The sequence below is a fragment of the Podarcis muralis genome, chromosome 6 (assembly GCF_964188315.1).
Source record: "Podarcis muralis chromosome 6, rPodMur119.hap1.1, whole genome shotgun sequence".
Taxonomy (NCBI): domain Eukaryota; kingdom Metazoa; phylum Chordata; class Lepidosauria; order Squamata; family Lacertidae; genus Podarcis; species Podarcis muralis.
This window is the reverse complement of record NC_135660.1, coordinates 85,879,291-86,155,923: the sequence shown is the minus strand read 5'-3', so window position 1 is coordinate 86,155,923 and position 276,633 is coordinate 85,879,291. Positions and strand designations below refer to the sequence as shown.

The following is a 276,633-nucleotide window of genomic DNA, read 5'->3' as shown; positions in this document are numbered from 1 at the left end:
TATAACCCACCTGCTCTCAGCAGTCAAGAACATCAACACTGGAGGGAGCTGTTAGGAGTGAACGTGGAGCACTGGTACCAAACTGTATGGGAAACAGCCTTACTAGAAAAGCTAACCAACAAACCAAAACTAGCACAGGGACAAATAAACAAGGATGCCTTCACCCCAGTGTGGTTCCCCTTTACACACACAGCCCAACAAGAACCCAGCGACAGGATGCGAATCGACATGGCTAACTTGACCCAACAACCCTTCATACACAAACAAAACTTACTGTAGCAACTTACTGTAGCCCCCCTGAACACGAATGAATGAATAGAAAGGGAACCTAAGCATGTGACTCTGACACAAAAACCTTGCACATACACTGTAAAAATGCAAGTTTACTACGCCCCACCTCTCTTCCACAACCTTATACTGTATACAACATCAACGTCTAACATCGAATAGAACTGATCTGTTGAAAGGACTGTATGATGCAAAAACAGAGATGTATGTACTTTTGTAACCCAAGAAAATCTTTAATAAAAACAATTTAAAACAACTAAGAGCTGAAACCTGCAGCTCTTTGCACTGCAACACATTGTTGCAGTCTCATTTAGAAACCTGAAGTGCATAAGCCAGGGCTTTATCCTTCACCCTTCCAGTTTTCAAAGTATGCAAATACTAGCTACTGATAAAATGGAACAGCAATCAATTAAAAGGATTATGATTTAACTAGATCTTCAGCCACTGTATGAAGTGACCAAAACCCTGTTCATATGGTAGTAGTGTTACTCAAGAACCATTTCTCCAGAGTCTGATCCCATATTGCTACTGTGTGTTTGAGTGAGGCATCTAACTGGGCTGTCAAAGTCCCTGTTACTTGCTAGTCATAGAAACATTTTCACTATTCAAGCACAGTGGTGCCAGCAGGACAGACTTTGGGAGTCCTCTTGGTTATTCTGCCCCAAAGCAGAAAAACTCTAGTTTAGCACATATTGAAGTGAAGTAATATATACCACCACTATCTACAGAGGAAGATCCCTGTATGCCCAAATTTAGGAATTTTATTACAAAACTTTTGACCTCTCCAGCACTCAGGTTTACGCATCCTGATTATATGAGGAAAGTTCAGTGACATGAGATATTTCATTTCATTTCACTGTTCATTTGTATACTGCCTCTCTATATTACTATACACAAGGAGGCTTGCAAGCTGAAGAAACAACAAAACAGTGAAGATCACACATGTACTAACAATGTGATTAAATACAAAAAAGACCTGTATAATATGTAGTAAGCGTTTCCTAATCTGAGCTGAAACAGACACTAGTGATTTTGTCTGGCAGACTGATGACATCTCAGGGTTGAAGCCTCAACCTACCTTCCAATTCCTATTCTCATACATTTTAAAGCTGTACTACTAGCGTACCCCTGTAACGTGAACAGACAAATCTGGGACTTGGATCTAACATTCTGCCTCTGACAGCCATGCAGCTCAAAGGAAGTTGAAACTAATCACAAAGCTGGGTCATTTCCCAGGATTTTGTAGCTTGTGTGAACATGTAAAGCCCTTGACACAATGTATTAATGAGCAGTGAATTAACAAACACCTATTCAACTAACACACAGTGCTAATGACAGCTTTAAAAGTTGAACATTTAGACTATCCAACAACTGTTACATTCTTCCAGTATATCTAGGACTCAGTCCAGTTATGGCAGTGAGGAACCTGAGCACAGACTCTCATATTACTTTTAACAGTAGAACTTTATAACCCAAAACTAAACCAGTTGTCTTTGCTGAGAGAGGACCTCAGTGAAGGAGATGCTTGTGGAGCAGCAGCCCAGGCCATGTTGACCCAGTGTTCTTCACAGTTAAGAGGCTAGTAATATTTAACTCCATGTACGTTTGAACGAGATGAAAAAAGCAAGACAACAGTAAGCAGACAGAAATAGTTGCATTAGCAGGGGCAGAGAGTAAGGAAGTCAAAACTTTGCCTGCTTCAAGTTTAATAATATGTGAGGTTTTAAGAGTAGGCTTGGTTCCACACTTTGCTCCTGCCGTTGGGAACTACCCAGAACACAATGTAGTACAGTGGTGGCATTTGCCAGTTTCCCCTTCCCCTGCAGCCTCCAAAAATCTACTCTGAAAGACGGAGACACCTTCTGGATTAGTGTGTGAAGGCTGCAGAGGGAACTGGAAACAGGCAAGTCACCTCCCTTCTACCAGTGAGATCCCTCTGCTATATCAAAAGCTTCACGGACAGGAGCCCTTCCATGTCGGGAGGGTGAAATCTGGACAGATCCATCAGGCTTATACCACTAATAGTACTTCCCAGCAGTTGGAATGAGTTCTAAATTGAGAAGATGCTTAACAAGCATTTGGAAATAATTATGTCTGTGTTCAGGGCTGTAGAAGGACGTGAAGATGCTAAAAGAATGTGGCAGGGCTGCCCCTTGTTAGTTTATATTGCTCTGGCATCCTCAAGACACCAGGACACAAACATTAAAAGGAACCAGTATTTTACGCCAAGAAAACAAAACTGCACTGTGTGCAGTTTTTTATCTTACTTCTGGGACAGCTGCTGTGCCTCAAGTAATGCACGTAAATAAGTCATTTGATGGACATCTCAAGGTATAAAATTAATATGGAATAAGTCTGTGGCCAAGTCACTCAGCCAATTCACAACAAATGCAACTGAGTGGAACTGCATTTTCTTGCAGTTAAACATTTCAGATATTTAACCATTTAATCTCTCCAACCACCCACCTCACAAGTTAAGAGACATTGCTGTTTCTCACCTCTTTAGTGAATGGCATAGCAGATTGGGACAGGTGGAAGCTTCAGATAAACCTGTGGGAAAAGGGGGGGGGGAGTCAGTATTGTCCCACATTATGTACATGCATTCCGAGGACTCACCCACTTCACCCTTCCCCCACCCTTTATTGTGGAGCAGCATTGGTGTTAAATAGCATATACTTGTTGCACGTTCTAATTGATGTAGGAGGCGATGACAAACCCCCCCCCCCAATATACAGTGGAACCTCGGTTTTTGAGTGCATCAGAAGCTGAATGGCTTCTGGGGCACATTTCTCGGTTTTCTCAATGGGATTGAGCCTCGGTTGTCGAACATTTCGGAAGTCGAACGGTCTTCCAGAACGGATTACATTTGGCAACAGAGGTTCCACTGTATTTCATACACATTTATAATTGTATACATGAGACACTGGAAAGTGGACGTTCTTTGCGGCTTTTGTATTGTACCTGCGGGCTTACCTTTCTCTTTCTTTCTTTCTTTCTTTCTTTCTTTCTTTCTTTCTTTCATTTATATTCCACTTTTCCACTAAGGTCCTCACGGTGGCATACATGGTTCTCTCTCTCCCCATTTAACCTCACAACCACCTTGTGACATAGGTCATGGGAGGTCACCTGTGATAGGGATGGAGGAGGCTGGGAACGCTGGGCACAAATATGGCTGTTACTTTTCAATATTTTTTTTTAAAAAAATCAATAAAAATAAACAACACCCCACCCCAAATTACACACATCATTAATAAAGAGCTGCTAACTCTACGTTGCCCATACATGCAAAACCATCACTGACTTTCAAATGAAATGTTCCTTTGCCATTTTAGTTAGCTGTGCTTGAGATCTAATCACCCACCATATAATAGTCTCATTAAATACAGCACTGCTCTATATCCAAGTAACTATATGAGGAAGGATTATAGGAATGAGCACACCAGCTCTGCCCCTGTCACCTTCCTCAAGTTGGAGCAAACTTCTGACATAGGGAGGCTTCCTTAACTCGGGGACTTCAAAGATTCTAAAATGTGCTGGGAACCTCCCCATTCCAGATATTTGCCCCCAGGAGGTCAACTAAAATGGTTGATTGTGTTGTGTTCCTCATTACGCAAACAAAAACAGAAGCAAACCAATCCGAGCTGAGGCCCATGCACAAACTTTATTGTGCGCTTCTTATTATAAAATACTTGAATGGTTTAAAACATGCATCAAATAGCCAACTTAGGGCCACACACAAGTTCCACTTTGTGGCAAATACACTGCAGGTGAAATCCATTGCCGTAAGATTCCAACAGCTTCCCACAGAATAAGAAAGGTAGGTAACAAAATGTTGGGAGAATTTAACTACAGTTCATCATTCGTTAGATCAACACATGGTTTGGTTTTATTTTAACCAAACAGTCCAGCTATCAAAAACATAACATGCATCTTGATTTTATATCTTCACTAACACCATAATGTCCAGAGTAATTATGCATTGTATGGCCAAAAGTTCAAAACAAAAACAACCAAACAGAATTAAAAGAACACACTTGCAGCCACTCAGCCCAACAATTATTAACTATTTAAGCAACTTTAATACAATAAACTAAAAATACCCATAACAGCTGTGCTGCATAACCTATAGGATGTTTTCTCCTGTACACCCTAGGTCTATATATTAAATATCTGCAAAATTAAAACATGCATACAGAAAATACAAAGCCAAGTTTTACAGATCTGATATGAATCAAATTTACTTGAAACGTAATGTACAAAGTACCTTAATTTTAAACTTCTTTTTTTATACTGTTAATAGTTCTTTTAACATTCAAGTGTGGGGAAAGTCTCAAAAAGTTGGGCAAAACAGTTTCTAAATTAAAATATTTTTCAAAAGCTATGGTTCAAGTAATAAACATTTTTATATAGAAATCTTCTGATAAGTTTTAACTAAAAATAATATGTTGAACATTATACAGAATTAGCAACAGGAGTATACCCAAGACCAGAAATTTACATAATTACTAAGATTTTTGGCATTTCTTCCTCACTTATTTAAAACACAGACATGTCTGCAGCCTCAGATTTATATTTTAAGACCACTGTAAAACTATCATTTAAAGACAGTTCATAAGACCATTAAATAAATACGGATGCATTAGAACGTCCGATTTAAAAACAAAAGAAAACCACCTCACAAACCCACCACCTAGCTCTACAATCCCATTCTGTAAACATAAAAAGTGTTGACAATGATAAAAAAGTAACATGCTAAGTCTATAGTGATAACAGCAGAAGCTTGTCCCTGGATCTCTCTCCACAAGTGAGTTCCAAATATGCACTGTTAATATTCATGTTGTCACTTTTAGAAGAGTGGCTGTAATTTCCAAAGCATCATGGCTTCTCTTCTGTAAGATCAAGTTGTGATTTCGCTCCGGGTAAAGCGTGGGGACTGCATCTCCCTGGGATGTTTTGGCTACTGTCTTTTCAAGAAGCAGTCCTCAACCAATTATTACGTAAGTAAGCAGATGCGATGGTCACTGTGCATTGTTGTTGCCAGCGCCATTGTTTCCGTTGGCATTTGTTGCATTCACAGAATTAATGCCACCCTGAAGAAGAGCATCTTTCCTTGGCGGCATTCGCTCATTGATCCTATCCAGTCCTTTTGCCTCTTCAAAACTGCAGATTTTATGTTGTGGAGAGAATCCTCGTATTGCTTAACAAAATGCAAATTAGACATGTCAGTAATGGGAAAAAGCTCTGCGTATTCTTAGTAACTTCTAAGAAATAATATCAAAATGTAAAAAAAAGGGGGGAGACACCCACAAAAGCAGTAAGTTAGATTAAATATGATTTTATGTATTTACACTTCTCTTGTAAAAAGTGAGCAGAGTTGTACAGCCTCTCTGACTTTTCTTCACTAAGGTAAAGGTACCCCTGCCCGTACGGGCCAGTCTTGACAGACTCTAGGGTTGTGCGCCCATCTCACTTAAGAGGCCGGGGGCCAGCGCTGTCCGGAGACACTTCCAGGTCACGTGGCCAGCGTGACAAGCTGCATCTGGCGAGCCAGCGCAGCACACGGAAACGCCGTTTACCTTCCCGCCAGTAAGCGGTCCCTATTTATCTACTTGCACCCGGGGGTGCTTTCGAACTGCTAGGTTGGCAGGCGCTGGGACCGAGCAACGGGAGCGCACCCCGCCGCGGGGATTCGAACCGCTGACCTTTCGATCAGCAAGCCCTAGGCGCTGAGGCTTTTACCCACAGCGCCACCCGCGTCCCCTTCTTCACTATAGCATACCAATTTTTGCTTAAGGCCGCTAGTCATTCCAAACATCACTTATGAGAACACAAAAACTAAAGTTGGCAGCAACGCAAGATATGACTGTGAATACCTAGGCTAAACATGTGAGAATAACCACAACAGCCTTGGAAGCCACCTTAAAACAAGGACAATACCTAGACTTCAACAGATCACCTTACACATCAGGCAGGAGCCCATTTTATTTTGAACACTGATAATAAGACCATTTTTCAGTTTTGAAGTATAGTCCAAGTCTTCAGACTTGGCACACATTTAAAAAGCACCAGCCTTACAGATTAGTCTACAAACGTGATTAGACCACAGATTTGCTTGGTACTGGTAGCTCATTTGTGCACATATACATACTTTGTGGCTTATAGGAAAGCAATGGCCTGACAAAGACGGGATATAAAAGTCATCATGGAGATAGTGGCTATTAAGGCTAGGACCCAAAAAAGACTTCAGGAAACTTTATCCACACCACCCAAGCAACTGAACCCCGTTGCCAAAGCAGTGACATGGCATGAAAGGTTGCTGTTCCAAAATAAGATGCTTCTCTGGAAATAAGGCAAGCCCTTGGCCATGTCTAAATTATTATTCGGCACTCATCCAAAGTTAACATTTTATACTTTGCCAGCTTCCTGGCACTCAGTGTTCACAAATGAATACTACACATTATAAAAACACCTTTATAAAACTAAATCTTGCACTACCAGATGGGTTATGAGAAAGAAACGAAAAGACACAGACTTCAATCCAGAAAACCATATGGGAAGCTATCTGCGCACAGTGGAAGAGAGGAGGGCTGCATTATTGTATGGCACCAGAAACTACTTTTGAAACTCATGGCTATGATGTATTGTTGAGAAGTCACATTCAAAATATTGGGTGCAGGGGTGGGGGAGCTAGCAAATATGAAAAGCTCAATTTGAGTGTTCAAGCCATGCATATACTTAAAAGTGGCCTGCTGGATTGGAGACATTTAAAATCCATTATCACCAGAGGAAGTATGTCAACTAAAAGAAGGGACATAAACATAGCATGCTATTATGCTAACGAAAGAAAACACATCCCTATTCCACAGTCAGAAAAAGCAAATCACCCCAAAAGCGAAAGGCAAGTCAATCATGAAGACAAGACAAGACAAAATGCTACAAATAACAGCAGATGAATCAGTGTATTGATTCATCTCTGGTTGTGCAAGTTGAAAGAGCAGAACAGACTTTTAAATCCCTCCCAGACCCCAATCCCTGCCAGTAGCAAAGACACTGAGACCATACCTTTTTCAGCCTCAATTGCCTCTACTGTGGCTGTACAGAAGTGAGTAGATGCATGCAAAATGAATGAGAAAGATGAAGAGTGTAATATCACATAGCAGAAAAAAATATGATTATTATTATACTAGCTGAAGGTTGATTTAAGAAGTCCTTTTTGAAAATAAAAAATTCCTTGCTTTTTTGGCTTTGATACTACCATTTATTTATTTATTTTTAAAGAAACCACAGGTTAATAGGAGTTCCCAACAACATGGAAAGGGCTGAAAGGGACAGTTTGTAATGTTTCGGGAGGACTTTCTTCATTAGTCCACAATACCAACATGCAATAAAATATCAAGTATTTTATTCCTGAGCCAAACACAAGAATTTAAGAAAGGAACGTTTCTTATCATCATCATCATGAGTAACTGCTGCTTTACATACAATGATGATGATATTTTTTTTAAATGTAACCAGTTGCCATGCAAACTAAGAAGACGAAAGTCTGCATGTTTGTAGGTGAGCTGCAGTTAATAACGGGAACCCCCAGATTTTAAAAATGGATGTGACCCCCCCTACTGTTTAAAGTAGCTATGAAAAAAATAAAACTTTGGATATTCTTCTGCACATTTTCTAATATGCTTATGAACAGACTAACACTATTTCACATGAGAAGGAATGTAAAGACCCTTCACTGATAGCCAAGGTAAAACAAACTGATGATCACATCATCATGAATGAACTGTTTTACTTTGTAATTTCCTTTGGAGAGATGAAATATTCAAACATCTCTGTGTACCCACCATGACAACTGAAAAAGCAGTGACCCATGCCATTAGCTCAGTAAGATCTTAGAGGGCAAATACCTGTTCTATAAAGCAATGATCTCTTATTACCATCAAAAAAGTTCCTCTTCTGCGTTTACCATCAGTAGGATAGGATTAAGAAATAGGTGGGAACAAAATTTACAAATGAATATAGAGGAGTGAAAACTGGAGGAGTTATGGACAACAAGGTCTTTCAGATCAATATTGTGTTTACAGAATTACCTACAAACTCACCCACAATGAAACCATTGATATAGACGATGAAGCCAACCTATAATTCTCAAGTTTTAGATCGTCAGTTTGTCATTTAAGTGCAGAACTGTATTCTTTGAAATACGATGAAACATTTGTTTTGGCATATATTGTTAGAAGTTACAGTGATAAAGCTTTGCTTCAAAATGCGTTTTATGTGCACTAAAAAAAAACCCCAAACACTGTTGTATTTTTTAATCAGGGTTTTTTTTTTGGGGGGGGGGGGTAAGAAATCTCCCAAGATACCGCAGGAACAGATGTGGACTAATAAAAAACATTGTAGAAACTAATTTCACCTCTTTCAGGAATAACCAAACTGAAGTCCCAAGTGATTCTAATAAAACTCTCCTTTAACACAAAAGCCCACTTCAAATTTCTTAAGAAACCCGCTTGAGTTTCAAAAGCAGCTTGCCATGCTCCTGGATCTGGAAATGGGACTGAAAAAGCCCTACTGAGTTTGGATGCAACAATAGACTACAGTTTATTATTGTAGGAATAAACCTAGGCAGGCAGTGGGCTTCTTTGTTCCTCTCTTCTGCTATAGACATCAGAAGCTTCTGCTTCTGTTTTTGACTAGCTCCAGTTTCATGTTACATTTGAAACTGGATAAACTGCAGTTGGTGTTAACTGTGGTTTACTGAAACAAGCCAATTTCAAACTGTGGTTTATGAACAGTTCAGGTGAAATGTTACCCCTAAACTGTGGTTAATTGACAACTGAAGCTGAAGATTCCAATCTCCTCCTTGTGGCTGTTGTAAACGTGGCAGAGAAGAGCACAAGGTTGACTAGGCTCCTTCTTGTAATGGTAAAACAGTTTATTGTTCTGTGTGAACATAGCGAGAGGGCCCACAGCGTTAGTTTGTAGGCAAAGCCTGGATTGTTCTTACTGGGCACCATTCAAACCTAAGAGACAATATCATATATTTTTTCTGAATCCCATTGCACCACAACCCAGGCCACTGAAAACCAGTGACATAAAGGTTGCTGTCTTTTAAAAATAATTCAGTCTAGTCAAGGAAGACAGGGAAACATTTGCCTTTTTCTTCATGTAATTTTTCCTTCTATGACAAGCCATACAGCAGCAGCAACAGTGCACTTATCAGGGTGCTGGTTTGGAAATGCAGTTACTACCTCACAGAGTTCACCTTCAACCATCTTACTACTTACTACGAGACCAGTCCATCTACAAGTGTGTAAGATGGTTAAATCCTAGACTACAACAACAGTGCAAAGGGGGGTGATTGTGGGATGCAAGAACACACACATACCAGCACAATCAGAGATACCGTTTTAAGCATGTAATTCCAACCAAACATGATGAAATTACTTAACTTGCATCAGGTCTGGCACAAACTACCGGTAAATTAGTGAGCTGAATTAGCTTCTCTGAAATGCTAATCCCATTTCTGGGAGGGTTTTTTCCCCCTCTAGCAAAAGAGATACCAAAATTCAAATATCTCAATGTAGTATTTCATTTGTACCTCATAGTTCTGAAAGATTACCTGAATTAAAGAATGGAAATGTCAGGCTATTAAGGGCTGGATGCCCACTCCCAACAGCTTCACCCATAAGATGCAGCTGCTTTTACAAAAAAATAAAATAAAATATAGGATAAAAGCAATGGTGCTCAATCAAATCTTTCATCACAAGAAGCCATTTGATTTATATTGCTACTACATTAATTTTAATGTAGACAACACTATGGCATTACTCCTTTGGAAAACAAAATGACTCCTGAATGCCAGTTTTCTATTTGTCCAATTTACTGTAACATTTCATTGTTGTAAGTGATGAAAGATTTGTGTTACAACTTTCCATTAAACATTAGAAACGTCTAATTTGCAACAGGAATCATCTGGTTTACCCTATCAACAACAGTAGAAATTGTGTGAGCACCTTAAAAATCTACTGTATTCACAACATTTCTGTTAAACTGTTGCCATTTGAGGCTCCTAAAGGAGTAAAGTTAGCTAAAATTCTAAGTTGGGGTCATGCTGAAATTAAATTTTTTGATTGATGTTATATGTCAGGTCCACTTGTCTTGTTTTATAACAAACATGAGACAACATTATCAAGTCCGATCAAATGCACATGTTCCAATTCTCTACAGCTTACATAGTGCTGAGAAAACTACAATATGCAAGCTGGGTAGTGAATATACACACTGAAAGTAACATTTAGAGGGGGAAATCTGATGATACAAGGAACATACACACCATTTCCTATTACAGACATTCACAGATCACATACATACATATATAAGGACTTATGAAAAGTCAACTTGGAGACATTATATGCTCCAAGAGGATAATAATAGTAAATAAAACAGTTTAAATAATATTAAAAGGTGTTAACTCAAACAAAAATTATTTTAGACTGACACAGTACCAGAAAAGTTTCACAAATTTACATTAAAATGTTGAATTTTGATTACATTAGGCGGCAAAAAAAATTTTTTTGACAGACAAGAAAAAACATGTGCTGTAAAATTGAACTCAGAAATTACAGAAATATCGACACAGAAAACTAAAATGTTTTCTGTTAATAAAGCTCAGGAATGTTATGACGCCCACTTTCTTTCTTGACATCCATTAAAAAAAATGAACTATATAGTCAGAAGAAATTAAAAAAGAAAAAAAAGAATCTCACAATATTCTTCTGGCAACAACTAATCCATCAACTTTTATAAAGTATTCAATGAGCCAGATTACAGGTGTATTTTCTTTTTATTTTCATGCAAAAAATATAAGCACACTTAAACACCCTTTGAGTCTGACTTATTTACAAGGTTTTCATTTAGCCCCTTTATTCTCAATTGGATTTTATAACAGCTATTGGTTATTTTTCAGTTACATTAGCCATCAGAATGAACCGGGTGCAGCGTCAAATGCAGCCAACCTCAAAAATAAGGTGCTACGAAGTTGCTTGTACATCAAGAGACAGACAAGTGTCTGAGATAGTGATTTAATTTTTTTTTACACACTTATACAGACATACAGCGATACCTAGAGAAAGACAAGACAGATCTAAAAAAAGCAGCTACATCTGCAGAGGAAGGAAATAGCAACTTACAAGGACAATTCAGGGAAGTCAAGTAGTATTACACAGAACATTTGACAAACAACATGAAGGAACAAACTTTGGCATCAATCACCAGGGTACGAAACAAAGCACATTTTCCATCCGTGGAATGCAAAATTGAGCTTGGAAACTTGGTAGCTATTGATACTAAAAGGCAACTGGCATTTACTAAACAGATTAACGTCTGTAATAAAACTGTAGGAATAAAGAATAAGGCCATATGTGATATCTGATGAAATAACGGTGTCTCTTTAATTTTCTGACCTACCCTGCCAATCTTTTCCCGGTTCATAAATAATCTTGCTATCTGAAATGCTCTAACAAGGAAAGCTCAAAGACAGACAAAGATTAGCACAGCGTGACTAATACTGTTTGCTTTTTGTTTAATACCCTGGTTAAATACTGATTTTACATTGCCTGATTAATACATAAAGTTATGCTTTATCATCAGCCGCTAAGACAAGAACTGAAAAGCATAAGGAATTCCCTGCATGCACTGTGTGTGGTGTTAGCGAAAGAGTGAGATGTGCCCCATTCCATCTGAGGCACAGCAAGTTGCATAACATCATTACCACTTTGCAAGGTCTGGCGTCCTCCAGCCAATACTCCACTAGGTAACATTCCAGTGGGAGTCAAACCCTTGAGTGTCAGTACACTTTCACTCTCTTCCCTGAATTTAGGAGACAAAAAGGGGGAGGGGGAAAACTGTTTTACCCAAAGAGGTCTTCATACCCAATATGCTTCAGACTTGCATGCAGGTCCTTGCCTGAGCTCTTCTTATCCCCCAAATCCACCGTCTCCTATCTAACACTGAAGAACCGGGAAATGTAATACTGCAAGTGAAAATAGCAGGGAGGGTGTGATTTAGAATAGTGAGAGGAAGGTGAAGTCTGGGGAACACAATCTCAGGAGAGGTCTGCCAGCCCTGCTCCCTGGTGTTTAGGAAGGAAAGAAAGGCATTTCCTCCTCCCATTATACGTACAGTCGTACCTTGGATCCTGAACACCTTGGTACTTGGACGTTTTGGCTCCTGAACGCTGCAAACCCGGAAGTGAATGTTCTGGTTTGCAAACGTTCACTGGAACCCAAATGTCTGACGGGGCTTCCGTGGCTTCCAATTGGCTGCAGCACCTTCCTGCAGCCAATCAGAAACCGCGCTTTGGTTTCCAAACATTTTGGAAGTCGAACGGACTTCCAGAATGGATTCCATTCAACTTCCAAGGTACGACTGTACATCTTTGGCATCTTCTTGCCTTTCAAAAATATTATATGTCAGGAGCTACTCTGAGCTTGGATGTGGCAGGATTATTATATTTAAGCGAAACCAAATACCAGACCCCTTTGTTCTTGTCTCTTACTCCTGCTGCCTTTAAATTCTGCTTCTTGTGTTGTCCATTCACTGCGCCCATGACATCATTTCCCTTCCCTCCTTTGCACCTGTCTTTCAGAGCCCATTTCTTTGGCACAGCTTTTCTTGCCATTATTTTTTACTCTTTGATTCTGCCATCACCTTTGCTCTGCTCTCATTATTCAGCTACATGAGAAAGGGTTAGGATAGCTCCACATTCTGAAAAACAACCATTGGTGCTAAATAAATGTTTAGCAGAAGTACAGTATTAGCAATAGATAACTCATCTATTAAAAAAGTTACAGCTGCACTTAATTGTAAGAGCAGTTAGGGAACTGCTAACATGTAGTCTTTCCATATAAACAGATCAGACAAGTTGAGAATAGTAATTACCTGAGAACAGAGAAGACTCTTGCCATCTTGCCAATTGCACGGATTTTGTTTCTGATTATTTCTTTTCGTGCTGCAGCTGTACCTACTTCCAATGGAAGAAGAAAGTCTCAAGCTAATGGAGCACACAACAAAAATTGCATACAATGTGACCAGCAATAAAACTGTGATAACATATGGTTCTCCTTCAGCCTGGAACTTAAGGTGATTGAATAATGATGCCTCATCACAGACAAATCTCTTCAGTCCACAGATCACCAAACATCCTGAAAAGATTAAACAGTTCTAAACACTAAGTGACAAATATCAAGAGTATTAATTGCTGCCAATTGTTTACTGATGGCATTTCATTCTTAGGCTTTTGACTGCTGATCTCTTAAACAGTTATGAACCTGACTGAGCACAAATAGAAAATTCAAGGAATAAATGGGACTTATACCATAGCTGGCATTCAAATTACTAACTGGCAACCTAAATGTGCTCCAAATAGACAGTGTTCTAGAACACTGAACAGCATGTCTATTCATCCATCTCCATCTCTCCCTCTATCTCCCACAATCACTATATTTTATTCATGTAAATCAGTTCAGGACTTTCTGTTGTGGGAAGTGATTCATGAATTCAATTAGCTAGCTAACATTCCCTCTCCTAGCATGTATACTTCATTCCAACCTAAGTGCTGTTTCACTTGTAAGTTTCTTCCAGGCAGATACCATATTTTCCCGTGTATTGAACACCCCAATGTATAGGACAACCCCTATTTTTGGGGACTCCAAATTTAGAAAGTGAGGGGAGATCGCCCTGACTTGTAGAGCTTTTTTTTAGGGAAAATAGTTGACAAACACTGACAGCCGCACGCATCCAACAAGCTTTCTTTGGGGGGCGGGCAGAGTTGTTGAGCTGCTCTGCTTTGCTGGAGGCTAGGGAACAGGCAGGACACGATCGCGCGGAGCCAGGCAACAAGCCTTGCGAGGAGGAGGCCACCTCTGCCATCGCTCCTCGCTACACATGCAGTAAACGGACCACCTACTCCTTTCAGGAAGCTGATAGCTGATAGCAGAAACCACCTATCAGCTTCCCGATCGCCACCAGCGGCCGCCAATCATGCTCCTGCTTGCTGCAACAAAGGCAGCTGCCTATTGGCTGCTGCAGCGGCGATCAGGAGGGCTAATGGTGGTGATTGGGCAGCTGCGACGCGAGCGGTTGTGTGCTGCGTTCCGGCGGTCAATGCTGAAAATCGCTCACCTGCTGGAACGAAGCGTGAGCCCAAGATTGTAAGCGGCAATTGACCGCTTGATTGTGTGTGGGGAGGGGAATGTTGAAAATTGCTCACCCACCGGAAAGAAATGTGAGCCTGATTTTGTAAGCGCCGATTGTAAGCGACACAAGCAGTTGTGTGCTGCGTTCTGGCGGGTGAGCAATTTTCAGCATCCCCCCCCCCAATCAAGCGGCCAATCACCACTTACAATCTCAGGCTCGTGCGAAAAAACCATTCGCCCAACCTCCCTCAGCACTACCCGTGTATAATATGATCCTAAATTTTGAACCTCATTTTTGGGTCAAAAAAGCTCCTCTTATACACGGAAAAACACGGTATCTCTTCTTTGTTTGAAAAATTAGATTAGACTCCCATACACACACATGAACATGGTTTTCCTTCAGGGATGTGGTCTAGAAAGATTGTAGGACAGGGGTGCGGGACCTTTCAGCTCAAGGGCCACATTCCCTTCTGGGCAGCCTGCCAGGGGTGGGCAGCGTCAGAGGCAAAGAGCATGTATGCTTTACCTTTGTACTGCAGGCTACCTGCTTTAACTACATATGAAACTCAGTTGCATGATTCCCTCTTAAAAAAAATAAATACTAAGCTCTAGGCATGGATAGGAACAAAAATCCCACCAACAACACAAGAAAGCAGGAAGGTGGGGGGATGGAGACTAGAATGGAAGTTGTCTCCTCAACCAAAGAACTGTAAGACTGTACTTAATACAGTGTGCAACTGGGAGACATATAAGGAACAAAAGGCAGTTTCCAATATAGCTTTCAGAAAGACTAGAGAATTACGGGGACATTTCTTCTTTATTTAGAATGCACACTTAGTAGGCAATCTAACATGCCATTACCAGCATACTGGTTGCATAATTTACATTCTTATCATAATTGTGTTTAATATCTGTCCCCAAAGCCTGGTCAATAAAGGTTATATTTGGTCCACCCAAGGATTTGGGCAAGCCCCATGGAATGTTTAATTTTTACTTTTAAACAATAGAACCACCCCCACTATGTGACATCACAGCTTTAAAAAGCCTCCCCCCCCCCCCAAAAAAAAATGGTTTTGGGAGGCTGGGAGAGGGCCATTAAAGAAACACAAGTCAAAAGCTCCCCCACGTGTGTAGAGCAAGTTGCACAGTTCTTTGGATCTGTGGCAATAGCACTGCAGCAATATTTAGTAACAGGTTATTTCAAAGCTATTAAAATATACTTCTGCTCATTATGAAAGTTCTGGGAGGAATTCCACATAGCGCCAAGCAGATTGCTCTACCAATGCAAACACTTATGCTTATGCTGATGGAGCAATCTCTGCTCACCTTCCTCCCATGTGCCTTTCTGGGAGTTCTCCTAACCTTCTCCATGCAAATGGGAAGGGGTAAAAACAGGGGGCTTGTGGGGAGAGGACGGTGCAGGGAAAGCCCTGTTGTGCTAGCGAAAGTCTTTGTGCGAACTTCTGCTTGCAGGCCTGGTTAGTTCTTCCCTTTGTGGAAGAAGCTACCCTAGCAATATAAATTATTCTAACTTATCATTATACACATCAACTTGAAACTATAGTTTACATAGTGATGTAAAGCTTTCTCATACAAATATTAGCTGGAAGAGAACAAAATTACTGCACAAACAGCAACTGAAACATTACAGAGATCACATTTCATGCACCATTTGTAATGTAGAATGCTTACACTAAAATCATAAACAAGGCAGACAACTGAAAACTTTCCTACACATGCAGGATCAGAAAAAGAGATATTAAAAGTAGGGAAAATATGAAAGCTACTACAAAAGGGGAATGGAAAAGAGGAGAAACCCTTCATGCACAGAAAGACTGGCAATAAAACAAATACTACACATTTATATAAGGAAAATATATAAATGTGTTCTCTACTTTGATAACTTTGATAAGTCATATTTCAAAACAATACTACTCCGTCTTTTCTGTACCTTTTTTATTGCCATATATGATTCGTTCTTCAGATGGAGAGTCCAGAAAAAAAGAAAGTGAACGATGGAGAAAAAGGTGAGTGAGGAAAACTAAAAGGAAGAGCTTTTACATTGGCAGTGATAATAAAGAATGGAAGTTGAAAAGAAAAATGAGGAGGAAAAATGGAAAACTGCTACTCTCATAGAACACTGCATACTGCTGAGTGCATTTTTAAAATATATTGGTAGCATTTGTAATGTCTGTTCAGTATTCAGTGAGTTTGTTGACAGGATGATATAAAGTGTAGGAAGGACATAAATTTCAAGTAACACAAATATACAAACAAACACTGTTAAATATATAGTATAAAAAGCACCCCAAAGTCAAAATAAGTAAAAGTTGTAGCTACTGAACCGTAGATCGACCAAATTCACTTATAGTTCTATAAACAAAAAAGACTTCATAGGTTTCCTTGCAATGAGTAACAATAAATTATATGTATCAGGAAGCAGAAATGTGAAATGTGGGCTAAATATTTGATAATCTACAGCCCTATTCAGTCATTCCCCCCTTTGGACAAACTTTCCTCGCTACCAATTCCATCTTTCTCCCCAGTGTTTGGGGCTGAACTTGTGCAGCAAGGATTATTTTCTACTTGCACAGGCTCCACTTATGATTTAGCCCCTAAGTCAGGGTTCTAGACTGCACCGGGGAGCCTAGTCAAGTTCCCTACTGAAGAGGTTTAGTCCTCAATATATTGGGGATGTGTAGGAAGTGTTGGGGACAAATAGTTCATCTCTGCTCTGCCCCTTGCATGATGGCAATCGTGTGTGTGTGTGTGTGTGTGTGTGTGTGTGTGTGTGTGTTGCAGGGGGCAGGGGAAGAAAATGAAGAAGCAGGTCTTGTGTCTTTTTATTCTATGCAATGGAATAAATATTTTACAATAGGAATTTTAATACAGAAAATATAAGCACACCAAATTTTCAATTCTTAATATACCAGAATCATTTGAAGACTCTCTTTTAAAAATCTAATAGCATTCCTCAAAAGTGAAACCCTTAAAAGTTCACAAATTATGCACAGAATAAAATCTTTCAGGAATTCACAGTACAGACCCATAAGTCATAAAAGTAGCCTTACCGTCAAATTGATCTTCACCCTCAGTCATCAGTTCATCATCAGAACAAATACTCAGAACGTTCACCAGCATTTCTGTCACTAAATTAAAAAACAACAACAATCCAACACATCATAATACTTATTATAAGCTGAATAGTTTAAAAAGCTACAATACTATTAAAATGCAAAATACATTGGAGGGAGACAGAACAAAATTATATGAAAAGCTAAATAGGTCAACTTCCAGTCCTTCACTGTAAGTCATTTAATAAAAGAACAGCATTGCTGGATCAGAAATTAAGTTAGAACAATCGGTGCCATTAGAGAGCTCACATACAGGGCATGAAGGCATCAGTCCTTGCTCCCAGCAGGGGTTGCGTTCCAGGTGATTGTGTGAAATCACATGCAATTTAAACAGCCTGCAAGCACCCCGTTCTGCCTCATTCCACCCTACTCCACCCCACCCTGCCCTTCTAATGACACTTTTAATGACATTTCCGAGTTACTTCTGGGTTCGGTGCTATGCGTGATTGCATGCATATCAGTTGCGCCTAAAACGGGGAGTGCTTGTACAGTATATTGATGGCTGCTGACTCTTAAGAGAAATGTCTGTTTTACATACATAAATAAAAATCTGCAGCCCAACAATGTAAAGCACAGCTATAGTACTGTGTGTAACGTACCATGCTGAACCCACCGAACAGTCAAACATGGCAACTCAGCGGGGCTCAAGCATCACATTTAGCTACCTGCCTGGAACAACAAGCATTGTAATTTAGCTACCTGCCTGAAACAAAAACAAAAAACAAACCAACCCCAAAGTGAATGTCAAACAATGGGACAAAAATACAGTTTGTAGGCGGTGTCTGAATTGGTGGGCTACAGGCAGGTTTTATCTGGCCACACAGATACACACAAGCTATCAACTGAAAACATGCATTTAAATCTACTTGAATAAATGTAACACTAGATAAGCGGCAAATGTTTGAGTGACAACCTGTTTTATGCCTTGTTTCATGATATGACGTACCTTTTTCTCCAACAAATGGCAAAGACCATGTGAAGACATCCATAAAATTTGGCAACCAATAAGGATGCGGTGAACAGTTGAACTGCCGGATATTCATAACATTATTTTCATATTTCAATACAGCAGCTGTAAAAAAGTTTTAGTGATTAGCTGAAATTATGTATCAAGCAATCAATAACTGCAAACCTTTCAGCTAGCACATTCATTCCAACACCTGAGGGTTGTTTGACATTTTTTAAACAGCCAACAGTTGTGTGAATCGTAGATTCTATTGGGCTATTCATATGCAGGCACAAGCCCCTTAGTTTGTGAGCCTGGCTAGCAAGCAAACACAAACCATGAATTGGTTTGTTTGAACAAAATAATAAACAAATGTCACAAACAAGGACTAGGAGTTATTAATTTCAGAGCACAAGAGGAGAGAAACACCAAGCCCATGCCTTTCCTATTCTTGTAACACTATACAGTTAGCATTTGGCATTATGCTTAAACAGCCCCTGTAACTATTCAACCACAACCATAGTAGGCACACAGTGGAACTTGCAGGATGTAATCCAATATGGCCTCTAACAAGCAGCAGCAACACAGAATATCAAGCTAGTGTCATCTTGGACATAGCAGGAATTTCCAAAGATAGATGAGTGCTCTCCCTGAAAGTTGCAGGTGCTGGAAGGAAAGCCAGTTAAAGCTTTAGATGAGTCAAAATTCTCATTCTGCACAAGATGATCAGACTTGAGGTTTTACCACCACTGTATCAGGGTATACTGAGAGACCTTTGTGCTTCTTTCTCATCCGGAACAACTGTGGCCTTGCCAACTGGTTTTAGCTAACGTGAAGGTGGGAAAGATAAGGAAACTGAGTGATGGCATCAGATTCACTAACATAGATGTCTCTTCCTGAGTAATGAAACACTCCTTCTGCCCTGAAGAGGTAGGTACGTTGGAATGACTAGCTGCAGTTGTCCTTTAGGACTCTCACAAAATAGTGCCGTTGCCGCTGCTACTACATCGTGTCTACGTGACACGTGTCTATATATCTGACTCAAATATAATTCAGGAATGCAAATTGCACTATCTTGGTCACATTCCGATGAGAGTAATGAAATGCACCCTATGGGACACAGTCTCTTAAATGTGTTTGGAGACTTTAGGTGGTGCAAAATATGGTGGCTTTTCAGAGCATATTCATTCTGATACAGTCATATCTCGGGTTGAAGTAGCTTCCGGTTGAGCGTTTTCGGGTTGCGCTCTGTGCATGCGCTCAAAATGACGTCACGTGCATGCGCAGAAGCGGCGAATCGTGACCCGCTCACACGCGGCTTGCGTTCACTTTAGGATGCGAACGGGGCTCCGGAACAGATCCCGTTCACATCCAGAGGTACCACTGTACTGTTAATTTTGTTCCGGCTGAAAGAATTCAAGTGCTTATTATTACGTATAACATTTTGGGAACAAGCTATTAGAAGGATCGCCTTCTTCCACATAAGCCTGTCTACCCACTGTGATTCTCATTTGAGGACTCGCCCTGCATCTCTTTATCATCAGCGGTTTCTGTTTCAGCACCAAGGCTGTGGGAATTGTTACTTTGGGAGGCCAATCTCAAAACACTTTCCAACATTCTGTAGATATATCTTGTTTTGCTGAGGCTTTGACTCCCCCCTTCCCCTCCTGCTGCACATATATTTTAGTAGTAAGCTCGGTCTTTTATTATTATTTAAGAAATTTACATACTGCCCTATACCCACAGGTCTCAGGGCGGTTCACAGGATAAAATCATGATATAAAAACACAGAATAGATAATCAAAATATAAACAAGAACAAGTCTTCTAGCTCTGTTTTCCCTTTGTGGTTTATACTGTATTTTGCTTTAATCTGAGACTGAACTAACTTGGGGCTGAAAGGCAAGACAGAAATATTTTAATAAACAAAATTAACTTTTATCCCGAGAGCAGCCATGTGCAATGCTCCAAAGCTCAGTAGAAAGTGGTCATCTGCCCTAGATGTGTGGAGATTTATACCAGAGAAAGAGCACTTTAAGGCTACCCTACTTTGCTTCCCACTCCTACCAAGATCACCCTTAGTTACTCAAGGAATTAGTGTGCTGAAGAGCATAAAAACCAAGCCACCTCCCTAGAGGAAGAGTATAAATGCAGAAGTCTGAAGTGATGGCAAGCAGGAGGGAACATTCCCCTCCATCCAACAGGGAAGGGATCACACCACTAGTGAACAGATGTATAAGCAGATGCTCCCCTTAGAAAGACAGAAAATAGAAAGTTCTTGTTCCCCACTCCCAGTATATAACCTGGTTGTCTTGGGTGCTAGTAGATGTGGGGATGTCTCTCCTGTAAACTCCTGACACTGCCTGGAAAGTGTTTCCCAGACAGCCACACACATACATGATGCTGTGTGACATTTACTCAAAGAAGAATTAAACCTGCTGCCTTTTCTCTCTCTCAACACTGAGGCTCCATCCTTGTTATTTCCATTGTCACAGCAAAACTCTCACGTGAGCATTCTCTAAAGCCAGGCCCTATTATTGTTTCTTCAGTGCCCCAGACACTTGCTCTCCATTTCCATCTATATGAAATACAGCATCTCCATCAGTTTTGAGTCCTTTTGAGAATTATTTCAAAAATATACAGCACTGTTTTCATATTAGCTATTTCCTTGCTTTTGAAACCCTCATATTATTCCTATTTCTTCCCACTAATGTTTCTTTGGATCCATTCTGGGGGAACCTTCTTTTCGCCCCATCTATTTTTTTTTGGGGGGGGGTTATTTATTTCCTTAGTTTCCCTTTCCTCCTTTTAAAAAATGTTTCTCACATCTCACCATCACCTCAGGAATGCACAGGGTCAATGCTGGGCCACAACTGAGCTCCACTCATAGAGGCACTGGCTCACACAATTGCTGCCTCCAGTGCAAGCTTGATCTCACTTCAGACAGTGTTAGTCCCACTTTCCGAAGGCAATAGAGTGTGAATACAGAGTTGCTTACCTGTAACCTGTTCTTATAAGTCAGTTTGCTGTGAAGTCACACATATACAGTAGTGACCATTTAGAAAGGTGTAGAAGATTAGGAACTGGCCCCTCATCCCACATATTATAGAATTCTATGCATTGGGTGAGGTTGGTGAAGCCGGTTGTTTCCAGAGGGCTAGTCACACTCTGCTTTCCTATTCGGGATCTCTATTCTACATTGTAGGATGGGGTAAAAGCAAGTGTCTGCATGTAAGTGAAGCACAATGAGTCTACTTTTAACTGAGGGCTGGCTTCCAGTGCGCTGCTGGTGGTGCAAAGGAGATGGTTAGAGATTTACCTGAGGTATTTTTTGTAGGAGTTATTTCTTCCTGTGCTGTCTTGTTTTCAATGTGGATGCGCTTCGGGTGATTTAGACTTGAAATGCATATCCTGTGTAACTACCTGCATCTTGATAACACATGTACACTCTGTAGTACTGCAATGGGGGCTTGTATCTGTGATACACAATTTCCATTAAAGAGACTTGTTGTAAGCTACTATTAAGCAGCTTGCACCCTCATCTGAAATCTGGAGAACACAACACAATTTGTGGTAACCCCCACCATAACCTGCAATATAGGGACAATAGTGAATTACATTACAAGTTATTGTCAACCCGCTGCCCTCCATCACTCTGTCTGTCTGTCTCTGTGTGTCCTACGCTGTGACAGAAGGAAACAACTCTGGCTTTGTCCAACCTGCAATGTGAGCATAATGTCCTCATTCTCCCCACTCGTTCTCATCTGTTGGAACTGAGTTGGAGAGTGTAGGTATCAGATCTGTGCCACACTCATTATCAGTTACATGAGGGCTATGAGTTTGATTGCCACCCCCTGAGTCCTGACTAGAAGGTAGAACTAACCTTAATAACCACTGAAGGATTAAATATTGCAATCAATTTTGAAATGCTCAGGAGCTGAGGATTTATAATTTTGTTAATTTATTTATTGAATTTATATACTGCCCTATAACTGGAGGTCTCAGGGTGGTTCACAGCACAAAATCAGAATATAAAACCACAAAATATATAATCAAAATCAAAACAACAACCCAATAACCCCCCACTTCAGAATCTAAACGCTGAAGACAATGCATTGGTAGTTCAATATCCAAAGTTATAATTCTTAGGTGAAGATTTGGAACCAGAAGGCTTTACTGGCATTAAGGGTTGCTTTCCCTGGGGCACTCTGGATCAGCAGGTGACAAGGAGCCAGATATAGGTGACTCAGGTCAGATATTGAAGAAACAGCAGGAAAGGGGCCAGAACATAATGAAGTGTGGGAGGCAGAAGCCTACAGAGAAGTTCCACCTAGGAATACAGGAGAACTGGTATGATGAAGTATGTCTTGAAGGGCTTCTTTCACACAGTGACTTGGGAGGTACTGAGCCTTTAATTTGCAAATTCTTTCACTGGGTTTCTGAAAGTACTTGCAGATTTCCATGACCAGGCTCTCACTCAACCATGTAAGGCAGGAGCCATGAATGCCTGATTTTGGAATGTAGACGCTGCACTTATGGCATTTAAAAAATAAAGCTCTCTCTCTCCATGGTGCAAAATTTCGATTAAAGAGAAACAACTGAATATTGGAGAGATATTGAACAAACTTATGGCAAACGTTTAAGCAGCTCTATAAAGAGAGGACCGTTTCTGCTGTGACCATGTGTGTGAGAGAAATTACCCTGAGTGGAAATGTAATGAAATGTAACTGTATCTGCACTTCAGTTCTTCTAATCTTCCAGAGGTTTCCAGATGGTTCTGCATATGGGAATGTGCCTCTGCAGACCGTGTGGGGCACTGCATAGAACAGTCATAGGCAAACTCGGCCCTCCAGATGTTTTGGGACTACAGCTCCCATCATCTCTGGTCCTTTTAGCTAGGGATGATGGGAGTTCTAGTCCCAAAACGTCTGGAGGGCCAAGTTTGCCTATGCCTAGGCATAGAATCTATAAAGCAGAACCAGAGCATAGCATTTTAAAGAACTTCCTGGATTCTTTTATACAAGTTACTGTGAACGTTTGTGTTCAATTGCATACATTTTGTACAATTCATTCATCCCTTCAACTACTCAAACATTCTACTCGTGAAACCATAACCAGCATAATATCATAGGGGGATGAGTGGACATGGACGTTTTCTGCTGTTGCCCCCCTTTTTTGTGGAATACCCTTCACTCTGCTATAGACGAAGCAGCAACCACCAGTTGCTTCAGATGTTTTGTAAGGACATCTTTTTGCCTAGGCTTTCCTGACCTGTAAGACTGGACCATGATTAATGTGCATGAATCCCCTGAATTTCTGTATCACTTGCTTTTATGTTTTTATATTGTTTACAGTGGTACCTTCATTTACTAACTTAATCTGTTACGGAAGTCTGTTCTTAAACCAAAGCACTCTTAAACCAAGGCGTGCTTTCCCATAGCAGTGGGGGGCTCAATTTACAAATGGAACACACTCGACAGGAAGCAAAACATGCTCTTATTCCAAGGCAAAGTTTACAAACCAAAGCACTTTCTTCCGGGTTTGCAGCATTCTTAATCCAAGCTGTTCATAAACTAAGCTGTTCTTAAAACCAAGCTACCACTGTATTTCTTTTATCTTGTATTTGTTTTACTGTCTAATCTTTTTTGTAAATAGCATACACCATGAGAGATTTAAAAAAAAAATTAAGCAGTTTAGAAATGTTTTTAAACAAAGACAGATTATGTTTCATACATATTTACCTTTCTTAGCAATATGCTCTTACCTTTATTATTGTAGACATCCAAGTAATTAGGTGCAGAAAAAATTGTTATTAATGATGGGAACCCTGTCGTTTGACTTTTCCTGTACATTCTATAACTGTAAAATAAGAACAGTTGACTTTGTGTCACAAAGGAAGTGGTGAAGCTGAATATTTGAGTACTGAATATTTGTATCATGGGAGGGCAAGATACTTACCCTGCATCTTGTGCTTCATGAGCTCTGATAATAGACAACAAATTATTACTCTGCAAAAATTCGCAAACTGCAGGATAGCTGTGAAATGAAACAACTATGAGTATAAAGTAATGCTTTCATGCAATCATTTATCAACTTGATCAGTTTTATTTTTTACCTATAAAAATAGGAACATCCTCTGACTGTATTGTGACTGAAATGCTCCTGTGATTTTTCATTTCCAAAGTCTTCAGAGGGATCTGACCACAACAAGTCGCACATTGGTCCAAATGCTGGGGGCTCTTTGAATCTATCTAGCTGTTTCAATGAAAAATACCACAGTGATCTTCATTTTCAGTATGTCCATTTTCTTTTATTATTCTCACTCTTCTTGTTAAGCTATATAGATCACAAACATCTAATCATACCAAAGAAATAAAAGGATATTCATTACTTTATGTTTTTTTCATCTATCACTTACCTTCTCAGACTGAAAAACTCCATAAATCAGAGAATTAGGCTGCAATCCTATACACACTTACCAGGAACTAAGTCACAGTGGGGACTAAGCCTCAATGCGGCTTATTTCTTAGCAGGCACGTATAGGGTTGCAGTTAATTTTCATTTGATGTCTAACAAAGGACAAGAAAAGAATTAGCTTAACATTTAAGAGTGGCACGTCAAGACCATTACAAAAGACCCCAATATCCCCATGCCTTTAGCACAGTAACACTCACCCTCCTAATGTCATCTATTGTATTTATTTCTGGAGAGAGTCCACCATGGACACAAAGAAACTGCTGGTTTAGAAGTGCAGCAAGAGGAAGGCAATCAAAAGCTTCCATACAAGCATCATAGACTCTTTCAGAATATTTTATTTTACCTATAAAGATGGGGGTGGGGAGAGAGAGACATAGTCTATGACATACATTTGTTTATGATGGCAGGCTTACATCTTAGGAGCATTTAAAAATAAGTTATCAAGATTGTTCCTTGAAAAATTGATGAATGGGTATCATAATTTAAACAAAAAATAAAATAAAAGGGAGACCTCTCTGGCAAAGCACATTTAACTAGATGAATATAAGCTGCCATGTGTTTTAACAATATGATATACTAGAAGGGGAAAGAAGAATACTGCTCATGTAATAGCAGCTTTTCAAATAAGTACATTAAAATCACCTTTCCATTAAAAATAATTAGTAGCCTGGTTGTCCATACAAAATTCCAATCTGCCTGTCATCTTAAATTCCAATGATGGAATACTCTGATCATGGTCAGGTGCATCCTTCAAGAACTGCAGGCAGGAAGTTGTCCTGGCTCAGTTAAAAAGTGGATATATGGTCCACACGTACCTGATCTGCTGGAAGCCCCAATCTGTATGTAGGCTCTGCAACCTTCCTCTTATAGTAAATGCAACTTTTCTATAAAGTTAGCTAACTGACCTGTGATATATGGATCTAGCTTCATTTCTTGGTAAATGTATTTACATGTTGTCTTCATTTTTTAAAATTGATTGGCTGGTTGTTATCTTAAGCTCAAAGGGTTTGTTGCTGTTTGGCACAGTGGTAAGAGCTGTAGGATAGCCATCAATTTCAATTTGTAGATAGGGGTAAGTCACTTAATGAAATCCATGTGAGTCTAATAGCAAGGTAGGCTGCCATACTATCCTGGCAGCCACTTGGGCCGAAAGGACAAAGATTTATTAGAGAAATAACCATACTGATATGTCCTATTCTAACATTTTCATGGGAAAGTGCACAAAAGAAACACATACACAGTACTGTTATAAATATCTCAAGACTACAATGTTGCAGCAGATCCCGGAAAACGCTCAAATACATATGAAGCAAGACAAAAATGTGTAAAAAAAAGGGGGGGGGACTGATAACTAAGTAATCAGGAAGCCAACAATTACCACTGTTATTAATACTTACATTCCTGCTTAAAAGTAAAATATTCTGTGAGGTGCCTGCATTCATGGTTGCCTCTCAAAAGAAATAATGTGCTTGGATACAGAATCTTCAGAACCCACAAATATAGCACACACTGTTGAAAAACAAGAGTACTAGTCATATGTGATAGCCCCATTTCAAGTATTACAGCACAATATCCAGCTGACATATAGAATAATGCTCACTTAAACTTCATTTATCACATTTGTATACCACCCTTCCTTCAGGGAACTCAGAACAGTGTATTAGAAAATTACCATGGCAATTTGGAAAGGAATGACACAGAATAAGACAGAATTCCCAACTTGCATTCTGTTACTGCTGAGAGGCAAGGGAACTGGAAGGCGATAATTGGCAGGTGGGAATAGCATACTGAGCCCATCTTTCCCCTGATACCCCTTTACCTCCTCCCCATCTAGAAACATTCCTACTGGGGAAGTGATGAGATGAGAATTGACAAGCAGAGGGGTAAACATACTGCCCAATGGATCCTTCCATCCACACTTGTATGTAATTCTACTCTGTGGCTGAAGCTGAGTTCAAACATGGTAGTAACCTAAAATCCATTACTACTTGGCAATAACTGCCTGACACTTCAGAGGCATTCTAATGAATATTTCCTGTTGGTGCAAGAACATAGTATCAAATTCTGTGCAAAATGCCCGGTGTACAGCAGCACAGTGGAATGTCCTTGCATTAGTATTATAAAACCAGCCACATCAGTTTTGAAAGGCCCAGTGTTTCCAAAAAATGCATCCAAATGTCTTAAGATGCCCTTGCACACACAGTTGTCAACCTAGACGGCTCTGCTCCACTAGAGCACACTATTCTGTATGGTATGGCATATTAAGCACACAGAAAAGAAAGTTCCTTTAAAAAAAAAAGATTAAAAGCTGTTCACAATTAATCTAGTGAATCTTTGAATCTAGTTTCACAGAACTCTAGAATGCTTGCTTCCTATAAGTCAGTTTCCTAATTGTTTACTGATGTAATGTAGGAGCAGGCAACGTACAGCTAAGAGGGGTACAACTTATTTTTCAGGCCTATCAGGTGGCAAGGGTGGTCATTCTAAAAGGAAATCTGAGCAAATTTTTATCACAGTTAATAAAATTAATAAAAAGTGGATTGAAATAAACATGTTTTAACATTTCTCTTAAAAACTGACAGTGATGTGTGCCACAATTATTTCTTGGGTGGGGATAGGAAATTCCAGAGGGACAGTGCCACTCCCAGAAAGTCCCTGTACTAGGGACCCATCAACCCAACATCTCTTATTGACAAGTCAGAGAACAGGCTGCTGTACATAAACGTTCTGAGGCTATTATAGGTTTCAAATCAAATCTGGAACCTAGCGGCTTCAAATTTAAGTTGGGCCATGAAACCAACAGGCAACCACTGGTACAGAATTGGTGCAATGTGTTCCAGATGCTTGGGCCCATATAAGCATTCTTGCTGCTGCATTCTGCACCAGCTATGGTTTCCAAACCATCTTTAACGGTAGCCTCACATAGAACACATCAGTAATCCAGCCTGGACATAAGCAGTGCACATGCCACGAAGGCAAGCTACTTTCTCCAGATAGGGTGATAGCTGGAAAATTAGCCAATGCTGATGAAAAGCAGTTCTGGCCACTAGTGCCTTCATCAAGAGTGCCAAGCCCAGAAGCAAACCCAGAGTGCCTACCTCATTTGCCAGGGGGAGTGCAATCCTCTCTAAAACAGACTGCATACATCCATCCAGATCAGCAGTTTCCCAACCTGCCAAATTTCCATCTTGTCAGGATTAAGCTTAATCTGGTTTGCCCTCATCCATCCCAGAACTGCCTCTAGACACCTGTTCAGAATTTCCACCTCCTCCTTGAGATTAGATTACAGAACAAGAAGAGCTGTGTCTCATCTGCATACTGATGACACTGCGGCCCAAATCTCTGCACTAGTTCTCCCAACAATTCCATGTAGATGATGAACAGCATGGGAGCAAAACAGAGCCCTGCGGAACTCCAAAGGTCAGTGGTCAAGAGGAGGAACAGAAGTCCTTTAGCACATGGAAACCTCTAGCGGACCGAAACACTGCCTAGGGTGTAGTAATATGTGAAAGATTGTGATTGTGGAAAAAATTACAAACCAAGTAAGGCTAATAAAGGGTGTAGGCACATAATATAATGTGGCCATGGAAGCTGCCATGAGGCCCAGAAGAACCAGTGGGGTCATATTTTCAATGTTCTCAGGATAAGTCACCCACCGGGGCAAACAAGGCAGTTTCCATCCTGAATCCAGGCAAAGGAAAAAGGAAAAAAAATTGGAGCAGTTCTAAATAACTAGTATCCTCCAAACTGCCTGATGCTGGCAAGACTTCACTCACTCTAGGACCTTGCTGAGCAACAGTAAGCCTGAAATGGGACAGTAATTTTCCAAAGCTGAGGAATCTAGACTCAGCTTCTTTAATAGCAGTTTTATCATCACCTCCTTCAGAGAGAATAAACATACATCTTACCATGGTGAAACAGTTACTATAGCAAATAAATGGGAAAACCATTGTTGATATTAACATCAGGACACACACATTCAATTACCTCTATGCTAAAATATCCTCTGTCTACATAGTCACCAAGGAACAGGTATCTTGTGTTAGCAGGTGATCCTCCCACTTCAAATAGCTTCATTAGGTCAAAGAATTGGCCATGAATGTCACCACACACTGCAATAAAAATGCTGCTGATTAAAAAACCATGATGAAGTTCTACTGGTGGGAAAACCACCCAAACTAGATTCAATCAGAATTTCAGGTCAAGAATCTAGTCATTGCATCTTAATTTTAAGTAGCAATTAGAATTAATTTTAAGTAGCAATGACTTCCCACCCCAGCACCAATCTTGCACCATCTGTTTTTCAGCTATTGTTCACACTCAGATTAATAGGACTGGAAAAAAAATATTTGCAGTGTCAGGTGCCACCAAGAATGTTCAAGTGTTAGGAACATATAAACTGTTCAGGGCTATTCAGTAGGTTGTATGCATACCCTAGGAGATATCAAACATTTTTATTGCCAACTTCCCTAAAGGAAGACTAAAGTTATTTGAACTTTCTCAAATCTAGATTATGGCAGAACTAGAATCTTAAATTGTATTCAAGCAAACTTGTCCTCTTTTTCCTCATTAATTTATCACTTGCTATTGATCCATTCATTTTTTACCATAACTTATGCTCCAATCTCTTCCTCTTGTTGACCTTTCTTCTTTTTCCTAATTTTCCTTTCAGTCTTTGTCCTTACATCCCCTCTTCTTCCTGTTAACTATTCCTGCATGTAATTTCCACCTCTCCCATGACCACGTAGTACTGGGTGGAAGTGTTCACACACCAATGGCATATAGTCCTGGAGGCAACCAACTCTGGCACATGACATTTCATGCATTTACTCTGTTGAACAAGGTAGCGTGAAATAGAGTTTCCCATACGGACTTGTTTTCTGAGTGACCACAGAATTCATCCCATTCCACAACCAAGTCTGACTTAATGTTCCCTGTGGTGTTCACTATGCAGCTCCACCATCAATGGTAGTAGATAGGAAAACATACTTGACTTAATAGAAAGCATTGTGTATTTGGCTCCCAGTTTTTTCCTAATGCTGCTGCGGAGTTCTCTGGGGCTACGATCCCATATAGATAGATACTTTTTTGGGGGACGAGGAGAGAAACACATACACACAAATGGAGGCAGACACACTATATATGGAAACCAGTCAAAAGTATGATATTCCAGCTGCAACGCATTCAGAAAGCGGATTCTCTTTAACTGAAAAGGTCCCAGCCTGAAAGTAAAAAGAGCACAATCTCCTGAGGGATAGGGAATTTTTTTCATAAAGATAAAGGGACAGAAAAACTTAAAAGTAAAAACTGATTTAAAACCGCTCTTAAAAAGTCTAGCATCTGTGTAGCAAGCAAAGAACCATCCGCTTTATCAAAGAAAGGAACTCTTAATATCTGTCTGGGAAGTTGAACATTAGGCTGCTAACTGAGGAAAGACCTACCTGCTGTCAACTGAGTAGCACATGCATCAGGGGGCAAAGTTAATTTCCAAGAAATGAATCATGAATAAGGTCAGTCAGAACATCAGTTAAGCCGATAGTATTTAACTTGAATTGAACAGTAATAAATATATAATACAATATTTTAAAAATGCAGAAGAGAACTGCGGAAGAAATTAACCTTCACACTTTTGATGTCATACTATTCAAATATCCATGTCTACAACTTTAAAGTAATTCTTAAATTAAAAATAAAGCACAATAACCTATCTCATTTCAGAACCAAAATTTCTTATGCAAGATTTTCCAGTGTTTTGTCCAGTTCTAAAATATTAAAAGGTAGCCTTTATTTCCTGCTAAGCATTAATCATATCAACTTTCTGTAGTCATTTGACATGATTTATTTTACTCACCAATTACACCTGCCAATTCTTCAATTTAAATTTTTATTATTATCATCATCTTGCAGTAATCAGTAGATTACTAATACCTACCAGTTCTAGGTGTTCAAGAATAAAGCTATATTCTGAAATATACAAACATAGTCTTAATTTAAAAGGAAATAAACACTGTCAAATTTGCTAATGAACTCTATTATTTAGGATTCAACCTCCACTGTCTATGTATCTACCAGCTTTCCTAATTAATCTACCATCTAATTAATTAATTAAACTCTGGTCTATGAAAAATCATGCCCATTGAATCTTCAAGATGCTAGGAGCACTTGCAACAGTGAGCAGCATCCCAGCCTGAATGCTTGTGTGCACAGCCGTGTTCACAGCCTGCTAAAAGCGCAATCTGTCCTTGCTTTGAGTCAGTGAGCACCAGCAAGTGTTCCCCCTTTCCTTGCCCCAAAGACCAGTAACTAATCTTGGGGGGAAGGATTGGGGGGTGGTGATGAAAGTCCTAGTAGAGTAGCTTTTCCTGGCACAAACTCTTAACTATCAGTTCCAAAATCCCCATAAGGAAAGTGATGCTATACACATCATTTCTGCCTGGGAGAAGGTTTGCTGCATGCAGGGTGCATGATCACATTTATCCTGCGAGTACCGTCTCCCCTTCCCTGCCCCAAGATCTCTCTGTTCTGTCCAGAACCCAAATTAAGGTTGGAGAGGTGGTAGGCAGTGTCCATGTCCCAGCAGTGTCCGAGGGCCTTCTTCCCAGGCAGAAATGATGCACATCCATCAGTTTCCCACTAGTAATCTCAATCCTCATCATGAAAAGTCATTTCTCTGGGGCTAGGGGAGTACAAGGCATGCAGGTGGCGTTGTGGGTTAAACCACAGAGCCTAGGACTTGCCAATCAGAAGGTTGGTGGTTCGAATCCCCACAACGGGGTGAGCTCCCATTGCTCGGTCCCTGCTCCTGCCAACCTAGCAGTTCGAAAGCACATCAAAGTGCTAGTAGATAAATAGGTACCGCTCCACCAGGAAGGTAAATGGCATTTCCGTGCGCTGCTCTGATTCGCCAGAAGCGGCTTAGTCATGCTGGCCATATGACCCGGAAGCTGTACACAGTCTCCCTCGGCCAATAAAGTGAGATGAGCGCTGCAAGCCCGTAGTCGGCCACAACTGGACCTAATGGTCAGGGGTCCCTTTACCTTTTCCTTTACCTTAGGGGATTACAAGACATCTCTGCCACTTTTCCCCGTCCTGCTCCAAGGTAAGTTACTGAACCTTAGAGCAGAAATGGGAAAGACAGCAGCAGAGGATGCTTTGTAGTCACTCACTAATGAAACACTAAACAAAAATTCAAGACTTAGTGAACATTCACAAAGGAAGGGAAGCATTCATTTGGAAGGTTCACAAAGGCTTGGTCTCTTTTAGATAAGAAGCAGCAATACTTGTGCATTCCTAGTCACAAGGCACCATCATCTTTGCACATAAAGTGATGGGTATTTTATGTGTAGCAAAAGCAAATGATGCAGAAGTCTAAAAGCATGACAATATAAGGGTGAATAAATATGTTATTTATTCTATGAAGTCCAATGTGTTTTAGGAAATACTAAAACTCTAAAATTAGGAAATACAACCTTTATGTCATAATTTAAAGTATTTAATCCTGCCTCCCCAAAAATATAAGCTATAAAAAGCAAAACTTGACACATAGCCAAACTTATAAACAACCAAATCAAGCCTTAGATAAAATTTAAATGTATTCAATTGCAGAAGTGTAAATTATATCACTACTAAAATTATTAAGCAAATACAAAATTTCAGAAAGACTTGTTCTAGTTTCCACTGGACCATTAAATTGTATTTTTTTTAGCAAGCTGAAAAGCAAAGCTTCATCCAAGGTACAGTGAGCTGATTCAAACATCACAATAAATCATGATTTGTATAATGACAAGAATGATATGAGACAAGTCTGAGACTTGCACACTCACCCTCTGCTCTCTCCTTTGGCACACCAAGCAAGGAGATTAGATACAATGCCATTTTAACTGCAGCTTTTCATTGCATCTGAACCCAACAAACTGTGGTTAATATTAACTATGATTTGTTTGAAACAAGTCAACTTCCAACCAGAGATTATGAATATTCCCCCCACCTGGACACAAATCATAGCTAGTACTAGATGGTTTATGTTCTGATGTAATGTTAAACTGTAGTCAACTGAAAGCAAAAAATCACCTCCTTGCAATTGTACCACGTGAGGAAGAAAAAGTGGGAGGACAGGTGCTCAAGGCTTATCAGTGACATCACTACCCCAGTATATTTCAATGCTCATATAATCCCTTTCTTTTCTTTACCATTCATGCAAAAATTCTACACCTTCTATCTTTCTACCTAAATTATTTTACTTCCAAAGGTACTGAAACCTCATTCCATGCATTTATGACATTAAAAGTGGCAACAGTTAGCCAGAGCTTGCACCTGTAATAGGAGCTTCAACTTCTATCATGGTTTTCTCTCTTCTTAAAATTGCAGCACCATCATTGATTATTCTTAGTGCAATTTCTTCATCTACCCGACCTTCTTTTATTAGGTGGTTTTTCAAAATATCAACCCGAGGTTTTCCAGCTGCATCAAACACTTCTTCTGATGTTAATCGGTGTGTTGGCGGAAAAGGGACAGCTGAAAATGAAATACCGCAAATATTACTTACAATCAATGACTTGAGAAAGCTCTGAGCACCATTTTGATCTAAGATAGACCAAAAAGTGACTTTTTTAAAAAGGAAGGAAGAAACACAGTTGGCTTGGTTATTTATGTATGTATACTAGGAAAATGAGAGGGCTGAATGTGTGAGGATGGAATACATTATAGGGTGTGCACAAAGCACACAAAAATATAGTTTCCTTGGCAGTGAGGGCAAGGCCATTCAGTTTCAGAAATGCATGCGCATTGATTTAGTATTCCACACAGGAAAAGTGGCAGGCACTATTATTAGAGAAATAAAAGGGTGTACTTTAGGATACCATTGAGGTTTGAAATAAACATATTCCCTACATCTTGTGACGTAGAAAACCAAGCTTGGGCCTATTTGTACATTCCTTTTCCAGTTCCCTTTTTGGTCTAGAGCACAAGAGTATGGTTCAGTTCAGACATAATGCCAAACTAAAGTTCATTAAGCAGTTTGAGGAGCTGTCTGAAACAACAAACCATAGTTTGTGCTAAATGTGAACTGGTGTGATGTCTGAATTCAGTTAAACAAAGCCATAATTATAATCTAACTCCACAGGCTGATTCACCAAAAGGACTGGAGTAAACAAAAAAATCTGACAATGAAACTGGAAACAGAAAAGCAATTATAAACCAGCTACTTTGGGAAGCTCAGGACACTGTTTGAGTTCTAAGCTGTGGTTAGAGCAAGCTATGGTTTGGTGTAGAAAGTCACAAACTGTTTTTTTCCCTGTGTTTGTGCTGGACAGTGCGGAGGAAAGGGGCAGGGGACGCATATTATCATCAGCTCTCCTCAACTCCTAAAAGTCCTCATCCATCTGCGAAGCTCCATGGTTATGGCAGTACCAAATGGAGATATGACGGTAAAAATTAACTCTGGCATAATTTCCTGCCCATAGGGCTTAAAAGCAATGTGACAGGCCAGTGCCAGTGGGCTAATTCCAAAGGGATGACACCAAAGGAGAATGCCACAAGGGCAGCCACCCCCTTTTGGACTTGTTTTGTTCCTTAAAGGAGATTGTTTTAACTTATATTTGTCCAACTGACTGGGATAGTCCCTGTCAAGTGGTAAATGGCAGGTGTGCTGGCTGCCGCACTCAACACTAAGTGAGGAAGGGCTTAATCTCCCTAGGTGAAAAGGGAAGACATGGGGTGGGAATTAATGCCAGTGGTGCTGGTAGCAACTTTTCCCCATTTGGGTATTTGCTCTTTGTTGGTAGATCCAAGCAGGGCTCAGCAGAGGGACACCAAACCCCATCCAGTAAAGCAGACTGAAGGCTCCGATTGCCCTGTTACCGGGAATTTATTCAGTCCCCTTTGTTCCCAATTAAATCCTGCTGGGTGTTATGGAAAAAGAATCAATGCCAATATCTATCCAACTTTATAATTCTATGATTCTGTGTAGGCTTTAAAGCAGAGGGTGGATGGCTATCTGTAATGTATTATCTAGCTGAGATTCCTTCATTACAGGGGGCTTGAACCCAAATTTAATTATTTTATTTTAAAAATGGTATCTGGTTCAAAATATTGACTCAGCTTACAGAAGACCACACAGATTTTATTCAATGATAATTTATACATTATATGATTCATTATCTGTTATTTCCAGAGGTATATCTATGCTAGGTTTTTGCAGCACAACAAAGTCTTGTGGCATCTTAAAGACATAACCTTTTGTGAACTACACTTTACTTCATCAAATGCAAATACCAATATAATAGAAAAGAAGCTCCCACTCAATCAAGTTTAGCTTTACTGTAACAAAGCAATAATGAATTTGTTTGCATTTACAAGGATTAGTTTATAATAGGTTTAGATGCTGTGAGGGGTCATTTTTATTTTATGTTTTGCTTTATTATATACCTCCTATGACACTGGAAGATGCACCACTGAACATACCAAGACTTTTGAATACAAATTTGTAGGATGGCACTGTTAACATAAAAATAAATAAAAGTTGGGAATGGGTTCAGTAAAGGCAGAAAGTTGCTGCAAGCAGCCAAGAAAAGTAGCCCATCAGTAGCAGCTGCCTGGACCACTTTGTCTAATGAAAAGCATGTGTCCTGCCCTGACCCAGCTTGAAGCTCAGGCGAAGCATACGGCTGCAGAGGCACTTACCAGTTAGTCTGAGTCACAGCAGGCAAAGCAAGGCTGGGTCACAACAGGTAAGGTAGGGGCTATCAGGACCTTGGACAGCACACTCCTGAAGGTGGTGGCTAGAGAATCCTTCCACAAGGAGAGCTGTTGCCTCAGCAATGTGAACAAGCCGTACAAAGGTCTGGTCCTGCTGCCCTGCCCACGTCTGAGAGGCTGTCTGAGGGGGCAGGTTTCTGGCACACAAGAGGGATCAGTGTGCCAACAGAGTTATTTGGGCCCAGTACACTATATATGTATTGCCCCTCCCAAAAGAGGATACAAATTTGCATATACTAATTTGGAGGTAAATTAGCTCTCCCCATAGTGGGGAAGATGGTAACCAGGTTAGGAGACTAATCCATGTCTGGGTCTTTTTGCTATAAGTATAAGGCATAGGTGGGAAATCTTTGATTTTTTTTTTAAGGGCCACTGACTCACAGAAAAAAACAAATAAGAGATTACACATAAAATGTCTGTCAGATTGTTAGATTTCCACCTGCTAAACAGCCATTCAAGGCAAAGAGCTCTGCTCTCTCCCAGAGCTACTCCTAAACCATTCAAAGAACTCATGTTTCAGGAATGGTAAACAAATTACGTTATGCTAGATTTCTCATCAATTGATTTTAGGATGACAAAACTACATTTAGAGCAAGATCAGACATAGTATTTCTGATTTCAATATGATGATGTTGAAATAGATCTAAGATTTACAACAATCAAGGCTGAATACTATACACTTTCTTGGAAGGAGTGAGTGCATAGCTTGGGGGTACTTCTGGATCCATTATGTTGCATGAGCCTTCAATTGGTGGCCCAGCTGCAGCCGTATCTGGGCAGGGGCAGCCTGACTTCTGTTGCCTGTGAACTGGTAGCCCTAGTTTGGACTACTGTAGTGCATTGGCTGCCTTTAAAGGCAGTTCAGAATATGCAGCTCATGCAAAATTTGGCGGCCAGGTTGTTGATGGGAGCTGATGGTATGAAAGGAGCAAGCCTGCAAAGCCAATTTTAAGCCACAGATAGATTCATAGGCATAAAGGCAATACATAAAAGTTTAAAAACATCAGAACAGGAAACTGGATCTGGAAGCACAGTGTCAACCAGTCCACTTGCTGCAGAATGAATGTAATGTGTCTTGACTCTCTACCACCAAAAAACACCCAATTTTCGGCTGGTGAACCCTTTCCTGAACAGAGACAGTTTAGATACCGTAGCCTCCAGATTGAATTATTTATTTTATTTTATTATTTACCGTACTTCTGCTATTTTTATATTGCTGAATCACCAAGCTGCATTATATGTAGGGCTGACCTTACAGTTTATTCAGAATCTGCAGCTAGTGCAAAACACAGTGGTTAGGATGCTCAGTGGTACATTCTACTGTGCACATAACACACATGTACTCAACTGAACTACCAAGCCAAGTTTAACGGGTTGTTGCTGATTTATATGGCAATGAATACTAAATGTCTCCTTCTACATAATCCAACTCATTCATTTGGTGACCTTACGGCATTTAATGAAAGGACTGGTGCTGCACTGTTTTTATTGTAATTATCAGTATGTTTTTAATTCGTTCCGCGAGTTTTGTCGTCTTGCGATTTTTTTCGTCTTGCGAAGCACGGTGTCGGAAAAGTTTCGGAAAACCTTCAAAAATCACCAGTCTTCAAAAACCTCAAAAAAGGCTACCACACCGCGTGCTATGTGTTGCTCCTCGAAGTCAAGTCGCAACTGTATTAACGGTGTTAAGAAAAAGGAAACAAACTTGCAAGACGTTTCCGTCTTGCGAAGCAAGCCCATAGGGAAAATTGTCTTGCGAAGCAGCTCAAAAAACCCTTTCGTCTTGCGGGTTTTTTGTCTTGCGAGGCATTCGTCTTGCGAGGTACCACTGTAACTGTATGTTAATTATTTTTTTCCTACACTACCATCTCTCCCCATATGAACCAACCTGGACCCTGTGATCAGCACCTGAACTCCTTCTTCGTGTGCCCCCTTCCATGAGAGGTTGGGAGGGTGACAACAAAAGAAATGGTCTTTTCTGTAGTGGCCCCTGTGGGAGGCAAAAAATGATCTCCTCCCAGGCCTTTGGCTAATTAAAAAGTCTGGGAGGGAACAGTGTTATTGTTTTTTGTTTGTTACCATGTTATGTATTTTTTGTTTGTTTTTATATTGTAAATCACTCTGTATGATGATGATGATGTTTTTAGCAGTTTGTGTTTTTATCTGTAAGCTACCATGAGTCCCAATCAGGGGGAGAGGTGGCGTATAAACATACAATATTTCATTTTACTATACTGCCCTTAACAAAGAAAACCTTTTCAATAATAATATTAATCATGTTCCAAGCAGTTCTTTTTATCTGCAAGCTGCCTTGAGTGCTCATCAGGTGGAAAAGACAGGGTTTAAATAAAATACATAATGATGATAATATATTTTACATACATTGCCCTCGACAGAGAACAGCTGTGCTATACCAGCTGGAACCCTCAATGTATTTCCCTCCCATCTCATCCCTTTTTGTTTCCCTGCATGGGGGGGGGGACGGGACAAACCCGAAAACCCAGGATTCAAATAAGCAATCCCCTCCGAAATTTCAGGTGGGGGGAGGCAACCCCACAAACTCTCTCAGCCCAACTCCAGAGGGTTGTTCGAAGGGCTATCAAACAAAACCCAGCCCGCACCTTCGCTGCATAAAGGAAACAACTACAACACCACAGAAAAATCCCCCCCCCCCGCCCCGGCATCCCGATGGACATCCACCACACAACCACGCTCGCAGGCAGGCGCCATACAAACAAGCAGCCAATGCGCTCTTCCCTCCCTCGGGTGAGGAAGCGGGCACGAAGAGGACGCGAGCGGCGCCTGCAACCGCCTCTCAGGCCCGCACCCGCAGCACGTATGAACTCCCCACATACACACGCGGAGCGAGGGGAACTGATGGGCGAGGCGCGGGATCGCCCAGCCCAGCCCCAGGAGGCGGGCCTAGCGAGGCGGCCGGGCCTGGCCGGGCCTGTCACTCACCCTTGACGGCCCGCTCACAGGTACCGTGAGGCGTCGCCAGCGCAACCCGAGTCCCCTCCTTGCCGGACATGGCGCGGGCGGCGAGAGCAGCAGCAACGGCGGCGGCTCCCTCAGCGTCTCTACCCGCCCCGGCCGCCCCCCCCGCCCCGGCTGCGGTTCTCTTTATCCGCCTCCCGCCGGGGCCCGGCCAGCGCGAGGGCGAGGGGCGGGCGGCGAGAGACTAGGGGCGGGCGGGAGCTGCCAGGGCCCAAAGCAACATGGCGGCGGACTAGCCGCTGAGGGAAAAAGAGCGCGCGAGCGCGAGTGACGAGGCGGCGGGTGCAGCCCGCCTCGGGACCGGCATGCACCGCGCCCGCAATTCCCCCCCCCCCGCCGCCCCCGCCACGAGGAGGCTTAAGGGAGCGCCTCAGAAGTGCTCGGCTGAGGCGCCATAATTAAAGGCTCCTCATGCAAATAAATGAGGGTGCTTCCGAAATGCTTTTCTTCCCCCCCCCTTTTTTAAAGCGTCTATTCCTCTCAGTAGGAATATTAGTTTGTGGCATATTAACTCCCCCCCCCCCCCAGCGGTATTGATATTGGACGGTTGCAAGGCGGCTCACAAAAGTGTTAAAAAAAAAAAAAAAAAAAGCGTGAAGCGTGTCGAAACTCCCCCAAGCAATAAAACAAGGGCGAGAGCCACAGTCCCAAGGGCCCTCCCATATCTCTTATTTTCCACACAGACACAATTGCTTTTTAAATGGGGTTTGCACCCTCTCGGCTCAGTACCCTGTGGAGGGGAACTACTGAGGCTTCCCTAAATCCAGCGCTGGACGGCCAGCAATAATAATAAAAGAAAATAAAGAAAAAGTGAACGAAACTGAAATTACAACTTTATTTTTTTGCACAGGCAGAAGCTATAATAAAGTTCCCTTTAAAAGCCTTCAAGTGGTCCGAAACATTTAGGAAGCTCACTTCCCCAGTGTCATCATGCTGCATAAATTATTTCATGTGACAATTCGTGGATTGTCCAAAGAAAAGGCTATTTGGTAGCTTCATATTAAATCACCATTAATATTAAATTACTCTGCCTAGAGGCTTTTATGATGGACTTATAACTGGCAAACCCAGGCTTTTATAAAAACTAGAAGGTGGTCCTGGTTCAGACTATGGGATACAGGATGCTTATCCGAGAGGGCCTCCTCTGTCTACAGAGAGGTTATTAAACTGGACAATAAACTGGTGGGCACCTTGGACTAGATCAAGACCATCCATATTAAGAAAATATTATTCTGCATCAGTTTCTACATCTAGGGGAATATATTCACCTTGTATATCTTTATGTGAACTCAGGATCGTAACAATGAGATTTTTATGAAACAACACTGATCTCTTTTTAGCTTGCTTAGACTTCCATGCTACACATATTTCTCCTTCCTAGCTTTTATTTGCTATTGACAAATAATTTTTAAGCAGCAGGTGTGACCCTTGAGGGAATGTTTTACCTGTGTAGTGTTATAAGTCGAAGCTCCTGGACCAGTTTGCTAGAGAGAACATAGGGTTGCCATATTTCAAAATGTGAAAATCCAGGCAAAAAAGCTTTTAGCCCACCACAAGCCACAAAGCTGAAAACAATCTGCATGGCTGAGCTTCATAGTTCAGACATCATCTGAAGCATGTCTAATTGAATTGTCATTTTAAGTCTACCTGAACAAAGCTACTGTATCTGTTATTCTGCAACAGAAACTGAGTAAAGGTTATTTTTACCTTTTACAATGTTGCTTGTGTGATTATTCTTTTAAGGGGCAGGAAGGGGGGGATATCAGGAGAATCCAGTCTGCCTTAAAGCATCCTGCATTACTTAAACTGAAAGGCTAAAACTAGCCTATCTAAGCTTCTTTATAAGCTGCAAAAGGATGCACTCTGCCGAACTCACAAATGTGAGGAAGCAGAACATCTAATAAATATATAGTCTCCTAACATCTATACACATTGCTACACCCGACACAGAACATGCTGAATCCTTAACCCAAGCCACATTTTCAAACACTCCTTAACTCACCTTTCTCTTCACACACATACTTCTCTCTCCACTCCCATTTATTTAAAATTATAGCTCACCTATATTAATAGTGCCTGTAGCAACATCCCTGACCACAGGCCAAGCTGATTGCAACAAAATACTCACAATATGTAGGCATTCAAACGTGATCAATTTTGCATTTATTTTCCAGCTAACCCTTGCCCCCCCCCCTCACTAGCACCTTCTTCATTAGCCTGGGTTCCAGCCAAGCGATAAGGGCATATAGATCACCACCTTGTAACCTAATTTGTGTCTTGTCTTTTGTTACCTTATTCTACCACCTTAAAAGTATTAAAATGTAAGAAAACCAGGGTCTTCACAAATCCTCATCTACAAAGCAAAAAAATCAAATCAAAAGTGAAATAGCAGCCTGTGTTTCACCTTATACTCAATGTACTTACTTTTCACCAGAATCGAGGCAGCATCCGAAGTCAGTGTTCACAATGATGCTCGCACATCTGATACGAGCCTTTGGCCTTGATTTGCAGCCCAGTAAGACTGTTTCTGGCACAGCTGTGCTCTATTCAGCTTTGTAACAAGGCAATTCACTCCAGCTGATCGCTCCTGCATCACCACTAGCAGGTGACATGAGAGCTTTTAAAAGGTTGCTCTGAGCTTGGTTGTTACTAGAGACATCATATGACAGTGCTACAGAGGAATACTGAAAATTGAATGGGCAACTATATCACATTTAGGTCAGGAGTAAAAATATTATCTGCAGCTCAGTGCTCAGACTGCATACAACCCCCCCCCCCCCAAACCACAGCATCATGTTAAATGAGCTGTACATTTAGTAAGTTGCACTGGGGGGAAAAAGTATAATTGTCAAGCAGGATGATAATTTGGCATATGTATTTAGAAGGAACACTAGGCAGCAGTCTAGGTTTTATATGGAGGTCAAGAACTTAACAATCCACTTTTCAGTCTAATAGTTTCTGTGTGGGAGCAAACAATGGTGTTCACTGTAACACTGGCAAGTCTTTGACAATATTCCCTAAAAGGATAATGTAACAATGTGCCATGCTCTTGCAGGACTAAAGCAATGAGACAAAGAAGAACAATTCACAAAGCTCAGATTTTTCACACACCAACACTCCTGGTAGAGCTAGCTCCTAAGTTCAAAATATCTAATTTTTAAAAAGCAATTAATTACTCATTCAACACACCTACCTCTTAGCAGGAGCTACAGGCAATGTAAAAAAATCCCAAAAGGAACGGAGATCATATGGAAGTCAGTAGCCAGCCCAGCCCCTTTAACAGGCAGAGAGCAGTTTTTCTTCAAATAAATTCTCAGACTAACTCTGACAGGCAGCAGATGGTATGTAGATTCCTTACCTGTTAACAAATTGTTTTATCTTTTAATTTTTATCTTTAATTACTTCCCCCCTTTCCGCCAAAGAGCTCAGGTCAGCATACATGTGCCTTACCTTTCAATTTAATATTCACAACGACCCTATGAGGTAGGGTAGACTGAGACTGATTGACCAAAAGTTGCCTGGCAAGCTTGATGACTGAGCTGGGATTTGAACTTGGGGTCTTCTTGGCCTTCATCCAACCACACTGGTGAACTTCTACATATGTTTATAGAATAAACACACTAGTATAGGGTGTTAGGGGAGAGGTAGTATTCTCTGTTGGGAGACATATTGTGCTGCTGCTGGGGTAATTTGTCCACCTTTGGTCCATACCCTGCACTCAGCTTTCACCTGTGGCTACTAGAAGCTGCCAGCATGTGACAGCAGCCACACCCTAGAAATGGCTTTGACTGGCTGGCTAAACCAGGTGAGGGTAGCCGATGGGTCTCAAATCCTTGGTGAGTTTGGGACATCTTCGGAAGAAAAGGCTAAGCAGTAAATCCTACATAAATCTGGAGAGTCCCTAAGGTGGCTGGATGGTGCCTTGGTACACCCCCTTCTAGGAACGCCTGCAGCCAAGCTGGTGTCAAACATATAGCTCTGCTTCTCTTTGGACGACATCAGTGAGGATGAGAGGGGAGGGGGAGTCCTGTCATCTGGGCAGTCCAAAACCTCCAGACACACTGCCCAGGCTTGTGCCCTGAGGTCACTTCGGTGCTGCTAATGCAGCCGTTTGTCTTCACCCCTGGAGGCACACTCCCTTGTCTCTCCAGACAGACGGATGCCAACAACATAGCAGCACGGTACTCTTACACCTCTGCCTATAGAGTGGGAAGTCCTACCTGTTTCCAGAGGTTTGCTCCAAATACAGGATCATGAGTGAACCTGTATCAGATGCCATATTTCCATAATATGCAGCTCATGTGCAAAGCAAAAGTAAGAGCTAATGAATGTGCAAGAACTGTAGAATACCAGTTTGTTAGGTTTTTTAAATCGCCTGGTTGAAAGACAAAAAGAGCAATTCATACACCACCCAATAAATATAACTATTTCATAAATTTATTTGAAAAATACTTACAAAGGCAAGTATGTTTGACCCTAAAATAGTTAAAGTGATTCTGTGTTTACAATGTTATAATTAAGTGTGCAGCCTTAACAGTCTTTGCTTTCTGAAGCACTGTTAGTCTGCTTTGAGGAAGTGGGAGAAGGCCTGATTTACACATGAGCTATGCCTTCTTTCCAGCTCCGCGCTAGCACCTACGGCAGTCATCTGTGCCTAACATCTCAACACAAAGAAGGATACATTTGCCTCATTAACCCATAAGCACTGCCAAATCTCTAACTTCAGAGAACATGGGAAGTTTATCAGGCCCCACCTAACGGAGAAGAAGAACTCAAAACTGAATAATGGGTTGGCATATGGGATTAGTAGCGATGCTTTTCATGACTTAAGTCCTTTTAAACACAGCCTGTTGTCAACAACCGATTCCATTTGCAGCTCTTGCTCTTCTTCCAATTGCTAGTGGGCCTGAAACCATTTTCTGCGGAGAGAGGCTGAGAATGGAGTCTCCAAATAGTTCCCCATGGACAGCGGTTCGGCAGTACAGAAACACAGTGCAATTAGCTACTTTTAAAGACAAGACTGGCACAGACACGGACTGAAAAAAAATCTTGCCGTCTTATCAACTATAGCTCGGACAACCTGTTTCATAAGGGGGCAATCCCTTCTGAAGTTAAAGAGACCTCACCAGTTGCTGTTGTGCATGGAAGCGGCAGCTGCACGGGCCAGCATCCTACGGTGAGCTTCAGAAGCAGATGAATAAGTTCCATCTATCATGTGCACTGGCAACACTCTCCTTGCTCCAGGCTGAGAGGTATAGCTATTCTGCCGCCAGTCTTCATCTGGGGGCATATCTACCCTTCTGGGACCTGGAGCCTTGGCCTGTGTGGGTGGCACTGGACAACCTTGAAAGCCACCTGTGTCTCTTGAAGCCCGCTGAGGTATGCTTAAGGTACTGTAACTCGTGCCAAGCGGCGACCTACAGTCAGCGGCACAAGCATCCCATTTTCCTTGCTGCAGTGGCTGCTGGAGTAAATGTTTTTGTGATCCCTTGCTTGTTGGAACAGCGTATCCCCAGTGTACTGTTTGTCTATCTGGCAGTGTTGCTGTTTGTCTGGCAGTGTGACTCATCTGCAGCCAGTGGCCAGCGGGGCCAGATGCTTCTTTGCTTCCTAAATGTTGATGAAGAAGAGGTCTCTGCCCAAGTTGAGAAGGCAGGCCCTGCTGTTTGTACGTGAGGCTCCCATAGTTCAGTGCCACAGCTGGGTTGTCTTCACCTTGGAAAGTTTCACCCCTGTCAGGCACAACCAAAATTTTTTGGATGTTCTTCTGATTTCCTGAGAAAAGGAAAAATGTAAAATTATTTGCCCCGAGCAGATGTTTTTTGTTTGTTTTTTAAGTAATGATATATCAACAATGTACCTCGAAAGCTAACAAAGGAGTTTGAGTGCTTTAAAACAAAACACTAGTAAAATTCATAAATAGCTGCTATTCATTCCTTGGGGACAATACTGAACTATAGGCAAAACCTGACTACGGCCCCCTCACACAGGGTCAACTAGGGTGATTACGACAGATATGAAATAACATACATCCTCCTTCTCCTAAAGGTGACTCCAGGGTTAGAAGGAAGAGGCAATAGGTTCCGGTTTGGGGAAAGAAAGAAAGCAACAACACAGTACTGCCCCTCGCTTTCCAAGAGTAACGGCTTCAATGGTCGGTAGGATGGTAGGGTGTTGAAAGATTGAGGGAAATGACTGGTATTCTTCATCCCATACCTCCACCAAACGTGATAAGCCTATAACTAGCATGTAAAAACAACAACGCAAACAAACAATGCCAACTCTTCTCACACCCTTTTCTTTGTGGGGGGATAGAGTCATACGACAGATATACCGCCATGACAGGATGAAGAAATACTGCTACTTAACATAGGCTAAAGATGAACCGTTTATTTTAGATGCCCACTCGCTACAGTATGGATTGAGCAGTGCGGTGTGTTAAGACAACGTACTGTGGAAAGGTCATGCATCATTCCAGGCAGCTGGAGGGATCAAAAGCATCACTATTGCAGAAGAGCCCAGCCCAGAGCCTTGTGCTACAGCTGAAGAGCGGCGTACTTACTCTCCCACGACACAGGAGGAGGAGGAGGAAGAGCCCAGTGATTACCTGATGGCCTATGTGTCTTGCCCACCATGCTAGGCACTGGTGCATCATGGGAGAGGTGCTGCAGTTGGGTTGAATAGTGCTGGGGATCAAAGGGTAACACAGGAGGAGAATCGTGAGGGAAAGTGAGGGAAGTGGTGCTGGAGGAACGGTGTCTGGCTTCCACTGGCATTTTCCTCTCATTGGACACTTCCTTTTGACAAAAGGGAAAAAGGGAAATAGAATTGAAAATAATGATTAAACACAGAACTGGGGAAAAACCAGGCAAGTAAAGAACTGGGATAACAGGTGGGGAGAGTGCAGGGACAACCGAGTGATATGGTCACTCCAAAAAGGGCGTGCAACTGCTTGTGAAGAGAAGTAGAGATGTTGTAGGTGTGCCAATCACAGTTCTCAGAACTTGTAAAAGAATTGCCAAGGTTTATTTATTAAAAAACTTGTTTATTGTACAGTTATTTTATTATTATTACTATTGCAAAATCTAGTGCAACGTAATTTGAAGACACAGACATGAACAGAATGACTAAGATCAACTGTTAAAATAAATAAAGAACCACGGTCTTCATCAAAAACAACACGTCAACATTGTAAATTAAGTGGATTAGAGACAGAGCATAAATAAAGATGCCCATGGTCAAGGATGGAAGCTATGCTCCAGCAACATCTAAAGGGCACAATACTGGCTGTCCTTGGATTTCTTTCTTAACATCCCCAGCATGTTAAGTATGTGGACAGCACAAACTATCCTCAAAGTAAGCTGAGGGTGGGGATAAGATGAAGCATTAACAGGGACATTCAGGTTTTTTCCAGGTTGCGATGCATCAAGATCTCTGGCATATGCAAGGCATAGATACCAGGTAAGCAAGGCCAGGTTTAGTTCTATTCATAATCTGAATTTGGTGGGTCTGCTTTTCAGCAATCCCACACTGTGCAAAACCATTGAAGAGCAGCGAGAGGATGGAAGGAATTCTGCATTGTAATCAACTCTCATTTTGAAGCCAGCAGTCAGTAAGAAAAAAAGGGCAGGTCGTGACTTGGAGATCTCACGCCCCACTTTTTAAATATCCAACCCCCATTTTTAAACGTTGGGGGGGGGAAGTATTCAAATGAATACATATTATCTTTAAAATGACCAATGATACACCAAGATTAGAATCATAAGATTTCAGACATAAAATAGTTCTCATTTGCTAACCCGTACATGCTAATTTTACCATATCCCCTACAACGTTTTCCCCCCTAATATCGCAGACCTGTGAAGCAGTCAAATGAAACAGTTAAACTGCAAGGAGACATGTCCATTTACACAAATCCAAGCAATTTCACAAAGTCAGGAAAATCATAATGAAGTTGGGCAAGATAAATCCCAGCTCATGTGTCTAATAATAGTAGCAAATTACAGGAATGGCTTTTATCAATGAAAACTGATCACCTGGCTTGACAATGTAGCTCTGTTCACAATCACCCAAGCTCTGGTTACCTTTCTATTTGCTGCTGTAAAGCACTCTACATGAAGCTGCCCTTGAAGATAGTCTGTAAATTTCTGCTAGTGAAGAGCTATGCTGCTCAGTTCTTAAACAGAAATTTTGTAAGCAGTTCTCAGTTGAGGTACCCTCATGACCACTGAAGTTTCCCTTCCAACTCACAACCTATCTGTAACCTGCCTTCATCCCAATCTCAGGTGCAACAAACATCTGAGTGTTAACATATGTTGGAGGATAGATAGCAGCTATCAGATTGAGGTTGAATCCTGACAAGACAGAAGTACTGTTCTTGGGGGACAGGGGTCGGGTGGGTGTGGAGGACTCCCTGGTCCTGAATGGGGCAACTGTGCCCCTGAAGGACTAGGTCCACAGCCTGGGAGTCATTCTGGACTCACAGCTGTCCATGGAGGCACAGGTCAATTCTACAAAGCAGCAGTGGCAGATCCAACTTTTAAAAGAAATGGGAGCAGCCTTTTCTCTCCCTTTTCTCTGTTTTACCCCCCACATTCTACTGCTTTAAGCCTGGTATTGCAACTGGGCTGGGGAGCAGAGGCGAAAGTCTTAAAGCATCAAAACACAGGGACACAAGATGTCCCACTCCTTTTAATACTAAAAGGTAACCCACCACAAGCAGTTTATTGCCAAACTAGTGGGCAGTTGTTAATAAATAGACATGTGCCTGGTTTGTCTCCCAAAGCAAGGAGTTGTGGCAATCTGGACAGGAGCAAAGACTGGAGATATTAAACCAAATGGGTGTGTGGGTGGGTGTTCAGCACTGCTAGAGAAGTTTAGCCTGGGTCTCTGTTCTCTTCCTTTTTGCTATCAGTCTTTATAAGCCCCTCCCTTCTCAGGTGGCAAGCAACAGCAACAAAACAATTTCATATTCAAGAAGAGTAAAAGAATTGACAATAAAAGTATAATACAGCATAAAACCAAATATACCTTAAAGCTAAAATAGATTAAAAGGATCTGGGGAAATAAAAAGGATCAATGAAAATGTCAGGTGTGTGTGTGTGTAAAAATAAAATATTGGGAAGGCATTGCACAGCTAAGGTGCCACCGCACAAAAAATCCTGTCTCTCGTAGCTGCCTGCCATACCTCATTTGGCAACAGCAGCACCCTGAGAATGGCCTCCGAAGATGTCCCTGTGTGGGCAGGTACAGGTAGGAGGAGGGAGTCCATTAGGAACCCTGGTCCCAAGCCATGGTGAAGGACCTTAAAAGATCAAAAACCCTCACTCCGAATTCAGCTCAGAAACAAAACTGAGAGCCAGTGAATATGTTGAAGCCTATGTGCTCATTTCACCCAGGCCCACTTAATACACTCATGGCCTTATTCTGAACTAAGTGAAGTTTGTAGACTGTCTTCAGAGGCAGCCCCAGGCGCAGAGCATTGCAGTAATCCAAATGGGAAGTCACCAGCACATGAATACTGAAGCAGGATTATTCCTGTCCAGGAAGGGCTGCAACTGGTGCTGGAAGTTGGTGAACGGCACTGCTTCTTCTTCCTTCCTTCCCCTTTCCCATAGGATCTCCTGGTGGAAAAGGGTCAGGAGCAGCTTTCTTTTCTCCCCGCTTGTTTAGAACCTGAGGTCAGTGCCAATGTGGAAAAGTTGCTATGGCACTGGGATCAGCCGAAAGCATGGGGTGGGGGAGAGCAGGTTTGTGATGAGGGAGAAGGTGGAGCCTGAGGCATCCAAAGCTGAAAGGGTGTGCTCCCACAGAATGGCATCGAAAGGAAAAAATACATTGCGGCATGCTTGTTTCAGCCTGTTTTTGACTGCTAGCTAGTGCCATCATGTGGACTGCACTGAGGCAGAACAGTCACATCTGAGGGGTTCAGGGGTTTGCCACGATCCTTCCAACACTTACTTAAAGAAGGTCATTGCACCCAAAGCACATGATTGTTGGGGAAAGTACACTGAGGGAGGGAGAACAAAAAGGCAAAATGAGAATGAGGAAGACTAAAAAAGATGGCTAAAGGAAGAAAAGGTATAGCGGGCTCACTGTGGAAGAAAGCCACAGAGAAAACTATTGGTGTTGATGCTGTCAAGAGAATGGAGCAGGAGGGCTCTTGCTCCACCTATTTGGGCATGTAGCTTCCTCTTGGGGGAAGTGGACTCCACGCTTAAAAGCAAAAAGGGGTTGAATTTAGCTTTAGAAAATTCAAGACATCATGCTGCATAAATGCATGATTTCTTTGTCCCTGAACAGGGAACACAAAGAATAAATGCCTTACACCAGTCTTCCCATTGCATGTGGTCTGAAAATCAAGATCTTCTCTGCCCTTCCCAGATATCCTGATCTTTCTATCAGTCTGTATGTTCATGTCTCCAGTTCCAATTCTTCCATCTTCCCTGCAGATTCCTCAGACACAAACTCAGATTTATCCTTCCAAAACATATTCACCATCTCCAGTGATTCTAAAACTCAAGGTGGGAGCTGAATACCATATGCCCTCTGAAGAAAGATTTGAGGCATTCCTGCCCCAAAGGAACACTCCTATAAGGGTCTCTTATAGGGTCTCTATAAGTGTATCTCATTTCCAAGGACTTGTATTCTGTTTTGGAGATGATGAGGAAGGGAAGCACTATTGGGTGGATTGCTTAAGCAGGCAGGTTGTACCTGCGAATAAGTCCCACTGATCACCATGGAATTCACTTCTGAATACAGGATTGCACTCTGAAGCACTTTATGACTAGTAGAAATGAGTGTATGTTGCACCAAACACAGCCCTAGAATCTTTGAAATTTGGCCATAGCACCCTATTGACTGCATGACTGTTCACAATCTTTTAACGCAAAGGATTTGGATGTGGGGTTCTGAGGGAAAGTGTTGAAAAAGCAGTTGAAAGGTTTTAGATACAGAGTAGGATGCCCCCAAGAAGGCTTGGACTATAACACTCTCCACCAGCTCCAGCCAGCATGGCCACTAGTCCTGGATGGTAGGGGTTGTATTCCAAAACATCTGCAAGGTACCAGACTGGCTACTCTTGGTTTAGAATGTATTGGTACTAAAAACAGCAAAACAACCTAAAAGAGAGGTGAAACTAAACTGACCCATGTTCCAATGGCATAAGCAGGAAGGCAATTTTTGTTAAATGAGAAGAGATGTAAGAACGGCTCATAGAACAAGCTTATTAAAATGTCCCCCCTGTTTAGAACTTGGCAATAAAGCTAAAGAAATTATTTGGGGCGGGGTGTGTGTGACTCAATCACACTCATGTTTGAATCTTGTACTTACAAAACTGTGGGAAGAAACAAGTGTCTCCTCCTTGTTTGCGAGGACGGTCCCACTGAGACTACGTGCAATGCGACGGAAGTTCTCTGCACTGTACATTTCCTCTTCTGGCTCTCTGCTGTGGTTTCTTGGGTATGGTACCTGAAGAGATGTTGCCATTGAAAATGGGCATTCAACACTATTAGCTAAAGGAGACCACAGCAATATGACACTCTGTTTCAGAAATGGACACTGAAATCACATCGATCATTAACATTTCCATTTCAGAAATGGCAAAAAAATAAGGAAGCAAAGGGGGGTATTCTACTAATGGATTTCCACTTGTGCCCCAGGACTTCTCCCCCTACACATGCTCCATGCCATCCCCAAACCCCTAGCACAGCGGGAGGAGAGAGGGAGAATATTTCAATGCACAAGCAGAAAACTTGCATTGATGGAACTACTGTCTTAGCAGTATGTTAGGTTCCACCCAAGGCTGAAAAGCAATAGAAATCACTTTGCATCAGATTTAGAAAACAATGGTATTATGCTGGATGTGGAGAAGCCATCTTAAAATGCAGCAACTATGTTCAGCATCAGGTTAGCCCAGCACAAGAACTGTTCCAGCAGAACGTGGAAATTCAAGAGTTTGCTCTGTATTGATTTAAGTCCACTGGGAAAGGACTGGCATATGTGTGCTTGGGTTTAGAACATTACAGTGGTACCTCAGGTTAAGTACTTAATTTGTTCCGGAGGTCTGTACTTAACCTGAAACTGTTCTTAACCTGAAGCACCATTTTAGCTAATGGGGACTCCTGCTGTGGCCACGCCACCGGAGCATGATTTCTGTTCTCATCCTGAAGCAAAGTTCTTAACCTGAAGCACTATTTCTGGGTTAGCGGAGTCTGTAACCTGAAGCGTATGTAACCTGAAGCGTATGTAACCCGAGGTACCACTGTATTTCTTTCATCTTATGGTTCAGTAAACCATACTAAAAAATTATTAGGCTCATGACCACGTAAACTTATTTAGCTGCCCCTACTTCTAATGCTGGATATGATGCAATGTTTAACCTAAAACAAGTATTTATAACTGCCCGGCTTCTACCTCTTCCTCACATCTTTTTAGCATTCCTTTATTTAACACAACCCTCTTTTCAGCACACATGTATAATGTGTTGCTACCTTGGAGACTGGAGATGCGATGCTTCCATAGAGGTTACGTTCAATCTCTGCTGTTGGTGTTTTTGAAAGACCCGTGCAAGCTACACCGCGCATCTTTCTGGTAGGTAAGTTTGCAGGTGCTGTGGGGGAAGGGGAGGGAAAAAAGTAGTGGTAAGCTGAACTTTTAAGTATACATCTGTACAGTGGCGTAGCGTGGGGGGTGCAGGGGGGGCCGGCCGCACCGGGCGCAACATCTGGGGTTAGGGCAAATCCACAGGTTAGGGGGCGCAAATCCACGGGTTAGGGGGCGCAAATTACTTGCCTTGCCCCGGATGCTGACAACCCACGCTACGCCACTGCATCTGTAAAACATCCAGGTTTCTCCTGCCAACCATCAGTGACCAGTACAGTAGTCTAAACTACGAGAGCTGGCGAAAAGAACAGAGATCTTTATAATCTATCCCATAAACTATTATTTTACAGGACACCGCATTTAAGGTCCAGAAACAATTGTCACAATTAAAAATTATACAGTTCCATTTCATTTTTATTACACAGATTATCAGTAGTAAAAAAATTAGCTAAATTACTCATAACTTAGTTTCATATTCCTATACTTCTCACAGCTATTACCTTAGTTTTCTTCATATTAACCAAGGTGAAAAACTATATGTGTGTTTGGCAGAGGAGCCATTTTTCACTAAGCTGCACAACTGAACTTTGCTTGGAGCACTCAAAGGCCACTGATGGCAGAACACAGGAAGAATGGTAGGGCATGGCCATTCAACACATGGAATTAAACTTACTCATCCTGTTGCCTCCCAGTTACAACCCATGCTGGCCTAGGAGCATTGCAAGCTCAGCATATACAGGGAGCAAAACCAGGAAAAGTGGAAAGATTGAAAGAAGGATATGGGAGGGGAGGGGAAGACTAGAACCTTAAGACTACGAGGGCCTTACCTAACTAAGCCCCTTCTATTCTACCAGTCCAATTTTGGCTACTACCATCAATTTAGGGAAAAGGCAGGCATGATCTGCTGAGTAAAAGACTCAGCCTACAATGTCAGAATATTGCATAACCGTGGCTTCTTCCTCATGAAATCATTGCACATTTCTATTTTTTAAACCTAGGGAAAGCCACAGCTTGGTAAAAGTTTGTAAAAATTGCAGTTCCAGATGCCAAGCTAAGAGAGTTGACTGAAGATAGGTCATGATTAATGAGAATTGCTGCAAAACTGTTTATTATCGTGTTCATAAAAACTGAATTCTTCAGAGGAATAATAACCCATCAAATTTGAGGCTCTGGCATAGAAGAAAAATAGGTATGACTTGTAGGAAATAGTACAAGAGCACTCCAGTTAACGGCAGAGGTTTGAGCTTTTGCATGGAGCTTGACAGTCGTGCGCACCAAGGGAAACCTTTACAAGGAATGTGCACAGATCGAATGAAGAAAGTAACTGAACATCAAAGCATATCAGCGCAGAGGAAAACGTTGGCAGCATTTTCCTGGTGATATAGATTTCTATGCAAAACTTGTGTTTATTTCAATGACATGTACGTTTTACACATTTGTTTCCAAAAATTTCATACTGTGCCTTTTTGAGCAACAGAAATTATACTGCAAACTCCCAATGTTACCAACTGGTGCAATACATGTCAAAAAATGAAATGCCACTGGCCTTTAATTTAAATTGAAATGCCTTTTATACACTCCAAGGCACTGAGTACTTGCAATATTTTGCCAGTCTAGGCCCCCATATATATATATATATATATGGCAATTCATAGCATTTAAGTTACCTGTCTTGCCCAATGGATGCCAGGGATTGTCCAGCCTTCCTGATACAGACTGGCTTGTCTGAGATGCCTGTAAGCTAGCCTGATACAGTGACTCCAGCTCAGAAATCTCCTGTTCTGTGTCTTCATTCCACTGTGGGTGCTTCTGTATTGGGTCCTCCCCAAAGGCTACTTGATGAGACACAGGCGACTTGTTCCTAGGCACCGGAAGACAGGTAGCACTCTTGCAATCCAGCTGAGAACTGTAATACCTTTTAACATTGTCTACCCAACAGTCCACAGGCATAGATGTAACCAAGCCAGCAAGATTGCCGTCATTCATCTCTCTCACTTCTCCCTCGTGGTTGAACTTCCCTGGGGATAAGTCAGGATCTACGGAACATTGTTCCCCTTTGTTACACAGTTCTTCATTGTGTGACCCAGAACTCTCGGACGTTTTACTGTGAGCACTAAAATAATTTCCGGAACTGAACTTGTCTCTAGAACTTAGGCACGAGTTCAACTTTTCAGCAAGCCATATTCCATTCTCTTGCCTTCCAACTACTGGCTGCCTATGCCCTAGGAATTGAGGGTTGCTGAAGGGCTCCTGTTGTAACATTGGAGCATACTGATCATGACAGACAGACCCTTCCCTTTCTTTCTCATGAGTGCCCTCCTTCTGGGGGACACCCTGCAGCCGCTGAAATTGCTCTGCAAGGGAGCGAACATGCCCCTTAGCACTGATCATCTCAGGTTTCAGAGAACCCCCACTGACAAATTCTTCCTGTGAGTGATGTAAACTCTCATGGCTGTTTGCTCTTGGGTACCTATTTGCAGTCTGCAATGGATCTGGAGGACAGTGGGGCAAAGGGGAAAGAGAAGTCAGGGTTATGACGTGATTGGCCCACTGCTGCTCAACAAGAGGCCTCTCTGGAAAACTTGATGGTTTGAAGCATGGATTATGAATGCTGTTTTTATCAGATGGTGCTTGCGCTGGATGTGAAGAGGGGAAGAGCGTAGGCAAAGATCCAGAGTTTACCATGTTACTTTTCAATTTGCAATATGGTGTGAGAGAAGCCACTATGTTATGCACTTCTTCGAGCTTACTGCTACTGCTGCAATCCTTATTGTCTTTTAGACTAGCGGGAGAGACTCCCTCTAGCACTGGATCATGGCAGACTTCATTCTCCGTTCCAGTGGATCTGTCACCCACCCCATGTCTACTTGGAAAAGAGGGAGCTCGATCACTGAAACCAGCAGAAGCAGTTTGAAAGTTCAGAGAAGGCTTGCAAGAGGGGTTGCTTTCAGGAGGAGGTGGGAGAAAGGACGTGGGATAGGATGACTGCATTTCATGATGGGAAGCAGGTGGATGGAAGTAAGAACTGGACCCAAGTTCTGCTTCTCTGCTGGGTTCCAGTACAATCTTCTGGCTCAGCAGTACTTGGAGCGGGCCAGTCTGTTCACTGAAACACACATAAAATCACAGTCAGTTTTTAGTGCTTCTTAACTGGAAAACAAATCTTAGGATGAATTTGAAACCCCTTGTGCTCCACCAATGCCCACTCTAATTCACCTTCAAGGCACCAAGGCACATTGTTAATTCTTCTAGCATTTAAAAATAATAATAAATTGGTGGGGTGGGAGAAGAAAGGCTACTGATTTCAGGATAACATTTAGTCTTCTTACAGGCATGAGTCCCATTGGTACTTATCATCATCATTAACAAAGCAGTATCCATAACAAAGAGCTTTGGTGTGCATTCTGTCAATATACTCCTAGTTAAAGTGCATGTGAAATGCAGTTGCAGCTTGGAAGACATCTAGAGGGAAACCCAAACATGGAGTATGTTTTTTTAATCTGAGTAGGGCGGAGGAGATCCTCATAAAACCAAGAAGATGCAATTCCTGGCTTATGTGCATCATCTACTGTGTTATGGTAGAACTCTTCTTATAACTTATTTTCTCCACTTTTTTTTTTAAGTTGAAGTTTTCCAAAAGCAAGTGTAAAAGGAAGTTTGAAGCTATCATGCAGAAGATTCAACCAGTAAGCACTTTAGATGGAGTTGACTCTTCACCCTGAGAACCAGGGACTATAATAGTGTTACAAGTTGATTTACTCTCCATATTAAAAATTATCTTTGAAGTAATGTTGTTTTAACATGAGTATTTCTGTAACAGATACATATCTACAAAATATAATACAGTGGTACCTCGGGTTAAGTACTTAATTCGTTCCGGAGGTCCGTTCTGAACCTGAAACTGTTCTTAACCTGAAGACCACTTTAGCTAATGGGGCCTCCTGCTGCTGCCGCACCGCCGGAGCATGATTTCTGTTCTCATCCTGAAGCAAAGTTCTTAACCCGAGGTACTATTTCTGGGTTAGCGAAGTCTGTAACCTGAAGCGTATGTAACCTGAAGCGTATGTAACCTGAGGTACCACTGTACGTAAAATAATACTTTTTGTGAATATGGTGATGTCAAATTTTAAAACTGTGATAGAACTTTATTTTCCAGAGATCTTATTTTCACTCATGTCTGTATAATACACGCCATAGGGATCTAAATTAGCGTACAGTACACCACAGCACACTGTAATGGAGGAAATAACCAGAACTCTAGGCTAATAACATGGTGAAGATATCACCTTTTGATGTCTTCTAAGTTTTTCTCCACAAGAGATTGTCACAAGCACAACAGTGGATGAGAGGAATGAGAGGAAATGGGGCAATATGGTCCGTTTTCAATGTAACGTCTCTCCAACGACCACCATAAGGTGGGTAAATTGAGAACTATTAAATCTGAAGCAAAACTAGTATGGATTTTGGAAGAAATACCTAAGGACGGAGTCTCTTTTCTCCAGCCCTTTCTGCCTGCCCCCAACCCAAAGTATTTTGGCTTTCACGCCAGATTCCAGCTAAATTTCAAAAGGACTAGGAGAAAGCTGTAACAAGCAAGACAGCATAAATCTGCATTATGTTATTTGTGCTTTTTAAAAAGCATACTCAGACTGGCTGCTTTTATTCTGAAGAAAAAGCAGCTGTGGGTCCCAAGTCTGAAATGTGTTCTTGGTTTGGATTTGCGGATCATACCAACTTCCTGCCCGCCACTCGCTCTCTTCACACCCACCTCAACTGCTCTTTGTCCTTTACCTATAAAGCAATTTGGCCATATGATACAGCTATTGTTGAAGCTGAGGAAAATTTGAACATGTGTCTCTTTTCAGATGCATCTCTGAAGTACTAGAGTAGGGAGGTTCTCATCCCCCTTGATACTAAGAGAGTTTTCCTGCTTCCAAGTCCCCAAATTTCAGAACACAGGAAGCAACCCTCCAATGCATGGAAAAGAAACGGCATGTTCCAGAACTGAGCAGAAGTCAGGATACTTCCAAAGACTGACTGACTATCTATCTACTAAGGACTTCACTGAATACTAGTTTGGAAAAAGGCATGCTTCCACATTTTATTTGCTAGTTTGTGTGCATTTTGGGACATTAGATACAATTTTAAAAATCAGCTTGCTACCACATAAGTATCGATCCTGGTTCAGTACCTGTAACTTGGCGTTGACAATTTGACTGGTACTGAAGAACATGCTCAAACACTTTGTGCCACATTCTAAAACTACTTTGCAAACTAGGAAGCCTCCATACACACAAACTTGGTTAAAAAAAAAAGAATTCAGGATTTGCAGAAATCAGACAGTAACTGATTGTATGGCAGTCAGTGTTGGGTTGCTGGGGTGCACACACCCTGCGGACAGCTATTGCAGGGTCATCACTGTGATTTCCAAAAATGTCCCATCAAAACTCATCAATAGAAGGGCTTTCTTTCATCTACATGGCATATTCAACTTTGGTATTGTAAAGCATTTCTTCTTCTTTTTTACTCTCACTCATTCACATCTTCTCATTTTTGCCTTCACACGGCTCCTTTTTTAAATGGTACTGTCATCTATCTATTATTTTTTTCTTTGTGGTGAAGAAAACCTGCCTGGGTTAGCAAACTACTATCAATTTCTTTAAATACCTTACTAGACAATTGTTTTATTGTACAATTAATGCAAAGTTGTTGCACTTGGCTGTTGCAGTGGATCTCTCTCTCTCTCTTTTTCTTCTTATAAGTGATTCTGTTTTGTTTTCACAGCATCTAAACTGCCATTTTGTTGTTGTGATTCCCCCTTAGCTAGGCACATGCAGTAAAATTCCTTGTGTGCCCCTGCTTGTTGGCCAACATCCACAGTATCACTAGTGATAAGGAACATTCACTGTGCTCCTATGCCCACACCATTCTCAGCCTTTAAAAAAGGAGAGGTACTATTATTTCCTGTTGGAAGAATGGAAGAAGAGTGGCCTTTAGAAATGAGCACAGCAAACCCCCCAAAACCAGCAAGCTTACTGCCTTATGAGCAGCATTCCTCAACCACTGTGCATACTTTGCAGACTTTTAAAAAATGAGATGTATACTTCCATCTTCAGCACTAGAATGCATATTCCACCCCCTACCCCTGCCAAACTGAACATTTCCATTAAAACAAGACACCTTTCCCACATCTGTTACAGAGGCATTAACCTTTTAATGGATTGTGCTCCTAGTTCCGGATCAGGGTTTTGCACTGTTCAACACCAAAAAAGCAAAATCCAATTATTCTCACCACCTGGAGAGGTCCACGATATTCTAAGTTCCTTGGGGGCATGAGTTAAAGAAGGGGTTTCACACAAACCGGGGAACATATAAGCTCACTTCTTCTTTCCAGATCAGGCCCAATTCAGATCTGGAGTACTGCAATATTCTTAGTCTACCTTGAAGATTGGGTCATGTTGCCCCCCAGTGGCGGGTGGCGGGTGGGCGGCGGCTGTGCTGGCTGCTGTTGCTGCATGCGATCCTGGAGGCTCCGTGCTTTTCGGATACAGATTTGCAGCTTCTTATCGACTAGAGCTCTGCTGTGAGTGCTAGAGCTGGCATCATGCATGGCAAGTCTTAGTTTAGCTAAAAAGCAAAAGAAAACATAGCAGAAACAAAAACAAAACTGGGGGGGAGGGAGAGAAAAAACAAAAGATGCAACAAAAACATAAAAAAGAAACATGCAAATACTGCCACAGAAGAGTCCACAAGGATGCATCCGTTCCCATTAATGCACATTCAGGTTAGCTATGTGTCCAAACAGGTTAATCAAAACTGAAAAGATACGAAGCTGAGCAAAATTGTTTTGTTATTTTTCTTTTTTTAGGAAACCCCCTCTTCTCTGTGACATGGGTCACTCCCTGATGCATTGATGCAACTAATTGTTTCATTTCAAATGGCCGTGTTTAGCTCCAAATACTGTAATAATACTCTATATACAAATGAATCTGGTCAGGATATGAAATCCAAGATATAGCCAGTTGGGACACTTGCTACCAGAGCCTTTACGAAGTCTGTATTTTGCCTACTTGTTTCCTTTAATCCATGAGAACAGACTTCCAAAAAGAAATACTTTCAACCTTCCAAAGCCATGACATTAGAAATCAGTTTGTCTGCAACCTTGCTAACCAGCAAGAAGGGAATGGAGGGTGGGGAAAGAGTCAGCCAATCAAAAATATAACGTATCAAAATAAATAAATGCAGCAGCACATGTCTTAAACTTATTGAAACACTGATGCCTCCTCTTCCATCACCAAATTTCAATTGGTACAGCATACACACTCTCCTTTCTGGGGGGATCAGGCAACTATATGCTGTCCTTTGGGAATTTAAACTTTTTGAGAAACCAGTCTCTGAACTGGGGGGGAAATGTATGCCGTGGGGGAGACGGGCAGCTGGAAAGCAGGAGGTAGAATAATACAGCAGTCAGAACTGTTGGCATCAAGTGGAACATTTTTGTTCCTCTTTCTATTGCCTTAGTTCAAAAGGAGCCCCAGTAGGACAAGGGGATGGGGAAACGTTAGGACTGAATTCCAGGGATGATGGTGCTCACAAAGAAGATGCTTCCATACACTTTTAAGACACACACAAGCTTTTTCCAACTGTGAGTTTGCATTGACTTGTCCAGTTTTACTTTCCTAAGTGGTGATATTAGATATTAGTAAACTGCAAAAAGCGGGGTAAGCTGAAGCAATTAAGAATTACTTACATATAGCTTCATTACAGAGAGCCAAAGCTGCAGCACAGTCTCCCTTCTGCTCTTGATGCAGTGACTCTTCAAAGACTGAATCTGCCTCCTGCACAGACCTCTCAAAGCCATCAGTCCTCCCTGCAAGGGGGCAGCACTCTTCATTTTCATTGACATTCTTTTCAAGTTCCCTTTCCCCGCTTCACCTCAGCAAAAGACAACATCCCCTCCCCAACGCAGAGCAACCTTAGCTCTGCAACATTTTGAATAGCAGACCCTTCTCAGAATCACAAGCACAGCAGAGAGAAAGAGGGGAAAAACTGTGGGTCAATTGCAGCCAAGCTATCCAGGGACTAAGAAGCAAGTATCATTAGTATGTTGATGATATCCAGTTTTATCCTTCATTTTCCTCTAATACAGGGAGGAGGTGGGTGGGCTAAATATGGAACCCAGGAGCAGTAATGAACTGGATAAGGGCTAATAAACTGAAGCTCAGTCCAGAAAAGATAGAATATTTGTTCAGCCTGCTCTGGAGGGTTTCTTCTTCCCCTTAAGGGTCGGATTCACAGTTTGAAACTGCTGTTAATTTCAGCACCAACTTCAGATGACCCTTTCATTATCTAAAGCTAGAGCACCAGCTGAGACTCTTCCCGGACTGAGATGGCTTAACCACCTGTCATCTATGCCCAGGCAACGTTCAAATTAACTACTGCAACATATTATATGTTGGACTCCCTTTGAAGACTATTCAGAAATGACAGCCTGTGTACAATGCAGTGAAAAAGCTACTAACCAGAACTGATTGTTTGGAACATACCTTGCGGTTTTAAAAACAGCTTCCCCTAGCTCTCTGTTCATTTTCAAGCTCAGTTCAAACTACTGCTTAGAGTGGTTGGTTTGTTAACTCCATTTCTGTAAACTACTCTGAGGAACTTTGTTTAAAAGTGGATATAACATAGACAGGGGGAAAAACAACTTCAGAATAAGAGGTATCACAAAACATATTATCTCTAGTGGAAATTTGTGTATTTGTTTTTCATATTGCCCAGATATAGCTTAAATTCTTGGGCGTTTTATAGCTTCTGGGTGTAATTCATCTAGTTCACTCTTGACAGCAGCCCCAATGTAAAAAAATATTTCACTTATTTTAATGTCAGTTGCCTTTAGAGCCCTTTGGGATCCAGTGATAGGACAGAAAGGAAAGGAAATCAATAAAGCTAAGAACCTCCTTTTTCTACTGAAACACATCTAACAAACTCTGCAAGTATGTATGAAACTGCTACAGAAGTTACACTGCAACCCCCAAAGGGTGTGAAATGATCTTTGTAGTAAACCATTCTCTCCCCATTTATCATCCTAGGCACAGATCAGCCAACCCCAATCCTACCGCTTCTGTGCAAGATGGATAGCCTGCCCATACATGTTACCCTGGTTTTGCAGTTCATCCAGGTCCATGAACCTGCTTGGGCGGGGATTAAAGCCCATTGCAGCCTCCAGTTCCTTTTCCCGCTTCCTTCGAAGTTCCTGCTCCTGAGCCCTCCTTGCCACCTCTTCCTGTAATTCATCCAGTTCACTCTTAGAAGAGACAAGCACCTCCCCGCCTTGAGAAGGAAAAAAACAGCAAGAACACCACATTTTGTTAATAAACATGCCGTTTTCTTTCCAGGATTCCACTCCCCCCCCCAAAAAAATAAAATTGGTCAGTTTTCTTAAATCTACTATAGCTCATACAAAGTTTGTACCAAGCAATTACTTCCAATATGAAACTTACCAAGGAGGTGAAAGACTGCTATTTCTGCCCACACCAATACCTCTCTACTTGCTGGGCATGCAATTTTAGCATCATCTCCTATACCTTCTATTCTTTCACCACAAAACCCAAACCGCTGTACAATTTCTTGTTCCCCAAATTAGTCTGGAAAAGATAGGCTCAGCCTTGGGCTTCTCATCCACCCCATTTCCTTTTGCTAATTCAGATCAATCTATGTTAAAACTCCCCCCTCCCTCCCCCCCTCTCTCTAGCTCTCTCAGAATTCAGACATCATAATAAACCACAACCAATAAAGCTTAACTATGTTTAGTGCAGGGCTTGGGAACCTATGGACTCTGTGGTTGTGGGACTCCAACTCTCACAACTCCCATGGAGTCTGGCCGATGGTAAGGAATGATGGGGGTTGCAGTCCTACAACCTCCGGGTGGTTCCTGCAATGAAGGGACCAACCATACCTTGTAATCAGCCAATAAACCCAAATCAGAAACCAGTTTGAAGCGGGTTTGCAAACAATGTTTTGTGCTATTGTTTAGTATGCTTTTACAAACCATGGTTAAGACCACTGCTCCACCATTGAAGGCTCTTGCACCTAGATGTAGCAGTGTGGAATAGACTGAAAATGAAAGCAGGCATCTAAACAGTGATTTACCTGGTAAATATATTTGTGTGTGTGTGTGTGTGTGTGTGTGTGTGTGTGTGTGTGTGTGTGTGTACAGACAGACACCCACCCATGCCAGCAATTTAGGATAACGCTTCATACATCTGATGGTATGGACTGCAGTTCACAAAAGCTTATGCCATAACAAACGTTAGTCTCTAAGGTACCACAAGGCACTTTGTTGTTTACAAAAAAACCGTGTATTTTTCTGGATGACAACAGTCTACTTCTAATTGTGGTTGCTTTTCATTTTCTCCACTGCCACAGCACCAAGCAAAAATAATACAACTGAAAACGTGTCAAGTGGCATTTCTATGAAATGGAACTGAAAGTATAAGAGAAAAGATTCATTCCTTTCTCAATATGCCTGATTATTCAGCGAATTGTGTATGTAGTGTGTTCTGTTTGCACTGCAGGTGCTCTGAGCCCTCACAGCCTATCCCAGTCACTTGAGCTGCCACCTTGTTGCTTTCACCAGCCTTTCTTTTGGTGTTGAGGGCCAATGATACTCTGCCGCCAATACTAAGAGCTTGTGCTAGCGTGACACAGTGAGGAATACCCACAGCTCTGATGCCTTCTACTTGTGTGAGATCAGGGAAAAAAAACCAGCAGGCGGAGGCAGTAATAGAAATAACACGCTCCAAGGACTGCAAGTACTTTAGGAGGGAAAATAAATCCTTACCATTACCGATGGCGTGCTTGTTCTTTGACCAGCTACTAGCAGTTGGTGCAGATTCCACCTCCAAGATACTGCTGCTATGTGATTTGGGAATGTTACGCCAGGCAGGAACAAAAGCTCCAGGTCGCTTCATATGAGAATCTCTTTAACCCAAAGAAAAGCAAGGTTATTCTATTATGAACTACTAGGGTCTGCTGTCCTTGCTTGTCTAACACACCAACCCTGCCTACTCACAAAGGCCTTTGCCACCCACTTTCCACACCTGACCAAACCCTTTCCACCTCACCCCTCCCCATTTTGTTCCTCCCCTGCCCTCCCAGTGTTTTTTTACACTTTAGATGCAGTATTATTGTATGGCCTTTGCCCTAGAAGCCATGGATTTAGACCTGCCAGATCTTCAAAAGGTGATTTCCATACCTTCCTCAACACTAGTTAACATTTTTACCTTTTCAGTAAGAAGTATACAGATCCTCAAAGTAGAGGCTAGGGACCTAGCCTGTATTTCACATATGGCATTCTGGCTCCTTAGAACCCCAAAATGCACTCCCATAGAATGGTCTAAAGTTAAGAACAAGGGGCTGAAATCTCTGGTGTTTTGTTTACTTCCAACACTGCGGTGAATTTATATTTTATCTCAAACTCCAAGATCCTAGGCTTAGTTTATACATTAACCTCTTAACAGGTACAGAAGCTTCTTTATCTGGCCACTGTGGGCAATTCTGTCCCCCAGCAACACTGTTTTCCTGCACAGAGAAACAAGGAAATCACTCTACAGCAATTATCATTCCTTGTTATCTCTAATATTAGCTGCTCGGCTCCTCTTGCCTGCAGTTTAGAACAGAACATAAAGAGTGGGTGGGAATAACGAAAGTCAAATAGAACAAGAAAGTAAACAGTTTGGGACTTCCTTGTTCCTCTTTGCAAGAGATAGTGGGGCACTGTTGGCAAATGTTGGCTGCCCTGCCCACTTGGGGAATGGGACAAAGTGAGAGATGAAAAGCATCCCTTCAACACATGCACCTGTAGCCAGTGTGGTGTAGTGGTTAAGAGCGGTGGACTCATAATCTGCTGAACCAGGTTCGATTCCCCGCTCCTCCACATGCAGCTGCTGGGTAACTGTGGGCTAGTCACACTTCTCTGAAGTCTCTTAGCCTCACTCACCTCACAGAGTGTTTGTTGTGGGGGAGGAAGGAAAAGGAGATTGTTAGCCGCTTTAAGACTCCTAAGGGTAGTGATAAAGCGGGATATCAAATCCAAACTCTTCTTCTACTCTTCTTCAGTTGTCAATTTAGCAGCCATGAAAGCCCTTGGGAGGCCTGTGCAGATTTTTAATTTATTCTAATTTACAGACCATCTCTTCATGTAAGCTCCCAATGTGGTTAACAGAGAAATCTTGCGACGATTTATTACGAGGGTAATGTGTGAACTGAGCTTTAGAGCACTGGAATTGGAACCATGTTATATTTTTATGAAACTTACCTGGAGGTGCTAGAGCTCTCTGATAAAGGCATGTCCAGGCTGACTGGGCTGTTGCTGTTGCGTTCGCTGCTTTCATAGCCAGATTCCATCCTTTGGATCAGACGAGGTTGTTGATCCATCATATAGTGCGCACCCCGACCTAGAGTCCATTGCTTATACTTGTTGGGTTGGTTTGATCTTGTTTGGGAGATTGGCTCCTTTGGCTCCTCTTCCATAAATTCTTTAGCTGATAAGATACAAAGAACATGAGTGAAGAATCAAATTTTATTCTGTCACACTCTCTATACAATTCAGCATCCTAGAAAGATTGCTTATCTGTAATTGATGTTCTTTCGGTTCTTATCAGTGCACTCAACACTGCTGGGACCAGTGCCTTCTAGAACCTTCACCAGAAAACCAACAACTACCCTTCCCTCCCAGAAATACAAGGAACCTTTGGTTAAAGAGGTGAGCCAAGGACTTTTCCATTCAGTTCTAACTGGCAGCAGATTTTTTTTTTTGGGGGGGGAGCACCAACAGGGCTGTGTGACTGCACAGATGACTACTTGAAGAACATCAACTGCAGGTAAGCAACCAGTCTTTCTTCTTTGTGGCTTTCCAGATGTGATTGTCCCAGATAACTGACCAGAGTGACTGGGGCTAATGGGAATCCAACAATGTCTGCAGGACCACAGGCTCCTCTTCCCAACTCTATAGGGGTCCCCTAAGACATAACTATGATGATAGATAAAAGACGATTTTTTGGAAATCAGATTTAAGTTGGGGTTTTTAATAAGTTATATTGAAAGTATATTTTTAAAAAATGGTTTAAATGAAATCTGGCTTTAATACAAATCAACATGATAAATAAGCTTGCCCTTAACAGATTGTCAGTTGCTATAGAGACTGGAAATAACCCTAAGCAAACAGAATGAAGCAAGCAAGTAAACAAAAACCCACTGGGTATGCTCAGTTGTGAATGAGCTCTCATCAATTAGCAAAGCAGTATTTTCAAGCCACAAAACCTCCTGCATTGCTTTGCAAAGAACTTGTTAATTGTGCTCTGCTTATTATCTTTTTTGTGCAGATCAATACCTAGTAAATTAAGATTATGAGTTAGCAGACTGTGCGCTCCAAGTGTGGCCACTATGTTTGAAAGTAGCTCTTGATGTACAATAAACACAACCATAAACAATGATGAAAAGCTGCTTGCTTAGGCAAAGGAAGTCCTGTGAGGAAAATCATCACAATCTGTCATCCTATACCTAGATTATGGCTTGAAATTGGGGCCAGGTCAGGTCAGAATTGTTATTCCACTGATTTATCTGAGTGACCTTTTTGCACCTATTTTATGCTTTGCAACTACCTGATCCCTGCAATTGGTTTATTATCTAAAAATAAGCAGTGCACTGTATAACGTTTTATTAAAGTTAAATATTTCAGAATCTTGGAGGGTGGACCTGAGTTTGCATAAAGGTTATATTCATGTTAAAGAAGCATCTAAATAAATTAGTTTTAATTAAAACAAATGCTTTAAATGAGTTGTTTCTACTTGGTGATAGAAATTGGTTATGTAAATCAATCCTTCCTGTCTTGATTTATTTAATTCACCTAGAAAGATGCCTGTCTTCCTATTTCTATTGAATTCTCAGCAATTTCCAATTCTTATAGAGCGTATCAATAGTTTCCACTACCTCCTTCCCATCCAATTGCTACACCATTAAACAGCCTCAATTTTTTTCATCCTAAATCCAAGCAACCCTAATTCTGAAACCTCTGAAGTGGAGACCACTTCAAAATGTCTTCACCATTCCTTGTGCAGGTTTCTTGCTTAAAAAAAAAAAAGTTTGCATCCCTAACCATTATGGATAAGCAGGAGCAGGATTAGCGAGTACGCCCATCTTCCATTTTCACACGGAGAATATAGTTTCTGATGTTTCCTTACTGAAGACTGGGTTTTGGTTTGACAATTAAAGGGCTTTTCTATTCGAGGCAAACCAGGGTTAGGCACTCGCTGATTCTGTATCAGTCAATTTCACTGTCAGAGAGATTCAACAGAAACAGTAGTGAGTAGCTGTCCTCAATTGCTTTTCTAATCTAGCGTCCTAAATTACTGTACAGCAGGAAAAAGCAAAATATGACTGCTGTGTGTTGCATAGACAAGTGAAAGGGAAAGACGTAAGGACCTCTCACAATGAAAATATAGACCTTTGAGTGTGTTTGAAATATTTCAGCAAACACGTTGTTCACAGGGTCAAAATGGCACAAAGGATAATTCAGGCTTCCCTCACAGATTCATCTGATACAGTGTAAGAAAATGTACTGGCTATGCATACTAGTTAAGAATGTTATCAGTTGTTTCTACATAGTGACTAATAAAAAAAATGAATGCATTTTTCATACTCTCGCAACCCACACCTCTCCCAAATTCTTACCTGAATCCTCAGAGAAGGGGCTGAGTTGTGTGTAACCACATTGTCTCCTCTTTTCTTTATTGAAGATGCTGTCTATGTTCAGTGACTCCCTTTTGGGTCTCCAAGTTGGACGGTACTTGCTAGAAGAACTTGATTTGGATTCGCTGCTTGTGCTCTCCATTTCCCAGTCTCGAGACAGAGCAGGCAGAGCTCTGGGCAGTGACTGTATCTCAGCCTGATCCTTCCCTGTTCGTGGAGAGCCCTGGCTTGTCTGTGATGGTCTGTTGTGGATCATGTTGCTGACAGTCTCTTTAAATTCCCTTAGCCTGCTGGTACTGCTGGATGTCTTAGGGGCAGTTCTGGGGGCTTGTTTCTCCTTCAATGTTTCCCCTGCAGCTCAAGAATAGAAGCAGAAGACAGTATGAGCTACATAACCTTCTTTTAAATTAACCGTACTTTTATCATCTTTCTAAACTGGCAGAGGCAAAAGAAGAGATTCAATCTATGCTGGACAGACACACAGAAGAATTAAACCATTCTTCTTGCCTTCACTGTGATATCCTGACGGCTGTGATTCATCTCCCTTTTTCCGAGACCTGCTGGAACTCCTCTTGCGGTCTGTCAGCGAGCCCTTTTTGGAAATATGCCTCTGATTACATTCACTGTCAGTCAGGTGTCCTGAAAGAAAAGAATATACTTCAGATGGAAAGAGCATTCCAATTGGCTGTGTTGCATTCTAAGAATAGCAGATCTTTTTCACTCCCCACAAACTGCCGGTTAATGCTAGAGCTGAGTAAAATGAATAGCTTTCAGTAAGTGTATCTGGAAGTGAAGAGTTACAGAATTATTAAAGGCAACTATCCATCTAGATGTGGTAAGTTAAATAGCTAATACAGAGGGACGGGAGGCAATGCATTGAGCTTTGGCTCAAAAACCTCCAGGGCCACTAGCACCTTTCAGTACTATCATACTAACAGACAGAATTCATGCATCTCTCCAAGCAAATGTGAATACCTATGTTTCACTCTTCCTCCTGCTGAACTTGTGGTCTTTTCTTGGTATCATACCACAGCTATCAGCCCAGTTGAGAACAGGGGTGGAGAACCTGTGGTTGGTCCAGATGTTGCTAGACTACAACTGCCATCTTTCCTGACTACTAGAGCTGATGGAAACTAGAGTCCAGCTACATCTAGGAAAGTCAGACGTTGGCCACCTCAGTTCAGAAATTCAGCATATTGTGTAAGATAATAATGGGGGGGGGGGAATCAAGTCTGAAAAGGTTGAAAATAAATTTAATAATGTATGTAACAAGAAGGGGAAGGGATCATTTTCTAGTTTTGTTTCCTTGCAGTTCTGCCTTACAGCTCAGAAGAACTTCCTCTCATCTTCTCAAATACATATATATTCCCTTTCCATACCTGAGCTCTTCTATAACAACATGGTATGCAAAGAATGTAGGAAGAGCCTTGTTGGATGAGACCAAAAGCCTATATAGTCCACCATCCTGTTTCTCTCTGTGGTCAGTCAGCTGCCTATGGGAAGCCCAAAAGCAGAGGCTGAACACAACAGTCCTCTGCCACAGTTGTTCTCCAACATCTCCTATTCAGAGGCATGGTACAGATGTCATGATTGGGAGACGTGGCTAGCCTTATCCTCAATCAATTTGTTCAATGACCTTTTAAAGCTGTCTAAATTAGTGGCCATCAAAATGGTAATATTTTATGAAGGGAATTCTGAAGTATAACTGTGTGTTTTGTGAAGTACTTCCTTTTGCCTCCCACCATCCATCTTCTCCAGATGACCCTGGAGATAACCCCCAAGGGGTTTCTATCTACTTTCTCCATACCATGCATAATTTCATACAGCTCCCATCATCTGTCCCTTACTTACCCCCCACCCAACAATGGTTTAGTTTGCATGTGACGCTAAGTCATGCTTTGGTTAACAAACTATGGTTAAACTTCCAGTCGTACCACAGATGATCAAGCTTGTTACATTATAGCTTGGTTTCTCTCCTGACTACCTTCTTCGCATCCCCAACCTAATATCCCAAATGTCTCTGCTGTGCCCTAGTACTGGCATTGACTCACTGTGTCATCAGCCAGCTGTACAAACTGATCAGGAAAACCTCCTTGGAGCATTTCTGCTCTCGGCAATGGCTGCGCCATTCCAGATTCCCTCCCTTCCCCAATTAAAAGAAGATCAGTGGGCTCACTGGAACTCTTAACAAAAATCTAAAAAGTTAGTGAGAAAAAAAATGTCTTACAAAAATCATATTGATCCTTCTTCAGCAAGATTTGTCCACCACTCTATTCCATATGCTTGATAAATTTATCTTTAGCAATCTGTGTTTCAACAATTTACCTAGAATAGATGTTAAGCTAACTGGCTTGCAATTTTCTGCATTCCTTGGCGCCGCCACCCACCCCATTACTTTAAAAAAAGAAAGAGCACTGCAATGGCCATTTTCTAGTCCATTGTTATGAAGACCAATCTTAGGGGAAAGTTAAATGTTTTTGTCAGATCAACAACTTCCTCTCTGAGCTATTTAAGTCCTCTCTGAGAGTAGATGTCATCTGGATGCAGTGATTTGTTTTATTCTGCTGTTTTATTTGATGTTTTAAGGTGTTGTAAACCGCCTTTATATTTGTTTCTATAAAAGTGGCATTGAAACAACAACAACGATGATGTTACTTTTTAAATTGCCCATAAGGTCTGGAACATATCTTTGCATCACTATCTGCCTACAAGTCTCTTTCTAATGGAGCCCCAGCAACTAGACTTTGCCCATAGCCAATAGGAGATAACTGCCCCTCCCAGTACTTCAGGGGAAAGTAATAAGTGAACCTGAAATTTAGAGATGAAACAATACAAAATTTTGACAAGGGCAAGCTTTGAGAAAGTCCTTAAATATTAATATTTTGAAAGAAAAAGATTTCATGTTTGCTGTTCACCAGCCTGTATGGTTCCCATGGCAACTGAAAGAACTTATAGATACAAAGATTACATATACTGGACCCAGCATGAACTCTTCTGATCACCATGGGAACTACACAGGGCACCAGGTAACTCAGCAGGTAAGGATGCACAGGGTGAATTAGTTAATTGCAACTAATTACATGTTTACAGTAGAAGCTGTCCCAGAAACTCCAGCAGGTACAGAATGCTGCAGCGAGGCTCCTCACGGGGTCTTTGCCATGGGAGCATATTCACCCAGTGCTTTTCAAGCTGCACTGGCTCCCGGTGGAGTACAGGGTCAGATTTAAGGTGCTGCTTTTGACCTTTAAAGCCCTTCACGTACCTACGGGACCGCCTCTCCCGGTATGCCCCACGGAGAGCCTCAAGGTCCATAAATAGCAACACCCTAGTGGTCCCAGGCCCTAAGGAAGTTAGATTGGCTTCAACCAGAGCCAGGGCCTTTTCAACTCTGGCTCCGGCCTGGTGGAGCGCTCTGCCTCATGAGACCAGGGCCCTGCAGGATCTGATTTCTTTCCGCAGGGCCTGTAAGACAGAGTTGTTCCGCCTGGCCTTTGGCTTGGAGCCAATTTGATTCCCTCCCTCCCTCTCTTTCTTTTTTCTTTTCCTTCTCCTCCTGCAATGAGGCTACATTTTAATGTTCCATTATTTTAATGTTGTATTTTATTTTTGTTTTTAAGTTGTAATCATTCTTCTTGTTTTTATTATTGCTTGTAAGCCGCTCTGAGCCCGGCCTTGGCTGGGGAGAGCGGGGTATAAATAAAAAATTATTATTATTATTATTATTATTATTATTATTATTATTATTATTATTACTACATAGCAGTGATACCTGCTTCAACCCCCTTTCCTGGCTCACCTTCCTCTCTTATTAGGGCTGGGAGCCTATTACTGTAGCATATTTCAAACTTTAAACATTTGCAAACCATGAAAACAGAACCAATGGAAATAAAGCCTGGTGTGGGGGAAACAACACATTGTTTTGAATATATTTTGTGTAATGCTGTGTTGCTGGTGTTTTAATTATTCAGCAACTCCCTCTTGTGGGTGTGGGAGCAGACTGGGCCACATCCAAAAAGAGCTCCTTATTCATTTCACACCAGCATATTCATGTGTTGCAATTATATTTTACATTTCTTCAACAAAGATCAAGGTAGCAGTTGTCTCCTCCATGCTGTATCCTCACAACATTCTTGTGAATTAGATTGGGCTGAGAAAGGGGGAGTGGCCCAAGGTCATAGAATCATAGAATAGAATAGAATAGAATAGAATCATAGAGTTGGAATAGACCACAAGGGCCATCGAGTCCAACCCCCTGCCAAGCAGGAAACACCATCAGAGCACTCCTGACATATGGTTGTCAAGCCTCTGCTTAAAGACCTCCAAAGAAGGAGACTCCAAGCGCTTCATGTCTGAGTGGGAATTTGAACCTGGGTTTTCATGTTCAGATCCACTAGCCACACTGCACTATTTTGGCTCTGAACAGTTTATTTTCACAACATCCATATCCAATGCTTGGCGGGTTGCAAAACTTTGACCATAATCCAAAGCATGGGAATGCACATCAGAATGACAAAACAGGTAGCAAAAGGCAAGCAGCAGCAAGTGGATCAAAGAATCACAGAGAGAAGAAAGGAAAGTAAATTGTTTCTTGTCTTTAACTATTCCCATTGCTTTTGGCCCATTGCTTAATGTTCACCTGCTCCCCCTCAGCTCACCTACCTTCTACCATTCATTTTCCTTCCTTAATTGAGCTAGATTGGGTGATAGTAAATGCCCACCCATTGACAGATACTGCTGATTTTTCCTACAGCTGCAGAAAACCCAGCTCATATCTTTCAATGGCTTTGTTTTCATAGACCCAACCCAAGAAATAAGGAGAGGGAAGCACAGCTCTAAGGATCTGACAGGCAGGCTGGCAGCCCAGCAGACCTTTGAAAAATCCCTACTCTGATAAGACACTTGATCGCCTGAACTTGGGTGGGTGACCCTGCAGGAGGCATATGGGAGCTCAGTCAGCACAAACTGAGCTGATGTATTACGGTATTTTAATATTTTGTTGGAAGCTGCCCAGAGTGGCTGGGGAAGCCCAGCCAGATGGGCAGGGTATTATTATTATTATTATTATTATTATTATTATTATTATTATTATGATGATGATGATTATTAACACCCCCACCCCCACCCCGGATCTGCTGCCTTAAGCCATGTGGCTCAGTGTAGCTCATAACAGGGCCAACTTTGTGTTTGCCTTAAATGAAGAAAATGATTACCTGTGTCCCTGCTGCTTTGTGAAGCTACATCGTTTTCCATGTTGTAAATGACAGTTCCCTGAGAATCAGAAGAGAAGTGACTGACTACAGATTCGTGGTGGGAATGTTTATAGGGATAGCTGTCTGTAGAAGAGTCTGTCCTAGTGTCACTTGCGATAGAAGGCTCACGCCCTGATAAAAAGAAATTATAGGAGAATTAGAAAGGGCAAATCTGAAAAGGGCTAAGATGGAAAACAGTAACTGAGAAGTGTTATACAATGGTGTACAACAACCACTGTGCATAATAACATATCTCAGTGCGGCCAAGAACAACCTTTTTTATTTTTATTTTTTTGCAATTGATAAATTTCCTCAAAAGCACAGGAAATGTTTTAATTACCTTACAAAAAAACTCTTATTATTCAAAATATTTTTTAAAAACCCACTCATCTAAAATATTAAGGTGGTGTACAGCAAAATATGCAAGTATAATACAACATAAAATAGCATAAACCAATACAAAATAAGCATCTCATCTTGCAAAAGTTTAAACTACTGAATAGCCTGTTGGCCTTAAAAGGTCTTCAAGAGATGTCCGAATCTCTGCTGGAAGACTATTCCACAGCATGGGTCTGGCAACACTAACTGCTGGACTGCTAGTTGAAGCCAGTCGGCTCCTGAAACACGGGGATAAATAACAGCAGTACTCTGGATGAACTGAGTGATCAAACTAGGATATAAGGACTCAGGTGGCACTTAAAGTATCCTGCACACAAGTTGTTCAAGATGGGGTATTGGTGACTGGACAGTACTTATTACACACCATTGGGTTGGAGGGGACACCACCACCTCCTTAAGGTCTGCAGGCAGCACCCCATCACACAATGATGTGTTCACAACACCCTTGGTCTACCTGATCATCCTCCTCCAACTAGCTTCAACCAGTCAGGAAGGGAAGGGGACGAGAGGGCACATGGCTGGATGCATTACTGCAAGTAAGTCAAAATCAACTGAAAATGATTCTATAGCACTGGGACAGATGTAGCATTTTAACTTAGCTCCCTGCCACACCAAACAGTTCATTAAATGGAAAGCTCTTACGGTGCTTCTGAAAGATGCTCTAGCGGTGGTAAGTATTCAAGAGAACAATGAATATATCTCCCTGGGCCTTTGCTACCTCACATGATACATGGAAAGCATTTGGGGGGGGGGAATGAATTTTTAGTTCATACATTCCTCTTCTCAAAGATGAAATGCAGGAATTAATTGCTGCTGAGTTATGCCCTCCAGTCTTCAAGGCAGGAGGAAGAGCTAGTCGTGATTTGCCCTTCCTTGTGGAGCTGTTGTTGTTCAGAATGATGAGCCAAACCCATAAAAATGATGAGTCAAACCCATAAAAACAAGTGTGAAAATAGTCCCTCCTTTGTTCCTCAAGAACAGGAATTTAGGGGAAGATTTCCTGCTTCCAAATCAGGAATTCAGTAGACTTCAAGATGTAGCTCAGCAGCAAAATGACAAAAGGGCGAGGACACAAGTAGGTTGCAAAAGCTTCACCAAGGGAGAATCTCCTATCAAATGCAGCATCGGCAAAAGCAAAAACATCAAACCTACAGTGATTGGCAACTGTGTGAACTGACGCTGCTGCAAGACAGGAACTGGGCTCAGGTGAAATGTCATCTAAACCCAATCTAACCCTGTGCAATGGTCAATTCCTTGTGGGGGAAAAGAACAGGTAAAGGTAAAGGTAAAGGTAAAGGTACCCCTGCCCGTACGGGCCAGTCTTGACAGACTCTGGGGTTGTGCGCCCATCTCACTCAAGAGGCCGGGGGCCAGCGCTGTCCGGAGACACTTCTGGGTCACGTGGCCAGCGTGACAAGCTGCATCTGGCGAGCCAGCGCAGCACACGGAAACGCCGTTTACCTTCCCGCTAGTATGCGGTCCCTATTTATCTACTTGCACCCGGGGGTGCTTTCGAACTGCTAGGTTGGCAGACGCTGGGACCGAGCAACGGGAGCGCACCCCGCCGCGGGGATTCGAACCGCCGACCATTCGATCGGCAAGCCCTAGGCGCTGAGGCTTTTACCCACAGCGCCACCCGCGTAGGCAGAAGAATTTAGAGAATCACTTGCCCCTGACTTCTGCCTTGCTCCTCTGCAAGTCCTTGTCAGTTCCCTCTTGTGTTTTTCAGTATGAAATCTAAGCACCTGAGGATTCACCAGAAGGCCACAACCTGCACTGCGGCAGCCTAACAGTAACAAATGATTCCAAGTCTGGTATCTGGTATTTTATTTGCATACTGAGTTTTGGAGAACACTTTGACACCATCTCTTATCCAGCAGGATTTCTTTGCCACTCCTCTGCTTTCTGTTATTTCACCAGGCAAACACACCACAAATCTTGGTGACTGGCAAAAATACACACAAAACTCTGAAACTAGAGTGCTCAAAGATTACCTGAGTCTTCACTATCATAGTAGGTCCTGCTATACTGTTGTAGGTCCACCTGTGTGGGAAGGTCCTGCATCGACACTGGAGTTCCTCTTGGGTCTGCATATAGTAGTAGCAAGGGCTGATAATGACCCTTAATGCACTTGGTCACAACATCTTTCCATTTCGGACCTATCTGAAATTTTTGGAAAAGTTCAAAACATATCTTAGTAGAGGTTACCTGCATTTAGTTGGAATTATGATAAAATCTAACACATCAGTAGTCAAAGGAGATTCACACTGAACTTAGGTTACACTAAAAATAATTCTCTTTTATTTCTTCTGAATGAGTGTTAATGCTTACAGTTGGAGAAAGTCATGAAATCTTATCCCCCCTCCCCAGCATGCTCTATGAGCAAATGTAGTACTCACTGGAGAGGGGTTTGGTTTTTTTGGACTATGTGATTTAAAGATTTTAGTGATAATTTGTATTCTCATGAGCAGATTTCTTCACGCAGACAAAAAGCTGGTAGTTGAGGACAAGGACAGCATGCAGTAGCCTTTTCACCAGCAGTAGCCAGTGGGAAATTCTGAAATGGACCATTTCAGGGGAGGGGGTAGCTTTTTATATGATGGATTCAAAGCTACATGGATCTGCTTAAAGGCCCAGTCCTCCAGTTTCACCAGCTTACCCTCCATGTGGCTGGCATGAGCCAATAGGATTTTGGATGTGATTGTGCACCTACTACTCTAAATCTCCTGGTCCCTTGCCAGAATTGCTCAGCCTCCCTCCTTTGCCACCATAATATGAAAAAGACATTGGTCTTGGCAGAGAGGCAGGCAGGAATCAAACGTTGATTGACCATTATGAACTTACATACAAAAGATTTAATGTAGCAATGGAGTAACGTTCTGAGATATAAAATGAGTTGAAAAGCCTTAAAAATGAAAATGATATGCCAATGGAGTATTTACTGTTGACAAAACCTCTTAATTATTTAAATCTGAGTTGCACATACTTTCAAGATCAAAGGGTTGATGTCCATCAGAATGAATATACAGAAAAGGATTTGTACAGCATGTAAAATACAAGTAGCATTCTGAGTGTTCCAATAACCACTCTGTTTCGTACAGGTGGTGACCATTACGCACATGTCCAATTGATCTGCAGGTCCTTTTGGACCCAGAAGAGAGCAGAATGGGTGGCAGAACAGGGTGGGGCAGGCTTATGTACACTCCGCTAATGCACATGGGGGCCAAGAACGGAACCCCCATGCAAAATGGTCACCACCTGTACTTCACAGACATGCACTGAAGCAAGCACCTTAAAATGCATTTTATCCTTACACAGGGATGTTTTTTAAATACAGGTATTTTACGGCAGAGAAAGACAACCAAAAATAAATTAGAGAGGTAAAGTTCCTCTTTTAGGGGTTGTGAATATTCACATTGCAATAGGCTAGTTCCTTTTGTTACTTTTTGGCTTTTGACAAGTAGGAACAGAAGATGAGAACCACAGAGAATATCAAAGTGAACTGTATGCTCAAAATGATAGATTTCACGGCAAGTACTTCATCCAGAGCAGCAAGAGAGAAGAACTTCTAATTAGGAAACAGCATGCTTAAATGATGGCATGTTTGCACTAGCCAACATCTGCTACAGTCTGTTGTATTTCATTATGCAGAAAGAACAAGAATGGGGAACCAGCTGGGACAGGCCACTGATGGGGGAACTACATAAGCTATTTATGATTCATTCAGCTACAAGCTTTGCAAAAGCCAGCTGTACAGAAACACCTGAGAAGAAGGGAATAAGACATAAAGCTTATAAATGGAAGGGTTCCAACCTGATGCAGGAAGGCAAACAAATGACCCAAACGTTGCACTCTGAGCAATGCACCAAGTGCCATGATATCAGGCATTGGTGGCTGTGCTGTATACAAGTCCACAGGTATTTGAAATGTAGACACAAGCAGCACTGCCAGCCAGGAACAATTTCAGCAATGGACAATGCAAACGTAGAAAGAAATACCACTCATATATCACACAACCAAATATTACACATGCTGCGGGGGGAACATATATCAGAAAGGGCATCCACCATGTATAGTCAAAAGGAAGGTGTGGTTAAGTAAGCCGCCTATTTTTTCTGCTCTCCTCCATGTTTCTCTGATACCCTCCCCTCACACTCATCATTCTTTTTCCTTTTTAAGTGATCACTTTTCTATAAGAACCTGCCTTTGCCCTGCACAGCTCTCTAGATATATGGACCAGAACACATATTGCTATAGGGAGGTAGCCCATTTCTGTTTTATTCAAATGATATGCAGTTGTCCCTAGAATAATAATCTGTAACCATTCTCTACATGGGGAGCCACTGCACGAAGTGATTTAAAATGCCCTCCATATAGCAGCCGCTACATGAACACCAGCCTCTGCTCTCAAAAATAAAGTGCCTTCCTAGTGAGTGACACTTCTAGAAGCAATGAGCACAGCTTACCGTGTTTTTTTGCTCTATAAGACTCAATTTTTCCCTCCTAAAAAGTAAGGGGAAATGTGTGTGCGTCTTATGGAGCGAATGCAGGCTGCACAGCTATCCCAGAAGCCAGAATAGCAAGAGGGATTGCTGCTTTCACTGCACAGCGATCCCTCTTGCTGTTCTGGCTTCTGAGATTCAGAATATTTCCCCCCCCCCCTTGTTTTCCTCCTCCAAAAACTAGGTGCGTCTTGTGGTCTGGTGCGTCTTATAGAGCGAAAAATACGGTGCTTTGCACGTTTCCAGCACAAGATCCCTGGAAATAAATGAAAGCTGTGCAAGAACAAGTTGCATGAGGTGAAGCAAGTATGAGCTGAAACGTGAAAACCCATCCTAAAATGATCTAAAAATCTTTAGGAAACACAAAATAGACCCACATTCTCACAAACACCCAAACGTCTTTACTGAACTTTCAAATAAACAAATCTAATTTTCTTACCTCTTTGACATGAGCATCATCAAAGTACATCCACTTGCGGATCTTTGTTTGGAAGAAGAAGGTAGAGTAATGTTTTCCATAGTAACAGATCATTCCAACCAAATACAGTTCACATTGTTTTGCTCTGTCATCAGTTACTCTGAAGAAAAGCTTTTAAAAAAGGAGAGGAAAAAGCAAAAAATGTATTGTCTTTTGTATGGAAATTACATCTAAAAACTACTGAAAGGTCATTATTATTTTTTCTTTTAAAAAGAAAAGAAAGGAAGTTAACTATTTAGCTCAACCTTAAATCTAGCCCATGCAGTCCATTTGATAGTAAAAAGGAACAAAAATTTAACAGCAGTGGCATAAACAAAAACAAAAAACAAAGAAAGGAGAAGAGACATATTGCTATAGAATTGCTATAGAATGTACTTACATCTCCCAGTTTAAGACAGGTGCCGAGGCTGTGAATTACATCCTCAGCCAGATCAGAGTGATCAGAGTCCCACACCAGCCCAATAGTGATGATCTGGGGAGAGTTCATCAGTACACGACGAATGCGAATCTTTTCCCCACAGTTGCTCTGAAAAAAAGAGTAACAAATAAAGTCCCAGGTTAACTAAAACTGGAATTAATGCGGCTTCCTGTTGTTTAATATCCTCTCAAATCCTGACCTCTTTCCACCCTAATATATTGCTCTAAGACAGAAAGGGCTTGAAATGTAACTGATTCACAAAGTAAATACGAGTGCAGGTGGTGCAGGTTTCTTTGTCTGGAAGCACCCACAGTGAGTTTAAGTAAACTGACAAAATGAAACAAGGAGGGAGTCAGAAAACCTCACCCAGTTAGAACATTGACAATATTGACAATTGACAGTCATACACAAACTTGTACAATTTCCATTATGAAACCAGCAATATTTTCTACTATTTCTAGTATGCTGATGAATTAAGACATGGCGGATTCTACAATTAGATACAGGTAGACACAGATTTCAGTAGATGCCATTCAGTCTACTGCTTCTATTAAAGGAAAACAGCATATACACACCGGACAGTTTCTCAAGTCCCCCATGGTGCTGGCATTTTGTAGCAGCTCTCCAAACATATCTGGAGTGGGTTTCTCCCGTCTTTCCAGCATGCAAATTGCCTGATTGCTTTAAGTTGAGGGGGAAAATGTATAGAGCAAGAATTAAAAACATTAGACTTTGGTCTGTGATCAATACTTTAATAAAGCGTATTTATCCTAAGATCTGGTGTAGAAGTACAGAGTCTCAGCTTAAAAATCAAACTCACAAGCTGAACAGAAACATGTGCATGGGCAACATATGATTCAGAATCTAATGTGCATCTGAGCGATACTTTTAGCAATGAAGGATTTAACGGCCGGCTCACTGCCCTGTATTGGATACACTATCTTGCTCCTCCACATCCTACAAATGTTGAAAACTAATTGAAATATCTTAAGATTTTACACCCAACTTTTTGTGTGCATTTCTTGCAATATAATATTTGGATAAAAGCTTCAGAATACACACAGCAACTTAAGCAAGGAGGACAGATCCTTTCCTCCAAAGAGCTTACATTTAATGTCGATTGGGAGGAAGACTACAGTAACAGAGAAAGGGAAGAGATTAGTTACTAATTTGATCAGAAAGGAACTTATTAGTCATGTAAACATATAGTAACAAGTTCCTCAAGGGTGAATACACATTGTTTTAATCATTTTCTTTCCTACATTATGCTGCCTTTTCTATAATACTCAAAGCCACATTTGTGCCAATTAAAATGCAAAAAAGATCCGATTCTCTATTGCAGCCCCTCAGCTATGGAACTCCCTCCCAAGAGACAAGTCTCCTCAATAATGATTTTTAGGCAGGTGATTAGTCTTCTTAATTTGCCATGCCTTTGATTTATTTTAATTCCTACCTGCTTGCAGCTTTGTTTTGTTAGCTTGATTTAATGCTCTCTGTTTGTTATATTTTATTTATCATTTTACTGTTACAAAATTGCACACACATAAATCATAAAACATGAGACGACTGACAAAAAAATAGGGGCCACGGGGATGTGTGTGTGTAAAATACTAAACATATTATTTTACGGAACATAATAATGAAGTGATTACAGAAAACCAGTTCAATGAATTGTTCAACGAATCAACTTGGAAAACACAGAATAATAGCAGTGAGCTAATGAGCAGTGCCCGCTAGTCTACACCATACTGCAATATAAGTTGTAGGTATTTCTTGTCCACATGTTGTTTAATTTGTATATTTAATCAAATCACATCATGCAGTGTAAAAATGATCTCATTTTAACTCTGGTTTTCATATTTTAAAAATTTAACTCTAATTGTCTAAAGCACTTCTTCACGCAATGCACAGTTAAACTATGGAACTCCCACAGGAGGCAGTGATGACCACCAACTGAGATGGCTTTTAAAAAGGATTCGACAAATTCCTGGGAGGAGAGAGCCATCTATGGCTATTAGCCATGATGGCTATTGCTCTGCCTCCACAGTTTGAGGCAGCAATGCTTCTGAATACCAGTTGCTGGAAACCACAAGAGGGGAGAGTGCTTAAATCCTGCTTGCAAGTTTCCTTGCAAGTCAGTCACTGTGAGAACAGGATGCTGGACGAGATGGGCCGGATACAGCAAGCGCCTCTTATAATTTTAGTGCTGTAAAACACAGGGAGGGCCGTCCGAGCCAAAAGGAGGTACAGTGGTACCTCTGGATACGAACGGGATCCGTTCCGGAGCCCCGTTCGCATCCTGAAGTAAACGTAACACGCAAATATGCGTCTGCGCATGTGCGGGTCGCGTTTCGCTGCTTCCATGCATGTGCGTGACGTCATTTTGAGCGTCTGCGCACGCACGAGCAGCGCAACCTGGAAGTAACGCACTCCGTTACTTCTGGGTTGCCGCGGAGCGCAACCCGAAAATATTCATCCCGAAGCTACTTCAAACCGAGGTATGACTGTATACAAATGCTAATATAATAATATAATATAATATAATATAATATAATATAATATAATATAATATAATATAATATAATATAATATAATATAATATAATATAATATAATATAATATAATATAATATAATATAATATAATATAATATAATATAAATAAAAATATCTGAAAAGTATTATTATATCATGAACTGGGGGCCAATTATCAATAATATACATAACATATATGGTATGTTAGGTAGATAAGAGTCCTGACACAAAGGGATTTTTTTTCCTTTTCTTTTCCATTGCAAAGAACTGAGACTCACCAGAGTGAAGTGGTCGAGATATAATGTACCATCTGGATAAAGGGCAATGGATCAGAGGTGGCACCACAACTGGTACAAACACACTAAATCAAAGAAATAAAAACCGTCAGTAGTCAAAACTGAAAACAGTTTCTCATGCACATTTCCACATTTCTGTATCACAGGACTGAATTGGTTTGGGATGGTTATGTTGTACCATACCTGCTCAAATAGGGTCATTGCAAACTTTTGATGTGAAATGCAGTGTGGGGCAGTACAGATGTCTTCTTTAGACTCATCTGCAATGTGAAAGTGAATCCGCATTAAGAGGTTTTCCTGCAGCCAGGGAGAGAGGAAATGAAAATAAGAATTATTAAACAATTTCAGAAAGACAAATAATGAAAGGTGACATTTTAGGGTCAAGGTGGGATGTACCTTCTAAGTATTCTAAATTTATTTAAGAATTTAGGAGCTTGACAGCTAATGTCAAGAATGAACAAAAAAAATTCCTTCCAGTAGCACCTTAAAGACCAACTAAGTTAGTTCTTGGTATGAGCTTTCGTGTGCATGCACACTTCTTCAGAGAATGTCAAGAATGAGTTAATGTAACTCAGAAAGCTATCCTGTATTCCATCCATATTGGATGTTACACCAAATCTTCAGGTTATGCCATTATTAATTTTGACAACTATTCAAATGTCAGTGGTTTGGCTGAAGTACAAAGCAGCATCTAAATAGTGGGCTGACAAAGGCTGACAGGCAGAGCCTAGCTATCTGCTTACTGACCTGGTATAACGTTATTATCTTTTGTCCAGTGATTTCTCAAGTACATATAATATTGGCTTAAGTAGTATTGACATACCTTTTCAGGAAAGAAAGTGAAGTAATGAAGTTGTTCTAAGGTTTAAGTGGGAACCTATTTGCATTCTCCATCCACAACCTTTATGCCAGCCTACCAGCTTGCAATGCTAGCAAATATCACATTTTGTGATGACACAAACTGTATACTGTATTGGTTAGCATCTATAAGCTGGCTTGGCAAGTCTTGAGTTCCTATCCTTTTCCAGTTTTAGCTACAAAACATTACAAGTGGGTTTTATATAACCGGTTATGACATATCCTTTTACTATTGTGAGTATGGGTACGCAATATGGAAGTGACTGCCAATTAATATTACTTCCCCCTTTTCACCAGCAGATATAGAAAGGCAGCTTCACAAACCTAGCCAAAATCACAGGGAAACAGGAGACATATCAACTAAGATTTCCCAGTTCAATTAAGTCTGAACACTATGCACCAAAAGCCAGAGGAAACACGGATACACAAAACAGTGGCATTCCAAACAGAATAAATACTGCACCTCAAAACCTTAACTAGTTATAGTTTTTTTTTATAAGAAAAGGGTAAATATATGGCAGGTGTTAGTGGCAAGAATCATCTAAAATAACAAAATCAGGGAGCAGATGCAACCCACTAGGCACCAAGCAGAGACATTAGATTATGACAGATATAACATTTTCTCTTCCTGGTAAAATTAGCACAATGACTTGGCCAGTACTGTCACAACAGTGTCTCTGAATTCAAGAAAGATCACTCTCTTAACAGCTGACATGATTGTTTCTAGAACAATGGACGTTTGAAGGATTTATGTAAGAGATTCTTCAAAGATCTGAAATTTTAAAATTATGCTTCTACTTAAGCAGCGAGAGAGCAAGAGAGTGAAGGCTAAACTATATTCTTAGTAGAATTTAATGCTATCGTTATTTAAGCCCCAAACTGTGGCTTTTCTCATAGTCTTATTCACAAACACGCCACTGTTTAAATGGGTTAAAATAGTTGTTAAATTCGCCTGCTTTTGCAACAGTATTATATTCACTATTACACTGTATAGCCTACCTAAGTGTCTCACTAGAAGCAGCTCAGTGTTCCTCACTACTACCTCTGCTGTAAAATACAGTGGTACCTCACAAGACGAATGCCTCGCAAGATGGAAAACTCGCAAGACGAAAGGGTTTTTTGTTTTTTGAGCTGCTTCGCAAGACGATTTTCCCTATGGGCTTGTTTCGCAAGATGGAAACGTCTTGCAAGTTTGTTTCCTTTTTCTTAACACCGTTAATACAGTTGCGACTTGACTTCGAGGAGCAACTCATAGCACGCGTGTGGTAGCCTTTTTTGAGGTTTTTGAAGACTTGGGTGATTTTTGAAGCTTTCCCAAAACTTTCCCGACACCATGCTTCGCAAGACGAAAAAAATCGCAAGACGACAAAACTCGCGGAACGAATTAATTTCATCTTGCGAGGCACGACTGTACTTATTATTAATATGAAAAAACCACTTCCCATTTTGAGAATATAGGGATTTTATCTGCTAGTTTGTGCTTAGCAAGGCAAGGCATTCTTTCCTGCAAGAATTTTCAGCTATTCCACAGAAGTCATACTCACAAAGCATTCGGCAGCATCATCCATGATGCCCAATTGGAAACGCTGTTCATCTTGAAAAGTCTTTGCAAGAGCACTACGAAGTGCATCAGATGGCAACACTTTCTCACTGCTGCACTGAAACTGGTTAAAGATACCCTAGGATAGGAGGAAAGTTAAAGGTCAACTTTTACATGAACTCACGTGTCTTAAGTGAGTGTACATTTACACAAAGTGAATCCAGTTACCAGTATCTGTCATGTTATCATGTCATATATGAAAACCTTGATACTAATTGCAGACTCACACTTTCACTCTTTTCCTGCTTTTGGCATCTTAGCTACATGTATTGCTTTTATCCTATTTTTGGTTCACATGCTCGTGCTAAATTAGTGTTTACTAGACTGCACCAGCATACCATCCCCACATCCATACACCAGAGATTACTGCCAGGGATGTTACTGCATTTTGCATGTATTTTTATTAACAACCCTATAAACAACCAGGCTTCAATGAGAGAGCCAGTGTGGTGTAGTGGTTAAGAGCGGTAGTCTCGTAATCTGAGGAACCGGGTTCGAGTCTCCGCTCCTCCACATGCAGCTGCTGGGTGACCTTGGGCCAGTCACACTTCTTTGAAGTCTCTCAGCCTCACTCACCTCACAGAGTGTTTGTTGTGGGGGAGGAAGGGAAAGGAGGATGTTAGCCGCTTTGAGACTCCTTAAAGGGAGTGAAAAGCGGGATATCAAATCCAAATCCAAACTCTTAAGATATGGCAAACAGGTTTATAGGTTCCTGACTTGCCTGTAATAGTTAGGCATCTGAATGGCATAACAAAAGACATCAGCATCTGAAACACATATAGACTCCATTCTGCTGCAAAGGGTTCCAACGACAGGAGAAAATTTTCAGCCGTGCAAGGGGATGCAACAGGAAAGGCACTTAAAAAGCCCCAATGTCATAATGCAAATTGCCATTCTTAGTTAGTACCCAACAGCAACTATTCTAAACATTCATATTATCAATGAATTGTCATGGGGAAAACATCTGCAACTACAGCTTTAGAAAATTGGACTTAAGAATAAATACATACAAAATATTTGATGCATCCATTTTTGGTACTATCCATTTTTATTCTAAAAACAATCCTGTGAGGTAAGTTAGGCTGAGAGATTGTGTCTAGTTGAACAAGCTTCATGGTGGAGTGATTTGAGACTGAGCTTCTCCAATCCTAGTTTGGCACTTTAACTACTACACCCCAGTCATGTATGACTTACAGTCTTAGACCCACTTGTTTGCTGATTGCTGGTACTTTGATACGTTTTTTTGTCTCAAATGGTTTAAATTATTCTATCCATTTTAACCCTGGTATATTCCTTTAAAAAATGTTTTACTACTAAAAGCAACCTCATTTGCTTTCATCTATGGCTAGAAATATTCCAATCCACTTTCCATTACAACTAACTCAAAGCTTCTTAGTGTTAGTGACCTTAGGGACACTGTCTTCTTCCAGTCTGTAATAATTTCTACCTTTCTAAATGAGCAATTAACTTCCTATGATGCTAACGGGCTTCTAACTGTAACGCTAATGAAATCTTGTGGAGGACTGTCTCCTAAGCATCACAAAATCTTCCTAGCTGGCAAAAATCAGTTTCAACGTTTTGTTTACCTATTCCAAAACATGCAACAGAGTATTTTGAGCTCTTTGGAGAAAGGACAGGGAACAAACACAATAAAACGCATAAATAAAAAAATCATGTTATCACATACCTTCCTTTGATCTATTTTTGCCATAAGACTTCAAATTCCCAATCAGTATTTCAACTTAAAATCTCAGTCATAAAGTATGAGCCAATGTGGTTGTGGAGAAAGTTTTGATGGGTAGGCAGGTGGGAGCTCAGGAGCTCCTGAATTTGCCTCATTACTGCCTGGGGGCTGGAGGGATGCAGTTCACCTGGGGAGAAGGCCCGTGCAACACCCCTCCGGGGCTTAAAGCTAGCAGGGGAAGAGCCATGGGGCTCAGGTTAGCTTTGGACACTCCAGGTGGTGTGGTGTCAAGAGCAGAGGAAGCAAGCACATGAGTGCGAGAAAGGTCAAGAATTTGAGAGAGGAGGAAGTACGTGAGACACAGGGACTGAGAGCCTGCATGAGGAGAGACTGAGAGCAAACTGGAAGAAAAGGTACAAGGCTCAGCTAGAAGTCCTTTGCAAGAAGCACCAGGATTAGAAGCTCTTAATGGCAAGGGAAAGGGCAGGAAGAAACTGAAAGGTGCTTCGTAAGCCAGGATTCTAAGCAAAAAGCTCAGTGGGAAGCTTTTCATTTGGGAGTAAAAGGTAACTTGGAACCTGTAAGGAAGATGCTTATTAATAAGATTGCTTATTTGTAAGAATCCTGGATCCTGATTTAAGTTTTGTAAATTGTTTAGCACTGATTGAAATGGTTCATTTTCATGTTTTCCTTTAAAATTAATAAAAATCATTTTAAAACAATGGAGTAGGCTTTATGCCTTCAAGAGTAAAAACTTTTGGGGTGAAGGGTGAAAATCTACCAGCGTGTGCTTATCAAAACAATATACTCTGGCTTCTCCTCAGATCGCATCAAATCAATATTGTGTAGATTTATATATACAAGTATATATTCAATATGAGGGAGAAGGCTCCAACATTTTGTTCAAGCTCCTTGAATAAAATATTAACTTCCATCCAGTGAACTTTGATTTTTTCCCCAAACGGAAATAAAACCACCAGTAAGAATTATTAGAATTAGACATCCTAAGAGTTATTTTCTGGTTCCATTTTCCTAATCCTAATTCTATTTTCAAAATTGAGCACAATCCGTTAGGACCTTTAATTTCCATTTTTATGTGTAATGGGAGTTTTTCTGAATACAAATCATGAGTCATGCCACCTTTAGTCAGTCTTTTTTAATAAAGAATTTTCATGGGTGAGGAATAATAATAATAATAATAATAATAATAATAATAATAATAATAATAAAATTTTTATTTATATCCCACCCTCCCCAGCCAAAGCCGGGCTCAGGGTGGCTAACAACAATAAAACAGTACAAAAGTACAGCACAAACAACACTCTAAAATCATTCATTATAAAATTAATTCAAATCGAGCCACTGGCAACCATTGGGCCAGAGCTCCGCGAAGATTGCCAAGGGAGCGAGTCAGGCTGTGCCCTGGCCAAAGGCCTGGTGGAACAGCTCTGTCTTGCAGGCCCTGAGGAAAGATGTCAAGTCCCACAGGGCCCTAGTCTCTTGTGACAGAGTGTTCCACCAGATCGGAGCCACAGCCGAAAAAGCCCTGGCTCTAGTTGAGGCCAGCCTAACTTCTCTGTGGCCTGGGACCTTCAAGATGTTTTTATTTGAAGACCGTAAGTTCCTCTGTGGGGCATACCAGGAGAGGCGGTCCCATAGGTACGAGGGTCCTAGGCCGTATAGGGCTTTAAAGGTTAAAACCAGCATCTTAAACCTGATCCTGTACTCCACCAGGAGCCAGTGCAGCTGGTATAGCACCGGGTGAATGTGATCTCGCAGCGAAGACCCATAAGGAGTCTCGCTGCAGCATTCTGCACCTGCTGGAGTTTCTGGGTCAGTCTCAAGGGCAGCCCCATGTAGAGCGAGTTACAATAATCCAGTCTGGAGGAAGGAGCTTAAAAAGGCACTTTTCAACATTCATTAAAAAAATCAAATTCTACAATAAAGCAATACTACAACCATTGTATTTGCAGTCCAATGAAATTTCCCTATTAACCTTTAGGGCTGCCTGTTTACTAATATGGAGCAAGCCTAGCTTCTAGAAGGGCAGGGAATTTGCACACTAGTCGACCTCTGGGTTCCTTTAGGAAGAACAGTGAGTTCGGGGGCTGCAGGGGCACCCCAGGGCATTTTCCAACAAGAAATATAATAAATAGTAAATACTTAAAGTGTAGATTAGGAAAAAGGAGGCTTGGCAAGAGACTAAAGGAAAGCAGAGAGTATCATCTTAAAAGAGGCATTCACCCCTCTTTCACACACCCACTTTCCTAAAATGACACCTGTGTATGACCTAAAAAGCAAGGAAAATATACTTCCTGCTGAAGAAATATTGTTTTTACCTTTGTGCAAATTTAATCAATAGATTAAAAATTATTTAATCCGCTGTCAACAAAAATCTGCTACTAAAATAGGAGGAAATATTTTTTTTTTGGACCCAGCAACATTGCCCCAGAGTAGCAGTAGACTACTTAATAACTAATGGCTAATGATAAAAAATAAGAAAGGTAATGATACACAACAATCATTTTCCTACTAACAAGACAAATGTTCCTACTAACACTGCTGCAGATGATAGCAACTGGGGTATGAATGAGAGACAGAGAAAAAAATGTTAACCCTTAATAATGTTATGAATTTGGGGGTGCAAAGCAGCCTAGTGCTATGATTTAATTAAGGTTTGGGGTGGCAAAAGCTACCATATTTTTCCAGGTATAACCCGACCGCGTGTATAAGATGAGCCCTATTTTTGGGAGACCAAAATTAAGAAATTTAAAAATTAAGGAAGTTGTTGAGCTTTCTTTGGGAAATTGCAAAAATAGTTGTTGAGCTTCTTTTTGCAAGCAGCTCCAGCCCTCGATTACTTAACTTATTAACCCGTGTATAAGACGACCCCCCAATTTCAGAAAAAAAGGTCGTCTTGCACATGGAAAAATACAGTAGTCTCCCGGTGTGAAGTGATAGCTAGACTCATGCATTTAAGTGTGCAATTAAGCTAAGCATCAAAAGCCAATTAAGTGAGGAGGTGACTTGAGGTGTTTAATTAAGCTTGTGTTAAAAACTGAGTCATACTATCTAGGGGTTAAAACCTAAGGAAGCATAGTGTGTATTCTAGGCACACTTCCTGGGTTGTGTATACAACATTGTAATGCTAGTCAATCAACAAGTGTTAATGAAGTAAAGCAAAAATAGTGGGGGGGGGATTAACCATTAGGAGTTCAAGGCCTCAAAAGAAATAGGTGTTAGAGTGGAAATGAATGGAGTCTTCCCTCCCTCTATAGACAAAGAGGGCTTAGTTCAGGGAAAGGATGTAACCAGGAAGCAGAGAGGAACAGTTAAGCTGGGATGTGTCATGCAGAACAAGAGAGGCTGCAGAGAAAAGATCCTGATGCTGCGACTATGGAGTAAGCTGGCACGCTTTGGGGTGCTGCCGCTGTGAGCCCCTCCAATGAAAGCTTCAGGTTGCATATATGCGTAAATAAACCATATATCATAAAGACACTATAGCCTCTGTTGTGCCTAATTTTGCAAAGGAAACACAAACCCTGGCTAAGCGCCAAGACCCTTGGAATCATGTGCACCGCTTGACACAGATTTGGGTTACCTGTAACAATACACCCTTTGACTGAAGGAGAGAATGCCTGCTAATCCAGTCATACATTCAGGTATGTATCTCATTCCTTAAAATAATGTGTGCATTTATCCTGCTCCATAAATGAGAAGAATGTGTGTAAGTCTGCCTTAATGACATGTGTGTTTCCGTGTATGTCTCTTAGTGAATGAATGTATGATTACACACAGAACAGGAAACTTGTGGCTGTCCAGACGCTCCTGGGCTACAACTTCTCAGGGCTGTGGGTTTGAGCCCCACATGGGGCAAAAGAGTCCCACATCACAGGGGGTTGTGCTAGATGATCCCCGTGGTCCCTTCCAACTCTATGATTCTACGAAAACTCCAAGCATCATTAGCCACTGGTCATTCTGGATGGGAGTTGGAGTCTAGCAACATCTGAAGGGCCGCAGGTTCCCCAATCCTGGAACAGAGGGAGTGTCTAGCCTAACAACAGGACATTTTGAAAGAACAAGTTGGCAGTGGCGCCAGGAGTCTCATAAACCAGAACACAGCTTTAGCAATGTAAGTAGATCTGTACAGATGTACATAATTTATTTTGCTTGCTCAATATGGACCTACCTACTAAAATTAGAACAGTACATTTCTTGTCCCTAATGTCAGTCCAAACACTGTGTGTCTCAGCTTTCACCTCAGAAAACACCCGTTCTGCCCAGAAAGTTAATTCTTCCTGCTTTTGTTACATATGAAAAACTTCTAATACAGAAGCTCTAGCAGAATGTACAAATCAATGCTGCATTCTTCTCCACCAACAACAAAACACCCTCTGTCCTACATCCTGGCACTACAATCCCTGCAAGGCAAACAAACTCTTTGTGGCATGCTTAGTACCAACAGACCAATTCCCCCCCTTCCCTGAGCAGAGATAAACAAACTCCAAACCAAAGTCATACATTAGATGAATAAAGGAAGCAAGGACTGTGCACAGCCGACATCAAAATGAATAATAGATCAGAAAATTGTTCTAGTGTCAAGGCAGCACTTCTGCATCCTACAGTCACTAAGACAGCTGGCCTGAAAGCAAGTAGGAGCCTTGATCCATGCATCACTACCACTCACGGTTGTTTTCCCAAGGCAGAGGTTTAAGATTGCAGCTCAGATTATGAAAGCTACAATAGGAGCACGTCTTATTTTGATATGAGCAGGTATGACAGGTTCTGAACGACGACACTCAATGTAGACGAAAGCGTATGAGCAGTAAGACACAAATTAACTCTTGCAGAATGTGAAATTATATTCACATGAATGGAAAAATCACACGGAAAAATCACAGTGAGGAATTTCTTGCAGGAGAAACCTGAGTTACAGTCCATAAATTGAAGCACTTCACAAAGTTCTATCTCATGACTTCACTTCAGTGTGACCAAAGTATAGCTTGAAAGTAAAGCGAGGCACATGCCTTGAAATACTGCTACAACATTATTATGACTTTTGTTGTTTAAATCTCATTTTGTATGATTGTTTATCTATCAGCCATGAGCTTCTCTGAGCTCCTGACTGGAGGAAGGGCAGGATGAATGAAGATGCAGCTAATATACACTTACTTTTTCATCTAAATCTGAACTGAACTGAACTGTCAAATTACTCACTTTGAGAGCACAAAATATACAGGAATCTCCCATACACTTGTGCGTTGTAAGTTGTCGAAAACTACGTCGAAATATATCCAGATGCCAGAGAACCTGTAAAGCAAAGAAGAAGAATGTGAGTTTTAATTTATCCATTTCAGAATGTCTTAGATAAGAATCTCTGGCTAAAATTAGACAGATAATAAATTCATCAACAGCATCTAAGTACCTTTGGGATAAATCTAATCTGGAGATTAGCATTTTTTTAACCTTATCTATTTCTATCCCAATGTTTGAGTTAGCATCATAGAGTCATAGAATTGTAGAGTTGGAAGGGACCATGTGGGTCATCTAGTCCAACCCCCTGCAATGCAGGAATCTTTTGCCCAACATGGGACTCAAATCCATGATCCTGAGATTGAGAGCCTCATGCTCTACTAATCAATTTATCCCAGAGAATAAAAATTAAAAGAGTAAAAGATAAAAGGGGGTAAGATCCAGGATTGAAAGAGGTATGCTTTATCAGAATAAACTAAGTGATATGAGTATTCCTAACATATTTCAAACACATACCTCACATTATTCAGCCACTTTATTTATATGAGCCTTTTGCCCACTTGTTCTGTCCTCAAGCCTTTTCTAATCTCTTTTAAGCAGGACACAGTAAGTCACAGAGTTTTTAATTAACCATAGTTTCCCATTTCATGAGAACGAGGAAACTATGGTTACGAAATTCATAACAAGCTAGGACCATAAACCACGGCTGGAATTTGCTGTAAAATCCTGGTTTCTTCCAAACCTGGTAGCCATAGTTTCCCAGTTTGGAAGGGAGAAGGATTGGGTGCCTTTTAGTTTCTTTTTAATAAAGACAACTAAGGTGCGATACAATAGAGTTGTATAAAATTATGCATGATGTGGGGAAAGCAATTAGACCAATTCAGAGAGTATGGATCTACCACTGGCTACTACTTTTGGGAGCAATGGAGCTGCAGCAAAATACTACACTATATATCCAGCCACTATTAGGAGTGTTCCTCTTCATGATTCCAGCCGGCATGCAACAGGGGGCTTGTAGAGCTTTTTGAAGTTGGCACCTTCCCCCCCCCCCCCCGCCCCATCACCCTCTTAAAACCTTCTTCTTCCACCCAGTGCTACAAAGGTGACTCCCCATTTACATAGGGTTACGTTCCAGGCCCTGAGTGCATAAGTGAAATGTATGTAAGTGGGCAGCACTCTGTTGAGTCATTGTGGCTCACAAGGAGACCACCCCTGGAGACCACAGGGGATGCCCCCTTTGAGCTTTGGGGCGGGTCTTCTCGTGAGCTGGACACACAGTGGGCCTTTGTTAAGGCTCTTCAGCTGACATGTAGGAAAAGTGCATGTCAGGTGTTAGGTAGGGAGGCTGAACAGCCTCAACAAAGCCCCACTGCGCCTCTGGCTTGTGTGGAGATGCTCTCCAAAGCCTGAAAAGGATGTCCTCTTCAGGCTCTGGGGAGGGTCTCCCCACGAACCACTTCTGAGTTCCCAGCACCACATGTATGCATGGTCACGCACAAGTGGGGAGTTGCCTGTATATCAGCTATCAGTGTGGGTATATATTTATTTGTGTGTGTGTGTGTTTAACTCCGGCTTATACCCCCCACAGCGCCAATGCTCAAGTATGTCAACTTTCCCTTTCTTCCTTCATTCTCTGTTTTTAACTAATACCTTCAGCTTCCATGGCTCAACTGTCCTAAACCACAAACTTAATTGCTAGACTCATAGTCTTAGTCTGCCTGACTTTTTTCCTTTACCGCTTTTTTCTCTTCCCAGATTGAAATGAGAGTTGCCTATAGAAAATAATTAAAAATCCAGGATTTTAGAGGAGATGTAATTGCCAGCAGCATGTTCTTTCTCCACCTCCAGCCCAGAAGAAAGCAGCAGCAAAGGCAGAAGTTAATCCCAGAAGCTTTTCTCAAAACAATTATATGGATTATATTCTTATATTCTTATATTTATGCTCACAACATTCCATAGGTCATGGGAGCTCAGGTTTCGTTCTTTCTTTTTCTTTTAGTGTACAAACTTATACTTCCGCTTGCTGGGAGTCCCAAAGTGGCCCCATTTTGTTTCAAAATTGCTAGAAAGTTCACTATCAAAATGATCTTATTTTTAATATATTTAAATGCTAATTTGATTGTGTGAAAGTTCAATAACAATGCAAAGTATTAAAGCCTGGACAATGTCTTCTTCATCTTCTTTTAATTAAAAAGCTTTAGTTATTGTCTGGATCTGAATTTCTTTACCAAGATAGTCAAATGTCTACTGGCTCAATAAATTCTTTTTTATATTAAAGCATGCCATAATATTGGATCTGGGGAGCAGTTCAAATTAGGGTGGTCATCTTGTATTTTATACAGGCTAGCATTATCTGCAGTAAGGGATAATCCTAAAAAAATAAAATATGGCTCTTAAAATAATAACTTTAATAAACTAATTTTATGAGCATGCACAAGAATGCTCCATTATACCAAGTCACAATACTGGTCCATTTAGCTCAGTATTGTCTACACTGCTTGGCAATGGATCTCCACGGTTTCTGATTGGCATCCCTAGATGGGACTAGTAAAAAAGACCATGTTGGGCAAAAGATTCCTGCATTGCAGAGGTTGGACTAGATGACCCACATGGTCCCTTCCACCTCTGCAATTCTGTGATACTAACTCAAACATTGGGATAGAGATAGATAAGGTTAAGAAAAATGGGACCTTCTTCATACAAGGCAGTTATGCTCTAACATTGAGCTACAGCCCTTCATAGCATCTAACCAATAAAGACATAGGTAGGCGAACTAAGGCCTGGGGGCTGGATCCGGCCCAATCGCCTTCTAAATCCGGCCCATAGACGGTCCGGGAATCAACGTGTTTTTACATGAGTAGAATGTGTGCTTTTGTTTAAAATGCATTTCTAGGTTGTTTGTGGGGCATAGGAATTCGTTCATCCGCCCCCCCCCCCCCAATATCATCCGGCTCCCCACAAGGTCTGAGGGACAGTGGACCGGCCCCCTGCTGAAAAAGTTTACTGACCCCTGAATTAAGGGCTTTTATCATTTCCACTGACTAAGCAGAAGATTAACGTTATCTCTGCAGTTTATAACATAATAATGGTTCTATATTTTGGATATGACCAAATTCTAGGTCTGGTATAAGTTCTAACTACTAAAGTGTAGTTTATCTCCTCTTCACTGCCAACTTACTGTTAGAAGTAATTTTCATATTTAAAAGAGGAAACCTAAATATAACTATTTAAAAATGTAGCTTGATGTCCTGGATGTTTGCATATAAAGCAACAGAAGTACAATGTGCCTCTTAATATGAGACAGTAAACCAACACTTCCTCTTCCAGCTTTTCCTCTGGTCTATTGATCAAGGACCATGGGCATAGCCAATGAGCTGGGGGGGCACTTGCCCCCCCCCATCAAGTAAATAAATAAAAATACTTAACTCACCATTTCTGTCGCAGATAGATCAGTTCTCCCCCCACCCCCAACATAAATCCTGGCTATGCCCATGTCAAGGACGTAGCTTTAAATAGGGTTGATCATATTTTCCAGGTGAAACCATTTCAGGTCCACTACTAAATAAAGTTTCTTCAGTTTCAAAGTGGCAACCATGCAAAAAATAGGAATGCGCCTCAATAAAAATAAGCAGATACATGTCCAGCTTCAGAGCAACTCCATTTAACACAGAGCTAGACACAGATATACTCCAAAACCCTGCGGTTTTGCTATCAATGTCATTTAGTGAACCATCATGTGTATCCATAACACTGCCTGGAACTACTTGCTCAACAGTCTTCCATGCCTCTCTTAGTAAGGGAAAATCAAAAGTGTTATGCCGCTATCCATAGAACTAAAGCAGCCAATAACAATAATCACAGCTGCACAAAAATATTTCTGCCTATTTCTGTCTCTAATCAAAAAGAATATGTCTTGCTCTCATAAAACTTAGTAATTCTATTGGTTACCCTGTACTAGTACCAACAATCTCTGGTGTAAACAAATTCAGATGCATGTCTATCCTGGCTTTATTACCAAAGTTTCATAAAAGGTAAAGGTAAAGGTACCCCTGCCCGTACGGGCCTGTCTTGACAGACTCTAGGGTTGTGCGCCCATCTCACTTAAGAGGCCGGGGGCCAGCGCTGTCCGGAGACACTTTCCGGGTCACGTGGCCAGCGTGACAAAGCTGCATCTGGCGAGCCAGTGCAGCACATGGAAACGCCGTTTACCTTCCCGCCAGTAAGCGGTCCCTATTTATCTACTTGCACCCGAGGGTGCTTTCGAACTGCTAGGTTGGCAGGCACTGGGACCGAACAACGGGAGCGCACCCCGCTGCGGGGATTCGAACCGCCGACCTTTCGATCAGCAAGCCCTAGGCGCTGAGGCTTTTACCCACAGCGCCACCCGCGTCCCTAAAGTTTCATAGTCCTGAGCAATTAGATCAAATCTTTTCATAAAATTAGAATAATAGCTACCACTTAAACTTATTCTAAATATACTGTGTAATTAATCCAAAGGACTATTATAAATAATTGTCACAAGCTAATGGGGCATTTCCTGACATTATCACATTCCAACTAATGCTTGCTAAAAAAAAAAATATTACTATTATTACACAATTTATATATTATGCACCCTACACCAGCAGGCCCTATAGTGGGTTACAACAATTTCAAAATTCAAAATTAAAAGCAGTGAAAACATACTACATTTACAAGAACAGGGTGTGCCCACGCCATTTATTCCCAAGCACAACTTTCACATGGGAGCCAATTTGAAAAGCCTACATAAAGATTGTGCAACAGAGTCTCACCTCAACCCAGTGTCAAATCCAAACCACTGCTAACAGTCTTGCAATTGTATGTGATTTCAAAGTAACATTTGTTACCACTCTGAAATACATTTTAACCTCATAAAATAATTAAATGAATTTATACAAATCCAAGACAAGAAACAATAATTGTACCAGTGACTGGTACCTGAATTAAGAGGAAATAAATTCATAGAAGGATTTGATAGTTTTTACGTTGTTGCTTTGCTGTTTAGATGTTCTCACAGAAGCACCATAATCCATAGCACACAAAAAATTAAGAGAAAAACTATGTACAAAAGATAGGCACACATTCTTTTAGATTTCTTACCTGTAATGCACTATTCAAGAAACAGCTGTTCTGTCCAGGCTCATTGCTGAGACCTTTACTAGGTGCTATAGATGTTGTATTACGTGGAGTGAACATCCCTTGCACAGTGCCCCGTCCCACTGAAAAATAATTCCTCTTCCAAGACATCTTTCACACTTCAGTCTTTATCATATGGAAGGTTTTATACCTGCATGTTATGTACGCAAAGTCCTTTCCTTGATTCAAAATCAGAAGTAGCTTGCATAACACCAAAACAAAATTCTGTCTCCAGATTTCTCATTTGTATTGCATCAAGGTATAGTAAACCATAATTTTCTTCAAATGCTGCTAATTTTGCTACATAAAACTACAGTCCATGTAGAGAAACACCTGTCGTAACAGCTGAAAAGATGGAAGGCAAACTAAAAGAAGTCATAGTCTTTCAAGGAGCGTTGTGATTATGTGCCATCCTTTAGTATAAAAATAATAACAATTCAGGTAACACTTTGCAAATAATAAAATTGCAAGTGTTCAAAATGGATACAAAACAAGCAAAAACGAAAACTTCCCTTTCTTTTGAAATCTTCTCAGACTGATGAGCCAAATCCAACAGAGAAAAGATCCAGTAAAGAAAAGCCAACCCCCTCACTGCTTCTTGTCAGTAGTTTCTTGCTGGAATACTGATTCAGGCAAACTGGCTCTTTAGAAGCTGAGCAAAGGAGAGATTCAAGAATAATGTTCTTTAATCCGAGCAGAAAAAGGTCTTCCTGAAGTTCTTTTAACGTCCTGCGTAGAACTTGAGCAGTTTCTTCTAATGTTCCTTCTCTTGCAAATGGAATGCCTAGCTGTGCCAGAGAGAGAGAGAGGAGAGAGAGAAAAATAATCAAAGGCTTGCATCACTTAATTACTCACTTGGTTTTGTTCTCTTCTGCCAAGATTAGCATTGCCTCACCTCCTACCAGAAACTCGGGACCAGAGTCAAAACAAAGCAAAACAAAATCCCAACCAGAATCTAACCATTGCAGCTAAGAAACATTACCATGGTCAGGTTTATAGATACTCTTAGAACAGAAAACTTGCATATTTTAAGACATTACACATAGCTTTATACGATGAGACTATAGCAGGCATAGGCAAACTCCGGCCCTTCAGATGTTCTGAGACTACAATTCCTATCATCCCTGACCACTGGTCCTGTTAGCTAGGGATGATGGGAATTGTAGTTCCAAAACATCTGGAAGGCCGGAGTTTGCCTATGGCTGGGCTATAGTATCTCTTGCTACACACATGCTCAGAGAAATCTCAAAGCAGCCAGTTATTTACCTAGATCTATCCTGGATAAATAATTACAAATGACAGTTTTCTATTCAGTATTATAGATATGGTTCCTAAATCACTGTTGAACATGGAAGAGATGGCAGACAGAAAATTCAGTTCATTATGATGAAGATTAAGATTCTTTCAAAGGTTTATTTTTTTATTTCCCAGTGTTGCTTGTTACCTAGATGTTTTTAATTCAGGCAGCACATTCTTCCAGATGTGCAAAAAATCAGCAAATAAAAGCGAAAAACCCATGAAGAAAATAATCTGTTTGCGGAACTAAACGGTGGAGGTGTAGAGAGGAGAGAAAACTTCCTCCCTGTTAGGGAATTCTTAATTCAAGCAGGATAAACAGCCAGAACACTTGGGATATCAGCTTGCAATAGGGTTATACCGCAGCAGAGAGGCCAAGCTACGGACAACCTACAGCTGTTTACCACTACTGTCTTGCGTCTTGGCTTACACATGTGAGTGAGCACCTGAACTACACACTAAGAGGAGAGTTCTACTATAAAGTCTCTTGCTGTTCACATGGGTGTGTGTATGTTAAAAAGCCTTTTGCCAGTGTCTTACTTTCTGTTGATACAGGATAAAAGTGTTGGTAGAACAAAATGGTGTGTCCATTAGTTTTTCAGATGGGGGCTATTGTTGGGGACCAAATGAAAAGCATTTGGAGACTGCCTTTGCTTCCCGGACCTCCATTATATACCATGTTTCTTATTAGAATATAATGAACACAGTCCAGAAAAAAATACAAATGTGTGTTCCAATGCAAGCTTCAGTCATCCTAATGGGTATTTTGCTCTTTCATTTCATTATCTGAAGATCAGATTCTACAAAATATTAATTAAGTCTCCACATCCCTATGAAGTAAGAAAGCATAATTCAGATTTTGCAGAAGAATTATTCATCTATGCTCCTTTAGGGGATGCAAGTACAAAGAATAAGAACAAACCAGTTCTCCAACATTCCTAAACACTGAATAATATCCAAGACCTATTCCAATGCCAGTCCCAGTCTTTGCTCAAACTCAAAAGCCAATCCAGAAGCACTTAATGCAATGAATTCAGTGACAACTACTCATTTATATAGCCTTAAAATATAGCCACATTATCTATAACTATATGAATTAATTCTATTGTGGCAAAAGAAAAAAAAATAGAATTACATTGTGGATTCCAAACTAATTATTTCAGTTTCACAGAAGCAAAACAAATTCCTTTATTGCAAAGTATCAGCAATAAGAGCAGCAGAATATGAAAGTGATTATATCCAATGGTGACTTTGCCTTACAGGCAAATATTTATATTTACGCCAAGTCAGAGTACCTAAATTTGCAAAAATAAAAACACCCCCCCCAAAAAAAAAAATGTCTACTGCCATATCCCATTCTATTTCAGAGGGTCTTCTCAATCTTTAAGAACATCTTTTTTGAAAGTGTATGTGTTCAGAAATCCATTCTCACCTTCACCTATATAAAGCTACTCCACATGTAAATCAAAGTTTGGGGGGCATTAGTAAAAAAGGACTCTTGAATACTGTGTCAATCAGCCAAGTAAAAATCCAATTAAAACAACACTGATCTAAACTGAAGCCACAAACGAGAGATGAGAGTAAACAAGTTTCTTAAATAACATCTCTCGGAAGGAAGATGTCTGTATCTGGGGCATATGTGAGTACTTATCCTAGTATCCTAGAGTCACTAGGCAAGTCAATTTTAAAAAAATTAAATGGTGCCTTAAGCATCCAAGATTTACCACTGGGACAATAATGAATTGCTAACTGCTGCCACTTACTGAATTAACAGAGCAGTAAGATTCAAAATATTTTGAGGAGCAAGCTTCTGACAAGAGTACTGAGTCACCTTTCTGCCAGCTTCTCAAATCTCTTCCCACTCAGTTTCCTAGAAGTTACACACATCTGCAGTAGCATGGCAGAGAGAGGCCAAGGAAAAATGTGGGGCAAGCTATAACGGTTTAGACTCTAGCCAGATCAGATTACTTCAACAAAAAAGGATGTTTCTTAATCAGAGCACAAAGAATATAATGTTACAGGTCTTCTGGAAAAAAACAACCAACAAACAATTGTTTCAAACTCCTAAAGTTTCTAAACTTGTCCTATCTGGTATAATAAACAAGTAGTTCCTTTCTTATGTGGTACAGAAGACCCATTGAAACAGAAATTAAAATATCTTGTTCTGTCCTATTAGCACAACACAAACAACCTCCTGTTCAAAGCCCAGTGCAATTGAGGGATAAACCCTACCCCCTTTTTCTAAACCTGCAGTCAGAATGGGAAGCCAGGGGTTGTTTTGGGACCGGGTTGCTGAGGTGCTCCAAGCTTTCTTGGATATTTCTAACCGGGTTAGATAATTTAACAATTATTTCATAAACAACAAAGTGACCCAGTTAATATGTACCAGGTTAAGTCTATGAAACAAGGGTAGGATTTAGCCAGCCAATTATCAGATGATGCATGTAAGCATTTAATCTTTCACTGTGAAAATTAATGCTCTTTTAAAAACCCATCTAGTATGTGCTGCTGCCTAGAGACAACATAGCAAATGGAAAAAGCTAGACAGTTTTGTTCTCCATCTCTCATAATGTGCTTGTTTGGCATTCCACTTGCTTGTAACACGATAACAGGATGCCACTTTTGCTGTTGTGGTGCATAACCAGAGTGAATTACTTTTCAATCAAGAACATGGTGCAAGAGTACTTTAAAAGGGCACCTACCAAGCAATAGCACATAGTGGGGATGACGACACTTAACAGTGCAATCCTAATTACTAACAACTCAAAAGGAAGCCCTATTAAATTCAGTGGGGCTAAAGAAACAAGTAGGAACTCACACCGAGAAACTATGTGATACTCCAAAGCAATCTAGCTCTCCTTTCATTTAAATGTTATATATGTGGGTACAAATGCCTATTTTTATGTCATGTAGTAAAGTATTCCCTATTGCTTGGAAGCCTGATATGGACTAACTCAGATGAGCATTTGTCTTATGGCTTGTTTCTGTTTGATGTTCCCTTGCAAATATAAATGTATTTTAAAAGCCACATTTGAATTTGATAAAATCACTCTTGATTAGGGTTCATTCACACTCTCATGGGGAAACCATAGCGAACCCTGTCCAAAAAAATGATGAGAATATGGCAAGACTCAAGATCAGAGGCATGGCAGCCAAAGCAGAGCTGTTTGCTGTGGAAGAAAGCAACCCTAACTGGACAGCTGCTACAACAAAGAATTTTCTGCTGTGTTTGGAACAGCAATAGACAAGTGGTATGACAAGGAAGAGGAAAATTGGGGAGAGCGCTTGAAGGCAGAATTTTAGGACTATAGCCTTTGGAAAGCATATTAAGGCAGAGACGAGGAACCTGTTTCCCTTGAGAGGTTGTTCGACTCTAGCTTCCATCAGCCCCTGCCAACATTGCAAATGGTGAGGGATAATGGGAGTAGAACCCAGCACTGGGAGGTTACAGTCTCCCCAACCAGCATCAAGTCAAGGGGTCCCCAAATGGTCCCACCAGTTCATGCCAGTAAGTGCATTTTTATTATTATAACAATATACAACAGAAATACGAGTATAGACATAAAAATGATGAAAAAGAATAAAGTCTGTTCTTGTTCTTACTGCAGGGTGCATTGTGGAGATCTATCATGTCAATATCATGTCCATGGAATCTATGTCCTCAAAGATATTGACAATTCATCCCAGAAGTTTAGATGGAAAATTGGACACACTTAACTATTGTTCCAAAGTTTCATATACTTACAATGAACAGGTGTTGCATTATCCAATGTACTGGTATAAGAAATAAATGCTTGCTATGTTGCTAAAAGCAATTGGCGGGGTTGTAATAATGTGCCCACACAACTTACAATTTGAACTAATGTTTCCCAAATTCTCTCTCTTGCAATATTATAAATGAATCTAATGCCCCAGCATGACACAGCATCATGTGGAAAATGTTAATTATCTAGTAAACAAAACATGTTTTGAAAAATATTTTGTGTGTTAAGAAGCAGAACAGATGTATGTCAAACAACATAATGACATAAACAAATCTGTGCAGTTTTGTATTCTCATGCTAGATGAAGCTACAAATGTAGCACTTCATTTTAATTTTTGTAGCCAATCAATAAAAAACATCTAGTTTCAATTAATTTAAAAAATAAGACTCAATGTGATTAAAACCTATAGTATAAATTAAATTAACAATCAGTTAAATTTTAAGGTTCCATTTGTTTCCTTGCAGAAAGCTCTTAAGGAGGTCTTAATATTTAATGACATTAAGGAAAGGGCTAGTCTTTCATTCAACTGCATTAAAATTCATTCTCTGAGAAATCTGTAAGAAGTCTTCTATCTATAGGCCCTTGGGCAAGAAGCTATCAATAGACCCTTTAGCACCATCCATCCCCCTTTAGATTCATAAGTCAGGGCCATTTGCGACCATGTGAAAGATCCCAAGAGAAGGAGGAAGACCTGAGTCTGCTCCAGCTGGTCTCTCCCCATTGGACCCATGTACCACCAACTGCCCTGTGGTAACGATCCCAATTATTTTTTATATATTGCTGCTGTTAACGTATTCTAACGTTACTTTTATGCCGCCCTGGAAGGATTTGTATCCTGAAAGGTAGAACAGTAATAATAAATTACGAAGCATGAGGATTTCTGATAACATCCAGTCATAAAAGAAGAAGTAGTAGTGTGAGGGCTTTCAATTAAAAATGCACTTTGTTTTTAAGGTAACTGATATATACAAAAGTGATTAAAAATTGGGAACACAATTTATCAAAATAAAGCAAAAGGTTATGCAGCTAATATGGAACCCTTATTGGAGGGGGCATAAGGAACTTTATCCTCAAAATGCCTTGCAAATAAGTCACAGAGGACTAATTGATGACTGCAGGGAATCATCTGGGGCTATGAACCAGTATGAAAAGTTATGTTGCACAGCATACTCTAGACCAGGCTTCCTCAACCTTGGTCCTCCAGATGTTTTCGGCCTACAACTCCCATGATCCCTAGCTAGCAGGGCCAGTGGTCAGGGATGATGGGAATTGTAGTCTCAAAACATCTGGAGGGCTGAGGTTGAGGAAGCCTGCTTTAGACACAATGCAGCAACAGGATCACTTTTCTGTCCAGATTGCTTTAAAACAGCCAGGTTCATTCTGGGTTCTCTACCTCCTGTGCTCTAGCTATTGTTTCGCTTGCTTAATTTCTAGCAGCTGTGCAGTAAACCACAGTCCCAGAGAGAATACTTGTGCCACTTGACTAGGTCAATTCAGCATCTTTAAACTTCTTGAGCAAGAGAGCTTGCCAGGTCAGCTGGAAACTCCAATGGGAGTTTGGAATCCTCCTGAATGCAGCAAGCCTCTGGGGGAGAGAAATTTTAGCTGGCCCCTTATCTTTGCAAAGGTTTTTTCCATTCCATAACAGTTCCATTCCAACCCACTGTTACAACTATACATCACAAAAGGTTTGTGATTGGTGTCTTCCACTCACAAACTGTCCCTTTTCTTGACTGCTACAGAACTCCATATTGATATATTACCAGCAACTTGCATAGGGCCAGAAACACAGTGGGACATCACATGGCTGTCACAGTAGCCACAAGCAACCATAGTAAGGATGTTGAAATCTTATCCAGGACTAACACCCAGGGCATTTCCAACATTGGGTCCAGGACCATTTCTGTCAGCTCAATTAGAGAATCTGTTAGGCAGTCAGGAGAGCAGACAAACAGAAATCCCTATTCTGTCCCAAGAACACTAGACACAATAAAGCTGCACTGCTAGACTAAGTGTCTGATGAGTGAGATGATATCCTTGTGGACCACATCTGTTCCAGCTCCCTGCCCAACCTCCATATGTTGATACTGTACATTAATTCACTAGATTACTGTTTTTCCTTCACAGAGCTCAGTGTGTGGTTTCCCTGCCCAATTTATCCTTACAACATCCTTGTGAGGTAGGTAAGGCTGTGAGATGGTGACTGGCCCAAGGTCATGTTTTGAGCAATATAGATGAATGGGAATTTGGGTCTCCTGTGTCCTAGCTGGATACTCCAGCCACTATACAAGCCAAGTCTCAGTATCATATGACTGGTTAGCTTCTTTCTTTAGGATCTAATGCTGCAAGATGTGTGTTTTATGGGAGAGAAAGGATTCATTCATTAACTTGAATGAATTGAATGAATCATACATGGAGTGGGTAGATAACAAGGAACCAAGGATTCCATGGTCTAGAAGAAAGACCAAAAGCAAGGACAGATGCTATTTGGCTAGATCTTATTCTCTAATTGGTTAGCCTACCCGCCCTGAACAGCTAAATGGCTCCTAGGAGGCCACCGGGACATTGCTGCTGCTGTGAGTGTGGAAGGAAGACCGCTCTCTGATGCAAGGCCCATTTCCACCTGGCCTAGGGTGCAGGACCCAGACTTACTCTGAGTATGTCAAAAATGTTTTAAAAGTTTTTCAATGTTTAAAATACTTGTTAATTTATGGTGTTTTAAATGTTGTTGTTTTTTGTGCTTTGTGGGTGGGATGGACATTTGTCGGGGCTGGGGATTAGTTTAGTTTTAGCATAAATGTAACTCTCATTATTTCAATTAGCATTGTCTTGTTGGTTTGCTGTATAGTTTTACTTTGTTTAAAGGGGAGAGGGTATGAGTCAAGGGGGTGCAGAGATTGTGTGAATGAACTTAGTGCTTAGCTTATATTTTTAGTTGCTATTTTGTTATTGTTTTTAATATCATTTTATAGATTCTAAATGCCGCATTGATTTGTTAATTACACGACTTGCCATAATTGTGAAGTTTAATTTATTTTTAGTTGCTGTTTTGTTAATTTTTTAAAAAATTTCAACTGTTTTATTGATAATTTGTTAATTATTTTATATGATGTATGCTATATTCGCAATATGATATTATGTTGGTTTTTTGTTATGGTTATTTATTGGTTGTAAGCCACTTTGAGATTCATTTGAATGACTCAATCAATCATGTGATATGTCCCACACCCTTAGCACAGCCAGTTGTGACTGCAGTCCCCGTCATGCCCCCTCAGACCTCTGGCCAGGAGCTACATCCACAAAGCCTGTTTGCTCACCCACCCAAAATGAACTGTGGCAGTTAAGGACTATGCTAAGTGAGTTTTGTAGATTTCCAACAAATCCCTTTGCCTTATAATCCATATATGTGACTTGATGCACACCAAGAGCTTGGCTCATTTTGTTGTGTTATCTGTTCTGCAGAGAAATTCTTCCCTGCTTTCTTGAAAAGTTGTAGTCTGGATTGCACAGTGATCTAGGGGAACTTGCATTCACAGCACTGCTTGTTGCACAGAACTTGTATGTACATGCAACTGGTGTACTGCTCCGATGAGCAGAGCATTTTCTGCAAGCCCTGCCCCTAGGCATGAGAAGTTTCAACCCTAAGGCCCCATCCAGGTGCCATAATGTTTTATGTCAAGAGCTGTCACAACACTACTCACTTTCCCATGGGACAGTCAACTTATTTTTTTCACACCAATCTCAGTAAAAAGAGTATGTGCACACACCCCTAGAATAACCTATCGGTTTATATGAGAAGCAGGCTTATAAAAATGGGAGTGTGCTGTTAAGAGTTATTCAAAGGCTGCATCATCTTGAAATCTAGTAAATGTCTGTGGGTTGGTGTTTGTTTTATATCTTGTCTAATGAGACACTGGGAGATGTGGAAAGCATGAAACACACTATTGCAAATGGGCACTACCTGTGAAATGGTCATACAATGAGAAATAACACATTCAGGTTAATACAGGCAAAACGGACAAAGTAGGATAAAGGCAACAGAGACCACAGCACTCCTGTGAATCCTTTTGAGCAATTTTCTGCTTTGTAGAAGTTTAATCAAACATCTAACAAAAGTCAGGCAATTTTGAAGAGACAGTACGGGCTTAAAAGGCACTTTAGCTCACATAAGCAGCTGCAGGGGCATCACAAGCCCTCAACATGCTTCAGTTTTCCTGACAAGCAGGTATGAATTCTCCTCTAATTACTCCTACTTGTAAAATATTTGTTCCTCTGATGCCATGGAGAGTGCAGTGACTGACTGACTGACTACTTCTTCCCTAGGAAAGAGATCTGAGGAAAACTCTGGGACAGCCTCAAATTACTACACTGAAACCATCTGATTCTCCTGAAAGGAAATCTGTTCTAATACACAAAGAGCACTCGAATCAATCCGATGTAGATCCCCAGGAGGTTTTGGTAGATCGCTGGATCCCTTTCCTTAGCATAGGTAAAAATAGAATCCGAACCTGTTCCGTCGCTCCGCCCTCCATTGTTCCATGGTCTGCAGAACAGAAGATGAAGCTTACTCAGCCACCCATTGATGAGTGGCTGTTCCACTTTCTCCCTTGAGGTTAGGCAGGAATTCTGTAAAATCGGGGCTTTCCCCCTCCCTCAAAAAGCTCAACAACTTTGACCTAAACCAGTTTTTAATTCTGTGAGTAGATCGCAGTCTCTTGGGAGTTGGCCACCCCTGGTATAGAAGTTAAGTATTTGCTACTTGATAACCAGACAGAAGAGAATGGTATCTTTAATTTTAACAGAAGCTCAAGCTATGCTTAAGCCCCGGAAATACTACAAGAACATGGAGCATTCTCACACAAGCTATCCACTTTACCTCTTCCCTGCCATGAGAAAGGAAGAAAGGAAGAAAAAAAGGAGAGGGGGAGAGGTCAGAAAATGACGAATATTCTATACAAAACACCTAAACATCAAGCACCAAAGCTTCTCTCTTGAAACTGCTACTTAAAACAGTTCCCTAACTGACCAACTACCCCTTATTATCTAGGGACAGTTCATAAGTTTTGAAAGTATCAGGTACATGTCTGTATGTCATGTAATGCCACAGCATGCAAGGACCTCATCCAAACCTGTCAAGGTTCTTCTGGGGAGGCCCTTCTCTTGGTCCTGCCACTCTCCCAGGCATGCTTGGTAGGGATGCAACAGAGGGCCTTCTCAGTGGCTGCTTTCAGACTTTGGCATTCCCTTCCTGGAGAAGTTTGACTGACTCCCTCCTTCTCATTTTTCTGCTGGCAGGTGAGAACTTTCTTATTCCAACAGGCTTTTGGGAAATCTGCTTTTAATGAAAGGGTGCTGGTTTTATTGTAATTATTTGTATGATTTTAATAGATCTTTAGATAGAGATGACAGATAGATGATAGAAAGATAGATTTCTATTAATTAATCATCATAATCATCATCATCATCACCACCACCATCATCATCATCCCTGCTTTTAGTTGTTCTTATTTTATGAGCAAGCTGCCTAGTATCTCTGTTATGGAAAGGGCAGGATATAAATAAATATAGAATAATGAGGTTACGGTTAGCAGAAGGATGACTTCTTGAGCAATGAAACTTCTCTCTTCTACCTACAGACCTGTTCTGAGTTGAGGAAAGCCCCATAACAGATTGGAGGTGGGGGGGAGAGGGGAAGTTCTATTGCACAAAAGGAAGTCTTTGTGCTAATGGTTGAATACAACCCAAAGAAAGAAAAGACCACACACTGCAGGGTCTTGTAATAGTCCCTGCCTCACCATACGATGTTCAAACTGTAGAGAAATGTGAGTATGCCCCTTACACACCAGAAGGGAGAGGTAGTCTACTGGCATATATCCACTAATGCCTGCAACGTGATGTGTTTTTACTAGAGTAAATATTGAGAAAGACTGGGGAAAAAGCAGCACAACTATTGACACTGCAAAGCTTTTTATAAGAAGCTAAATAAGAATGGATAAATATTTAATAGTGCAGCAGGAGCTGAAGAGGCAGAAGTGTTGCTGAATACTTTCCATTTATTTATTTATTTATTTAGAAGATTTATGCCCCAACTTTCAATCAAATTATTCTCACAGTGGCTTACAAGCAACAGGCTGTGATAACAGGAAGAGAAAAATTCCATGCACATGAACGTACGAACACGTAAACACATGAAGCCTTTTTCCCCGTGCCTGAGAGAAGGTGCCAGGGTACACTTCTCTTCTGTTCTCCATCTTTGAAGGGTCCCTGTGCAAGATGACTGCTGGCCTCCCCCCTTGTAGTACCCAAGTCACTCTGCTGTCCTGTTTCCTCTCTCCGCCCACCAGCAAAGCAACCTTAATTGCTTGCCCCCTCCTTTTTTAAAACTTTATACAGAGGTTGCTGGTGGGCACAACTGGAAGCTTGCTGTCCATCATGCCCAACAACAAACTCTGTAAAAAGTGTTCTTAAAAGTAAAAGGGACTCATTTCCTACCACCACCCACTATGCAGCCTGGCTGATTCATTTATCCCTTCTACCTGTGCCAGTGCAGGGGCACAGAGAAATTAATCCCTTTGTCTTTTGACAGAGGTTTTTGTAATGTGCATTGGGCAGCAAAGCTCCAAATTGCACCCATTTCCCTAGAGAATTTTAATATCGTGGCCATGACAGAAGGTTCATTGCAGCTGCACACTAAGAGATCCCTTTAGTTTCTTTTTCTCTTACAATGGCCAAGCATACTAAGGGTAAGTAATCAGTCACGCCCACCAACTTCATTTTCCTAAAGTGCCTGGGCTCCATGTGCGACCACAGGCACACTGGGGAAATGAAGACGGTAGGTGCAGTTGAAGCTTCATTTTGCAATACGCCCACCTCTGCAAAAGAGATTTTTAAAGGTGAACAAATATATTGGTGCAGCTGCCCCTGTAATTTATTTGGCTCCTTGCTAAGCTGCGGGATCCTGGCCTTGCGCCCTGTTATTTGGCCCTAAGGTAGATGCTGCTGAGGTCAACCCAGAGTTGCAGCCAAGTGTTCTCTCTGGCAGGGAGAAGGGAAAGAAATCCCCTTCAGCTGCTCATTCTTGGGGTGATGGATGGATCAGGCTGGTCTTCCCGTTGCCATAATGTTCTTTCCCAGGAGGCAGGGGATGATCAAATGACTTAGCAATCATATAAATTAGCAGCCTCAAAGTAATGTGCATTAAATAGATACAAGTGGGAGCTGCAACAAAATGCTACTGTTTGGAGTGCTCCTGTTAGGGGTTCCATTCAGCTAACCATAACATTTCCCAGGATATGGAAAACATCCTGGATTCCTAGAAGTATCACTCTCTCCCAAGTTTTCCATCTCTTCCCCTGAACAGGAAGTCAGCATTCCATGTCCACTGCACATGCTCAGTTCTTAATGCACTTTCCTCATTCAGGTTTTCCCCCATTCAATTATTTATTTATTATTATTATTTGTATTTCTGGAAAACTACAGATACCACTCTTTTCATGGAATAAGCCTCTCTCTTTTCCGGCCTTTCATATTTGTCAGAGATAAAATTCTTTGTTGACAAAGATACGTTGTGGAAAACCGTTGAGGAATAGCCAATGCTCTTGAAGAGAGGCATGAAAACTGTTTCTGGTTGTATATATATATTTAAAAAAAAATGATACTATCCTATCCTATCCTATATTACACTGAAACATTTAAATGTTTCTTTGATTGTCCTCGATTCTGCCTGCCACACTTGCCATTCTCTCCTGCCACACCAGTGCAGCATGCCCTACCCTTTGAGAACCACCGTGATTTAGTCAAATCCCAGACACCTGCTAAATCTTTGTTTCCTAAACGTGGGAAAATCCACTAACATTTCACGACCTTTAGCTTTTTATGATACAAACTTCCCAATAAAGTAACAGAGCACAATGTTTTCTCAGCTTGCTCTCTCTGCCAAGTCATAGCTTAGGGGGGAAAGGGATTCCATAACAGTTGTTTCAGAAACAAAATGTTCAACAGAAAAAAGAGGCGGGGGACACACAGAAAGATCACCACAGCAAAATTTAGGTTTGTTTGTTTGTTTTTAAGTTACATCAAACACATTGTAATCTTCCTTAATAATGTACACCAATAGTACCTGATCCAATAAAACATATAACCTCAATGCTTTCAATGCTGGCAGCTAACAGTGAAGCTGTTTACAGTGAACAGAATTATACTAGCAAATGTTATCTTCTTTATATTGATAGAAAAAGAGACAGTATTCAAACATATCTGAAGTCAAGCCTTCCCCCACAACCTGCCCCTAAGCAAAAAGCAAGTTTGGTTTGCTACAAATCTAAATGCTAGCGAAAGAAAGGATATTATTGTTTCACAATGCCTAACTTCCAAAGCCAGGAAATCTGATATTTAAGTTAAATAAAACAATAAAATTCAACAGGGATCGAACTTGCAACCTTATCAGCACCATGCTCTAACCAGCTGAGCTATCCAGCTGATGACTGGGTGGAGTTGGAAACTGAATATATCTGTAGGGCCACAGGGTTTCACATCCTGATCTAGACCCACTTCAGTCTTGCTTCCAGCAAGCTCTGAGAAATAAAACCACCCCACTGGGTGACACATATCAGGAAAGAGACAACAACTGTGCATATCATGCTTGGTATGATTGTATTGTTCTGGACAGTTTTGTCGGGGTGGGAATGGAAGGCATAACGTTTTGATAATTTGGCTGAATCGTTCCATAAGGTAAAACGGAGACACAGGTGCTTTGGACCATGACATTTATATGGTGAGGTTCTGCAAGTTTCCCGTGCTATTCAAAAACTCCCATGCCATTCAATATTACATGAAACTGCTTGGAGAGGATATGACCGTCTGATCTAGCTAATGAGGAAGGAAGTGTTAGGCCTTTTAAAAGCAGAGTTGAGAAGTATTTCTTAGAAGCCTGACTCATGGTACCCAGAAATGAGGAGGCTGACTATCAGGATTAGGATTTATCAATGGAGTGAACTCCTTCTCCATATCAATTCATTTTAGCACAAGATTAAAAGTACTGTGTTTTCCTAGTCTTTTGTTTCCAGATTGGTCTATGGTTGACTATTAAGGAATTTGCTGATCTTTTATTTAACTGTTTTTAATCACTGTTTTGCATGTTTATTGCAAACCACATTGAAAACATTGTATTGGCAAAAAAGGTAAAGGTACCCCTGCCCGTACGGGCCAGTCTTGCCAGACTTTAGGGTTGTGCGCTCATCTCACTCTATAGGCCGGGAGCCAGCGCTGTCTGCAGACACTTCCGGGTCACGTGGCCAGCGTGACAAGCTGCATCTGGCGAGCCAGTGCAGCACACGGAACACCGTTTACCTTCCCGCTGATAAGCGGTCCCTATTTATCTACTTGCACCCGGGGGTGCTTTTGAACTGCTAGGTTGGCAGGCGCTGGGACCGAACGACGGGAGCGCACCCCGCCGCGGGGATTCGAACCGCCGACCATGCGATTAGCAAGTCCTAGGCGCTGAGGTTTTACCCACAGTGCCACCTGCGTCCCTATTTTATTGGCAGGCAGGGTAGAAAAAAAGTTTTAAACCAATTAGCTAAATGATTAACTTCTGCAGTCACTACCTATGTTTCCAAACACTATCTCTACATCTACAATGGCAAGTTTTGTTTTCTAAACATCAAATAATCTAGGACTACACCCAGTACTAGACTGATGCAGTCCTGGAAGTGCAGAATTTCACCAAGTCAAAGTCAAACTGCCCTGAAGGAAGAAGTAGGGATTATTTAGATTTAGATGCATTAAGATTTCTTCTTAAAACTGATTCTCTTTTAAGCTCTCTATCTTAAGTCAAATAATCTCCACAGATATTTAATCTTTGTATACCTCCTGAAAATACTCTATAAGCGGGGTCCAAATTCAATAGGATTTTTAAGATATGGTTAGGATTGTGATGTTAATTGACAAAAAGTTCTATGGCGTGGAGGACAATCTCTCTCTCCACCCCACATACTCAGTACAGCTACACTGAGTATAAAAGGAGTTGTGGCATTTATTACTGTCAATTCAGCATTTCTTTTCTTTCAAGGCCACTTGTATAGACTGTCAGTGGTTCTTTGATCACAGACCCACTGCCCTGTTAAACTTAAAAGTATTGATATTTATCTTGGACCATAGTTGGAAAAATCATAGAAATAGATTATTGTTGCAGCTGTCTGCAGAACTGCAGAACTGAATGCATGTGATTATTACAGGACCGAACATATCATGCTGCAAAAATGGAAAGCCACAAGCTCTCCTGATGTAGATCAACGGGTGAAAGACCTCTTAAATATTGCAGCTCAAATACTTTACACAAAAAGAGGGATGTAAGATAAATTTCAAGGTATTTGGCAGAATTTCTTAGAATTTCCCCTTTACACTTCTACTTTCTGTGCCAGCAACATATTTATTTTTTTCTTCATTGAAAAGGGGAGAATTAGAAAAAGAGAGACGAGAGAAACAATTGGAAGAATAACCAAACCAGTATATGTATAAATGATAGTGGTAAATTGTTCAATATGTAGGGGTATATTCCTAACCCCACTTACCTGGGAGTAATCCCATTGAATTCAGTAGAACTTATTTCTGAGTATACAGTGGTACCTCACAAGACGAATGCCTCGCAAGACAAAAAACTCGCAAGACGAAAGGGTTTTTGGTTTTTTGAGTTGCTTCGCAAGACGATTTTCCCTATGGGCTTGCTTTGCAAGACGGAAATGTCTTGCAAGTTTGTTTCCTTTTTCTTAACACCGTTAATACAGTTGCGACTTGACTTCGAGGAGCAACTCATAGCACGCGGTGTGGTGTCTTTTTTGAGGTTTTTGAAGATTTTGGTGATTTTTGAAGCTTTTCCAAAACTTTTCTGAAACCGTGCTTCGCAAGACAAAAAAAATCGCAAGACAAAAAAACTTGCAGAATGAATTAATTTCGTCTTGCGAGGCACCACTGTACATTGTTAGGACACAGAACTGAACAGCATGGGAAAATGAAGCTCAATCTTATATGTCCTGTATAACCAAATACAGTACATCACTGGGAAGAAGGGAGCAAGGTGGTCTGTTATTGCAATAAAATAAAATAAAAATGTTTTAAATCTTTCCATAAACAATATTTTAGAAGTTTAACCAAAGGAAACCTTAAACACCATAGATCTGTCACAGCAATAGGTGCAATAACATTTCCCCTCCCAGTAATATTTAAGGCTTGTGCCTAGCAAGGGTTTTAATCCTACAGCTCTCAGCCAAGAGCAAGCAGCCGAAACATGAAGCACTGACAGTACAAGATGGAAAGGATGCTGATTGACTGTCAAACCAGGGAGTACAAGCATGGGGATGGGGGAGAGGCAATTGATTCCATCTGTCCACCTTATTCCCTGGCAGCTTTACCAGACTGAGCATTGCTGACCTGCAGAACAACTGTTGGGGAAATCCTTAGAAATTAGCAAGGGTATGCTGTGACACTTACTTTTTATTTACATTACAAGATGACTGAGGGTGTATGTGTGCACTTCCTTTAATCACCCAAAATCCCCAACAATGCTTTTGCAGCTCTGCAGTCTCGCTATTGCCTGTGCTTCCTGGAATGTGTTTCGAAACAGAAGGACCTGTGAGCAGCTGGTGATGCTACCTGTGGAGAGCCGGGGAATGGCAAAATATTTTTGCATCGCTTTCAAGTGCTCCAGCTGCAGAACTGCACAAGGATTGTGGTTTTTTAAAAAATTAATTAAAGGAAGCATGGACACAAGCATAGAAACATTCATGCACACATACTCAGTTATCTTGTAATTTAAATAAAAGGTAAGTGTCCTAGTACATGTCAGTATATGTCAGTGCGGGGGCTTTGCATTGTTGCCCCGCCCCTGGCGTTTCCGACAGTACACCTGCTAATTTCTCCTAATTTTCACCATCTTGCCCCAGGTTTTAAGGGCAATTTCTTCCCCAACCTCTGTGAGCGGCTGAAAAAAAACTCTTGGCCAAAATATTAGCACAGCCCTAGTTTCAGCATTATCCTTTAATTTTGCTATTTGTTCTGGGATCTATAGCTCATAAAATTATTAATAAAGGGCATTTTCATAACAAACAGCACTGAGATTTGTTCAGTTCAAACAGATCGTGAGAAGCTACCACTTACTTCATGATGAACAGCATGGCGTGAAACAATACTGCCCAGATGTAATTATGCCTGTTTAAAGATATTATAAAAACACAAGTATAAGATCACACACTTTCCCACACACTCCCTGAAAAACATGAGCCAAAGGCCTTTTCAACTATCAGAACTTTCTGGGATTCCCAAGTAGTATGGCCTGCACATATTTAATCGCAAAGGCTGGACTGAACAGAAACCACAAAGAACTATCATTAATAACAGAGCATAGGAAATATTTCTGTGCTGTACTTCAGTGCAGCTGCTCCAATACAAATATGACACTTTTACTCAATTTACACTGGGAAGCTAAGTGGAAGAAATTAATTGCAAAGACAGTGTCTGAAGAAGACATCTACTAGTCACTTCCACCAACAGGTAGAGAATGCACCTGCACAGGAGTTTACTACTCTGAGCAGTTTGAATTTACTAGCATACCTGGCATTTTGCTATGAAAAATTCATATAACACTAAAGCCCTGAATAGGCATGGACATTGAAACTATTAACCTACAGTTGAGGAGCACCAACTCAAACTGCATGACCCACAAATCTAAGTTCCGCGGCATCATTTAGCTCCAAGGGTTCAGTGCACTGAAGCAGAATGTATGCAATGGCTTTGCAAGATAGCACACTGGAAAAAGATGTGAGCAGAGGTGACGGCAAAATCCTACCACCACACAGACAGAACTACAATTTGGTCCATGAGCTAATATGCTGCCACAGGCATCTCTTCTTGAAAACCCAGGGTATCTTTCCGAAATATAAATGCCGCATCAACCCTAAAATATGCAGCGACACCCTACTTTCTCACATATGCAGTACTTCATTCCTCGTGTATATGTGTGTGCGCACACGTGTACGTACACACACACACACACACACACACACACACACACACACACTAGCACAAGTACCTTGCCATACATGTCCTTCCAAGTGTTCCCTTTTCAAGACCCATGGACACACTCCCCAACTTTGGGGTATGGGGCCAGAGATTCAGCAGAAGTATCAAAGTAAGAGAGGGATTTGCCCCTGGAATAAGTCAAACCTTACTGTCCAGAAAGCTGTAGCACAGGAGCAGACTGTTTTATCACCACCACTCCAGCCTGAGAAAGTTACACTGACACCCTCAAATTCTGAGGACTCCAGAAAACTACAGTCACTTCTGTGCCATCAGTCAGTGGTTACACCTTCCTTCTGGGCTGTGTCCAGAAAGTGGTGTTGGGACGTGAGTGTTAAGACCCCTGGCGTTCACTTGTGGGGTGCCTCAGGGCTTCATCCACTCCCCCATGCTTTTTAACATCTATATAAAATGGCTGGGGGTTTGGGCTGAGTGTCCACTAGTATGCAGATAATAGCCAGCTCTACCCTCTCACTGGTGGGACGTGGGTGACACTGTGGGTTAAACCACAGAGCCTAGGACTTGCCAATCAGAAGGTTGGCGGTTCGAATCCCTGCGACAGGGTGAGCGCCCGTTGCTTGGTCCCTGCTCCTGCCAACCTAGCAGTTCGAAAGCACGTCAAAGTGCAAATAGATAAATAGGTACCACTCCGGTGGGAAGGTAAACGGCATTTCCGTGCGCTGCTCTGGTTCACCAGAAGCGGCTTAATCCTGCTGGCCACATGACCCGGAAGCTGTACGCCGGCTCCCTCGGCCAATAAAGTGAGATGAGCACCGCAACCCCAGAGTCAGCCACGACTGGACTTAATGATCAGGGGTCCCTTTACCTTTAACCTCTCACTTAAATCAGAACCAGTGAAGGTGGTGAATGTCCTGTGTGAGTGGCTGGAGGAGATGGCAGTCCACAGATTGAGGCTGAATCCCAACAAGACAGAAGTACTGTTTCTGGGGAACAGGGGACGGGTGGGTGTGGGAGACTTGCTGGTCCTGAATGGGGTAACTGTGCCCCTAAAGGACCAGCTGTGCAGCCTTGGGGTCATTTTGGACTCATAGCTGTCCATAAAGGCGCAGGTCAACTGTTTAGCGACTCCTTCTGGTATGCTAGGTGAGACCCTGCCTGTCTGCCCACTGTCTTCCCAGAGTGGTACATGCTCTGGTTATCTCCTGCTTAGACTACTGCATTGCCCCCTACAGGGAGGTACCTTTGAAGGTTTCAGAAACTACAATTAATTCAGAATGTGGCTGCTAGACCAGTGTCTAGGAATGGTCGCCAGGGCCATATAACACTGGTCCTAAAATATCTACATTGGCTCCCAGTACGTTTCTAAGCACAATTCCAAGTGTTGGTGGTGACCTTTAATGCCCTAAACGGCTTTGGCCCTGCATGCCTGAAGGAGTGTCTCCACCCCCCCCCCATTGTTCAGCCCAGAAACTGAGGTCCAGGTAGTTCCCTCTTGATGAAAACTCAGGTTACAGAGAACCAGGCAGAGGGCCTTCTCGGTAGTGATGCCCATGGTATGGAACACCCTCCCAGCAGATGTCAAAGAGATAAATAATTATACGACCTTCTGTAGACATCTTAAGGCAGCCCTGCATCAGAAAGCTTTTAATGTGTGATGTTCTGTTGTGTTTTTGTATATTCTGTTGGAAACTGCCCAGAGTGGCTGGAGCAACTTAGTCAGATGGGCAGAGTACAAACAACAACAACAATTACTACTACTACTGAAGCAGACTAAGACCCTTTAACTGCTGGCTCAGTCTGGGCTTGCTTGTTGCTGAAGCAACATTTGACTCTCCAGCCTGAGTGGCAAATGGAGCTATCCACAGTGCTACTTGCTTTGCTTGCCTTGCCTTAGCAGAATTTGATCTCTGCTTTGCTAGACTTTGTCATACTGGAGGAATGGGAAATCTCAGGTCCAGGGACCAAATGCAGCTCTTGGTGCCTCTCTGTCTGGTTCTTAGAATTCTCCCCAGGCACATCTTCTCACCATCCCTGTTGTGTACTCGACTTGAGTACTTTGCCTGGCTAGAGCATGTCGTTGATAATGCTTATTGCTTGCCTGGATGGAGAAGAGTGTGGGTAAGTACAGTAAGCCTACTATACATAGGTAACATTGATATTCACCGTTCTGTTCATTTTTGCTTATGGCTCTACCCACCACTAGCATGTGGTCTCCAGGTTGAAAAAGTTCCCTACCCCAACCTCCTTGGAACCTGGCTTCCACTTTGCTGGTCTTTGCTTTAGTAGAAGCTGAACCTTGCCTTGCTAGACCAGAACCTGGGTATCCTTGACTTTGCCTTGGTTTCCATGCTGGAACACAAATTTGTGCCTAACATTAAGTCACAAACACACCTTGAGCTATAACCACATCTGGCTGAGACCACTACCTGGAACAGAACAGTCCTTTACCTTCAGCATGAAAGAAAGGGGTAGAGCAGCATTTGCAGGTCTGTAAAATCCCACAGCAGTGACCCCACCTCCACAGCTCTAAGTGGCACATATGGTACACCTAGGGGTCTACAAGAGGTGGATTCCTAGCTCTTGACTAAACGTGCAGCTCTAACAGTTACCATGTAATTATTAAAGCTTTTAAGAACACAGCTAATGAACTCCCTTTCTAATGAACAGTGTACATTTTCAGAACATGTTTTATGTTGGGCTAAAGCAAGTCCATTTGCCTCTAGTAGTTCTGAATCCATGGCTCCCCTCCATTCATGAATCCAACTTCCAAATGTACATCTTCAACCTATAATAAATACACACCTAATCAGTAAGGGATAGTTAGCTCTGTAGAAATGGGCCTACCCAAAGATCAGGTACTTTCTTCTCCTGTGACCCTATGAAGCTGATGGAATAATCTCAGGCAGTAAGACAGCCACAACAGGGCATGTGTGCGCCCTAGAACCTACTGAAAGCCATGTGCTGATAAGCATCCAAGGGGACCATGGGAGAAAAAAACTGAGGCAGCACCAACTCATAAGTGCAGCATTCTTGTCAGGGACTGGAGCATTCACATCAGAACACTGAGAGTCAGGTTCCTGTTCCCTTAACATGCTGTGCTAGCAGGAGAGTTCATCAGAATAGGAGCTTGCAGGCCTTTCAAGTCATCAGATGGAAACCTCAAGCAGAATTCTTCTGGCAAAGGAGTCATGTGAACAGGATGAACCAATTACCTTCCTTGTATATAAACTCTGGGCCTCTTCACACTGAAACTCAGCTCACCTAGGGGTGCCATTCCACACTGCCTGTTTCTATCTACATGCCAGTACCCCACTGCCTATAGCAACTTTCTCCACCAAACCATAATTCTACTTTCAACTTCACAAGACACAACAGCAGGTACATTTTACCTATGTCCACTGCTTCATACCTGGTAGATACTATAAACACTAAAGATGCAAGTAGTGTACACAAAGAACCTTTTCTGAAATAGCCAGTAAGTTCTGCTAGTCCTTCAATCCAATTACAGATTCCATTCCCTTAAAGTACTGCTTTCATCAAAAGTAAACATTTCACTTCCTCCTGAAATTTACACGTGTCAGAGCAAACAACAATCCACTACAGCCACATGCTGTAACTGCAGTCTTTCTAGGTTCTGCGCTAGCTTAATTTAGGTCCACTATTACAGTTCAATACCTACCATACCTATCCACGAGCACTAACTGCTTCTCCTTGTGTATGTGGGTGCCTAAGGAGTCTGTAGAGGCCTGGTTATTTCTGAATCAGAAGAAAGAGAATACTGAGAAGAATGGCTAACAAGTCACCATGAAGCCACTATTTAGAGACCCTCTGTTCACCTAGATAATGTGGTGCAATGCCAGAACTATTTCAGCACAGTCCAACAATCACATCACAGACCATGAAGCAGGCTGACAGCTGATATCAAAGACAAGAAAGCAGCTAACTTTTGTTGTTCTTGCCCATCTTGCATGTGTTAATTACATTTGCAAGCCAAAAATTAAAAGCCGAGGTACAAGCAAGCAGTGCCTTGGGACCAAGGACATTTCTCATCAATACAGGACTACATTTTACCACAAGTGAGTGCTACAGCACTGCCTCTTAGTATGAAGAAGGCAGTAGGGAAAGGCAGATAAAATTACTCAATAAGCCACGCAGCATGCTTTTTTCCCTAGGAAGAAAGCATATGACACTTACTGTCATTAGGAAGAAACCTAAGAAATGTTACCTCTAAACATGGGGCACTAGTAATTTTTAAAAAACACCTTTTCAAACCAGTGTCTTTCCACAGTCCTCAATTAAGAAGCATGCTCTTTGTATCACCTTCACACAGCAATTAATTCCTGAAGACTGCGGATGACTTCAGCAATATTTTTAATACTTACAAACTGCCTGTGCTCTATCCATTTCTTACTCCTCCCAGCTGGAGATCTGCAATTAGGAAATCATTCCCTCCTCTGCATCCGTCTCTCTCAAGCAGGTCTACTTAGAAAGATGACATCATCTCTACAGACATGCACCTGATTCTCAGGAAACTGCCCCTCCTCCAACAAGCAGGTCATTTTTTTTTTTAAAGTGACAGCCAGAGACCGCCCTTGCCAGTGTGTTCTCGGCACTGCAGAACATACTCCCGTAATCATTCAATTTCTGCATTTTTCCTGCTCTGCTCTTCTCAGCCTGGATGTAAATTGCTCCTTTGGGGGGGGGGGGGAAACCCACAGCAAAGAAATGCCATTTTTAGCTGAAATGCAGGTGACAATTCACAATTCCTCTATAACAAGCAATAAAGCAAAGACAATGCAGTTTAGTCCCATAATTCTGCCCCAAATGTGTAAAGGTAGACGAGAGAAATCTCTCTTTCATATTAGAGACTAAGATTTCAAAAACGTTTTAGCTCTGAATATTTCACCTCCATTTCCTCCTCTAGTCACTACAAAAACGTCCCTTTTCCTAATCCTACTATCTCTAGTGCAATATATAATATAAATATGATGTATGGTCACAATTCAGCAAACAAATAATACAAACACACCCAGGATTTTTTCTTCCTGTCTGCTATGAATTGACTAGCACTCAGTTTTTTGCTTTCCACAGGCAACAAAGGATGAGTAAGTGTAAGCTTGCCAGGCCAGATTTTAACACCATTCCAACCCCTCCTCTTTCTTCTTTAAATTGTTTGTACACAACTGACCTGGATAGAGAAGAAGGGGAGGAACACAGTGGTGGCAATTGGCCTGCAAGGGGAGACATAGATGCAGAGTAGTGTGGTACAGTAGCAGCAACATATCCACATTACACTTCATGTTGGGCTAGCTTTTCCTAGTATATGAGGCTCAAGGCTGTGTTGTGGTCAAACCAGCAACCTTAGCCCTGCTCACCTGCTTAGGTGAATAGAACACGAGAAAGGAAGAGTGTTGGATTGTGTGTGTGCATGAGTTTATGGGTAAGAAGAATCTGTTTGCTCACTTCCTAAAGCAGTCTTCTCTAAGCTGGGCTGGATCTAGACATGTCAAAGAAGCAATTCAGTTAAACACATACAGGGATATCCGGTATGGAAAGACAGGACTCCACAGTGCCATCTAGTGTCACAGTGTTATAGCATCTATACAACACATATAAAACATGTTTTCTTTACCAATCTAGCCAAGTCCCTAGTGCCCTGCAGATAATGTTCCATTTCAGCTCCCATCTGCCACAGCCAGCAGTGGTTAGGGATGATATATTCTTTATTAGATTTATATACCACCCTTCATCAAAAGGTCTCAGGGCATTTCATAAGATAAAAACACGAAACAAAAGCACAAATACATAGCTGAAACAGAAACAACAATACTATAACCCCCCTCCTACAAATACATTGAAAAAGCTGTAGAATATTAATCAGCCAAAGGCCTGGTTGAAGAGGAATATTTCTGCCTGGTGCCTAAAGATATATAAGGCACCAGATGAACCTTCCTGGGGAGAAAATTCCACAAACGGGGAGCCACTGTAGCAAAGGCCCATTCTCATGTTGCCACTCTCTGGACCTCACATGGAGGCGGCACACAAAGAAGGGCCTCAGATTATGAACACAGTCTAGGTTGGTTTATATGCAGAGAGGCCATTCTTGAGGCATTGCAGTGATGTAGTCCAACATCTGGAAATCATCATGTTGGGGAAGCCTGTTTTAGAATAATCTACTATAAACGAGTTTTGAGTTACCTCCATCAATACACTCATTGGTCTAAGGCTGGGTTCATGTAATTGAGTTAGGAATTTTTAATCCCTGTTTTAAAGAAGGAATCTGAAAAAAGTGACTATATTGTATAAAGACATTCCATCGACATGCTTGGTACATCCCAAATTTCGACCCCATGCCTAAAGATGCTCTGTATTCTGTAACTTTTGAAATTATGTTCTCACCATAAATGCCTAAGAGTATTGTTCTTGCGCAACACATGCTTATTCAGCATATGCTCTGATTATCTATATTTCCTGTACAATCACTGTCTCTATATCTGCCTTTGGGGAAAGTCTGGATAAAAAAAATTTAGTGGGAGTTGCCAGAGTTGCTGTCAGTTTTCCATATTTAGCTCCCTTCCCAGGCTCACAAGGTGGTGGATGCATCTTGTCTCTTAATATATATGCATGTAAACATGTGCGCAGAAACACTAAAGCACCATGCAGTGCACAGACAGCAACTGCATATGTTGGTGAAGCTCCTTTTGATTTTTAATAACCCAAGAGAAAACTCATTGTTTTTCAAGTATAATTTTAGCCAAAAAACCAAACAGACTCTTATCAGATTTTAGGCAACTAGCTGTGATGGCTATGCTCAGCCTCCCCTGTTGGAGGGAGCAATGCTTCTGAAAGGGACTTGCTGGAAGCCACAGACTCCCCAAATGTGTTTCATAAGGACCCCTTCCTTCCCTCTGCCCCAATGCCTGAGGGTCATCACGTCTCTTCAGGGATTTGGTCAGAACAAAGTATATGTTGGGGAAGACTCCCCCCTGCAAAGAAAATGGAGGAATCAGCAGGCACCTGGCTCCCAGCCATGCTAGCACCAGTCTGGCACATGAGGGTGGGGGACATGGGAAGGAAGCATTCCTATAGTATAGAGCATTCAATTGGCATTTCCACCTACCTGAACTCTGAGCCTTTCCCTCCTTGTTCTGGGCTGCCTCTCTCCTAAGGAAGATGCAAGCTCTTGCTGGAAGCCACTGGTGGGGAGAACGTGCCTATGATTCCCAAATGTTTCAGAAGCATCTTTTTGTTCCTTTAGCTGCTTGATATAATCATAGCATGGCAGAGGTGGAAGGGATCTCAAGGGTCATCCAGTCAAACCCCCGACAAAACAAGGATCCTGCCCACAGCCAGCCCTGGCTGGGCTCCAAACTCCAGCCTTCTGGTTACCATTGCAATTCTGCATGGTGTGGAGAAAGGGGAGAGAGAAATGTGTTGCTTACACTCTCATAACATTGATATGAGATCCACACCATGCAGCCTTTTCAATAACTAAATATAAAGGGCTGTCACATGGAGGATGGAGCAAGCTTGCTTTCTCCTGCTCCAGAGGCCCTTAGGGCCTGAAGCAGTGACTCTCCTTCCTTGGAGGTTTTTAAGCAGTGCTTGGATGGCCATCAGCCATGGATCACCTAGTTGAGATTCCTTCATTACATCCAATGCGCCTTTAAAGCACATAACTTCCCCCCAAATGATTCGTGCCATTCTGGCTTCCCACTCACAGACCTACAATCCCCAAAACCCCTAACAAACTACAATTCCCAGGATCATTTGGGGGGAAGACATCTGGTTTTTAGAACAGGGATGGAGAACCTGCAGTTTGCTCCCCCATTTCTAGGAATCAGGAATGGGAAGCTCAAGTGCTTCAAACAGTATGGTTATAGGCAGCAGTGTGTATAAAATATTGAATGTAATAAGGTTATTAAGGTAATTGGTCCATTATACGGCCTTGGTCCAGTATATCTGAAGGAGCGTCTCCTCCCCCATCGTTCTGCCCGGACACTGAGGTCCAGCTCCGAGGGCCTTCTGGCGGTTCCCTCACTGCGAGAGGCCAAGTTACAGGGAACCAGGCAGAGGGCCTTCTCGGTAGTAGCGCCCGCCCTGTGGAACGCCCTCCCACCAGATGTCAAAGCAATAAACATCTACCTGACATTCAGAAGACATCTGAAGGCAGCCCTGTTCAGGGAAGTTTTTAATATGTGACATTTTAGTGTATCTTTCATCTTTGTTGGAAGCCGCCCAGAGTGGCTGGGGAAACCCAGCCAGATGGGTGGGGTACAAATAAATTATTATTATTATTATTATTATTATTATTATTATTATTATTATTATTATTTTATTTTATTATTTTATTATTATTATTATTATTATTATATCAGAATTATTATGGGAATGTTAAGGAGGTAGAGGGAAAGAGAGATTGTGGAATTCTGGTGGTGAGTGACGATTAGATGAGGATTTGAAAGGGAGTTTGAATGCGAGGCAGTTGACAGTCAGTTGAGAGCGGTGGATTCTGGAGGGGGTGGTTGGGCAACTATTCCATTTAGGATTAGTAGTCCAGTCGTCATTTTTGCAATAAGGCAGCATATAAGATAAAGTGAATTTGGGGCCATAAGCTCAGGTACACACGTCATCCTACAATCATTTCGTGAATCATCCATACAGTCTCCTTTAGTGAGGGTGCAGCACCTAGGATCTGGACCAAACATTGAAATTTTTCCTCTTTTCCAGTTTATGTTCTGGTTCTAATGATGTAATGGGGTTGGGGCTCTTTAAATACTGGGGGCTGCTGCACACTCCTTTTCTTTTTTTAAATAAAACAATAATTTCCCCTCGTTTTCAAGAACACATCCATTGTCTCTTTCTTCAGGTTCTTCAGTTAAATTTGTTGTGAGACACTGGTGTTATATGCAGTATAGGGTTGGGAAGAAAAGAGGGCAGGACTGAAACCCCATTATCCCTAACAATGGCTCCTCATGTTAGTTATCCTTGCTCTACTATTTAGTTGACAAAGCAATTTGAAATCCAAACCATGCTTGTTCTTCTGTGCCTGAAGGCCTAGTCTTCCTCATTAAAAGTTTTAGAATATGCTAAGGAAATCTGTGGGAAGATCTGCTGTCCAAGTTAAAGCAAACTTTTACAGACAATATCCCAACAGGTTTTGCATAAAAAAGTGGCAGGCATATTATACACACACACCAGCAAAGAATTGTCAGGAGAAGGAAAGAAAAAGGGAGTTTTGGTTCTCGTAGTATTTATTGTCCAAACTATGGGGTCATTGTAAACTGATTTTTTTTTAAATTGTGGTATCCCTCCTTTCCTTCCCCTCTGCAATGTATCCACCCTTAGAGGCTGGTTCCATTTCAGTAGCCAAGAGTGATCTTAGTACCCTTTTGTCCTAGGAACAATTGTTGCTGAGCAGAGAGATGAACTGGTCTCAGGCAGAAAGAGGCCCTTTTTCTTTTTAAATCACAATTCCACCCCTCCCCACCAGATTACTTTTGGCAGTGAAGGTAAAGCCTCACGCTTTTCACCAAAATGACAGAGCAAACATTGTCCTTTAAAACACTCACTGGGGGCCTTGTTAAGCTGAGGGAATGCACATGGAAGGAAGCAGGTATCTTCAACCTGCATGTTAAATACTCCAAACACAACACAGCAATAACAGGCTAATTCCTTTTACATCTAAACTGTTACATGTTTTGCTTCTTATGTATCTCTTAAAACAGTAGCTAATCATAAGACTTGACTCTACAAATATGCACTACTGAGAAGTGACAAGAATTCTCTGTCACATAATGACACACACAAAATTAGAAGGTGGCTGTATTTTCATGATTGTCATCAAAATGCATCTCTTAAAAAGCAGGTCCCAGTGATTTCACTTCAATTTTTGCCACTGAAGAATACACATAGGATTTTTTGTAAAGATGTGGATGAAAGTTTTGGATTAAAAAGTTATTGGATGATGGCAGTGAGCTTTCTCCAGATGGAAGAAAACATTTGCCCTGGGTAGTTGGTAGTTCTCCTATACACTATCTGCTTTATTGTTCAACTCACACACACACATTCCTACATAAAATCATTTAAAAGGAGGCAATGGAAACTTGTGGTTAGACGGCTAGACTAAGAGGAGGGAAACCCAAGTTCAAATTCCCACTCAGCTGGGACATTTATAGGGTTTTCTTCTGTTTCTTCTGTTATGCCAACCTTCTGTTTGTTTGTTTTCTGCGAGGGTAGGAAGCCTCTTCGATCCACGTACAGTGGTACCTCGGGTTACATACGCTTCAGGTTACATACACTTCAGGTTACAGACTCCGCTAACCCAGAAATAGTGCTTCAGGTTAAGAACTTTGGTTCAGGATGAGAACAGAAATCGTGCTCCGGCGGCGCAGCAGCAACAGGAGGCCCCATTAGCTAAAGTGGTGCTTCACGTTAAGAACAGTTTCAGGTTAAGTACGGACCTCCGGAACGAATTAAGTACTTAACCCGAGGTACCACTGTATTTTCCTAATTTGTATCTCCTCCCACTTAGGCCTCCAGGATGTACACAATGGACATCTACATAATATAAGGAGCAATACACTTAGACATGGCCAACTTTTTCTCAAACACTCATAACGTACAACAGTTTAATGTTATGCCATTTTCTCTTGAGCACAATAATAAAGCAAGTGAAAAACAAACACGAAAAAGAAAATTTGATTAGTTCCATTCTCTCAAATACACTTGAGGTCCTTGTCACAGTTTTCCAATAGTCTTCCCTGCCCCCCATGTCAAAATGAATTTAGTAAGTCAGAGCATTGCAGATGTTAGATTAGGAGAATTGAGGAGAATTTGTTACTGGAGCAAGTTATCCATATGCTGACAGATATGCAGACATTAAATTCTGAACTGACTGGATGCTTTGGGCTGAGATCACTAAACCAGTTAAGCAAAACTATTTTGTCATAACTTTGATTCTGAACACAGACTTTCATCTTAATCCTTAAAACTTCATCTATCAATTGACTTTCTTTACCAGCATAATGTTCTATTCTGAAATTTTGTTTTGACTACACAAGTCAGATGTTGAAATAAACAGCAATTTGATAGTACACAAGTTCTCAGCTCTTGCTTTGCTAATATGAATGGAACAATATTGCCATTATTTTGCACATTGAGCTATTGAACTTGATTCAGCACAGCCACAGCAAATCTTTAAAGTTGCATAGCAAGACTCAGTTAAATAGCTGCCTATTTCTTGGCAGCCAAATCCATCAAGCTTTGCTAAACCCAATCTTACACTAAGCAAAGGAGTCCCCCCCCCCCCCACCCTTCCAGCAGAATTTCTTGACTGACACTTACCTAGAAGTAAATTTCCCAATAATATTCAAAGACTTTAGCTCTTTGGGAGGGAAAAAGACAGTCAAGACTATTCAACAAAAGATCTCCCAGCAGGTGCTGACCTGCTGCTTCAAGATAAGGAACCTGTAAGAACTTGTGAGCAGACAACACTGAGGTAATACTGACCTAGGTACCCACCTCCCCAAAGCACCCACACGCAAGAACCTTGTGTAATCTGACCTTCACAAACATTTCCATGATAAGGAAAATTCTACAACCTACCTCTCAGCAATAGCTTCCAGTTTGACATCCCAAAACCAGACACACACAATTGTAAGGCTGCTTCTATTTGAATGTCATCAGATTTATTTTTATAGGGGGACCCCTGACTGTTAGGTCCAGTCGTGACCGACTCTGGGGTTACGGCACTCATCTCGCTTTACTGGCCGAGGGAGCCAGCGTACAGCTTCTGGGTCATGTGGCCAGCATGACTAAGCCGCTTCTGGCGAACCAGAGCAGTGCACGGAAACACCGCTTACCTTCCTGCAGGTGTGGTACCTATTTATCTACTTGCACTTTGACGTGCTTTCGAACTGCTAGGTTGGCAGGAGCAGGGACCGAGCAACGGGAGCTCACCCTGTTGTGGGGATTCGAATCTCCGACCTTCTGATCGGCAAGTCCTAGGCTCTGTGGTTTAACCGACAGCGCCACCCACGTCCCTTATTTTTATAAGCTCTCTCTAAACATGGATGGGGAAATAATATCAAGGCAATGAGGTAAAAACACAAATAATGGTTTTGGTACAAGGGAAACCATGTATCTGGGATACTTTCAGCCCTCACCACCAGTAACAAATACTGGTACTGTGGCTAGTGCCTCTGCAAAGGGTGGAAATTAATTTGTGAAAGAATTGTAGCATTGTTGGGGGCTTTCCTCCCCCCCCCCCAGGCAATTTTACAAAATCAAATATTTATTCTAAAATACATAGAAAGAGGACAAACTAAATAATTGCTGTTCCTCTTTATTACTATGCCCTGTAAGCATATGCTAAATTAGCAGTTCTACTTTTTTTTTTTTTTTTTTAGCTTGGCCCTGGAGGGAAATCTTTATTTTGACAGCTAAATATTAAACCGCAGGACACATCATTCAGAACAATGAGTTTCCTTTCAGAGCTGACTTCCCAACCACAATCAGCACTAAACACTTCAATACATTTCAATCAATTCCATCAACATCCCACTTGGTAGAAAAAACAATGGAAAAACAAAGGGCCTTGGCTCTAGTCAGCTGACAACAACAGAAACATGGAGCCTTTCGTAGCGCTGCAAAATAGATGAGTTTGTAGCACATCACCACAGCCACCACTGCTTGGAAAATACCTCTCTTGAGTTGAAACACATCAATAAACAGAAAGGCTCAACTGGGCAGCATGCAGAGAAAACTGGGGAAGAGAAACCTGGCTAAACAAAAGAAGAAGTTGCAATTCCAAAGAGTACAAGCACTAATCTAACCAATAGTGTCTATTAAATTTTACAAATTTCAGTCAAATGTTGTCTTAGAATTGCTTGAAAAGATTCTCCAACTTCAGTGTTAGAAACTGAGATATGAAAGATAGGAGCTAAATGGCACCTTAAACCTAGGTTGTGGGCGCAACAGCGGAATGTCTAGGTGTGCTTAATAATAATAATAATAATAATAATAATAATAATAATACAAAGCTGAAAATGAACAAACTGCAGCTAAAATATTATGTTCAATTTTCACATGGTCTATTCCTTCCCCTGCCCACCCCCTAATATTCTTAAGAGGGTCTCTTCTCCAGTCTTCAGAGAGTAGCTAGAAGGGGAGAGGCAGAAAAAGGTTCTCTTTTCTTTCCATTCTGCAGTTTAATCTGAAATCTTAGGCGCAGTACTGCACCCAGAGCTCAGAAATTGCTCACACTAAGAAAATTCCCTGTCACAAAATGCACCTAGAACAATGGGAGTTTGGAACACTGTCCAATCTGTACTGTTGACATGCATATACCTAATAGACTTTCTCCAAAGGAAAAAAAAAGTCTCTGGATTTAACTAAACAATGAAATTGAAAATTCTTACAGCAAAGACACAATGGAACGAAACAGATATTTGAATATCATAAAAATAATGAGAACAAACATATGATTTAACTTAATAATAAATGATCTGTGTAAATGCTAAGCTGAAAGGAACTCCAGTTTGCAGATCGCCCCGGATTACTTATATTAGGATGGTGAAAACACAAATTGTGAACAGCTCCAAAAAGGACAACCTGCGTAACAAATAGGCAAATGAGATCCATCTTAAGTAAATGTAAAGTGTTACACACTGGAGCAAACAGTTCAATATAAATTTGAGCAATCAATCAATTAGTTGCTAGCTTGCTGTAATGATAAAAAGGTGGGTTATTGTGTTTAGATCCCACTTTTCCTCCAAGGATCTCAAGCTGGTGTACATATTTCTTTCCTCTTCATATTATCCTCACAACACCCCTGTGGTAGGTTAGGCTGACAGACTGGCACAAGGCCCCCAGTGATCTTCATGGCTGAGTCTCTCAGGTCCTAGTCAAGCACCCAAACCACTAAATCATACTTGCTCTCACTTACTAATATAGAAAAGAAAAACAATCCATATTATAATACATTTACACAAATGAAGGGGTAACAATCAGTTTCAATGACAGATGGAATGCTGCCAAGCAAATTGGTATGAAATTGGCCACAACTAAAGTCTGTCCATCCCAGAAACTATTTAAAAATAAACAAAACAGGTATAATCGAGGGGTTAGTAAGTATGCATTTGTGTGAACTGCTTTGCTTGCAGTACCTTTTAAAATCAATGTGGGAATGATGTTATCCAACAGTTTTCTTTCCTTTTTAAAAAACAAAACAAAAACAAAAAAGCTCCAGTTAGGTTCCATTAAACATCATCAATGAACACTAAATAAAACAACAATCAATAAGATCTCATGAGATCAAGGAATTAATGAATGTGTAATAATGTTCTTTTATTTATGCTTACGGCAACTTTTTTAACATATAATTATCAATAGCTTGACACAAGCCAGTCGCAAAAGCTGTGAATTCAATCTTGGGCTGGAATACGGTTTAGGGGGTCCGCTTGAGGGTTGATGCTGGTATTGATATTAATCATTTGTATCTTTACTTTAGTTCTTATGATTTATGTGGAAATTGTTCCATTTCGTTATGTACTTTTTGATGTTTTATTTATTATTTAAGGCTCCTTTTGGTTATGTTTGTAATTATGCAATTGTCTTCATGTTGTAAGCTGCCTTGAGAATGGTTAGAACTATGGAGAGGTGGAATACAAATAAAATGATGTGTGTATTTTTCAGTTAATGACAGTATTAAGCTCCAAGCTAATCGTTTTAAGATAATACTGGACTTGGCCATATGGTTGTGTTTATATGGTGATCCACAAGGATTTGTCATGGAAATCTTCACTAAATAAGAAACTGTTTCTATATTTAACCAACCGTTTACTCACATCCAGAGCAGGCAGTTTTAATGTGTTGTTAAATGGACATGGTAGAGTCTGGAGCAGAGATCAAGTAAGATTTGGGATAAAGAGGCATCTGGGTGGCTCAAGGGATTGGTAACAGGATACACTACTTTTCAACGGCAAGGCACTGGTTTAACTTAAGATAGCTCATAGTTCAAGAAAAAAGATTGTTCAACAGCTTTTATTAATTGGTAGAAATTAAATGGTAGTCTCAACAGAAGCTACGGAGACTATCAAGATTTTAATTGTTAATAGTGTCATCATAGCCATTACTTTTGCTGGGGAAATTGGGTACTTTCATGTTTAACAGAACTCTCTTTTCCCCCCAGACAAAATATAATCAAAGATCCAATGGATTGTGTGAGGTATGCTATCATTCTCACGTAATACAAAAATGTAATGGGAACAGAGGAGGGAATGGGCATTTGTTTTCATAATTATTACATTTATTTCCAATATTTCTTTCATGGAAATTAAAAGCAGCACACAAAGCAGCACACAGAACGTTTGAGGCTACTGTCCACATGATGAAACCTAGAAATGTTAGTTTTAGCAAATTACTGCACCATATGCCTTAAGTCTATTTCCTTATATATACTTTGCTTACCCAGGTCACAACCAAGATGAGATAGCCCCACATACATGATCAACCAACAGCAGTTCATTATTTAGTTATTTGACCATTTAATACAACAAATTTAGGATACAAGGACCTCCACTACCAACAAAGTTTATACAAGATTAAAACAACAATAAACCACAATAATCTACAAAGTCAGGGAGAAGCAACAGAGATTGCTACACAGAAATCTACGCTTAAAACTACATCTAAATTGACCAGTCAAGCATTATCAACTCATCACACAAGCCTTGCTAAATAATCATGTTTTCACTGCTCACCTAGAGGAGACCAGTTGGACCTCTCTCTGAGTTGCAGTGCCACAACTGAAAAGATGTACACCACTTCACTTCTGGAGTAAGGACAATAGAGGTGTTCAGAAACTGACTTGAGGACATGGCAAATGCAGAGGGAGAAGTATGCTCTTTTGGTTGTCTTCACCAACCTCATGCAGGTCCAAGTAACACCATAGCTCCTTAACAAGGCACAGACAGAGGGAGGAGTTTCCTAGTTTTCCTAGATAAAAACCTCAATCTTAGCTGTGGTAGCATCTCAGCAATCACACCAAGCATGGTTATCAGCACATGCACTTAGGACATCACAAAAGGAAGCACAGCACAACAATATTGACTTAGATTCCTGGCTTTCTATGAAGCATTGCTTGACAGTCCAAAGAGCCTAATGGATAAGATTGTACCAACAGCTAAAAGGAGAACCTGAAGTATGTACCTGAACAGCTCTACACTTTTCACTCTCATTTGAGTGTGCTGATCTTGTTTCTGAGTGAGCATTAGAATTCTCGGTTTCAACTGTATTAACTGGTCTGACCTTTGCCTTCCTTGAACTTTGATGGAATGAATGGGGGGGGGGCTTACTACACTGGCTTCATGAATCGGCTTATTGAATTACTGTTTCCGTCAAACTGTTTTCCATCTAAACTAAATAATTCAGGCCCCAATAAGTGGCATACTCCTTGCTTAAACTAACTGTACTATCTCTCTATCTATATGTTTAAAAGCAAATCAATTTGTTCATTTTATCCCTTTCATCTGCGCAAGCTTTCTTGATGAATAACTGAAATGGCTCCTGATACAAGAAAGAAAGTTATTTAGACTAAACATTAAGAAGAACTTCCTTATTGTACAAGCCATTTGACATAGGAGCCAACTCCTAGGGGCCAAGATCCCTTCGCCCCCCTAAAATGTTTGAGGGGGGCCCAAAGTTGATGGTCATTGCCCTTCAAACGGTGTGCATGCACCACATCATGTGATCGATTATGAGGGTGGGGCTTACCTGCCCCTCCTTGAACATTTTATTCAAGTTGGCACCCTTGTTGTTTGATCAGCAAGGAAATGTGCTGTAGTGTATTGGAATATGGTGGACTTTCCTTTGTTAGACATTTTAAAGCAAAAGCTGGGTGACCACCTTTCAAGGATGCTGCAGGAGCACATTTACTACGTTGTCAGGGTAGGAGATAGACCACATGACTTCTGAGGTCCCTTCCCACTCTGATCCTACAATTAGCTACAGTGTATGTTTGCCTAATTCAGTTTTGACTTTGCTACAAGGGTTTATGCTAGGGACCGTATCGTAGTGTTTCAGAAACAAGGCGAGAAATCTTATTTGCATGAGCATTTAATTTTAGGGGATAATCAGAATATTCTGGAGACAAACTGTTATTACCTATCTCCAGTGCTATTTTTCTATAAAAAGTGGTGCTCCCGGAACTCACCATGAATGTCTCCCTCGTTCTCTTAGAACGGCATCCACCTGAGAAGTGCCAGAACTGAGTTTCCCCGAGTTCCTGCTAAAAAAAAAGCCCTGCCTATCTGATCTTTTGAGGATACATAAAGTAAAAAAAATAAAATCTAAAAATTAAATTATGCATACATTTTCTGTACTAACAATACTGAAAGCAATCACTTTATTATACCCATGATGCCCATAGCAATTCTCTTTTCACTGATTTACTGATCCAACAAAAGGAGTGTAGTACCTGCAAAATTTTAAGAGCTTTGTTTTGGTTTATTTTTAGGACTCTAATCCTTGGTTACAGAACAGCAGCCATAATCATTCTTCAGAACAGGAGACTAAAACCTTTAACAAAAGAACCATGTAGCTGTATTCTAAGAGAGAAAGTGCCCTCCCTTTTGTGCGTTTGCAGGGAATTATGCTGTAAAGGGGAAATAATGTTTAGTTTCTATTACAGTTACATAAGTGATCCAAGAGTATTCATTTATCAGTATGATATTACAGTACTTAAGAGTATTTTTCCTGTTACTGAATAGTTTGAATATTGATGACATTTTCAAAACTTCCCAAAGCTAGGGCTGCATAGGTGGGCATCAGACACATGTTCTTCCCTAATCCAACAACATACTCCATATGATTAGGCCAATTAAAACCAGCATCCAGATTTTATGTTCATGTAATTCTGCTACAGTGAAGAATACATTATCTACGAGCAAAACAGACTGTCTTGGGCAGGCAGAATATGTAGCCCTGTTAAAGAACTCATTATCAGCCCAGCAAGAATACAGTACTACAGAGCTATCATCACTGCATCTCCTGAATAACATTTTTAGTTGCAAACTTAAAGTCTTCCAAAATAGTATTCAGACTTCAGTTTTAGTAATTAATCCTGCTGCACTGAAATAACTAAGAAACAAGCTTTAATGTAGCTATTCAAAGTTATATTCCAGCAGAAAGCATCCTTAGCTGCTGTTAACAACACAGAAGCAACACAGTTCCCCGCCCCCCCCCCAACAAGCAGTCTTCTTATTCCCTCATTAATCACATCCTGGATTTCAAGTATGTAAGAACATGTTAATTTCCTCCTTTTAAACGGATACAACAGGCTTTCAAAAAAGAATAAGCCTGCCTGCTCAACCATACCTAGTTATTTGTGATCCATTGTCAGTCATGCAGCACAATCCTATGCATATTTGTTCAGAAAAAAGTCCCACTGTGTTAACGGATTTGAGTCCCTAGTATCCATGAAGACTGAAAGAAAAACAACTCGTCCATTTAAAAAGCTCTTTACATCCCTGATGTGTATAACCTCTGATTACACGAATTTTTTGTGCCACTTTTGTGCCAATACAAATTGATGTAGCTTTTTATGTCAGGTGCATGCTTACACATAGTAAATGGCAAAGTCAGGTTCCAAGACAGCAGTTGGCTGTTCAGTGGAGCACAGTAATTAATAATTCACCTACATGATTTCTCCTGTATACCAGTAAAACTGTACAGGGTTGGATGATCTGGCAGTGCTGTCATTAGCACACTGTTCCTACGTGTGTGTGCCCACTGGTTAACTTCCAAGAAGGATGGGGAAGCAACAATCTTTCTCAAGGTTGCCCCTGCTTATCCTTATGACTTCCTGTCCTGTTGGTTGCATGGATTTCGCACCTGCAAATAGCAGCACAGGAATTAACTAGTAAATGGGCTGATAAGAAAGGGTTCTAACATGTTCCATCTCACAGCAAGCTGATAGGGAATCTGTCACAAAGGAGGAGGCTTCATTGTAAGGAAGAGCAAAACCCTCCCACCTTCTCCAGCCCCATGGCAGTGGTCTGACTTGCAAGAAGAGTGGAGCCCACTTTGTGATACAGCAGTTGAAGCTGTTCTGCTGTCCTTCCTCAGAAAACAGTGTCTTGGGAAACATTGCTGAGGAAAAGCAACTCGCTTTCCTGCAGCCAAACTCAAAAGAGGAACCTGATTCAGCAACCCCAGCTGGTATTAGGAAACATTCCAGGAAAAAAAGCTGGTGTGAAAGCAACATAACTTGTAATGCAACAGGGTGCCACAACACCTCTTCCTTTGTTGAACCTGTGGGAGGGAGCAGACATAATCTCAGGCAGAGCTGAATCCGCCTACATCAGAGCTCCTTTCATTCTAGGACTGTACTGTACTGAAGAATGACGTTTTACTGTCTAACAGTTTATTCAGCAGCTTTATGAAAATGTTTTGACACTGGTAAATCAAAACTCTTCACACGAGAGTCATTTAACTTCCTTCTAAATTCTGTATCTTGATCTTATTTGTCACTTGTCTCTTACATGCCATTTTATGTGTGCCCCAGATTTCTCTTTCCTTTTAACTCTTACAAAGATACTCTCCCACATGTGCCCACGGGCATTCTGGGAAAACCAAGGTAGAAGTTGCTGTGAAGTTTCTCTTCCCATCATCACAGTCTGCCCCATCAGTGTCCTGGCAACCCTATGGGAGACAGACAGTGAGGCAGGCAGCACTGGACAGTGGTGGCTCACAGCAGCTGTGGATCATAGAATCATAGAGTTGGAAGAGACCACAAGGGCCATCGAGTCCAACCCCCTGCCAAGCAAAGCACTAAGAGAAGCAAAGCACTTGGCAAAACTCATCATCTACCATCATCTTCATTTTCCAGGGAGCAGAGGACTCTTTACCCAGACCTCTCTCAAGCCTGGCAGAAGTCCTGTCCTTATTGAATATTAAGAGATACGATTGAGCTGCTATCCTAGCAAGTATTTTTTTAAAAAAGAGGATAGGTTTCAGTAGATAGTTGGAACAGATGAGACTAAATTGCTCACCCTCTGCATGCTTTTTATTGTATAAAGGCAATCAGTACATTTTAACTAAGAATAAAATACAGCTCAGGGGAACATTTTCTCTTTGGCTAAATAATACAAAAGTTGTCTAATGTACCATTTCCCCAGTTTAAATTCATGAAATTTGAAGCTGCATTCAATGGAAGATGGCTGTTGTTTTTATACATAGAAGGAATCTAACTTTCTGAAGTTTTCATGGGGACCTCTCCTGACCAAACAGACTTTTTATACAAGGTGTATAATGTTTGATGGAAACTGGCAAAATAGAATCTACTCCTAAATTACAATGGCAAAGATCTCTAAACATTCAAACTATGCTTCAGTCCATGGACAGGCATTATGAACCAGGCCCATGCAGAGCTTGACTGAAGCAAGAGTCCCCAGTCAGCTGGGAGGCTCAGGATGTTCTTTGCATGACAGCATAAGTCCAGTAGGCCCTTGGTGAGGGCCCCTGGCCAGCTTAGCCCACCAAGGCCCAAGACAAGTGCACCCAGCTGCCCCCTGCTCTTCATGGGCCTGTAATGAACCACATCAAATTGCACTGCATAAATATTTACAGTATTTTAGATGTGATATTATATATTACTTACATTACAGAGAAGATATACTGATTTAATTGGTGCATATCTAGTGAGACTATGAGGTCACCCAAAACTAATGGAATTTTTTCCCTATGTGTCAAGGATATTATTGAATACGAGATTCGATTCATACCTATACTGTAGCTAGTTTGCATGGGTGTGCTAAGCAACATGTCAGATGAGGACAGAGGCAGCTAGTTGGTACTGTAATAATAAATACAGGTAGACTTCTTTAATTTTTAAATTCTGAATTCAAGATACTGTAATTTGTCAATAATGCATTCAGAAAATGCTCAACTTGAAATACTAGTTATAGTTTAAGATGGATTTGAAATGAATTACACCCTGATAAATACAGTACCTGATTTCCCACAACCCTTCAAAAAAAATGTTTCTCCAGCGTCCCTTCAAAAACCACAAAACCAGTACAGTGGTACTTCAGGTTAAGAACTTAATTCGTTCTGGAGGTCTGTTCTTAACCTGAAACTGTTCTTAACCTGAAGCACCACTTTAGCTAATGGGGCCTCCTGCTGCCGCTGTGCCACCGTTGCACGATTTCTGTTCTCACCCTGAAGCAAAGTTCTTAACCCGAGGTAATATTTCTGGGTTAGAGGAGTCTGTAACCTGAAGCGTATGTAACCTGAGGTACCACTGTACTAATAAAAAGCAGTAGTCAGCCCCACTATGTCACTATGTTCAGTTGGACTTGTTTCCAGATAAGTGTGCCTAGGACTACAGTGAGAGAATTTCTGCAAGTTTAATCTCGAAAAGGGATACTAGAGGCATCGTGTTTCTTTGCACATGTATGTAGATGTGACTATACAGTAACAAGAAATGCAGCTATTTTATATGCTAGGGTGGCTTTCTTGGAAATGTTTATGTAACATATTGTAAGACAATAATGTATTTAAACTACAGTTTTTTAAGTGTGAAAGGAACCGCTGTAAAACAGTGTCCCTAACCCAGACAATTAATCAAAAAGATACCACAGTTGATGGTATGAAAACCCACTGAGAGGTCTGGGGAAATAAACTGGGTCCCCTTGTCAGGGGAATGAAATTTTATAACTTAAATCAGACCTGAGATCAAACTCATCCAAAAGATCCTGGAGTTGCACAACACATTTCAGAGTGCACACACACAGAAACAAGGTGTCCATCATTGCTCTTTCTGAATAGAGAATACTGTACATGATACTCTCTTGCAGCTACAAATCATGAGGGAGATAAGATTTCATTGCATGGAAGAGCAAAACCTTCCCACCTTCTGCAGCCCACTGGCAGTGGATCTACTTGCAGGAAAAGACTGGAGCCTGCTTTGCAGAAACTTAAGGAACCCTGGTTGCCATTACTCATTTTCCCATTGAGAAAACCCTGATAAACTTGTAAATAACTCAACAATCTGCACAATAGTTTGAAAGCCAATGCCATACAGTATGATGAACAGCCTTTATTTCAAAATACCCCTGCCTTCTGTTATTAGGAAGATGCAGAAAGTGAATAGCTCAATACTGTCTATATATTGTAATTTCAGCCTTAATCCACGGTTTTCAAAGTATAAGATTCCTAAAGGTTACCAGGAATTTCTAGTAATGCATAACGTGAAGCAGGGAACAATGAAAGAAGCATGATCCTTCAGAATGGAGCAAAAGAGATCTATGGAATCTTAAAAACAGGTTTATTGTCGCATAAGCATTGTGGACCGCAGTAGGCTTTCAGATGCCACAAAGATCTTTTCTTGCCAGATAACACACACACACACACACACATACACTCATATACAATTGTGGGAGGTATTTTAAAAAGTTAAGTCCAGGCTGCAGGAGGCCTTAAAATGTTGAGTAGCAGTAGCTGGCCTGCTAAAGCCCAAATATATACCAACAAGGATAACGAAATAGCCCATACCAACAGAGCCAATGTTTTGCCGGAACCCATATGAACATGCCTGACAAAATGAGGATAACACTTTTCTGCATCTGATGAATCCGAGTCCTTAAGATTATTCAACAAGGATGTGTTTTGTTGCAGTTTCGGGGTGTGTGGGTATGTGTCTGTGTGTGACAACTGCATTCTCCAGCTATGCTGTGCCCATTTAACACCTGTAGCGTGACAAATCAGCAACAACAAAAAGGCGCCCACACCGGGATTGGGGGGGGGGGGAAATGGGATTAAGAGTCTAGTTCAGCATTTACACGATATTGGGGGGGGGGGGGAGAGACGGGGTGTGTGTGTGTGCCCTCAAACGACGGGGGTGGGAACAATGCCCCCCAAAATGTGAGTGAAAATGAAGGGGGATTTACCTTCCCCATATTTCGAGGGAATTGGAGGGGGGAGCTTATACCGCCCCCCCAATAAAACCCTCTTCAAAGGCAGGGTCGCGCGCCGCCCTACATCCCGCCCCCCCCCCCCGAGGTCTCTGGGCTCCCCGGCTTCGAGGCGGGCTGAGGACCCGGCCCAGCTGGAAGCGAGGCCCTCACCCGCTCCGAGGAGTTTCAACGGGGTCTACCAACTTATGCCTACTCACCGCCGGCCAACCCTGCCCGTTCCCCCTCAGGAGCGTCTCTCGCGAAGAGCATCGCCTCGCCTCGCCTCGCCTCCTCGGCTGCTTCCCCGCCCCCCTCGCCCTTCGGGCCGCTGTGTCACTACTGCTATAGCTACGGGGAGCCAAGGCAACCGCTTCTCGCGATAGCTCAGGCGCGAGGGGACGCGGCCCGAGAGAGAGAGAGAGAGAGAGAGAGAGAGAGAGAGAGAGAGAGAGAGACCGCTGCCTCGACTCGCGGGGGGGGGGGGGATGTGGCGGCGGGAATAAAGGAACACAAGTATCGCGAGAGCGAACGAGGCCCACCGCCGTTACTGCGGAACGTACATAAATAATAAAGAGTTGTGGAGTTGGAAGGGATATTAAACAGCTGGTTAATAGCCAGATGCGCTGGCCCATTACGCCCCCGGGGCGGGGTTTTTGTGGTTGGGCTGCTCGGGAGCGCCCTGTGATTTCCTTGATGTTTTTAAGTGGTCCTGGGAAGATACCAGCCTTCTATTCTGCTCTATTGTAAGGGGGTCTTTTCTCAGCAAAGAATAAGCTAACAATATTATTTTCCTTTTCTTGTGGGGGGCGACCTGATTGCATCCGCCTGATGCAATTAGCCAGCAAAGAGCTTCTCTCCTTAGCTATTGTTTTCATTTATTTATTGAATTTATATACCGCCCTATATGCGGAGGTCTCGGGGCGGTTCACAGAAAAGATCACAATATATAAAATCAAAATACAGTGGTACCTTGGGTTACATACGCTTCAGGTTACACACTCCGCTAAACTAGAAATAGTGCTTCAGGTTAAGAACTTTGCTTCAGGATAAGAACAGAAATCGGGCTCTGGCGGTGCGGCGGCAGCAGGAGGCCCCATTAGCTAAAGTGCTTCAGGTTAAGAACAGTTTCAGGTTAAGTACGGACCTCCGGAACGAATTAAGTAATTAACCCGAGATACCACTGTAATAACAATAACCCAATAACATCCGCCCCAAAAGAGCCACATTTTAAAAGGGTATATAGGATGTCAATCAGGTCAACCAAAGGCCTGGTTAAAAAGGAACGTATTTGCCTGGCGCCTGAAGGTGTATAATGAATGAATAAAAGACTGAATAACTGCAACATAGGATTCTACCTCAGACATCATTTCCGCCTTTGCTTTCTTCAGGCTGGCGGTGAAAGCTTGCTCTCTAATGTGCAGGTGGTCCTTGAGATCAGATTATTTTTAAATTCTGTATATGTCTTAGGATTCTATCTCAGAAATGTATACTGGCAACATCTGTCTCCAGCAGGCCTGGTGCCCAGGGCTGAGCGGCATACAGCAGGGATGGCGGATGATGCAGCAACAGAACTTTGCACCTGCAAACCCAAAATGCTCTGGCACTGCCATCTTACTTGTATCAGCCCCTACACCAAATGTGTGTACGTCGGGGAGAACAAGTAGATAGATGGTCAGGCCAAGAAATTCAGACGTGGGCATAGAGCTTCGTTCAGTAGCAGCACACACAGACTGACTGTGATTCAGACTAGGGAGGGCAGTCTGGCAACAGTAATGAATAAAGCCACAGGCCTGCACATCTGAACTTGGCAGCATCCACCATGCCATCTCTGTTCCCAGAATGTATGCATCAGGAGCAAGTTCTGTATTATTAAGACGGGTGAGGCTTTAGCAGTGCTATTTTTCTAGAAGAAAAAGTGCCAGAACTCACCATGTCATGGTGCCCACCCTGAGAGGTGCCAGAACTGAGTTTTGATGCGTTCCAGATGAAAAAAAAAGCCATGGGTTTTAGGTGTGTAGGCTGGAGCTCCTCTCAGCACTGCCACCATGGACAGACAGGCCACCCAACCTGCTTTCCTGCCCCTGAACTAATAAGCCAGGAGAATTGGGCTCTCCAGTCATAACCTGCCTTGTTGTAAACTGCCCTGTGATGTGTGCAAAGGGCGGCATATAACTCATCTAAATAAATAAACAAACGGTGCATTATGCTTCCCACAACTGAGTGCATCAACATGCCTCAGGCTGAAAGACACGTTTGCTAGAAGAATGCCAGGTGTGTTCTCTTGTCGACCTCTGGAGAGGATTGCTGTAGTTATGATAACCTTAAATCTGGAGAGGAAACAAAAATATTATACATACAGTGGGAAAATTGATTAAAATCTCATTTGCTCACTCCCCTAAAATGGTATGTCTTTAGCAACGCGTCTATATTGCAGATTTGTTTTGTTCCCTTGATGAGTCTCCCCTGTTCTTGATGTATTTCCCGTCCATATTTTTTGAACTGTGGATTATTCCTCAGGTTGAGAAATTTAAAATGGAAGGAAATAAAGCACCAGAAGGTGAAAAAGCATATAGCTTCAAGTACCTGGTGGTATTCATAATTTATTTACAAAATGCACTATGTTGAATACATTTCAATTTTTAAAATTTTCAGGAGCACTTATCCAAATGTATTTACCGGTACCGAGTGAAGCAGTTTTAACATCCTTTCATCACCAAGTAGTGTTACCTCAGGATTGTGGGCTTTTCTTTGGCTTGGGTACTTTAATGCATCTCTGTGGCAGCTAGGCCCACACAGTATCAGAAGAACAAGAAACAAATTAAATAGCTTCTAGAAAGGGCCACGACACCTTTCATCTCACTTGTGGCCTCCCAGTGTGCAGTTTGTATACCGCATGAGGTGTCACGTGGCTGGGTGTGGGTCCACACATTATTCTGTTCTCTTTCATTTCCACATTGGCATAGCAAGAAGCAGGAAGACAGCTTTTTAATTTTAATTTTTCTTTGCTTTGTTGACTTCAAAGGGAGGAAAAATATTTACACCAGCCTTTGATCTGGCCTGAAGTTGTGTCATCGTTGTCAGTAAAAATGACGGAGCTTAGGATAAAATTGTAGCTCTGCCACTTCCCCATCCTGCTTTCACCTGTTCTGCTGGTGTAACTTGGCTAGTGGGATATTATCTAGGTGGATCATATTTTTATTTCATCACCATCACACACATGAGCAACCTCTCACTTATTCATTCATACAGGCATGCACCTCATTCATTCATCCATCCATTCATTCATTCATTCTCTCTCCCTCTCTCCCACACATACCGCCACCAGATCCTGACGGCAATCAATAAGTTCGTCCCAAATTAATTTCCTACCTGGAGATCACCCCGAGTCAATTTTTCCCACCTCAAAAATATTCACCTAGATCCCTTCAATAAATTTGTTCCTCTTGGGCATATTTTACTCAGAAATAAATCACACACACAATCAGTCCTTCATGTGTGAATCTGTGCAGCAGTCGCTCCACCGGTCCCTGTTCTCGCTCTTGATCGTCTGGGGAATGAAGGGCAGCTTAATATCTCTTCCTCCTCTGCCTTCTCCTAGGCAATGTTTAGACAGGATGATGGACCGGAAGCAGCATGTTGATCTGGAAGCAGGGCATGGCAGAGGAGCCAGATACAGCCTGGAGCCCAGTGGAGCCCTGTAATAGAGGACTGATCTATCAACAACTATTAGTTATGACAAGTGAGGCCTTGTGTGTATGTGCGGAAGACATTCTGCCTCCAGATTCTTCTCTACTAGCTATCTCTCCTGCACCTTTTATTTTTCTCTGCTGTTGCACCATGTCTCTTGGGTGCTGCTGCTGCACTTGTTACCCTTCCCTCTCCCTCCCTTCTTCCTGGATCCTCACTCACCCCACCGCTTCCTTGCCCTAATTTCTCCTACCTCCAAGATCCAGCACAATTGCTTTCTCTTCCATTGTGATTAAAAGGTGGCTTGTGCTATGTGTGGGCAGCTTAGCTGACTGCCCCTCTCACTTCTGCATTTGTTCCAAGCTCTCCTTTTATGCACCGTCCTAGACCAGGCACAGGCAAACTCCTGCCCTCCAGATGTTTGGGACTACGATTCCCATCATCCCTGACCACTGGTCCTGTTAGCTAGGGATAATGGGAATTGTAGTCCCTTACATCTGGAGGGCTGGAGTTTGCCTATGCCTGTCTTAGATCCACCTAGTGGCCGTTTCATGTGCAGTCTGGGTGGGCTGTTTGTTTCTGTTAGGGGCATGTGGCTTTCTCACTTTCGTTTTTTGTATTTTGGGAAACCGCAGAGTTTTGAGCATGCAGAGTTCCCTCTCCTGTTCACAGCTGAGGCCATTTTGCCTAGCATGCCATCAGTACATTCTGCCCAAGGTCAGTACTAGTGAAAGTGATGGCTATAGTGAATCATCCTGGTTCAGAGGCAGTAAAGTACAACACTAAATATCACTTGATGGGGAGAAACAGCAGAAAAGGTCTAATCCCCTTAATCCCTGTTTGTGAATTTCCTGGAGGCCTCTGGTTTGGCCACTGTGGGGAGCAGGATCATGAACTTTGGTCTGATCCTGTGGAGTTCTTCTTTTTTCACCCTCTGTGAAAAGGCTCGGGTTTCTAACATTCCATTTAATTTTATGAGGCTACGTTTAAAACTGTTGATTGTGAATTCAGCTGCCTTGGGTTCCTGTGTGGGGCTGAAAAGCAGGATAAAAATTATTTTATAAATAAATAGGGAGATCCTGTATCTTTTATAGCTACAGTGAATAAGCTGAGCATGAATGGTTAGGTGACATCCATTCTCCATCACCTCCAGCCCACAGAGGAAGATTGTAACTTTTTAAAAAATGGGGGAGAGGGATTGAAGTCCATATCACATGCAGTGTGAGCCCGAGTTATATAATGTCACTGCTTAATTCTAGCTTTGTGCATGTAATTGCTCTTAATCAGTCTTCCCATACCTGGTGCCCTCCAGATGTTTCAGGCTTCAGGTCCCATCAGTTCCAGCCAATACAGCTGTATGTGTCTCAACCCACGTTTGTGTCCAGAGTGTTTGGGATCTTTTGCTATAGTTAGGATGTCCGTTGGTTATGAATATTTGTATACCTTTAACCTGTTGTAAACAAAATCTGCCCTTATTCCCTTATGGGGTACACAAGAGCCCTTATAGAGTCCTTTGTAGGTTCTCCATCAGTAGGAGAAAATAACAGAGGCCAACCAGAGAATACTGAGAAGCAAAGCAGCTTGTAAGCATGATCTTTATTCAAACTGTTGCAACAGGGTGCTCCTCTCATATGCAGGAGAGAGGAAGAGGACCCAGAACAAAGGTGTGCCCGCCCTTATATAGACTTTTTAAATTGCCCACCCTCAAACTCCAGACCACCCCCAGAAAAATCATACATACATCACAGAAGGGATGTAGCCCAGGACCACTTCCCCCAATACATCACACATACATCACAGAAGGGGTGTAGCCCAGGACCACCTCCCCCAATACATCACACATACATCACAAAAGGCGTGTAGCCCAGGACCACCTCCCCCAATACATCACACATACATCACAAAAGGCGTGTAGCCCAGGACCACCTCCCCCAATACATCACACATACATCACAAAAGGCGTGTAGCCCAGGACCACCTCCCCCAATACATCATACATACATCACAGAAGGGGTGTAGCCCAGGACCACCTCCCCCAATACATCACACATACATCACAAAAGGCGTGTAACCCAGGACCACCTCCCCCAATACATTACACATACATCACAGAAGGGGTGTAGCCCAGGACCACCTCCCCCAATACATCACACATACATCACAGAAGGCGTGTAGCCCAGGACCACCTCCCCCAATACATCACACATACATCACAAAAGGCGTGTAGCCCAGGACCACCTCCCCCAATACATCATACATACATCACAAAAGGGGTGTAGCCCAGGACCACCTCTCCCAATACATCATACATACATCACAAAAGGCGTGTAGCCCAGGACCACCTCCCCCAATACATCACACATACATCACAAAAGGGGTGAAGCCCAGGACCACCTCCCCCAATACATCATACATACATCACAGGAGTCGGTCTAAAACAGAATCCTGAGTGTTGTTTATCTCCTGTCTGACAGGTTACCTGATTGCATTATCTGGGTTATTATAACTACTTAATTCCTGAATCCAGGTCACAGGTCACAGGCTCACCTTTTCACACCTTAAATGTGCCCTTAAGGCAGGATTTGTGAGCACAGAGACAACGGGGAGGTTTTTTTCATTTCCTCTCTCCTTGCAGAGAAACATTTGGTCAGTTTGGGAGAGTCAAAATGGTTTCAGGACTGTCTCCCTGTACTGTTTCAGACATGTGGTTTATGTATTTATGTGTACGTGTTTGCTTTGTACATTTAATTTATATATCTGAGTCCTTAGATTCTTATAACAAACCTTACGCCCACAATAAGTCCTTACACAAAATGAATAAAGAAAGCTTGGTTAATAAATCCTTTGATATAATAATATCAAATGAAAGGGACAGAATATATAAATGCTGCTTCAGGTAGCAAAATTACAATGTAAGCAGGCAGCAAATCCTATAATACAGACACACCTTGAGCTAAAGAGTGAAAGAATCTCTACTATTCTCGTAAGCCAACAGAAGTGAGTGCAGCAATTTTGCTACAGAACTCACACTAATAGAAAGACGAGAAGAAGAGGAAGGAAAGGGTACCGTATATCTGTCTTTAAGATGAAGCAGGTGTTGGATTCCTTGAGAATCCTGCATAAATTCTTTGTGGGAGCTAGGAGAGCCAACTAAGCATTCAAAATCTAGTGGTTTTTTGTATGGTTTTTAGTTGGTGCATTCCATAGGAGAATGGAGTGGGCTTTGAGATTAGCAAGTCCTATGATTCCCACAGCTTTACACTGCTATTGAAACTTGCGTGGCGAGTTCCCGCCCGCCCCCCCCCCCAGGATAAATAAAGACACGAGACACCATAATTTAAGGTTAAATGGGCGAAATAGGCCACAACTTTATTGAATTCAGGAATGAGAGGCATTGGTCCTATCGACTATCCGGCTCCACCCCATTTGCTGGAGACACGGGAAGGGTTAACACCATAGAGGGGGAGTCTCCTGCCGAGGCACGTCGACTAGGAGCTCCCCCGGGTCACCGCTCGGGGGCGTGCCTTTGGCCCACACCTCCATAGGCTTCGGACAGGGCCACGCCCCCCAGAGTCCTTTAACGGACCACCCTTCGCTCACTGGGGGGAGGTGATGGCGTTCCTCCCCCCCACACACATCCTCTTAACCCCTTCTTACCAATGCCTACCGCCAATGCCGAAGAGTTGTGACGAGTTGCTACAAGGTAGGCGAAAAACCAAATGGCTGTAAATTGCCAATTGGGAAAAATTCCTATCATGCCCCTTGCGGCGACAGACCGAAGTCCATAGCAAAGTCAGAGACCTACCTAAAGCCTACCTAAAGGGAGGGTGGGAAAACGTGGGGGCTAGCCGGCGAAAAGAGGGCGAGCCCCCTCTGTGCCGGCCCTAAATAGGGTAGGCCAATCGGCTGGCTGGTGGGGGGCAGACGCGGCCGGGATTTCCCTGTTCCTGTGGGGGCTGAAACCAGCCCCCCGCTCACGTGGGGGTGGGCGTGAAGCCCGCAACCCCACCTCCTGGGCAGGCCGGAAGTGGCTTTATCCCAGAGTTTCCTGTTTCCTTCCCAACTTTGCCCATCTTGCTTAATTAACAGTTGAAAGAACAGGGTTCTAGCGATGGATTGACAAAACTGGCCATTCCTGTCCGCCTCCTGTCTCAAAATTATCCCACTATGATCTTGATAGGTATCCATTCAAGTGGTAAATAAATTTTAATGGTAGCTAGATTTACATGTGCTGACCTTTATGCTAAGTATTCGAAGCTCAGGGTGTTTCTAAATGCCTTCCAGGAGATGTTTTTGAGATCAGACTGGTTGCCTGAGTCAGGAAGGTTCTCCTGTCATACTAAGTTATGTCAACCTTTTTACTTATGCAATGACCTACAGGGGTGCTTTTTTCTGGGGGGACACAGGGGTAAGCATACCCCTAAACATTTTGTGAATCTAAGTTTGTCCTCCGTGAGAGGCAGTATTTCAATATGAGTAGGAAAATGAGAGTACCGATAAACATTTTTTAAAGAAAAAAAAGCACTGATCTACAGTAATAAACCATAGAAAAAGTTCAGATTGACACACACACATATTCACAGAAGTCCATGTGGAGGCCACCAGTTTCAGGAAGGTTGCCCATGGTGGAGCCTCTCAATGCAGAGCAGCAATGGCTTTTTTTCAGAAGTAATGATTAAATGGGTTTTGCATTTATCCTCATACGCAATTAGAATATATAATCTCAAATAGATGATTTAAATGTAGCTGCCGTCTACTTTCAACCTTGCATACAGGACTAAAGAGGCTCAGTGGCGCTTGTGAGATTGCCATAGGAGTCTTCTCCAGCACAAGCTGCCTCTGTTCTGCTGGCCTAGGCAGATCTTTCAAAACCCTAGGACTGGTATGTTACTTCCCCAAGGAAGGATTCCTCGCCTGCCTCACAGGTGAACCCAGATCAGAGTGCAATCGTGGATCACTTCTGCTTTTGAGCTCCCCCTGTACACAAATGTACAAGAACGTTGCAGCAGATGGAGTTGGATTGAAGGATAATTTGCCAAAAGTTCTGTATATGCATGCAATGCTTAAATTAGAAGGATATGCAGATCTCAAGAATGGCCAGATGTAGATCAGCTTGAAGAATGACATTTTATTGATTTTTCTTCTGTTTCAGCTGTTTATGAAATACTATCAGGAAAACGAGAATTAAATTCTCTAAATTCTAGAATATTTCTATTGTGGCTGCTTGACTTGCTGGGCATGGTTTGGATTGATATGGGTAGTGCTGCAATGTATTCTGTTTTGTATCCCGTTTATTAGTTAATAAATAATCAGTGAAGCCTATAGGGGGCAGTCCAAGCCTCATCGAGCTATCTTTTGCTTATTGCCTTTGATAGAGCTGGGATTTTTAGTATCCGCAATATGTTTTAACTGCAACACCAAGTTATTAATATTTTTTTTAAGTATATCTGTTTATCTGAAAACTACAAGGAGATGCACATATTTTTCAAAATATTTGCCTCTTCACCACAAGAGCCACTCATTTCTCTAAGTCATCGTGTTTGTGTACTGACCCGTTCAGAAACTGAAGGTGCCGTGAAGGCGATGCCTTGAGATTCTCTGCGGGACCCAAAATAATTAAGGCAAACACTTAACAAGAAGAAATAGAAGAAAGCCCCGAGTCTGCACTTTCTTCAGGGCTACTGGAAGATGCTTGTGTGCTTCCAATAGAATGTGGAAGTAATTACTCATCCAATATGCGCTGTGGAATTTGGCTGAGGCGCTGTGTAACTGAATTTGTGTGGCAACTGTGAGCAGTCTGACTTGTTCTGCTAAAATCCTTCCAGAGTTGGGGATGTTCCGTACTCCACAGGTCTACCAAAATAAACACTCTTTTTGCCTACCTTTGCCTTCCTACACATTAATAAGAAGTAAAACGTAAAAAGGTAAAGGACCCCTGGATGGTTAAGTCCAGTCAAAGGCGACTATGGGGTTGTGGCGCTCATCTCGCTTATAGGCCGAGGGAGCTGGCATTTGTCCACAGATAGCTTTCCGAGTCATGTGGTCAGCGTGACTAAACTTTTTCTGGCGGAACAGAACACTGTGAAAGAAGCCAGAGCGCATGAAAATGGCATTTACCTTCCCACTGCAGCGGTACCTATTTATCTACTTGCACTGGTGTGCTTTCGAACTGCTAGGTTGGCAGGAGCTGGGACAGAGCAACAAGAGCTCACCCCGCCGCGGGGATTCAAACCGTCGACCTTCCGATCGGCAAGCCCAATAGGCTCAATGGCTTAGACCACAGCACCACCCGCATCACGACGTTTCTGTGCGCTCTGGCTTTGCGGTTTCAATGCATGGAAGACATTAGCTCAATCCCTGTTTCTGTGTAAGGCGTACACAGCAGGCCTTTCAGATATAATTGGTGAAAGGTGCTTTCAAGCTGCCCAACTCCTTTCAAGGAGTAGAACTAGGTTCAAGAGTAAGAATATAAGAATTTAAGAAGAACCCTGCTGGATCAGACCAAAGACCCATCTGGACCAGCATCCTGCTCTTACAGTGACCAACGTGATGCTTATGGGAAGCCCACAAGCAGGACTGAGGGAAGCATCACTTTCCCCGCTCATAATTTCCGGCAACTGATATTCAGAAGAGGTACAACATAGTCACAATGACAAGAAATCCCACGTTGAGAATCTGCCTTAACAGGGTCACTGTAACATGATGCAGTTTGCTAAATAAAACAGTTTTCTTGACTTAATGTGTATACCATGCCTCAGCAAAGCTCTCAGGGTGGTTTACAAAAGCACAAAACATTGAAATAAAATAAATTGCATGTTAAAATCCCAAAACACACTTGATTGGTCTGAATTTCTTACATAAGTCGTTTAGAAACCCATTTTGGGGAGAACTATGCATTATCTAATTTATGCTCTGTTTCTTCCCAATAAGTTTAGTTTAATGACAGTACTGAGCTTTTCCAACCCATCTTCCAGCATGAATTGTCTCACATGCCCGCCTCTCTGTTTCTTTGTGCAATGCCTCTGGACTCATAGAGAAATAACAAAAGATATTCTCTCTTCAGCCGTAGGACCAAGCAGGCAGTGTGGCTTCTTAGGATACCATTCTTCACACTCTAGCAGAGAAGGTACTGCCGTACATGCAGACTTGGCAAGCATACTGCGTTGGGCAGTAGCCAGTGCATAATAGATCTAATTTACCACCCTGTTACCTTTGAATCCTATGACATACTGTTTAGGCACCTTAGTAATTGCCAACTGATGGTTTTTTCCCCAACATATAAGCTTCTGAAGCTTATGGGACTAGCAACTTAGTCCTAACTATGTCTACACAGAATTGAATCCAGCCAAATTCACTGGAACTTACTCCCAGTTACATGTGTGGATACTGAGTGACTCCTTGAGTTTTTAGGCAGCAACACAGGGATGGAAGAATAAGGGCCCTAATAGATGAAAAACGAGATAGGGTGTTGGGAGGGAAAGCAAAAACAGGCTGCTTTCTCTTTCTTTGGAGAAGGCAAAGCATGCAACATGGCAATGTTGCAATGTCTTCCTTCTTCTTTGGCGATCCCTCGTAGCCGAGTACGATGGTCTTCCATGAATATGGTCTTAACGGTGTGTCTGTAGGTGACTGTGGAGGCCAATTCTGGGTCTGCATGTCCTTCCACAATGGGGACATAGGTTTTTGGGCAGGAGTTGATCATGGTGAGGGTTTGCCAAATGTGGGGTAGTGATGGCTGCACATATGCTGCTTAATATTCACTTAAATCTGACTGCGCTAAGCAGGGGATTCCATGAAAAAGGCCAATTAATTTGTAACGTTTTGAAGTGCAGCCAGCATACCTGGGGAATTTCCAGTCTCCCATCTCAGTGTGACTTTTCTATTATTCACAGGAAGTGAGGCTCCAGGGCAAGTGGTTGCATGCTATTACCACTGAACAGGAACTGAGAGGTGTATTGAGTAAAGTCTGAAATCCCAGCTAGGATACTATGACTCTTGGTCAGATCCATATTTGCACTCTGCCTTGGAACTGTATTGTGTTTCTGGCTTGCTTATGAAGTACACGACACAAGTACATTACCCCATCTTGAAGTAATACTGCAACTACTGACCCTTTATTTCATGATTCTGCAGCCTACTTTTATGGTGACTTTGTTGAGTTGTTGCTTTTTCCTTCTGCAGTTCAGGTCACGTCAACCACCTGAATGACATTAATACAGTAATAGTTACTGATAGGAGTGGTGTCAGTCCTGGAAAACCAGCTAGGTACCCTTTTTCCTCACCTTCTGCCCCCACACCATATTTTGGCTCCTGTTTCATGGGCATTCTTCCTGGTGTGCTTGCACACAGCTTACGTGGCAGTCAGGATTCCCCCCCCCCCCATGTTCCTTCTGATTTGTTTGCAGGTTGACTATATGACAATGAACATTCATCCCGATTTCCTGTCATAAGTGGTTATACATCTTCCCATTAATCAGTCATTAGTGTATTATCCATCACTTTCCTAACAGCAAAAAGTTTGGAGCTATTTAAAGTAGATTTATTGTGTCAGACTACTTTAGTTTTTTTGGGGGGGGGGATAAATCCCCAGTGCAGTGGTACCTCTGGTTACGTACTTAATTCGTTCCGGAGGTCCGTTCTTAACCTGAAACTGTTCTTAAGCTGAAGCACCACTTTAGCTAATGGGGCCTCCCGCCGCTGCCGCACAATTTCTGTTCTCATCCTGAAGCAAAGTTCTTAACCCGAGGTATTATTTCTGGGTTAGCGGAGTCTGTAACCTGAAGCGTATGTAACCCGAGGTACCACTGTATTCAACCAATTTCCTTTTTGCAAAATAGGCAGCTTGAAATTGACTTTTAACCTTTAATCTCAGCTAGCTGGATGGTTCTAGGAATGAAGTTTTATACTTCATTTTATTCTCAATAACCAAATGGCTATATATATTTTTAAAATGAGCAGCAATTGCATTTGTAAAAAACAACAACAACCTAGTACAGCAATACCTTGCAACTGCACTATGGATCCAGCCATTGCGTGGAAGAGCCTTTAGACTGTGGCTGGTCAAACAGGAAGTTGATGAGTAAAAGGTTTAAATTTCTTCCTGCACTGCTAAGCAGATGAGCAGCATAATTCCACAAGAGCTGCACAACTTCAAAAGCTACCTATTGGTAGTTGATGCGCAACTGAACCGGTTGTTGGTGCCAGTCGGATTGGTGCATCCTTACATGCCAGAGCCACAAATATATTTGGCAACCTTAGATCATGGCAACGCTGAATGGTAGGTTCTTTGTACCCTGTTAGATTCCCCCCACCCCCTCAATGTAAAGTAGGATGTGGATGTTTTAAATAAACTGTGAACATGAAACAAAGATTAGAGAGTCTTGTCTTCTTTCTAGATGCTTTATTTGTTTTCGCCAAATGATAAAACAGGATCAAACCCGGTACAGAGCAGGCAGGCAGCTTAAACATTCCAAGACTGTCCCTTTGTTTTGTTTTGGAGGGCAGATATATAAGTCATTTATCTCCCCCTCCCCACACCATCTCTCTCTCTTCTTTCCTACTTTAGTGCTTTCCTTCTTCTACCTCTGATATGGATAAATACCACAGCAAAGATACGTTTGAGAACCTAGTGGGAAGTTGGCTGTTCTAAGGACAAAGATTAGGAATCTCTGGGACTGGAAGTGCATTTTTCAGCTCCTTGTGACAGACTTGCATGTGGGCAGATGCAGAAAGGAGGGGGCGGGAAAGGAAGGTTCTATAATTCTTCTGTTTCACCTGCAACTGGCACGTTCACTTCAATGGTGTATTCAGTAGGCTCTCCAGACCCCAGCCAGGGTACCGGGGTTCTGTTGAAAGACGGTCTATTGGTGACTTCTTGGTTGCACACAATGATAGGTTCAGGTACCAAAGGGCCAGCATCAAATTCGGGCATTTGGAAGGTCATCAGCTTGGCTGCCTTCTCATATCCCCCATAAGGCATTGCAGTCCTAGGGAGAAGTAGAATTGGCAATCAAGGTTTTGGCCTCAGCACCAGGGACAGTTCAGTGCATAGGGAAGCCGTAGCTCAGGCATAGGCAAACTCCGGCCCTCCAGATGTTTGGGACTACAATTCCCATCACCCATAGCTAACAGGACCAGTGGTCAGGGATGATGGGAATTGCAGTCCCAAACAACTGGAGGACCGGAGTTTGCCTATGCCTGCCCTAGTTATACGTGACCCAGGGACAAAGCCAACCCAGCCACTACTTTGATAATGAAGATGCTTAGCTTTGTTTCCCAGCTATCCAAAGCAAAACATGTCTGAACCCTGGAGAGGAAAGGAAGGGCAGGGGAATGAGAAACAGCTACACATAATCGGGTGATTTGGAATGGAGACACGGTGGGCAGAAAAACCCCTTGTCTGTTCCACACTACCAAAAAAAAAAAAAAAAAAAACAAGGACAAGGACAATATGAAATTATACAATTGAATATAAATATAGATGGGGAACAGCTATGTATAGTGAATACTTATCTACTTTTAAAATTTTTCACCTATGATCCTTTTCTTTTATTCTTTATTTTTTCTTTGTTCTTTTTTTCTTTTTTCTGATATCTTATCTTTCATTTCACTCCTTTATTGTGAATAGCATTTTATAGAGGTATAAATAACTGTAAATATGAAAAGAGGCAAAGTATTCTCTAATTTTTTCCCTTGGTTATATGTATTTTCTTTTTCCTTTGTATTTTCTTTTGTTGTAAATATGTATGTTTTCTAATTTGTACTTAATAAAAATTATTATTATTTTTAAAAAAAGACATTCCAAAATAGGGAAGTATGAACAAATCAACATGGAGACAAAATCTTTGTTAATAAATGTATTGAGACCTGGTTTGCAGGCTTCATCTCAAAGTGTTGAAGAAAACAATAATCAGAAAATAATAATGTCACAATACAGTTTGTGTTTGATCATAATGTTAAACAATCAGAATTTTATTTAAAAGGGAAGGTGGTTGTGCCCAGTAGAACACCAGTCTGGCTTACCCCATGTCTTCTACATGACTGCATCCTAGAAGACCAGAGCTTTGTAACAAATATAAACTGATTTGCCCCTTCATCCACTCACCTTTTACAGAGAAGTCTGATGATGCTATTGTCAACCCTTAGCTTTCCAGTCTTTTTGTGTCTCTCTCTGTGTGTGGTCCTGCTATCTTTTTACAGACCCAATTCATGGCAAACTTCCCCCCACTTAAAATGCAGTTGCGGCACCAGCTGGTCTAGTCTGAATTGGCAAAGTGCTGTTGAGGCCTTTCAGGGCTACTGTACCTTTCGTTAGAAGTGTCCTCACTGAGTTCCTCTCTCTCTCATTGCTTTCTAGGTCACTCAAGATGTGTGCAGGGATGAGCTTCCCCTTAATTACGTAGAAATGAAAGCCTCCCCTGCCCCCATGGGAAAAGGAAACAAATGCTTTGTGGGACAATTAATTACTACTGCTGTACGGTGCTGAACAGAAAGCAACTAGAGGTTGAAACTGGAAGGAAGAAGCAGAGGACTTCTTCTGAATGGGAATTACTTCTGAGTACACATGATATTTGGCCAAGGGGACAAGCCTTGCCAGATAATATAACATGGTATCGTGCCCTGTGGAATCATTGTTTTAATTCTGCTTCCGGTTAATTGAGGAAAAGCAATGCTCTCCCAAGGGAGAGTTGCTTGGCGCCTTTGTTACATGTTTTTTTTTGGGGGGGGGGACTTCATCTTCCCTTTTGTCTAATTAAACTGTTTGTGGTGGTTGAGCGCCACAACCCCAGAGTCGGTCACGACTGGAACTAATGGTCAGGGGTCCCTTTACCTTTACCTTGGGATGCAGGTGGCACTGTGGGTTAAACCACAGAGCCTAGGGCTTGCCGATCAGAAGGTCGGCGGTTCGAATCCCTGCGACAGGGTGAGCTCCCGTTGCTCGGTCCCAGCTCCTGCCAACCTAGCAGTTTGAAAGCACCTCAAAGTTCAAGTAGATAAATAGGTACCACTCCGGCGGGAAGGTAAACTGCATTTTTGTGCACTGCTCTGGTTCGCCAGAAGCGGCTTTGTCATGCTGGCCACATGACCCGGAAGCTGTATGCTGGCTCCCTCGACCAATAAAGCGAGATGAGCGCCACAACCCCAGAGTCGGCCACGACTGGACCTAATGGTCAGGGGTCCCTTTACCTTTGCCTTTATGTTACGTATTTTTTGTGTTTTTATACTGTTAACCACCAGAGGTGTACCTAGGGTCCTTTGCAAGCTTGGCAAGGGGCTGTATCGGCACTCTCTCCCTTAAAAAAATCACTTTACCACACGCCTTTGTGCCACAGTGTGAGACAGACGGGAACCTTATCTTATGTGTGTGTGCCACGACAGCACACACACATATGCGTCACACTCTCCACAGTCTGATAGGTGACTCCTTGGAGGGAGGCCTGGGCCTATGCCCCCAGTGGAGGCCAGTTTCGCATGTGCCCCCCCCCCCAAGTATGCTTCTGTAATCAGCCCTGTGATCCCCAGATGAAAGGCAGTATAGAAACTGAATAAACAAACAATCAAATATCTTTCCCTGCTGTCGTACCGTCCACATTCAACGCACCCTCCCCTCCCCTGCCACTTGTTGCACAGTTTTCCTTGTAACAACTCCATCAGTGTCCATCTTTCTTCGTGTGTGTACTCTCTGCATCTTCTCTGCTTAGCCCTTCACAGTTTATAGGATCATCGATTTGGAAGAAACCAAAATGCCATTTTGCATGGGGTTCAGGTCTACCCCTTGGCTTCACACAATGGGTGGAACCAGAGCCTGTTTCAGTCTTAGCAGGGAACAGGGATTTCCAGTATCAACAGACCTTTGCTATTTTGTCTTGTACTCGCAGTATTATTTCCCTAATAACCAAACAGCTCATTTCCCTTGCATTTAAGGGGAAAGGTCTTTTTCCTAATATGAGAGTCTTACTTCCTTTTGCTGAAGCTCCAGATCAAATCCATTTTCCGTTTAACTCACAATAATCTTACTTACCATCCTCTGTCAGCCTCCACCAATATATCAAAAGTTTCCCCTTACCTGTTGAAAGATTTATAATGGCAGAGGTCTGCTTTGGAGCCATAAGAAAGGAGGTCAATTGTGAATTCACTTTTCTCTTGTGGGGTCATGCCTAGAGCTCTTTCCCATGGAGAGATGTAGGTCTTAAAAATGGAGACATGTTTCCCACTTCCACCTTTGCCGTCACCTGAAATATAACAACAACAACAGATTATTTAGGTCATTTTTTAAAGGCAACAAAGAGGAACACATAAAAGAATGCCAGTGGGGCAAATAAATGTTATGAATTATAAAGTCAAAAGGTGACAGTAGGTTGCTTCAAACAAAATCCAAATTCTGTACCAAAGAATCAGAAAGCCTCCATTCAGAATAAATTAAGCAAGTTGTGCCATTCTGCGTGAATTTACCAGAGTGCCACATTGTCATTTATTTGGATGCAGCTGGAATAAGTTAGTAGTAGGAATAATAATACTGTAATAATAATAATAATAATAATAATAATAATTTTATTTTTTATACCCAACCCATCTTTCCATGGTGCTGAAATGGACCAGGAAGCATAAACAATTGAATATTTTATGACTGTCAGGGGTATCCAGATTTTGGGGAAGATAATGCAGAAGGCAGGATGTGGATTGCTTCTTGCTCAACTGAACGCGGGTGGCGCTAGGGACGCGGGTGACGCTAGGGACGCGGGTGACGCTGTGGGTAAAACCTCAGCACCTAGGGCTTGCCGATCGCATGGTCGGCGGTTCGAATCCCCATGGCAGGGTGAGCTCCCGTAGTTCGGTCCCTGCTCCTGCCCACCTAGCAGTTCAAAAGCACCCTTAAGTGCAAGTAGATAAATAGGGACCGCTTACCAGCGGGAAGGTAAACGGCGTTTCCGTGTGCTGCGCTGGTGCTGGCTCGCCAGAGCAGCTTCGTCACGCTGGCCATGTGACCTGGAAGTGTCTCTGGACAGCGCTGGCCCCCGGCCTCTTAAGTGAGATGGGCGCACAACCCTAGAGTCGGACATGACTGGCCCGTACGGGCAGGGGTACCTTTACCTTTACCTTTACAACTGAAACACGTATTTCGATCTCTGGAGCAATAGCCCCCAAACCATGGCATCTTTCCTCGCTTAAACTTGTATGTGTGTGTGTGTGTGCTCACAGATACTTGCCTTTCCCGCCAGTGGTGTCACTTCCTCCGCTACCATCCACGCCTCCTCCTGTGCCGGCAGATCCCTCGGTGTGGCCTCCTCCTGTTCCTCCTGTTCCTCCAGCTCCACCTTTGCTCCCAGGTTTCGGAGGAGGAGCAGGAGGGTATTGCAGTTTACTGGATCCATACTGCCCTACAGTTACACCGCCCACCATCCTCCCACCGCTGTGTGAATAACCGTGAGAATCAACTCCGTAGTGTCCCCCAGGTGGGATGAATCTCTGAAAATGATCCTGGAAGGGAGGAGGGGGGGGGGAGAGAGAGAGAGAGAGAGAGAGAGAGAGAGAGAGAGAGAGAAAGAAAGAAAGAAGTGTGAATGTCAAGGTGACGATTCATTACACCTATTTCCAGCTAACAAAAATCAATCAAATTTTTTTTAATGTCAATTGGATTTTCAAAATAAAGTGCTTTTGGAGGAAAAATCTTTCTAAAGAAAGTTTTCTATTTAAGTTACATTATAGTCCAAATACTATTCATCAGGAAATAAGGATTTGTTCAAGTTTTTCATATGTGCTAAAACTCAGTCCAGATTTTTTGTGGGTTTTTAAAAAATTGCTTAACCACATCAGTTAACAAATATGGATACATATGCTATAATGTTATTGTTTTAGTTAAATAAATTGTTTAAATTGTTATTAAGGAAATGATTGTTTTTCTCCTTCCAATGAAGTACAGCAGAAAAATTGTTCAATGATATACAGTTAACTTATTAACCCTCCCAATAATTTCATAGCTATCAGTCTATGTATTTCTAATAGTATAACCAAATCAGTAATTTTTATATACTGTAACTGTAAAAACTACTCTGAAAATTTATTATTCCAAAAATGAAACCTTAATCTGCTTGTAAATATCAAGATTATACCAGAAAGAATGAGTCTTTCTGTAAAAAATTATTTAAATCAAGTCTTACTAGCTAGTGATTTAAATCGTGATTTAAATTGATTTGGTTTAAATCAAATCCTCCCTGTGAGCAGTTATGCCATAGGTGTAAATGCGTTGGCAGGGCTGGTTGGGTGGCCTCAAGGTTATCTTTGTAAACCGCTTAGAGAGTGTTGTAGTTAAGCAGCATATAAATTCTTTAGATAAAATAAAATATTAGAAAGGAGCAACAGTGAGAATTGCTGCTGGTAAGAGTCTCTGTATCTTTGCTAGGTTTACTTACATTGTGAACCGCCCTGTGATATTCAGATGATACAAATTTAATTGATAATAATGATGATAATTAAGAAATAATAATAATTTAGGTTCTGAGAACTAGATTGTTAGGACAAAGTGCCCCTTGTTGCAATACTAGGGCAGCACTCAAGATGTAATGGGCGGTAAAAGGCACAACTAAGACACAAACATGCATAGCAGCAGGAGGAGACCTGCTAGAAAAGGAACAAAAATTACCAAGCCTACCTGCAATTTTAAACTTGACATAGTCAAGTTTACCTACAAACTTAGAGTTGGGTGTGGGAAGAAAATCCATACAAGTGTATGACATTGATTGGCGCCAGCTTAACTGATATCTAAGGGAACCTCCTCCACCAATTCTGAAAATTGTAGAAATAGCATGGAGAGAGGTTGATCAGCAGGGTGCCTTTCTTCACCCCATGATTAAAAACAAACACCTTGCTATGCCATTTGTGTGCAGATTTGTTGGGCGTTTTTTTCCTGCAGGTTTTTTCCTTCTCCGTGTAGCTAATCCCAGCAAGTCATTTTGACTTTTGCCAACAACAGGCAATCTGTGCACTAACTAGATGATGTTGATATTATCCTGCTACAGTGGTACCTCGGGTTAAGTACTTAATTTGTTCTGGAGGTCCGTACTTAACCTGAAACTGTTCTTAACCTGAAGCACCACTTTAGCTAATGGGGCCTCCTGCTGCCACTGTGCCGCCGGAGCCCGATTTCTGTTCTTATCCTGAAGCAAAGTTCTTAACCTGAAGCACTATTTCTAGGTTAGCAGAGTGTGTAACCTGAAGTGTGTGTAAGCTGAAGCGTATGTAACCCGAGGTACCACTGTATTTGCCTTCACTAAATACATTTTGCAGGAAAAAATTAAGGAATCACATAGGCAGCCTGTGCAAATCATAAAACAGAGAGATAAAAGCAACTACACAGGTTCTGTTGAGCAAAGGCACATGACTGCAGAATTGCAAGGCCCGCTGGGTCCACCTGCAAAATCACCTCTGAGGGATCCTAGCAAAACCCCACATTGGTTTTTTTTAAAGGGTCAAGCACTTTGCTTGCCTGTTACATGCAGCACTGTTTGGCGATGAGAAGCTTTCCAGGCTGTAAACAGGCTTCCAAGGCCAGCTGTTCGGTCAGCTAAATATAGGAGAGAAGAAGTGAAAACCCCACAAGGCTGAGTGTAGAATTATCTAACACTCCACTCCATGTATTCAGCTGCAGTCGCCAGGGCTTCACGGCAGGTCATCCAATCTGCAGTCTGGGCACAGAGCCATCAAGCAAACTAAACTGACAGAGCTCTGGGGAATCTCCTTCCCTTGCCTATATAAATTTCCCAGTTTAAGAACAAGGAGAATGAATTCCCTCTGAATGTTAGGAAATATGGGATTGGGGGTTGAGAGAGGAAGAGAGGAAGAGAATCTGAGTCATGGAAGGTTTCATCTCTGATGCTGCCTGGAGCTGGAGGCTGTGGCTGGTAGGGCTGTCTGTTCCCGTACTAAACTGGGAAGCATGGAGCGGCACAAATGCGAACTGAAATCCGCAACTGGTTTCTGAGTTCAGGAGGCCAGACTGCTTGAAGGGTGAACATGTGACGATGATGCCTACGTCTGCAGGTGGGCAATTCCTCAGCACAGCTTCTCACTAAACTCCATCCGCCAAGAACCATCTGGGCTGCTTCCCTCCCTCGCATCTGCTTCCTCTTCTGCCAGGCTAAAGTCCCTGCAAGCGCTTACCAAAATTGTGGGCGCCCCAGCCTTGTGTTTATCCAGCAAAGGTAAAGGTAAAGGGACCCCTGACCATTAGGTCCAGTCGTTACCGACTCTGGGGTTGCGGTGCTCATCTTGCTTTAGTGGCCGAGGGAGCTGGCGTACAGCTTCCGGGTCATGTGGCCAGCATGACTGAGCCGCTTCTGGCGAACCAGAGCAGTGCACGGAAACATCGTTTACCTTCCTGCAGGAGTGGTACCTATTTATCTACTTGCACTTTAATGTGCTTTCGAACTGCCAAGTTGGCAGGAGTAGGGACCAAGCAACGGGAGCTCACCCTGTTGTGGGGATTCGAATCTCCGACCTTCTGATCGGCAAGCCCTAGGCTCTGTGGTTTAACCCACAGCGCCACCCGTGTCCCATTATCCAGCAAAAGGTGCTAGCAAAAAGCACCCACTCTTAACAAAGCCACAATTGATCCTCTGAAATGCCGAGCTGTTCTAAGAATGGCTAGGCCCACAATTTGAAACAATCGCATGCACATAAACTGGTGGTATTTAGTGGTGCTTGAGGTACAAAATAGAAAGTGCGCATGCAGCGAGACGCATCCAGTGCATTTCAGTTACTGAGATCCAGTCATGCACCACCTGGATTTTCTACAGACAGCTCAAAAGTTTGGTGGTTGCCTTCAACAAGGAGAATGGAAAGCCAGACTGAGCAGGGGATGTGGGTAGATAAGAGTGAAGAAGAGGAAATCCCTGGGCACTGATCTAACTGCACAATAACATCAATACTGTAGCCTCTGTCTAGCCCAATCACAAAACGTCCCATACACCACAATCCTAATTCCTAGGTACATAGTAAAGAAACTCTTTTGACCACATATTCCTGCTGCACAGAGCAGCATCAGTCAGCATGGCCAGTGGTCAAGGAGGATGGAAGGTGAAGTCTATTTGAAGGGTGACAAGTTTACCAGCCTTGTCACAAGAAGATCAAAATATAGGGAAGGATGGAGGTGATCAAACAAATGGAGATGCCCACATAATTGTGCTCCTAAGTCATTGGGGATATCATATGGTAGTTGGAGGTCTCATTCAGTGAGATATACTGTATATGGCTTGGTAAACAACTTCCTTAATTTTGTTCTCTGCATCTTTGTACGGACGCAGTCCTGTTCACCTGTCCTTGAAACAGTTGTTTAGTTTCTGGCCTGGGGATATTTAAAAGAACATATTCTTTGCTTGCACACCCTCCAGCATTTCTCCAATGAAAATAGGGATGGTTGATTCAATAATAGTATATTATTATTATTATTATTATTATTATTATTATTATTATTATTACCCCCGCCGCCCATCGGGCTGCCCCAGCCACTCTGGGGGACTTCCAACAGATATAAAAACATAATAATTAAGCATTTAAAAACCCCACTTCCTTATACAGGGTTGCCTTCAGATGTTTCATACCCTCCAACATTTCTCTGATTAAAATAGGGACATCCTAAGGGAAAGCGGGACATTCCGGGATCATATAAGAAACTGGCTTCTGTAAATCCAGGACTGCCCCTGGAAAATAGGGACACTTGGGGGGTCTACAACCACTATGTTAGTAGGATAGTCTGAGAGCTGGTTACTGCCCCAGAGCTTCATAATTGAGCAGGGATTTAAACGTGGGTCTTCCTGCTTGAAATCTGACACGCTTATCTGGTACACTAAACTGGAACATTCCCTTCCACTGGGGCCTTCCTACAGCTGCGCACACCCACCCACCCCCGTCCATTTGAAGCACGCCCCAGAAAGAATCCTGGGAACTGTAGTTTGTTAAGCAACGTGTTGTGCTTTAAATCAGTGTTCCCCAACCTTGGGCCTCCAGCTGTTTTTGGACTACAATTCCCATCATCCTTGACCACTGGTCTTGCTATCGAGGGATGATGGGAGTTGTAGTCCAAAAACAGCTGGAGGCCCAAGGTTGGGGAACACTGCTTTAAATAGCTAGTGTGGCTGTGACCCAAGAGCTGCTGTTCAGGAAAAAACCAAGAGTTCTGGGGACAGAAGAGCTTCAGCTGAGTACAATTAGGAAGGGAATCTTTGAATGGTGACTCGAAAAGGCTGAGCGAAGAAGGGTTAACAAAACCAAACACCAGGCTTGGTGGAAGGGAGAGACAAAAGTCCAAAGAGGAGTCTTCTCTGTGCTTTAGGCAAAGTCTGCAAAATCATGAGCGAACGATGCCAATCAGAAAATAGCCAAAGGGAAAAAGGGGTATTGATGCATCATGTTGTTTTAGATGTTTGTACATAGAAAAACGCATTTATTATGAAAAATGATTGGGAGAGATTGGGGACACCAGCAGGATTATGACCTATGTTGGCATTATGAAGACATAATGGGGTAAGACGTATGGATGTGTGTTGTCTGCAATAGCTATAGGTATGTTTTGTTCAGAGGCAACAGAAAAGGGATAAATTGATGGGCTGTTCACTAAGATATTCACTGAAGGACCAATTGATCATGGATACAACAGCTGTTGCGAGACCTATCTTGCACAAATTTATATAATAATAATTAAAGTCATCCAAACTAGTGGCTATTTGCTACATCTTGGGACAATGGATCGCATACACTGATTGTGCAAATACTGTAAGTCCTTATTTTTGTCTTGCCTGAATTTACACCCTGCCGACTAACACTCCTAGCCATCGTGTCAGGGCTCCCACCACATTTTGGAACCTAGAGTTCCCTAGGTTCCTGAGTTCACAGGTTTGCCCTCCCACTCAAAGAGAGTTAAGGGGAGAGTGATGCAGGTGCAGACAATGTGCTGGTCCCCAAGGCTCCCCCTTGCATGTTTATTTAACCCTAACAAAGGTCCGTATAGTTAAAGCTATGGTTTTCCCAGTAGTGATCTATGGAAGTGAAAGCTGGACCATAAAGAAGGCTGGTCGGCGAAGAATTGATGCTTTTGAATTATGGTGCTGGAGGAGACTCTTGAGAGTCCCATGGACTGCAAGAAGATCAAACCTATCCATTCTGAAGGAAATCAGCCCTGAGTGCTCACTGGAAGGAGAGATCCTGAAGCTGAGGCTCCAATACTTTGGCCACCTCATGAGAAGAGAAGACTCCCTGGAAAAGACCCAGATGTTGGGAAAGATGGAGGGCACAAGGAGAAGGGGACGACAGAGGACGAGATGGTTGGACAGTGTTCTCGAAGCTACCAGCATGAGTTTGACCAAACTGCGGGAGGCAGTGGAAGACAGAAGTGCCTGCCGTGCTTTGGTCCATGGGGTCACGAAGAGTCGGACACGACTAAACAACAACAACAATATGAAGTGGCTGAAAGGGGCTCCTGAGTTCTAGCGTTGTGTGAGGGCAAGGGGAAATGTTACCTATTTCTTCTTTCCACACCGTTCATCATCTTACACAGAGTTCTCATTCCCCCAACAATCCAACAATATACCTGGTTCTAATTCTTGAACAGACAGGTGAACAGAAACCCCATTTAAAGTGTTCTTTCTTTGAAAGCCAAAAAGTCAGTTCTTAGGGTTAATACCGGCAGTGCAATTGGTGACCCCATTAATAAATATCTGGGTATAATAATAAGAGGTACTGATGAATCTTGAAAGGTTTCCCCCCTTCATAATATCTTGAATACAGGCAAATGGTATGGAAGTGAGCAAATGAGTACTTCCATCCACAGAACATGAAACCAAGGGGAGAAATGTATGCAATACACACACAAAACAATATATGTGCAAAACAACTATATTTCTGCAAGCTTGGGAGGCTGGTGAATGATGGAATGGTAGAGATGAGAGATGAGATATCTAGTGAAGAAGACAAGTGAGAAGGTAGATGTGTGCACATTCTATTTACACACACACACACACACAAAGGTAGAAGAGATGGGGAGGGCAACGGTTTGGCGGGGGCATTAGAAAAATGTTTGTCCTGGCAAAGTGACAATGTGGTATGGCTCATTCCTGTTCTGTGAGGTATTAATCACCCCATGAGTACAGTGCTCATTGCAGTGGGACACAGGATCAAGTGTGGTGCAGCTCATGTAAAAAGTAGCTGCTTCAGACATCAGGAAAGGGCATTTTCATACATTTCACTTTTGTTTTTGTTGTTACTTTCAATGCCAGTTTAATATAGGATCAAAATGACCCCAAGCCACTGGAACTGCATGTCTACTGCACGCTAAAGGCTGGCACGATGACCTTTGGACATTTGCCCAAAGTGGCTTGAGCTAGTCACCAAATAGCCTGGCTAGCCCAGAGGGCACCTTCAAGTTTGGTGCAGGCCAAGCCTTCTGTTTCAACGAGAGAGAACTCCACTTGTGTGCCCTTCAGCTGCCTCACATGGAAGTCCCAATAGCGGCAACTTTCCTGATGCCGCAAGGCACTCGGGCTGTCTTTAGTTCCAGCATTTCTATATGTGCTTCAGGAGAACTAGGCAATGAAAAACGATCCACCTCAGGGAGATGGAACTGCTAGGCATCTCAAGGTCCTGACGTCACTGTGGGGAGGAGGCCTGCTGAGTTGGGGAGATGCCATGAAGCTCTTTTCAGCGTGCCCTAAAGGGAATGATTGAGACCACCATGTGTGTTTCTATTTCCACCTCCCTGATGAAGAGCTTCCCAAAATGCTTACAGTCTATGTTATTAACAACACGTCTGGAGTTACAGTCACTCGCCTTCAGTCACTGTCCTCAGCCCGCGTAGAAAGGAGCCTTTAGTTTGAAACGGTGGGAAGTTAAGACCTCTCCAAATCCATGTTGTGTTGTACATGGAAGCTGAAATCCTCTGTAATTAGTCAGTTGTTATAAGGGAGTCAAACGCCTTTCCTCAAATAGCCTGCCAGATTGTTTGGGAACTACATTTCCCCAGTACTCAAACCACTATTCACAGTTGCTGGCAATGTAATGAAAACCCCAATATATCCATGACAAGCACTGAATGCTACAAGGATCTGGGGTTTTTTGCATGTCACGGGTAGTTAACGGCTGGAATCCGTGATACTGCTGATGATAAGCAACCCTGCCCTTACCTGTGCAGGTAATATTTCTATAAAAAGTTAAAATAATACCTGTGAGGTGTTTTGTTGCAATTCTGCACATGTTTATTTAGAAGTAAATCTCCCTATGCTCATTGGGACAGAATTGCTACCTGCATCTCCTATGTCAGAAGTGAGAGGCCACCTAAGATTCTGAACCCTGAACCCTTCCCCACATCCTCCAAGTGTCCCTATTTTCCAGGGACAGTCTTTACAGAAGCTGCCCCTGTTTCTGATTTGATCCTGGAAAGTCCTGCTTTGCCTTAGAATGTTCCTATTTTCATTGGAGAAATATTGGAAAGCTATGGTAGGACATCTCTATTTTCACTGGAGAAATGTGGGAAGGTATGGAGTTATGTGACCCCCGAGCCAAGGAGATAAGTAACTATACAGCCTTTAGAAGACATCTGAAGGCAGCCCTGTATTGTGAAGTTTTTTAATGTCTGATGTTTTATTATGTTTTTATATATATTGGAAGCCACCCAGAGAAGCTGGGGCAACCCAGTCGTATGGACTGGGTATTATTATTATTATTATGATGATGATGATGATGATGATGATGATGTACCTATTTTTATTGGGGAAATGTTGGAGGGTATGCACCCCAATATTGCTTAAAAAACAGCCATTGAAAATAAAGTCAATCTGTGATCATGTCTGCGACCTACATGCACCACTAATGGTGTTGGGGATCCTGAATTAGGAACTCCAGCCTCTGGCACTGTCCTGGACCCATAAGCCCTGTGGGAGTCCCAGGGCGGTCTGTAGCATAGTGTGGGTTGGCAGCATCCGGGGCCTTGCAGGTGCGGAGGGGGGATGGGAGGGAAGGAAATGGACAGGGTATGCATGTGCATTCAACTGCCTAGCATCATCTGTGTCACCCAGGAGATTGTAGCCACAGAGATATGAAAAGAGGAGTCGTTCTGTTGTCTGGAAAGGCCACTTCCTGGTTCGCATGGAGAAGCTGTTTACAACAGAGTCCAGCAACGGAAGCGCACAGCTGTTTTGAGGCAGCACCGCGTGCTGAAATTTTGCGCCCCTAACAATGCTGCGCCCAAGACAATTGCCCCTGCGCCCCTGCACACTACGCCACTGGCCTGCGGGCAGGCCAGCAATTATTGGTCGGCACGTAGCTTGGGAAAGCTGCCCTTGTATAAGGCCCAGCACTTAGATATGGAAGAAAGACTAGGACCTTCTTTGCTTGCCACATGAAAGTCAGCGGCCTAAGAAGAAGCATGAAGCTCTGCCTCTGCCTGCCACTATCTCTTGCTTCCTTAGTTTGACTGTAAAACATAGGGAGGGTCTAGGAAATATAACCCACGCGGGTGGCGCTGTGGGTAAAAGCCTCAGCGCCTAGGGCTTGCCGATCGAAAGGTCGGCGGTTCGAATCCCCGCGGCGGGGTGCGCTCCCGTCATTCGGTCCCAGCGCCTGCCAACCTAGCAGTTCGAAAGCAGCCCCGGGTGCAAGTAGATAAATAGGGACCGCTTACAAGCGGGAAGGTAAACAGCGTTTCCGTGTGCGGCTCTGGCTCGCCAGAGCAGCGATGTCACGCTGGCCACGTGACCCGGAAGTGTCTCCGGACAGCGCTGGCCCCCGGCCTCTTGAGTGAGATGGGCGCACAACCCTAGAGTCTGGCAAGACTGGCCCGTACGGGCAGGGGTACCTTTACCTTTACCTAGGAAATATAATGAGATATCACACTATGCAGAACAGGGCAACATGTGAATCCAGCACATGCTTTGGATTTCCCCCTGGCATGCAGCCCCTGGAAGGCTCCCCACGAGGAACTACAGCCCTTTGGGTTGAAAAACAGACCCCGGGTCTATTAAACTATTTCGACTATATTAAAAATGGTAGGAAGGGTCATTTGCTTCATTATAACCTATGTGCTTCTCTTTGTACGCTTCGAAAAGCAACTTCAAACACAGTGAGTCAAATTCAAGAATAAAAGCAATCTTTTATAGCATCACGTATATTAACAATGTATAATAAAATATATATGTATGATGTAAATTTCCCCTCTTGTTGTTCTTAACTGATGTGGCTTTCTTGCTTCTGGACAGTAATCATCCTCTGCAGTTGCAGTGCCAGCCCTAACATTTGGCAGAGTGGGGCAACTAATTTTGAGAGTCACGAAAGATCAGCTGTTGTTCCTTTTGTTGTATTTCTACTCCCAAGGAGAAGCACTCGCAGGATTTTCTGCCTCAGGTGCTAAAATAACTTGCCTAGCCTTAGGCTCTATGCACCTTGCCTGAGAGCAAGGGGAATCGTTTGTAGTTCAGCTACAGGCAGCAGTCTGGGTCTGTTCTTAGCAGGGGCTGGACAGCAGGAAGATTATATTTGCTTTTGGGTCCCTTGCTCTGTTTTAGACTCCCATGTGGGAACACAGTTGTCAGATCTCTATGCACAATTTGTATCTTTATAAACAAACATATATCACCAAAAAAATGCCACACATCTCCAGAACTTTCTCCTCACAAGGAAATAGCTCCTGTAGCGACTGCCGCTGGAGCTTCAAACAATTTGTAGAAGTAGGTGAAACAATATACGAGGGAGATAGTAAGGTGACCTGCTTTTCTGCCTCATCCTCTAGACCAGAGGTCCTTGTTCCATTTTATCCTCAAAAGATCAGGTACCATAGGCTAGGGATGAGAGGGACAGACCGGCTTGAGTCTGTTCAAATGAGCTTGACAGCAGGAATTTGAATGTCTTATATCTCAATCCAACCTACTAACCCAAAACCGCTCTGGTGAGCTGTGGGCCTCATCTTGCTTCCCAAATGATTTCAAATGCCCCCTCCCGAATATATCCAACCATTCAGCAGCAGTGCTGCCAAAATAAAAGCGTTATTATTAACTACCATGCATTTGTATGGAGGTATACACCTAATTTGAAGATCAGTATTTGTATTAGGGCCAGCTTTTATATAGGCACAAAAACAAACTTCACCAAGAACCACAGCCGGTCCTGCCTTTGGGCACTTTTGACAGCATGCAACCATCTAGGTATCCTTTTTCGTCTATGATCAGCATGGACAAATGCAATTGACCACACATTTCTATACTTTTCTATACTTACCACAGAATTGTCGGTGAACACATCTGGGTTGTTCTCATATATGAATTTCTCTACCCTTAGTTGACGAAGTTTGAACATCTTGGATCCCTTGTTGGTGAGGAGAGAGAGTTCTTCTAGCATCACGTCCCTGGGGATGCTGATCTTCTTCCCCAGGTTCAGCTTGGACCCTTCTTGTGGCATGACTGAAGGTGTACAACAAGGACAACGTTACAACTACAAGAAACCTACATTTTGGCCTCTTTCTTCATTCCTCCAAACCAGTGCAACCAGAGCAGTTAAAAAACAAAAAGCCTATAAAATACGACTGGCGGAATTGGCCTTCTCTGAAGGGAAATTATGGGCCCTTGATAATTTAATAATAAGTAAGAAGGACTTAAATGACCTTGGTGGTAAGAGAGAATCTACATGCGCTGGTAGGGGTAAGCACCCTTCTTTCCTTTCTGTAAATATTGTGTAATTGATTCCATTCCCATTATATTGGCAAAATGTAGGCTTGGGAACATACATTTGCACAGTGCCAAGCAGCTGACCTTTTTCAGAGTGGTGAAGGTTTTATTGCAGCCAAGCCCAAGGGAGCAGCTGATGGAGCAATCAGTGGCCTGTTGTGACAGGTTTTCGATACTTTTTGCAGATAAAAATCATTCGAGTCCACTTTGACTTTGATTTCACCTGTATCATGAGTGTATATGGAATACCGCCCAGTTAGGTTTCAAGCGTTCACTTCCTGAGGAGACTGCTTGAAGGTTTGCGGCCTACCAACTGCGTTGTTGCCCTAACCTGTGTTGTTTCTAACAGGGTATGATCCCCACAGCCTTTTAAATAAATCTGCAGTAGGTGGAACCAGAGCCAATGACAGTCAAGATTTAGTCACCTTATTCCTCCTTGTTGAGTTACATAAAAGGTAGTACTGAGACTGAGGAGGAGCAGGAAGCAGACAGGCAGTGCCATCCCTTCGAGTGGTTGGAAGAAACAGGTAACAGTTGGCTGAGGGCAAGACTGATGGAGCAGTGCCCCCATTCACCCAAATGGACCAGTCTCCACAGTGCACAGGTCACATCTAGACTAGGCTACAATTATGCTTTCCAAGTGGAACTGCTTTTAAAGACAGTTTGGAGAGCGCAGTTGGTTCAGACTCTGGCCCTCCAGCTTGCTGAGATGAACAAGGCAGTTATTGACTCTGTACCACAACTATGCTGGTTAACAACGAGTCATTTCAGTGCTGGTTTTAACCTTTCAAAGATTATTTGAAGGATCTCCTTTGCAAACACAAACTTACTTCAGCCATTAAAATCAGCTGCTGAGGCCTTGCTCTCTGACCCATTATTAGCAAAGATTAGATGAAGGGGCAGGGATTTTTCAGGAGCAGCTCTGCTATGGTTGAATCCCCTTCTGTGAGAACTCTCATTGCTTTTAAATAGATTCTGAATACGTTATTAATGACTTTTTTCAGCCGGAACTCTGCAGAACTCAGTTCTGGCACCTGTCAGGTGGGCGCCATTGTCATTCTGAGAAAATGAGGGAAGTGTTCATTGTGAGTTTCAACACCTCTTTTTCTAGAAAAATAACACCAATGTCATCTATTTTACAATACTTTTGTGCATGTTTTCTCCTGACTCAAGCATATATTACTATGCGGGTATGTTGCGGGTATGTTTCTTTTGATTAATTTGATTTCAATTATAGTTTTGTTATTTTATTGGTAGCATTGTTATTTTGGTTTGTAGACTACCTTGCAAGTATTACTGCTAAAGGACATGAGTGAAATAAGTAAATAAATGAATAAACAAATAGTGGTCTTGAATGGCCAAAAAGACACACACAAAAAGCCTCAATCTTGCCCTGTTAAAATCCCTACATTATTGACGTCAAATTGTGTGTCCTTGCAAACAGTTTGTTACAGTACATGTAATGCACACAATGGTACCTTTTCTAGTCATGTTTCTTTCATGTTAGAAGTATGACCAGAAAAGCCACATGTTGCCATATCATATCAGTTGTTATGATCTTCCAACAAAGGGGGAAATAAGAAATAACAGACAAAGTTTTGTTATTTGCTATTTCCTCAGCAACTGTGTGTTGTTTTCCCCCTGTGGAAGACCAGGGGATGGTGACCATGGCTGTGTTCCAGAAGCAGTGGGGTTGGGGCGCAAGTGGAGGACCACAAGGAGTCAAGACGAGGGATAGACCAAGCCAGGAGAGAGCAGGGAAGCCCAGAGCCAAGGGGATGAGGGACCCTGGCAGGCCCAGAACAGCTGGAGTGACAGGAATACCAAACAGTTGACTGAGGAGAGAGCAAGGGTAGGACCTCTGGATCCGGCTATCAGAATTAATGGGAGTGTAAGGGACAAAGGAGGACATAAAGGGAATGAGGCTGAGAAAATTTTGAAGGAGGAAGAAGTAGAAAGGGAGTGAGATTACCTGAGAGCTAGAGAGGAGGAGGAAGAGCAGCAGCAAAGAAGCCATCGCCAGCCAAGCTTAAGCAATAAGTTTGAGGTGGTGGGAAGGGGGGTATTATGTGGAGAGCGGAGATGGCCCCACAATGGAAGAAAGTATCTATACAATGTGACATTTCCTCTGGCTATCCCGGAAGTGACTTTTAGAGTCTTAACCACGTTTACTTCTATCTTTCCTGCTTAGCAAGCACCGCTGAGTTTTGAACACGTTCAGTTTTTTGTTCTACTCACCCTGCAACTTTATCCATCTTTACACTCTACTAGCTACCGCAGACAAATGATTCTTTCTCAGTTAATGGCAATATCACTCAGGCGGCATCAAGCAGGGTTGGCGGTACCTTTGAGAAGCAATAACACTAGCCTACAAACTAAAATTACTTCATGCCAACCTGTCATCCTCAGTTGCTTATTCTATGAAGTGGAGATCTGAACTCTCTAGCCATGTCCACTTCCACCGTTTACAGCAGATATCGGGTGTCAAAAGACAGAGCAAAAGGACTGATCTCTATGGGTCATTGTCAGAACAGATGTTTGACTCAGGCAAGTGAAAATGGGCATGGCATTTGCACACCTGACAGCAGAATTCTTAGTCTCTGTATCTCTGGGGGTTTTTTTTTACTTTTGATGATTTCCATCCTAATCCAAACAGAAATTGGCAGATTATGCTCATTAGAATGTGCGCTAGCCCTGACACCAAGGAAGCCAGCAGAAGCCAATTTTTGGTCTTTGCCATTTTTTAAAAGGAAATATTTTTAATTAATTTTCCCAACCACATACAAACATAAACAAACAAAACAGGCTGTTAACATTTCATTTCTAAGGCAGCAATCCCAGTTGCCTCTCATGGATTCAATTGTTGCTTCCTCAGCAGGAATCCACCATGAGAACTGTAACAACAGAACCTCTGTGATTTTGTTGATGTCTCCGCAGTACAGAGCTGGGACGAGCCCAGTTATATGCCACACTATCGGAGCAACACCATTTTGCTCACCTTGCAGGGTCTGAGCTCTGCATACGTTTGAGGCCCTAAACTTGAAGGCCACCTGGTCCTAAAACTTGTGCCACCGTTAACATCCTTCATGGTTCTTAGGTCACAGCTGTTCATATCCCAACCCCAGCAGTCATTTGCTGTGGTTGCTGAGCTGATAAACTATGTGCACAGCATGCTGGAGGCCATGCGACAAGGTTTCAAGCAATACTGAAGCATTTCAGCCAAGGCGCTGCCATTCATTTACTATACTGAATCAGAGCTTCGTGTGGCTTGCTTGTGCAAGTATATTTATGCACCCCCCCATCAACAAGTCAAAGAACTAGATATTCAGAATCAAGCCATGCCTGTTTTCCAGTCAAAGCAAGATAATTAAACAATTAACTTCTTTCCCGACTCTTAACCACCCTGTCTGTACTGTACCTCTAATGCAGTACAGTAGTACCTCGGGTTACAGACGCTTCAGGTTGCAGACTCCGCTAACCCAGAAATAGTACCTCAGGTTAAGAACTTTGCTTCAGGATGAGAACATAAATCACGCAGCGGCAGTGTGGCGGCAGCGGGAGGCCCCATTAGCTAAAGTGATGCCTCAGGTTAAGAACAGTTTCAGGTTAAGAACAGACCTCTAGAACGAATTAAGTTCTTAACCTGAGGTACCCCTGTACGTATTATGACTTTAAACAGTCATGGATGCCCTCAAAGGATCCTGGGGGTTGTAGTTTGTTAACAATGCTGAGAGTTGTGAGGAGACCACTATTCCGCTTACAGAGCTATAGTTTTTTAGAGTTCTCTGAGTTGCAATCCCGAGAGTGGCTTAACACTCAATCCCTCTTCCCAGTGAACTCTGGAAATTGTGGTTCTGTGAGGTAAATAAGGAGTCTCCTTTCAACTCACAAAACCCTTAACCAACTACAGTTCCCAGGATTCTTTGTGGCGAGACACGACTGTTTAAAGTGGCATAATACTGTTTTCAATGTGTAGTGCAGGAGGGTCACATATGTCAGTGTCAGGGCCGGATTTAGGTTTGATGAGGCCCTAAACCACTGAAGATAATGAGGCCCTTTATATGTCCAGCTGTCCTTTGTCAACAACAAATTGTCACTGTTTTTTGTATTGAATATATGCTATATGGACCTAATAGGTATCTAAAGCCATTTACACATAACAAAATATGTATTTTATCAAAGTTATTGTTGAACTGAAATACAATTTAGAAGTAGTATATTAATAGTGAACTTTTTTGGGGGGGGGGGGGAGAAAGTGGGGCCCTAAACTATAGCTTGTTTAGCTTATACGTAAATCCGGCACTGGTCAGTGTATATCTAAATAACCTTTGCTGCTGCAGTGCTACTTGAAATCTAAGGACTTAACACCGGTGACAGTGAGAGACCGCAATAAATATCCATATTTTCTCCTCAGCTGGGAAAATATGGGTAGTCATTGCGTCCCTCGCTGTGCCATTCTTCTGCTTGTGGGTTCCATCTTGTAAAAGAAAAAGAAAAAACTTGAGACGAACTGCATGTGACTAAACTTCATCACATACAGTTTGGCTCTTTGGGGTGAGCCCTTTGGCTCTATAAATATTCTAGAAAGCAGGAGACTGTTGTGGTCCTTCTACATAAGCCATAACTTAACTACTCGTGACTCTTCATTTTCATAGAGAAGGGCTTTTATGCTTGTTCTCTGTTTGGCACTCCACAGATACTCTAGGGAGGAAGTGCTCAGAGAGGATTTTATGTCTGCGTTCAGGTGCACATATATCTTACCTTCTTGGGTTAGTTCTAAAATGAGTTTAGTAGGTTTTCTCTTCTTATTGGGAGCCGGGGTTCCTGCAAGAGGCATGCTGTTTCTGTACGAGAATAGAATAGTGTAAATGAACTTCTCATTCGTGTTAGGTTAAATACAGAGCTGTTGCCTCTTTCACGATGGAGTTTTCTTTCGTTTGCTAATCCCTTCCCCCTTCTGGCATATATAGAAAAGGTGTCTACCAACTTCCTCTCTCAAGACAAAAGGGGCCAGTCCACACAGATGCTTCTGGAATCTTTCCTAGCCCCAGCAAACCATAAGGAACAATGATGGCACATGACCTGTTTTTCATTCTGGCTGCATATTTTGCAGTTTTGGCCAATTCCAGCAATCACTTCTGGCAGTTCCCCAACTGCGAGAAGTGAAGTTTCAGGGAACCAGGCAGAGAGCCTTCCCAGTAGTGGCACCTGTCCTGTGGAACGTCCTCCCATCAGATATCAAACAGAAAGATAGCTATATGACTTTTGGAAGACATCTGAAGGCAGTTAATGGTTAGTATTTTATTGTGTTTTTAATATTTTGTTAGGAGTCACCCAGAGTGGCTGGGGCAACCCAGTGAGATGGGTGACTAATAATAATAAGCACCAATAGGAATTTCATGACCTGGTACCCAGCTGCTGGGTATGTTTGAGGTTCGTTGAGGTTCACCTGAGATCTCTGGTCTACAGACGAGTCACCTCAGTACAGAGAACTATATTTGTTAATTATGATAATATACAGAAGGATGTAGCAAAACAACAAATGAAATTGAGTGATGAATAAGGTATGCAGGAGATTTTATTCAGTAAGAGAACTGTGTAGGCTGCAGATTTGGAAAGTGAACCAAAACAAATAATTTGATAATGTGGCATGTCCCTGAGGAGGACAGAAAGGACCAGGAAGCCTCCTTATTAATTTCTAGGCTGAAGAAGCTAAGGAAGATTCTCTGCTAACACTGGACCATATAAATGTTCCAGATATATTGTTAGAAATCTGTTCAGCAATGTTTAATAGAAGTTGGTACAACATGCTGTATGGCAGAAACGTAATCTGATTATCAGTTTACATATTATCAGAGTTATTACTTAAATCTGTTACTTAAAAGCATAGCTGCTTTTTTGTTTTAAAGGTCACATCTACGTTGCAACAGAATAAGGTTTGTTATTGATAGTGCTTTTCTCTGAGGTGTTTTGTTTTGTTTTTAACAATCGGAGTATCTATATTGTGCTCATGACTGAGTGGGTGGAAAAAGGTAAAGGGGCCCCTGACCATTAGGTCCAGTCGCAGACGACTCTGGGGTTGCGGCGCTCATCTCGCTTTACTGGCCAAGGGAGCCGGCGTACAGCTTCTGGGTCGTGTGGCCAGCATGACTAAGCCGCTTCTGGCGAACCAGAGCAGCGCACGGAAATGCCGTTTACCTATTTATCTACTTGCACTTTGGTGTGCTTTCGAGCTGCTAGGTTGGCAGGAGCAGGGACCGAACAACAGGAGCTCACTCCATCGTGGGGATTCGAACTGCCGACCTTCTGATCAGCAAGCCCTAGGCTCAGTAGTTTACACCACAGCACTACCCACGTCCCATTAGATTGTGCTTAGGGGAAAGCAAATGGAAGCAAGGATTTGGCAAAAGGGACCACCCACTGAAACATCACCACACACATGACAAGCCACCCACCAGAAAAAAATGCACCAATAAACTTCCACATTTAGTAGCCCAATGGCAAAGGTCCAGCATATGTCCACTTTCCTTTCTGTTACGTTGATTTAAAAAAACAACAACAGCACATAGAGCTTCTTTTGGCTAGGCCTATTCCTCATAATCACCTCACTAACATTTGGGTACCCTATTAAGACTATATTAGCTACGCCTCAGTTTTTGACAGTTCTCAAACTTCTGCGTTGGCATCACAATCCTATATTTCTACTCAAATGTAATTCTGCTTGTTTTCCATTGAAATGCTCTTTGCCTCCATCGCTATAGCGGACCCACTCACAGTGACCCCCGACCCAGGCAGCAAGGGCCTAGGCAATGTTTATGTGTAACAAACCGAACAAGAAAACATTCTGGGATTTTAAAACTGGCCACAACTTTTATTGATTATAGTTGTAGGTAGGCTTTGGCTCAGCCATTGGGTGCATATTCAATTTCAGCCTCCAGGTGGGTGACAGATGTTTGAGTGGGGTCGTGCCTGAGATTATGGGACTTCCTCAAAACATGGGTCTACATAGGTGGCTCATGCTTGGCTTCTGGACAGAGTTCTCACTAGACCCCTCTAATGGAGTACCCTGCGAACGCTCCAGTTTGGATTAGAGGTGATGCACCACTTCACACCGACCCGATATTAGACTAAAGGATTCCACCCAATGCCTTATCTGCCAAAAGTTGTGACTATTTGTTATCAGGAAGGCAAAACCTCCAAACAGGGTCAATCTTGTTTGCAGGAAATTCCTTCTCGGATCTGAATATGGTCCGAAACTTGGATGCAGCTGACCTTTATAGCTGGGCCCTCTCGCTACCTGATGGCCAATTTGAAATCTAGGGGTGGTGGATTATCTCATCATTCTTTGCAGCTGGCCGGGGGAATTCCGCAACTGCTACCTACCCAGAGACTGAGTAAGCGGCCATTTTCTTACACTTGCATTTTACCCATTCTTCTGTAATGGAGCCTGAAGTGTCATACATGTGGTTCCCAGGAGGTTAGACCTGCTTAACTTCAGGAAAGTGGTGGCCTCATAGATTAGACAGAGAAGGTGATGATTTGACCAGGAGTCCCCAGGGAGTTTAATTGTTAAGAGACATTTTTAATCTCTCTCTCCTTGTCCAAGAGCCAAATTAGGTTTGACTCAGCAGAACCATAATTTAGATCTACCCCCTCCCCCCCAACTTCAAGGCAGCTATAGGGGGCTGCCAATTTATTCAAGGAAATGGCACTGTGGGAATTTTTGTGTGACCTCCAGGGCCTGCTTAGATTTTAGCAATTTCGTCGGAAGTTTTTTTCCTGCAAAATCTGTTAATGTCCACACCACTCTCTAATTTGCAACTACTTCTTCAAGTGTTTCTCTATCATAATGCCCAATTCCATTCTGTTTTAGTTCTAAATTCATTGCTGGCTTGTAATCTCTTTCCTGCACAGAATATTCCTTTGTTAATAGCAGAAAAAAATGTACTTGTTAGAACTACTGGTTTCTTGTTAATCCGTTGATCATCAGAACCTCTGCTTGCCCTACTGCTCCTATTTGGGAACAGGAGGTCTATTTAGAGAAAGCCACCATGGAGGTCCCAAATTTCTTACCGAACAGCCTAAATTTAGCACCCAGGTCATCCCTCTGACATTTCCCTATGCCAACGGTACCCACACTTCTACAGGCCTATTCCTGCTGCTCCCTATATGGCTGCCTAAAGAGACTGGCCAACTTCATACCTGGGCAAACAACTCTTCTTGTGATCCTCCCAGCCATCACACTCCTTCCTATATTTTTCACATCCTTTCAGAAATTGTCTCTCATCTCCCAGGAAGCAAGGATCCACCATATTAGCCAAAGGTTTTGTGCAGGGGTTCCTCCATTAAAGTAAGCAAATCGTTGCCCCCAAATCATGAGCATCACAAGCATTCGCTGGAAATTTAAATTTTCTTATATGTTTCCCAGAATCTCACCAATCAGTGTTCTCTGGTTTCCTTAGCAGCTGCTCTGGTCTCTGTATACTGCATTTTGCCTTTGAGAACCTCAACATTTTTGAAAGACTGTGTAGAAATGGATCTATTTACGTATGTGCCACATTCCTACAAGGTAGGCATAGGTTCAATTCAGTTCACAAACAAAGGCGAATCTGCCTAATTCACATTTTATGAAACAATATGTGAACAGAAATGCAACCGTTCAAAATTCTCACGTCTCCGAATTTTGCTGTGCAGTTCGCCAGCCAAGCAATGTGTACAAAAGTGCACATACTGAGATAAAATATGCATGAAAATGGATATATCAGTGAAAATAACATTCAAAAATGCATTATTTTTGGGGAAATAGAACTATCAGGGAAAATAAAATGCTTTGCAAAAATGCGTTAGGCAAAAATTGCATACAAAAATGTGTATACGAGGCGAAATTTGCACTAAAATGCTGATGAATGTTCATGAGATTTTTTAAAAAAATGGAAACTGATGTGGAAATTTCGAGAACTGTGCTCAGATTGGAAAAACGAGAAACTGACATAAACCAAAATGGAATTATTCACCCATTCCTAGTCATAATCAATGCAATAAAATGATAATTAATCTGCTGTTGTATTTTGTTGTACACTTTGAAGGTTGAATATAGATATAGGACAATCTCTTGAAACTTAGAAAGTTCTTTTCTCAAAAAACCGATTGCATAGGAAAACCCCTTCCACTACTTTTGTTTTTGCTAATGCAGAAGTTATTTACACCAGTAGGAACAAAACCACAGGGATATTATTTCACCACACAATCCTAATTCACCCTTTTGTCTTCCAGTTTTTCCCTTGGCGAGATGAGAATGTCTGAGACAGGGAATTCAACAGATGAATTTGTTACGTTCATTTGCTATCCATCATTAAAATTAAGGCTGTGGAAGTGGTTAAAAATAAAACAAGACCACCTTTGAACTTCCAGTTTTGCTTCTACAATTATGTGGGAGAGTTCTGGCAATTACACCCCAAACTCTCAGCCATGACAAAATAGGTAGGGCTTCTTTGACAGATGGCATAACTGGTAGAATCTAGCTGTCCAGGGAGCTGATTGCACCTTCTATTTAAAGCAGAAGAAGAAATCAGCTAGCTGGACATCTAAATTCTGCCGTTTCTGCCATCTGTTCTCCAGTCTCTGATTAAAAGTACAGAATTGCAGGCATTAAACTGAGAGGATTTGCGAAATGTATCCATTGCAAGCAAGGTTTTTCATTCATTATTCTTAGATTTCAAGGGCAAAGGACAGCATTACTCTTGTCTCAAAAGACAAAACACATTTCACCCTGTAATTCCTCATTTGAGCCCAAGAGCTCAGGCTGGGCTAGAGCTCCTTCATCTTAAAACTGTTTTTAAATTCCATTTTGAACAGTTTGAGGTGAGAGGTGTAGGCTGATTGTTGCTGTGTAGCACCTTGGCCAGAGCAAATGAGAACCCTACAGGTCAACAAAATGTCTTCTGGAATGGAGTTATTTACTGATTTCCACACTTTTCCTTCCAACTGGGATCCATCCAGCAAGTGTGAACTCCATGCCATGTAGTTGCCAAATGTATATGTCTCCAAATCAAGGGCAGCAGATGTGCCAATTAAATGCCCCGTATGAATACTTTGGCAAGACCCTGGACAGCTGCTCCGGTGATAGAGAAAATGAGCAGAAACTAGCTGGCAAGGCACTGGTGCTACTACCTGACCTCATGGGGAACGGGGAAGAACTTCTGCTGTAGTATTACTTAGTGAGATAAGTTAGTAAGTGGGGAAACATGGGAGGAAACACCCTTATGTGCAGTATACTGAGATACATCCAAGAGAAAGAGCTGATCTATTTTGACATTTAGTAAGGCCACGAAAGGAACGGGAGAGTTGGCAGCCTTCCCAAATGTCCTGGATGGTAACTTAAGACTGCTGAAGCTGCCAGTGCCGGTGGTGACAATTTTGAGTGGATGGCTTCAAGAAAAAGGGATCTCTGTAATGGTCATTGTCCCCAAGAGCAGGACTTCAGCAGGACTTGGCTTTTCTAGTGTAGGAAAGAGGGTCTGCTGGATTTAGTGGTTTCGGGAGTGTTTAGGGAGGAAAGGGGTCTCGGGCTCACAGGTGCAAGACCTTCTTTCCGCCTGCTTTGCCTGTTAACCCCTTACCCCACTGCCAGGCAGCGCGCTGCAATGCAATGCAGACTTTCCACCATTTGTTCCGCCCCCTCTCTTGATGTCCCGTCCCTCCTAGCTACCTTTCCTGGCTCACCATCACCTTGTGGAGGCACTCACCTCAGGCACGCATGCACAGGCCACTCCGCAGAGCCTCCGGCAGCAAGAGCAGACCTTGGTGTGTCTGGCGTTCTTCGCTTGCTTGGTCTTGCAGGAGGCTTAGTAGCTCTTCTTGACCCCCCTGGGTATCCGGGGGCCCACACGCTCCCTGCTCAGGGTCTGCACAGCACAAAGTGCTGATGTGGAGTGCTGCGAATTTGACTCTTGGAGACACTGCTCACACAGACATCCTGGGGTTATTAATAGTCAACGGGATCTCGGAGTCCAAGAGTCTCAGATAGCACCAGCCCAGGCAAGGCTGGGAAGAGAGAAAAGTGCACCTCAGCACTCCCACGACAGCTACCTCAACCTGGGGCCAGATACCAAGCAGGGGACCAGCTCTGCACATCACTCTCCTTCCTCTGGTTGTAAGCACTGCTGCTACCTGCATAAAAAGCTATATGAATTATATGCTTGAAATGATGCATTTAAGGGCAATCGGCTGTAAGCTGATAAGAGATGGGTCGGATGGGGCATGCAGTTCTGCAGAACTTGGCAGGCAGCTCTGTGAGATGAATGAGCGTGGAAAGCTTCTGGGGCTCAGAGGGGAACACAGACGAGCAATATGATCACAGCCCCTCTATGTCGTGCCACGTGTCACTGCTGCTGCCGTTGGCATGGTGGTGGCTCAGTGTACTTGTTTCAACTCTCCAGTGCGCGAAGCAGGAAGAAAATAGACACTTTGCATTTCAGTTCACATACTTTTACCAACAGAATTATGAGTACTTGCAGCAGACGGGGAAACTATTTACCTTCTACATTTACTTTTAACATTTATAAGTTGCCTCTCCATTTAGAAAGCCTCAGAGCAAGGAAGCAAGGCATGAAGCAACCCTGACTCCTTGAGAGGAATGTGTGCCAGGAAATCTGGAGAAAAGCAGGACTGTGGGAAGAGAGGGCTCCCCCTGGGTGACCTATTTGTTTAACATTCATCCTGGTTTGCTTGCACAAAGCATACACAGAAGTTAGTTTATATCCAGTGTTTATTGAGCATTCATTCTGATTTGTTTGCATGGAGGTGGGTTATGCAAGAACAACGAGCATTTATGTCCTGTCCTGCTCGTCGTTCATTTATCTTGTGCTTTTCAAAGTGTTTTCCCATCACTTTCAACAATCCATTTCTTTTTTTTTTAAATGGATTTGTTGTGCTAGAGGGTAGACTGCTTCAATTTTTGCAACCTAAATATCTCACAAAATATTAAGCAGTCTGGAGGCGCCCTAAGAGAAACACAGGGAAGCAAGGGACTGGAAGCACAAGGCATGCCAAGCAAGAGCTGCAAATGTCAAAGCCATGGTGAAGGTGGTGAAGGTCCTGTGTGAGTGCCTGGAGGCGTTTGGAGGATGGATGGTGGCTAACAGATTGGGGTTGAATCCTGACAAGATGGAAGTACTGTTTGTGGGCGGAAACAGGGGACGGGCTGGTGTGAAGGACTCTCTGGTCCTAAATGGGGTAACTGTGCCCCTGAAGGACCAGGTGCGCAGCCTGGGAGTCATTTTGAACTCACAGCTGTCCATGGAGGCACAGGTCAACTCTGTGTCCTGGGCAACTGTCTACCAGCTCCATCTGGTACGCAGGCTGAGACCCCACCTGCCTGTGGACTGTCTCGCCAGAGTGGTGCATGCTCTAGTCATCTCCCACTTGGACTACTGGAATGCGCTCTTCGTGGGGCTACCCTTGAAGGTGACCCGGAAACTGCAATTAATCCAGAATGCGGCAGCTAGACTGGTGACTGGGAGTGGCTGCCGGGACTACATAACACCAGTTCTGAAAGACCTACATTGTCCCCCAGTACATTTCTAAGCACAATTCAAAGTGTTGGTGCTGACCGTTAAAGCCCTAAATGACCTCGGCCCATTATACCTGAAGGAGCATCTCCACCCCCACCGTTCAGCCTGGACACTGAGGTCCAGCGCCGAGGGCCTTCTGGTGGTTCCCTCACTGCGAGAAGTGAGGTTACAGGGAACCAGGCAGAGGGCCTTCTCAGTAGTGGCACCCTCCCTGTGGAACACCCGCCCTTCAGATGTCAAGGAAATAAACCACTATCTGATTTAGAAGACATCTGAAGGCAGCCCTGTTTAGGGAAGTTTTTAATGTTTGATGTTTTATTGTGTTTTTAATGTTTTGTTGGAAGCCACCCAGAGTGGCTGGGGAAACCCAGCCAGATGGGTGCAGTGTAGGGTGCAGTGTAGAGGAATTGCTGACAGCAAGATGCAGTCAAGTAAGGTGGTCATATTCAAGGTGTTTCTTCCCAAACACCAAGCGCTGTCAGATTCAGCATTGGTAACTGCTGCAATTCCAGCTTGGGTTATGTGACACCAGGAGCTTTTATGCTTACACTCAGCACTGTTGTGACCCAGCCCCTGACCCCTCAGTTATTGAAACCCCCTAACACAATCTCAGAGTCCCTGAATCCATCAGAAATAGAATTTGAAAGGAAACTCTCGACAGGCCTTTCCGAAGAAAAGGATGCTGAACTCACACTCTGAACAACTGTGGTCAGTTGCAAAAGACGGCTGGGCTCTTGCGCTGTTAATAATCGTGCGGAAGAGGGAATGACAGCTTGTTGTGCAAAGTACACCTGCTGAATTTTCCTCTTTCACATAACTACTGTCAATTGTGGGACCGTGCTCTGGGAGTCATAAAGACTTGGGATTTGGCTGGCTATTGATGGATCTCAATTCTTTGAAAGTTTCCTTGGATCCTGTGCTGCTGGGCTCTTACCAGCTGCTTGTAAGCAGGCTCTCCATGGCTTGGTTCATACATTCAGCATTCTCCCCTGCAAGTAACCTCATTCCCATAGCCTTGTGCAAGAACGTATGAGCCGTTTCACGTCAGCGTCTGATCTTGCAGAGCATCCGCTCTCTGGATTCCCTTTCTTTTTTGAAAGAGAAACCCTTCCCAAGCAGTCACTTGCAATCAGCTATCAGGCCAGAGCACCCTTCTCCCACATGGGCTATCTCATGGGGGCCTCTCCATGTGGGTGCCAGGAGTTGTTGGGGCTACAAATTGAAAAGTTATGTTATTGCACACCTTACCCCCAGATGGTATGTTGTTGAGGTTCCAGGTTGAATGGCTTGCTGAGCTATGGTGTCCCTTTAGGCTCTATATTTAAGATAACTTTACCCACCCAGGCAGTCCATTGGCCTCTCCTCCATGTTGAAGAACTATATGAAGTTCCAGGTCAGGCTGTATTGTGATCCGCAGGGATGTCCACCACAAATAGGGGTGATAGTCCACAAAACTGGAGGTCAGAAGTTCCTGGCTGTACAGGCAAAAGCACCCAAGTTGTGAGTTCAGCATCATAGATGAAGCTGCTAAAGCAACACATCCAAGTGGTAGCAAGAGCCTAGAGCAACTGGCTGAGTTTTATAGCAGGTCTACAAAGTACTTATTGACTGGAAGCCCCACCCACTAAGTTCTGTCTCCTGTAGTTAAAGGGCCAGACTCTCCTGCTGCAATCAAGGTTTCCAGCTGTGGGGATCTCTCTTCAAGGTTCTCTCACCTTGATCCACTAGGGTGTCTATGGACCAGCCGTCATTCCCAGTGGACTCTGCTTCTGTGGAGTCCTCATGTTGTAGGATCATGGCAGGCTGGGACTATGCCTAAGTGAAAGTACTTTCCATTATGCCTGCTTGACTAAAAGGTCTTCATCCTGACTCTTAGTTCTTTGCTTTGCATGGCCAGTAGTGACAGTGGGATAATTTTAAATGTATGGACCACGTTCTGTCCATGCTTCTCACTATCACATTATATAAAACCTACATGAAAGGTTACATGCAGTTTATTATATTTAAATATGTTTTTTTTTAATCTAATGACTGTAAGAAAGAAAGGATGTTTGATGTTTTGTTTCATTTCCTTAGAGTGGTAGCATTCTAAGGATGCTCTGACAAAACCGAAGAAAGAATTGGGGAAACCTGAGATTCTTTGGTGCTCTGAAATTAGGGTCCAGGGATAAGCAAATCCCTGCTGAGCAGTGAGGGGCACTGCTTTGGCAAAAGGGTCTCTTGTCATTCCTAAAGGTAAAGGTACCCCTGACCATTAGGTCCAGTTGCGGCCAACTCTGGGGTTGCGGCGCTCATCTCGCTCTATAGGCCAAGGGAGCCAGCGTTTGTCTGCAGACAGCTTCCGGGTCATGTGGCCAGCATGACTAAGCCGCTTCTGATGAACCAGAGCAGTGCACGGAAATGCCGTTTACCTTCCCACCAGAGTGGTACCTATTTATCTACTTGCACTTGACATGCCTTCGAACTGCTAGGTTGGCAGGAGCTGGGACCGCAACGGGAGCTCACCCCATTGCGGGGATTCGAACCACCGACCTTCTGATCGGCAAGCCCTAGGCTCTGTGGTTTAGACCACAACGCCACCCGTGTCATTCCTACCAAGTTCTAATTTGATATAATGCAGCGGAGAGCATGAGACTCATGTTTCTCACCCCAGTTTCTCTGTGGGAGCCTGTCCTGGTTTGTATCACCACACATTGCAGAAGTGTCACATTCAGGTCCCTAACATCATTTTCTGAGTTTGGCTTGCGGTGCCCCTCATTATGAAAGTTGATATGGCAACTCTGTTGCTCTGCATACAAATCTATGTACTCTCCAGTCCTGCAGAAGCTATTTTGACCCTCCTTGTCTATATATACAAAAGTCAAAGGAACACACGTTGTTGGCAGTGTGTGTCACTCCTCTTGTACGTCCACAGCACTTAGAGTTGTGTGTGTGTGAGAGAGAGAGAGCTTCAGAAGACAGAACTTCCCTAAATATTCAAAGCCAATGGCATGTGCAGCTCTACTGAAAGGTATAGCAGGCAAAATTATTGGCTCTGCCCCATGTGTACACACATATAGCTATCGACACTCCCAGCCCTAGACATTTGTGTCATCTTACATTCTTGCAAGATTGAATTAAGGTCACGGATAACAAGCTGCGGTTGCTGGTGCATCTTGTCCATTTCATTGCTGTTGCCAGTTGTCATGTGGTCAGCTCGTAAGGCTACAAGGCTCAATGTGTTTAAAAAGGAGATTCTATCACAGCAGCCAACAAACTCAAGTAAGCAGCATATTGGCAAATTAGCACAATTTTCTTCAGGAACCAGGTCAGGTGTTTGGGTCTTCTTGCTGTTAAAGCATGTTCCTGGGCATATGCAGCAAGACCCAAGGCTATGGCAGTCATGCTCTGAACACAGCTGGAAGAAATGTGACTACAAGGTGAATTTTATTTCATTTGCTATATTTATATTCAGGCTTTCCTCCAAGGGGCCCAATGTACTGTATATGATCCCCACTCCTCATTTCATTCACAACAACCCTGTGAGGTAGATTAAGCTGAAAGGTGGCTTGAGGTCTTAGTGGGCCTTTATTACCCTGTAGTAAGGTAAAGGTAAAGGGACCCCTGACCGTTAGGTCCAGTGGTGGCCGACTCTGGGGTTGTGGGCTCATCTCGCTTTATTGGCCAAGGAAGCCGGCGTACAGCTTCTGGGTCATGTGGCCAGCATGATTAAGCCGCTTCTGGCGAACCAGAGCAGCGCACGGAAACACCGTTTACCTTCCCATCGGAGAGGTACCTATTTATCTACTTGCACTTTGACGTGCTTTTGAACTGCTAGGTTGGCAGGAGCAAAGACCAAGCAACGGGAGCTCACCCCGTCACGGGGATTCAAACCGCCGACCTTCTGATCGGCAAGCCCTGGGCTTGGTGGTATAGACCACAGCGCCACCCGCATCCCTGTAGTAGAATTGCCTGAATACCCAATGCTTCTTGTTTAAATGTGTGTTTTGTAGTGTATGTCATTTATCCCAATCCAATCATTGTAAGCTGCCTCAACAAGTCCTTAAATTTCACAACAGAGTCCTAATAGTTCTTCTGTTGCTTGCAGCCAGGTGCTAAACTTTAGCGCAATGGAAAAGCGAAGTGGTTTGTTTAAGCAGAAACTGGAACATTGTGAGAAGGACAAGATGAATTTAGAGTGCACTGAGCCAAAGTAAGGCAGATGCTCTCTTTTCTGGAGCTGGTTCTCTGCTTGGAGGGTTGCTTCCCTTTCGTCCCATTTTCGGAAGGTGCTCTCTTATGAAGTACTTATGAGAAGTACTTTTGATTTTTGTCTTTAAAACAGAATGCGGAGCTTTGGTTCATGTGCTTTGCTGCAAAAGCACACAACAAACCCTCCTCTTCCTCTTTGTGATTACACTTGTCTTCTCATATTATTCATATTCTAAAAGGTAAGCGGCGTTTCCATCCTGGCCACATGACCCAGAAAGCTGTCTGTGGACAAATGCCAGCTCCCTTGGCTTGAAAGGGAGATGAGCGCCGCAAGCCCAGTCACCTTTGACTGGACTTAACCGTCCAGGGGTCCTTTACCTTTATTCATATTTTAACCTAAGTAATTGACACCCCCCCTTTTTTCTTTCTGTTCATCTTCTTTGTTTCAGTATACCTGAAGGAGCGTCTCCACCTCCATCGTTCTGCCCGGACACTGAGGTCCAGCACCGAGGGCCTTCTGGTGGTTCCCTCACTGTGAGAAGCCAAGTTACAGGGAACCAGGCAGAGGGCCTTCTCGGTAGTGGCACCTGCCCTGTGGAACACCCTCCCACCAGATGTTCCTACCAAACTTTTAGAAGACATCTGAAGGCAGCCCTGTTTAGGGAAGCTTTTAATGTTTAATAGGTTATTGTATTTTAGTGTTTTGTTGAAAGCCGCCCAGAGTGGCTGGGGAAACCCAGCCAGATGGGCGGGGTATAAATATATTATTATTATTATTATTATTATTATTATTATTATTATTATTATTGATTGACTATTGTGGGCTAGGGTTAGATTCACCCTTTTGTTCTGTTGTTGGATGAACTGGTTTAGAAAATTATGCTCTGTTGTATTTCTATTCTGTGTATTTGGTTTTAAACCACTGATGATTTTGTTGCATCTGACGTAGGGAATGCAATGACCTCTAGGCTTTTACAAACCCAGCTATGTGGCCACATGCACAACATACATGTAAAGCACATGGCTTCCCCCCAAATAATCCTGGGAACTGAAGTCTGTGAAGGGTGCAGGAATTTGTGGCTCTGTGGGGAGCAAACTACAGTTCCCATGATTCTTTGAGGGAAGCCATGTGCTTTAAATATATGGTGTTGATGATGTGACCATATTTTCCTACCACTAAATGCAAAATCATACCTCTGAATGAGACCTCATACATGTTGCTTCCATGCTGAGTTGTTATATTTCTGTTTTCCGCAGACGTTTGTTTTTCTTGTAGTTCAGTGGTGTGTGACGCATCTCACCCTTGCAGAGAGCCTAAGGCAGCAGCAAACAGTAAGCCCTTACTAGTTGCAACCTGCACAAGCAACAAAAGGTTAGCATCATTAGACCACAGCTGCCTGCTGGGCGAAGTGGAAGAATTGTGACGCGGCCTGTGATCCTAACAGCGCAGGTGGAGCAAAATAGATTTTTTTGGAAGCCATCCGTTTGCAGAGTCAAGAATGTGCGATCGGTTTGCAACCCTGCAAATATGTGGCACAGAGTAATTGCCAGATGTGATTCTCTGTGAAGTCCAAAGGGCAAAAGATTAAGTGGAGAGGATTTGTAAGTCTGCCATAAGATTTTAAATCCTCCCAACTTATCACTACAGCAGGTGAATGCAGAACCCTGCTAGGCTATGGAAGCACGAGACCACCATCTAGTGGCCATGTGTGCATGCCTTATATCCTCTTTGTAAAGGAGGAAGGAATTAGAATCCATACACCATACATTCAAAGCACATGATTTCTCCCAAAGAATCATGGGGACTGTAGTTTGTTGAGGGTGCTGGGAATTATAGCTTTGGGGGGTAAACTACAATTGCCAGGATTCTTTGGGGAAAGCCATGTATAGTGTGGATTTGACCTTTCAGTGAAGACATTTGCAAGATGCACAGTGGGCCTAATACATGATAGCAGAAAAGGCACATATTTGCACTGGTTTTTTAAAACCTGCTATATTGTAAACAACTTGCAGAAGGGACCTTGTTTAGGAGCACAATGGAGGTGACTGTAAGAGCTTTTCCTCATTCCCTGCCTTAAAACTCACGCCGAAACAGCAAAGGGCAAAGACCACTGAGAACTCTCCAGGGGGAGATTTGGGGATTTGAGAGGCATCAATCATTTCCTCTGATTGTGAGGGAAGAAGATAGAAGCGTCTTAATGGGTTGAGAGGAACAGAGAGCCACTTTTTCAAGGGGGGAGGGGCAAATGGTGCTGGAGAATCCCACAACTTTCACAGATGAGAGCAAGGATGTGGAGTATGGAATCCTGATTTTTTTCTTGGCTGTTAGGGAGTTTCAGGTTTGGTTCTGATTCTCCAGTGTTTTCTGTGTATTTGTTTCCCACTGAATCGGTTTGCCACTAACAGGATATGTACCAGGAGAAAGGGATGGATTGCAGGAGTGTGGGAAATATAAGGCAGTCAAGATGTGTACATTATGTGTGTGAGGAGGGGGAGCAATACATTTCTCAGAATCCAACAGGTGAGAGGTTGAAGTCCGTCATTAGAGCTCCCTCCCCATCTCAGGATACACCATGTTTCATTCACGTGCTTTGAAGATTTTGCATCACACGGATATACTGAAACTGTGGCTGTCCAGTCATTGGTGGACTAAAATGCTCATCATCCCTGACCAGCGGTTCCCTATGCCTGATAAAGCAGCTTATTACATGAGCAGCATCAATGCTACTTAAATGCCGCCTTCTCTCATTATCTTAGAACGGCAGCTTAGCGCAATGCAGAGTCACTTTGACTGAATGTAACAGCATTGGTTCAAGTGTGAAGATGTTTTGGGATCACACTGTGAAAGAAACTGAAAATGAAAGAGGCGAATGAAGGCAACGGTTAAAGTGCGTATCAGAAATTTATTCCTCAGCACAAGCAGTTGTAAAGTGACTTTTAACTTCAAAAATAAAATGAAATAAAAATATTTCCAAAAGAACAGAACAAGGTTTTCTTACTGCTTGAGATGTACAGCCCTGTGTATTTCAGGATCTTGCTGGCAGGTTCATTTACTGGATGTGAAATCTGAACACCCTCCCGGAGAAGCAAGAGAGCTGCCGGTCTAAATAGCAAACAATGACAAGGGTATCTGACAAAGCGTAACGTGAAAATTTCACTGATGTGGTTTCCAGCTGGGTTGTGTGTGACCGTGAAAATGACAGAGGCCTCATCAAGAGCTCCTCCAAATGCCTTGCTCCCAACTCTTGTTCTGTATTCTAGCTCCCGGTATTGCTTCCTAAGCTGTTCTGAATTCTAGCTCCTGGTTTCACTTCCTAAGCTGTAAGATAGGACTTGGAACCTTTCTAGAGCATAGGGGCTGTCATGCAGAACAGAGCCACTGGATCCCTTCCTCTAGTGCGCTCTCTTCTCATGCTTCTTGCAAAGAGGCTGCCTCCCTCCACCATTTCACACCTCTTCTTAAATGATGAAAACCTGTGTCAGGCAGAACGAATGGGAAGAGCCTATCTTCTACATTCTCATGGTGCCCAGCACCCATTTTCAAAGGTAAGCCTATCACTACCCTGATCCGTACTTCCTGCCTGTACTAAGCCTTTCCAGGATGGCTCTTAGTGAAAGGGCACCAAGAGAGCTTTTTCGCCTTTGGTTGCTGCAGAGCAAGCCATGCCAGGGGGGTTCTGCTATCATCACTACAGTGCTTCTTGCAGACAGTCAAGCAGCTGTAAAACACACAGGAGGCTCTAAAGAGTCAGAAACTGGCGATCTGCATTTCACGGCACAGCAACTTCGAGAAGTATGTCCCAGTGATCAACCCTACCTCCCCAGGCCAGTATGGTGTAGTGGTTAAGAGCGGTGGACTCATAATCTGGTGAACCGGGTTCGCTTCCCTGCTCCTCCACATGCAGCTGCTGGGTGACCTTGGGCCAGTCACACTTCTTTCAAGTCTCTCAGCCCCACTTACCTCACAGAGTGTTTGTTGTGGGGGAGGAAGGGAAAGGAGAATGTTAGCCGCTTTGAGACTCCTTAAAGGGAGTGAAAGACGGGATATCAAATCCAAACTCTTCTTCTTCTTCTTTTGCTGGGTCTCAACACTCAAACTTGGCTGCATAAGGTCAGCAGGACTACACGGAGGCTGAGGCCTCCCAAACTTATTTGACCTTGGGCCTAAGTACATATCTGGATGTGGAAACCGCACATTACAAACCACCCTTGTGCTCCATCTGTCTCCCTCTTGAATGACAGGTTTGCATTCTTCAGACTTAGTACTCTTCAGACAATGTTAACCAGTATTTCAGATCTACTCTTCCTTGAACCTATCCACCCTCTTGCATTTGGAGCCCCACCTCAACCACCATCGCCTGCTGAAAGGATAACTTCCTGCAACAGACAGCTGAGATCAGGCCTGTGTTCTTCAACATTGCGTCTCAAGATGATGTTGTTCTACAACACCCATCATCTCTTACAGTTGGCTAAGGTGGCTGGGAATGGTAGGAGTTTGTAGTCCAACGATATCTAGACTCCATCTACAATAAGACAAGAGTGCATTAAGCGGTTACGGTAACAGGCAGTGACAGGGGATTGGCTCTTTGGGATCACCTGACTCACAGGACCAGGAGCATTCTCATATATACAGTATATATGTATTTTTGTGTGTGTATCTTCTCCAACCAGCAGGGAGTAAGGAACTGGCATCTCAGCTGCTTTTTGAGCCTCATGATAACTAGCCAAAACATATACGTGATGCATTGATTTCAAATGGCAGACATGCTTTTCTCCATGCTACAAGCCTTATTCAGCCGCTCAGTCTCCTCATGTGCAAATACATAGGGCTCTAAATCACATGGGGATCCTCCCCACTTCAGAACTTCACCCCCAAACTCACGAATGGCTCTAAAATGTGCAGCAATGATGCACCACAGGAGGTCGTGGGCCTAGTCAATTTACCCTCGATCAGTGCTATTTTTCTAGAAAAAGAGGTGCCAGAACTCACCTCCCTTGCTTTCTTATAATGAGAATGGCACCCACCTGAGAGGTGCTGGAACGGAGTTTCAGTGAGTTCCGGCTGGGAAAAAAGCCCTGCCCTCGCTTCTCTCTGAGTAGAGACTGAATGCCCCAAGAGTACAAACAATTAATTAGGCCCCTGTTTCTGCGGGTACTGGTGGCAGGGGAATAGTGGCCTGCCCCTTGTACTTTGGTGTTTTACCTGGGCCTCCATACAAATAATACATTGTGAACTGGCCTGGACAGTGGCCAAGATAAGCCAGGCAAGGTCAAGTTTGTGTGGGAATCAGATATACACCGTACAGCATTTTGTTAAAACGGATCTCCCTACCATCATATTAAATATTTGGGGACATGGACTGGGTTTGCTTCATATCTTACAGAGTTATTTTCTCATGCAAATGGGTAAAGAGGCCGAACTCAGAAGCTTCAAGTTATGCCGACAGAAATTAAAGGTATTACATTGATTAATGCCATCTCCCCCCCCCCCCACTTTCTTGGTTTTAGTATGGCCACCATCTGCTTCTGAGGATGCAAAAAACACCCCAAGCACATCCAGGGCAGTTCTTCCAGCAAGCTGCCTGTTCTATCCCTTCCTGGCTTTGAGTACTGGTAGATATACAACTCCTAGCCATCCCTTTCCCCCCCTGCTAGCTTTCATTGACCTGGGAGAGTCTACAACTTGCATTTCCAGTTGCTAGCTTGTCAGACATTGGACCAAGCATCTGAGATACAGGAACGCCTTAAAACTCTGTCCTGTGGACTCTGAAAACCACTCCCACACTTGCTCACATATTTCTCCCTCCCACTTACAGTGTCCTATTCTAGCAAGAGATTAATGTCAAACCTTGCACTCCAAAATTCCACACTTGGTCTTCCTTTCATTTTTCTGAAAGGGTTCTCCTTCTTTGGCGCTTCGACACACAACATTGTCCGGTTTCTGACCAACGCAAATTGGCTGCTAAGCAGAGAGAGATGGAGAGAAGATCTTCCCTGCATTTTCACACACCTTCACCCCACTACTGCCATAAAGAAGTAGTCATTTGACTGCCTTGCTGCCTCTTCCACCTCGAATTCTCATCTCATGCTGCTTTTCAGCCCTTGTAGTCCTGCACAGTCTCTCGTTCAGCTGTTCAGAGGAGGACCAGGAAACTTTGAGGAATTTATGTCTCCTGTCTCATTTAATTATGTAGCAAATGGCACACACATCTGTTTCAACCAGTTGCTTTCAAACTTTCTATCTGACTTATCTGTTGAAGAAGCAGAGGATTCTGGGGCATGGTCTTGGGGCATTTCAAGAGAGAATGGCATGTTACAAGGCAAATGCCATACCTGGCAGTTGCCATATTTGCTTCGTAATGCTAATGTGGAGACAGAGACATAACACAGGGATACTGAGGAAATGCCTGCCAAGCCTTTCCTGTAAATGCAAAAGAGAAAGTGATTTTCTGTTGTGAACCACCTTGGGATCTTCAGATGAATGGCCGTATACAAATTTAAGAAATAATAACAACAATTTGCATTTCCTTGGAAAACTTTGGCTGTGCTACAGCATTGCTCTCAGTTAAGGCAGGGCAAAGACTGGGTATCTTAAACCTAGCATGAGCGGAAACTTACAATACATCACTGGCTGCCTCCCCAAGGAACTCAAAAACAAGCTTCCAAGACAATCCTGTTTGGAAGAGAGTGATGAAAACTTTGAATTTGTGGGCTTTAGCAGGCAGATGTTGAGAGACAATTAGGAGGGTCCATCCATGCCTCTGCGACTGCTTCTTTTCCACCTTACCACCACGCTCACGCTACACGGGGCTTCCGGATGATGAGGCGAGGAGCTGTTCTCAGAGATAAAAATGCACTTGCTTACAGCTGCACAGCACTGCTTTTCCTAGGGCGGTTACGAATCTTGCTGCTACGTGAATGGCAAACCCTTCTATCGTTGCTACTTTTCTCCTGCTCCGGCCACACACAGTTAAATCCCTTGGAAACGTCGCAAGTCCAAAAAGTGGAAAGTTCAGTGATTCGGAAAAGGAGGCTGCTTGCCTCCCATTTGGCTTCATTGTCCTAATTTACAGGAACTCAACTTAAACAGAAAAGGGAGGGGAGGAGCGGAAGGTAACTATTCTGTTCAAACGCCTGCCTTGCACGTGTGGGCCATCTCAACACATTACTACACGGCAGCAAACCTGGGTTTGCCACAAAGTGGGAACTCAGCAGTGAGCTGCAGCCAATCGTAGCTCTCTGATGGGTGCACTTTTAGGATAAACTGCTGCATTTACACTTTAAATCTGAAGATGTACGCCCCCCCCAACCCTTAGGTGTACACCTAAAAAAACCACAACGTGTGAAGAAGCCCACTGATGGGGATGGGGAAGCGCTATTTCTCTTTCACTGGTGACCAGAACCTGGTCTCCAGATGTGTGCCTGCATCCCAGTTTGCGCAGCTGAGAACCTGGGTCTCGCTACCTGGAAACTGGAGGATGAGGAAGGTCGGCTTGGGGAAGGCCCCCTGCCTGGCTGGCTGAGGTCAGGGGAGCTTAGATACTGTGGGGGAGCCACCTGGAAGGGGCCTGGGGAAGCGGGGGCAGAGATGGAGGTCATTTCTGTCCTCCACACAGGCTCATCCAACGTGGTGGCAGAGCGGGGGGCCAGCACTGTAGGGGCCAGGCTGCTGGAAGCCGGCGCTGGAGCAGGTGTGGAGAAGCGGCGGATCTCGTAGGTCCGGGCTGTTTTCACGGGCACTTGCTTGGCCGGGGTGAAAGACAGGCTGGACTGCTGGGCTGCCTGGCTTGCGGAGGAGGCCTGGACGTCAGAGCCTGGCACATCCCCGAAGCAGAACATGGCGGACTTCAGCTGGTACGGCTGGTGCCGCATGAAGTCGATGGCCTTGATCCCCGATTTCTGGCTGGGCCCCTTTTTCACTTTGCTCTCTGCCTTGCTGGCCTGCGACCTGCTGGCTGCCAGGGGATAAAACGGAGAGAGCAGTGGGTTGTAACCGATGGGGGGTGGGGCGCGGATGTTGGGGGAGTACTTCCAGGAGGAAGGCAGGGAAGGGGTCGGGGATGGGGTTCTGGCCTTTGGGGCCGGTGTTAGAGCAGACTCCACGACAAACTTGTCCATGCGGCTCTGTCGCTTGGCAAAGAGCTCTGCCCCTTTCCCCTTCAAATGGGATATCTCGTTGGCAGAGGAGGAGCCGTTCACCAGTCCGCCAGAGGACTTTGACTGCTGGGGCTTAGGAGCTACTGGGGGCGGGGTCTTGAATTTCCGGCCTGAGGCTTGCATGAAGTTGCAGGCTTCGGCCCCCAGGCTGAGGAAGTCCTCCTCGGGCCCAGACTCAAAGCCTGCCCCGTGGTGGTCTCCTTTGGGCTTTTCGTCCAGGTTCTGCACTAGAGACAGCAACTCGGGGTTGGGGGAATTCTTCTTCTTCTCCTCCGCAGTCTTGAACATGGGCTTCTTGCTGCTCCGCCGGCGAGCTTCCTGCAAGATACCCGTTCTGGGAGCCGGAACTGCAACTCTCTGTTCCCTGGAGGCAAAGGGCTCAGAAGCAGGCCGTGAGATGGCTGGCGCTACAGCAGTGAAGGGCTGGGAGAGGGGCTGCTGTTGGACTGGGCTGATGTACAAAGTCGAAGAAGCCGTTTCTTGGCCTTGAGAAGGCAGCAATGGCGGGGGTGTAGCAGCGACAGCCTCCGCAGCTGGCTTAGAAGGTGCCGATAGGTATATGGAAGCTGTGGAGGTTCGGGCTGTGTTGGAAGGTGGCTTGGCCTCCGCAGAATTTCCAGCCCCTGAGAGCTGCACCAACGATGGAGGGGTTGGGATATACAGAGACACAGAGGCACTTGCTGGGCCACTAGGCTGGGCCACTGCCATGGGAGCGGCAGGAAGCTGAGTGGTCCCTGGAGTAACAGGGGAGAAAGGAGGCACCGCTGTTCTCTGTCCACCAAAACTCTCACTGCTTTTCCTTGGCGCAGATGGTCTGAACACGACAGAGGAAGTCATAGGACGTTGCCCGGGAAAACCTGGAGTGAAAGGTCGGGCGGATCTGTTGAAGATGCTGGTGGCACTTGGCGAGTTCGGGGAGCCCACGCCTCCTCCTCCGAAGATGCCTGATGGAGACTGGAGCTGAGCAGGGCTGGGTGACGGCAGCTGGCTAGAGACCTGTACAGCTTCTAAGTGGACACTCAGAGGGGCCCTTTCTGCCTTCTGTGGAGTGGGGGCTTCATTGTGTAACACGTTATGCGTTTGAAGGACAGGTGGAGGTGGGGGCTGAACTTCTGGCTCATGAGTAGGGACCCTCTCCACAGTATGTTCACCAGCCTTCTGCCTCTGCTGCTCAAACAACTGCGCCCCCCTGCCTGATACTCCGCTGAGGCCTTGCTGAGCTTGGTCCTGCTCGTGGGCAGGAGGCCCCTTGGGCTTCTCAATGTCAAGGTAAGTATTGTCCCAGTCCGAGTGGTTTGTTAGGCTTCGGGCGTCAGAGAAGCCTTCCTCGTCAAACTCGGATTCGCTGGTTGGGAAGACGCCGTCCTCTTCGTCATAGCAGCGGTCTTCATCAACGCTTCCGAAGCTGACCAGGGTGTACTTCTTTGCCCTCTGGCGGCGCTTTTTGAACATCAGGACACCCTTGGAATGGGGATTGGGCGCATCTGTCAGCAGGGATGCAATGGTTCGGCATTTGGTTTTGGCTTCTTTCACATTCTTTTCCTGCATACTCTCACTGCGATGAAGCTCTGCAAGGAACAGTGACAAAAAGAGAGGCACAGTCAGGATACTGCGGGGAATCTGGCTGGAAAGCCAAGCCTGCCTGATGTCCATATGTGTCAAATACAGTACTTATTCACACTGTGCGTCGTAAACTATGGAACTCTCTCCCACGGGAGGCAGTGGTGTCTACCAACCTGGATGGCTTTAGAAGAGGATTAGACAAATTTGTGGAGAAGGTTATCAACAGCTACTAACCATGATGGTTATGCTTTGCCTCCACAGCCAGAGACCGTATCCTTCTGAATATCAGTTGCTGGAAACTGCAGGAGGGGAAAGTGCTCTTACACTCAGGACCTGCTTGCGGACTTCTTTAGTAAAAGGCGAAAGATTTATACGATCTGAGAAGAAGCCGGACTTCTCACAGGCATCTAGCTGGCCACTGTGAGAGCAGGATGCAGACCTAGATGGCCCACTGGCCTAATTCAGCAACCTCTTCTTATGTTCTTAAGAGTTACCTATCAACATGAGGAATGTTCTTGCCTCTCCCGCTAACTATTACCAGTACTGTGCCAGGCATTCAGGTAATGTGGGGATATCAGAGCTGGCTGGATAGGGGAAAATAAAAAACTTATGACATTGGATCTTCCGGTTTGGACAAAAATCAAGGTAACAGTTTCCCACTGCCTGTGGTAGTCCAAGACAGGTTTCGTAGGACTGAGGCTGGGTCTACACATGCAGAGTTGAGTAGGGTGTACCATGTCAGGCTCCAGGTGGGCGACTTTTGAGATGATCCCCCACAAATAGCTTCCAGGAAGAGGAAACACCTCCTCCCCTGGCAGACCAAAGTGAAAGGTCCCTTTCGACCCTACAATTCTATGATTCTTGCTCAAGTAGCCCCCTTCCTGCGCTGCGCTAGTTTTCTATTAGAATGTAAACCACTTTGAGTCTTTCCCCCTACAATCAAGCAGTATATAAATTCAAATAAATAAATAAATGTAAAGCAGCATGTAAAAATATGATCTTCCATTTGCAGATATCTGAAACGGTATTTTTCTGCCACCTCGTTTTGTTGCATGTGCTGCTCGAGCACAAGTGTGCTCTACTCCAGCACAGACAAGCATAGTACAGTGGTACCTCGCAAGACGAATGCCTCGCAAGACAAAAAACTCGCTAGACGAAAGGGTTTTTTGTTTTTTGAGCTGCTTCGCAAGACGAATTTCCCTATGGGCTTGCTTCGCAAGACGGAAACGTCTTGCAAGTTTGTTTCCTTTTTCTTAACACCGTTAATACAGTTGCGACTTGACTTCGAGGAGCAACTCATAGAACGTGGTGTGGTAGCCTTTTTTGAGGTTTTTAAAGACTTTGGTGATTTTTGAAGCTTTTCCAAAACTTTCCCGACACTGTGCTTCGCAAGACGACAAAAATCGCAAGACGACAAAACTCGCGGAACGAATTAATTTCGTCTTGCGAGGCACCACTGTATGTGTGTTTGTAACAGAGAGAATTTTAGTGGGGATGAGTGGGGCGGGGGGGAGAGAGGTCAGTAGACAACAAGCCAAGGGCGTGCTGCAAGGAGAGAGCACATGATGGGAGCCATGAGCGGATACACGATTCCAAACACATTTCATCACCTTAAAGAAGAAAATGATGCCTTGTCAATTGCAGTCAAGGCTATCATCCATCTCCATTTCTCTGCTGAAGAGTTTCTAGAATCTGAGGGGGTAACTTGATGGAAAACATTTAAAATAAAAACGGGAAAAAATATTTTTCTGATGGATTTTTCTTGACGTTTAATCAATGGTCCAAGATAACCATGGTGAAACATTTTCACGTGCGAGACTTAAATTGACTGTAAAACGATTCCTAATGAAAATTAACTCCAGTGTAGTCGGTGTGTACATTCGGTTTCTTGTCTCTCCCTCATCATGCATGAACAGTATTCATAGGAGACATTAAAACAAATAAATAGGAAGGAGTCTCAAACACATTTTTAATGTCATGTTTAAAATGCCCTAAGAGAAAAGGCAGCACTTCCTGCTTCAGCCTCCTCTCATTTTTTCCCTCCTTCTCCTCCCTTTGCTGCTCCATCCATTCTAGAGGCACAACCACTGAGATACGGGCTGTTCTGGAATGTTATCCATTCCACTGCTGGGCACACTGAAGGTCAAGACGAGTGACAGACAAATCTGTGGGAACAGAAGGTGCTGAAGATACCGACAGGGCTCTATACACCTCATAAAAAAATTGCGGAATGTACAAAGTACAATGGAAACAATAGCTGAAATTCCAATAAACCTGAAGTCTTCTGTGTTTAATAATAATGTAAGATCAGACCAAGGATCCATCTAGTCCAGCATCCTTTTTCCAAAGGTAGCTGTTTCCAAGAAGCTCAGGGATGGAGGCAGCATTGTCTGTCCTCCTCTCCTCTGCATGTGGAGATCCCCAGTAGCCATCATGACTAATAGCCAATGAGTTCTCTCTCCCCCATGAGTCACCCTCTCTAGTCACCCTCCAGAGCAAGCCTCTCCAAGGGGTCACCCCTACATTTTGTGGGAGCAAATTCCATAAAATCACTGTGCATCTTTTTTGAAGGCATGCTTCCTTTTCCTTGTCCTGAATCAACCACCAATTCTTTTCATCGGCACTGTTTTACCTTCTTTACGGCCATTATAATTTAGTGATCAAATCAGGCAAATAGTCACTGCACAACTGACAGGAGGTTTAAAGCCCCTTCCAGCTGGTTCTCCTCGTTCCACTTCCTACTGTCCAAAAATTCAGCTACCTTTCATCTACAGCTTCCTTCCACAGCAGTACAAACCATCTGAAAGCAAAGCCCCTTTCTGCTAAGTGGAGCCTCTGTCTGTGAGGAGGCTTGCAAAAGTTTGGCATGCAAAACAAACTGGTACCTGCATATGGTTGGTCCAAGCTCTTGAAAGCAACATCTAGTCCCGGAGAGAAGGGCATGTCACACACCCTTAACTCACAGCTCTCCATAAACAGAGGGAGAAGCGGAACAGCTCCCTTCTGGAGCAGAACCAAAACCTTAAAAGAGCCCAGGCCCTTTGCCTGCGGCTCCACTAGCCTTTTAAAGCCTCTCTTTTGTCTCCTCGACATTCCTGCTGAAAGCCATGAGGTAACTCTCTCTATTTTTACCCCCCAGGCATCATCACTAAACAGTGTGATGGACATTGTCAACTGTCAAACACTTGCTCCACTTCCCATCCTCCTCCCATAGATGGGGTTTAAAATAGGACATGTCCCTCGCCACAAATGTTTCCACACTTGCGCTCAGGAGAGGGGACTCTTTGAGTCACTGAGCATGAAGGCACTAAATCCAAAAACACTGTCATCTTTCCTGATACTCAGGCATGCTTCACAAATGGCATTTTTCTGATACAGTCATTTGCAAAGGATAACATCGGTGTAGATTTCTCCAAATGGACCATTCATCACCATTAAAAAGTTTAAAACAGGCATCAGTTGACCATTGCGGAAGGATGCCTGCATAGGCCTGGCAGAACAGAAAAGTTTTCAGCAGGCGTTCAAAAGCTGAAACGGCTGAACCCTGTTGAATCTCTTTTGGCAAAGGACTGGGCTGATCACTAAAGATTTGGTTTCTTGTTGTTTCCAAATGAGCCTCATCAACTCGGGGAACAACCAGAGATGCTGATCTCAGTGACTGAGCTGGGATATAAGGGTTCGGGTGATCCCTGGGGTACCTTGGACCTAAATTGTAGCTGGCAAACCAGCCAGAGCTGGAAAAAGGCACTCTGAGCCACTGAGGCCAGCTGAGCCTCCACTGACACTGTTGAATCCAGCAGCATCCGCAAGCTGCGAACCCACTCTTTTCTGTAGAATGCAATTCCATCCAGGTAGGAACAGAAAACTGAAGTCAGTTTTCCCAATGCCCATTCTATAGATCAGAAGGACACCATGGTCAATGGTACAGAAAGCCATGGGGAGATCAAGCAGGAGAAGAAGGTCACAGTCCGCTTGCCCCTCTCACAATAGGTAACATCCCCTCAGAGCAACCAAGACTGACTCTGGCCTGAAACCATGTCAAATTAATTAGTCATAAAGGGAGCAGACATGTGAATAAAACAAACAAACATGACTGCCTTCATATCTTAGTTGGACCCTGGGCAACTGACCTACTGGAGTTAAAAGAGGATTGTTTCCCATCTTGGAGTTATGTTTCCTTTGTTTTACAACATCAGGAGGTGGTCACAACGGAATGTGGGATCCCAGGCTATTCCTAAACTGTTAAGAAGAACGTCCCAGTCTGACTCAGGAAAACCCACCATCTGTTTCTGAATTGGAGCAAATGACAATCCATGGAAAACCCGGTTGCAACTTGTCTGATCAGTGGTAAAACATGGCTTTCCCCAGGGAAGGCATGCCAGGGGAAGAAGAAAGATAAACCACAAACACACCTGCTTGGACCTGGACATGAAAAGCCCGGATCTGTGCCTAGAAAAGTGGCAAAAAAGTAAGCATGGATGAGCCCTTAGTGGTGCCTCACTTTCCAGATATTACACAATTATTAACATGCTCCCTGTTCTAACAGCTGTAGCTGAGTATGAGATTTTTAAGGAGGGATAAATTTGAATTGGCAAAGTAACGTGGAATCACCAAGGAAGAACCCTCCTGATGAGAGAATTACAAGACTGAAATTGATCCGCAAAGGTAAAATATATATAGCCCCAGTTCTTCCTGCTACAATGTACTGCCAGAACAATGCAAGGATCCATTGTGAGATCAGGATAAGGAAAGGGTGTAATAGGTGTTTTCCTCTCTCTGGACCAGGTAGTTCCTCCACTATTTCCCATCATGAACTTTGCAGGGGGAGAAGGTGGAAGGGTGTCTACTGCACTGTTTGTCACAAAAATGTCTGCATGAATTACTGTGTGATATTGGCTGGACAAACACTGCCTCCCAAAAGCACCAAATTCTTCTTATGTATTTCTGACTACTGTCAAAGTGACATATGCTGTCATATACATCAGGGCCTCCATTTAACACAGCTACTCAAAACAAGCAGCTTTGATTTTATAAAGCACACCTGAAATTACTGCAATGTGAATCAGGAGCACATCATGGCCTCATTTCCCTTCCAGTTTTATATGAAAGCAAGTGGAGCAGCACTGTGGGATGGTTTTCGACTGCCTAATATCTCCAATATTTTCCAGCATGTTACTGGAGTTCATAGAAACCCCTTGTCCTAGTATAAGATCTAGACCATGCCAATGCCTGAGAATGGGAGGTCCATGCAAGCAGCAGTTTATTTAACCATGTAACTAAGTTCTCTGCAGCTCAATCTCACTCCTCATTGAAAATAAAGAACAAATAACCTTTACAGAATGACATAGTCATATGAACCACTTTTTACATCAGCCAGAGATTAAGCAACATTGCAGTACAACCTCAAAGCAAACAACTCCAAAGGCTGGACTATTTATAGTACAGGACGAATTGTGAAAGTCTGTCCATACCAGTGGAAATTCGCTGCAACAGCAGATCGACAGGTATTTGATAAAGGCAAAGGTTCTCTGATAAAGGCTGAAAGAGAGTGATCTGTACGTCTTCATGAAGTATATATAGCAGTGTGTGAATCAGTGTATGTAGACACAGGAGTGAAAAACATATTGAGCCTGTAGAATATGATGAGCGTTACCAAGTTTTAACCCAGTCAGTAGATTTCTAGTGGTGAGATATTTGAATTTGAAGTGGAAAAGATTGAAATGTTTTACAGAACAGATGATGTCCTGTGCTTTGCTAAATTTTTAACTCCTACAAAACACTAGGCGCATGATCCAGCAAAGCTAAGAACTTGGTTGTCTCATGCGTTTCAGCTGCAGAGTTAATCACATGCGCTTACATCATTTCAATCAAAATCTACTGGATTTCAATGTGCTTAAAGTTGGCTAGATCATGCCCTGTTCATTTTGACCCTGTTCATATCCTTACATATGATCCATAAAGAGTAACTGATGCAGTATAGCAGGAACACATTCTCAATATAGCCAAAGTTGAGTGAACTTTGGCAGGCAAAACAATTTTTCCACGGCAGTTGTCACAGTGAACACAGAGAGCCAAATATAAGAGGTTAGAGAATAAGAGCAGCTGCATGTCCTTTATATGTGCAAGGTAGAGTGTGTGTGTGTGTGTGTGTGTGTTTAAAAACAACAACAAGAAGCTACCACAAAGGTCCTTTGGACCCCAAAGCATCCCCCAGCCTGTTCAAAAACAGCAGATGTGTTACGGGCCACATTCTATGTCCTGCCCATAAAAGGTGCAGGTGTGCCATCCAGCAAAGGCAAGGCCTCCCGTGCCCCCAACTGTTTCAGGACGTAGCTTCTCAGGGAAAAGCCAGCTTGAACACGCTCCTTCAAATAAGCAGCGGGTCAAATGGATGTGGCGAACTGAACTTAAGAGGGGGAAAGATGAGAAACCGAAATCAACAGATTTGCCCATTTCTAGTCCTGAGGCACCAAGTATAATAATAATAATAATAATAATCATCATCATCATCGTTATCATTATCATTATTATTTTATTATTTATACCCTGCCCATCTGGCTGGTTTTCCCCAGCCACTCTGGGCAACTCCCAACAGAACACTAAACTTCAAACATTAAAAACTTCCCTAAACAGGGCTGCCTTCAGATGTCTTCTAAGTAAATGGGAGATGAACCAGAGAACACCATTTCACACTCTGTGACACGTGAGACATGCTGTACTGCATGGTTAGGCAAACTAAGGCCCGGGGGCCGGATCCAGCCCAATCGCCTTCTAAATCCAGCCCACGGTTGGTCCGGGAATCAGCGTGTTTTTACATGAGTAGAATGTGTGCTTTTATTTAAAATGCATCTCTGGGTTATTTGTGGGGCATAGGAATTTGTTCATTTTCTTTTTTAAAAAAGACAGTCCGGCCTCCCACAAGGTCTGAGGGGCAGTGGAAAAGTTTGCTGACCCCCGCTGTACTGTGTGTGCAACTCCACCATAGCTGCCCTCCACAAGTTCCACAGAGATCAAGAAGGCATGGCAGCTGAAGAAAGATCAGAAGAGGAAGTAGCTACAGCAGCAGTCTAGACTGCCCTCACACCCACTTTCCCTGCTCAGCTCCTCAATGCCATGCTAAAAACTGCAGAAGAATGCAGTCCGGTATGACTTTATTGATTACACCAATAATGAGGTATATGGTGGAACAGTACCCAGAGTTTACAGCACAGTCGAGTGAAGGAGATACATATTTTATTTTATTTTTCCTCCCCCCCCCCCATAAATTCAAACCGTTATTGATACAAAATACTTTTACTTATGGTCACCAATCTAACCAATAAACATTACTACACATCGTTTCATATCTGTAATAATTATAATGATTTTGGTATATAAACTGCAATGCAACTTTGTTTATATATTCAGAAATGTTTATTTGAGTGTTTTTTTGTTGTTTTATTTTTACGTAATTGTTGCATGTCATATGTCTAATGTAGACAATTATCTATCTTGATGCAACCATTTAAACAGTTTAAAGATGAAAATGAACATAAACTATGTTACAAAAAAATAAATAGGAAGCTATTGTTATTCTTTTGGACACAGTAAATCTTCTAAGCTCTACTGCTTGGACCCAACCCTGTCCTCAGCCAGGTCCCAGAATTTTTGAAATCAAAAGCTGGCAACCCTGTAAACAGACTGCTTATTATTACTTGTTTATCATTATGCCTGAATAGCTAGTCACTGCACGTTGTACAAATAGAATTAATTGGAGAGGATGATTAAGGAAGGGGATGGATTCACTTTGGATGGAAAGAAGATAAAATGATTTGGGGTTTCATAAATAGAAGAGTTCATTGATGGAAAGAAGAGATAGAGATAAATGGGGGTTTTGGGGGGGACAATTAAATGAAGGGAAGGATTTGGCCAGAAGCAGGGAGTTAAATAAACAACAAAGAAATAAAATAAATATGCAATAGGAATTCTGGGGAAGTTATTAAAAGGGCTTTAATTTTCTACTTCAGCCATACCTACATTTTTGCTTTGGTCACACTCAATTTACCATGTGGCCCTTGCCTGAAAATGGTTAGCCACTCCTGCTATTCAGTGCGTATATGAAAAAGAACAGATCAAAAAAGATACCGCTATAAGGAAAGGGGAAGGGGCACAGAAGGCAGAATGAAGGGAGAAGAGTGAGATTCTTTGGGAATGTGGTCTAAGACTCTAAGCCCTGTTTCAAAGGGGAGAGATGGCTGAATGTCAGGAAGTCTGGATTTTTAGAGACAAGGGACAGCAAAGTGGAGTGATGTCAAACAGAGGAAGTACTCAAGGTTTAGCAAAGAGGAACACATTGGCAGAAGGATGTAGGGCAAAAGAGAAAGATGGGGAAGAGTGAAGGGATTTAAAAGCAAAAAGTATTGTAGCTTAAATTGAATCCATTAAAGAAAAAAGTAGTCAATGAAGAAAGGGTTAAACAAAGATGAAATGTAGGCAAGCCAGCAAATAAACCATTAAGTAGTATTCAAAAAGAGGGAACAAAAAGAGAATGTTAGCAATATTTAAAAAGTAAAAAATGGCAGTAACTTGTATACAATAATTTTTTTAAAAAGAAAGAGAGCAATGAAATAGGACTCCAAAGTTTCATGCTTGGGAAGAAGGAACTGTAGAAGATTTAAAGAGAATGATGAGAGAAAAAGATAGATGCAGAAGGAGGGCAGGCCAATAGCTGATTTATAGACTGTTTTTCAATAAAGCTCCTTTAGTGTCTCTTCTGGCTACAAGTACCATAGGTCTCTGAATATAAAACACAGACTATGTGTTTTATATCTGACTACTGACTAGTCTGTAGAACAAAAACTGAGTTTTTCCCAATCCAGAATTATTCATGCTCATCCTCAGCATATTGCTTTTAATCTAGATTGTTTCTAGATCCTGCTGTCCACAAGGCTGAGTTGGGTTGCTTGATATTCTAGTGGGGTGGAAGAGCTGGGGGGGGGGGAATCATATCTGGCAACCAATGTGCCACTTTGGTTCCAGATAGTACATAGGTAGATGAGTCTAATAAGCCTATTTTCATGGCCCTCTAGTGGTTGTGGTGGCCCATTTAACAAAAGTAATGTATTTTTCATTAACTCTGGAGGCTTAAACTAGATTCTGACCAAACTAAGCCTCCTTGAGCAAAATAAACATCAAGATTAGCTCCCCCTGCCCAAATGTCATAGAACCATAGAACTGTAGAGTTGGAAGGGACCCCCAAAGGTCATCTAATCCAACCCCCTGAAGATATGACCCTATAACCTTCACCCCCCCAATTCGATTTAACGGCATCAAACTTGAAAGAAAAGCAAATACAGTGGTACCTCAGGTTAAGTACTTAATTCGTTCCGGAGGTCCGTTCTTAACCTGAAACTGTTCTTAACCTGAAGCACTACTTTAGCTAATGGGACCTCCCGCTGCCGCCGTGCCGCTGGAGCACGATTTCTGTTCTCATCCTGAAGCAAAGTTCTTAACCTGAAGAACTATTTCTGGGTTACCGGAATCTGTAACCTGAAGCGCATGTAACCTGAAGCGTATGTAACCTGAGGTACCACTGTACTCAGAGTGTACTTCATGTTTCAAAGAGGGAAACAAGCCTCCCACTGTATATAGCTCTCATGATTCAGACTGCCACTAAAGAAAAAAAAAATCATAAATAAACTGTCTCATCTAGGCCTGAGTGTTACATATAATTGAGTGCATGAAGTATCAGCCACAGTAACAAATGTACTGTGTGAACAATACAGCGAAAACAGTGTGTGCCCACCTAAGTTGTGTCCTACTATAAGAAATAATAATAATAATAATAATAATAATAATAATAATAATAATAATAGTATACTCCCAACAAAAAAGTATCACACACTAAAACAGGATCAGACACTAAAAACTTCCCTGAACAGAGCTGCCTTCAGATGTCTTCTAAAAGTTGTGTAGTTCTTTATCTCCTTGACATCTGACAGGAGGGCATTCCACAGGGAAGGTGCCACTACCGAGAAGAATCTGCCTGGTTCCCTGTAACCATGAGGGAGCCACCAGAAGGCCCTCCGAGCTGGATCTCTATGTCTGGGCTGAAAAATGGGGATGGAGACGCTCCTTCAGGTATACAGGGCCGAGCTGTTTAGGGATTTAAAGGTCAGCACCAACACTTTGAATGATGCTTGGAAACATACTGGGAGCCAATGTAGATGTTTCAGGACCAGTGTTATAGGCTCCCGGGGGCCACTCCCAGCCACCAGTCTAGCTGGATTAGTTGTAGTTTCTGAGCCATTTTCAAAGGTAGCCCCACCTAGTGCATGTTGCTGTAGTCTAAACAGGAGATAACCAGGGCATGTGCCACTCTGGTGAGACAGTGTGCAGACAGGTAGGGTCTCAGCCGGCATACCAGATGCAGCTGATAGACAACTACCCTGGACCTGTGCCTCCATGGACAGCTGTGAGTCCAGAGTTACTGCTAGCCTTCACACCTGGTCCTTCAGGGGCAGTTACCCCATTAAGGACCAAGGAGTCCCCCACACCTGCCCACACCCTGCCTCCCAGAAACAGTTCTTTTTTTTTCAGGATTCAACCTCAGTCCAGAATGAATCAAGAGCAGCTGGGTGTTTCTTCTCCTCCCTATTCCTGCTGAGGGATTATTTCTGCATTACAGCTCAGGATTGGAGGGGTGGGGAATGAATGGTGCCCTCTTCAAAGTATAACTACAGATAAGTATTATATGTGTAACCCATGTGCCAAAACCATGCAGGCACACTTCAATTGCAAAAATTCCCCGATCACTAGTAGCACAAAAGCAGATTGTGTTGCATGTTCACTGGTCCTCTTCTTTACAGACAGCCTAGGAAGGCTAGATTGGCGGAGGCTTCCTCAGAGTTGTACACATAGGGAAATAAAGGTGTGTGCGAAAATGTGTGTGTACACATTTTTTTTAAGAAAAAAAGTAACTGATTTCAGATTCTTGTTCCTACCTGCAAATGCTAATTGTTTAGAAGGAGGAAGTGTGTCACATTAGGAGCTGCCCTCACTGTAAAGGTAAAGGGACCCCTGACCATTAGGTCCAGTCGTGACCGACTCTGGGGTTGCGGCGCTCATCTCGCTTTATTGGCCGAGGGAGCCGGTGTACAGCTTCCGGGTCATGTGGCCAGCATGACTAAGCCGCTTCTGGCGAACCAGAGCAGCGCACGGAAACGCCGTTTACCTTCCCGCCGGAGCGGTACCTATTTATCTACTTGCACTTTGACGTGCTTTTGAACTGCTAGGTGGGCAGGAGCAGGGACCGAGCAATGGGATTCGAACCGCCAACCTTCTGATCGGCAAGTCCTAGGCTTTGTGGTTTAACCCACAGCGCCACCTGCGTCCCGCCCTCACTGTAGCAACCAAAAATCATTTTTAAAAAGTCATAGCACCACCTGCCTTGGGATTGCCCCACAACACAGAATACTTTAGTTATAGCACCCTCAGAAATGCTCCATAGGAAATAATCTGGCCTTCCTAGGACCCTTCTGACTCTGCCTATGAAAATAAGCCATGATGCAAGACATTGCTCACCCACTGCTAGGACTATCAAATAGCAGAGAACAGCTGGGCATGCCGTGCCTTGCTCAGCATTGGCCTCATGGCTGTGCATTATTCAAAAGAGAAAAATACTCCATCTAAGGTGGCTAAAGCTCCTGGGCTGGCAATTTAGGTTTGCCTGACTTACCTATTAGTAAGTCCCGCAGAACTTACTTCTGACTAAACATATATAGGATTGCAGTGTAGATCACTCAGCTCTTGACTCTGAAATTTGATTCTTAATAAAATAAAATAAAATCTCCCCCACTTTGACAAGCGTTTAAGTGAAGTCAGGTGATTGGCAGCTGGGCTGCCCCACTCAACTGATGCACACAGGGTTCAATCCTACTTTCTACAAGGTTTGGTAGTACCGGTTAGTTTCCCTTCCAAAACATCCAAACCAAACAGAACTGAACTGCTTGTGAATCAGCCGGTGTGCTTGGGGGAGGTCCAGTCCTGCTGTCTGCAGCGACATCTCTACCTGCTGTACACCTGATGTCAGGTGTGGGCTGGTGGGCATTGTTTAGGAGAAATGGCCTTGCAAATAGGGAGACTTGGTAGGCCTCCACACCGTTTTTAAAGGCTTGGGGTGGCAACTGTGTAAAGCAAGGGTGGCAGGTCAGGGGCTAGCAATGAGCCCTCCCAAGCTGCAAATACTTAAAAGGTGAAGGAGCTACTGCTACTGCTGTATAAAAGTTCGTGCACAAAATAAGGGGGAAAGGTGAATAAATCAACACTAGAATTGAGGGCTGTGTATACCAGTAAACCAAACATTGAAAAACACAAGAAAGGCTGCTGTGAATTGCATGTAACCGTAACAGTTCAAAACCGACTATTTTCCCATCTATAAGACGCCCCCATGTATAAGACACCCCCTATTTTTGTAGCAACAACCAATCGCCAGTCCACGCTCAGTACTATCCATGTACAAGACGCCCCCTAATTTTTGACTATTTTAAAGGGAAAAAACCTAGTCTTATACACAGAAAAATACGGTAAACAACAGTATCATTTCTGAAATCTAGCATCAATGATCAACAGTGCATGTACAGAGATCACTCTGATGACAATTTAACTGATATAACTCATTGACTGGATTCGGACATAACACTAAACTATGGTCTAGTGTTACATGGGTGAACCTTGGGTTCCTTCTCATTTTCTCCGTCTCTGGCACAGTGATTAAAATATCAGAAGGTTTTACTTCCATTTTTGAGTAACTGAGAGTTATCTCTTGTTTAGAGAAACAAGTCAAATTCATAAACCACTGTTTTTTGGGGGGTGGATTGTTCCACTAAATCAGAGGTCAGCAAACCTTTTCAGCAGGGGTCCGGTTCACTGTCCCTCAGACCTTCAGGGGGGCGGACTATTTTTTGAAAATAATAATTATATATATATATATATATATATATATATATGAGAACAAATTCCTATGCCCCACAAATAACCCAGAGATGCATTTTAAATAAAAGCACACATTCTACTCATGTAAAAACACGCTGATTCCTGGACCATCCACGGGCCGAATTTAGAAGGTGATTGGGCAGGATCCGGCCTCCGAGCCGTAGTTTGCCTACCCATGTACTAAACCATAGTTAAGACTAACCACAGTTTGCCTAGATTTGGACACAATCGTAACCACATAGAATTTTTAAAAACTGGAAGTGAAAGCTTCTGGTCACCACCTCACAGCTGTACCACAGGAGGAGGGAAAGGGGAGCATGTGAGCATGAGGATCATTCACATAATGCCAAACCATCGTTTAGTGTTATATCTGAACAAAGTGGATTCTGGACTAGATATGACCTAAACCTGATATAAATTTGTATTGTAAAGCATGCATATCATCACATTTTCTTTGATTTTTATTGTTTTATTGGAGGAACTGCATTAAGTTCCTTACGCCCCACCCAAACAGAAGAAGTCAATGCTGTCATCTTGCTGAGTCACTGCTTGGGCTCACTTACTGAGCAGAAATCACCACTGATCCAGAGCCCCTTTGCTGACATCATTTACCCAGTCCAAGGCATTGTATCACTGAGCAGCAAGCTAAATGAGTCAGGCCAGCTGCAATCTACGAGGAGCACCACTCGCAACTTGGAGGTCATCCCAGAAGCAGGGCCATAACATCATTTGGCAGCAAAAGCACACCCCCCCCCCCAGGAAGACTCTGAAGACTCAGAGATCTAAATTTTCAACAGTAAACTAGACTTTGGCCAAGGCTTTTTTGGACATGTGGTTGACCATTGTTCGTGCCTGACAAAGGTAGTTTTGAAAGCTAGTTCTCATACTGTTGGAGGGGGATTTCCAGCCGGTGGCAGAGGACAGAGTGACTCCAGGAGACATAGGTGTAAAAACCCAAACTAAAACGAAGACTTTATTACTAAGCAAATAAACACAAACTCTGGTGGATGTTATTCCTGCAGGCAGGCAACAAAACTCAGCTTTTTTCCTTTATAGCAACGGTCACCTGCAGCCAATTAATCCCAGAAACTTCTTAAAGGTATACACACATGTTTCTGTGCCGAATGTCCTCTAACACCCCCTCTCATTCAAACAGAAACAATAATATTTTAAACAGAACAGAACATATTTACATATCACATACAGCAACTCCCAACTTTGCTACCAGTCATGCATGTTTTTTGAATTTCTAAACCGAGATAATTTTTTACTGGACCCAAATCTCTTACTTTAAATACCTTTCTTAGTTGTTCTGCAAATTTTTCCACTTGCTTGTCACCTTTTGTAGAGTAAAGCAAATCATCAACATAACACAAACACAATTCTTGTTTATCACCCTTTCCTTTAGTGTACAAGCAGTTATCAGCTAAGCTTCTTTTAAAGCCAATATTTTTTAAAGCATTATCAAGACATTCGTTCCAATTTCTAGCTGACTGTTTGAGCCCATAAATTGCTTTGTTCAGCCTATATACAGAATTCTGTTCTCCTGCCTCAAAACCTGGCGCTTGATTCATAAAAATTTCTTCTTGCAGATTTGCGTTAAGATAAGCTGTTTCAATATCAAAATGGTTTACTTTAAACCCACGTTGTGCTGCAAGAGCTAGCAATAAGCGTACACTTTCACTCCTTGCAGTAGGAGAAAAGGTTTCATCAAAGCTTTCACCTTTTCTTTGAGTAAAGCCTTGTGCTACCAGTCTGGCTTTGTACTTAACATCACCATCTGCCAAGTGTTTTATTTTATACACCCATCTACAGCCCACTGCCTTTTTTCCTTCTGGCAATGGCTCAATGGTAAAGACATTGTGTTCTGCTAAAGATTTCATTTCTGCTTTCATTGCATTTTTCCACCTTACTATTTCCTGGTGTGGTAACTTTAAAACTTCCTCATAATCACGAGGTTCCTTTTTCACATCAACAGTTTTAGCTTCTTGTATAGTAAACCTTTCTGGAGGTACCCCCTTATTGCTTCTTTGTGACCTTCTAACTTGAACACTCTCCCCCTCTGAACTATCTTCCCCTTCTGATTTATCCTGCTCAGGAGAAATTGGTTCAGCTTTAGGAGATTGTGTACTGGGATCCTCATCCCCTGAATCCTCATCACTGTCACTTTCAGAACTTTCTTTAATTTGTGGCTTTTCTTCCTCAGATTTCACAAATTTATCTGTATCATCAGAAGATAACACAACTTCTGAATTTCCATGTAAATGAACCCAACCATCTTGCTCACAAAACTCTGCATGTCTTGATATTACAACTCTGCCACGCCCTAGTGCAAAACGATACCCCTTTGACCAAGTTTGATAGCCAACAAACCTAAGTTTCTTTGCCTTGGGCTCTCCTTTCCTTCTCTGTCCTTTTGGGATGTGAACCCAAGCCCAGCAACCAAAAGTTTTAACATGGTCCAAAAAGGGTTTTTTTTCCATAAAGCAAAAAATGAGGGGTGTTGTTTATGGTAGAATGAAACAATCTGTTCTGTATGTAGTTAGCACACAGAATTCCTTCTCCCCAATACTTCCTGGATAGGCCAGAATCACATAGCATTGAATCTAGCATTGTTTGTAAAGATCTTATCTTGCGTTCTGCAACTGAATTTTCTTCAGGCGAAAAAGGACACGATTTACGGTGACTAATACCACGCTTTTTCAACCAAACTTGGAGGGCTTCAGACATGAACTCGCCTCCACGGTCACTTTGCAACTGGGTAACTTTGTAGGGAAACTGCCTTTCTATATAGTTGATCCAATTCTTAATCAGTTGACCAGTTTCACTTTTGTGTTTTAACAAATATACCCAAGTATACCGGCTATAATCATCCACAAGAACCAAAAAAAACTTTGCTCCTCCTTCAGACTCTGCAAATGGCCCACAAAGGTCTGAATGTACTAAAGCAAATGGCCTCTTGCTAATTCTAGTACTTTCAGGATAAGACCCTCGCTTACTTTTAGACTCCTTGCAGGTATTGCAGTCTAGAAAAACTGAACATTTTTTCATTTTAATTCCCTTGCTTAATTCTGGCATTTTTGCAATACTGCGGAAATTGGCATGCCCCAAACGACGATGCCACAGATGCTGGCACTCATCATGCAAGGCTCTATTACAGGCTTTAACACATGCCCCAGACTCACTTACTAGCTGGTCTCTCAAAACAAACAAACCATTTTGTAGTGACGCTGTAACCACTTTTCCAGCTTTCTCTATTCTACAGCCTGAACCAGAAAAGGTTACTTTAAATCCCTGCTTAACAAGACTTGTTACTGAAAGCAAATTATTTTCTAAACTTGGTACACATAAAACATTGGTAAACTTGGTACTTAAACAGTTGATATTCACACTACCCTTTCCAGCTGACTCATGCACTGTTCCATCAGCTAGTACTACATTTACAGATTTACAAGGCTGCTTTTCTACAAGGGTTTGTGCAGACTTAACAAAAATGTTTGTCGCTGCTGAGTCTAAAATCCAGTCTTGTCCAACGTCGTGACTGGTGCCTCGAACTGCTGCAGAAACATACTGGACTCGACTCTTCCTGTCTCCTCGCTTCCCAGCAAACGCAGACCGCCCTTGTCTTGTATTTTCTCCCACAGACAAAGTGCACTGTCGTACTAAATGCTTGGTTGACCCACAACGATAGCATCTTCTAACTGTGAACGCTGCTTCCTCTCTGTGGTCTACAACCTCTTTAGATTGCCGCTCCTTATCAGTTGCATATCTTTTACTGGACTGCCTCCCATTTCTGGAGTTACAGTGAGGGGTTGTGGCCTTCCTCTCATGGCGTCTTTCCTCCTCATCAAGCAAACGCCCAGTTAAGAAATGCATTGTTAATTGGCTTTCTGGGATTGCTTCCAGAGTCATCACTAAATTGTCCCATGACTCAGGAAGTGAAGACAGCACAATATAAACCTTTCTCTGTTCAGAAAAATGTTCCCCAAGTTCATTTAACTGTGAAAATAAATCACGCATTCTTTGAAGGTGTGTTGAAACACATTCACCCTCACTTAGTCTGGCTCGGTACAGAGCTCTCGTTAGAGTAATTTTGCTGCCAGCAGTGTCTCTAATATGTATTGCTCTCAGTGTTTGCCAAATCTCACTTGCTGTTTCAAGGTCTCGCACATGAGATAACTGAGACTTCTCTAAACTCAAAATTAAATTGGCATAGGCTTTGTCCTCCAGCCTTTGGTCTGCTTCATCTACTTCTTCATCCTCCTCTTTTACAGGAGGGTTAACAATAACAGTCCAACATTGTTCTTTCTTTAAAAACGCCTGCATCTGTAAACTCCATGACATATAATTGGACTCTCCCAGTTTCTCTACTGGAAAATAGGAAGCTCCCCCTTGAGCTCCAGCTCCAAGTCCAGCCATGGCACCACCCAGCTTTCAGCTTTCCACTCAGTTCTTACTCACACGTGGCTTGAAAAAATGTTCGGCTCCTGGTCCCAAACAGACACTCCCTGCCGATGCCTTCACACAGCCAGCTGCTTGAGAAACACTGAGTTGCTTCCAGTCTCTGGGTTCTTTTCACGCTCTGTCTCTGCCCACTCAGGACTGGGGACTGGGCCCATAACCTGTTGGAGGGGGATTTCCAGCCGGTGGCAGAGGACAGAGTGACTCCAGGAGACATAGGTGTAAAAACCCAAACTAAAACGAAGACTTTATTACTAAGCAAATAAACACAAACTCTGGTGGATGTTATTCCTGCAGGCAGGCAACAAAACTCAGCTTTTTTCCTTTATAGCAACGGTCACCTGCAGCCAATTAATCCCAGAAACTTCTTAAAGGTATACACACATGTTTCTGTGCCGAATGTCCTCTAACACATACTGTTGTCCCTTTCCATGTGTAGGAATAAACAAACATTTATATATTTAGCAAATGTATAAAACACACCTCTAAGTAGTTAGAACAATATCAAGTAGAACATTAAAAAATATTGCTATAAACCAGTTATAAACAAGTATTGGAATAGTCAAAATATGATTAAGATCAACAATAGCTAAAATGAAATATGGCATGTAAATTCTGCATGTCTGGATAGGATAGCCCAGACAACTGACATCAGCACCAACCTGATGTCAATAAGCAAGGAGTTCCCAAGTATAGGTGCCACCACAATAAAAGATGGATTTATTAGAGGTGTGGAACAAGTACCGTACTGGCCTGAATATAAGCCTCACTTTCCCCCCAAATTCTGACCAAATTCTGACCGTGAAAAGTTAAAGTGCAGCTTAAATTCGCAACCTTACAAAAACTGACTCTTATGAGATCACTGCTGAAACAGACATACAGTTAAACAGAATGGGTGTGAGTGCCTGCGGAATTTTAAGGGAGTGGCTTATATTCAGGTGTGGCTTATATTCGGGCCAATACAGTATTATGTGGCGGCTGTAACAATGCCAATCCCACAGACTGAAAAAGTCGAGTGGACATAAATGTTGTAAAGCAAGGATCAGGGTCTGTTGCACTTCAGGTGGAGAAGCATCTTAACGGAGCTCTTGGGTTCCCTGAGTTGTAACTTGAGCCAATACAATTTTCAAAAGAAGATAATATTATGATAATATTTCACTACTGGACAGTAAGGACTGACATAACCCGAGACCAGGAAGAAGAGACGTTGGATGAAGATTGGAAGAAAGTTTATAAAGAAAAACTTTTATTTTGGGAATTAGTGTCAAATTAATGAATAGTAGGGAAAATGTTGGGACGAAACTATTTGGCTTTAGTAGAAATGATATAAGGAGTTATGTATAAATAAGTATTAAGTTTTAAGCTTTAAGGTATTTTATGGTAAGATAAGGTTAAATAAATTAAGGCAAATTGAATAACAGAATATGGTGAAAGATGGAAAGGATTTGCTGAGTTAATTAATTGGCTAGACTGTTAAGATAAATTACTCAACAAAAATTGAGAAAGATGGAAAGAATTTGCTGAAACAATTAATTAAACTAGAACACAAAAAGGGAGGTGTGAGGAGGTCAATGAAACAAGCAAATGAAAGATAAAGATATGCAATATGGGATCTGTGGTTTTTTTTTGTATTGTTGTATTGGTTTTTATGTACCTTTTTCTTCTTTTTTATGTATTGTAGTGTGTGTTTTGTTGAATCTTTTTGTTGTTTTCTCTTTTTTCTTTTATCTGTAATCTTTAAACTTTTAATAAATATTATTAAAAAAAATTAAATATTAAGGTAATAGTGACCAATGCGGAATTATAATTGGAGCTGTGTGTACTCCTTAAAATTCTGCACTAAGGAAATCCAAATTACGCATGAAGAAAAGCTGAAATTTGAAAAAAGGAGAGGGGCGGGGAGGGAAGAGGGGAGAAGGGAAAGGGAAGCAGGTCTGCCAAGAACACTTACTGGCTTGTTTGGCTTTCTCTGCATAGGTGGTGGTCAGGTCCTCATCGACGGGGTGCTCCACAGGCCCTATCATGGGGATGAGGTGCCTCTCTGCTCGAATGTTCTTAGTTGCATGTGGGAGGAGCATGGCTTCTGGCGAAGGCTCTCTGTCTTCAGGTAAGGGTGGCTGCAGTAGCAAAGCTTCACTCTCTGAGAAGGGGGTGTCGGTGCGGCTTTCTGGCCGGCACACTATCTCCCTCTTGGCCACGCCGCTGAGGTTTTCTCCACGTTCGGCAGCTTGCGCTGTTGCCTCGGGGGTGCTGTCGTACCCGCTCAGCTCGGAAAGGGACACTTCGTCCTGCGGCTCGCCCCCTTTATTGTTTGGTCCCCCTGGGGGAGAACGGGGGCTCTTCTTGCGAGCTCTCCGGTGCTTTTCCTGGGCAATGTTGTCAGCGTCGCTGTCGGTCTCAGCATAGTATGCTTCGCTATCTGGGGGTGAGGTTATGTTCTCCAGGGGCTGCTGCCGTCGGGGCTGCTGCTCAGGTTCCAGGGCAGCAGGGGGGACGGCCGGTTCAGGACTGCGCAACTGGGAGGCCCGGCTGAGCGGTGAAGTTGGCGAGGGCACTTGCAGCTGCCTGGGGGAAGGGGAACGTAGGAGCCCCTCAACGGATGGGTTCCCACTAAGCACCCTGTCGGAAAGAAGAAGAAAATAAAATAAGAGATTCTGGGTCAGTTACACACAAAGCAACAGATGAATATTTCATGCAGTTATGTGGATCCCGTGCAGAATCTCCAATATAGATCTCTTGAGAACCAAAGTCAATTTATGGTTAGGAAATTATGAAAATGTGTCACACAATGGCTAATGAAGATACAGAGAGTGAATCCCCAACCTCCTATATATTGCAGTCAGAAGGCCACTCATACAAATTAAGCAAAAATCGGAAAGGTATCTAGTTGTGCATCCATTGGTCTCTCATGAAGAAGTTTAACCTCTTAGTATGAAATATGGCTTGTTAATAGTATTGGGTGAATCTGTTAGTTTCAGTTTCTCTCTGTTTTTCCTTTTTCTAATCTTAAATTCAATTTTCCACATTGGTTTGCAAAAGAATAAAAATACTGTATTTTCCAGTGCATAAGGCACCCCCCTATTTTGGGCGACTCAAATTTAAGAAAATGGGGGAGATGGCTCAGGGTTGTTGAGCTTTTTTTAGGGGGGATTGCCAATAATCGCTCACCCACACACAGCGCGAAATCCACCTTTCATCTGTCCCCTCGCCGGCAGAAGCTGCCAATCGCCTGCCCAATTGCTGCAGCATCAGCCAATCAACACAAGTCCTTGACGCAGAAACCAATATCACGCCAAATAGCCGCTGACAGCCGAGGCAGCAAGCAATCAAACGCCCACCCTATGCACTCTCCATGTATAAGATGACCCCCACTTTTTAGCATATTTTTTAAAGAAAAAAATCTAGTCTTATACACGGAAAAGTACGGTAAATAAAGTCCGCATAAAAATTCATCACCTGGAACAACACCTAATATTCACATGTAAGTAATTTCCCCTAATCTGCACATTTTTGCATGGCATTTTTCAATAATATAACGCATTTTTGTATCTTATTTTCACAATATTTCATAAAATTTTGACACTGTTTGATTGTCCAAAAAGGCCCCCCCAAAGCCCTCAAAACAGTATACCAAAAATGTGCATTTATATGCACACATATTAATTTGTCACACGATTTGGTTCTAGTAAGGTGAGAAGGTGGGGGGGGGGGCGGGAATCTCTCTATCCACTTTCACTACCCCATTCATAATTTTATACCCCTCTATCATCTCCCCACTTGCTCACTTCCCCCCCAAGCTAAAACACCCCAAATGATGTAACCTTTCCTCACAGGGGAGTTGCTCTAACCCCTTGATCATTTTGGTTGCCCTCTTCTGAATCTTTTCCAGCTCTTTTTTTAGGTTAAGCAATTGCAACTGTGCATATTATTTAGAGTGTGGTCTCACCATATCTATTATCCATCATTTGTTAGCTAGTGAGATATAAGTGAGATATAAATGTATTTGTTTGTTGATTTTGATATTTATTGATCTTCTATAAAATGGTTTTTGAGAAAAATTAACCCGGCAAGAACGGTGTTGAATGGGAAACAGAGAAAATGCACAATGCCTTTGGATGCTTGGAGAATAGCTAGTGCTTAACGAAAGAGAAATACGAAGCTGCCTTATACTGGGTTAGATACAGTGCATAATAAGTGTTCCCACACAGAAAAGAAACAAAACAAAACAAAAAACTACAACTAAATAACATTTATAGCAGGGGTGGCCAACTCCTGAGAGACTGCGATCTACTGTCAAAATTAAATTCTGGCAGTGATCTACCCCCCCTTTTTTAGGGGTTTAGCTCAAAATTGTTCACCTTTTTGGGAGGAGGGGAAATGCCCCGTTTTTAGGGGGGCAGGGACTTTTTTGCAGCTCTTCTGATTGAGGGAGCAACAGAAGCAGCCACTAATCTTACGATCAGCCTCAGTTTCTAAACTCCGGCTTCCCTTCTGCAACAGAGTGCAGGGAGAGGGGCCGGGGCCGGAAGGGGGCCGGCGATTGACCGCGATCTACCAAAACCTTGCAGGGATCGACCAGTAGATCGCAATCAACATCCCTAATTTATAGAATACTTCAATTAACGAAACACCATACAAACAGTAAACACACAATATACATACTCTGACAGAAAAACCGGTTAAAAGCGCATCTCAACTTGATAAAGTATCAAGTTTGTATAGTGAATCCTAATTTCTTGAGAAAATTCTTTTAAAGTTAGAAGTCCAACTTGAAAAGAAATTTCTCAAGGAATTAGGATGCAAGTTTGGGGTCTGGTAGGTAATACTGAGTTGGTAACTCTATTGGTAACTCCATTGGTAACTCTAGCTAATAGTTTCCTTTGATTTGCGGTACTCTCCAATGTCTCAAGGCTGAAATACGTATGACGTGGGAGAGAAGAATTGGATTTCCCAACATTTTCTCTCTCTTTAAAGCAGCAACCAGGGCCTCCAGTTTTGACCTAAGAAGCGGCACTGACAGCACCCAGGAAAATGTGTCAACTTTCTGAGCACTGTGATTCCAATCCAAATGAGAGCACCCTCCTTCCCTAAGGTAAAGGTAAAGGTACCCCTGCCCGTACGGGCCAGTCTTGACAGACTCTAGGGTTGTGCGCCCATCTCACTTAAGAGGCCGGGGGCCAGCGCTGTCCGGAGACACTTCCGGGTCACGTGGCCAGCGTGACAAAGCTGCATCTGGCGAGCCAGCGCAGCACACGGAAACGCCGTTTACCTTCCCGCCAGTAAGCGGTCCCTATTTATCTACTTGCACCCGGGGGTGCTTTCGAACTGCTAGGTTGGCAGGCGCTGGGACCGAACAACAGGAGCGCACCCTGCCGCGGGGATTCGAACCGCCGACCTTTCAATCGGCAAGCCCTAGACGCTGAGGCTTTTACCCACAGCGCCACCCGCGTCCCACCCTCCTTCCCTACTGCTGCTTTAAAAAAGTAATCAGGAAATCTGATCCTGGGTCACATCTGTTTTGGCAAACAACCAGAGGTCTTTCCCAGCCTTGCTATCCACAGTCCTTTTCACTGGAGAGCCAGGGGACTGAACGTGGCCTCTTGTGTGTGCAAAATCTGACATTCACCACTGAGAGACATGCAAGTAACAGGAGGGGCAAGTACCAGATGATCTAGGATCAGATCGATGCATTTTTAAAATAAATAGTGCCACCTTATGTGAAAATGGTCGAAATTGCCTAAGCCTACAGTGTTATGCTTTATCGTTGTTGTGGCACACTAAAAGAAGCTGCTAACTGCATACAATTGATAAATGAGAAAATTGTTAACTAATTTTTATACAAATGAGCTTGCATGGCAGTGTCCCATGGGTCCAACTTATCCTTTAATTGTTGACCTTTTGTCAGAATAAAATTATTTACACGTTGGACATCTTTCTTAATAGAAGGCCCACAAGCATACTCCAGCCCAGAGAAGGCTGCCAAAAGGCCATACAGGCTGCATTGGCACTGCTAGTGATGATGCAGGCACTGTTGCCAGGAACACAACTTTAAACTAAGGCTCAGTTGACAGCCATGAGTTTTTCCAGTGGGGCTGACTGCTCTGGTTCACTCAAGAGTTTGAATTAGCTCAGCGGAATTTTTTCTTCTTTTGTTTGTTTGTTGTTGAACAGCTTATCTCCATGCTTCCAGAGGGCAGCCATGGTGGCCTGTTTATCAGCAAAGGAGCTGCATTCAAAGAAGAAGACTCAAGCCCACAGGGGTTCTCTCCTCACTCACTGTCCACGTCTTACTCCTGATATATAGCAACAGTCTTGGTACAGGTTATTTGGGTATAGCACTGCTAACTTTCCTGAAATATGAAAACTGTTCAACCTAACCTTTTGCTTTCTGTTTTTTAACTGCTTAAGAATCTCCACAAGGGCTTCTATCTTATTTTCCCACATTTTCATATTTCATGTATGCATGTAAGTATGTATGTATTTACCTACCTACCTACCTACCTACCTACCTACCTACCTGGTTCACATATTCTTGATATCTACCCTCCAATGCAATTATAAAAAATATATAAGTAAAGTAACCATAAGCCTTCAGAATGAGAACTCGGATACATGATGCTATGACACTGATCCTATTTAGACTAAGTGCTGAGCAAGCAAGAATTTACCCATGCAGCATTCCATGTAGCTGGCTTCAAATTTAAACCAGGCTCTCAGCTACTGAATGTGCAATAATAGCATGTCAATGCAACACCCGCTCAGGCCACAAGGATCACTAGTGTTCTAATGCTGTATTAGAAGGCAAGACAGCTGTGGCTTAAAAGAGACATCAGGCACTTGGAATACGGTGCAGGAAAGCTTTTCTTACATGTCTGACATCTTCTTATAAACAGGCCAGCCTGGTCATACTCTGAATGTCCAACATGTCCAGAAGCCTAATATGAGTCATTCTGATGTTTTTTTTAAAAAACAGACTACATATAGTGAAAAAGAGTCCCTGTACTGTTAGTGGGGGAGTTATTTTCGTATGACATTTGCATGCATTCTGGATTGAAGTAGGAGCACAGGACAGGCATAGCTGGGAAGGTATATGAAGTCACACATATAATTACATTGAACATTTAATCAAAATCAGTTTGTGCTACCTTAACAGGGTGCTGCATTTCTCACCGAGCTCAGCTGACACCAAGAGCCAACAGCTGTTATCATTTACCTTTTAACAACAATGTTGAGGATGCCATTTGAGGAGTCGATGATCTGCATGGCGCTGGCATGTGAGAGGCCAGCACATGATTTCCCATTGATGGTTACCAGTTCATCATTTTCCCATAAGCCCCCACGGCATGCTTTGCTTCTTTTACGGATCTAAAAAGGGAAAAGCAGAGGAGAGAGCGTGAAGGAGAAAGTTCCCTCCTGGGCTATCAACAGGGATACCAACAGCACGACAGTTACCATCATGGAAAAGCTGAAAAAGGGGTTTGGTCAGCACACGAAAGGGGCACACTTATGCCACATCCTATATCCCTTCAGCCCATGGCCACAACCCCATTGTTGATGCAAACCCCACATAGGGAGACCATAACTCAGATGACAGCTGCTAGGTGTGTGTCCTCTCTCTCGTCTCATGACATTCACACCTAGCCCTCACAAGGGGCAACTTCAGTAACGTGAAACGACGTAGAAAGGACATGTTGCACACAAAGGGACTACTCTGCAAAGAACGGCCTAAGCTTGAGCACAGTACCAGGACATCTCTCCTTACAACCCTAAATGGGTACGTCAAATTGGGATAGGTAACAACAGCCTCCACTCAAATAACTGGAGTGAGTGTGGGGCTGATATATCCAAAGGACCTGCTGCAAATACCCCAAGTCTTTCCCTCCCCCCGCATTGCCATACATGAGAACCGTCTTCCTTTGCCGAACTGTATTGCTCCAGCAATTCCCCAACCACAACAGTGGGGGGCAGTGTTCTCAATGCATGGGAAATACTCATCCCCCATTGGCCCAAACCAGGCACTCCACTTGCTGCCGGCTGACAGTTAATAGCAACAAATGGGGTCCTTTCATCAGGACCTAGATGACATGGGGAGGATAGGGTTAACCTTTCCCTCTCAGTGTGCTGTGGTCCCAATGAAAACAAACCCCTTCCCCCAGTGTACCCCTACTTTTTAAAAACTGCACAGTTGCTAATGATGAGCCTAGCATAACATCCTGGTCCTCCGTGTCTCCCCTGCAAAGTGGAGGAGCAGGGAAAAGGAAGAAATGCCTATCTTTTTTTGGGAGGTATGAGCTGTCTAGACACTTGTTGGACCTTTATCAGCCTCTGGGGATCAGCTCCAAGCTTTTCCTGCAACCTTAAAATAGAAATGGCTCATTCCATCTGCCACATTCATCAGCACAAATGCCATCATCCTGGCCTTCCAGAGACTTTGCCCTTCCTCTGCCTCTAACATTTGGAAAAGAAAAAAAAAATCTGGAATGAGAACATGAAACCTAGTAATAGAGCAAGAGAGCAAACAGGCTCTCCTGCTCCTATCAAACTGAGCAGTTTCCATCTGGTTTCCTTCCCTCATTTCACCAAGTTTTCTGGGGTACACTTTGTAGGCAAATAACAAAATAGAGAACTATGTACACTCATGTGACAGGGACGCGGGTGGCGCTGTGGGTAAAACCTCAGCGCCAAGGACTTGCCGATCGCATGGTCGGCGGTTCGAATCCCTGCGGCGGAGTGCGCTCCCATTGCTCGGTCCCAGTGCCTGCCAACCTAGCAGTTTGAAAGCACCCCCGGGGGCAAGTAGATAAATAGGGACCGCTTACTAGCGGGAAGGTAAACGGCGTTTCCGTGTGCTGCGCTGGCTCGCCAGATGCAGCTTCGTCACGCTGGCCACGTGACCCGGAAGTGTCTGTGGACAGCGCTGGCTCCCAGCCTCTAGAGTAAGATGAGCGCACAACCCTAGAGTCTGTCAAGACTGGCCCATACGGGCAGGGGTACCTTTACCTACCTTCTCTCGTTGGGAGAAGCTGGAGCGAGGGTATCTGCTTGTATTTGAAGAATGTAATTGACTGGGGAAAAGGTGCCTCAAGCCCAATATTTGGAGAGAAACACCTCTTTCATGGAGACATTTCTCCACAAAGAATGCTGCATTTAAAGCACAAACACCAAATCATCCTAGGAACCACAGCTTATCCTTCACAGAGCTACAATTTACAGCATTCTTAATGAACTACAGAAGGATTCTTTGGGGGGAAATGATGTCCTTTAAATGTATGGAGGATGTACACAGCCATAGACTATCAGCTTTTCATTTGCATACTGAGGCCCCATAACCACCCTGTTCCCTAAGGTGCAAATAACTAGACACCACACAGGATATTGATTTAGGATCAAATAAGGCCACAACTTTATTGGTTACATGTCACTCCTGCCCATCTGCTGGGAGTGTTTCTAAGGATGAAGATGGCAGCGGTGGGGGGGGGGGGACACAACCTACGTCAAATCGGGGCATCCCTCAAGTGGTCCCCGTTGGAGGAGTAGTATGGCCCTAGCCCGCATCTGGGTATCGGAGAGGAGCCACTCCTCCTGGATTCTTTTACCCATGGAGGGGCAGGCAGAGGCTACCACCTCCCCTCCAACCAAGACTAGGCTTACCCAATGCCTATCCGCCTTACAAAGTTGTGACGATTGCTACGAGGTAGGCGAAAACCCAAGTGGTGGTGCCAATTAATCAAGTGGAAAAAATTCCTGCCTGGCCCCTGAAAATTTAGGTGGCTGGCATTGTCCATAGCAAGGTCAAACCATCCATGAAAAACCCAGAACGGGCGCAGTGAGAGAAAGGCAGCAAGGCCTTGCTGGCCAGACATTTAAACTTCCCCTGGGCGTGGCGCCAAGGGCCGCAATTGGTTGGTTAGTCCCACACTCACGGGAACACCCACTAACTCCAGCCGCCATTGGCCCATTTGGCGGCAGGAATACGATCCGGCCTGCGATAGGCCAGTTTACCAGGGAGGCCCAGGTCCTGCCCGCAAAGCCACCCGCCCCAAAAGGGGGAGAACAGACTTCTCTGGATGATACCCAATGTTACATGAATGGGATTCCACTTACACAATAGTACTTCTCCTTCCTCTTCTCTCCTCTCCAACCTTCAAACTCCCATTTACTCTGGAAGGTCCCGCACAATTTAAGGGTGCAGGTGGAAGAGAGGAAGGAGAAATCCTGCTGTGCAAGTAGATGGACACATCTAGAGGTCACCCCCTGAAAATGGAAGCATTCTAATAGGTGTGTGCATAAGCATGCCAATGAGTTATAAGGGGGAATTCTTAGCACCTTGCTAAAATTAAAATTCACCCAAACCCGTTTCCCCCCAACACTCTCATGCAATATGGTAATTGTCAGATCTGGGGGTTTGGCAATGAGTTTTCCACTGCAGAGCCTAGGGCTTGCCAATTGGAAGGTTGGCGGTTCGAATCCCCGCAACGGGGTGAGCTCCCGTTGTTTGGTCCCAGCTCCTGCCAACCTAGCAGTTCGAAAGCACGTCAAAGTGCAAGTAGATAAATAGGTACCGCTCCGGCAGGAAGGTAAACGGCGTTTCCATGCGCTGCTCTGGTTTGCCAGAAGCGGCTTAGTCATGCTGGCCACATGACCTGGAAGCTGTACGCCGGCTCCCTTGGCCAGTAAAGCAAGATGAGCGCCGCAACCCCAGAGTCGTCTGCGACTGGACCTAATGGTCAGGGGCCCCTTTACCTTTATCATTTTCTACCCACTCAGTCCTGAACCTGAGGAGTGGAGTACTCCACCACACTATTAAAGTTTTTTAAGCTATAGAGCAGAAAGAGGAATTGATCATTTATCTTGACCTCTCGCTCCACTATCAGAAAAGATCATTGTTATTATTTTATACGTTTGGGTTTTGTATACCCTGCCTTTAGTTGGCGATATTATTGATTTTTTTCTTAATGTTTACATGTTTCCATGGTTCCATAATAATTTGAAAATTAATAAAAATAAATGGGGGACGGGTTTCATTTGGAACTGAAGATCATGCTAACAACTCTCTATCCAATCATGGTAGGGAAGGACCAGCCTGCACTAGCTGCAGAGTTTCAAGTGCTTTTCCAGACAATCTATTTATTAAGCAGTCATCCTGATTTGTTTGCACAAAATCTGTGTGGAGATTATATGACATTGTTGTTTGTTGAGTTTTCATACCAATTTGTTTGCACAGACATTGTATGGCATTGCCCATCATTGCCCTTATTCCACATTTTCCAGTGCACATTCCCATCACTTTTCTTACCACATTCATTCTGTGAATTTTGGGGTGTGTGGGGTTTTTGTGTGTGTGTGCAAAAGCACCAAATCCACTTTAATTGTGCAACCTAAATTTGTTGGTATACAGCTGTATCAGACTCACAAAATAGCGACAGTCTGGATTCTAGAAGCTGGGAGTAAGAACCCAGCAGGGCTTACTTCTGAGTAAACAGTGCATAGGATTACACTGTCAATCCATTTCTAAAACCTTAACAGCAAAAGGGCAAAAGCCATTCTTAGCCTCAATTCTGTTAAATTACAATTCTGCAAAAACAAATATATTTTTAATTTTAAAAATAGACCAAGCAAACTGTTTTTAAATTTTGTACAATAACTAGGGGAGGAATGATTGAGAGGACAGAAAAATCCCAAACATACCCAGGATATTTCTACCAAACTCCACCCAGTGGTATGGATGACAACAAGCAGCAAAGCAATGAAATGGTGAGTGAGAAAACAGAAGTGTGTGGATCCTCATGTGCCAATCACACACATTGACTAATTGGATCTAAACAACCCTATTGCAAGGCCCTCCCAAGAGTAAAAGCAGCCTAAAATCACAAAGCCATTGAAAGTGTCTAAACCTTCTCTCTCTCAATAATTCTTCCACCCCAAAAAACATAGTTTAAAGATGTTTCCTCCTAGAATTACTTCAACTCATGGCATCTTACCAGCGGAAAGATGATATTGAAAGGCTGTTTCAGAGGGTCAGGAAAAATGAAGCGAGTGGATTCAGCTCCTGCCTCTAACCTACCCATGTTGTGTTTTAAGCCTTAACGCCACTTGACAGGAATTCAATGGCAAACCCAATTTTGCTGAAGGGGCAATGGCAACCATCGCATACAATTTGTCTCTTAAGAACCTTGCACTCCTGGAGTGTACTCCTAGCAACTCTCAGCCTCCATGGCTATGAAATCTAGAGCTTGGAGCCAGATCAGAGTACTCTGGCCTAACCACAGCTTGGTCCATGCCAAGATTTATGGTAATTCGGGAACTCCAGTTTGTACGTAACTGAGCAAGGAAAAAACTCTGCAGCAAAGCTCTTCATTTACCAAGCAGTCTCCAACTACGTTGTGTGTCCTGGGCATCTAAAATCAACAAAGTCCACTCTCGGTCTTCACAGCCAGCTCCCCACACAGAGGGAGAAACTCTAAAAATAGGATGAAAGACTTCCCAACTGTTCTTGTTCCCAGAGGCAGCTTTTCAAAAACTCATAAATCCCTTTGGAACATAACATTGCCAACACAATTTGACTGACTAGTTCTCAGTTTCTTTGCAACTATAGCCTGGGCTGGTATCAGTGAAAAAGATGATCTGGGAAGAGAGGACGAAAGTGCACACTATCTTTAAAAGTATAATGTGTACCTTAAACTTTCAAAGCAACCCATACTCTGTACGTCTGGGCTTTGCACATATTACACCGCCAGGTGTTTTTGGCTACAACTCCAATCAATTCCAGTCAGCATGGCCATTCCAAGCAATGCAAAAAACATCTTCCTAGATATAAACCATGAAACAAACAGTAAGGACCCACTTAAACTCACTAAGTGCAGCACTATAACGTACTTTTCAAAGTGTGCTGCAATAAACCTTGTGGCTGACTTTGTATGTGACTTCGTAATCACATACTGTGTAATCACACACAAGAAACTGAACTGATCCAAAATGCCTTCTGCTATCCCCTCTACTATTTGCTGCGTGCTGTTTGAAAAGTTCAGCTGCTGCTGTTTGTAATTCAGAAGAGTGAACCAGCCTCTTCTCATTGTCCCATCTAAAAAATAATTAATAATAATAATAAATTTATACCCCGCTCATCTGGCAGGGTTCACCCAGCCACTCTGGGTGGCTCTCAACAGAATATTAAAAACACCAAACATTGAAAACTTCCCTAAACATCACAAGCAGTGGAAAATAAGTCATCCTAATAAATATAAATATACTATGTGAGAGAATAATTGGATTTTCCCAGGGGAGGGGGGATGCAAATTGCAGGGCTGGCATACCCTTCAACATTTCTCCAATGAAAATAGGGACGTCCCATTCCAAAATGACAATTTTACTATTTATAACCCACACATCTTACTGGGTTGCCCCAGCCACTCTGGGCAGCTTCCAACATATATAAAAACACAATAAAACATTAAACAGTAAAAAAAACTTCCCTATACGGGATTGGCTCAGGGGTTAGATAACTCCATACCCTCCAACATTTCTCCAATGAAAATAGGGACACCCTAAGGAAAAGTGGGACATTCTGGGATCAAATCAGAAACTGGGATGGCTTCTCTAAATCGGGGACGTCCCTGGAAAATAGGGACACATGGAAGGTCTGGGGTGGGGGTGATACCACTATCTTCACAACAGATGCTCAACCAGTGTATGGACTGGGCATTACAAATAAGAAAGAAATACTATTATTGCCAGAAATCGAGATATATTAAAACATCCTAATTCTTCCTACAGGAAGACCAGAGAGCAGCAACATAATTAAACAGGGAAGGATGAATACATGTGTCCGTAATGCACTGATGAGGAGAAAAGGTATTAAGCAACAGCTGTTCCACTGGAATGGAAAGGATATGTCAAGTATCATAACCCGACTCCTCCAAAAGGCTAATTCAGCAGAACCAGCAGCTGCCACAATGAGTGGAGTTTAAAAATCCATTCACTCACGGCAAGTTCGTATGTCCCATTTCCAACTGGAGTTTCTGTTAGTTTCACAAAACAGCTCACAGTCTTGTAGTTACAATCACATTAAGTGTCCAGTTTTAAGCAGAAAAGCAATCTAGTATTATTTAACGATCCAGTTTAATCCAATCATCCTGGAAATTTCTGATAAAAGAGATCCATAAAAATCTTATGTATATCATGATAAGACGTGCAGTACGTAAGATGTGAGTTATAGATACTACCTCACCGGACTGATTCACAGAGACAATTATGTTGACAATAAAGGATTTTCTGGAACCTCCCTTTCAGAACTGCTGATGGAAGAAAATGTAAATACACCAGATGAAAGGCTTTTGAGAATACATCATTGGGTTCTCTGTGACAGGATAACAAAATCATAGAATCACAGAACTGTAGAGTTGGAAGGGACCTTTGTTCAACAACCTGCAATGGAGGAATCCTGTCCACAGCTGTCCCTAGGTGGGCTCAAACCACCGCTTGGTTAGTTGGCATCCATCTGTCTCAGGAGACAATGGAAGAGTGTGCCTTCAGAGGTCAAGTCAAACCATTGGAGAGTTATAGTGACTGCTGTGGCTGTAAAGACTTGTTATGGCAGAAACGCTTTGCTGCAGCTGGGGCAGATGAAGGCATCTGGTTTTGCTGCTGTAGATGCACCATAGTTTCTTCTTTCTGTGCTCCTCCCAGTGGTCATTCCTTCTCTGATCACTACTGTGGATACACAACCTGACTGTTTCCAGGCACTGCGGTCGCCTGCAAGGTATTCCTCCATGACGGGGTTAATGTTGCCAATCTTCATGTCCTGTTTGCAGGCATCTTTGTAACGCAGAGTTAGTGCCTGAAGCCAGCTCCCCATAGCCTTGGGGAGCCTGCCATCCCAATGTTCCCCAATTCTGGCATCAAAATCTCCCAGCAGGAATAGGCAGGAACAGGCTGGGACCCTCCTAATAGCTTGGTCTAATCTTCTGGTTAACAGCCATATGTTTTTGAACAGAGAGCATGTAAAGGCAGCTTGCTGGTTTATAGGGCTGAAGTGCTCTGTTGATTAGCATGTTATCTGAGGTTAAGCCCAGAGCCATTTAACATCCGTATGAAGCTGCTGGAAGTGGTTATCTGGAGATTTGGACCGAGGTGTCAACAGTATGCTGATGATATCCAATTCTTTCTCCGTAGTGTCTGAATTGGGAATGGCTGAGAAGGGTCTAGACCAGTGTCTGGATGCAGTGGTGAACTGAATGAGGACTAATAAATTGAATCTGACTCCTGGCAAGGCAGAGGCTCTGTGGGTGAGTGGTTCCCAAAACCAGGAAGTCAGCAAGTTGCCTGCTTTTGGTCACACTCTTTTTGAAAAGGCAGGTGCGTAGTTTGGGAGTGCTTGTGGATCCTGCTCTGTCATTAGAGGCACAGGTGTCTTCAGTGGCTAGGAGTGCCTATTACCAGCTTGGGCTGGTAAAACAGATGTGGCCGTTCCTGGGCTGGGATAGCTTGACCAATGCAGTTGTCCATGCATTGGTATTCTCAAAGTTGGAGTAGTGCAAAGCAGTCTATATGGGGCTACCTTTCAGGTTGGTCAATAAGTTGCAGGAGTGCAAAACTACTCGATTGCTTATGGGGACAAACTACTGCCAGCATATAGCACCTTGTTTGTAGAATGTACACTGGCTGCCAATCTGTTACTGAACAAAGTTCACAGGATGGTATTCAACAACAGTGTCCCACCAACACTAGAATTTCTACTCGTTCACATATAAAAGATGATTTATACATACATACATACATACATACATCACAATGGGGCTTACATAGCAATTCATAGTGGATTGTGCCCTTATAAATTTGTTTGTGGCACAAATCTGTATAAATGCCCTGTTAACTGGCATAACAGAACCAACAAATTAGAAAAAGGGAAAGTCTCTTGGGGAAACTGAAGTTGCTTCTTATAAACAAATTCAAATATGTGTGGGTGTTGACTGCTTTGGTCCACTTTGAAGGCAGGCGGGCAGAGTGGATTAACAGCTAAATAATGCTCAAATTTGGGTAGACCACAGTGACTCCATATGCTCTTTGATGAGATGGATTATTTGGACCGAATGCAATCAGGCATGGTTTCAGTATTAGTATATAAACTGCTCAATTTCTCCATTGCTTGAAGCATTTTGCTGCCTTGGGCAAAACAACATATGCTACCCTGCCTCCCAAATATGCACACCAATACAGCAAATACCTCTGAGTCTCCCTGTGAGTAAAAGACAATAAATTAAATAACTAATGTTTGCCGCCTTTCAGTGACATTCCAAATCCACTGCCTGAGGCCTAACAGAAGAGACCAGCCCTAGTCTTCAGTTACACAGGGTTCAACATCACCCCAACATAAAATAGAAAAAACTAGATATTGACAAAAGGACTTGATGTTAGTAGCAGCCCAACTTGTGTGCAGACTTTTCCATTTCCCCCAATTCCACAGAGTTGCACTCTTTGAGAAGACATGGGCACCTCTCCCCACATGGCTATGCTTCTAGGGAGGAAGAAACCCCACATCTATTTTCTCAACCACATAAAACTGTGATGCTGCAGCTGGCTAGATCATTAAGAAAAAAGAATTGACGCTGCTACTTCACAAGCTTTCTTTTCTGCTCCAGGGAATGCTGAAGTTACAATTCCCAGGGTTCCCTGGGAAGAGGGATTGACTGTTAAACCATTCTGGGAACTGTAACTCTGTGAGGGGAATCGGGGCCTGCGAACAACTCTCAGGACACTTATTGTAGTTCCCACAATTCTTTGGGGGAAGCCAGGACTGTTAAAGTAGTACAACTATACAGTGCAGATGAGTTTCTACATACTCACACACTCCTCTCTCTTGTCCAAGGCAAGCAAGAGTGTTCAAGGATACATTATGTCCTGGCAAAAAGACTCAAGGGGTTTTTGTGTGCAGCATGTGGTCTAGGGAGAATCCCAAGGGCACTACAGAAAGACCTGTTAAGTTTGCGGTGCACATATGCCCTTCAGCCTGCATGCAGTAACCCATCACTAGTCACCAAAGCTTCAAAGACTGACAAAGGTCTCATTCCCTTTAACAGCTTACTTCTACCAAAGCATTTAGGTCTGGAACCTAATCTCATTTTCCAGTGACACAGGTATTTCTGGAAGCTGCATAGAGGATACATTTGCAATAGCATGATTGCAGGAGCTAAACGATCCATCCAAGAATGTTGAATTTCTGATAACTACTGATTTGGGGGCGACAACCCTTTCCTGGCAGATGAAGGGCTGTAGCATATGGCAGAAGCCCTACTACCCCGGTGGAACTCCGGATAAAGCAGCGGATCATCTTGGATGCAGTGGCAGCTAGTGTTGGCTGAACCCTTCACCAGCTGAGCTGCTGCACTGGCAAAAGATGTGTTGGCAGAATGGCTGAAATAGGGTAGAGACGTTGGCAGCATGAGGGAGTAGCGCACTGCTGTGTTCCCACCCCCCCTTAAATTCACAGCCACATAGCCATCAACAGCACAACCTTACACCAGTTCACTTTCCCTCCCTGGACTTCACTACGGACTTTCCCTCCCATTGCTCCTGGCATCTGAATGCTATCTGCTGCTGTGGCTGAGTGGTTAGGCAGCTGCTCTGTAGTCCTGGGGACTCCTACTTTTTGCCCTCAACTTTTTCCCCGTGCATGAGAAAGATGAAAATGTTCCTCCCTTCTCCCTAATGGGGCTTAAACTGCCACCCGCTGCTTCTCAACACGATGCCCACTGGTAGTGTGAACCATTGGAAGTTGCTGCCAGTATGCAGCTGTGGCTGCCCTTGTTGCATGTCCCGTCACCCCCTTCCCTTGGGTGCTTGGGGAAAGGTTCTTTCCCATCCTCGAGCAGCTCTGGAACCCATATCCCAGAGACGATATGTGCCCATTAAGCTATGTGAGTGCTGTGTTACAAGTCTTCCTTTCAGTTGTGTACTGTCCTCAAAAACAGTGGCTGCAAAGAGCATAAAGGGGTTCGGACCCCTGTATGGAAACTGACAGGGGTGGGAGTTACCACTGGCTGTGTCAGTGCGGTCATTGGAGGAAGAAATGGTGTCATCTTACATGTTTTTTGTAGTGATGAACGGGTGTGTGCTGTGGAAATGCCCTCATCGTGACTTCACTGGCTTCCTTCATGAGTCAGTGGCACATGGGTGCTGTCACAGCCCCCAACTGTGAGCACTGGTGAACTGTCCAGGGATGCTGGGTGCGTGTCTGTCATTTTTACACTGCTTTTTGTACTATCTGGCTGTATGCCCCTCCCCCATTGCCCTGCACTGCAAGCTTAGCATCCATTCAATGTGGTGGCCATCTGAACAGCACAGCAGTAACCTAATTCCAGTCCTGTGATAATATGAGGATTGGTTTGCTTGGTTAATTTCTTAAAGTTTGTACAGTGCAGAAAGTTTTGAACAATCAACAAAGATGAATTAATGTTCTATTGTTCCTCTCTTGCTTGCTCCCATATAGGCCCACCTGGGACTGAATATTAACTCTAGAGGTCCTGTTCTAGGGGTGCTATCTTGGGACATTCATCAAGTGTGTAAAATAGATGAGGCTTTTTCTGTGGCAGGGTGCAACTCTAGAATGCTCTCCCTATCAAAATTGCACAGGCTTCTGCTTTGTGTGTCTGTTTTGATAGAAACTGAAGATGCATTTATTTCAACAGCCTTTTAAAATGCAACACCTAGTTTTATTACTGCCAGTTTTAAGGTACAAAACTGTTCAGCCTTGTTACTTTTATTTTAGGGTTGTTTGTATTTGCTTTTAGATCTTGTAAACTGTATTTTTAATTATTTTATTGAATGGCTTATTTGGTTATGCTGTATATGAGTACATTTGTTTATTCTGATTATTTTCTATCCCAATCTTCCTCCCAAAGGAGCCCAGAGCAACCAACATCAAAAAATTAAAACAACTCAATTTGGTAGAACAGTGGCATATAAAAAATAAACTATGCTAATATTGCTGCTGCTGCTGCTACATTGGCTATTACATTTTGCTGCTCAGTAGGAGATAGCAAGGTACCCAGTGTCCAGCTAACAATCATGACTAGGCATGATTGAAAGTTTTGTAAGTTATGCAACTTACATAAAACAAGATTAACATATTCCATTAGTTTCAACATGAATCACTGCTACCTTTAGCAGTATTGCAGCATATGCATACAGATTAAAGGTAAAAGGTAAAGGTACTCCTGCCCGTACGGGCCAGTCTTGCCAGACTCTGGGGTTGTGCGCCCATCTCACTCAAGAGGCCGGGGGCCAGCGCTGTCCGGAGACACTTCCGGGTCACGTGGCCAGCGTGACATCGCTGCTCTGGCGAGCCAGCGCAGCACACGGAAACGCCGTTTACCTTCCCGCTAGTAAGCGGTCCCTATTTATCTACTTGCACCCGGGGGTGCTTTCGAACTGCTAGGTTGGCAGGCGCTGGGACCGAACGACAGGAGCGCACCCCGCCGCGGGGATTCGAACCGCCGACCTTTCGATCGACAAGCCCTAGGCGCTGAGGCTTTTACCCACAGCGCCACCCGCGTCCCTCATGCATACAGATTAGATAGGTAGAAATTGATAGCTTGCACACAAGAAAGACTATAAGCCTTTACTTCAGCAGCCTGCGTTTAGGAACCCTCCCCTCTTTGCTGGGCATGATCAGATCATTCCATCGAAACTGTTCTTTCATGTATGATAGGTCAATACAGCATTTCTTAAAGGCAGAGAAGCAGCTGACTTTCCAGAAGTTCATGAAATTTGTTCCAAACCAGAGAAGAATTTATGTGACTATTTTAATGGGACAAAGCCCCACAATCAATTTGCATACATATTCATTAATCTACAAGGGACAAATAACAATTGAGAGATACATGCACCTGCCTTGTTTAAACAAACCTCAGATCTGAAAAAGCATCGTATCTAGAGAGTTGTATGTATGTAATCTTTATTAATTAATTTTATTGTTGAATAAATGTGCATATGGAGTAGAACAATAGTTCCAAAGCAAAATATATACTTTTGTTTTTACATGATGTGTGCACACATTAGGCATTTTCTCATGTGAGAAAGGGGTGAAACAGTCATTTTAAGACAGTGCTTGTCATTAAAAAATATTTTTCAACAAAGATGGTGCTTGTCATTTGCACTTTTTACAAGTACTTGCCCAACTAATCAGGAACACCATTTTAATCAACAGAAAATTTGTAAATAGGTTGATCTGATTAACCATTTAAATGTTGCATCCATACTTGAAACCATATTGAATCTAGGCTTCATTTTATTGAGCGCCTCATTTTCAATCCATGAGTTACATTTTAAAATGTGCCACTGTAACCATTGCATTCGAAGCTTACCTTAAAAATAAAAAGGATGCTAACAAAAACATTGGCTGCACAAACCAGCCCACAATACTATATGAACCTCACAAGTTATATGTTGCCTAATACTATCCTGAAGTCCAATTCCATGCATGCTTCCTTGGAAATAAGCCTTGCTACTGTATATTAAAACGGGTAACTACACAGTCCAAGGATGAAGACAGGCATTCCAATTCTGGTGGAAATAGTTTGAATGCATGCTTTCTGCTCTGAGAATAAACTTATTTAAATGAAGTGAAGCAGTCAAACGAGTTTCACCACATATTAAACCGTTGGCCTTTCTTCACCTTTAGACAGTTAGAATATATTCCTTTCCTACCTTTGACACTTGAAGGGGTCTTTTCTGTTCAGAGCCCCCCTGCAAACGGAAGCCCCAGGGTGCCCCTCCAGAGAGAGTGACAACGACCTCTTCTTCTTCAGCTCCCATGATTTCAGCACAGTCTTTTTCCTTTGGTGACAAATGTCCTTTTCAAAAATAAAAATAAACCTTTTTTTACTCTTAAGGTATAGTGCTTTCCTCTTCCATTGCTGCAAGGAGCATCAACCTTCTCAAGTCCGTCCTAAAGCCCACTACTTCCTTTCCCCCCTCCTCCTTAGAGGTTAGTCCTGCAAGACCAATGCTCCATACCCTTCTAGATCTCCAGCTGCTGAGCAGACTATCACCAGCCGTTTTGATTCCACTTTTGGTAAGAGGCCAGAGTCATTTTGCACATGCATCTTGTCAATCTCACCCTCTGTGCTCCCCCCACCTCCTGGCCCGCAATAGACTCTGGATGTTTCACTAAAGCATGGCTGAAAATAGCTCTCCTCCTGTCTCTTTCCAGAGCTTTGTCTCACACTTTTCCAGCTGGGGAGGATTTGATTTAAGCTTTGCAATAAAACTTGGTATTTCCAAAGCTCCTGAAGGCAGTCCTTTGTGATTTTCAACATGCACACAAAACCATTCAGATGTTTATGCCACCTTAGCCAAAGCAACCTTCATTTCTTTCATGCAAAGCAATGGATACCATCCAATGAAACCTTCTCCTGTGCAAGCCTGTTAAATGAAAGGGAGCTGCCATTTATTTCAGTCGGGCCTGTGCACAAGGATTTCCCATTTGGATTATGCTTAAAGGGTCAAAAACTACTGATAGCACAATCCAGGCCTATCATTATGTAGTAATAGGCTGAAATGCCTGAATCAATATCAGAATTATAAAATTTCAGAGAAGCTGCCCCAAATTTATCTTTAACAACTTCCTTCATGATGACTGGACGACATGACAAAAATGTTGAAAATGGAGAAATGGAAAGTCAATACCACCCCCCCTGCAACTAGCAAAGCAAACCTATAAACACATTATAACTAGAGATATGCCTCTTCTGTGCTGGTGGAGCAGCTACCATATTTGAGTATGGATGAAGAAATTACCAGTACACAACCAGAAAATACAGAAATGACAGATATGCCCCTGGTGTTCTAGAAGACTCTACCAGTTCCTTCCACCGGAGAATGTGTTGATGCCCATATAGTACTCACACATGGAAGAACCTTATGTGTTGCTTCTGCTGCTGTTGCTATTGTTAACGTGGTACTTTATGCCTCACCAGAAGGAAAATGTTTCCACTCATCTCTTCCATGCCTGGCAAAAAAAACCCAAAACAAAACCAAAAGTCATGTCAGAGGCAAAAGAGAGGGAACTGTTTTGGGTGGAATTCACCTAACAAGCCCCATCAGCAGAAGCCCTGTGCAATGACTTCTGTTTGAGGAGTGGGGTTCCTCTCTCTTCTCCCTTGTGCACCCCCACAATTCCCATAATTGGCACGGGGCGGTGTTCAGAAGAACTCTCAGAACAACACATGGGAGGAAGAGCAAAGGGAGGATTGTCATATTATTACATTGGATACTACCCTCAGTACCTGAAACCACACTGCACACACTACAAAGCAGTTTCCTAACCACCTAGCTATAGCAACAGACAGCAATTATAAACATAATGGAGAATTTGTCTTCTCCCCTTCTCTGCACAAACAAGGCAGGAAGAGTCATATGTTTTACATGCTGGAGGTGCCAAATTCAAATGCAGGGTATAGCCGCATACTAGGAAAGGGCTGAGCTTCTCCAATCAAAGGAGCACTGCATGGCTCAATAGTCTACCGCATGTATATACTTGCTCATGCATTGAAGAGAACTTAAAACATTATTACAATGTTTTACAAGTGATTTGCATGTGCGAATGAGCTACTGTATTAGGAATTAAACATTACAGAGATAACATCTGTATCATATTCCTCCCCTCCCTCCCTCTTTCCCACAGCCAGAATTTATATTGTAAGGTTCTCCAGCCATACACCCATATTTTTTGTTTACTTTAGTCTGTAATTCACAATTGAGCTCAATGCACTATAATTTTTTTAAAAATAAATCCCTGTGAGTCAAGACTTCTGGTAGAGTCAAAATAAATGAATACATTCAGCTGCAAATTCATCATGGGCATTACACAATCAGGGGATGAGAAATCAAGTGTTACTCATCTGTGTATTAATGAGGAATTTAAACAGATTTATAGCACGCTAGGAGAGGAAGAAGCCTTATGCTCAGTAGAATTGGTAGCCCCATGCACAAATTCACTTGATGGGATAACCTTTGGGGCAGCTGTACCATTTCAGAGTCAGATGTGGATTCAGATTATGAAACACTTCTGAATAAGATTCCTGTATGTATGCAATAGGCAGCCCCAACATTTACAACCTGTTAAATGCACCTTTGGCACTGGCCAGCTACAAAACTTGTCATTTTTCTTCTCTAATGTGGTCCTGAAAGTGAAACATGCCAGATCTCTCTGCTGGACAGGCAGCGCAGCATCAAAATAGCACAGATCAGCAGGAAAACTTGGCCACTGCTGCCGTGGCAGAATTCTTAACCTAGCTTTATTTATTTTTTTCCCATATAAATTTTTATTGGTTTTTCATTGGTTATACATATATACAATCTAGATTACATAAGTTACATATAACATAGCTGTTACAAAAGTCATATATACATTACACAATTATTTTGGGCTCCGCCGAGCCTCGGACTTCCCTTCACTTCGTTGGTAAGTATCAGATAAATTCTAAAGTCACGTGTTTTATCTCCTTTACATATTTGCCAAACACTGTTAAGAGTTATTCCAGAATTCTTAACCTAGCTTTAACCATTCACGATCATCTCTCCAGCATCAATCTTTGTTGTCAACAAATTTAACTTTGAAGGCTTTGATAGTCCACAGACTCACTCTTTGCCAAGTGTGTCTGAAGATGTCTGGATCCTCAACTCTTCCCAGGGAGGCTCACTTGGCACCTTCATTATGCCAAGTGCCAAGTGAAAACATTCTTCTTCTCCCAGGCCACTGGCTAATTAAACGATCTATGGCCTTTTAAACTATTTGTGTGGTGGGGTATGGTTATGATGCTATGTATATTTGTGGTTTTATATACTGTAAACTGATGAAGGGTGGCATATGAATTTAATAACTAAATAATGAAATAAAAAGGAATGAAGGTTCAAAGTTGGCTTCCTCTGCTACATAATAAGTACAGGGGCTTTTGCAGGATGGTAGCTGTACTCTGGTTTTTTCGGTGCATGCTGAAAACATCACTGCTCAGCCAAGGCTTCCCAGATGCTCAGAAAGTTGAGGTAATTTTAATTAAAAAAATAATAATGTATGTTTTAAAGTATGGTTGTGAATTTTTCTTGATTTTGTTATTTCATCTTTTTGTAAACAACTCGGAGGTTATTGTCCCGTCCCCCCATCAAGCGACGAAATTAATAAGCATAAATAAATAAATATACTCCCCAACTACAGTCTTAAGTACTACCACGTCAGGGAGAACTAGCCTCCCGTTTGCTACAGTGGACAGCACCATCCTACGACGATATCACAACCGGGGCCCAGTCGGGCGCCACAGCGCCCTGAGGACTTGGATGATTTAAGCGAACGCGGCCCCTGAGGTAGCAGAAAAGCCGCCATCTTGACCGGAAACGCGTCACGGAAGATGGTGATGGCCCATTTCCTCTTCCCTGGCTCGCTCGCTCGCTCTCTCCCGCGCGCCTCTATGGTCGCCGAGCGACATCCGGGTCCCTGTTGTAGCGGAGTGCAGCAAGGGCCGCGAGCGAAGTGAGGACGTGGCAAGCTGCGAGCGAGAGCGGAGCGGACGTGGAGGGGCCTTTCCGGTGAGCGGCGGCGGCGGGCACAGGAAGCGGAAGCCGGCGCCAGCGGCGGCCCGACGACCAGCAGGAGCGGGGACAGCCGGTTGAGGTAACCGCGAGGCCGGGCCGATCTCTCTTGAAGCGCGAGGTTGTGAGGGAACGGGGTCGGGAGGGGGGGGGGAGAGGCGGCTCCGCGACGAGGCCGGGGCTGAGGGATAAAGCGCCGCCCGACTCCGGAGCGCGCCTGGCCTCATCCTGGCAGGCTTACGCCTCCGGCCTCCCGGGGAGGCCCTGTGCTGAGCCGTCCGGATGGATCCCCGGCTTAGCTTCTCCCTTAGCGAGTTCTCATTACCAGGCCTTTGGCTGATTAAATGCCATTTTAAGCGTGTTTGTGAGAGGATATTGTCTGTTCTTTTTATTATGTATTTTGTGTGATCTCATTTTTTGCACTTTTATGTATTGAACCGCTCAGTGCTCTTCGCTCGAAGGGCGATAAACGCATTTAACGAATGAAATTGAAATAAATGAATCTTTCCAACCCAACCCTCCCCCAGGCAGGAAATAAACGGCGCTTTTCCTTCCTCCCCGCTTTGCTTCACACAGCCACCACGCAAAGTGTGTCCCGCTTGACGTGTGCTGCATTCACAAGTGCAGGTTGATAGGTGCGGGTGAGTGCGGCCCCGAGGCTTGTCGGTAACAGGTTTAATACAGGAGTTGGGGGAAATTATTCGGACAACTTCCAAATAGAGAGCGGGGAGGAAATGTTTTCCCTGGCCTGCTGGTGTTTTCTATATGTGGGAGATTTAGCTCATAGGGAGTAACCCCACACTCTGATCTGCAGCCAAAAAGGGAAACAACCCGAGAAAAGCTTTACCAGTCGATCCTGCCGAACGTGTGAACAGGGCTTGACAAGGTGAAACTGAGATGAAGCAATATTGTGCTTATGTAGGAGTCAGGCTGCATTTCAACAAAAGCGTTACTAGGAGCCTTTTTTTTTCCTTTTCAGAAGTAGTAGCAGTGCTTACTATTAGAGACTTCTTTTGAAACGTTTGGTATTAGAAGCAGAGTTGGAAGATACCCTTAGGATCTTATAGCCCAACAATGCAGGAAAACGCAGCTGTCTCTTATGGGGATTGAACCTGCAACTAATGGAATAACTTTGTTTTGAAACTTAGGTTCACCTTGAAGATTTCAAAGCACACTATGGTGCTTTCCTTTTCCCAAGCAGTGCACATTAACTTGCATTCGTGCTAAATTGTACTTTGGACTGCAGCATTAGTTATGCATAGAACTCAGAAGAGTAGCTTCTTCATTTGCGGATTAAATATGGGGCCAGGCTTTAAATTCCCTAATTTTGTCCTATCCCGCTACCTCATGCAACAGGACATTTACATATTGCTCATTTTCTAAGTTTTGTTAGAAAAGGGTTTCGCTCTTGCCAGAAGAATGGATCAGTTTTATGGACAAGTGGTCCACTTATTAGTCTGTGCAAGGCTAGATGTGTATATAACAGGGTGATTATGCTAATACAGAGACATTTGGAATTTTGGGAGTGTGTTGTGGGCACCAACCCTTCTTGTTACTTCTCTTCCCCAATAGAGAGCACAGGCATAAAGAGAGTCATTGTACTTGCAAGGGATCTGGGTAAAGGTTGAATATCTAGCAGGATTAAAATGTTTCCTTTTCAGTCTACACAATTTTACATAGTATCCCTAAATAGCCACTGCCAAATTAAAGCTTACCTTGGTGGTAGACTGCGCAGTAAAAATCACAGAGCACATCTATGGATACAGAGTTGACCTGTGATTGGAGGGGATCCCTTGTAAAAATTATGATGATCCATAAGTTTCTATACCTTGAGTCTATATTTTTTCACAAGGGTAGTGCTAGAAAGCATCAGTTCTGTGGTTTTTGGATTTGCAGTTCATTCAGTAGATAGGTGTGACATTTATTTGATTGCCAATGGGGAAGGAGCCTGTGAGAAAATAGAGTTTAAAGAGGATCTGTTGTATTGGATATGGTGTGCATATTTGAGTGTGCATTCCTGACTTCTGTCCCACCAGCTGCTCCATTATTCTCTCCTACTTCTCTTCCGTTTACCTCCTACTCTGTCTCTTCTGTTCAAGTGCCAATAGGTCAATAAGAGCCTTGAAAAGCACATAGAACTGAAATAAGTGATGTCCTTTTCAAGGGGTGAGGAAGGGAGCAGTGAGTGAGGGTGTTGCAAGCACCCCAGCTGTGGTACTAATGTAACAGTATGATATGCAATGTTGGACTAGTGTAGCAATTCTAGGTGATGTTATTGCATCCTTTTAAAGCACAGGTGGGCTGAAAGCAGATTGAGATCTGCTGATAGATTTGCACACGTGCCACCCTACTGCACTGTGGTGATCACAACACAAGAGCATTAATTCAGAGTGAGGTCTGCCAAAGTCCAAAGCTTAAAGGTCTTAAAGGCGTTTGAGTGTATACCTCACAATACTGGGCTGCATACCAGCTCTGCAGCATACTAGCATGCTTAGACACTGTCGTAGAACCCATTGTGCTGGCACTTAGATATTTGCAGATGGCAAAAATAAAAAAGATGGAGAAAGGGAAATGAGCAGGAAGCTTGCAGAACAAAAAAAGGGACATAGCAAATGCCATTCCCCTGCTGTAGCTTCACTTGCTAACCGGGATGCAAAAATTAAAACATGCATTATGGAATAAGCATTGTCCTCTCAGTATGATTCCTTGTAACGTTTCTAAAAAATGAATTCACTTTTATGCTTGTGCATTTTTGGTCAGGACTGTCATTATACCAAGCCATAGTCTCCACACTATAGTTTAGGACCAAACCATGGTTTGAATTTCTAAACACATGCTAGGGAAACTGTAGCTTAGAGCCACTTGTTGAGAAGGTAGAAAGCAAAACTAGACAATCAGCTTCATAGTGATGGCCATAACATTATATTTGCAAATCATGGTTTGTACTGTTTCTTGCTTGATAGGTGAAGCATGAATTTAGTTTGGCCATCATAGCAAACTGTAGTCTTGGAAGTGTTCTATGCTTTTAAAATTTGTTACGTCTATTTGTTAATACTACAATAGCACAATGAAATATTTTATGCTGTTGCAAATAGGGCTGTGTTTTGCTGTTAATGGTTGTAGCCTTGCTTTAAACTAAAATTTCAGTGTGTTATGAGGGCAATGTATTTTATTTCTTCTGGATTATGTGTGTGCTGATTCAGAAGATCACACCTGCAAAACATCCCTTGCACTGATACAATCTGACATACTGCTGGAAATGCTTGATTATCCTGCTATAAATGAACCTTTTTGCTATAGTAGATAGTGTTCTGAAGAGTATCAGCTACTGAATACAGATTATTGCAGGAGACTGACATAAGGACTGATCTGTTCTTTAAACCTTATGTTCAGAACCATGTCCCCCAATAGTACCTGGTAGTAAAGGAAATTCCATTCAGGTCCAGCATATTCAGTAGTCAGGGACCGTGGGAACTGTAGGACCACAAGTTAGTCAACCAAGATGTAAGGATATGCTGGCTGGGCCTCATGAGGGTGATATGAATGCCTTATTTGGTCATAGCTTTTAGACCTTAATTCTTGTTGAATATGTGTTATTTTAATTTTTTCATGTATGAGATGTTTTTTTATTTCTAAAATAAGTGCTTCATAACAGCAACATTATTTCTCATTGATGGCCCAGTTTCTTCTGGGGGTAATTGGCAGGGACCACAAACTGGTGATGAATGGGGTCAGAGATAAAACTGTTCTGGATTAGCTAATCCAGAATTTAAGATTAGAATTCCCGATTCTAAGGAGGTCTGAGAAGTAAGCCCCAGTGCTATACTCAAATAAGTATGTAAGGATTTTTTTTTTGTACAGTGAACCAATAAAGTTCATTGTCTAGAAAGCAACTGAAAGTATTTTCTGAATTAGTCATTCCTATTAGTCCTGTAAGGGACGCGGGTGGTGCTGTGGGTTAAACCACAGAGCCTGGGGCTTGCCAATCAGAAAGTCGGTGGTTCAAATCCCTGTGATGGGGTGAAATCCCGTTGCACAGTCCCTGCTCCTGCTAACCTAGCAGTTTGAAAGCACGTCAAAGTGCAAGTAGATAAATAGGTACCGCTCTGGCGGGAAGGTAAACGGCGTTTCCATGTGCTGCTCTGGTTTGCCAGAAGCAGCTTAGTCATGCTGGCCACATAACCCGGAAGCTGTACGCCAGCTTCCTTGGCCAATAAAGCGAGATGAGTGCCGCAACCCCAGAGTCGTCCACGACTGCACCTAATGGTCAGGGGTCCCTTTACCTTTTATTAGTCCTGTATGCTCTATCCTGTTTTATATTACAAACGTATATAAGTGGCAGAAGCCTACTATTTTCTACCCAGATTTGGGGGGGGGGGGGACTTATCCCCAAGCCATACAAACCAAGGAAGAAATGAAAAACAAATCATTATTTTTTTTATTAAATAAAATATTTTTTGTCTGATTGCTCTGAAACTACACAGAAAGAGTTAAAAAAAACCTCCTGCCTCTAAAGGTTAGGAAAAGCAAGGAGCAAACCAACTAGAAGGAAGAAATTTTGATGGGATGATAAGGTTGGGCAGCTTTAAGAGATATTGGGGAAATACACCTAAAACAAGCTTGGAGCTCACAAGTTACTCAGCTGTAGTGTAATGTGTGTGTAAGATTAGTTTAGAAAACAGCACACATTTGCTAGCACTGCAAGGTCTGGTTCTTCATTTCAGCTCTTTTGCACAAAATCTTGTTTTGAATGATGGCTCCTAATGTTTCTCTTTCCTTTCTCACAGGTGAAGGCTAGTTTGGGGATGTGAGCACAATGAGCGTAAACCAGCCAACTCACACAGGGCCACCTTATGGGCAGCCACAGCCTGGATATGGAGGATACCTGCCGCCTGGTTACGGAGGGCAGCCAATCCCTACCGTTCCCACCTCACAGTATGGTGCTTACAATGGTCCAATGACAGGATATCCGCAGACAGCCCCCCCACAAGGTATCCTTCATTGGTATAAAGGGGGAAATAACCTTTGTTTTTAGATTTTTTTAAAAAAACGTTTAACCTACTTTTTAACGTTCTGTATGTGCCCCTGAGGTGGTAGCAACACAAAAATTCAAAAGTGCATTTAAAATATTCAGTATAAGGATTTATGGTACCACTCTATTCTTCCTGGTTAGACCACACCTAGAGTACTGTGTCCTGTTCTGGGCACTGTAGTTTAAGAAGGATATTAACAAGCTGGAATGTGTGCAGAGGAGGGCAACCATGTTGATATCAAGGGTCTGGAAACTCAGCTGTATGAGGAACGCTTGACGGAATTGGGTATGTTTAGCCTAGTAAAGAGGAGACTGAGAGGAGAGATGATCGCCGTTTTCAGATATCTAAAGGGCTGTCACATGGAAGATGGAGCAAGCTTATTTTCTCCCTCTGCAGAGGGTAGGACCCAAACCAATGGATTCAAGTTATAAGAAAGGAGATTCTGACTAAACATCAGGAAGAACTTTCTGACAATCAGAGCTGTTTGACAGAAGAATAGACTCCCACGAGAGATGGTGGACTCTCCATAGAGGTTTTTAAGCAGAGATTTGATGACCAATTGTCATGTATGATTTGGACTAGATGACCTTCAGAGTACCTTCCAGCTCTACAATTCTCTGGATGCAGATAAATGTCCTTTGTTCTTCATGAATTAAGAACTTGTGCATACAATTATATTTCATAAAGCAATGGGAGATGGTTCAGGCGGCAACGCAGTTTCATGGTTATGCATGGGGTTTGGGAGGGCTCCATGCTTTGGTGGTCCACAAGCATTAAAGCAACTGGAAGCCCCTAGCACAAATTTAGCTGCCTAGGAAGTTGTGCTAGATGCTTAGTTGTTAGTCAGCTGGTGTAAAGAAGTGGGCATTAATGGCAGCAGAACTAGCTGAAAGGCCACTTGAAGGAGTAAAGTTTGTGGTGTTAACCTCAGGAAAACTAGCTGCTTTATCATGACTTACAGTCTTGGTATGGGAATGAATATTAGTTCTCTTATCTTTGCACGTGGGAATCATAGTGGAGACCATAGAGAGTTGTGTTTATACTAGGCTTTAATGAAGGAAGCTGCTGCAAAGGTGGTAATAATAATAATAATAACAATAATAACAATAATAATAATAATAATAATAATTAATTTATTTAGACCCTGCCCTCCCCAGCCAAGACAGGGCTCAGGGCAGCTAACAACCAATAATAAAAACAAGTTGATTAAAATACAATTTAAAAAGATTAAGATACAACATTAAAACATTAGGGTGCAATCTCTTCATAGGAGGAGAACGGAAAAAGAAAGAGGGGGAGGGAATCAAACTGATTCCAAGCCAAAGGCCAGGTGGAACAACTCTGTCTTACAGGCCCTGTGGAAAGAAATCAGATCCCACAGGGCCCTGGTCTCATGAGACAGAGCGTTCCACCAGGCTGGGGGCAGTGTTGAAAAGGCCCTGGCTCTGGTTGAGGCTAATCTAACTTCCTTAGGGCCTGGGACCTCAAGGGTGTTGCTATATATGGACCTTAAGGTCCTCCGTGGGGTATACCAGGAGAGGCGGTCCCGTGGGTACGAGGGTCCTAGGCCGTGAAGGGCTTTAAAGGTCAAAACCAGCACCTTAAATCTGACCGTGTACTCCACCGGGAGCCAGTGCAGCTGGAAAAGCACTGGGTGAATATGCTCCCATGGCAGAGACCCCGTGAGGAGCCTCGCTGCAGCATTCTGCACCCGCTGGAGTTTCTGGGACAGCTTCAAGGGCAGTAGAGTGAATTACAGTAGTCAAGCCTGGAGGTGACCGTCGCATGGATCACTGTGGCCAGGTCGGGGCGGGAAAGGTACACGTGCTACATTTAATAGTTATTTATGTTAAACAGAAAGGTAATGTTGATGTTGCATTCTCAGTTTGAAGGCATGTGTAAAATTGGCAGATATTTGTGGGGGAGCTTCTTGTTTTAGGGTAGCTTACTGGGTGAGCTGGGACGCGGGTGGCGCTGTGGGTAAAAGCCTCAGCGCCTAGGGCTTGCTGATCGAAAGGTCGGCGGTTCAAATCCCCGCGGCGGGGTGAGCTCCCGTTGCTCGATCCCAGCGCCTGCCAACCTAGCAGTTTGAAAGCACCCCCGGGTGCAAGTAGATAAATAGGGACCGCTTACAAGCGGGAAGGTAAACGGCGTTTCCGTGTGCTGCTCTGGCTCGCCAGAGCAGCGATGTCACGCTGGCCACATGACCCGGAAGTGTCTGCGGACAGCGCTGGCCCCCGGCCTCTTGAGTGAGATGGGCGCACAACCCTAGAGTCTGTCAAGACTGGCCCGTACGGGCAGGGGTACCTTTACCTTTACCTTACTGGGTGAGCTGCTCAATTTGCTCATCAAGCAGAAGGTTCTTCTGTTTGAGGTGAATCTTCTCATTTTTTTTTACTTTGGAACTACTCATCCGTGACGTCTCATGACAGGTAGCAATAAACTGTATTGAAAATAAGCACTGATTGCTAAGCAGGAGGAAGCTCCAGCATTTGTAGGACTAGCACAATGCATTTTATTTGAAGTTTTCCAAGTCTATTCTTACTGATGCATATATTGTCTTTCTAGGTTACTTTCCTTCAATGGGGTTTCCTTCTAAGGGCTCTCCTGTCTCTCTTGATTCTGATGCTTCTTTTACTCCCAACTTCATAGGTAAATGCTTTCCTTTTCATGCACTGTCTCTTATGAGAAAAGACTGTTTCAGATGCATTTCCTTCTGAAACATCACTCTTGTTTCATCTGAAAGCTAAGCCATGTAATTATTAGAATGTGTGGAGCTGTGATGCCTTATTACAAGGAATGTGCAGGTCTCTGGGACACAGCGGTGAGATCCAACTAAGTTGTACTCAGAGGAGACATAAATCCATTGATTTCAGTGGGCTTGCTCTTGAGTGTGGCTAAAGGTGGAGATCACCCTTTGACCATGATTCATTTCCTTCAAGTCTTTTTGTACTCAGGGTAAAGTTTAAAAACAGCATGTACTCCTTACTTCTCGGTGTGCGTATGCTGCAGCAGAGTACATGTTTATGCATCTTGCTGTCACTTTAGCAGACTGATTATTTCTAAAGTAAGGAGGATCATACATACTCTGAGCAGGACTGGTGTTAGATGAAACCCTCTGACTTTTATGTAGCTGTAATCTAGACTACTATTCAAAGGTAAGGGTTGCATCCATTGCTCTGACCAATTTGCCTCTGGCCCCGCCCATCACTAGCATGTAACTGTCAGAAGATTTTGCATGAGGAAATGAGCCCCTTAGGCTGAAAAACTGGTTTACCGCTTTCATGTCATAGTCGCTCAGCCAAATGGCTTAACTTTTGATGGTTGTGCTTCTCCAATAGAAATTATTTCTCCTTTTGAGAAGGAAGTGCATTGGATTATATGACCGCTGGTGAGAAGAGAGCAGCAAAGCTTAACTTCACCATGGCTGTATAAATCTTTATATTAAAGTGCATTTGTCCTGTACTTTACATTGTTGAAGTAATTTGCCAAGGCAGTTAACTTTTATGAGTAGGCCTACTTCTGTTGTTACCCTAATGGTTTCCCTAACAATTCAGAAAGGATACTAGGCATATGTTGTAGTAGTCCATTGGTAAACCCATATTGCCCAAAGGAGAGGAAGCTGAACCAGAGAAAGTGACGAGTGATAACTCTTGTTACTGTAAACTGCAAATTTGAGTGGACTTGGCAGAACCTCAATAGATGCATAGAATGTTACTAGAGGAAGTGAGCAAATAGAATGCAAATCAAATGAAGTTTTGGTACCTCTTTCTCTTGTATACAAGCAAGCAGAGCATCCGTTCCAAATCGCATGCATGTGCACACAGTGATGCATCCCCTCCCAATATCTACTGCCTTCTAATCCTTTGGTCTGTCAACTCCAGTGACAACCATTTTTTCTTCTGAGAAGCAGATGCCACCAGAGAATCCTGAAAGATGTGTGTTAACAATATTTGTCTTAGAGGAGTGACTGGCTAATTAAAATCTCACATATTTAGCAATACATGGTGAATACTCAAATGAACCAGCAAAAGGCGGTCTTTCTTTAAAAAAAGCAACATTTTATTTGCCCAGAGATATAAGAATAAAGTAGTTGCACTTACAAGACACCTGCCTTTCAAATCAAAATATTTCAATTGATGATATAATCCTGCCATTCTTAATGTCAGAATTTTCCTGAACTTTGGCCAGATAATATATTATCTGTGCCAAAATTCCTAATTTGTGCAACAAATTGTCTTTGTTTTATAGTATTATTTTTCAGGCCTTTTAATGATAAAAAGCTGGAAAAGCTGTACACCTTAACTCTAAATCAGCTCCCATATTTTGGTAATAGTTCTAATATTTCCAGTAAGACTTGTTAGAGAAGATTCTCATGCAAATAAAGATTGTACACGGCTTGTCGAAAAAGAAAAATGTTGTAAGTAATCTGACAAATCCTTGTCTGTTCCTATCGTCCACAATAGTGACTTTTCTTGGGATCTGAGATGCTTTATAAAGCAAAAAAAAAAAAAAAAAAAGGAAAGGAACAGCAAGCCTTATTTTTACTAGCATATTTACATACTTCTATTACTTTTCTGTCTTTGCTGTTGAAAATCTTGATAGCTTTCTGTTCTTCCTTGTATGCATTTGCATCTCACGAGAGATCATGCCTAGTATATTTTAAGTATCTTCATAAGTGGGTCCCCACTTATCTACTTGTACATGACTGACATGCAGTTCAATATTTCTAGGTTCCCTGAGAGCTCCCACTACTTCTGGAGCACCTGTTTCAGCATCTGGCACATTAGTTCCTCCTGGGCAGCCGGCCTATAGTCAGTTTGGACAAGGAGATGTACGCAATGGGATTCCTGCATCTACAGCTCCATTGCAAAGGTAATTAGGACAACAGTCATCAGACTCTAAGCCTGTCAGTACAGGCAGTGACCATTTTACAGTCAGATGCTCGATCACACACACACTTGTCGCCGCCAACCTGGAAGTGGCCCGAAAATGGGGTGTGGGAGGGCTTATGCGCATTCCACCAACGCGTGTGGGTTTCAGGAATGGAACCCCCATGCAGAATGGTTTCCGTCTGTATCAAATTTTGGGGGACAGAGCACCCATCCACTCCCTGTAGGGCAAAATAGTGTGTTTTTGGTTTGTTACGTAGAGAAGTTGTTGGGCTGACTTCTAACAGCTACTAAATGTGGTGGTAACTTTCTATTTTCTATAAGCACACTTAATTGGATATACTTCATTTATTTGTAATGCATCAGAATGCTCTTCTCAAGACAGTTAGCAATTAGTATTATAGTAAAGCTTTAGAACAAAGGGGAGCAGTACGTCGTGTCTCAGTCAAGCAGTCTACCAACAGCTGAATTTGTGGTTAGGCAACAGGGACAATACATAATTCACCACCACACCTAATTCAGCCATGTTGAGTGAGCAAGTTACTCATCATCTGGGTAATCAGGCTGCTGCTTGCGCAATTGGGCTGTGCCTTTCTCCCCTCTGCAGAGCAGGAGCTCTGCCTCCACTGCTTTTGCAAAATAGTACGTCTTTGATAGCTACTGTGTAGGCATAAGCTTGCACATAACTTTCTTATTTAATTTAATATTTTATTTATTTTATTTAATATTTATACAAAAAACATAACCAAAATACACCACCACAGTGGAAATCATTAAAAACTAGAAGGAAAAATAGATCAAAAATTAAGTGGGAAGACCGTGAACCCATTAACCACAGCTTGCAAGTTCATATTTTACTTTGAAACAAAGCAACCACATTTTGAGTGGTCACAGGCTTTAGGAGTAGGGGAGCGGCAGCATTGGCACTAGTGCAGAACCCCAGAGCTGCCTCTGCAAGCCACTTACCCACTTACCCACCCTTGTCTGGTTTCCTAAGAGCAGAGATTGCAACCTATCATCCCAGGCAATAAATGCAACAGAGGGTTGTGAAGCCAACAGATGATGAACTGGACAGTTTCTCCTTTGCTTTTCATCTTAGATTAGGAAAGTTGAAGTGCCTGAACGTCTGTTGCTTTGATTGATTGGTGTGCTGCAAAGGGGTTTTAGAACCTTCCCATTCTGAAAACTGCAGAGCCACTGGGAAGATCTTCTTCATCACCACTGTCTCATCATCAATAATAATAATAATAATAATAATAATAATAATAATAATAATAATAATACATGAGTGGCTCATGTAACAAAGGACTGTCTTTATTCTGCTTCCTTTTCTTAGACCACCTGCTTCTCAACAGTTCATGCCTGGAACAACGCCCACATCTGCTACCCAGTCAGCTGCTTTCCAGTCATATGGGCCACCTCCAACGAGCACACAGCAGCTGACCAATCATATGGCAGGAATGCATATAGGTGGTGCATCGACCTCTGTTCCCTCCCCAGGTGTACTGGGCTATGGTGAGTAACCAGAACGTTTGAATGCTGCTTGCTCACATAGACTAATTTGGAGTTCCCTTGAGAAGGATCTTCCAGACTGCTATGGGTACAATTACTTCTCTCTTTTGCAAGTTCTATAAAATGCAATAAAGCAGGTCCCTGTGTTGCAGCTATTGCATGCTGTCACAACAACTCTTAATTGGAACTCAAGTAGTATAATATATAAAATGGTTCCGAGATATTAAGCAAGGGAAAAGGACCAACTAAATTAACTAAGGTTGATAATCCAGCGTAGGTCATACTCGCAGTAGATCCACTAAAACTATTGATTTAAGTGGGGCTACTCAGAGTATTGAGATACCAGTCAAAGTAATCTGGGGTATTCATATTAAAAGAATCTCTGAGAACTGCAGAGACAGCCAATTTAAATGCACATAGCGTTTGTTATGTTTGGCCTTTATTTCAGCTCCACTAAAGATAACAACAACAATTGTAGTAGTAGTAGCAGTAGTTAAAAAAAAAAGAGTATACCGTCATTCATCCAAAGAACGCAGGGCAAAATTCAAGTTGGAAATTCAGCTTCATCATGCTCTCACTTCCATTCCATTCTTAAAACTGAATGTTTTGATAAGCAGCTCTTTACAATGGTTTTCTTACCATAGGATATCATAAGGTCCGGTGACGAATACCAAGTATTGGTATGGTAATCATGAAAGTGAATGGTAAAACCTGCTTGTTAATAAGCACCTCCATTTCTGTTTCCTCTCTCTCTCTCTCCACCTTCAAATAACTTTGTATCCAGGGTGAGGGGCTAGTTTACTAAAACACCTTATGTACACTGGGAGAAGAACAACATTTTTATAAAGCAAGATGTGACCATAATTAACTTCTTCTCCTCAGGTCCGCCAACATCAGTTCCTCCTGCCTCAGGAAGTTTTACTTCGAGTGGATCTGGGCAGTATGTGCCCTATTCAAACCAAGGACCGCCACCTCCTGCTGTGCCCCATGGATTGCCTCCTACCACCTTGTCTCAGGGTCTTCCTATGGCACAGCCTGCTATTTCTGGTCCTCCATCAGCCCTGAACCTCTCACATCAAGCTCCTGGGTTTGCCCCGCCGCCTTCATCTTCTGGGGTCGGTGCTTCCAATTACCCTCCTGCTGCAGGAGTTTCAAGGCCTCCCCCGATGCAGGGGACATCATTACCGGGACAAGCAGCTACTGGGCCACTCACTTCCCAGCCAAACCATGTGACCTCACCACCACCTCAGCCAGCTATGACTGGGCCACCCCTTGGACCACCAATGGCAGGCTTGCAAGGACCACCTCCCAGCCATCCTTCCCAACCAGGATATGCACTGCAGCAGAATGGTATGTTCAGTACATTGCTAAGGAATAAAAGTCAATTGAGTTTTAACACTTGTTATAACACTTGTCTGTGCTAAATTGTAGTGAGGTCTTTAAAATACATTGAATTCAATGGAAATTGGCAACTTGCAGATAACTGAACCTTGGTAGCTGTGTTTCCTCAGGAAGTCATTCCTATTAGGATGTAAAGCAGTTGTAGCCAACAGGCTGTCCTCCAGATATTGGACTACAACCAGCCATGCTGGTTGGGGCTGATGGGAGTTGGAGTTGATCTAATGGACATCACATTCTCTACCCTTGATGTACAGGGTGGTTCTGATGGCTGTTATTGCATCAAGGTTTTTTTTCTGTAGTTGTTTAAACAAGTATATTTTTCCTGTGGATTTTAAAACCTAAATATAAAGGTGGGGATTGGCTTGTTAATCAGCTACTGTTTTTTCCTACATTCCTCTGATGGAGACTTCCAAAGTTGAGTTTCCTTTGCTTCCTAGCTCAGTGAACAGTGAGTTGGAAAGTTGCTTTCGACCTGTATAAGAACTGCTTGCTTCTCTTTGGGGAGGTCTTTTTATCTTTTGGCAGGTCCTTTTTTCTCTATACTCAGAATCATGCTGTTTTTGGATTACTTGGTGTACAGAACTGGATTGCTAAGTCCTGTGGCTACCAAACACACATAGTTCTGTGTATGAAACTTCTGAAGAAGGAATGCAGAATCTGCCAGCAGAGATGCAATATGCGCAATAGGTTGGAGCTAGAGAAACTCTGCCATAGCATTGCTCCTGTTGAAATCACTGAGACTTAAGTTAGCCACGGCTAACTTATTCCTTTAGTTTCAGAGAGGCTAAAGTGGGACTAAGTTTCTCTGGATTCCAACCCTTTTCATTCTATTTGCATAGTTGTTTCACCATGGAGTTATTTGGAATGCATTAGGATAGAGCAGTGTAAGGCACTGGAACAGAAATTATTGAGGAAAGGGGTGCCTTTTCAAGCTGATTTTCCTTACTGAACTTTACAGTTTTGAAAATCTGTCTGCAGGTATGTTTTATCAGTCATCTTAAAATTGGTTTCATTCTTAGTCATATAACTAAATCATAATTTGAATTTTTGAATTTAAAAAAAAATGTATTTCTTGATAAATGATACAGAAAATAAAAGTAAAATAAACAAATACTGATACAAAATCGACCAAAACATATATATACCCTACACTACAAACATAAACCCTACACACCCCCATGACTTCCCTCCACCACGACTCGACTTCTTTTGGTTCAAATTTGAATATTGTCATTGCATTCTTTAGGTAATACATCTTATATCCATTTCTGATTTATATTCTCGCTTATACTTTACATACTTAATCCATGCATATCAACGTATTCTTTTTAGAGCAGTGTTTTTCCATATACTCCTCGAAACATTGCCATTCTAATCTTAATATTTGATTTGTCCGGAGCCTTATGGCTGCTGTTAACTTTGCCAATTCTATAAATTCACTTAATATACATAGCCAATTTTCTTTTGAGGGTATTGTCTCACCTTTCCATTTACTGGCGAGAACTATTCTGCCATGGTGTATAGAAAAATTATTTTCTTTTCCTGTGGATGTACTTCCGTAATAAACCTAGTAAATACGCATCTGTTTTCTTTTCTATGGGGATTTTAAGCATCAATCATAATTTGAAATTTGTAATCAGAATCTTGGAATAATATGTATTGAAAAGTGGTTATAGGTGCTTTTGTGGTGATGTGTTCATGATCAAAGTTGAATTTATTTTAATTCTATTGCATACTTAAATCTAGCATATATATTTTTCAGGGTCCTTTGGACAGAATAGAGGTACCCAGCCAAACTATGGGCCACCTTACCCTGGGCCAGCAAATTATGGGAGTCAGCCTGGACCTCCACAGCCACCTCCACCAAAACGTCTAGATCCAGACTCCATTCCTAGTCCAGTAAGTTGTATCCATTTTAGAAATAAATATCCTATCCTAGAAAGTGATTCTGAAGATTAAAAACCTGCCTCTTTGTAGCTTCTATCAATTTGTTTCATTCTTGCTGGCTTTAAACAGAACAAGGCATGCCTATGCACTACTGTTATTGGCAATCCTGACCATCTCTGTATACTTATATAAAAAAATGTAGCATATCAGCTGGATTATCACAAGATAATAATCATCTGCAGCAAGCCCTGCAATTACACTACCTGGGAAAGGATCACAGGAATTACTGTGAATGGTTGTAGTTCTGTCTAGTTCATATCTTTGTCCGCGTGATTGGCCTCGGTTGGAGTATGGTAATGTTAGTAAAACAGTATTTTGAATGGCTTCTTTGAACTTGCGAAATAGGGCTAAGCAACTTAACTTTGCTTATGGCGGGCTATTATGCCACTTCTTGAGTTGTAACAGAATGACATTTGGTTGGTTTTCTAGCATATTTAAGGTTAAGGCCATGTTGTACAAAACAGCTGCACAGCGCAGTCTGGATCCAAAGAACTGCATGACATAGAATCTTAAGGGAGAACTATAGAATTAAGGGAGCTTTGGGTTTGGGTGCCTTGAACACCAGCCTCAGTGCTGCATGGCCCGAAGACACGTCTCTTTGAAATTAAGGGGAGTTTCGAAAACAGTTTGTTACCAGGTACCAAGATCAGGTGTTCATGTGGGAGAGTAAGTTTGACGTGCCAATGCCCTTGGGCATGTAGTTTCTTGCCAGCCAGTGAATGTAGGACTTGCATGAACCCTGGTGTGAAAACATGAGGATTTGTTCTTAAGTTTTATGTATTGCAACTCACATACAGTGGTGCCTCGCAAGACGAAAAGAATCCGTTCCGCGATTCTCTTCGCCTAGCGGTTTTTTCGTCTTGCGAAGCAACCCTATTAGCGGATTAGCGCTATTAGCGGCATAGCGGCTATTAAAGGCTTAGCGGCTTAGCTGCTAAAAGGCTATTAGCGGCTTAGCGGCTTAGAAAAAGGGGGGGGGGAGCGAGGAAAAAATCGCAAGACTAGCAAGACGTTTCGTCTTGCGAAGCAAGCCCATAGGGAAATTCGTCTTGCGAAGCAACTCAAAAACGGAAAACCCTTTCGTCTAGCGGGTTTTCCGTCTTGCGAGGCATTCGTCTTGCGGGGCACCACTGTATGAGAGTTCTGGGGAACACCACAGCCGTATATCCAGTTGTACAGAGCGTCTGCTTGCTTTAAATTCTGGTGTGCTGGTCTTTTATCCTCTCAATTCCAGTGGGGTTTTGTGAAGCCATTGTTCCGAAGGCCACAACTACAGGCAGTTAAAGCAGTGACAGTGACAGCTATTTCTCCAGAGTATGTCCAGCTTTATGCTATCATGCTAACTTATACTTGTGAAGGATGAAGCTACAGCCTCCTTTGCTGTAACCCTGAACCTGCAGCTTGAAAACTTTGAGATATGTTAGTAGCTTTGCTTCCTTCTGTGCTCTCCCTTTAATTGACATCTCAAAAGGAGTTGCATGTTCATGAGCCCGTCGTTCTCCAAAGTTGAACTGAGCAAGCATGGGAGCTGCCAGCTTGGTCAAGAATAGTGCTCATTTTAAGCATATTTCTAGTGAGGGAGCAAGATGTGGAAATAACAAGTAGAACTGAAGATGGTAATGTTGTTTCACCTCTTGTTGCATGAACTGTTGTCCATTATACATATATCTAACAGTGATGGAAACAGGAGTAACATTGCTTGTTAGTTTTGTTTTACTATTCTCTCTCTTTCCCTTTTTGTGGCAATTTTACTTCTTTTTTCTTTTTTAAAACCAAAAAAAAAGCAACTCAATGAGCTGCCACCTCAGCAGAAACCCAGACACAGAATAGATCCAGATGCAATTCCTAGCCCAGTAAGTGCGGTGTCTCTCTGTCTGCTATTGTCTGCATGTTGGTGGCTGCTTGTTTGTGTCTGCAAAATAATCTTACTCTTGCTAACTACCCCCTGGTGTTAGTCTCTCATCTTTATCCCACCCCTCTCTTTCTGCTCACAACATTACAATAAGTAGAATAAAATATCATGAACTTTGAAATCCTCTTCACACCACAAATCAAGGGGCAATAGAAGTTTGGCATTATAAGGTAATGAAGTGGTATTTCCTTCTTGAAATTAAGTCATTTATAAGCAAAACACTTCTGAATATTACATTTGTCAGTTTAGCACTATGAATAATTATGAATTCAGCATTGAATTTGGCATAATCCACTTGGAACTCTTTTTGAGTCCTGCGCTTCTGAAATGAATGGTGTGGTTTTTCACAAGGCCCACTGAACTAAGAGGGAGTTTCCAGTGGATTTGTGCATAACCTGTATAATTTTCCTGGACAGAAATCTTAAAACTCATTTTATTTAGGTCTTTCTTTTACATTTAAAAAAGGATTCAAGTTTTAATTTTTAGTGGGATTCAGAAGTCATTATTTTAACATTTCCCTCCTAATACAAGAAGTTCATGCGTGTATATTTGAGGGGAAATGGAGATGATAAATACATTGAATTTTCTACTGTAATGTCTCGCTTAGGCAGCAGTTTATTGAATATGGTTTATTAATGAAAGATAGTCCATCACAATGCTATTTCAGTAACAGACAAAATGACAAATTGCAAATTGGTTTGCAATTAAACTTTTCAGTGCGGCTTGTCTATTGCCCCTGCGATGTTGTGTCTTGAACAGGCTGAAGTTGGTTCACAACACTTGAATCTCCTCAGTGGTGTTATCAACTTCAGTTAGTTTGTAGTATCTTCCCAGCATGGTCACTCACCTTTTGTACGCAGCCTCTTCATTGGTGTGTTTCAGATCCAAGTGTAAGGGGTATTTATTAGTGCTCTTGTCATAGGAGGCATACTAGCAAAGGAATAAAGACATGAAGGGAAAGGGAGGGTTGAATGTCCTCATTCGCAAGGTGAAGTAGATTTCCATGCTAGTACTTAAAAGCCATACAGGGGTGGATTGCCAGAGAACATCATCTTTTCTATTACTTTTTTGGGAGGAACAAGTACATATTTGTAACAAAGCTGTCAACTTTTCCCTTTTCTTGCGAGGAATCCTATTCGGAATAAGGGGATTTCCCTTTAAAAAAGGGAAACGTTGACAGCTATGATTTGTAATCCAATAGGTGGAAAGTAGTTTCAAATAATATTACATTACCATTTAACTTGCCTTATTGTTTTATGTTGAAGGGCTGAAAGCAGGATTATCCAGATTTTAAAAACTTGTGGCCACTCCTTGGGTTACAGACCAGCAACTACTGTGGTTAACCAACTATTGCTTAATGGCACGATTGTTCTTAGATTCGAACTGAACTCAGGGTAGTATGAATGGTAACCTGAGATTGCAATCTGGGCAAAGGTGAGGACAAGTGCCTGATAAGTGGACTTGAAAGGGCTTTGCAGAAGTGCCATTTTTGGAGAAGCAGCTTGCCAAAGACTGTGGTGGCTTGACAGATGTGGGAATTCCTTTCCAGACATTGGGATTAGTACGTCCAGATTGCCCAGAATGGCCATAGTAAGATGAGAAGTGGGAGGGAAGAATTAGTGTGGCTGGGTGTAAATTAGCACCCAACTTAGCCTTCTTCCTGATGTGAAGCTTTTAGGTGGATTTTGTCTTGTTTTGAGAATCAATTCATTATATCACTCGCACCTACATTCAGAAGTGGCACAGCCCATACGCAAGTTATCTCGGTGAAAACTAAAACTTAACTCTCACGAGTTCTTAAATTTGCCACTGTATTGGTTTTGTCTTGTTGCTTATCATCTTAACTTGAATCACCTTTTGAAAACAAGCATACTGGGACATGGCAAACTACAGGGCTGCCAAAATGCTGCCAAAATTCTTGGACGATAAATTCTCAGACCCTGCTGCGTAGGCAGTTTGCAACAAAAGTTGCTGATGAGCAATGAGCAGGAACTTCCTTGGGCCCAGGATTTTTAGATTAGTGGACTTAATATCTGGAAATGTAGAGTTTAACATGCTAATTGTATTATCTTCAAATTGACTATTCCCTTATCCCCAAAATCCTCAGCAAAAGCAAAATGATAGACTCCTAAACCATACGTAGTTGTTATTTAGTGATCGATTGCAAATCTTTGGCTACCACTAAACTTGAAAGTTGCATTATCACCAGTTTTTGCACAGCGTACACTGTACCACTAACTTTCTACTTACCATTTTAGATCCAGGTAATTGAAGATGACAGGAATAATCGTGGGTCAGAGCCATTCATCACTGGAGTCCGTGGGCAAGTCCCACCCCTTGTCACTACCAATTTTTTGGTCAAAGATCAAGGTAAAATGTTCACCTAGCCAAAGATTTTCTATAGGTCTAGCCATGATAGTCTTTTGCAGTAAAGACAACAAAGTCTCTCATGAGCTACAGTTAAAGATAAGTAGCAGTCATTGCCGGAAAAAAGAAGGAAAACAACATGGCCTTTTGTCATAGAGACTGTGATCACATAGATTCAAGTGATACTTGAAGGTGCTCATACCGTTTGTGTTCAGAACAACTAACTCAACCTGAACATGAACACAGTAAACAGGTTTTTTTTAAAGAAAATGTGTCAGAGCTGTAAAGAGACAACAGACCCCTGATGCAGGAACTATGCATAAAGCTAAGTAGGCTTGGATTTTATCAGTACCAGGATGGGAGACTGCCTGGGAACCTGGTGTGTGTTCCATTAGGAAATAAAAGGTGATTAATATATTAAGCTTAAAAAATAAGACTAAGCTAGAGGTTTCTGAGAACCACAGAATTAAAAACAGCATGTTGGAGTGGGGGCTTGACTTGCAAGGAAAGTTTTAATTTCTGAAGTTGCATAATACCTTTTGGTGTTAGTCGCACATGGGTGCTTTTCTAAAATTGATTAGCTTATTATGACATGAGATTTCATTGAAATAATCAATTTCATAGGGTTAAGTCCTAATCATAGATTAATCTGAGTATTTCTTTTACTCTTTCATATAACTAGATATATCAGTGCTAGTCACTACCATCCTGGCTGTGAACCCTAATGTCCATACACACAGGAGTCCCTTCTTCCACTTGAAATTGCCTACATGCCAGTATATTCTTCAGAGGTCCTTCTCCAGGTTCCCCTGTGTCCCAAGGTTAGGTGGATGGTGACTCGCAATATGTGACTGTTAGTCCCCCTTGAGTGTAAAAACTGAAGAGTTGGGATACAAGTCACTGAAATAAAGTGATTTGTTTGGTGTTGATGTACGGATAGAGTTTTGATTTTCTTCTTCTCTGTTTTTCAGGTAATGCCAGTCCCCGCTACATAAGATGTACATCCTATAATATCCCATGCACCTCAGATATGGCCAAGCAGTCACAAGTTCCTCTTGCTGCAGTCATAAAGCCGTTGGCTGTACTTCCTGCAGAAGAGGTGAGACTGATATCCCTGACCCTTCAGATAAAATAGCAAATTTGTCGGTAGCACCTGTTTGTTTTGTCACCACTCATACTTTTAGCACTGCTAGTTAATGAATCTGTCAAAATAAAAGTGCTCAAGTAGATGTTCAAAATTACTTGCCGTGCAGTTTTATGTGCTTGTGTTTATTACCTAAGCACTAGCAATCTTTAGTTCAAACATTTGTATCATGCTCCACAAGGTTCCAATGTGTTGCCCATCCTCTTTAACATCTAGATCGGAGTGGGGAAGCTTTTCAGCCCAGTGGGCCAGATCCTTAGCATCCAAGCTTGAAGCCACTGAGCCTTGGCACTGATCTCATGCACCCTTTTTGGCAGGGATTGGCTCCACTCCTAAGTAAAGAGCTCCAAGTAAAACCAATCCCAGCAGGGTTTGGATTTGGTGCAAAATTTAAATGGCACGGAATGTAAGTCCTGCTCTTCAAGGAACAATTGGGAATGCATTTTAAGGCTCCTGGTGGAGTCACTGAAGCTGTGTCCCCACACCTAACACCATATTTACTGCCCACTGTCTCCAAGTCATAGGGGAATGCTGCAGATTTTGTTACTGAAGTCCAGTGCTTTATTTTATCCCATAGGAGTGAATGAAAAACCGAACAAGACTGTTCGCTGCATTCCCTGCCTTAGGTCGCATTAGAGCATGACAGCACAATGAAACCCATTTTTTTCGACAACCTGTTTCAGCCATTCAAACCCTTTAAGCAAAAAAAAAACCTATCTGTAGAGAAATGAAAGCTGGACAGATGTTTCACTTTCAAAAAGAGGTATTAATCTAATTCAGGCTGATAAACTGGTTTTTAGAAGCCGATGCTTATTGAGGGAGGGGGAAAGTTTTGCAGCGGCCGCCCGAAAGCCTTTTGATAGCTTCATGCAGAGCCTAGCTATGCCATACTTTTTTTAAAATTGGCAGGTGTTGCTTCCAGTGTCCAGGGACTTGTCTGGCAGCTGTGTCCCCCACCTGTTAGGGGAAATAAGACACTGAATCAGTTAATGTTCAGAAGTATCCAGGAGAAGGGGTGTTAAAGTGAGACTAGCAAAACCCAACTTTCAGAATGGTTGAAATGTTGCACCTGTCCTTTAGAGATGTTTGCTCCTTAGTGCAAGGAGGCATTTGGAGGCCTTGAAAAGGGGTACTTGCTGCCTTAAGGACTTCATTTATAGCCTCTGCAGTGGCAGCACACTACATATTTTTATAAACACAAGTATGGATTCTGGTTCTCTAATATGAATAAAAATGGGTCCGTATTTCTTACCTCTTAAGAGTAAGATGCTCTTAATCAAACATAAGTTGTTTCAAGCAAGGAGCTTGTAAGCTTTTAGCTAAAAATTATACTGAAGAATGGGTTTTCTTTTCTTGGGACGGAGAGCATGATAAGAAAAGATAAGGGATTTGCTGCTTGGTATAGTCTTACACAGCTGATCTTATATTACAGGACAGATGTAGGAAACGGCAAGTTGCTTTGCTGACATGAATGCTAGAGCAAAGTGGCAGAAGGCATGCTCCCAGATATCACCTGTTGAGGAAAAGGGAAGCTACTTTAAATAGCACCAATGTCTTCCCCCCCCTTTTTTTTTCAGGCTCCTCCGTATTTGGTAGACCATGGAGAATCAGGCCCTATCCGATGCAATAGGTGTAAAGCCTACATGTGCCCTTTTATGCAATTCATTGAAGGTGGAAGAAGATTTCAATGCTGCTTCTGCAGTTGTGTCACTGAGGGTAAGAGTTTTTGATTAAGAAGCAGTTCTAGAGGGTGGGGAGGGAGATGGTTCTATTTCGGCCGGAAAAAAGTGCAAAGACGGTTATCTAATGGTATAACAAATCCCTAGTTTAATGGTAATAGTAAAATTCTGGGCAAATCAATTAAAATGCTCTAGCTGAAGAGGCATGCCACTAGACTCTTGAGCAATTTTTCTTGCTTTAAATATTCCTAAACTTTGGAGGAAGTCTGTGCATCAAACCTGTGTATATGTACAGCATTCTTCAGTTTTAGTATACCTGCAGACCTGATTAGGTAACACTGGTTGTAGCAGACTGTTCTTTCCATGCTGTGCCTATACTAAGACTTGGTTTGTGAGTATACACATAAAAAGTGTAAGAATCAGGGAATGTCAGCTTCATGAGAATCCCTGTGTAATTGGCTGACTGCAATATTCATTTACATGGAACTGCTCCATTATTTAAAGTGGTCCGGGTAAATGACAAAAATAGGAAATGTCATGCATGAAATTGGTCCATAGATGGCCAAATCGCAATAAACTGGACCCAGGAGGCCTTTGATAGTTGCGGTTTCTTTCTTACTGGTGGTGTTTTCCCAAGTGTCTATCAAAATCTTCCTGGTTTGGTACCTGGAGTGCCCTTCCTTACCATGGTAAACATCATGGTTACTGTCAGGGAACTGCCATCGGAAGGACAGGAGGTGCAAAGGCTCCCTCAGGTTGAAAGAGACGGAGCAGCTGAAGAGGGAACCAGTAGGGGGCGAGCAGGAACTTCCAGGGAAAGTGAGTCGGAGGGGTGGCTCAGAGACGTTTCCAGCGAAAACAGTGGAGAGGTCTCAGGACCTCCTATAGGGACACCCACGCCTCGCCGGAAACTGTCACGCAGAGAGTCCAGAAGACGTGTTTCCGTGAAAGAGCTTTTATGTTGGAAACGTTTCCGAAAGCAACCACTTTCGGATTCTACTAGCGATTGACGCAGCCATGCCGGAGGGGCTCCGTCACAGGCAGAGGTTTGAAAACCTGATCAAACTCTGAGGGACTTGCATTTTACGCACAAGCAGCTCATCATCCCACCACAGCAATCCGAAAGTCACTGAAAGCCAGCTTGTGCAAGCAGCGGCATCATGAGCGACCCAGCCGGAACCGGAGGAGCAGGAGCAGCTGGAGGAGGTCCAAGCCTGGAAGAAAGGTACAGGGCGTTGGAGATCCAGCTGGCCATGCAAACGGCGAGGCTTGAGGAGAGGAGGGCTCAGGATGCAGAAAAGGGAAAGGAGAAAACCACCTCGATAGCCAGAAAGGTGCCAGGATTGGTGCAGAAATTCGGGGGAGATCCCAGAAACTATCATGCCTTTAGAACTGAGATGCAATACGCTCTCAACCTGCAGTATGATGACTTCCCCGACGAGGAATCGCGAGTGGCTTTTGTAATTGGCCATCTCGAAGGGGGGGCGAAGGATTGGGTTCGACCCCTGATGGCAGTGAATAATGAGATACTAAAGGACACGAGGAAGTTTTTTCGTGCCATGGACCTGATGTTTTCCAGTGACATTGAGCAGGGGGTGGTACGAAGGCAGTTAATGGCTTGCAAACAGGGGAGCCGATCTGTTCGTGAGTACTGGACTGAGTTTACTATGCTGATTCATAAATTGGGGTGGGACCTATCGGCGGAACCCATCCAAATGCTTTTTGAAGAGGGGCTTTCTTCGGCCGTTAAAGATGAACTTTCCCGGGGGCCAAGGGCGGAGTCTATGGACCAGCTGACCAAATCCGCGCTGGCCATAGGAGCGCGCCAGGAAGCGAGAGCTTTGGAAAGGCGGGAAGGGAAAGGAGAACGTTGGAGGGAACTGCGCATTCCGGACATTCCAGAGCCACCTTTCCCGCCGGCAGAGCCGATGGAAGTTGGAACAGCGCGGGCGCGCGCAGTTTCAAATCCCAGTGAAGGGCGGAAGAAGGAGGGAAAGAGCGCCAAGAAATGTTATCTCTGCCAACAGCCAGGGCACTTTGCCAGAGTCTGCCCACAAAGAAAGGAATGGCAAGGGATGGCAGGAGCTGTGGGGGAAAGGGAGGAGGAAAACAAGGAGCAAGTAAAAGCCAACGCCTGGCTGCCACCGTCGGGGCACAGCAGCCAGGCCAAAGAGCAGTGAAAGTGCCCACGCCAGAACCACCCAGACCTGCTTTAGTGATAGAAGTGTCACTAGAGCTGCCAAATGGACACCCCCTACAGGTCAAGGCGCTTTTGGATTCAGGCAGCTCCTGTAATTTTATGAGTAAGGAGTTTGCAGCTGAGCACCAGATACAGACCATCCCTTTAAGTAATCCCTTGCAGGTGACCACGATTGATGGCAGAGAGCTGTTGGGAGGAGAAGTTAGCCAACAGACTGTCCCGATGATAATGAGGGTGGCAAGGCACACCGAACGGATAGCGTTTAATGTGGCCACCTTGGGAGGAGCTCCCATCATCTTGGGGATGAGCTGGCTGGCGCTACACGATCCGCTAGTGGGCTGGCATCAGAGGGTGGTCTCCTTTGGGTCAGCGCATTGCCTAGAACACTGCAAGCAGGGGAAGGTTCAGGGCGGAGACAAAGTCACCCTAGCCGGGATGGAAGTAATGGGCAGAGGGAAGGTGCCCCCGCAATACGCAGATCTGAGCAACGTATTCAGCGAAAGGGAAGCAGACAAACTGCCGCCGCATAGACCCTTTGACTGTCAAATCAACCTACTCCCTGGGGCCCAACTCCCAGTGGGCAAGCTGTACGCCATGTCCGACAGGGAGATGCAGGAGCTGAGGGAGTTCATTGACAAAAACCTGAAGCGAGGTTTCATCAGAGAGTCCCGAGCGGTGGGGGGCAGCCCAGTGTTTTTTGTGGACAAAAAAAACACAGATAAGCCGAGACTTGTGTGTGACTTCAGGGCCTTGAATGCAGTGTCGGAACCCCTGGCTTTCCCTATGCCCCGAATTGATGACATTTTGACCAGGGTAAGGAAGGGAAAGATTTTTACAAAGCTGGACCTGCGGGGGGCGTACAATCTGATACGCATAAGGAAGGGAGATGAATGGAAGACCACCATGTTCACCCCTTTGGGAGCCTTTGAATACCTCGTTATGCCCTTCGGTCTACAAGGAGGCTCCGCGTGCTTTCAAGCGTTTATTAACCACGTTCTGGGGCCTTTGCTCTACAAGAACTGTGTGGCCTTTTTAGACGACGTGTTGGTGTATTCGGAGGATGAGGAGCAGCATGTGAGGGACGTTCGAGAAGTGTTGGGCAGGCTGCAAGCCAACCAGCTGTGGGTGAAACTGGAGAAGTGCCAGTTTCATACCAAGGAGGTGGAATTCCTGGGGTACCGCTTGTCAGACAAGGGATTGGCCATGGATCCAGGCAAGGTCCAAGCGGTACTGGAATGGAAGACACCGAAGACCAAGAAGGATGTGCAAAGATTCTTGGGGTTTGGGAACTTTTATCGGAAGTTCATCAAGAACTTTGCCCACTTGACGGCGCCCATCACCGACTGCCTCAGCAGCAAGAAGAAATTTGTTTGGACGGCGGAGGCGGAGCGAGCATTTGAAGAACTGAAAAGGGCTTTCGCCTCGGAAGAACAACTTCTGCATGTGGATTTACGAAAACCCATGAGAGTGGAAACCGATGCGTCCGACCGGGCGGTAGGGGCGGTACTTCTTCAACCGGGGAGGAGTATGTCAGAGTGGAGACCGTGTGCCTTCTTCTCGCGGAAGCTGAATAAATCCGAGAGGAACTACACGGTGTATGACAGGGAACTACTTGCCATTCACGAAGCGTTCCGGAGGTGGAGACATTTATTAATTGGGGCACAACAAAAGGTGCAAGTGTGCACCGACCACAAGAATTTAGAGTATTGGAGAACAGCTCGAGTGCTCAACCAACGACAAGTGAGATGGGCACAGGAATTCTCTAAATTCAACTTTGAAATTTGTTATGTGCCAGGTCCAGAAAACGTCAGGGCGGACGCTCTCTCACGCAAACCAGAGTATTGGGAGGGGGAGGGGGCGATTGAAGAGAGACATGTCATCCCTGAGGACCGCTGGGTGTGTGGGGCGGCGCTGGTGGGGCAACGAGAACTGGTAGAGGAAACGGAAAATGATGAATATGCCCAGGATAAGCTCAGAGGACTCAGGGGGGAGGGCGAGAGCCCCGAAGGTTTTGAGGAAAGAAATGGGGCATTGTATTACAAAGGGGCACTGTATATACCCGAAGGTGAATTGAGGGGGAGAGTACTCAAGCAGTTGCACGATAGCCCCACGGCGGGACATTTTGGGCAACACAAGACCATGTGGTTGGTTACCAGGGAATTCTGGTGGCCCAAGGTGAGGGAAGATGTAAGGGAGTATGTAAGAGGGTGTGACCAATGTCAGCGAGCCAAAGGGGAAAGACGGGCGCCGGCAGGGTTATTAGAACCATTACCCACACCAGAACGGCCTTGGGAAGCGGTATCAATAGATTTTATGACGGATCTGCCGAAGTCCAAGGGGAAAACAGCCATCATGGTAGTAGTAGACCTGTTAACAAAGATGTGCCACTTTGTAGCATGCTCACATGCAGTCACAGCGGAAGAAACAGCGAAGTTGTTTGTAGAACACATCTTTAGGTTGCACGGGGCTCCCTTGAGGGTGATCTCGGACCGCGGCAAACAATTTACTTCCAGGTTCTGGAGGAAGCTCATGAGCTTGCTGCACGTGGAAGTCAATTTTTCAACGGCCCGGCACCCTGAAACCAACGGGCAGGCGGAAAGAGCAAATGGCATTCTTCAACAATATCTGAGGTGTTATGTCAATGACAGAGAGAACGATTGGGTCGAAAAGTTGGCGCTGGCAGAATTTGCCTACAATAATGCGGAGAATGTGTCCACAGGGATGAGCCCCTTTTTGGCTAATTACGGGTGTCACCCCAGGGCATTTCCAGGGGAGGGAGGGGAGAGATGGAGCGTTCCAGCGGCTGAACATTTTGTAGAAGAGATGGAAGCGATCCATCATCAGCTCCAGCTCAACTTAGAAAGGGCCAAGGCACAATATAAGAAGCAGGCAGACAAGAACAGAAGGGAAGGTGAAACCATAAGGGTGGGGGATCAAGTGTGGCTGTCAACCCAAGGGTTGCCGTTCAAAGGGGGTTGTAAGAAATTGAGGCCCAGAAGATTGGGACCCTTTGAGGTCATTCAGCAGGTCAACCCGGTGGCTTTCAAACTCCGGTTACCCAACCACATGAAATTGCACCCAGTGTTCCACAGGTCGTTACTGTCACCATACAGGGGGGGACGTGAAGGGGAGCACGTCAGGGGACCAGCCTTGGAAGAGAGGGAACGCAGCAACCATGTAGCGGAAATCCTCGATTCCAGGTGGAAGGGAAATCAGGTAGAGTATTTGGTGGCGTGGGAAGGGGAACCGGAGTCAGAAAACACCTGGGTGACTGCAGGGGAGGTCAATGACGAGGTTTTAACAGAAACGTTCCACCAAAGATTCCCTAGGAAACCACAGCCGGTAGAAAGGTTTAGGAGGGAGTACTTCGGCACCACCGACGAGGAACAGGAAATGGAAGGATTCACGGAGTCGGAGTTGGAAGAGGGAATAGACTCCGAAGACGAGGAGTATCGAGAGACGAGGGACAGTAGCAGGTGGAGGGAAGTGTTCGAAACTTCGGACGATGAGGAAGGTTCTTTCAGGGGTTTTACTTCCTCCCAGCCCGGAGGGGAGGAGACGGGAGGGGGTGAAGGGGGCCCTGGAGGGGAGGTGGATGTCAGGGAACTGCCATCGGAAGGACAGGAGGTGCAAAGGCTCCCTCAGGTTGAAAGAGACGGAGCAGCTGAAGAGGGAACCAGTAGGGGGCGAGCAGGAACTTCCAGGGAAAGTGAGTCGGAGGGGTGGCTCAGAGACGTTTCCAGCGAAAACAGTGGAGAGGTCTCAGGACCTCCTATAGGGACACCCACGCCTCGCCGGAAACTGTCACGCAGAGAGTCCAGAAGACGTGTTTCCGTGAAAGAGCTTTTATGTTGGAAACGTTTCCGAAAGCAACCACTTTCGGATTCTACTAGCGATTGACGCAGCCATGCCGGAGGGGCTCCGTCACAGGCAGAGGTTTGAAAACCTGATCAAACTCTGAGGGACTTGCATTTTACGCACAAGCAGCTCATCATCCCACCACAGTTACCCATCTAGGAAATTGCATGTATTTGAGCTTCTCTCTTTTCTTCTCCCCTTCCCCTTTCTTTAGTGCCATCTCAGTACTTCCAGCACTTGGATCACACGGGCAGGCGGGTGGACTACTATGACAGACCTGAGTTATCATTGGGGTCCTATGAGTTCTTGGCAACTGTTGACTACTGCAAGGTACGATGACTTGTAAGCACAGTGTTGGGTTAAGTAAATGTCACTTTTGCCCCATTGCTCAAGGTAGGAACAATAGACTTTTATGGGTTTGTTCTTGAAGTCCTTAATTCTTGAACTCCCTTGATTCCAAGGGAGAAAAAGTATTTTCTTGATAACATAATGCAAACCAGCACTGCACCAGGTTACCACTGTCAGATTTTTGAAACTAGAAGGCAAAGTACACAAAGTAGTTGTCTGCTTACCTAAGAGCTGGACTCTAGGCTCTTAAACTCTTTACATGCATTTAATAAGCTTAGGAAATCCTGTCCAGGGCGTGAGCTGAGGAATGCTCACATATGCTTTTCTTTTACTGGTGCATTGGTCATTCTCTTCCTTTGAGTTCTCAAGGGAAGAGGGTTTAAATCTGTAGAGAGCGACTTTGCTCTCTGAATGTGTAATATGCATTTGGGAATTCTCACTCAGGACATACATCCTACCAGGTTCTTTATAATTACCCACTTCGTTCTAGTGCGGTGATGCTAAGGATCATGATGTGACACCCCACCCCCCATCACTGGCATAAGAAGCATAGTTATCAAGGCAACAGTGGAAAATGGAAGTTGCAGATAGAACTCTATACAGTTTTTGTGTTCAGTGTGTGAAATACATGTTAATAACAAATGCTTAGTGGTGGTGTTTTCTTCTTCTCTTGTCAGAATAACAAGTATCCCAACCCCCCTGCTTATATTTTCATGATTGATGTATCATACAATGCAGTAAGAAGTGGCTTGGTAAGGCTGATCTGTGAAGAGTTGAAGACGCTCCTGGACTACCTGCCCAGGTAACCATGCAAGCTTCCCAAGACATTCTCATTGTGTGGAACCATTACTGCGTTGCCCATTTATTTATTTAGAAAATGTTTAGTGATTTGCCTCTCAATAAAATACTAACAATGTGGGAGCATTTGGCAATTGTATGGTTTGTTTTATTTATTTGTATATTTTCTTTATCTGCTAGGAATTTTCAGTTGAATGCTGCTTGTAGAATCTGGAGCAGAATCATATGGTGCCACTATTATTTGAGCTTACACTGCTTTGCTTTGCATGTGTGTTTTCATGGCGTATTTAATTTATTCTCCCCCTTTTTTTCCTTTTTGGGGGAAAAACAGAGAAGGAAACATGGAAGAATCAGCCATCCGTGTGGGCTTTGTCACCTACAACAAAGTTCTGCACTTCTATAATGTGAAGAGCTCTCTGGGGCAGCCACAAATGATGGTTGTGTCGGATGTAGCAGATATGTTTGTCCCTCTGCTCGATGGTTTCTTGGTGAATGTTAATGAATCCCGCACAGTTTTCACTAGGTAAGTAGGAGCTGGTACAGATCAATCAATGGTTTGTATGTCCTGTTACATACAGTGGCTGTCGTGGAACACATATTTCTAAGGTTCTTTTGCCCGTACATAAGCTTAAATAAAAATTATGTATTCAGTACTGAAACCCATAAAAATAATTGTGGTTTTTGAGGATGGGGTAGAGAAAGGGAGCATCTCTTGTGGTGGGCTGGTTTACCCTCTGTTGTGAGAGCTTGCACTGCGTTCCTTTATAGATATAGAAAAAGTACAGTGGATGTTGGTGGCACCTAGGTGGGGCTCCTGGGTGGAGTCCAGGAGGTCACAAAGGCAGAGCCTTGGCAGTGACTCCCTGTGAGGTCCTCCTCCTCTGCCTTGCAAATAAATAGTGAACATCTAAGCAGGTTGCTGTGTTTGCTTCACCAAAAGTGACCTCTCCAGAGCACAAGCCTGAGTAGTGTGTTTGGAAGTCCTGGGCTGCCAGACAACAATATGTGCTTGGCATCTTGGTTCGGAATGGGTCCCTGCTGTCACACTTGCTCTCTGGAATTCCCTCTGCTCTCAGCCTTGGTGTTTTGTTGTGTGACAGGGCCTTGGCTTTGAGGAGGGGGTTCAGAATCTTGGCAGGGCTTTGTCCCACTTTGCCCGTAAAAGGAGCCTCCCCTGAAAAAAGGTCAGGCAATTGGAAAAAGAAGGCGAGTACATGACCCAAAACCTGCTGTTCCATATGCAGGGAAAGGAAGCAAGCACCTTTTCCCAGAAGCTGTTAAAATGGCCAAACAAACATGCCATATCTTTAATCTGCAAAGTATCAGTTTCCACTGACTGGAATTGACCTAGTGAATTTTACATGTCTCTTGACTTGCACTTCCTTGATTTGCAGCTTGCTGGATCAGATACCAGAAATGTTTGCTGATACAAGAGAAACAGAAACTGTGTTTGCCCCAGTAATTCAGGCTGGCATGGAGGCTCTGAAGGTTTGTTCAGCACTCTAAACTGACTTCTAACATCTCTTCATTTTGTATTGTAGTATTGGAACCTCTTTCCCAGCACCTCGTAAAGTTGCTGAAGCGTTGAGAGGAGGTCATAAATGTATGAAGCATTTATGGAAATGTAACTAATTTACAATTAAAAGTGGCCTTTTAACTACAGCTTGCCTTGCAACTTATAGGATAGTCTAACTGGTAAAAACGGGGAAAAGGCAAAGAGGTATTCTGTTCCATGAGCACTGAGGATCTTGCAAAGTGGAGACGGAGTTGGGTTTCAGGAATGCGTTGAAAGCAAGAATTTGATCTATCACTGCACACTTACCATACATTTCTAGTGAACTGTTTTAAAAATTGTTCATTACCAGCGGTAGCAAACACAGTCATGAGACTTCTCAGTAAGCTTTTGTGGATTGTATGTCTCCAAAGATAAGAACGATTTTTCCATGCTTTTGAGCCTGACATAGAAGTATCACAGCACTGTACATCTTCATGGCCTTTTGGTCCCAATGTCTACATCCCCCATACCCATTTTGCAAGCACATACAAAAATCTGCCAACACTTCATGCATCACAGTGAGCTCTAGTCCACAAAAACCTACAACACAATAAATCTGTTTGTATTTGAGCTTCCACAGGGTTCTTGGTGGGTGCTTTTCTTTTTCAAGGAGTTAAATGATCTGAGAGCGCATTTATAGGAACTGTAGATGGGCAGTCAGAAACCTGGTGCTATGTTTTCCCTTTTGAAAGCTGCTTCTTGCAGTCTCGGACTTCAGAGCTGTTTGAATGGTATGCTGAAGTTTTGGCAAACCTACTAAGTTAATCTGACAAACGTACAAGCCGTATATGTGTAGCTGGTTGTTAAAGCTGAGGGCTGCCAAGTGTGCCGCACCCCCCCCCCCCCCGCACCCATTCATACGGCCACTATCTCCTTCCAAATTTTGTAATTGAAAAACTTTGGTCTTCTGCTTTCAGGGGTAGCAGTCAGGCTTCTGGGCAGATATGGTGGGCTTCAGTTATGGGCTTGTGGGTACTAGCATTTGCTCTAGTTTCTTTGTTCCCTTGCCAAACGTCTGGGGCTCCAAGATGAAATCATAGTAATCTTTATGTGAATACATATTGCAGCATATTGAGAGTAAGGAGACTGCACAGAGCACTATCTTGGATGACAGGCCATGTCAAGTATTTTAGGCCTTAGTTCCACTTGTAGGGGAACCAAATTGCTTTTTATAGCAGACAGCACTCAGTATCTTAAAACAACGTATGTTTGGAGAACATGGTTGCTGAAGGCAGACCCAGGGTCGCTGAACCCGGAGTCCCTCGGTTATATTTGTGTCTTACTTAATGGCTTTTGTATGCTTACTTGCAGGCAGCAGAGTGTGCTGGCAAGCTCTTTATATTTCATACATCACTGCCTATTGCGGAGGCCCCAGGGAAGCTGAAGAACAGAGATGACAAGAAACTGATAAACACTGATAAAGAAAAGGTAGCGGGACTTGTGTTCTGTGGGCTGCATTTGGCTTTTCTTCACCAGTGGGTTCATTTAAGGAAAAATATTTCCTTGTTAACTCCTCTGCCTGCTTTTCTTCCTTTATACTTTCCCGTTTACAGAATGCCCATTTCACACAAGCACACCGTGCCTTATTTTCTCTCCTGGAAATCAGCTGAAATTCTCAGCAATGTGGCCATTTTCAACATTTGAGGGACATACCGGTTCAGAAAGCTGTATAGATCTCTTCATTAGTTGTAACCCCCCTGCTGTAACTTGCAGCAAAAAAAATGAAATGATTGTTTTTAAATGTGGTGATTCCCAAGAGAGGCAGTAGTTAGTATGAAAGCATGTGTTGTCACTTTTTTTTCAGCGGTCAGACAAGAAAAAAAAAGAATCCTATAGCAGAATTCTTAGAACCAAATTTAACATTTAACTATGAATATTCACTCTGCCTCTTGAGGTACTCTGAATAGCACTTGGGAAGAGAGTTGTTGAGAGAGCCTTCCTTTTTTTAAACAGGAAGATGTGCACACAGACCTGCTAGTTCCCATTCTGAGCAGAGGAGCTGAGCTTGCAAGTTCAGAACAAAGCTATTTGCAAAGTGTTTTGTTTTATTCTAAAATGGTTTCTGTAGCTTGTTTCTTAAAGGACATGCCAGGCAGGATTATTTTTTTAAAAAAGCTCTTTCCAGTAGTTCCCCACCTAAACTTTCCTCTTTTCCTCTTTTCTACCCTTGTAGCATCCTAGAAACGACAGTAATTTGTCATACAACAAAGAATAACCTGCAGTTATTAGAACAGGGGTCCCCAAACTAAGGCCTGTGGGCCGGATAAGGCCCAAGGGACTCATTTATCTGGCCCGCAGCAACCCCCACGGCTGCCGCCCGCTCTTACCGGTGCTGTGCTGCGTGGCTGCCCACTTCCGGGTCGGAGGAGCACTGGAAATAGGTTGTGCGCATGTGCAAGTGTTATTTCCTGTGCACATCCGGATTGGAGGAGGCCTGTGCACATGCTATTTCCAGTGCTCCTCCAACCCGGAAGTGGGAGGGAAATAGCATGTGCGAACGCATATGGGTGCGCACTCCCCCGCCCTCCAGCCCGCCGCGTGATAGGCGCTGGAGACACTGGCCTGAGGCGCAGTAAATTTGTGCTGACCCCTGTATTAGAATATAGCAGTACAGTGGTATCTCGGTTTTTTAATGTCTCCATTGACAAACATTTTGGTTTTTGAATGCTGTAAACCCGGATGTAAAGGTTTCGGTTTTCAAACGCGCCTCGGAAGTCGAACATGCCACACGACTTCCGTGTTGAGGCTTCCATTTTCAGTTTTCAGTTTTCAAATGTTTTGGAACTTGAATGGTCTTCCGGAACGGATTACATTCGAAAACCGAGGTATCACTGTAGTGTAAGCCTTGGAAAACCTGAGATGCTGGATCAAAAAACTCTGTAGAGGACCTTACTTCCTTTTGCAGGTTACTTGAGTTACTTGTTTATCTAGTTCTGATTTTAGTGATATTTTGTGCTCTTAAATTGTGGGTGGTAGGTTTTTTTTAGGTTTCAAAATTGTGATTTATTATATTTGCTAAGTTGTAAATCACTTTGTAAATCTTTAGCTTAAAGCATGCTGTAAAAATATTTTACATTAAGAAACTTTGCTGAAAATTGATTGAAAATTCATCAAGGGTCTTGCAAAGCTGGCCTTGTGTGGAGTGTTCCAACATTGTCATCACTGAAGGTAGAACGTTTTAATGTCCCAGATGTACTGCAAGACATCACGTATTGTGCCCTGTGGTTGGTTTTGTCACATGATCAGGAGTAGAGAGCAGACCGTAAACCTGCTGCATCAGAAATTGTCAATTATTAATCTTATTTCTTGTCTCTCTGCTCCTCTTTTCCCCCCTTTGCCTCCCTAGACTCTCTTTCAGCCTCAGACAAACTTCTATAACAACTTAGCCAAGGAATGTGTAGCACAAGGCTGCTGTGTGGATCTCTTCCTTTTCCCAAATCAGTATTTGGATGTGGCTACCTTGGGGGTTGTTCCTCATCAAACAGGTGGCTCCCTTTATAAGTACACATTTTTCCAGGTATGATCTACCTTTGATTTGATGCCTGCAACATATAAATGATTTAAGTAGACAGTAGTTGCCCTGCTTATCTCAGAGGAGAGTAGATAAAAAGCTGGATTAACTTTTTCATTGGACCAGTTTGGGTTTTTTAGGAGTCTGCAAGTCTTTTCCAGTTACATGAAGAGCAGTTCTCTTGTTGTTACTTACTAGCAACGCTGCCCTGCTTCATGATTTCTCTGAAACCTGTTGGCTCAGTAGTCCAATTTGTCTTATCATTTGTACAAGATGAAATGTAGAATGGACATTTTGTCACGGATAGATGAAAAACGTACAGAAAGAGCAATGGTTTCTTGCAGTGATTCTCTTTCAGAAGAGTGTCTTGGCTTTCAGGTGAATTCCTCAAATCAGCATACACTAAAGATGGGTTTGATTTCCATCTTAATAGTACAAAATAAAGCATAGCTTACCGAATGACGGCCCAGAATTTTTAGTTTGTTTGAAACAAGCAGCCTTCACGTTGTGCCAAAATGCCATAAAGATGGCACCACGTGAGCCTCTCTGGAAGGCTTCTCCCATGACTCTCTCTCTGTAGTAGCCACCCACCTTGTCTCATTTTTGAGGGAGGGCAGCAACGGGCACAAAACAGCACCTCTTAAGAGAAGCTTCAGGTTTAGGTATATATGCATGGCAGTAGACCATTTTTCATGTAACCTGGTCCCAAGGTCCTAAGGGCTTTTAAAGTTAAAACCAGCACTTTAAATTGAGCCCAGAAATGAACTGGGGAGCCAGTGGATCATTGTATAGCTTACAGATAATGGGTTTCTTTAAAACTGGAGGTGTGCTTGTATATTTTGTGTGTTAATTTAATGGGATAGGGTTTGTTCCTGGAGAGAGTCTAGCAAGATGATCCTAGGACTGAAGGATAGTAGCACTTTTAATATCCCTGGGGCACCTCTGTACTTCTTGTGTGACACCTACTGTCTGTCTGTCTACGCTAGGTGGAAACGGATCAGGAACGCTTCTTGAACGATTTGCGCAGAGATGTTCAGAAAGAAGTGGGCTTCGATGCTGTGATGAGGGTCCGCACAAGCACTGGTACGTACTTATGAAGATGCTGTCTGGATTTTAGGAGTGTGCAGGGGTCTAGCGCTCGAACCTGCGAAAGTTAGGATGCCCTATACTGCCAGTATCAATCCCTTTTGCCCAGTGGTAGCTTTCTGGAATGATGGGCTCTAAAGGATTTCTTACCACATATTCTCTTGCCTCCCAGGTATTCGCGCAACAGATTTCTTTGGAGCTTTTTACATGAGCAACACCACAGATGTGGAATTAGCCGGCCTAGACTGTGAGAAAACAATCACCGTGGAGTTCAAACATGATGATAAGCTTAGTGAAGAAAGTGGAGCACTTCTTCAGGTGATGCATGCGAGATGGGCGATAATGGGTCGTTCCTTCGAAATGTGTTTTCCCTCCCTTATTCCAATTCTTGTTTAGCCCCAAAATATTCAGTGCTGTTTAGGCCTTCAGCCGTTTAAGCACGGCAGTTGTGTCAGATTTGTTGGAAGCCCACGTAGTGGTACCGAACTTTCTTTCGCATGCTAACGCTTCTGCTTGTAATCTCTCTCATGTAGTGCGCTATATTGTATACAAGCTGTGCAGGACAGAGGCGACTGCGTATTCACAACCTCTCCTTGAACTGCTGCACTCAACTGGCTGATCTTTATAGGAACTGTGAGACGGACACACTTATCAACTTCTTGGCCAAATTTGGTAAGGGGTTGACCTGTAACAGTTTACTGGAGAAGACAACTATTCACAAGAAGCTTTGGGAGGGAACATTCTTCTTGTACTGTGAATATAGTTTAATGTAAATGGGTGTGTGCTTCCTTCCAAGCGAATGCAGTTAAAGACAAAGTCTAAATATTCTTCTTCAGATACACTGGAAAAAGCAAGGAATCCAATATTTCTATTAAGACCAGATATGAAAACTATGGACAGGCCTGGTCTTAATAGAAATATTGGATTCCTGTCTTATTACATATGCTAATCATCTGCATACTATCTCTTGCTTTTTCCTGTAGGACTAATTGCGATCGTTGATAGTCGTCAGCAGGTTTACCGTACTCATTGAGTCAATCACCCATCTCCTACTACCCTCCTGAGAAAAACCCCACCCCACTCTCTAACTATATATAAGGGTCTGCTAACTTCTGTTTCAGTGTATCTGAAGAAGTGTGCATGCACACTAAAGCTTATACCAAGAACAAACCTAGTTGGTCTCTAAGGTGCTACTGGACAATTTTTTTATGTAGTGAAAGAAAGTTTGCACAGTGGGTGGTAGATCTACATATAAGAGCATCCTAACCAGGACTTGGCAATAGACTAACCTGCTTTGACGAAGCCCGTTCTCACAGTGTCTTAAGACCATGGCTAATGATAGAAAAAAACCTTGCTTATGTTTTCTCCCAGCTATTTCAGCCTATGACAAATTTATCCCCTCGGTTTGCCAGCATGCGTGTGATTTAGCACTACGTTACATCATTGTGTGGCCTGAAACCATGGACTCTCCTTTAAGAGAGGCTGCCAAAATAAACGCATGGAATGTATCGGCCATAATTTTTATTGCAAGCCAGAGGGCTTAATGAAGTAAAGCATAATTATCAGATATCAAGTAAAAAAGCCTGATCCGAGAAACGCAAAATGCATGGCTCTCGCTGTCATCCATATCTTTCATATTTGGACAGGGAGAAACATCCTTTGCAGGAAGACCTTCATCTTTTAAAATGTCATCATATCTATAAAGTTAATTTTCCTGTTTAAGAATGCTCCATTTAGAATGTGCAGGTTGGCCTCATTACTATATATGTTATTATAAACAGATTCTGGGGTATAGAACTTAATATACATGTGCCCAGAAGTAGGCTTCTGAATTCCAGTTGCTGGAAAGCACAAGAGGAGAAAATGTTCTTGTACTTGGGTCCTGTTTGTGGGCTTCCCATAGAACAAGATGCTTGACCACTGGTCTGATCCAGCAGGCCCTTCTTTATGTTCTCAGGAGAGGCTAATTTTTTTTATCTGTAAGCCACCTTAAGTCCTGTCAGGTGGGGTGTAAATAAATAAAATAATAATAGAACTGCTAAGCAATAAGTGCTTAAATCTCTGATGTCCATGGTGAAAGTGTGTTTAGTAACAATTGATCTCTCTTTATCAAGACAAAGCAATTAAAATTACTCTCCCCCCCCCCCCATTTCTCTAACACGAGGGTCTATAGTGGGGAAGCATGTAATTCGCATGCAGTAGATCCCAGGTCCAGTCCCTGACACCCCCAGTTAAAAGCTCTCTTGATAGCAGAGCTGGGAAGGGGTCTGTCTTAGGCTTTGGGGAGACACTTCCAGCCAGTGGACAGCACTTAACTAGGTGGAGCCATGGACTGACTCAGTCCAAAGCAGCCTCATATTACCACAGCAGAGCAAGATACCTTGTTGGTGGTTTTCCAGGCGACTTATTTAAATCTTTTTTACATCAGCTTGCATAAGACTTTCTAAGCAAGATGTTGTTCTTTTCCTAAAGCATATCGTGGAGTTCTGAACAATCCAGTCAAGACAGTGAGAGATACGCTGATCAATCAGTGTGCGCAGATACTGGCATGCTACCGGAAAAACTGTGCTAGCCCTTCTTCTGCCGGACAGGTAACTTCTTGGTTGTGGGGTACTAATCCTGAATTGGGAGGCTGGGAGAGCAGCCAGAAGTGGTCTGTCTAATAATGATGCTAATATGGAAAGGAACCTTCTGGCTCGCTCCTTAGAACTGCCTTCCAGATAGCTGCTTTGTGAAATAGGGTAGTGGCTCCAGCCTTCCTGAATTTCATGAACTTTATGAAACCGAGAAATGAACCTGTTATTGTCTTGCAATAACATTAGTCTTACTATAGGACAGTGATAGTGAAGATACTTCACCATAGTATTGCAGGTGAAAAGAACCTGAAAGGCCATGTAAGCCCCAACACAGGGACAAATCCATTCACTAGCTCCGATCAACATATGCAATCCAGACCATAATATGCCTTAAGCTGCAAGTGGTTGTAGAAGCAGTTGCTTTTACGGCAGTTTACTTCAAAGGCCCCTGTCTATAAGCAAGGCATGTGCTGCAGAATATGCAGTATGTACTAAACAGTGTTCAAGGAAGTTGTTTTCAGGTCTCTTCTGATATTTACGATAGGTTGCAGTTTTAGTCTGAAATACAGCAGTAGAAATTAAAGAATCTCCTGAAGTAGTTACCCTGATCTTTGTTAAAGACTGACGGTTTTGTTTCTTTTACATCAGTGGTGTCCAAACTTTTTTCAAAGAGGGCCAAATTTGATGAAGTGAAGGGCCATAAGGGCCAACCATATTAGTTGAGGGTTTTTTTAGGATTGAAGTTGTTGAGGATCCTTTTTTTTAGGATTTTACCCCAGGATTAAACTGGACATACCTGTTTTGCATCTAGGCCAATGTTAGCAATGATTCTCTTCAATTTTTACAAAGTTAAAATGCTTGTAAGTTCTCTTTCTCTCTGCCACCCCTTTCCCTAACGAGTGATTTTCTCTAATTTCGTCTCTTACCACTTTCAGCTGATTCTTCCTGAATGCATGAAGCTGCTCCCTGTGTATCTGAACTGTGTTTTGAAAAGTGATGTGCTTCAGCCTGGGGCAGAAGTCACCACTGATGACCGATCCTACATCCGCCAGCTAATCACCTCCATGGATGTGGCAGATACAAATGTTTTCTTTTACCCCAGACTCCTGCCACTGGTAAGCATTTCTGCACATAGAAAACTTGTAATTGCATAAACATACAACTCATGGAATAAGGGGGAATTAAGATGTTTGGGTGAGGCTGCTTTGTCTAAATTGAGAGTACTTGTAACTTTAAAAATTGTAACATTTCTTGTGTCGGAGCTCTGACACATACAGTTGTGTTTATGTCAAGACATGCTGCCTGCAATATAAGGAAATAAAAAGCATTGTTCTCCCTGGTACTGCAAGAGTATCAGGAGACTCCATGCACAGTGCTACCCTTGAGCTCAGCCTGTTAGTAGTCTTGGGAAATTGGGCACAAATGTCTGAACAAGGAGCCGTGATTCCTGTGCGATACCACACAATATCCCTCTGCCACACTTTCCAGCTGTAAACCTGGAACTGCCGCGGGATGTAAGGAAGGCAGTGCAAGTCCACTGATAAGGGGAAGGTCAGCATCCTGGAGACCACAACTTTTGGTTGTGTACCAACACCAGCCAAGAATTGTTGAGCCCTGTTTGCATCCCCTTGATACAGGGAAATTGGGTCGTATTCTCAACCAGGTCTGCCAATGTAAAGGTTACTAACATCTTAGGGCAGGTGTCTGAAGGGGCAGCACCTCTTCCCCATATCATTTTGGCCAGGTTTGAAGTTAGCTGGGAAGGCTGTTCTGGCAGTGCCATTGTTGCATGAGATTAGGAGATCCGTGGCTCACCAGAGAACTACTCAGCAATAGCACCCCAGCTGTGGAATATTCTTTCCCACCCATTGAGGCGTTCCCAAAGTAAAGGAAGGATTGAACTCTGATTAATAAGAATACACACAGAGACTTGAACCAGCAAGACTCTAGGAAGGGTGCGTATAATAATCTCTCTCTGTCCACCCCCTGGCCCAGGTCGTTGTATTCACAAAAGAACTTTTTACAGAGTGTTCATAAGAATTTCCCCAGCCACTCTAGATTTCCCCAGCCACTCTAGGGATTTCCCTAGGCACTGCTGGTCTCCTCCTACCCCTAGGGAGGAAATGGCATAGGCTGGGTGTCCTGAGCTCTGCAACTGCTTAGCGTAATTCAAATCAGGCCCCTTTTCCTCCTGTGAGAACTTTTGATTCAACCGGTGGGTAAGGTTGGTTTGATTCCCTTGTTCCCAGTGTAGATCTTTATTTCCTCCTCATTCTGTTGTAGATGCGTGTGGTTCACCTCTTCCACGACGCTTTCTGAGTGGGCCATTATGCGCATGGGAGCTCGTTGTGCACTGAGTTACATTGCCATTCTAACTGATATATTTTGTGAAGTGTGGTCAGTTTTGTTGTTACTGTGTTTGAAATGGTTGTGACTTGCCCCCAAGGTCCCATGTAATGGGGTGGGATATAAACCTAATACATGAAGCAAATCGGCTTGGTCCAGTCACGGACAGCAGCTGTCCAAGATTTCAGACAGAAGTCTTTTCTAGCCCAACTTGGAGAGGTTGGGGGTTGAATCTGTGCCCATTTGCTTGCAAAGCATGTACTGTACTGCCGAATTACAACCCTCCTCCTGAACATGTCTTTTTAAACAAAAGATGGGATTCTGAGAGTTTTGCAACGATTGCCACGTTCTGTCCCCGTCTGTGTGATTCAGTGGGCATTTGCAAAACCGTTGATCCTGTATAGTATTGTTGTGAACTTGCAAATGTCCTGCAGCGCAGTGACTCTAGTTCTATATCTACAGAGCAAGCTAGATCCCAACAGTGACTCCTTACCACCAGCAATCAGAAACTCTGAAGAGCGGCTTTCCAAGGGTGACATATATCTGCTAGAAAATGGGCTGAACATCTTTTTGTGGGTAGGAGCAAATGTTCAGCAAGGGCTGATCCAGAACCTCTTTGGAGTGGCATCCTTTGGCCAAATCAGCAGCAATATGGTAAGTGGGATCATGCTGGGCAACAAGAAGATTTCTCCTCATTCTTAGGGTGCTGCCTAACTTTCTGCTTGCAGGATTTCCCCCAAAAGATCTGGCAAGATTCTGACTAGTGGGACCAGCCCTGTGTAAGGGTCCCAACTCTCTGATTTGTCTTCTGACTCCTTAACACAGTAGATGGAACAGATCAGTTACTTACAATTCCACACCTAAACCATTGCTCCATGTAGCTCAGTATTGTTGACACTGACCAGCTGTAGTTCTCCAGGATTCAGGCGGGGGGCATTGCCAGCCCTACCTTGAGATGCCAGGGGTTGAATTTGGGAGCTTCTACGTGTAGTGCAGAAAGGGGACGCGGGTGGCGCTGTGGGTAAAAGCCTCAGCGCCTAGGGCTTGCCGATCGAAAGGTCGGCGGTTCGAATCCCCGCGGCGGGGTGCGCTCCCGTAGTTCGGTCCCAGCGCCTGCTAACCTAGCAGTTCGAAAGCACTCCTGGGTGCAAGTAGATAAATAGGGACCGCTTACTAGCGGGAAGGTAAACGGCGTTTCCGTGTGCGGCTCTGGCTCGCCAGAGCAGCGATGTCACGCTGGCCACGTGACCCGGAAGTGTCTCCGGACAGCGCTGGCCCCCGGCCTCTTGAGTGAGATGGGCGCACAACCCTAGAGTCTGTCAAGACTGGCCCGTACGGGCAGGGGTACCTTTACCTTTACCTTTATGTGTAGTGCAGATGCTTTGCCACTGAGCTGTGGCACTTCCCAAATCATGGGTAAGAGTGAGCAGCGCTGTGAAAAGAGTTTCAGCAAGGTTGGGTAGCTCTTCTACATGTGGGTCAGGGTGGTTTTTGTGATGCATTCATCATTTTGTGTGTGTATGTGCTGAACTGGGAATGTTCCTCCTTGCTAGTTTTGAGGAGATCCAAGTTAGCTGTTGAGTACCTCTATTGATTATGACATATTTGTGACTAGTAAATAACTCGGCTGGCCCATGTGCGAATGGATGTTTTGAAGTGGTTCTTGATCATCTGTGAGATGTTTTAACTCTGTGTTGCAGTGCGTGCTGCCAGTTTTGGACAATCCCTTTTCGAAGAGAGTACGGTCTGTCATTGATATGTTCCAGTCTCAAAGATCACGCTATATGAAGGTAATTGATGCTTGCTTGTGATTGGGGTTTTTTTAATCGTTGCCTTCTGTAATCTCTGTGCATCAAATAATGTATATGAAACTTATGTTTGAATAATCGGGGGAGGGGGTAAATAACACAATACCGTAGTATTTGCAGTTTCTAGAACCTCACAGTGGGTTCTAACAGTGTTTTCCCTATGCAGATTAGAACGGGGCTTCATTATATCGTGTCGGAAACTTATTTGCTTGTACAAACCATAGCTAACCAATGCTAGAACTTCCAAGGTTCCATCAATACTTTGCACCAAAGGCACCACTCTCTAACACCTTACTAACGTTTTCCTTTTGCTTTGTAGCTCATGGTTGTCAAGCAGGAAGACAAACTGGATTTGCTGTTCAAACACTTTTTGGTGGAAGATAAGAGCATGAATGGGGGCGCTTCATATGTGGACTTCCTCTGTCACATGCACAAGGAGATCCGCCAGCTGCTGAGCTAGAGCTGGAGACGCGCTGGATTCCAGCACTGACACTTCTATGTTCACTAACCGCCTGATGAATGGGCCCAGCTCCTTCGAGAAGGACAATACAGAAAGCTGTACAATTCCATAATTTTTAATACACTGTGCATAAACAGTTTCAGCATCTCCCAGAACCCTTTGAAGAAGTGAGGCATGGACAGACGAAACATCAGCTATAGGGGTGGGTGTGGGAATGTTCTTTGATTCCAGGCCTTGGACCTGTGCCCTCTTCTTGTGCTTGGCAGGTATCTGTACCTCCTGCCCCCCAGTTCTGTTCTAACAAATGTTATTTGAGTTTCACTATACAAGATTAAGCATCAGGTGAAAAGGTGATTGCTCTTCAGAACCACACAGTGGGTGTTAAGTTTGTGCATGTGATACACTGGATGAAAAGGAGCCAGGTTTTTTTTGGGGGGGGGGTGGGCGGGCTTGGGGGGGAGTGGAAGGTGGCAGGCCCTGTTCAACCAAAGAGTAGGAGATTGATAAAGCAGCCAAGCTGTGTGTTTTTACACCTTCACTTATAAGTGGAGAGAGTAATATACTGTAAGCAAGTTATACAGTGGCATCTTCTAGGAAACACCTGAGCTGTTAGGGAAAATAGCAGGGTTGGCATGCCTTCACTGTAGTTGCTTTGCTGTGTGGATATGCCTTGGAATAAGTGAGTGATAATGAGCA

General features: G+C 42.9%; 5 protein-coding genes across 22 annotated transcripts; 1 reads left to right on the top strand and 4 right to left on the bottom strand.

Annotated features, from left to right (window-relative positions):
* Window positions 1–3,930: 3,930 nt before the first annotated feature.
* PPP3CB (protein phosphatase 3 catalytic subunit beta) lies at window positions 3,931–39,049 on the bottom strand. Of its 5 annotated transcripts, none has more exons than XM_028729016.2 (14): window positions 38,756–39,049; window positions 33,353–33,553; window positions 29,027–29,151; window positions 26,437–26,548; window positions 25,237–25,382; window positions 24,678–24,817; window positions 24,521–24,598; window positions 24,327–24,421; window positions 18,564–18,689; window positions 17,555–17,632; window positions 13,228–13,312; window positions 12,059–12,156; window positions 7,351–7,380; window positions 3,931–5,485 (listed from the first exon to the last, which is right to left on the bottom strand). In XM_028729016.2, the coding sequence occupies exons 1-14, from the start codon at window positions 38,823–38,825 to the stop codon at window positions 5,307–5,309; spliced, it is 1,563 nt and encodes a 520-aa protein (XP_028584849.1). In that variant the 5' UTR covers window positions 38,826–39,049; the 3' UTR covers window positions 3,931–5,306. The 5 variants fall into 5 exon arrangements, with proteins under 5 accessions (XP_028584849.1, XP_028584857.1, XP_028584852.1 ...); XM_028729024.2 differs by lacking the exon at window positions 38,756–39,049 and adding an exon at window positions 30,155–30,261; XM_028729019.2 differs by lacking the exon at window positions 7,351–7,380 and having other exon boundaries at window positions 38,756–39,048.
* A 4,157-nt stretch (window positions 39,050–43,206) lies between these two features.
* On the bottom strand, window positions 43,207–136,000 carry USP54 (ubiquitin specific peptidase 54). 10 transcript variants are annotated; one of them, XM_077930667.1, is made up of 24 exons: window positions 135,838–135,981; window positions 119,782–120,060; window positions 94,534–95,357; window positions 89,377–89,469; window positions 82,420–82,554; window positions 80,201–80,314; window positions 80,000–80,082; window positions 77,764–77,869; window positions 77,150–77,296; window positions 76,732–76,881; window positions 73,785–73,953; window positions 71,353–71,523; window positions 66,650–66,781; window positions 66,125–66,493; window positions 63,711–63,939; window positions 62,235–62,374; window positions 60,551–60,724; window positions 59,145–59,264; window positions 57,835–58,021; window positions 53,062–54,500; window positions 51,283–51,401; window positions 50,123–50,260; window positions 45,399–45,588; window positions 43,207–44,566 (listed from the first exon to the last, which is right to left on the bottom strand). In XM_077930667.1, the coding sequence occupies exons 3-24, from the start codon at window positions 94,678–94,680 to the stop codon at window positions 43,914–43,916; spliced, it is 5,205 nt and encodes a 1,734-aa protein (XP_077786793.1). In that variant the 5' UTR covers window positions 94,681–95,357; window positions 119,782–120,060; window positions 135,838–135,981; the 3' UTR covers window positions 43,207–43,913. The 10 variants fall into 10 exon arrangements, with proteins under 10 accessions (XP_077786793.1, XP_077786795.1, XP_077786791.1 ...); XM_077930669.1 differs by having other exon boundaries at window positions 94,534–95,353; XM_077930665.1 differs by lacking the exon at window positions 119,782–120,060 and having other exon boundaries at window positions 135,838–136,000.
* A 12,695-nt stretch (window positions 136,001–148,695) lies between these two features.
* Window positions 148,696–175,966, bottom strand: MYOZ1 (myozenin 1). Its single transcript, XM_028729029.2, has 6 exons — window positions 175,752–175,966; window positions 169,768–169,850; window positions 164,561–164,742; window positions 153,514–153,784; window positions 152,373–152,538; window positions 148,696–149,292 (listed from the first exon to the last, which is right to left on the bottom strand). The coding sequence occupies exons 2-6, from the start codon at window positions 169,841–169,843 to the stop codon at window positions 149,061–149,063; spliced, it is 927 nt and encodes a 308-aa protein (XP_028584862.2). The 5' UTR covers window positions 169,844–169,850; window positions 175,752–175,966; the 3' UTR covers window positions 148,696–149,060.
* Window positions 175,967–184,652: 8,686 nt separating this feature from the next.
* SYNPO2L (synaptopodin 2 like) lies at window positions 184,653–230,931 on the bottom strand. The gene is made up of 5 exons (XM_028729034.2): window positions 230,826–230,931; window positions 229,626–229,771; window positions 216,136–216,287; window positions 210,874–211,541; window positions 184,653–191,494 (listed from the first exon to the last, which is right to left on the bottom strand). The coding sequence occupies exons 2-5, from the start codon at window positions 229,731–229,733 to the stop codon at window positions 189,156–189,158; spliced, it is 3,267 nt and encodes a 1,088-aa protein (XP_028584867.2). The 5' UTR covers window positions 229,734–229,771; window positions 230,826–230,931; the 3' UTR covers window positions 184,653–189,155.
* A 2,471-nt stretch (window positions 230,932–233,402) lies between these two features.
* On the top strand, window positions 233,403–276,076 carry SEC24C (SEC24 homolog C, COPII component). Of its 5 annotated transcripts, XM_028729030.2 has the most exons (25): window positions 233,403–233,586; window positions 238,292–238,495; window positions 241,106–241,189; window positions 243,271–243,412; window positions 244,766–244,944; window positions 245,824–246,291; window positions 248,105–248,241; window positions 250,074–250,142; window positions 252,460–252,571; window positions 253,540–253,667; window positions 255,290–255,428; window positions 261,664–261,779; window positions 262,475–262,599; window positions 262,927–263,118; window positions 263,990–264,083; window positions 265,462–265,578; window positions 267,497–267,667; window positions 268,648–268,744; window positions 268,920–269,065; window positions 269,281–269,419; window positions 271,220–271,338; window positions 272,259–272,438; window positions 274,132–274,323; window positions 275,370–275,459; window positions 275,797–276,076. In XM_028729030.2, exons 2-25 carry the CDS (start codon window positions 238,321–238,323, stop codon window positions 275,935–275,937), a joined length of 3,552 nt encoding a protein of 1,183 aa, XP_028584863.2. In that variant the 5' UTR covers window positions 233,403–233,586; window positions 238,292–238,320; the 3' UTR covers window positions 275,938–276,076. The 5 variants fall into 5 exon arrangements, with proteins under 5 accessions (XP_028584863.2, XP_028584864.2, XP_028584865.2 ...); XM_028729031.2 differs by lacking the exon at window positions 250,074–250,142; XM_028729032.2 differs by lacking the exon at window positions 241,106–241,189 and having other exon boundaries at window positions 233,404–233,586.
* Window positions 276,077–276,633: the final 557 nt, after the last annotated feature.

Bases quoted from the DNA above. Each gene is read 5' to 3' on its own strand.
- PPP3CB (XM_028729016.2), bottom strand. From the start codon at position 38,825: ATGTCCGGCAAGGAGGGGACTCGGGTTGCGCTGGCGACGCCTCACGGT. The intron at 33,554-38,755 runs GTGAGTGACAGG...TTTCATTTTCAG, and splicing joins CTGTGAGCGGGCCGTCAAGG to CTGTCCCTTTTCCGCCAACA. The intron at 18,690-24,326 runs GTAAGAGCATAT...ACTTTTTTACAG, and splicing joins GGATGTCTACAATAATAAAG to CTGCTGTATTGAAATATGAA.
- USP54 (XM_077930665.1), bottom strand. From the start codon at position 94,680: ATGTCTTGGAAGAGGAATTATTTTTCAGTGGGACGGGGCACTGTGCAA. The intron at 89,470-94,533 runs GTAAGAAATCTA...TTTGCTTTACAG, and splicing joins TCTTGAATAGTGCATTACAG to GTTCTCTGGCATCTGGATAT. The intron at 80,083-80,200 runs GTATGGTACAAC...TCTTTGATTTAG, and splicing joins CAATGACCCTATTTGAGCAG to TGTGTTTGTACCAGTTGTGG.
- MYOZ1 (XM_028729029.2), bottom strand. From the start codon at position 169,843: ATGCCTCTTGCAGGAACCCCGGCTCCCAATAAGAAGAGAAAACCTACT. The intron at 152,539-153,513 runs GCAAGTATCTGT...GTTATATTTCAG, and splicing joins TGACACCACTGGCGGGAAAG to GTGACGGCAAAGGTGGAAGT. The intron at 149,293-152,372 runs GTAAGGGGAAAC...ACTTCTCCCTAG, and splicing joins CATTATAAATCTTTCAACAG to GACTGCAATGCCTTATGGGG.
- SYNPO2L (XM_028729034.2), bottom strand. From the start codon at position 229,733: ATGGGAGCTGAAGAAGAAGAGGTCGTTGTCACTCTCTCTGGAGGGGCA. The intron at 211,542-216,135 runs GTAAATGATAAC...TCTTTCCGACAG, and splicing joins CTCAACATTGTTGTTAAAAG to GGTGCTTAGTGGGAACCCAT. The intron at 191,495-210,873 runs GTAAGTGTTCTT...TGTTCCTTGCAG, and splicing joins AGAGAAAGCCAAACAAGCCA to AGCTTCATCGCAGTGAGAGT.
- SEC24C (XM_028729030.2), top strand. From the start codon at position 238,321: ATGAGCGTAAACCAGCCAACTCACACAGGGCCACCTTATGGGCAGCCA. The intron at 238,496-241,105 runs GTATCCTTCATT...TTGTCTTTCTAG, and splicing joins GCAGACAGCCCCCCCACAAG to GTTACTTTCCTTCAATGGGG. The intron at 253,668-255,289 runs GTGAGACTGATA...TTTTTTTTTCAG, and splicing joins CTGTACTTCCTGCAGAAGAG to GCTCCTCCGTATTTGGTAGA.